This window comes from Rhodnius prolixus, unplaced genomic scaffold (assembly GCF_049639745.1).
Source record: "Rhodnius prolixus isolate KJV_2025 unplaced genomic scaffold, Rpr scaffold_45, whole genome shotgun sequence".
In the NCBI taxonomy this organism is placed as follows: Eukaryota; Metazoa; Arthropoda; class Insecta; order Hemiptera; family Reduviidae; genus Rhodnius; species Rhodnius prolixus.
In genome coordinates, this window is record NW_027411610.1 from 1 (window position 1) to 245,303 (window position 245,303).

At 34.3% G+C, this 245,303-nt stretch overlaps 6 protein-coding genes and 1 pseudogene across 12 annotated transcripts; 4 read left to right on the forward strand and 3 right to left on the reverse strand.

The window, feature by feature from the left end:
- Window positions 1-27,315: 27,315 nt before the first annotated feature.
- On the forward strand, window positions 27,316-75,729 carry LOC141455277 (uncharacterized). Of its 3 annotated transcripts, none has more exons than XM_074130193.1 (2): window positions 27,316-27,549; window positions 70,168-75,729. In XM_074130193.1, exons 1-2 carry the CDS (start codon window positions 27,535-27,537, stop codon window positions 72,274-72,276), a joined length of 2,124 nt encoding a protein of 707 aa, XP_073986294.1. In that variant the 5' UTR covers window positions 27,316-27,534; the 3' UTR covers window positions 72,277-75,729. The 3 variants fall into 3 exon arrangements, with proteins under 3 accessions (XP_073986294.1, XP_073986293.1, XP_073986296.1); XM_074130192.1 differs by lacking the exon at window positions 27,316-27,549 and adding an exon at window positions 44,354-44,639; XM_074130195.1 differs by lacking the exon at window positions 27,316-27,549 and adding an exon at window positions 68,696-68,851.
- Window positions 75,730-83,007: 7,278 nt separating this feature from the next.
- LOC141455278 (histone acetyltransferase KAT8 pseudogene) lies at window positions 83,008-84,724 on the reverse strand (annotated as a pseudogene).
- Window positions 84,725-84,984: 260 nt separating this feature from the next.
- Window positions 84,985-147,037, forward strand: LOC141455276 (bridge-like lipid transfer protein family member 3B). Of its 2 annotated transcripts, XM_074130190.1 has the most exons (22): window positions 84,985-85,292; window positions 87,716-87,917; window positions 89,878-90,069; window positions 90,157-90,382; window positions 94,085-94,251; window positions 94,327-94,480; window positions 94,564-94,684; window positions 95,343-95,472; window positions 96,989-97,160; window positions 101,464-101,496; window positions 117,094-117,183; window positions 118,392-118,582; window positions 124,796-125,036; window positions 125,765-125,873; window positions 126,470-126,761; window positions 126,838-127,077; window positions 128,902-129,122; window positions 133,683-133,881; window positions 133,974-134,108; window positions 136,687-136,947; window positions 138,020-138,303; window positions 141,254-147,037. In XM_074130190.1, the coding sequence occupies exons 1-22, from the start codon at window positions 85,249-85,251 to the stop codon at window positions 141,381-141,383; spliced, it is 3,834 nt and encodes a 1,277-aa protein (XP_073986291.1). In that variant the 5' UTR covers window positions 84,985-85,248; the 3' UTR covers window positions 141,384-147,037. The 2 variants fall into 2 exon arrangements, with proteins under 2 accessions (XP_073986291.1, XP_073986292.1); XM_074130191.1 differs by lacking the exon at window positions 101,464-101,496.
- Window positions 147,038-151,591: 4,554 nt separating this feature from the next.
- On the reverse strand, window positions 151,592-155,750 carry LOC141455279 (AN1-type zinc finger protein 2A-like). The gene is made up of 6 exons (XM_074130196.1): window positions 155,493-155,750; window positions 155,367-155,409; window positions 153,546-153,729; window positions 152,926-153,071; window positions 152,713-152,794; window positions 151,592-151,857 (listed from the first exon to the last, which is right to left on the reverse strand). The coding sequence occupies exons 1-6, from the start codon at window positions 155,545-155,547 to the stop codon at window positions 151,699-151,701; spliced, it is 669 nt and encodes a 222-aa protein (XP_073986297.1). The 5' UTR covers window positions 155,548-155,750; the 3' UTR covers window positions 151,592-151,698.
- A 2,626-nt stretch (window positions 155,751-158,376) lies between these two features.
- Window positions 158,377-183,614, forward strand: Cep97 (centrosomal protein 97kDa). The gene is made up of 13 exons (XM_074130199.1): window positions 158,377-158,594; window positions 159,666-159,817; window positions 161,211-161,369; window positions 163,738-163,839; window positions 163,912-164,108; window positions 165,342-165,425; window positions 165,947-166,155; window positions 169,908-170,021; window positions 170,852-171,187; window positions 171,761-171,878; window positions 176,196-176,295; window positions 179,354-179,440; window positions 181,705-183,614. The coding sequence occupies exons 1-13, from the start codon at window positions 158,582-158,584 to the stop codon at window positions 182,020-182,022; spliced, it is 1,989 nt and encodes a 662-aa protein (XP_073986300.1). The 5' UTR covers window positions 158,377-158,581; the 3' UTR covers window positions 182,023-183,614.
- Window positions 183,615-195,344: 11,730 nt separating this feature from the next.
- Window positions 195,345-225,833, reverse strand: loco (regulator of G protein signaling family member locomotion defects). Of its 2 annotated transcripts, none has more exons than XM_074130198.1 (18): window positions 225,107-225,833; window positions 223,018-223,296; window positions 219,600-219,764; window positions 219,379-219,516; window positions 217,253-217,552; window positions 216,895-217,071; window positions 211,103-211,243; window positions 208,849-208,932; window positions 208,551-208,772; window positions 206,105-206,269; window positions 205,490-205,816; window positions 205,207-205,404; window positions 204,338-204,449; window positions 201,748-201,878; window positions 201,585-201,668; window positions 201,314-201,437; window positions 200,600-200,691; window positions 195,345-199,208 (listed from the first exon to the last, which is right to left on the reverse strand). In XM_074130198.1, the coding sequence occupies exons 1-18, from the start codon at window positions 225,479-225,481 to the stop codon at window positions 198,918-198,920; spliced, it is 3,405 nt and encodes a 1,134-aa protein (XP_073986299.1). In that variant the 5' UTR covers window positions 225,482-225,833; the 3' UTR covers window positions 195,345-198,917. The 2 variants fall into 2 exon arrangements, with proteins under 2 accessions (XP_073986299.1, XP_073986298.1); XM_074130197.1 differs by having other exon boundaries at window positions 208,849-208,935.
- A 3,525-nt stretch (window positions 225,834-229,358) lies between these two features.
- On the forward strand, window positions 229,359-242,679 carry LOC141455274 (regulator of telomere elongation helicase 1 homolog; the record flags this gene model as incomplete). Of its 3 annotated transcripts, none has more annotated exon segments than XM_074130189.1 (9): window positions 229,359-229,484; window positions 229,876-230,044; window positions 230,327-230,486; window positions 236,927-237,105; window positions 237,424-237,672; window positions 240,853-240,966; window positions 241,996-242,193; window positions 242,297-242,476; window positions 242,558-242,679. In XM_074130189.1, coding segments are annotated over 8 exon segments (1,310 nt in total), but the record flags the coding sequence as incomplete, so codon positions are not given.
- Window positions 242,680-245,303: the final 2,624 nt, after the last annotated feature.

Below are 245,303 nucleotides of genomic sequence, written 5' to 3' on the forward strand. Positions count from 1 at the left end.
TAGCAAAATTATAAGAAAAGCGAGGAATTCTCGTATAGTAAGCCGGAAAGATAGAGATTTCTTGCTTCTGTGTATTATAACTAAGCCAGAGGTGGAATGTATACACAGGGTAGCCTTAATTTGAAGTAACGATAGCAAATTATAAGAAAAGCGAGGAATTCTCGTATAGTTAGCCGGAAAGATAGAGATTTCTGCTTTAGTGTATTAATAACTAAGCCAGAGGTGGAATGTATACACAGGGTAGCCTTAATTTGAAGTAAACGATAGCAAAAATTAGAAGAAAAGCGAGGAATTCTCGTATAGTTAGCCGGAAAGATAGTGATTTCTGCTTCTGTGTATTAATAACTAAGCCAGAAGGTGGAATGTATACACAGGGTAGCCTTAATTTGAAGTAACGATAGCAAAATTAGAAGAAAAGCGAGGAATTCTCGTATAGTTAGCCGGAAAGATAGTGATTCTGCTTCTGTGTATTAATAACTAAGCCAGAGGTGGAATGTATACACAGGGTAGCCTTAATTTGAAGTAACGATAGCAAAATTATAAGAAAAGCGAGAATTCTCGTATAGTTAGCCGGAAAGATAGAGATTTCTGCTTCTGTGTATTAATAACTAAGCCAGAGGTGGAATGTATACACAGGGTAGCCTTAATTTGAAGTAACGATAGCAAAATTAGAAGAAAAGCGAGGAATTCTCGTATAGTTAGCCGAAAGATAGTGATTTCTGCTTCTGTGTATTAATAACTAAGCCAGAGGTGGAATGTATACACAGGGTAGCCTTAATTTGAAGTAACGATAGCAAAATTAGAAGAAAAGCGAGGAATTCTCGTATAGTTAGCCGGAAAGATAGTGATTTCTGCTTCTGTGTATTAATAACTAAGCCAGAGGTGGAATGTATACACAGGGTAGCCTTAATTTGAAGTAACGATAGCAAAATTATAAGAAAAGCGAGGAATTCTCGTATAGTTAGCCGGAAAGATAGTGATTTCTGCTTCTGTGTATTAATAACTAAGCCAGAGGTGGAATGTATACACAGGGTAGCCTTAATTTGAAGTAACGATAGCAAAATTAGAAGAAAAGCGAGGAATTCTCGTATAGTTAGCCGGAAAGATAGTGATTTCTGCTTCTGTGTATTAATAACTAAGCCAGAGGTGGAATGTATACACAGGGTAGCCTTAATTTGAAGTAACGATAGCAAAATTATAAGAAAAGCGAGGAATTCTCGTATAGTTAGCCGGAAAGATAGTGATTTCTGCTTCTGTGTATTAATAACTAAGCCAGAGGTGGAATGTATACACAGGGTAGCCTTAATTTGAAGTAACGATAGCAAAATTAGAAGAAAAGCGAGGAATTCTCGTATAGTTAGCCGGAAAGATAGTGATTTCTGCTTCTGTGTATTAATAACTAAGCCAGAGGTGGAATGTATACACAGGGTAGCCTTAATTTGAAGTAACGATAGCAAAATTAGAAGAAAAGCGAGGAATTCTCGTATAGTTAGCCGGAAAGATAGTGATTTCTGCTTCTGTGTATTAATAACTAAGCCAGAGGTGGAATGTATACACAGGGTAGCCTTAATTTGAAGTAACGATAGCAAAATTATAAGAAAAGCGAGGAATTCTCGTATAGTTAGCCGGAAAGGATAGAGATTTCTGCTTCTGTGTATTAATAACTAAGCCAGAGGTGGAATGTATACACAGGGTAGCCTTAATTTGAAGTAACGATAGCAAAATTAGAAGAAAAGCGAGGAATTCTCGTATAGTTAGCCGGAAAGATAGTGATTTCTGCTTCTGTGTATTAATAACTAAGCCAGAGGTGGAATGTATACACAGGGTAGCCTTAATTTGAAGTAACGTTAGCAAAATTAGAAGAAAAGCGAGGAATTCTCGTATAGTTAGCCGGAAAGATAGTGATTTCTGCTTCTGTGTATTAATAACTAAGCCAGAGGTGGAATGTATACACAGGGTAGCCTTAATTTGAAGTAACGATAGCAAAATTATAAGAAAAGCGAGGAATTCTCGTATAGTTAGCCGGAAAGATAGAGATTTCTGCTTCTGTGTATTAATAACTAAGCCAGAGGTGGAATGTATACACAGGGTAGCCTTAATTTGAAGTAACGATAGCAAAATTATAAGAAAAGCGAGGAATTCTCGTATAGTTAGCCGGAAAGATAGAGATTTCTGCTTCTGTGTATTAATAACTAAGCCAGAGGTGGAATGTATACACAGGGTAGCCTTAATTTGAAGTAACGATAGCAAAATTAGAAGAAAAGCGAGGAATTCTCGTATAGTTAGCCGGAAAGATAGTGATTTCTGCTTCTGTGTATTAATAACTAAGCCAGAGGTGGAATGTATACACAGGGTAGCCTTAATTTGAAGTAACGATAGCAAAATTAGAAGAAAAGCGAGGAATTCTCGTATAGTTAGCCGGAAAGATAGTGATTTCTGCTTTAGTGTATTAATAACTAAGCCAGAGGTGGAATGTATACACAGGGTAGCCTTAATTTGAAGTAACGATAGCAAAATTACAAGAAAAGCGAGGAATTCTCGTATAGTTAACCGGAAAGATAGTGATTTCTGCTTCTGTGTATTAATAACTAAGCCAGAGGTGGAATGTATACACAGGGTAGCCTTAATTTGAAGTAACGATAGCAAAATTATAAGAAAAGCGAGGAATTCTCGTATAGTTAGCCGGAAAGATAGAGATTTCTGCTTCTGTGTATTAATAACTAAGCCAGAGGTGGAATGTATACACAGGGTAGCCTTAATTTGAAGTAACGATAGCAAAATTATAAGAAAAGCGAGGAATTCTCGTATAGTTAGCCGGAAAGATAGAGATTTCTGCTTCTGTGTATTAATAACTAAGCCAGAGGTGGAATGTATACACAGGGTAGCCTTAATTTGAAGTAACGATAGCAAAATTAGAAGAAAAGCGAGGAATTCTCGTATAGTTAGCCGGAAAGATAGTGATTTCTGCTTCTGTGTATTAATAACTAAGCCAGAGGTGGAATGTATACACAGGGTAGCCTTATTTTGAAGTAACGATAGCAAAATTATAAGAAAAGCGAGGAATTCTCGTATAGTTAGCCGGAAAGATAGAGATTTCTGCTTCTGTGTATTAATAACTAAGCCAGAGGTGGAATGTATACACAGGGTAGCCTTAATTTGAAGTAACGTTAGCAAAATTAGAAGAAAAGCGAGGAATTCTCGTATAGTTAGCCGGAAAGATAGAGATTTCTGCTTTGTGTATTAATAACTAAGCCAGAGGTGGAATGTATACACAGGGTAGCCTTAATTTGAAGTAACGATAGCAAAATTAGAAGAAAAGCGAGGAATTCTCGTATAGTTAGCCGGAAAGATAGAGATTTCTGCTTCTGTGTATTAATAACTAAGCCAGAGGTGGAATGTATACACAGGGTAGCCTTAATTTGAAGTAACGATAGCAAAATTAGAAGAAAAGCGAGGAATTCTCGTATAGTTAGCCGGAAAGATAGTGATTTCTGCTTCTGTGTATTAATAACTAAGCCAGAGGTGGAATGTATACACAGGGTAGCCTTAATTTGAAGTAACGATAGCAAAATTAGAAGAAAAGCGAGGAATTCTCGTATAGTTAGCCGGAAAGATAGTGATTTCTGCTTTAGTGTATTAATAACTAAGCCAGAGGTGGAATGTATACACAGGGTAGCCTTAATTTGAAGTAACGATAGCAAAATTAGAAGAAAAGCGAGGAATTCTCGTATAGTTAGCCGGAAAGATAGTGATTTCTGCTTTAGTGTATTAATAACTAAGCCAGAGGTGGAATGTATACACAGGGTAGCCTTAATTTGAAGTAACGATAGCAAAATTACAAGAAAAGCGAGGAATTCTCGTATAGTTAACCGGAAAGATAGTGATTTCTGCTTCTGTGTATTAATAACTAAGCCAGAGGTGGAATGTATACACAGGGTAGCCTTAATTTGAAGTAACGATAGCAAAATTATAAGAAAAGCGAGGAATTCTCGTATAGTTAGCCGGAAAGATAGAGATTTCTGCTTCTGTGTATTAATAACTAAGCCAGAGGTGGAATGTATACACAGGGTAGCCTTAATTTGAAGTAACGATAGCAAAATTATAAGAAAAGCGAGGAATTCTCGTATAGTTAGCCGGAAAGATAGAGATTTCTGCTTTAGTGTATTAATAACTAAGCCAGAGGTGGAATGTATACACAGGGTAGCCTTAATTTGAAGTAACGATAGCAAAATTAGAAGAAAAGCGAGGAATTCTCGTATAGTTAGCCGGAAAGATAGTGATTTCTGCTTCTGTGTATTAATAACTAAGCCAGAGGTGGAATGTATACACAGGGTAGCCTTAATTTGAAGTAACGATAGCAAAATTATAAGAAAAGCGAGGAATTCTCGTATAGTTAGCCGGAAAGATAGAGATTTCTGCTTCTGTGTATTAATAACTAAGCCAGAGGTGGAATGTATACACAGGGTAGCCTTAATTTGAAGTAACGTTAGCAAAATTAGAAGAAAAGCGAGGAATTCTCGTATAGTTAGCCGGAAAGATAGAGATTTCTGCTTCTGTGTATTAATAACTAAGCCAGAGGTGGAATGTATACACAGGGTAGCCTTAATTTGAAGTAACGATAGCAAAATTAGAAGAAAAGCGAGGAATTCTCGTATAGTTAGCCGGAAAGATAGAGATTTCTGCTTCTGTGTATTAATAACTAAGCCAGAGGTGGAATGTATACACAGGGTAGCCTTAATTTGAAGTAACGATAGCAAAATTAGAAGAAAAGCGAGGAATTCTCGTATAGTTAGCCGGAAAGATAGTGATTTCTGCTTCTGTGTATTAATAACTAAGCCAGAGGTGGAATGTATACACAGGGTAGCCTTAATTTGAAGTAACGATAGCAAAATTAGAAGAAAAGCGAGGAATTCTCGTATAGTTAGCCGGAAAGATAGTGATTTCTGCTTTAGTGTATTAATAACTAAGCCAGAGGTGGAATGTATACACAGGGTAGCCTTAATTTGAAGTAACGATAGCAAAATTAGAAGAAAAGCGAGGAATTCTCGTATAGTTAGCCGGAAAGATAGTGATTTCTGCTTTAGTGTATTAATAACTAAGCCAGAGGTGGAATGTATACACAGGGTAGCCTTAATTTGAAGTAACGATAGCAAAATTACAAGAAAAGCGAGGAATTCTCGTATAGTTAACCGGAAAGATAGTGATTTCTGCTTCTGTGTATTAATAACTAAGCCAGAGGTGGAATGTATACACAGGGTAGCCTTAATTTGAAGTAACGATAGCAAAATTATAAGAAAAGCGAGGAATTCTCGTATAGTTAGCCGGAAAGATAGAGATTTCTGCTTCTGTGTATTAATAACTAAGCCAGAGGTGGAATGTATACACAGGGTAGCCTTAATTTGAAGTAACGATAGCAAAATTATAAGAAAAGCGAGGAATTCTCGTATAGTTAGCCGGAAAGATAGAGATTTCTGCTTTAGTGTATTAATAACTAAGCCAGAGGTGGAATGTATACACAGGGTAGCCTTAATTTGAAGTAACGATAGCAAAATTAGAAGAAAAGCGAGGAATTCTCGTATAGTTAGCCGGAAAGATAGTGATTTCTGCTTCTGTGTATTAATAACTAAGCCAGAGGTGGAATGCCTCATAATTGGCTCCAATTGCTCCTGTGGTCTTGTTTTTGCTTCGTTCCCATACATGTTTGTTTTGTTAGAGCTAGAAGTTGTAGTTTTTGCGAGAGAATTCTGTATTAAATGAGCTGTTATTTTTGAAAGTGGTATAAGTTCAATTTTTAAAGAAAAGAGTTAATGGTAATTTCAGTAAGAAATAGACACATTATTTCCATATTTATAAGTTATAACTATACATTCAATGGAGTACGATTTTTTTTATAAAGTCAACAAAAGAATTTTGACTGTAAAATGTTATCACAGAAATATTTTTTTTGAAAGTGGAATAAGCCTATGTGTAATAATTATAATTAAAACAACTTTCTTATTGCAATTATTTTTGATTATTACTACTTCAGTGTACGCTGCTCGTTAGCAGATATTATGCTAACTTTAAAAGAAAAATAAGTTTATAATATCTTTTTTTGCTTTAAAGATCTTAACGAAGTAATTTTAATTTTTATATTTTTAATATAACTGAAATTTAAAAAAATAAACTTGATTATTCGTGTATTTAAATGTCTTCATTTTAATTATTACTTTTTACATAAAAACCCATTTCAGTAAAGCTATAATGTCTATAAAAATATGGACTTATATTTACTCCTGTTTTTATTTTTTGTAACAAGTTATTTTTAAAAGTGTTATAAGTCCAGTTGGAGCTAAAAAAAAATAGTTTATTTTGTTAAGAATTGTAATAATTATTATTTAATAATAAAATTTAAAAGGTGTATTGTGTTAATAACATCACTTGAATAGATTAAGGTTTACGAATATTTTTAAATTAATTCAAATGCAAAACCTTGAATATCTCCATACATAGAAAAATTGACTTATACCACTTTCAAAAATAACAGCTCAAATGTCTTCAATAACTACAGTTGTTATCAATTTGATGTTTAGGCTGTTCATCTTTATAAGATATCGCGGCTGGAAATTTTGTTTCAAGAATTATGTTCCAGGCAACGATCATCAATTGTCATGTCCACCTGTTCAGATGTAAATAAAACAAGATGTACTTTTTTGAATCTATGTAGCCTCAGAACTCTATTTAATACTTTCCTAATTAAAAATGCAAACCAAGTGTTAATTATTCACACATAATTTTAAATATTATTTAAATTTTGTTTTACTTTCTCTAACTCTATTTTACGTACTAAATAATTATGTAATCGTGCAAATCTTTTGAATTTCATGGGCAATATTCGTTTTTTTGTGCACTAAATACGAAAATATGGTATGTGCTCGCACTTGTCTATCGATAGATTTTATTTTTTTTAACGATTTCAAATATTATTATTATTATCATTGTTATTGTTTTATGTAAGAACTAGAAGAAATAATTTGTGTGAAGCACATAATGTTTTTGTTTTGGTTTAGGTGCGAGCGTTGAGTTCTTTAGGTGGGGGAGATTAAATCAGAAATGTGGGCGTAGTCTGCGGGTCTGCCATTGAAGAATTAGGCGGCTCACATTCACTTTCTAGCTGACCTGGATTTTGAACGAATACGACCTCTTGCTTGGTACGTTAGCACAGCTAGTCCAGTAAATGTCATTCTGACCGTGCCGCACTGGTAAACTAGCTGCTATAATCAATAGAGGAAATTCTTTTTCTTACGCAAAAATGTTTGCCAAAAATGGTTTAATTTCCTTTATCCTTTTTTCTTTCTTTAAATGGTAACTTCATAGGTGAAAAAATATGGAATCCTGTTATTGCGCTTTAATACACCTGAAGCAATACTAGTCTAGCTCCTCGTTATCGCTTGAAATTACAAATTCTCAACATGTTTATCAGAATCCTCATTTAGATTTGGAAGGAATAGAGGGAGAAATGAAGGTACTGATGAATATTGTAGGCCGCCATCTGGAACAGGTGAGTTTCTTCATATATTTGAGTGCTCATTTGGAGGTTGAAGACATGGAAATAAGAGAAAGGATTAATTATGCAGGGAAGTGTCCAAATTATTAAGGCACCACTGTAGCCGAGCGGTTAGAGGCGAGACCTGTAAAGCTGCTATGTATTGTGGTACTGGGTTCGATTCCCCGGTCCTAGGCCTTGGATTTTATTTAATAGTTAATAAAAGAAATTTACAGTAAAGTATGTTTGCTAGTCGCTTCCATCCACGACACCTACTCGTAATTGGTAGTTGGACGTTAAGCCCACCTGAAAAAATAGGCGATTACTTTACTTTTCTTGCTCTACTACTTTAGATGTAAATGTGTATAGATTTTCGATATTGAGTTAAAAACAGGATGTAACCGTTTTAAGGTTCTAAAAAGAGGTTTTTACAACATGTGCGTATGTATCTACCATAACTGAAAAATTGCACTAAATAAAAATTTGACTTTTCGCTTAGGTGCCAACATAGGATGTTAGATAAGATTCTAGCAGGGCGGCCCAAGGCCTACACCACTGCGACCCCTTTGGATCTATTGTGGCTCCCCAACTTTAGAGCTTGCCCTCCATACCTGTCCGTTTAATCAGACTCTTAATTCTGGAGAGCGACTCCTGGGTAAAGCTCACCAGGCCTTGGTTTTTCCTCCCCGAGAAGTAACTTCCTTAGCCAGACAAGCCCCTCACACTGACACAACACGTGCAGTGCCGTTTCCTCCTCTTCCTGACAGAACCTACAAAGGCTATCATCCGCCAGGCCCATGCGATGCATGTGTTTTCTGAGCCTGCAGTGGCCGGCTTAATAGGCCTACAATTATTCTAGTAACCACACGGCTTTGACGGATTAATTCTACAGTCAGCCAGGAATAGCCCATTGGTGGCAAGCCACCACTCCTGAGACCTAGTCTGCACCCATAGTTTAATGGCCGCAGTCTTAAGACACTTGGAGACCCCCAAAAAAGGGCTCCAGGCCAACGAAGTTTCCCGCAGAGCCTTCCCTAGCCAATAAATCTGCCTCTTCGTTCCCCCTTATGACCTGAATGACCAGGTACCCAAACCAGAAAGACCTTGTTTTGGTCACTAATTTCTTTCAGGGCATCCAGACAGTCCCATAACAACCTTGAGTTGACCTGATAAGATCCAATAGCTCTTGGATGTCTGAGAAAATTACGACCTTAGAATTTGAAATATGTTATTATTATTATTATTTTTTTTTTTTTTTGTTCTAAGGCGCGTCAACATCTGAGGTTATTAGCGCCCGAAGTTTTTTTCAATGCACTGCCGGCCTCCGGACAGTGTACTCTCGTTACAGACGACACTATGCATCTACCGGACAATGAGCTGTAAGAAGCTTTCTTAGGAAGAAAAAAAAATCTAAGGGCCAGTAGCTGGATTCGAACCCGGGATCTCTGCGTGGGAATACAATACGCTAACCGCACAGCTAAACCGGCATCTGTTTTTATTGTTTCATATTTTAGTTATTTTCTTGTCATTCAGGATCGGATTGTTGTAGTTTTTGGGTTTTTATTCTTTTTATTTAATCGTTGAAAGTATACGTGCAAGGCTGTCTCCTTGCTAAAAGATGTATTTTTTATGTAGACAAATAAATATACATATATTTTACATTATTACAATCAGACAATTTGATTATACAAGGCTAATAAATACATAAAAAATATATTAGAAAGTTAATTTACGACATAAATGTTAAGAAGAAATAACTGCTTGTAGCGGCGAGTTGGGGCAGCCTTAAGCAGGAAATCAGATTCACAGCAGAGATACTGGATGTTGCAATGCTCTGGTATGAAAACTTAGAAAACTTATACAAGGAAATAACGTTACCTACTTATTTATTTATTTTTTTCCTTTTCTTAATCATTTCGCAAGAAAATTTTTAACATTTTCTGAATTTAATTAATATTATTTAGGTCGGATGTTAGTTTTTCTGTTATAATACAAATGATACGTATACTGCATTAAATGGCAACTCAACCAGAACTACCTTTCTCTCTTTAAAATAATAACAAATGTATATATATTTACACCATTCTATGGCAATAAATGGAAATATTGAGATATCATCTTTTAAAAAAGTTTCAAAAACGAAAAAACTAATTATCAATAATCAATCGACTTTCTTGTAACTCCTTAGCTTCTGTAATTAAACGTATTTGTAATAATGTAAATATTTAAATAAATGCTTGTTATTATTAAATTGCACTATGAAAGTAACGTTGAAGAACACAACTTTGACATTTTTTTTCTCTTTTACTTCAAAAGATAAAATTCCTAAATTTTCTTTTAAAGAAAAACATATTCTCGCAACAACGAAGAGTAAATTATTTATGAGGTGTTCTTTGGAGGCAGAAACTCTAAACCATTCTTTTAAAAGATCTCTCTAGTGGTTGTTATGGTTTCGACTTAACACCAAATTAGGTTATAATGAAAGTATAGCTTATTCCAAATGCTAAGAAAAACACTGTAAATCAGATATGTAACTTTGCAGAGAATAGACTTTTAAAAGTTTGAAATTCTCTGACAGACGGCGTTATCGATTATTCGAAGAAATATTCATATTATAATTTCATAATGAAAGAAATATTCATCTATTATTTTCTTTGAAAGTATAGAAAAACAAATTAAATTGGTTTATGATTCTGGGTATGTCATTTGTTGTCAATTGTATGGGTGCGAGGTGTTTAGAACCACAAGGAATGTTTAGAATATTCAAGCCCTCTAGACTTGGCGTAGATCAGTCTAATTATTCCCGATATCCTAATATTTATATATCATTAGACTGAGGCGCCACGGTAGCCGAGCGGTTTGAGGCGTGACCTGTAAAGCTAATATTTATTGCGGTAATAGGTTCGATTCCCGGTCTAGTCCTTGCATTTTATTTAATGTATATAATGAGAACTTTGTTGTAAATAATGTTTGCTAGTTGCCTCTGTCCAACACAGCTGATTGGTAACTGGACGTACAGAAAAATAGGCATTACTTTACTTGTATATCTACAAATCTGTATAGTGATCAAGAGCGTGGCTTTGTAAGTGGGAGATACCCAGTTCGAATTCCGCGTATGACTGCTTCTTATTTGTTAGAAAAAATTGTTTTTAGTTAAGTATGAGCTTCCGCCCCGTCCACGACACCTAATTGGTAATTATGTTAAGTTCCGCCTGAAAAAAAATAGGTGATTACTATACAATTTTTGGCCAATTATGTTTATTTAAAACATTTATGTTTGAAATATAAAAGTTTTTATGCACCTAAAGTGTTACCATTATTATTAACCAGCAGAAAATCAAAATTTTTATTTATTTATTTATTAAGAGTTCATTAAAAATGTAAAATTTTGACTGAAACTATTGTCTCGTATTCTAAAATCATTTCTGTGTTTCCTGCAATTGGTCACACGATTGCAATACTTCCCTTTATACTAGCAATTCTATTTGCAACACTCTGATAGTAAATAGAATTATGTGATTAATAGCTAAATTGTGGCGGCTAGCTAAAGGCTATGTGCCGTGAGTCAGACGTGGGAATATGTTCCCTTGAGGTCTGTCTGTAAAAAATTCTTTGTTTCAACTTGTATAAAATGCCACGCATGAGTTAAGCACAATTATTTTTTTAATGTTTGATTTAGCTAATCTATGGCACGATCATAGTTCGGCAAAGTATTCCATTCAAATTGAATTTCAATAGCCTTCCAAAAAAATTGGTTTGAATACTTACGTGACATTCACACGAGATTTCTATGAATTCTTTACCGATTAGTAGAGAAAAGTTTTCTATAACCGGTATAAATTGCAATATTTTAGTTGTAACAGGTAAAAAGATATAGAAGGTTAAATTTTGTGAGGTTTTTAAAATTCCTTCAAATTTTAAACCTTTATATCACTCTTTGTGTTGCACAGATTTTAATGAATTCTTTACCGAATTGTAGAGAAACGTTAGATCTAAAAGCGGCATAAATTGCAATGTTTTAATGAAAATAGTTATTGAGTGTTAGAAGGTTAAATTTTGTAGGTTTTGTAAATCGATCAAATTTAAAACCTCTATAACTCTCTTCGTATTGTTCAGTTTTTAATTAACTCTTTACCGAATTGTAGAGAAACGTTAGATCTAAAAGCGGCATAAATTACAATGTTTTAATGAAAATAGTTATTGAGTGTTAGAAGGTTAAATTTTGTAGGTTTTGTAAATCGATCAAATTTAAAACCTCTATAACTCTCTTCGTATTGTTCAGTTTTTAATTAACTCTTTACCGAATTGTAGAGAAAAGTCTGCTCTATAACTGATATAAAAAGCAATGTTTTAGTGATAATAGTTATTGAGAGTTAGAAGGTTAAATTTTATGAGATTTTTTTAAAATTCCTTCAAATTTCAAACCTTTATATCTCTCTTTATATTGTTCAGATTTCAATGAATTCTTTACCGATTAGTAGAGAGAAGTTAAGTCTATTGCAGTGTTTTAGTTGTAATAGGTAAAAAGATATAAAAGCTTCAATTTAGGTGGTTTTCAAATTCATTCAAATTTCACACATTTATATCTCTCTTTGAATGCATAAGATTTCAATGAAATCTTTACCGAATTGTAGAGAAAAGTTAGGTCTATAACTGGTATAAATTGCAATGTTTAGTTTTAATAGTTAAGGAGATATAGAAGGCTAAATATTGGAACTTTTCAAATTCGTTCAAATTTTAAATGTTTATACTATATCTTTTCGTATTGTTCCGATTTTAATAATTTCTTTTCCAAATTGTAGAGATAAGTTAGCTGTATAACCGTTATTTTATAACTGGAGCTTAAACCAACGATTTTTAATTAATAAAAAATAATGTAAATAAACAAAATCATTGAAGTATGTTGGTGTAATGTAGCCTCATAATTACTTTAATTTTTTTATTACGTCTTCCTTTTTAATCTGTTATTAATAGGTCGATTATTATATATTAATTGATATTACAGTCAATCTAAGTTTAAATGGTGTGTTACTTGAACAAATCTTTTGTATATGAAAATAGACAGCATTAGGGTCTGTGACATCTAACAAATTCTGAAAAATATTAATGAAAAGTTAATGCACTAAAATTACTTAAATGATATCAATGAAGTATTAATGAAACGATGACTTCTTGCTGATTATTGTACCTTTTGCCATTTAATCAATGTTTAACTTTTTAAACTTTAAGTAATTGTGGAAGAGTTACAATAAAATAATATTTAAGTTGCGTATTATAATAATCCGTTCTTAAAATACATTTTGCGGAATAGAGTTTCTAATAATTTTCATCTTTATTTCAATTTTTCAGCAGGGAAAAATCAGTAGGCTTTCCAGGGAAGAAACCCCCCTGGCCATTAGTAGTCGAAAATAAGCACATACTCGCTTTCTGAGGCATTACTTCAGTAAGGCCTTTTCACTGGCCATTGTAGTTTGACTAAACTTAAGGCTGAGGACGGCCTGTGTAGGTTCTGTCAGGAAGAAACATGAAACAGCACTGCAAGTTCTGTGTGAAGAGATGTTATGGCTCAGGATTCGGCTCTTCGGGGAGCTCTTCGAACGTCTCTAAATGGCTGAAATTAAGAGCCAAAGTATGAATGAATGGTTGGGTACTTGCTGTTTTTGGTACCTTTTTAATCGTTTAATCAACCTGTTACCCTCCTCAGATGGGGGAGGTAAAGGAGTGCCACCAGCTCAGTGAAGATGGGTGTGGGGAAGGGTGGTTTATACTTACCTTGAGCGCCACGCTATTGTTCAGAGTCAAATAAGAATCGGATATAGGGGGAAAAAAAAGAAATAAAAAAAAACAATAAATAAGTAAATAAAGGAAAATAAATGAATAAACAAAGGAGTAGGAAGAGAGGACGCTTAGGGGTTAAGTAATGGTCCTTGGGGGAACAACAGCGAAAAACCCCCAATACCTGAAACAGTAAGTATCGCTGAAAAGGGAAAACTATGCCTCAATTATAGGCAGATAGTCACTAAGAAGAAAGGAAAAAGGAGAAGCAGTATAATTATTTTATTTTATCTAGTTTAAATTCCTCCATCAGGGTGACCGACCTGCTTATTATTTTCTTTTCAACCCATAACAAACCCTGTAAGTTTTTGGTAAGATGATCAATAATAGATTAAAAAGGGGGCCTTACAAACATGGGGCTAACGCCTCACTAATAAGATGTACAGCGTCAATACCTTTTAAAAGGCACATACGATATACCAAAAAATTCCAAATCGAATGACACCTGATTTATGCAAATCGGTTTATGCATTTAGGCGCTAAAAAAAAATAATACAAGTTAAAACAAGAGCAATTTCGGCAACAGCTTTTTTGATATCTATTTTGTCGTGAGTTATGCGCCACGATAGCTGAGCGGTTAGAAGGCGAGACCTGTAAAGCTAATATGTTTTGCGGTACTGGGTTCGATTCCCCGGTCTTAGGCCTTTAGATTTTAATTTAATGTTTATTATGAGAACTTCATAGTAAAGTGTGTTTGCTAATCGCCTCCCTCCACAGGACGTAAAGCCTGCCTGAAAAAAATAAGCATTACTTCAGTTTGTTTTTTTAAAATAAACTTCTAAACGAGGATATGCCCTATATTTTAAAGAAAATTTGGGAATTTTATCTCTTATTGAAAAAGAGAAAAAATTTGTCAAAGTTGGGTGTTTTTCAACATTTACGCTTTTTCGTGCACTTTTTGACGATCAACATTTTTACAACTGTCCTACCTAGGAGTATGAGAAATATTTATAGTTTTATACTTATAGCAATTAGGTTATAAATTAGTTTTTTTTTAATTATTATTCACTTCACATGAACTAGTAGTTGTAGCCCCACCCATCTGAAGAATCATGTGAAGCACATTTGATGCAACGTGACGTGCATTTAGACAGGAGGAGTGGCAAAGAAAGTGGCCTTGAATTTCAGATCGGTTACTCCGCACACGGCCGCACTGCGTACACTCATTTACAAAATTATTTATGTGCTTGAAAAATCTTAAAAAAAAAAAAAATTGAACAAGGTGAGAAAAAATTAACATTTAGTCATACTTTAAATCTTAGTCATTATCGCACTACTCTTGCACGTGACGGAAACATAAGTGAAGTCCAAATCTTTACACCAAACTGACTAATCCACTTTTGATGGTGGTTCGAAACCTGTCAGAGATTCAATCAACATGGGTGCTTCGACGGATAAAACCAAAGTAACAGCACTGCTATAACCACAATGGAAATTCATGATTCACTGCAATCGCTTCATATTTTTAACAACCTCATATCACTAGGTGAGAGGAATGTGTTAAGATCGTAAGTTTATACTAAGGTTTTGGCGGAAAACTGTTAAAATGGTTACTTTTCTTTTTGTTCCTTCTCCAAAAATTGATGTATGAGTAAATTAATAATTTGATATCAGTGAAAAGTCGGTTACGAAACTTCCCAGTTTTCTGCATTTACACCCCTCTGTTCGGGGTAGGGTTTTATTAAAAACCAAAACAATCCATAAGATCTTGAAGCTCAAGAAATGCGCAACTTTTTCTGTAATTGGGTGACTCCTTGATTCATTAATCATTGAAAAAATATAGTTGAAAATTTTAATCAAAAAATCGTCGAGAACGAATTTAAGCGTGTTTGGCGTACATACACGTCAAACCAAATCTCTATTACGGTGCGTTCGACGTGGTATACTCGTTGTGAAAAATATAAAATTGCCATTAACTACAAAAAACTCGAAATTTTAATAATACACAATAAGAATATTATTTGGTGGGATGTTTCCTTTATCTTACCAATAGAAATGCGGTGGGAGTCAGCCAAATGATAAGTGGTTGGTACATGTTTGGTCTCCGCTTTAGAGATTTGGAATTTACGCTCACAAATAGAAACTCTCAACCTTTGTGCAATGCCCGTTTTTACCTTAGATAGAGATTCAGACCTCAGTACGAGCATGATTTCATTTTGCACAGAATTCAAAGCACTTTTCTTTCTTGTACGAGTAAAAGCTCTTGCGTCCCTCTAGTTAACTAAAGCAATGAATACGTGAAAGCGGTGCAAGATTTTTGAATGAGCACAGAATGCTCTGATAATCTCAAGCCCCAGAGAGATTGCAGAAAAAGTCGCTTGCAGTGACTATTACGACTTTGTAAACGTTTGGTTGTTTTACCTCCTTTGTTCGACGTGTATACACGTCATTGTCTGATTTTAATTCCTCACACTTTGAGAGGGTTTTTTTAAAACTAAATTCCACGCTTAACTGGTTAAAGTAAAAATTTCATTGTTTATAAGAAACGTTTTGAGGCTTTGGGTTAAGTATATTTATAGGAAATTTAATGCTCTTTCGTTTGGAATAAGCAGATTTGTTGTAGGATAAAGGATAGAAAAGTTACGACTGTTTTTATGGTTAAAAACGCTAATATCGACGAAAAATGTTAAAAATGCAAATATCTTGGACACAATTGAGAATCGGGACAAAGTGAATAGAATATTTTTTGTTGCATTTGAGCTGCTGAATCACCTCCCGAAGTTTCGACCACTCCTCCGTGTACACCCTGTATAAAGTGATAAATAATAAATTATTTTCAAAGGTTATACTACTATTACTACGCCCTGGTCATCACAACCCATGAAGGGCCTGGACCTCACCCACAACAGCTTTCCACCGTTCACGGTCCCTCGCAGCCGTTCTCCAACCGTGCAGGGCCGACCGCCTCCACATCATCCTCCACGCTCCTCTGCCATCTCAGCCTTGGTCTGCCTCGGGGCTTTCTCCCGCCAGGATGCCCATAAAACTCTCTTTTTGGAGCCCTTATATCCTTCATTCGGTGTATTTGTCCCAGAACCATCGCAGTCTTCCTGCCTTTTATGCAAGACACAATATCAGACTCGTCAAACAGTTCAGCCACTTCTTAGTTCGTCCTGATTCTGAAGCCTTCCTCTGTCCTCGCAGGTACAAAAATATTCTCCTTAATATTTTCCTTTCCAAACCTTCGTATCCTTTGCTCATCTGCTCGGGTCAAAACCCACATTTCTGAGCCATAGGTGACAATCGGCCTCAGCACTATCTTAAGAAAGCCTTATTTTTGCTGCTCTTGACACATTTTTTTACTTCTAAATACCGTTTGAAGAGCCCATAAGCAACTATTTCTAGCAGCCATTCGCCCCAGCAATATCTACTGTTACATCGTTTTTTAGAAGTTAACACTGAACCCAAATATTTGAAATTCCTTACTCCTTCAAAAGGTATATTCCCCCACCCGTAGGTTCCGAAATATCCTTCTCTTTCTTGTCACAACCAAATATTTGGTTTTCTGACAGTTAACCTCCAATCCAAACTCAAAGGTTATGCACTGCTGTAAATGTTATTGAATCCAACTAAAATTTTAGAACAAAAAAATCGAAGTTTTAAACTGGATTTTACCCGTTAGAACCTTGAGAATTGCATTCAAGTGAAAGTAGTGTGAATTTTGCATAGCACATTTATCGGCTAACAAAAAATCTCTGATAGTTAATTTCGTTGAAATGTGAATAAAAATGTATTACTGCCTCTTTGCTTCCCTTTATTACATTTTTGAAAGAGTAAAATTTCTCTATTGCCATATTTAACAGAAATTAGAAATGAAAAGTAAGTCTACAACATTATGTAAGCTTGCTCATAAATATTGTACTATTAAAGTGGTCTAGATGTGCACCAGACTTGTTCGGCCGCAACATCCATTCTAATTACTCACTAGAATAAAAACACTCGTTTGAATCTCACACTATTTCTGAATTTAAATAGTTCAAGTGGGCTTGAATGGAGGTCCAGCACAATATAGAACGGTACAAAACAGAGCGGTTTGCAAAAGATAAAATATATATCCGGATTTAAACTTCAAGTTAAAGCAACTATATTAATCGAGAGAGAACAAAAATCTTCTCTGGTTATTATGTTATTAACATAACTGGTTTGTTCTCGACCTTTTATTCTGCAGAGCATTCTGTACTGCGATTTTTAAATTAGAACTATTTTACATCCATAAATGCTAGCTTCAATATAAGTACAAATTAATACCGAAGTTTCAGTTTTCGTCCATTAGGACAAATTTACAGGGTGAACCAGTAAGTATTGTCCACAGACCTACTGTGTGTAGTACATCTAATGAGGAGTTCAAAGACGTATTGGCCAACTTCATATTTTCCACTATTCTTGAGTTTTTTTTTTTTATTTTTTATTTTTTTATTTTTACAACTGTTATAACCATAAGGTACACAGTGGGAGTTGCACAGATTTACAATAGATAGTTACTCCTAAATTAATATACAGCTGACAAATTACATACAAAAAATGAGCCACAATTATGCGTACCTACAACATAAGTTAACTAAATCAATACATAATACTTCGAACTAAGAAATCAACAAAACTTACATACAAACAAAAATAGACTATGTACACAAAATAAACATAATAAATGTGTTTGCACAAACCTAGCGAACAGAACCGAACTTTTCACTATTTTTATATATTTCCTAATTTCATTTTATATATTTATTACTACATATTGCTAACTTTGATTATATTGTAATATGTACAAACTTATTTTATTATTTTTTTTTTTATTTCATATAATTCATTTGTGTTTTCTGTTTTATTTCTTTACCTTTCCTATTCGTTAATGACAAACGCTCTTAGTTTAAGCGCACCCGTACAGTAATAAAATATATCGTCAATTTGCTGTCTACATTTAATTGCAATTAGTTGTTCAAGTCTGGACTCTTTTACTACGTCACCTATGTATTTGTGAATGTACTTATTTCTCAGAGCTGTATAGAGTGGACAGTGGCACAGGAAGTGCTCTAAACTCTCCTCCTCCATGGTGTTACACATTGTGCATATGTCTTCAGTACTCCATATATATCTATTACTTTTATAATATATATTTATTCTTTTTTCGTTACACATTCTCAGTTGGCTAATTATTGTTAACTTTGTAAAAGGTACATCATTCAACAGTAAATAGTTGCTGGTAGCGTTTAAGTCACAGATAATGCTTTGAAATAGCGTGTTATAGGTCGAAGATTGTATTCTATCCCAATCATCCTGCCAACTTTTTTTATTAAATTTTTCTATTAGCACTTTCCGGGACTCTTTAAGTTTTTGAGGGCATTGTTCCAGCCACACCTGCTCGAATCCTAAATCGTACATGATTTTCTTAAATTGACTGACCCAATTATAATTAACGTCATTATTACAAGAAGAATCTACATCCAATAGTCCCTGATAACATCGTTTTTCTACTCTGTAACTGGGCATTAACAGTAAACTGTACCACCAATCAATGGCTCTTTTAAATACGCTACTACCAAGTTTTAGTACATTACATTCTCTACGCACCATATACCCTGGAGTAGTTAAAGGAACACCTAAAAGTTGTTTAAGAAATTTTACTTGTGTTTTCTCTATATGATCAAAATACCTAAGTGACCAAATTTCACTCCCATATAACAAAGTATTTTTTACAATATTGTTATATAGAAGCATTTTTGCATCCCAGGGGGTACATTTTATGCTTATCAAAATTTGTCTGACAGCTGCTATCGCAGCCAGACATTTGTTAGAAGCCATTTTGCTTGCTTGTAAAAAAAGCCCAGAGTTACTAAATTTAATGCCTAAATATGTAAAAGTCTTAACAATTTCTAAATTGGTATTATCATAACTAAATTTCTCGTTTTTCTTTCTTTTTCCTTTTTTTTGAAAAATTATCATTTTTGTTTTATTAATGTTAACTCTAAGCAAATTGAGTAGGCAATACTTTTTTAGTATGTTGAGTTTTTTTTGGGCTTCAATGGGAGTATCTGAAATAAGCACGAGATCGTCGGCATAAAACAGAACTGAGACACTATTTTTATTATCAATCTTCACACCGACACATCCGTTTTGTTCGAGAAAGTCCTCCATATCGGAAATATATATAGAGAATAGATATGGGGAAATTGTGTCGCCTTGTAAAACTCCTTTGCTTACAAAGAAAGGTTCGCTACATTCATTATCTATTCTAATTTTGGTTTGAGTATTATTATAAAGGCTGACAAGAAGCTGAATGAATTTCCTACTAATACCATAATTATATAATTTCCTCCATAATATATTTCTGTCTAGAGAATCGAAGGCCTTTTCAAAGTCGACAAATGTGCAATACAATTTTCTCCTTTTATGTCTCAAGTTTATGCATATTAATGATGTCAGAGAAAAGATATTGTCTCTACAACTTCTTCCCCTTCTAAAGCCATTCTGGGTCTGGGTAAGCGGATTACCGTACTCTAACCAGTCAACTAAGCGATTGCTCAAGACCCGAGTAAACACTTTCGTCAGGTTATTCATTAAAGTAATGCCCCTATAATTATTTGGGTCCTCGGGGTCACCTTTTTTAAATAATAGAACCCTATAACTATCTCCCCAACTTTCTGGGACCTTTTCGGTATCTAGAATTTTATTAAACATATTATTAATAAGGTGTATGGTCTGTATAGGTAAATTTTTGAGAAATTCGATCGGTACTTCGTCAGGGCCTGGTGTTTTTTTATCTTTAAATTGTTTTAAACTATTTATTATTTCATTTTTGCTGAAATAGGCATCAAAAAACGGATGAATTACATCTACAACCTTAAAATCACATCTATTTTTATCTGAATACATATTCCGAAAATACTCATTCCATTCCTTTATCCCCACTTCATTTATATTTGTTTTGTTTGAATATTTATGTTTACGTACTACATCCCAAAATTCTTTTGAATTATTTGTATTGACTAGTTTTAAATTCAGTTCGCTATAGTATCTCTTTTTAGTTTCCGAAATAATCATTTTAAATTTCTTTTTGTCTTCTAAGAATGTTTGTTTTAGGTTGTTATCGAATTTATTATTTTTTTTAAATGACTTTAGTGACTTTTTCATTTGTAATTTCGCATTTTGGCATTCCAGATTAAACCACACTTTATTATGACAACTTTTCTGGTACGAATTATAATTTTTTTTTGTTTTCACTAAGTCTAACTTATCCGCTATTGTTTTTATATTTTGTAATAACATATCCCACATCATTTCTACCGACATATTTTACAACTCTTCTAAACTAGGAAAGGAATTAACGTAAATTTTTAACTTCTCTTCATTCCATACTAGATATTGTTTTATACAATCTTTCTTATTTCTATTTAACCTATCTCCCCCAACTCTAGAAATTGTACTTACTATATTATCAATATATAAAATGCAAGCAAGATGGTCGGATATTACAATAGATTCTGATACGATCATGTCCTTAATTTTATTAATTCCCTGAAAATTGGCCCATATTAAATCGATTGTACTGCACCCATTGGAGCCTATAAAAGTAAAGTTTCCTTTCCGATCGCCCACACTTCTTCCGTTAACTAAATAAAATCCACCCATTTTCATTAGATTAAGGAGTTCGGCGCCTCTTTTGTTTTCAATTATATCGCATGAATGCCTATCCGCGTACAATTCGGAATTTTCAAAAACATACTTTTCATCATTATCTAGTTCCCCTAATCTACAATTAAAATCCCCGCCAATATATATTTCTATGTCCGGAAATTTATTGCTAACTTGTAATAAACTGTCATAAAACATTTCCAATAGATATTCAATGTTGTCTGCTGGTCTGAAATATACACTTCCTATTACTATTTTATTGTTACATGCCTCAATTTTTATAAATATCCAAAAAAGGGAAATCTCTAAGACTTCAAATTTAATTTCTTCCTTAATGTATATTATAAGGCCTCCACTTGGGCGGCCTTTAGATTTCTCCTTTTTTGCCCTTGCTACCACTTGATTATAGTTTTTCAAATAATTGGGAGTTCTAGGATCAGTGGTTAACCAGGTTTCAGACAAACAGACCACATCAAATGACTGAAATTCGATACATTCTTTCTTATCTAAATTGTACATATTATTAAAACCCTTTATATTTAGAAATGCTAGGGTTAGACACTTTTTTGAATAATACTTGGAATTATTAATAGATGTATTACCTTTTTTTGCATTTTTACAATAACAATTTGTAGTTGATTGTTATTCAGAACTGGCAGCAGGGTTGTAGGTTGCGGTTTTCTGTTTTTTCAACACTTTCTTCAATTTATCTCGATCCGGGGTGTTCAGCCATTGGTCCAGTTGGGTAGTTTTAGGCGTAGAGGGGCGACTAGAGTCTTCTGTCTGTGATGTTTCCTTCTCACTACTTCTTTTCCTTGTGAAACGTTTTTGCGGAGTTTTCTTTTTCTTCTGTATTACTTGAATATCGTCGGCCTCTATTATATCATCATAAAACAACTTTCTGGAGTTGACGATAACATAATTATAACGCAGTTTAATGTTCACACCCTTTTCTTGCGCCTGTTTGTAATATTTATAAAGAACTTTCCGTTCTTCTCTTATCTCTTGAGGAAAATCTTCAGTTAATACAATACTTGTACCTTTTAAGTGGAATCTTTTGTACAAAATCTCATTTCTTTTCCTTTCGGACTCGAACTTCACTAAAAATATGGGTTTATTAAGATTATTTCCGAGTTTTCGAATAAAACAAATATCAGATTCAGAACAGTTTACTCCTAATTTAGTATTAAATACTTTTAATATTTCTGATGACATATCGTTATCGGGATCGACCTGTAAACCATATAACACCAGATTTTTAACGCGTATTTCTCTGTCTAATACTTTTATTTTCCTACTCTGCGTTTTATTTAGCTTCATTAATTCTTTACAATCCCTTTTAGTTGTTTTAAGCTCCTTTTCCATACCTTCCAATTTTTTATTTGTTGCCACTAGCATGTCTTTAATTTCCTCTGTTTTTTTTATGTTACCCTCCACACTACCTTTTAATGCGTTAATTGCATTAAGAACTTTCTCGATCTCTGACATTATTTTATCTTAACAAGTTTGCTTTATACAATTTATTTTAAACAACGCACAAACAAGTTTAATCAACGAATGATTCAGTAGTGTGTAGTTCAAGAGATAATTATTACGTACTCATAAATAGAGACAGTTTTAAACTTTGACTTACTTTATTTCTGTATTGGTATTTCTGCACAATAAACAATAACTACACCTCTACCACAAATAACAAAGTATCAATCGCATCCCCACCTTGCCACGCCTATCCACAAACTCACTTTATTCTTGAGTGACATCACTTTAAATTTTTTTTCCAAAATCATACATTTTCTTGCAATAAAAATGTTATTACTCAGAAAGTTTTTAGTCCGAATTCGATTCTGATGACACGGTTAGAAAGACAGTTAAATTTTCTATAAATTGAGAACCATTTCGAAGCATAAATTATTCTCCAAACCGCCTCAATTTTCTTCCGAATACTGGAAAAATAAAAGTAATCGAAATTTTTGAAGAAAAATTAAGCCCTTATGTGATCATTATCAGAACTAGGTGCTGGCACTTTTTATAAAAGTTTCCTTTTTTTATGGGCTTTCAAACGGTATATCATTTTCCAGGATTCCTTTTATCTTCGTACGAGAAATTACGTTTGTTTTGCAAGAAAACGTGTTTACGAGCACTCAACAGTGTTAGTTTATCAAGTTTATCGAGTATTTCAAGTAAAAGTAATATTTTTAGTAAAAAGAAATTAAGTGACGTCACTCATAAACAGAATATGAAGTTGGTCAATACGTCATTGAATTCCACTTTAGATGTACTACACCACAGTAGGCCTATGGACAATACTTACTGATTCACCCTGTATATATACAGTGGAGTCTCGGTTATCCGTCATGACCGGGACCGGACACGTGACGGATAGTCGAATAGACGGATAATGGATAAAAAACAGGAAAATTTCCAGATTCTTTTGTTTAACGTGTATAAAACTTTGTATTAACTGGTATACATATTTTATACGTTTATATGCTTTAGACTTAAAGGTCAGGTGTCTTTCATTATTCAATTCATTCTATTGTGTATTAAAATTAATGAATACAATGTCTGCGACATCTAATCGGTTTTGTGGGCGGTTTTGTTTGTGGTTGATGTTTTTAGTAAAAAACCCACAAACTGTCGAATGATGGACACGAGTATGTACCTAAAAGACTAAGGAAAAAATCTTAAAAGAAAATATTCACACTCTGCGTTGAACGGGGTTGTGGCCGTCACTAATCTTAAATTAGAGCCCGTTTTTTTTTTAATTTTTAAATACTGAGGACAGTGACGGTTAATTGGAATAGACGGATAAAAGGGTGACGGATAACCGAGACTCCACTGTATGTATACTGTGGTTAGGCGCCCCGGTAGCCGAGCGGTTAGAGGCGAGGCCCGCAAAGCTAAGATGTATTGTGGGTTCGATTCCTGGTCTAGGCTTTGGATTTTATTTAATGGTTAATAAAAGAAATTTACTGTAAAGTATGTTTGCTAGTCGCCTCCGTCCACGACACCTAATTGGTAGTTGGACGTGAAGCCTGCCTGTAAAAATAGGCATTACTTTACTTTTTTTTTTGTTACTTACTTAAATGCCATCTGAAACTGTGTAGCTTACAGCACCTAGATACTCTAGCGAAGTCCATGCAAAAGAAGTGGGAGCCGGGAATAAATACTTCCTTAAAGATTTAACTTCTTCTCCTACCCAGTACCTAAATATTCTGTAGAATGCTCCTCTAGGAGGGTCCTAGATAGTATGTATTCCATCTAACATCTCTTTACTATCCAGGCTCTCGAGGGATCATCATCCATGCCATGCTTCTCAATCCTTCCCATGATGATCTGAGTTTGGCTTCATAAAGAAACAAATTAGCCCCAAATTAAAAGTTGAAGAATGTTCTGTAAAGGATAACCAACTCTCTAACCTTGAATTATCGCTTCCTAGATAATAGCCGCTGTAGCTCGCTGTACAGTGATGGATTAGTGCGAGATGTAACGAGAGAACACTGTCCGGTGGCTAGCTATACAGTGAAGTGAACTGCGGATGCTTTTGTCCTCAATTATCACACAGATCGTAAAACTGATTGTATTTCATGAAATCTGTTATTCCGAGAGATTTATTTTATGATTATTATCTTTATTTGTATAGAGATACAATGTATCTGTTACAAAGGAGTTCAAGTTCAAGTTCACTTTATAAACTTTGTAAAGTGTAAGATCTTAGTTTTAAAACTTTTTTTAAATAATTAAAAATTGCGTACATATTTTTCTCTTCAAAATTATTAATTATTTTACAAAGTTCTTCTTTAGGATTATTATATTTGTGCCCAAATCTTCTAAATTAATTTCTTTTAAGCATCCAACTACCTGTAAGTACTAATTAAATTTAATGTTGCTTGGATAGAGCTTACTCGTTACAATCAGTCTCATTAAGCAGATTTTTACACATAGTTATCATTTAAGTTTTGTCAAGTGATAATTCTATTAAATTTTCTTTATCTTTTATCGATAATGATGTAGCTTTTCCTAAATTTTCTTTATAGAAAGGGTTGGAAATTCAATTATCATTTGTGATTTCGTGTTTTGGAAAATACACCATGAAAGTCAATTTTAATCCTGTTAAATGAATTGTATTTTTTCTCGGATATCTTGAGACTGACCAACATTATTAATCTACCTATTAACAACTATACTGTATAATATTATTAATTAAAAAATTAATTAAAGTAATATTTTACTTGCAAAAGCTTTCAATTCCTTAAAATTTTGGCATTACAAAAACTAGAAAGTTGGAAGAAATGCAAGCAAGAATACTGCATTAAGAATGCAGCGATGTCACACTAATGATGCTAGTTTAATTATGTCATTAAATAAGAATACAACAAAGTGGTTCATCGTGTTGTTAAATCACTTATTTTAATTAAAAGCATCTTTATACAAAGAACCAATTAAAATTTATTGCAATTTAAGGCACATCAATATCTAAGGTCATTGGCGCTATTTCAGTGCATTGCCGGCTACCATACAGCGTTCTCTCGCTCTCCATCAGCGGATAGAGCCTCTTAGGAAGATAAAAAAATCGAAGAACAGCGAACTAGATCAACTGAGCTAACCTGTTTCCTAATCCATAGTTATTAAAGACGTCAGAGTGTCATAGTCTTTGGGAATTATTTACAGGGAAGATGGTATCTTCAAAGTTGCACGGAGTTTTTCACGTTGGTCAAGCAGGATAACGTGTGACAGAATTTTCCTGCTACTTAAAACAATGGAAATATTAATCCATTTAAGTATTTATTTGCGACACCCAGTTAGACATATAAGGTACTTAACACTGCATTGCCAATCCGAAGTCAATTTGACTCGAAAAAAAAATAGGAATGGTCTCTGTTTCCCCACATCTCATAGCTATCCCGAAATGCTCTTAGATATGCTATCCCCACTCTCTCACCATTTGATAGTCACGAGCTGAAGACCGTGGAATTCTTAGTTTCTTTTTTGCAGATTAGTTTACTTGAATCATAAGAGTCATTTTGACTCCAGACTGGCATTACTCGTAAATATATCGGAGTCATTTCGACTCCTGATTGGTAATATAAGTAGATTTTCTGTTATTAACTTGACTCCAGATTATTGTCTAAATGCTTATTCGATAAATTTACATAATTTTCATAGAAAGTATCAAGGCACCAAAAAAAAAGCCTCTTTCTAGAATTGATTTTCTGTCCGAATTGCAGCAAAAACTTGCAGCGAATTGGGTAATTAACGATCCATGTCAACAGCGGCACAGTAATTGAAAAAAATGAAAAAGTCCCTGATCAGAAGGCAGTCCAGTCAGGGTTCTAGAAAATACTGAAATTACTGCGATCCTAAGTTGAAGTTAATTCCTTCTGCGTGAAATGTTTTAAAGCCGATTTGTGGACAAAATTTGTTTTTTCGTTCTTAATTCCTATTCTTTCTCATCCTTTAATGCAAATTTTATTATTAAAATTGAAATCAATATAAAAAAAAGATGAAAATAAATTTAGGATGGAAGATTTGCGAGGAATCGGTCAAATAAAAAACCAACTCGTCTTTTTGCCAACGTTTCGACAAATATATTGTCCTCTTCAGGGCCTGGATATTACAAATACAAAACAATTTACAGAGTCAGTAACATAGAAAAAACAGTAAAAATCAGTAATACAAAAATAAACAGTAAAATACAATTAATTCTTTATAATTATTGAAACTTACGTGGCTATGCGGGTTGGTTGAGTTACAGAAAACTAAGAGCCAGAACTGGAGAAGTCCTGTTTTTTCTTTCTTACTGACTCTGCAAATTGTTTTGTATTTGTAATATCCAGGCCCTGAAGAGGACAATATATTTATCGAAACGTTGGTAAAGAGACGAGTTGTTTTATTTGACCGATTCCTCGCAAATCTTCCATCCTAAGTTTAACAATTTACGGTCACGAAACATATATATTCATATAAAAATAAATTATGGAGTTAATATGACTTCACATTGGAAATAACTGACTAAGTTCGAGCATTGGCAATGCAGTGTTAAGTACGAATTATAATTATCGCAGTAACAGAAAATGTATAATTCAGGCCAGACTTTTGTTTTTTTTTGTTTATAAGCTCAATAAATCTAGTGTAAATAAGTTTATTTCATTATGATTATTTTTCATGAAGGCTAAATGTATTATGTGTAACGGAACAATCAAGGAACAAAGGTATTTGAAGAAAAAAAAAAAGTAAGAAAGAGTACGTACTGAATGGGCGCAAGTGAAGGGCAATGTGGGCTAGGATTGCTGGCAATCAAATGGCCAGGAGCTCAGAGATCTGTAGCCCGTGGTGGGAGTAACAGAGCTCTTGGCTGGCCAAGTCAACTCGCACAAATTACTTCTTCCAAACAGTTTTGTGCTGGCACTCGTGATGTTTGTTAGTGGTACGAGTGTTAAATGCGCAAATGGTGACTTAAGTTAATTGTTTTTTTTTTTTTTCTATATGTGCAGCCGCGTATTATTATTAGAACTGCAAAAAACAATAATTTATACAAGAATATGCAATTATTTCAGGTAAAGTTTTACTTTATTATTTACTCGGGCGCCCGGCTTTCTGTATTGGCTTCTTAATTTTGTTTTGAAATATGTGCAAAAAAAAAAGAATTCTCTGGAATATGAACTGTTAACTAAATATTTAGTGCCTTCATAATCAATTGTTTTTTAAATCTTAAGCCGGATGTTATTATTTTCGTGCCTTAAATTAAGCAACTTTCTAGCAAATATCTTTTAGTAACTTCAAATTAGGAAGAAGTCTTCAACACCCTACTTCTTGCAATTCATGGGCGCCTTTAAAATTACCCTGTTCCCAGAGAGGACATATTTTTATCATTAATTACAACCAATCTCTGGAGATATGGCATGTCAGATAACTTAGGACCAAAATTAGCCATAAGCAAGCCCCGTCTTAATGATAGCAGGAAACTGAATAGCAGAGAACTGAACCTATACCTTGTACCTGACCTTGGCCAGCAAAAATTGCTCTTGATTTTTAAACTTTGGCGCTACTAAACGGCACAGGAAAAACTGGCTGTTCCATCGGGAGGGCTACCCACTATCTCCTAATCCTGAACGAATAGCATGTGATTGTACGAACCTCGCCTTCTTCTGATATGCTGTTTGGTCACGAAGACCATTATTCTCTAGTGCCATTATAGCAGCACTTGGAATCTTCGTGGAGCACTACCTTGGGGTTTTGAGGACATCTTATCTTATAACTAGTTTTATCTCTGCTTCTAAATTAGTAGCGTTGATGCCAACGGGGGTTGGACACCCATTTAAGAAATCCTCGTAGTGTATTTCCGTTCAAAAAGGTTTTACTCACCCATCTGCGAGGGTCGTTTGAAAAGTCCGTGCAAAAATAAAAGATACTTAATTTTTTGGGGTAAACCTTTTTTATTTTTCAACATAGTCTCCTTTTAGGCTTATACGCTTCGTCCAACGCTGCTCTAGTTTGTTGATCCCTTCCGAATAATAGGATTTGTCCAAGTCAGAAAAATAGCCATTCGTTTCTGCAATCACCTCCTCGTTTGAATAAAATCTTTTTCCCGCCAGCCATTTCTTCATATTGGGGAACAAATAGTAGTTCGAGGGAGCCAAGTCTGGAGAATAGGGTGGGTGTGAAACGAGTTGGAACCCTATTTCCATTAATTTTGCGACCACAACTGCTGAGGTGTGAGCTGGTGCGTTGTCGTGATGGAAAAGGACTTTTTTGTGGGCCAATCGTGGGCGTTTTTCTTGCAGCTCGGTTTTCAAATGGTTCAATAACGATGAATAATATGCACCTGTAATAGTTTTACCCTTTTCCAGATAGCCGATGAGGATTATTCCTTGCGAATCCCAAAAGACAGTCGCCATAATCTTTCCGGCCGAAGGAACGGTCTTCGCCTTTTTTGGCGCAGATTCCCCCTTGGTAACCCATTGTTTAGATTGTTCTTTGGTCTCAGGAGTGTAGTGATGTATCCATGTTTCATCCACAGTGACGAAACGACGCTTAAAGTCCTGCGGATTCTTCTGGAACAGCTGCAAACCGTCCTTGCAACACTTCACACGATTTTGTTTTTGGTCAAGCGTGAGCAATCGCGGCACCCATCTTGCGGATAGCTTTGTCATGTCCAAATGTTGATGCAAAATATTATGTACCCGTTCATTCGAGATGCCCACAGCACTAGCAATCTCACGCACCTTCACTCTTCTGTCATCCATCACCATATCATGGATTTTATCAATTTTACTGTTCTAATCGAAGGTGCAGAGTCACCATAATGTTTATCAAGCTTCTCTTTAGTCTCCTGAGGCGTTTTGCCTTTCATAAAGTATTGTTTAATGAACACACGAAATTCTTTTTCGTCCATTTTTTGAAAATCACTCGACTTCCTCGATTCAAACGAATGCCAAACACAAAGAAATAGACCTATCTGGCTGAAACTTGGTGTGTGTTTTTCCAAGAGATGCTACTAACTAAACATAACCTCGATACGTGCCAGTGGTGCTATCTCTCTGACTTTGCACGGACTTTTCAAACGACCCTCGTATGTATATAATTGCTCCAAACAAAGACAGTTCTTCTTTGAACTATCTAACCCGGTTTGTTGCCAAAGAAGAAAAGAAGTTTCAAGGGAGAAAAGACAGTGTCATACTGGTAAGGCTCCTGATGACTCAAGATAGGATTTACGCTTGAGTTCTTTTACGGTCCTAGAGACGAACACGATTTGTTGACATCTCTATTCCTTAATGTGTGAATTGTAACCTGCTAATTCTCTTCTACACAATTAAAGAACATGCTGCCTCCTAGCCACTATCTGTCTACACTTTCATTGTTACTATGGTCGTTGATTTGGGATATTGAAGACATTACACTATAATCAAGCCTAATGTTGAAGTAAAAGTGGCTCCCCCAGTTCTCGCCAGAAATCCTCTAAAAATGATTTAGCCCAGTGAAAAGTTACCAACAAAAGTGTTAGGCTTTTTATATGATTAAATAGTATCAAGTTCAAATGAACACTGCGGCAACTAAACTGAATACTCCTCTTCAGGAAATACACTATCACACGACTGAAATGGCAATTATTTTTTCATCCATTGTTTCATTTAGTTTCTTTATTTTATTTATTATTTATAGTATTACTTTTTTTATTATTTAAGGCGCATCAATTTCTGAGTTTATTAGCGCCCGGAGCTTTTTTCAGTGCATTGCCGGTCTCCGGACAGTGTTCTCTTGTTACAGACAACACTGTTCATTACCGGACAGTGAGCTGTAAGAAGCTCCTAGGAAGAGGAAATCTAAGGGTTAGCAGCTGGATTCGAACCCGGGACCTCCGTGTGGGATTCTAATATGCTAACCGCATAGCTAATTCGCCCCTATGTAGTTTTATTGTTGTTTATAGTTTTTATTTATTATTAATTTTATTTAGTTTCTTAATTTCGTGTTTTATAGTTATAGTTTATAGTGTTTTTAATTATGAGGTATAGGGTTTTATAGTGTTTATATGTTTGTAGTGTTTTCAGAAAGATTTGCATGAAAAGAGCGATAAAGTAACACTTGTGAATTGGATAATTTTGACCAAAATATTGTTAGGTTCAACGCCCCTCCTTACAAAAAATAAAAAACATCTATTAGTAAAGAAAATACAAAATACATCAGTAAAGTCGCCCATTTGATCAATCTATATTCTTCAAGTATGCAATATATTTAATACTCAATAAGAGCATACCAGGGGATAGAGTCGTACATTGTAACAAACAAGATATATTAGAGGAATGCCTCACAACACTGCTTCTTCTCAGTTGGCAAAATGCGGTTGATATTGTTTAATGGGTATACTGTTCAGGAAGTTCATAGAAAATTTTGTAAACAAACAAAATTAAACAATTAGGTAAAGTGTATTTTCCAGACACCATATTCTGCCTGGATGCAGCTATAGGCAGGGCCGGATTTTCCTATAGGCTAACTAGCCTAGGGTCTCAAGATCAAGAGGAGCCTACAGTCAAATTGTTTTTTTTAGGCATTGGCCTTCGCCATACAGCCAGCATCGCCTAGGTGCTTATCACTAGAATATCACTCACTCTCCATTCTTACTTATAAATACATTCGCTTCACCCATTCATCCCTCTACTATATACAACTATTAACATAAACTACAGCTAATGGATGGATCAGTACTCTATATTCCTGCTATCCTTATAGCTTAACCGAAAATTAAAATCACGTAATCCTTCTCTAATCATTTCTTCCATTCATTCTATTCGGCTATAACTTTTAAATACACATTCAAATTGTTAGCAAAATTAAAATTACACTATTCTAAAAAACATAACATATTATGTTATATTAACTTTTAACATATTGATATACATCTCACAGTAGTGATGTACATATTATATTATCTCTCATGTAATTTACAAACTTAAAAAAGGGAGGCGAAAGGGCCTCATAAGTGGGAATAGCCTAGGGTCACTTTTCATCTAAATCCGGCCCTGGCTATAGGAAATATGATTATGCATTTTTTGTTGACTATTTTTTCAGTTTTGTAAGTAAAACTGTTCACAGTCTTCAGAGACATAAAAGGGCCAACAGCGATACTATTATTTGAATAATTAAGTAAGAATAAGATTATATGGAACACCTGGACTAGAATGTAAAAGTAATATTGAATCACTTAGTTCAATTACAAAAAAGGTTACTCTTTAAGAACGTTTAATACTTGCCGAGTACTTCTTACATATTGATTTAACGGTCAGTTGTACTCGTTATATAAAGGTACAGTGAAAAGCTTAATGGCTTCGTTATTTAGTTCAAATAATATTCAAATTAGTTGCCATTTAAAGAAATATTACCTCATTCTATTTCCTGGCCGACTTATTTTCCCTTTCTTATCGCGCGCTGACCGATTAGCGACCGTTGCCCACCATAATTAACGGACTCGTGCATCACTAAATAATTTTCTCTATCCTATCTAGTAAAAGGAAATATTGTTAATATTATTAATAACACTGTTGTCTGGTCAACTTTTTGCTGTACCTAAAGTACAGTTTCAGTTCTTTCGAAATTTGATAGTTAATATAACAAATACATAATTACAATAAATACTACACGTTTTGGAAAAGATCAATCTGTTAGAAATATAAAAATACTAGTTAAAACTAAAAGAATGCTGAATGAATACTGACGCTGAGATCCTAGGTTCGAATCCAGCTGCATGCCCTTAAATTTTCTCTACCTAAAATCCTCTTTTATAGCTTACTGTTCGTATAAACAATTCAGCAGAAATCTGTCCGTGCACTGAAAACAAAGGCTTCGATTGCCAGTAACTACAGTTGAATTATTTTAGATCAGACTTTCTGAAAAAACCACACACGCTATGTTTATTTCTGTAAAAATTCAAAACCATATGCTTTTGTTTCTGAATCCAAACACGAGGTGTGGCTTTTAAATAACGAGACTATTGCTATAAAACATTTTATTTTAAATTTATACATATCTGGTTATTATCACCTTCAATATACACCCCTCCTCTATCGTTACAACGCTCCATGCGAATTTACCATTGTTCGAAACAGTGCTGGAAGTCTTTTTCTGTCAGCTCCTGCATGACGCGTACCGCTTTTTCTTTCACAGCTTCAACGGATTGAAATCGTGTTCCTTTTAATGCAGATTTGACTTTGGGGGAACAGATAAAAGTCACATGGGGGGGCCAGGTCAGGCGAATAAGGCGGATGGCCTAAAACTGGGATGTTGTACTTGGCTAGAAACGTTTTGACAGACAATGTAGTGTGAGCTGGCGCGTTGTCTTGATGGGAGAACCCATGATTTGTTCTTCCACAAATCGGGTCGTTTTTTTCCTTACTCTTTCACGGAGTTAAGCAAGCACCTCACGGTAGTAATGTTGATTAATTAGAATCGATATTTTCATCCGTTTTGGACGTGGAAGGGCGACCTGGGCGGTCATCATCTCCTACGTCTTCTCGGCCATCTTGGAAACGCTTGAACCACTCAAAAAACTTGCGCACGTGATAAACATTCATCGCCATAAACTTCTTTTAATAAAAGATAAGTTTCAATTTCAATGTGAAATTTCACGACAATTCGTTGCTCTACTACATGTTTACGGCAAAACAAAACTAACACCTCTTACACAAACGACGGTTCCGGGGCAGACAGATTTCTCTACAAACACGTGAGACGCTGCACTCGAAAGAGAAGGCTTTACGCTGCACAGCTGTCGGTCTTTAGGATTTGGCGCATGCATAGTTCTTCTGTAGTAGCATCAGTCTCGTTATTTAATAGCCACACCTCGTATCTATTTACAGACCCCGAGCAATAAATATTTTTCAACATCCTTCGACCTCCAAAAGCACAGTAATCTAGAATCTTACTATTCTGTATGCTAAAATATGGCTGCAACAGTGTTAACAAATTTGATCAAAGTTTTACATGAAGCAAAGCTTATTAAGGAAGCTGTGGCATTTGGTCTATGTCTGTTTTTATTGATCTTTTAATTAATTGAATAGATATACGATAATAATGGCGAACCGAATTAACAATTAAATAGAATGTTATTTAAAGTTCCTCAAAGACTCGGCGTATGAAAAGTACTTGATGTTTACTTTAAGCACATGATAAATGTATCTTAACAAAACAATTATGGAAGAAGAAATAACATTTTAGGAGACTAATCGATCTTAAATGGCTTAAAGCTAGACATTGCAAGACTTAGAATAATCACCGGTTTCGGATGTATTCTTGATTTCCTGTTTAGGTTGTTTAATTGACTTTCAGTGTTGTTCCTGTCGTTAATTTTTACTTTCATTTCGGTTTTAAGAGATTTACTTTGTCTAAAAGCAAAATTTAAAAAGGTTCTTTGAATTGAATTAACTTGACTCTAAATTTCTTCATCTTTTAGTCCAACTGAAAAAGTGAAAAACAAGTGAAACAATTGAAGTTGCACTCACTTAAAATGCATTTAACATTGGTAATGAATATGTTACAACAGTTCTCTCATTATTCTGAGAACAATTTATGAATTTACATTGCTCAGTAGTCCAGGTGTTAGTTGTAGGGCATAAATAACCAGAATATTTTCATATTTAATTAAATTATTTATTCTAAAACATTTTCGAAATATAGAGAAAAATTTGCGATATATTCTATCTTTTTGTTAAACTTCTCAAATTTTAGCCCAAACAAATATTTAAACTTTTATGTATGGTATATTTAAGCAATAGGCTTCCGGCCCTCAGCATCTTTTTTTTTTTGAGGAACCATTCAGTTCTAGTACCGACCCAAGGTATTTAAAATGATCCACCAAATGTACAGGGTGATCTATTTAAAACGCACCAATCGCTAATAACTTTTTAGGAAAGCGGAATTTCGAAAAAACCCACGAAGTAAACTATATTTTTTTTTTTTTGGTCTAGTTTTCAAATTTTCCACCCCCGATGCTGTATCTTCATTTTTGGCGGAGTTACGGCTAAAAACCCGATTGGGGTTTCATAAAGACCACTGGTTTTGACCATGATTATGAAAACTACATAAAAACATCTGTGAAAAATGATGTTAACCCTGTTTCGATATCCCTAATTGAGATATTTAAGATCAAAGTTACAATTTTATCTATTCGTGATCGGTTTTCAATATTAATTTTCCTCCACAAATACACGTTTTGCGAGGTCCTCTGACTGCGAAAAATGTTATTTGTGACGCAAAGAACAAAAATAATCCTCGCAAAACGTGTATTTGTGGAGGAAAATTAATATCGAAAATCGTTCACGAATAGATAAAATTGTAACTTTGATCTTAAATATCTCGACAAATATTAGGGATATCGAAACGGGGTTAACGTCATTTTTCACAGTTTTTTACACGGTTTTCATAATCATGGTCAAAACCAGTGGTCCTTATGAAACCCCAATCAGTTTTTTGCCCGTAACTCCGCCAAAAATGAAGATACAGCATCGGGGGAAGAAAATTTGAAAACTAGACCAAAAAAAAACATATAGCTTACTTCGTGGGTTTTTTCGAAATTCTTCTTTCCTAAAACGTTATTAGCGATTGGTGCGTTTTAAATGGACACCTTCTATATTATTCTGAATCCAGTATTATGGGCCAAAAATATTCTTAACAGCACCAAAAGAATGTTTTATGATGTCCTAGTACAGAGTATAATGCTGTACGAGGTGCGATACATGGTCAGTTGGGTCGCAAGATCCAAGAAAAAAAATGTGGTAGCTACCGAAATGGACTTCAGGAGCAGTTCTGCGAGAATATCCCGAAGAGAAAATGTAACGAATGATAAGATCCGGGAGATTATGAATGTCCAGAAGTCGGTACTATTTGGGAGAGACGACTCCAATGGTTTAGCCATCGATTTGTGCAGTAAATGGCAAAAAATGTTTAGTTTGTTTTAAGAAAATGCAATTAAGCGCACTTTTTGGAGAATCATTGTTAGAAATCTTCTTAAAATGCAATATTTGCCTATTGTTCAGTTTTGCCTGTACCAAATTCTCAAATTGGGAGAGAAAAAACAACTGGCCGTATGTGCCAGTCAATGAATTAGATGGCAAAATAAAAATATACAACTTATTATATCTGAAACAAATGTTCAAATGCTTTTTAAGGCGGTCTTTACATCCAACTACCACATTAGGTGTCTTAGGCGGAGGCGATTAGCAAACATAATTTACTGTAAATTTCTCTTATTAACCATTAAATAAAATCCAAGGACCTAGTCACCGCGGAATCGAACCTACTAACCCAGAATACATCTTATACTTTGCGGGCCTCGCCTCTGACCATCGCTTGGCTACCATAGTGCAACGGAAAATTCTATTAATATACTTCTGAGAAAGTAGATTCCCTTTGTAAAGAGTGGTTAAATACATTGCTTACATCAGATTTGGGAAAATTCCTAAATTATTTCTACTCAATGGATTGATTTTTCTCTTTCCGGAAAATGGCTTATGGACTTTTTTTAAAACTTCGTATACGAGTGGTTTACTCGGTTTAAAAATGGCGACATGTCGATTGATGACAAACCTCGTTCTGGACGTCCATCAACTGCCCGAATCGACGAAAATGTTGAAAAAATTCGAGAGCTGGTGTTCACAGACCGTCGACAGACAATTGATCAACTGTCAGAGAGTAGTGGGTTATCTTGGAGCTCGGTTCAGCGAATTTTAACGGAAGATTTGGGGATGAAAAGGGTTGCTGCCAAGTTTGTTCCTCGAGTTCTGACTGACAATCAAAAAGAACATCGAGTTGAAACATGTCGTGCTTTGAAACAACAGCTTGAAACTGATCCAGACTTTCTGTCAAAGGTCATTACTGGTGATGAGTCATGGTGCTATGGTTATGACCCAGAAACAAAGCAACAGTCGAGCCAATGGAAGACGTCATCTTCACCCCGACCAAAAAAATGTCGTCAAGTCAAGTCAAACATCAAAACAATGCTGATTTGCTTTTTTGATGCCAAAGGCGTAGTCCATTCAGAGTTTGTCCCCCCAGGTCAGACCGTCAATCAAACCTTGTATTTGGAAGTTTTGAAAAGATTGCGCAATAGTGTTCGCCAAAAAAGACCCGATTTGTGGCAAACAGGAGACTGGTTCTTCCACCACGACAATGCACCTGCACACACAGCCATCTCTGTTACACAGTTTTTGGCTAAAAATGGCATGGTTCCGCTGCCCCACGCACCTTACTCGCCTGACCTGGCTCCGTGCGACTTTTTCTTATTTCCACGCATGAAAAAGGGCATGAAAGGTCACCGATTTGACAACATTGAAGAGGTCAAGAAAAAAACGAAGAAGGAGCTGTCAGCCATTTCTAAAGATGACTACAAAAAATTTTTCGAACAGTGGAAGCACCGGTGGGACAAATGTATTAGTTGTAATGGAGAGTATTTTGAAGGGGATAAGGTTGTTCTGTAAAAAATTTGTAAATAAATAGCTTTTAAAAAATAATTTCGGTTTTTTTTGGGTACCCCCTCGTAAATATTTCAAAAACATCTCGGAAAGCGATTTTGGGGGTTTGGCTTCCTTAATGTTAATTATATTTATGAAAAAATGTTCTTCTTCTTCCAAGGTATTTTCCCTGACCAGGGTTCCTTGCGCCAAGCATCCATCCATCCTGAGCATCGCTTTCGCATAGACCTTGCGCTATCATTAGTTCCTTTATCTGCGCGAGCCAACTATTCATAGGCCTTCCTCTTCTTTGTCTACCAGCAGGTTGCCAGCAGAGAGACCTTTTTTTGGGGAGGCGCGTATCGCTCATGCGAAGGACATGTCCAAACCACAACAGCCTTCTTTCGTCCACCCTATCCAGTATGGTTTTATCTATACCGACGGCTTCCCTTACAACCATATTTGGGCTCTTATCAAACCGAAGATTGTTTTCCTTAAACATCTCCCATTTCTATCGAATTAAGGGTATTGCTGCGCTCTTTAGTTGTCAATGTCCACGCATCGGATCCATACAGTATTAGGCTTTTTCTACGAGGGAAGTGTAGATTTTGTGCTTTGTGGGAATGCTCAAAGCGCGGTTCCAGATTACGGAGAGAAAATTTAATATAATTTTACAAACTATAATGTTGATAAGTTGATAAGTAAGTTTGTTGGCTGAAATATGCCATGTTTGTGGAATATTTGTGAGTTAGAATGCTAGAAATAGCAGTAGGAGAATCGTGTAAGTGTTCGCTCCAAATTTTTCTATTTTAAAAAAAATAAAAAAATCATGATTTAACCTTGTAGTATATTATTTTCATATCTATTTAGTTTAAAATATAATTTTCAATGTCTCACATCTTCCAACTCATCACAGAACTATGTAATGACGCCAACGTGTTCTGTGAAAAAAGGATGTGATATAATCAAGGTGTGATATTTAAAAAAGAAAAAAAAAATGAAAAAGCATCTATTCAGGCGGGATTGTAGAGGTAGGCGAAGAGGGCGGTTTTCCCCTAAAATAGGGGGAAAAAATTAATTACTTTTTGGTTTATTTTGGAAATTAATCAGAGTAAGTTTCATTTTGCTTACGTTAGTTAACTTGAATGTGTGTTACTCATCTACCAAAACAGAGATGCTATTATTAAATCTCCTTAACAAAAACTTACAGTTTTAAAAAGTTAAGTGTACGGGTTGATTCAACGCCAAAAGGTACACAAATCAGCAAGTACCTAACATTTCATTAATACTTTATTGATATCATTTAAGTAATTTTACTGCATGAACATGTCATTAATATTTTATAGAATTAATAAGATATCACAGATCCTTATGCTGGTCATTTTCATGTACAAAATATTTGTTCAAGTAGCACACCATTTAACTTTACATTGACTGCAATATCTATTAATCTATATATGCAATAATCAAACTGTTAATCACAGCATAAAAACAAAAACGTTTTTTTAAATAAAAGGTAATTATAAGGCTACAGATTTCAAAAACTTGTTAAAAAAAAATACACCAACATACGAGGGTCGTTTGAAAAGTGCGTGCAAAAATAAAAACTACTTAATTTTTTGGGGTAAACCTTTTTTATTTTTCAACATAGTCTCCTTTTAGGCTTATACACTTCGTCCAACGCTGCTCTAGTTTGTTGATCCCTTCCGAATAATAGGATTTGTCCAAGTCTGAAAAATAGCCATTCGTTTCTGCAATCACCTCCTCGTTTGAATAAAATCTTTTTCCCGCCAGCCATTTCTTCATATTGGGGAACAAATAGTAGTCCGAGGGAGCCAAGTCTGGAGAATAGGGGGGATGTGAATCGAGTTGGAACCCTATTTCCATTAATTTTGCGACCACAACTGCTGAGGTGTGACCTGGTGCGTTGTCGTGATGGAAAAGGACTTTTTTGTGGGCCAATCCAGGGCGTTTTTCTTGCAGCTCGGTTTTCAAACGGTCCAATAACGATGAATAATATGCACCTGTAATAGTTTTACCCTTTTCCAGATAGTCGATGAGGATTATTCCTTGCGAATCCCAAAAGACAGTCGCCATAATCTTTCTGGCCGAAGGAACGGTCTTCGCCTTTTTTGGCGCAGATTCCCCCTTGGTAACCCATTGTTTAGATTGTTCTTTGGTCTCAGGAGTGTAGTGATGTATCCATGTTTCATCCACAGTGACGAAACGACGCATAAAGTCCTGCGGATTCTTCTGGAACAGCTGCAAACTGTCCTTGCAACACCTCACACGATTTCGTTTTTGGTCAAGCGTGAGCAATCGCGGCACCCATCTTGCGGATAGCTTTGTCATGTCCAAATGTTGATGCAAAATATTATGTACCCGTTCATTCGAGATGCCCACAGCACTAGCAATCTAACGCACCTTCACTCTTCTGTCATCCTTCACCATATCATGGATTTTATCAATGATTTCTGGAGTAGTAACCTCAATAGGGCGTCCAGAACGTTCAGCGTCACTTGTGCCCATGGCCACTCCGAAAATTTTGAAACCACTTATAAACTGTTCTAATCGAAGGTGCAAAGTCACCATAATGTTTATCAAGCTTCTCTTTAGTCTCCTGAGGCGTTTTGCCTTTCATAAAGTAGTGTTTAATCAACACACGAAATTCTTTTTCGTCCATTTTTTGTAAATCACTCGACTTCCTCGATTCAAACGAATGCCAAACACAAAGAAATAGACCGATCTGGCTGAAACTTGGTGTGTGTTCTTCCAAGAGATGCTACTAACTAAACATAACCTCGATACGCGCCAGTGGTGCTATCTCTCTGACTTTGCACGGACTTTTCAAACGACCCTCGTACTTCAATGATTTTGTTTATTTTTAGATTTTAAATAAAAATCGTCGGTTTAAGTTCACTCTTCGATTAAATTGATTACTTTATGTAGCAGTCAAGCATTAAAAATACGTAATAATTAATCTGGCTTTATATTAAATAATATTATAGTATTCTTCAATTACATTCTTAATCTAGGTGTTCTTCCCACAATGTTATATATTTGGGCCATAAAATGGATAAGATATGCATATTTTTAGGACAAATAAAGTATTTTACTACAAGTTCTCAATTAAAGGGACTACAGTAAATTACAGTAGAGAAATGAATAATTATTGTTGAATAATTTATTTGTTATTAACTGTACGTAATTTGTGCTCTCGTATCTTCTGTAATACGAATTGAAGATTCTAATTTTGTTTCAACTCCGTGATTCAAATTTCAACAGTAATCAACTCTTAATTTGTCTTTTTCTACTTTAACGTGCAGGTATATGTGACAGTTCAGAATAAAGGGCATATCAGAAGAATAATTTGGAATAGAGTTAATAAAGTACCTATTTAATAACGAAGATATATTATACATTTTATCAAAATTATAACAAAAAAAATATTATGAATGAACTGGCCAACACAAGGGTCTGTGACATCTAATAAATATAATTGAAAATTAATGTAGTAAAATCACTTAAATGATATCATTGAAGTATAAATGAAATGATGGGTACTTGCTGATTTGTGTACCTTTTATCGTTTAATCAACCCTTATACTTAACTTTTTAAACTGTAAGTTTTTGTTAAGTAATAATATCATTTAAGTAATTATATCCATTAAATTTTCATTATTATTTTTTAGAATTTATTAGATGTCACAGGCAGACCCTTATTCTGGCCATTTTTATGTAGGGTAGCGTATTTTATTTATTTTTTTTTTGTATTTACTTATTTATCTGTTTTTACGCGTGCGTATGTTCCAGAGAAGTTGGTTTATTATCAAATATAGAACAAAAAATTATACAAACTATACTTTGGGAGAAGTAATAATTGAAGAGCTTGGTGCAAAAAGGAATTATCTACAGTTTTTTAAAATTGTTAGTAGGGACATAAAACTAAATATACTTTAAGATGTATTCCTTATGTTGTGTCTGCCGTAAGGATTAGTTAATATATTGTGATGGGGTCATTTGGGGCTCAATATGAACTTTCTAGGGCATTTTTTTAAGCTTGCTATAAGCAAAAGTTATTTTGAAGTTAACTCTTTTTTGCACCAAAATCATAATTTTCAGTAAAACTTGAGTACATATTAAGTACTTTAGTCAACAGATTTCTTGTTTTTGAGCTTTTAAGTGGCATTTTGTGTCTTGTCGAAGCGAATGTTAGATATATTATTATGCCTGTCAAAAAGAAAAATAATAATATCTACCTAATATAAACATTAAATAAACCTAATGATTGATTGCGTCATCTTTTCTGTTTGGAGCAAAAGAAAGTTATCTGCAGTAGAAAACTCCAAATTTAACCTAGGTTAGAGAATGAGTAATGATAAACCGAGTCTGCATAAAGACTCGTTTGTGCACCAAAAGATGTAGAATTGAACATACTTTTAGGGGGCGCCACTAAACACATTTTCCGAAAAAAAATGTAGATAACTCCTTTTTGCACCAAGCTCTTCAATTCAAATAATAATAAGACAAATTATAACAGCTCACTTCGGTTCACATAAAAACATCTACCAGAAAATAGTACTGACCGACGGACACAAATTTTTGTATGAAAAAGAAATTGAAAAATTTTGTCTCATATTTAGTAAATATTAGCATACCATTTAACTTAGGTTGATTGTATTCGGGTGTAACTTACTGTGCAAGTTTAGTACAGCATTACTGTAGTTTTAAGTTTATTTATCCTGTAAAATGTACGGCCCTGTGTCTAAGTGTATTAATTATATAAGAGTGAAAAATGCGTCATTAAATTTTCGAGTCTATAATAAATTCCACAGACAGGGTTGCCAACTGCTCTTTTTTGGAAAGGGCAGTCCTTTTTTAACACCTGGTTGTCCTTGTCCTTTCTTAAATTAGGAAAGGACGCCTTTTGTCCTTTTTTCAGATATTGTTCACACAAATCTAATTTATTTTATTGTATTTTTGATTTAAGTTCTGACTTCTGAGACTTCTTCATTTGGCGTGTTGTTTTACCTATTCTAACTGAACTGAATAGGTCAGGGGTCGGCAACCTATTTTAAGTTGAGAGCCATTCTTCCTTAAATAATTTTAATAAATCTTACCAAGAGCCGCAAGGATGATAGTGTAAAGAAACTCTGTAGATCATTTGTGATCACAAATTATTATTTTACGATATTCAGTAACATTTAAATGTTTTATATATTTATTTTCACATATTACAAAGTAAATAAACGAATAAATAATAACTAAACCTGCATTTGAATGAAAATGGCGCCAGTCTTTTATAATTACGTACTTTATTTTAATATAACTCTATTCAGTTTCAAACCTATCACATTTAAAATTCTTTTTGAAAAAATATCTGTACTTTTATAAATGAAATTTTCATTTGATTTGAATAAAATTAAAATATACAATATATTTTGGACATGTAATATCTCTACTATTACAAGAAAGAACTCTAGAATTATTCCAGATATTCTTTATTAACGTTTTTATACAATTCTGTATTTTAAACTCAACATACGTTATTATTATCACATGACAATTAACACTAGTAACTAAACAACAATATAACACAGGACAGGCTGAAGAGCCACAAAATTTGGATAAAAGAGCCGCATGCGGCTCGCGAGCCGCAGGTTGCCGACCCCTGGAATAGGTCAACAGGTTATTGATTTAACGATGAACTTTTCATGAATAAGTGCGTAAGATATAAATGTACAGGGGAAAAGGGAGTTTTCCCCGGGGCCCGGAGGCGGAGTCTCTGCGTGTATACCTAAAAAAGAAGGAAAACGAATTATATATATTCCCGAGCCCCAAAATCCTGTCGACGGCCCTGAATGTGCCTAATTGTTTTAGATTGTCCTTTTTTAGAACTTTATAGAGTTGGCAACCCTATCCACAGACGAAATGTGCATTTTGTATTCATTGGTGATTAAAGCTTACTGCAGTTTCTTTACTACTTAACTTACATTACATTACGCGTTGATCAGTATTTTTTGTTTTTGTTTTTTTTAAAGTTACTTTCGAAATCCGTTTTAGAGTATTTTGAGCACAGAGGGGTTGGTTGCCTCTATTGCGTTATTCCAGTATGATGTGCAGTTTAGAGATCTAGTAAATAGTAGTTTTTTTTTTTTTTTATGATTTAAGGCGCGTCAACATCTAAGGTTATTGGCGCCCGCAGCTTTTTCCAGTGTACTGCCGGCCTCCGGACAGTGAGCTGTAAGAAGCTCCTAGGAAGAGAAAATCTAAGGGTCAGCAGCTGGATTCGAACCCGGGACCTCCGCGTGGGAGTCCAGTATGCCAACCTCATAGCTAATTCCCTCCCGTAAATAGTAGTTATAATTCATTACGTTATAAAATTTGCAGGTTGAAATTTTTGTGTGTGTTCACAAAATATTTGTTTTTGTTTACTAATTCAAAAAATCCACAACACTGGAAATTATTAAATATTTTGAGTAAATAAGTTTAGAACAAACATCATTTCAGCTCAAGTATAGTTGAAAGAAATTTATGAATTTGTATATTAGTTTTAAATATCTTATTTACATAATGTTAATCGAAAGTGGCAAGAATGAGATCAACTTTGCTTGTAGCTTTGTATCGGCTAATTTCTACATTCAGTTTAAACTGTATAATATGCTGCAACCTTTTCCACTGTTATATATGCGTGTATTTATAGTCCAAATTATGTAACATAAAGCGAGGAAACACTACTCCGGGTGTAAGTGGGACAATTAACAGTTTTTGTTTTTGGTACAGTTACTTTCTCTTACGCTTACTTTCAACACTGAGCGCACCCCACCCTCATTTTATAAGTATCTTAATCACAAGTGATGTCATTATGTGTTAGGAATGAAAATACGAGTAACTTTTAACTTACTGGGGAAAGGCTTACTCAAACCCTTCTGCCTAAAACTGGCCACAAAAATGAATTTTGCTAAATAAAGATAATATGCAAAAGCAATAAATCTGTACGTAATTTATGTGTATACTTGTACGAAGTTTACGGAGATCTTAGTAGTTGTTCTACAATCTCAAAAAGTTAATCAATCCATTGATTATTGATTGTTCCGTTTGAGGAAGTTTCTTCAAATTTGTTTTTAGCCCCACTCTTAAAGACTAACTTTAAAAAATACACAAGAGATAGCATCGCAAATTGTTACCGAAAAAAATTTGGTAACAAAAATTTTTAACAATTTTAATTTAAATAATTGTAATTTTAATAAGTGTTGTAATACGTAAACTCTACACCTAAGATATAAGGCAAATAAAGATACGTAGTTAGTAAGGTATAACAGAGAGAAAAAGCTGAACTTCGGACACATAACAAAGGTGTTCGCCTGTCTGTGAACAGTGGACATAAACAATGCATACGAGTAGAGGGAGTTAGTTGAATGTGAGCCACGAAAGATGATTTTCTCGACAAAAGAGAACCTAGCCTACGACTTCCGCTGTTTCTCGGCATAGCCGGATTTCTACTGACAATTTTCGTGTACCTGGAGGATCTTAGAGTTGGTGTTACTATAGAGGAATTTTGTGGTAATATTGTCCCAGTAAAGGGATTAAAGGCTACGGAAAAAGAGCTGGAGGAAACTGTCTACTGTGGGGGTCGCCGAAGAATGAAGATGGCGATTTTGGGCTGTAAAGTACAATTTTTACTCATATCTATCCAAGCCAGGTCTGGGGTAAGTTTTTTCTGCAAGAATTTTACAGAATAAGAAAAGGGTTTTATATAAATTGTAAACATTCATCTGGATTTGTTGGTACATAGGCGCCACGGTAGCCGAGCGGTTAGAGGCGAGACCTGTGAAGCTAATATGTATTGTGGTTACTGGGTTCGATTCCCCGGTCTGTAGGCCTTGGATTTATTTAATGGTTAATAAAAGAAATTTTACAGTAAAGTATATTTGCTAGTCGCCTCCGTCCACGACACCCTAATTGGTAGTTGGACGTTAAGCCCCGCCTGAAAAAATAGGCAATTACTTTACTACTACCACATAGATACTGCAACCATTTCCTAACATTTTCTCAAATATTTCAGAGAAATCAGAAGTAAATGTTTAAAGTGCAATTTGTAACCTTTGACTTCCTTATTTTAGGACAGTCTACTTTAAAATTGACTACTGGCTCCATCTAAAAGAGTTTTTGAATGCTCGTGAACACGTTTTCTTGCAAAACAAACGTAATTTCTCGTACGAAGTTAAAAGGAATCCTGGAAAATGATATACCGTTAGAAAGCCCATTAAACAAGGAAACTTTTATAAAAACTACCAGTACCTTGGTCTGATAATGATCACGTAAGTTTTCTTAAAAATTTCGATTTCTTTTATTTTTCCAGTATCCAGGAGGAAGATTGTGGCTGTTTGGAGAATAACTTATGCTTCGAAATGGTGTCAATTTTTAGGAAATTTATCTGTCTTTCTAACCGTGTTATCAGAATCGAATTTGGACTAAAACTTTCTGAGTAATAACATTTTTATTGCAAAAAAAGTAATGATTTTAGAAAAAAAAATTAGTGACGTCACTCAAGAATAGTGTAACATATGAAGTGGACCAATATGTCATTGAACTCCACTTTAGATGTATGTACTTCACACAGTAGGTGAACATTACTTATTGGTTCACCCTGTATTGTCACAAGACAACACTTTTCTAGATCAGGGTCTCTTGTCTATCCAAGGCCTATAATTTAAGTAGAGAAGTTCTCCTCTTAGCTTAAAAAACCAACGCAATTCCTGGAATGTTAAACCGTCAGAAAACTCTGCCGTGGTACCTACTATGTCTGTTGTTCAGCGATTAAGTAGCTGTACAGGACAAAAACGCTCCGACTGAACACAGATTCCTCCAGATGAGACTCCTTAATACTTTCTGGACAACAAATCAATCTGGGTGAGCCAACTATGCAAAGAATCCAAAGTGTCTTCAAAACTGAGGTGATTTGTTAGAAAGAGAGTGAACCAATGCTTGTACCTTCTTTTCAATTGAAGACTACACAGGAAGAACTTAAGTCCATTTTATAGATTTTTTCAGGAGAGCAACTTTAAAGTTTGAAACGTTACAGTTTTAGTGTTTATTGAAATATGCTTTTGTAATTTGTACAGTGCATTGAATGGACCATTCTTAAATATTCCTTAAAAGTATCGAACAAATATTTTATAAAAATTGGGGCCTCTGTGTCTGTTTGTCTGTATGTCTATATTTCAGTTTCTTAGTATAACCCTCGAATCAGATTGTGAAAATAAGAATATAATGTAATATAGAGATCATATTTCACTATATAAACTACCATTGCAACTCCCACGACAAAATTCTATTCGTCTGCGAGTCTAGTCATCCATCATACAGGGTGTTCATGACTAATTGAGTTTCAGAAAATAATAATATTGTTTACAAATTTTCTAATTTTATTTTTGAATGAACTTATGTAACTTATAATATATAAATTTCATAAAACCAGGCCAAAAAAATTTAATACAGCTTAGAAATCCACACCAGCAGGACTACAACTCTTTCTGTCCGTGTTTTGGATGGACTTCACCCGTTTTTCTCAGTGTATACCATACCTTCATCTGGCTATAACTCTTGAGACTAAAACCATTACATTCAATTAAGTTGACCTATCTGAAAGTTTGTGTGATGAACTAATACATAATGATGCCAAAAAAATTATTATTATTTTATTTTATTTAATTATTTTCGTCAAAATCCCCTTTTTTCCGTGTAGTCTTCAAATTATTTTAAGGGCGACTATCCTAGATAGTCTGTGTGCAAGAAGAGATAATACCTTAAGGCAATACCATACATCAGTGATGGGCAAAGTACGGCCCGCGGGCCAACTCCGGCCCGCGAAAGTATTTAATCCGGCCCGCCGAGGGTCCATCGACACGGATAGTATATGGCCCGCTATAATTACGTTTTGACAGTCGAGAAGTATAAAGTAGATTCTACTTAGTAGAATAATAGATGCATAACCTATAGGTGAAGCTAAACTAGCCGCGTAGTTACCCAAGTGTGTAATGCTGTAATATTTTTATAATATTATGATTAAAAGCTTTAACACAAAATGCATTTTTTCTATAATTCTGGCCCTCCTCTAGAATTTCTTAAACTTTGTGGCCCCCCCATTAAAAAAGTTTGCCCACCATTGCCATACATGGTGATTGAATGTAGATTAGGGTGTTTCAAAAAATGATGACTTTTAAATTTTAAAGAGCGCCGGGCGGAAAATCAAAGTTCATTTAAAAACAAAACGTTTCGTTCGAAATAGAGCAAAATCGATTAATATTTAGAGGCCGCTACCATTGATCAACAAATTTTTGTTTTGCTTTTTTTTTTATATATATAAAAAATGCTTATTAAATGTTTTGTATCTTTTCAAATTATTAGCAAAACATGTAATTGTACAAAGTTTATTTAAATATAATTTGCTACTCTTTAACAAAAACTTACAGTTTAAAATGTTAAGTATAAGGGTTGATTAAACGCCAAAAGGTACACAAATCAGCGAGTACCCAACATTTCATTAATTCTTCATTAATATTTAAGTAATTTTACTGCATTAATTTTCATTAATATTTTTTAGAATTTATTAGATGTCACAGACCCTTATGCTGGCCATTTTCGTCTACAAAATATATGTTCAATTAGCACTGTAGATTGACTGTAATATCTAGTTATATAGATCAAACTGTTAATTACAGGTTAAAAAAAAAACGTTATAAAAATATAAAAAAATTATGAGGCTAAAAAATTCAAAACTTTTTTTTATAAAAAACTTACATCAATGATTTTGTTTATTTTATTTATTTATTTTTATTTTTAAATAAAAATCGTCGGTTTAAGTTCATTCTTCGATTAAAGTAATTGTTATTTTATGTAGTAGTCAAACGTTTATAATAATAGGTAATAATTATCTGGCTTTATCGCAAATAATGTAGTTTTCTTCAATTATATTCTCAATCTAGGTGTTCTTCCCACAATGTTGTATATATGTAATATAAAATAAATAAGATATGCATATTTTTAGGGCAGCTAATTATTCCAGTATTTTACTATAAGTAAAATTAGGGGGACTAAATTAAATTACAATTGAGAAATCAATAATTGTTGAATAATCTACTTGTTATTAACTGTGTGTTATTTGTGCTAACGAATATTTCAGTAAGACGAATTCAAGACAGTAGCCGACTCTAACTTTGTCTTTTTCTACTTTAACATGCATGTACGTATATGTGATTGATCATAATTATAACAAAAAAATATTATAAATGAAGTGGCCAGCATAAGGGTCTGTGACATCTAATAAATTCTAAAAAATATTAATGAATATTAATGCAGTAAAATTACTTAAATATTAATGAAGAATTAATGAAATGTTGGGTACTTGCTGATTTGTGTACCTTTTGGCATTTAATCAACCCTTATACTTAACATTTTAAACTGTAAGTTTTTGTTAGAGAGATTTTTGTACCTTTTGGATGGATTTTCCTTTTTGTCTATTTTGCAAAATTACATGTCTGCTTTACAGATTTTTTTTTTAATTTGGAATAAGCAATTCTATCATTATAACCTGATAAGGTGTTAAGTCGGAACCGTAACTACCACTGGAGAGATCTATTTAAAGAATGATTATAGTTGCGGACCCCCAAACCATCCTCAATAACAATTTTTTTTAAAAAAGCGTTTTGAATAACATAGGAAGGTATTTGTACGTAAATAGCAAAATTAAACTGCGATTTCAGTACTTCCTTTTAAGAGGAGTAAGAAAAAAAAACTGCGATTGCAGTACTTCTAGGCAAAGAGACAAAGATTTTTTAATCGAACGACAATTCATTGATTTAAATCGGTTCACTCATTGATAATTTAAACGATTGCAGTACTTCCTCTTAGTAGGTGCAAGAGCATGATAGCACTTCACAGCCACGCAGAGGAGCTTTAACCACTTATTTGAGCTGAATTTTATCAAAATCGGACTAAGCGTTATAGAAATATTGGTAATAATAGTTTTAGAAAGGGTCTTATTTGGGTGGGGCGAACTCCTCTCCTTATGAGGCACAGCGTCCAGGCTTTTAAAGTGCAAATCTGTACAAAATTTCGATTCGAATGACACATCATTCATGAAAATCGGTTCACGTGTTGATAATTTGAAACGATTGCTATACTTTCCCTTAACAAGTGTAAGAGCTGATCGCCGCTTTAATGTTACTTAGGGGAGCCCTAACTCTATCATCCTACCAAATTTTATCAAAATCGGGCCAAGATTTACAGAGTAATTAGTAATAACAATTTTGAAGGGGGCCTTACATAAAGGGGGCTAACTCCTCTCCCATTCGATGTACAGCGTCGGGACCCCCAAAAGACACATCTACATAAAATATTGAATCGAATGACACCTCATTCATGAAAATCGGTTCACGCGTTTAGGCGCTACGTTGTTTACAAAAAAGGTAACAAGAACAACAAGAACAAGAACATTTTCTGAAAAGGCCGTTTTGGCCTATTTTCAGCAACATATTTCTCGAAATCTATTAGATCTGGGTAATTGCAAAAAAATTACAGGCATAAAGGAGGGTTTGCCCTTTATTTTAAAGAAAATTTGGGAATTTTATCTTTTATAGAAAAAGAGAAAAAAATTGTCAAAGTTGGGTGTTTTTCAACGTTACGCTTTTTCGTGCAGTTTTTGATGGTCAACCCTTATACAACTGTCCTACCGGACAGTTTTAATAAAGACAATGCAGTTGGAATCATTTTGATGGCCTTTTTATTTTCAAAGTTATGAATATTTAAAGAAGCTGTATTTAAAAGAAAACAATATTAAGAAAAATATACATTTTTGAAAAACTTCGATTAATTAACGTTAAAATCACTTCATTTTTTATGTGTTTCGTACAGAATTTAAAAAACAAATAATTTTGGTTACTGAAACGTCTAAATTAGGGAATATTTTGCATTTATTGTTAAAATTTGAAATTGATTGATTGGTAGTAAATTAATTTCAAATTATAACAATTACAGAATCCTGCATTTCCCAAAGATGGTTGTAACCAACATTTATAAAAAAAAATCCTTAATTTGGGTTACCCAGTTGATCTTAATATTATTTGACGGTAAAGAGTCGAGATGTAATAGTCTGTCATAACAAATACGAGGTAATCTGGATCGATCCATTTCTAATACTTTGCAAAACTATTTCAACGCAAGCTTAAAAACAGTGGTGGCCATATGAGATAATCCAGTTTCCAACAGTATTATGTAGTACGGAGTAGATTTTAATAAATGAAAAAGACGTTTATAAAAATTTTTTTGGGCATATTCTAAACTGTCTAAATACCTTAGTCCCCAGATTTGTACTGAATAGAGCAATGTAATCTGTCAAGTTGTTATCAAAATTAATAATAATAAGAAACAAATATATAGTATGCATGATTCAGTAAAGAGAAAAATAAATTAAATAATATGCTCCAATTTAACAACAAAAGAAAGGGAAAAAAAGATATAGTATACAGGGTGTATACGGAGGAGTGGTCGAAACTTGGGGAGGTGATTCACCAGCTCAAATGCAACAAAAAATATTCTATTCACTTTGACCCGATTTTCAATAGTGTCCAAGATATTTGCATTTTTAACTTTTCCGTCGATATTCGCGTTTTTCGCCATTAAAACGGCCGTAACTTTTCTATCCTTTATCCTACCACAAATCTGCTTATTCCAAACGAAAGAGAATTAAATTTCCTATAAATTTGCTTGGTACAGAGCCTCAAAACGATTCTTATAACAATGAAATTTTTACTTTAATGTCTAAAAAATTCGTTCTCGATGATTTCTGTTAAAGTTTTCAACTGCATTTTTTCAATTATTAATGAATCAAGAAATCACATAATTTCAGAAAAAGTTGCACATTTATTGAGCTTTAAGACCATATGGATTTTTTTGGTTATTAATAAAACCCTACCCCGAACAGAGGGGTGTAAATGCAGAAAACTGGGATTTTGCGTAACCGACTTTTCACTACTAATTTACTCAAATGTCAATTTTTGGAGAAGGAACAAAAAGAAAAGTAACCATTTTAGTTTTTAACAATTATTATTTAATAAAACGGAACTAAAAAGTAAAGTAGCAATAAAACGCTGTAGTTGACTACAATTGTTTGTGCAACTTATTTTAATGACATAATGGAGGCTGTTTTGATCAAAGTTCATTAATAAAAATTTAAAAATAAAATGGTTATATTCTTTTTGTTCCCTCTCCAAAAATTGATTAATTTTGAATTATTATTAATTAACTTTGATGAAAAAAAACCTCCATTATGTCGTTAAAATATGTTGCACAAACAATTGTAGTCAAGAAACTAAAAATTTGCCACAATTCTTTCCCACTTCCTTGTTTGAATAGTTCGAACAATTTTTGTAGCAGTTTTAGCTAGGCACCTGCCTATTGTACATTTTTACTTTTGTGTTTTATTGCTACTTTATTTTTTACTTCCGTTTTATAAAATACTAATTGTACTAAACTAAAATGGTTACTAAAATGGTAAAAATTGATATTTGAGTAAATTAGTAGTGAAAAGTCAGTTCGCAAAATCCCAGTTTTCTGCATTTACACCCCTCTGTTCGGGGTAGGGTTTTATTAATAACCAAAAAAATCCATATGGTCTTAAAGCTCAATAAATGCGCAACTTTTTCTGAAATTATGTGATTCCTTGATTCATTAACCATTGAAAAAATGCAGTTGAAAATTTTAACAAAAATCATCGAGAACGAATTTTTTAGACATTAAAGTAAATATTTCATTGTTATTAGAATCGTTTTGAGGCTTTGTGCCAAGCAGATTTATAGGAAATTTAATGCTCTTTCGTTTGGAATAAACAGATTTGTTGTAGGATGAAGAATAGAAAAGTTACGACCGTTTTTATGTCGAAAAACGCGAATATCGACGGAAAAGTTAAAAATGCAAATAACTTGGACACTATTGAGAATCGGGCCAAAGTGAATAGAATATTTTTTGTTGCAATTGAGCTGTTGAATCACCTCCCGAAGTTTCGACCACTCCTCCGTGTACACCCTGTATACAATGAACAAAATAGCATAATCTTGTAACTAATAATAATTCCTTTGTAACTAAAAATTAATTCTGTGATTAAAAAATTTCTGTAAGAAGATGCTGCTTTAATAAACTTAACTAAACTTATCCAGCCTCCGCCATTTAAATAAAATAAACATTGCTCATTATCCAATTGACTTCTGTTAAAACAGATTATTCTAAAATCTTTCAATGTTGGTCACACTGCTAAAAAAAATTATTTAATTTTTAAATTGCTGTTTAAATTTATGTTCAATTTGATTGAATTGATTCAATTTCAGTATCTTCATTTGCATAATTTGTGATGAAGAAAATTACCTTTTCCTTCTGCCATCTTCTACTCGAGACTCCTTCCTTCTACATCTTTATTATCTTTTTTCGTATTCCCATTTTTGCCTTGAACTTTATCTTGTCATTTATTTGTTTTATTTCCTTTTGACATTAATTTCATTGCTATCATTCGCCTTCACTTAGAACTTTACTTCTAACCTGGCTATCAATGTTAGCACAATATCTTCATACTTACCATTATAACCTTTTTTTTTTTTTTTTGTAAATCACATTCACTTAATGTAAACACTGTCTTTTCCTTTAGCTTAGACATGATTTCAATTCAAAATGAATGTAAAAATATATTGAATCTGTGGACATTCATTAGAGTAGAGGAAAGGTGATGTATATTCTAGAGCATTCTCTTTTCCTAAAAATGCAAGAAATTTAAACGATTTCTACTAAATTCTGATTTATTGAATGCTGTGCAGAAATAAGTTTTGAAATAGACTAATAAGATTTTTATATGCAATTGTAGTTACCATTTCAAGTATTTTATTAACAAATTACTGCAGATGTTTTCTTGCTAATTATGTAAATTATTGTGCGTTATCTCATGAATGTTCTTTTAGTCTGGTACCAAAAATTGGGCAAATAGATGTAACTCTTTTTCTTTTATTGTTTTCCGAAGCTGCTGTTTTCTTTAGACCTATGACCACCGAGCATCCAAAATTGAAAAAATCTTTCACCGGATTTATCTGTTATATTGGATTACAATCTATAATTTCTCATTGGTAGGAATATTTTGTCTTGAGACAGAGTGAAAGAAAGGATGCAGGCTTCCAATTTGTACACTATCTGCAAGCTGCTTAAATGCAGAACTAACATGCGTTGATGAAGCACTTTAAGTATCGGAAGCGATGAAGAAAATTACCACAAACTCTACAATGCCTAAGAACAGCAGGAATGCACACACGTTGCATTTACTAAGGAAGATATCTTCCACTTTGTTTCAGATTGTCCTATTCTCGCCCCATGCCGAGTTTTTGAGGTGTGGCTATTAAATAACGAGACAATTGCTATAAAACATTTTATTTTAAATTTATACATATTTAGTTATTATCACCTTCAATATACACCCCTCCCCTATCCCTACAACGCTCCATGCGAATTTACCATTGTTCTGTAACAGTGCTGGAAGTCTTTTTCTGTGAGCTCCTGCATGACGCGTGCCGCTTTTTCTTTCACAGCTTCAACGGACTGAAATCGTATTCCTTTTAATGCTGATTTGATTTTGGGGGAACAGATAAAAGTCACTTGGGGCCGGCAGGTCAGGCGAATAAGGCGGATGGCCTAAAACTGGGATGTTGTTGTACTTGGTTAGAAACGTCTTGACAGACAATGCAGTGTGAGCCGGCGCCGTTGTCTTGATGGAGAACCCCGTGACTTGTTCTTCCACAAATCGGGTCATTTTTTTCCTTACTCTTTCACGAAGTTGAGCAAGCTCCTCACGGTAGTAATGTTGGTTAATTATAATCGATAGTCTACTGCGGGGGTCTTAGACTAGCGGCCCTCGAGGTAATTTTTTGGTGGCTCACGATGTTTTTAAATAAATTGAAAATAGAAAAAAACTGTTATAAAGAAAATAGCGCTTCGGGGAGATCCATGCAATTTAATTAAGTTTATTTTTTAGCCTCAAAACATTAAATTCAAACAAAACCCTACGATTTTCCTTGCCGTATAAGGTTTATTTTCTCCTCTATTATAAAAGGATGTATTTGTTCTTTGAATAAACTTTTATTTAAAAAAACATTTTTATTTTTAAAACATTTTTCTAGAAAGATCTTTTTCAAACGGAGCGAAGAGTTGTCAAAAAAAATTCCTCTAGCAATGTTTGGCAAAGTGCGAGTGTTCCATCAATTCGCCTCTTTTATTCCGAAAAAATATGGTAACAATAATAAACAATAAATCATGTTTATGATCAGAGATATTATTTCAAAATGTCACTTTCTTGCAAGGACCACATATTGTGTCTATTGCGCTGGTTTCATGTTGATTAAAAAAGAAAAGAATAAAGGAGATCAAATTAATTTTTCTTAGCATTTCAAAACTATGTAATAATTGCGTGTTATTTGTATACAAATCCAAAGTCGAATTAATATCATATCCTTTAGAATGTGGATTACCATTATGCAGGCTGTTCATTTTATAAGACGGCTCAAATGCATTTCATGCTTAAACGGTTGATCTGAGCGAAAAATGGTAGAGGAAAAATATTGTTGCCCGTCATCTCTAGTTTCAGAATATGTGACTTGATTTTAGATTCCTGCCCGCATACACGGCTGACGCGCGACCAAAAAGTAAGGGTTTGCAGTTCACCCCTTTTTTCATATACACAGTATTTTTCTTAATATCGTGAAATAAGTCGTTTTCCGAGTGATTTTTCTTAGAAAAATCAAATGTTAAGAGCTTTAGATGTTCTCAAGCATACACAAAATGGCTAAAATATAATTTTACATCTGTTACCAACAAGAAGGTTTAATAATTATTTGGTAATTTTGGGAGAGTTGCGTTTAATTACTAAAAAAAATTGGAAACGTCCTGCCACATATTTAAGTGATCAATATCTTTCATGTAAAGGATCAAACTTATTCCTTAATTTACCTCAGATACAGAGAGCAGTTGATAACCTTCAGGCTAATCTGGCTTGCGAGCCAGAGGAGGCACCTTTGAAGACACAGTACATGCTTCACAAGTTGAGTAAAGTGCATTATTTGATAAATTAAGGAATAAGTTTGATCCTTTACATGAAAGATATTGATCACTTAAATATGTGGCAGGAGGTTTCCAATTTTTTTTGGTAATTAAACGCAACTCTCCTAAAATTAACAAAAAATTATTAAACCTTCTTGTTTGTAACAGATGTAAAATTAATTTTTAGCCATTTTGTGTATGCTTGAGAACATTTAAAGCTCTTAACATTTGATTTGTCTTAGAAAAATCACTCGGAAAACGACTTATTTCCCGATATTAAGAAAAATACTAGCTTTACTGCCTTGGCAATATTTTTAGTAGAAAGGGGATGAAAAAATACATAAAAATGACCTATCGCGTGCTCTTCTTTCTCTTTGATAACAAGTTAAAAAATTGAAATATGATTAATAAATACCAGATTTTGAAATGGCCTAGCACCTTTAATTTTGAAGATATCGAATTGCGGTTTCCGGTTTCTTTCATAACTTTTTATACTCTGTAAAACGGTGTATATGAAAATGGGGGTCAACTGCAAACCCTTACTTTTGGTCGCGCTTCAGACGCGTATGCGGGCAGGAATCTAAAATCATGTCACATATTCTGAAACTAGAGGTGACGGGCAACAAATTTTTCCTCTACCATTTTTGGCTCAGATCAACCGTTTAAGAATGAAATGCATTTGAGAATTTCTTAAAATGGAACACCCTGTATATTTTATTTCACACACAGATCAATTTGTAAAAACTACTGTATCGTGCTCAGGGAATCTAAAATAAAGACATGCAACGATCACAGTATTTCCTCTTATAAAAGGGGTAAGAGAAATAAAGGAAAAAAGGACTATTTTTTTAAAGGAAGCTTGTAATTTTGAATTTTAATAATTAATGTCAGCAGAGAAAGTGGTCCAAATTTATCGAAATCTTAATTTAAATATTAGTTCCCTGCGAATGAATTGTTTTGCTCAGAGATATGGTTAATCAAATTACGCGTCTCTAATCTTTTGACAGCTAAAAAGAGAAAGTAAAGGACAAAGCAAGTTGCCGGATTTGATTACACTAACAAGTGGTTAAATTTTCCACAATTCTTTTTAGCTAATTATTTTTGAGATTGACAAGTGTTCCATGGGAATTCAAACATAAAGAAAAGCCAATTCTCTCACTAGTGGATAAAATATATGTATTTTATTTGTAGAAATTGGTAGAACAATATGTTGATTACACACGCACATAAAACAGTTCTAATTCTATAATTGTGTATTATTATAATTATTTATTATTTTCAACACTTTCTCCCATTGCTTGTAAACTCCTTTGTTTAATTCTGGCGTACACTTGTAGTCCTTGATTATGTATTCTGGTGAGATATATTCGCTAACTTTCTTTTATAAAGAATAAACTTGAAATTCTAATGAATTTATCTCTAATTAAAGAAAGTATTAAGGATTCAATTAGCGAGAAATCCGATCTTGAAAGAAAAACAAAAATATTTCGTCGTTTTTTGCCAACGTTTCGACAAATATATTGCCTTCTACAGGGCGTGGCTATGCGGGTTGGTCGAGTTACAGAAAACTGAACGCTAATTGAATACACAATATAAATTTTTCAACGTTCATTAAAAGGTAATAAAAATTAAAGAAAGTTTTATTATTTTCTAGAACAAACGAAAAATAATCAATAATAGTGGACAAAAACATTTTAAACATAAAAATATTATAGAAACGTTTTTTCCTATAATACATATAAATTATTTTAATTAATAATATTGAACAGTAAAGTTGTTAATATGTACAGTAATAAGGTTAGTCTGTCTCAAGATATACGAGAAAATATAATAGCACAATTAACAGGATAAAAATTGTCTTTCATGGTGTACTTTCCAAAATCCGAAAACACAAATGATAATTGGATTTCAAACCCCCTTTTCTATAAAGAAAATTTAGGAAAAGCTACTTCATTATCGTTAAAAGATGAAGAAAATTTAATAGAATTATCATGTGACAGAACTTAAATGATAATTATGCGTAAAAATCTGCTTAAAGAGACTGGATTGTAATGAGTAAGTTCTATCCAAGCAACATTAAATTTAATTAGTACTTACAGGTAGTTGAATGCTTAAAAGAAATTAATTTAGAAGATTTGGGCACAAATATAATAATCCTAAAGAAGAACTTTGTAAATTAATTAATAATTTTGAAGAGAAAAATATGTACGCAATTTTTAATTATTTAAAAAATGTTTTAAAACTAAGATCTTACACTTTACAAAGTTTATAAAGTGAACTTGAACTCCTTTGTAACAGATACATTGTATCTCTGCACAAATAAAGATTATAATAGCAAAATAACACACTCGGAATAACAAATTTCACGAAATACAATCATTTTTACGAAGTGGTACAATTTAGCATGATGGACTACCAAGTGGTACGCGTGCCTAAAAAGGACGAAATATTTTGACGAAATCAAAGTCTTTAATTTTTTTTTTTTTTAACGTTTTCTTGCAAAACAAACGTAATTTTTCATACGTAGATAAAAGGAATCCTGGAAAATGATATACCGTTTGAAAGCCCATTTAGACAAGGAAACTTTTATAAAAAGTGCCAGCACCTAGGTCTGATAATGATCACATAAGGGCCTAATGAGTTTTCTTAAAAATTTCTGTTACTTTTTATTTTTCCAGTATCCAGGAGGAAGATTGAGGCTGTTTGGAGAATAACTTATGCTTCAAAATGGTGTCAATTTTTAGGAAATTTATGTGTCTTTCTAACCGTGTCATCAGAATCAAATTCGGACTAAAACTTTCTGAGTAATAACATTTTTATTGGAAAAAAGTAATGATTTTAGAAAAAAACTTTAAAGCGACGTCACTCAAGAACAGAGGAAAATATGAAGTTGGCCAATACGTCATTGAACTCCACTTTAGATGTACTACACGCAGTAGGCCTATGGACAATACTTACTGGTTCACCCTGTATATTCATAGTGTCTAGATATTGCAGAGCAGTTGAGTTGGTTTTGATTCGATAGCTGCCCGAAAAGACTCATCAGTCTTATTGTCTGTATTTTCTTATTGAAAGTGGCTAGATTGATTCGCTTTAAACAAAATACTAACTATAGCAAAATATCAGAAGTTTTCTGTAAATGAGGTGTTTCTTAAAATTGTTTTACTCTACATAATCTAAATTGTAACAAAACAAATCACTTTATTCCACTTTATATAGTTCTCAAAATAAAAAAAATGTACCAATCTCTTGAAAAACATTGAATTTAAATTAAATGATTGTTGGCTTCAATATTCCCGGCAATAAAAACAGTGTAAGCTATGCGGTTAGCGTATACTGGATTCGCACGCGGAGATCCCAAGTTCGAATCCAACTGCTGGGCCCCTTAGATTTTCTCTTTCTAGGAGCTTCTTACAGCTCTCTCACCGGTGATGGACAGTGTTGTCTGCACCGAGAGGACACTGTCTGGTGGCCAGCAGTGCACTGGAAAAAGCTCCGGGCGCCAATAACCTTAGATGTTAGTCGCGATAAGCTAACTCTCACAGAACCCATTTTAAATATGAAGTCATCTTATTAATATAATATAATCGAATTTTCATGGCAGTTACATAATACAGGGTGACCAGAGTTATAGGCTCCACCCACTTTGTTTTTAAAAACGGCAGGAAATTTCGAAAAAATAAAAAACACGTATTTAATCATTTTTAGTCTAGTTTATTTTTATTGATTGACCCATTTTTTGAAACCCCTGTATCTCGAGATACAGCATCCAACTTTGTTTTTTTAAATGGAACGTCATATTTTTATAGTATTTGAGCTCCTAAAAAAAACAAAAATAAATTTTTTGAAATCGGTCAAAAGTTATGGTAATTTAATATATGAAAAACAAATTTCCGTTTATTGTCAAAATTACGTTATTTTTTTTAAAGAATCTGTTCAAACTGGGCACAACCAACGGATAGGCAAGCCAAAGCTCTGGACTCCCACGCTTTGCTTGTAGCAGCACTTACGGTGGCGAAGTCAAGATCTAGGCAGGCTAGATTTATTCGACGTTCAGGTTGTTTTTTTCTACAAACGTTTGGTGTGGAGTTTTAGGAAATCGAACTAATCAGCCCATACTTCTACAGAGAGAACTTAACTGGTGCAAGGAATCTAACTTTTTTTAAGAGACATTTTGCCAGTTCTGCTTGAAGATGTTCCTCTACAACGTCGGCTAGATATGTATTTTCAACAAGATGGTTGCCCGGCACATAATGCGAGAGTTGTACAGAAATTTCCATGAAAAGTGCTTAGAGACTCATTGATCCATCCCAATGGCCACCTCGATCTCTGGACTTAACCCCAATGGACTATTTTTTGTGGGAATATCTAATAAATAAAGTGTACAGTAACCTTAATCCCGTGGCATCAGTCCATGTTCTGAAACAATAAACGGAAATTTGTTTTTCATATTTTAAATTACCACAACTTTTGAAAAAACTAACCGAATTCAAAAAAAAAAATTTGTTTTTTTTTGGAGCTCAAATACTATAAAAATATGCAAAAAAAAATGTAACGTTCCATTTGAAAAAAAAATGTTGGATGCTGTATCTCGAGATACAGGGGTTTAAAAAAATGGGGCAACCACTGAAAATAAACTAGACTAAAAATGATTAAATACGTGTTTTCTATTTTTTCGAAATTTCCCGCCTTTTTTAAAAAAAAGTGGGTGGAGCATATAACTCTGGTCACCTTGTATAAGTGCATAGATCGTCCAAAATTGTTTAGTATTCTCGCACTTCTGTTCAACCAATTATTTATTTAAATTTCTCCTCTCTACCGCTTACAAGTGGGTTTAAAATTTCCTTATATAAATTTTTGATATACTAAATAAGTTTTGTAAAAGCTGCCTGTACGCTGAAACTTCAGCAATATAAGATTTAAGAAAGTATTGTAAAGGCTTCACGATTGATCGTTTAGAAATGTAGGTGGGAACAGCTTCGACTTGGGGCTATAAAAGTATAACTAGATATCTGTACTTTATTAAAACTGTCCGGTAGGACAGTTGTATAAGGGTTGACCATCAAAAACTGCACGAAAAAGCGTAACGTTGAAAAACACCCAACTTTGACAATTTTTTTCTCTTTTTCTGTAAAAGATAAAATTCTCAAATTTCCTTTAAAATAAAGGGCAAATCCTCCTTTATGCCTGTAATTTTTTTGGCCAAACCTAGATTTAGTAGATTACGAGAAAAAAGTTGCTGAAAATGAGCAAAAAAGGCATTTTCAAAAATTAGTCTTGTTGTTGTTGTTGTTGTTGTTGTTGTTGTTGTTGTTGTTGTTGTTGTTGTTGTTGTTGTTGTTGTTGTTGTTGTTGTTGTTGTTGTTGTTGTTGTTGTTGTTGTTGTTGTTGTTGTTGTTGTTGTTGTTGTTGTTGTTGTTGTTGTTGTTGTTGTTGTTGTTGTTGTTGTTGTTGTTGTTGTTGTTGTTGTTGTTGTTGTTGTTGTTGTTGTTGTTGTTGTTGTTGTTGTTGTTGTTGTTGTTGTTGTTGTTGTTGTTGTTGTTGTTGTTGTTGTTGTTGTTGTTGTTGTTGTTGTTGTTGTTGTTGTTGTTGTTGTTGTTGTTGTTGTTGTTGTTGTTGTTGTTGTTGTTGTTGTTGTTGTTGTTGTTGTTGTTGTTGTTGTTGTTGTTGTTGTTGTTGTTGTTGTTGTTGTTGTTGTTGTTGTTGTTGTTGTTGTTGTTGTTGTTGTTGTTGTTGTTGTTGTTGTTGTTGTTGTTGTTGTTGTTGTTGTTGTTGTTGTTGTTGTTGTTGTTGTTGTTGTTGTTGTTGTTGTTGTTGTTGTTGTTGTTGTTGTTGTTACCTTTTTTGTAAACAACGTAGCGCCTAAACGCGTGAACCAATTTTCTTGAATGAGGTGTCATTCGATTCGGAATTTTATGTAGATGTGCCTTTTGGGGGTCTCGAAGCTGTACACCGAATGGGAGAGGAGTTAGCCCCCTTTATGTAAGGCCCCCTCCAAAGTTATTATTACTAATTACTCTGTAAGTCTTGGCCCGATTTTGATAAAATTTGGGAAGATGATAGGGTTAGGGCTCCCCTAGGAAACATTAAAGTGGCGATCTGCTCTTACACTTTTTAAGGGGAAGTATAGCAATCGTTTCAAATTATCGACACGTGAACCGATTTTCAAGAATGAAGTGTCATTCGAATCAAAATTTTTTACAGATTTGTCCTATGAAAGTCTGACGCTGTGCCTTATAAGGAGGGGAGTTCGCCCCACCCAAATAAGGCCCTTTCTAAAACTATTATTACCAATATTTCTATAACGCTTAGTCCGATTTTGATAAAATTTATCACGAAAAAGTGATTAAAGCTTCTCTACGTGGCTGTGAAGTGCCATCATGCTCTTACTCCTACTAAGAGGAAGTACTGCAATCGTTAAAATTATCAATGAGTGAACCGATTTACATCAATGAATTGATGTTCGATTCAAAATCTTCATCTCTTTGCATTTTAGGGAGAAGTAATGTATTCGCAGTTTATTTTTCTTACTCCTCTTAAAAGGAAGTACTAAAATCGCAATTTAATTTTTCTATTTACGTACAAATACCTTCCTTTTTATTCAAAACGCTTTTTCAAAAAAATTGTTATTGAGGATGGTTTGGGGACCGCAACTATAATCATTCTTTAAAAAGATCTCTCCAGTGGTGGTTACGGTTCCGATTTAGCAACTTATCAGGTTAAAATGATAGTATTGCTTATTTCAAATTTTAAATAAATCTGTAAAGCAGATAGGTAACTTTGCAAAATAGACCAAAAAGAAAATTTATCTAAAAAGTACTTTTTTTTGGTCGTTGAATAAAAAGGAGGCTAAAATAATACAGGTTGAACAATTAAAAACCCAAAATTAAGTTTAAAATTAAAACAAACCCACAACAATTTTATTATTAATGGTTTTCTAAAAATCTTTTTAATTATTCTAAACATTAACATTAAAGCGACGATCTGCTCTTACACTTGTTAAGGGGAAGTATAGCAATCGTTTCAAATTATCGACACGTGTACCGATTTTCATGAATGAAGTGTCATTCGAATCGAAATTTTGTACAGATTTGCACTTTTAAAGTCTCGACGCTGTGCCTCATAAGGAGGGGAGTTTGCCCCACCCAAGTTAGGCCCTTTCTAAAACTATGTTTACCAATATTTCTATAACGCTTAGTCTGATTTTGATAAAATTTAGCAAGAAGAAGTGGTTAAAGCTCCTCTACGTGGCTGTGAAGTACCATCATGCTCTTACACCGACTAAGAGGAAGTACTGCAATCGTTAAAATTATCAATGAGTGAACCGATTTAAATCAATGAATTGTCGTTCGATTCAAAATCTTTGCCTCTTCGCCTTTTAGGGAGAAGTACTGCAATCGTAGTTTATTTTTGCTATTTACGTACAAATTACCTTCCTATTTTATTCAAAACGCTTTCTCAAAAAAATTGTTATTGAGGATGGTTTGGGGGACCGCAACTATAATCATTCTTTAAAAAGATCTCACCAGTGGTAGTAACTCCGACTTAACACCTTATCAGGTTATAATGATAGAATTGTTTTTTCCAAATTTTAAAAAAATCTGTAAAGCAGATATGTAACTTTGCAAAACATACAAAAGGAAAATCTATCCAAAAGGTACAAAAATCTCTTTAACAAAAACTTACAGTTTAAAATGTTAAGTATAAGGGTTGATTAAACGCCAAAAGGTACACAAATCAGCAAGTACCCAACATTTCATTAATACTTCATTAATATTTAAGTAATTCTACTGCATTAATTTTCATTAATATTTTTTTGAATTTATTAGATGTTTCACAGACCCTTATGCTGGCCAGTTCATTCATTTTCTTTTTCTTTTTTTTATGATTTAAGTCGCTTCAACATCTAAGGTTATTGGCGCCCGGAGCTTTTTTCAGTGCACTGCCGGCCTCCGGACAGTGTTCTCTCGTTACAGACAACACTGTCCATCACCCGGACAGTGAGCTGTAAGAAGCTCTTAGAAAGAGAAAATCTAAGGGTCTGCAGCTGGATTCGAACCCGGAACCTCCACGTGGGAATCCAATACGCTAAACGCATAGCTAATCCCTTCCCTTTGTTCATTCATAATATTTTATTTTTTTGTTATAATTATGATAAAATGTATATTATATCTTCATAATTAAATAGGTACTTTATTTTAGCTTTATTCCAAATTATTCTTCTGATTTATCTTTATTATGCTATTTATTCTGAGTAGTCACATGTATGTACGAGTATGTACATGCACGTTAAAGTAGAAAAAGACTAAGGTAGAGTCGGCTACTATTTAAATTTGAATCACGGATTTAAAACAATATTTCAGTCTAGAATTCGTCTTTCCGAAGTATTTGTGAGCACAAATAACGCGTAGGTAATATCAAGTAAATTATTCAACAGTAATTATTCATTTCTCAATTGTAATTTAATGTAGTCCCTCTAATTTTACTTATAATAAAATACTGGAATAATTATGTTAGCTGTCATAAAAATATGCATATCTTATTTATCTTATATTCCAAATATATAATACTGTGGGAAGAATACCTAGATTGAGAATGTAATTGAAGAAAACTATATTATTTTCTATAAAGCCAGATTAATTATTACCTATTATTATAAACTTTTGACTACTACATAAAGTAACAATTACTTTAATCGAAGAATGAACTTAAACCGACGATTTTTATTTAAAAATAAAAATAAATAAATGAAATCATTGATGAATGTTGGTGTAAGCATTTTTTTAAAAAAGTTTTTGAATTTTCTAGCCTCATATTTTTTTTTTATTTTTTTTAATAAAGTTTTTCTTTTTAACCTGTGATTAATAGTTTGTTGATTAGATGTTACAGTCAATCTAAGTTAAATGGTGTTCTACTTGAACAAATATTTTGTAGATTAAAATGGCCAGCATAAGAGTCTGTGAAACATCTAATAAATTCAAAAAAATATTAATGAAAATTAATGCAGTAGAATTACTTAAATATTAATGAAGTATTAATGAAATGTTGGGTACTTGCTGATTTGTGTACCTTTTGGCGTTTAATCAACCCTTATACTTAACATTTTAAACTGTAAGTTTTTGTTAAAGAGTTTCTAATAAGCACTGGACGGTTACACAACGCTGCAATCTATTACAGACAAGAAAGTAGGTCCCGTACTCTTTATTATTAAATATATGAATATAAACAATCGGACAAGCCTAACCTTACCAGTTGGTAACCCTCTCGTAACTTTAACATTTACACTTCATTTATTAAATAACATTTTCGTGATTATGATTAATGTAATCAATTTATTTAGTATCATACTGTTAGCCTGCATTAGGATGTAGAGCGATCAAGATAAATTAGATTCGAGTGCTGTAACAGTTACATAGTCAAACTTCACCGCCAAGAATTCCATCAGTTTTTATTTTTGGTCCTGTCACAGATAAATCATGCCCAACTTAATCAGCTACTTATGGCTTAATTCCTGAGTACTTTAGCTTCGCCTTAGAATCATGTATTAATGACTCCTTACAGAAGATATTATTAAAAACACCTGTCCGGCGATGGACAGTGTTGTTTGTAACGAGAGAACATTGTCCGGAGGCTGGCAATGCACTGGAAAAAGCTCCGGGCGCCAATAACCTCAGAGGTTGACGCGCTTTAAATCATTATAAAAAAATAAATATTTTTTTTTGTTGACATAATCATAAATACAAGAATATGAGATTAAATCTAAATCTAGATTAACCCTTCAGCCGTCACTTTGGGTCATATTGACCCAGCTCATACGAGCAGTAATTTTGTTATCTAAAATGCATAGCAATAAATCCATTGACAGCGGAACAGGGAACAAAAATAAACCCGAGATTATAACTTTTTACAATGCTACCAAAGGAGGGGTAGACACTAATGACCAACTTTGTGCAAATTATTCTGTAGGAAGAAAAACAAATAGTATGGCCCATGGCCATTTTTTACCACTTACTTAATGTGTCAGCCATTAATGCGTATATCACATAAAAATAATGCTCAACGTAAAAATTTAAATTTCAAAATGGACCGCCGCACCTTCCTCAAAAGTTTGGGGCATCAATTTTTGCGAAACGTCATTATCAGAAGGTTGCTAAGCACCGTGATGCCACGGAATTTGAAGGTATCTGCAAGAAGAAGGCGCAACAATTCTTCCGATTGCAACAAATGGAGAAGACATTCCTAACCCTAAAAAAAGGAAGAAGATGCCACATATGCCCTAGTACAAGGGACAATGAATATCCTACTTTTTGCAGTTACTGTAAAAATTACATATGTAAGATACACTCACTAACTATTTGCACTAACTGTAGAAATAATTGTAATTAATTAACTGTTTTAATTTTAATTGTAAACTGTAAATATTTTCTCTGTTTTTCATTACATGCTAAGCAGCACCTCATTAAGAAATTACATCTTTATGTTATTGATTTTTTTTTTATATTTGTATTTCTGTTTTATTAAAGTATAAATAAATGTTTTGTCTTCGATTTCTATTCCCTATAACATGATATTAGTTAGTTTTTCCTTTTTACTTAATAGTTTTTAATGCTGGGTCAATATGACCCGAGGTGACGGATTATAGCACTTTACGAAAAGTGACGGCTCAAGGGGTAAAATTGGCGAACTGTAAGTTCCCAAATCACTTGATTTTTGAAAAATGGCTCCATTATTTCATTCTTTACTAATAGCCGAATCATTTGCAACAATAATTCCATTCCGGAAAATAAATTAAAAAGAATATGTTCCTTTAATCAAAGCCATGAAAATACTCATTACTAAATTATTTAGATAAATCACCTGACCTTGTAAAATATATATTTTGCCAGTTTGTAATATGAATAAGAGGGGAATTCCAGTATTAAACTAACGAAACCAGAACATCAAGTTCGTTTGATGCAGACAGCTAAAGTAGTTTTTGAAGGTCAATTGCGTGACTTGTGACTGACGCTGTTTTTAATCATTCACTACTTTCCCTTACTACTCTACCGGAAGTAATACGATTTTTCCCCCCTTAAATCAACCTTTCACCGGAAAAGCATTTTTTTTTTTAACGATTATAGTCTCGGAGATCAAATTTGTGAAACATTCACACACTAATTGGTTATCACTGCAATTCTCAGTGTCAATACAAAAGAAAAAAAAATGTATATGATTAGAATACTTACCCTCTTTAGTAAAAAAAGTAAATATTTGTTGTTAAATTTCCGCGTCTGTTTCTTGCCCAGTTTTCATAAACTAAGTTTTCTTGAAAATTAAAAATTGCTACTAAAATAATAATTGACAACAATTTTAGAAATATTCGTTTAAATAAAATTATATTAAAAGAAATTAAAACTTTGGTATTACAAATAATTTCTGATTAATTTAATTAAATATTAATTTTTTTTGTTTATAAGTTTGTCGTAATTCACTTTTTGTATTAAATACTTGATAAATACTTAATAAATTTAATACTTTAAATATTACTAATAATACTTTTAATACTAATAAATTAATTACTTAATAACTTTAGTTAAATGTTTTTTCTTCTAATACTTTGAATTTAATGCAATGCTATTGTTTGAATGTTCTTTTTACTTTAATATTAGTTCAGGATTGTAAATTATCATTGTCATTTTATCTTTTAAATTCCATCTGTATAATTATGTGTTAAGTTTAATTATGTATCAAGTGGATATACCAAGATTTTTAAGGAGAAAGTATAAAAAAACTGAAAAAAAAATAATTATAAGTTTTTAAGACAATTTAATTATGTAAAGTACAGTAAGAGAACATTTCTTCTGTTTTAACCTAATTTTTATTATTATATACTTTTTCTTATTTCTCGAAGAAATATATTTTAATCGTACAGTTTTTATTATAATTATTATTTGAAGTTTTCTCTGTGAAATACCTATTCACGAAAACGTATTTTGTTTATGTTGGTATTAACCATTACTTACAAATGAAACATTCCAGAAACATTTTGTTTTAGTAGAATATTGATCATTGCTTTTAGTGACTGAATCATTAATCCAAAAGGGAAAAACATAATTATTGCTAATTTCAGTTCTAATTTTTCTTTTTCCTTTGCCAAATTTTCGACCTAAGGGACTAGTTCAACTTCAAGGCTTTCTACTTGTAGACAGTTATAATAATTTTTATATTTTTAATATTAAAGGTTTCAGTCAAAAACGGTTTACCTTAAGTTCCCCTTTATTGAATTAATGTTTATTTTTTTGGTATTTCTGGGATAAAATGGCGAATAGATTTTTGTTCTCGAGTCTCATTTTGTAGTTTTTTTACTTTGTTTTACAACAATGTTTCAATGAATCCTACAGAATATGTTTAATACACTTAAAATGTTCTTTTGCAAATTTTATGGCAATGATATTATTTAAAGTAATTTTACTGCATTCAACTTACGTTATTGTTTAGAATTTATTTAGATGTCCCAGGCCCTTATGTTGGCCACTTTAATCTATAAAATATTTTTGTTCAGTGAAGAGTAACATTTCATTTAACTTAGATTGATTGTAACAGGAGGTATTAAAATATTAATGCACAGGTTTGTAATGAAGCCCTATTAAACCATTAAAAAAATTATGACGCTAGAAAATTCACTTTTCTAAATGCTTAAATCAATAAACATTAACAAATTAATTTTTGTTCTTTTTTAAATGACATCAAATTTAAGTGCATGGTAATTAATACTTAATATAGTTTATTAATATTAAATATTATTATAGTTTTCTTTAATTATATTCTTAATCTGAATACACACGCATATATGTATATAATTTATGTACTACATAAGTATAATTATATGTAATATATTATTAAATTAACTTCTAAAACTTCTCATAACACCTGTTCTATCTCTGTCCTATAATAAATATAAATCAGAAGAATAAATTGGAACAGAGTTAAAACAAGGCGCCTAATTATTATTATTTATGAAGCTGTAATAATCTTTATGATTATATTAACAAAAAATGTATTACGAATGTAAGGCCAGCATAAGGGTCTGTGACACCTTATTATTCTAAAAAATATTAATGAAAATTTAATTCAGTAAAATTACTGTAATAGTAACAATTATTATAAAATTTGCAAATGTACATTTTATGTGTTTCTTAAATACTTACGTATGGATTCCTGAAAACATTGTTCAAAGTTTAAGTTAAAGTGCTCTAAAAACCCAAAATGGTAGTAAGAGAAATCAGAAGAAAAATGGGAGAAAAATTAAAAAAAAATTTAAATAAAACACATAAGCTTTTTCTAACGTTTCTAAATAGCTGAAATTACGAGCAGAAGTTTGAATGAAATGATGGGTACTTGCTGATTTGTGTAACTTTTGTCGTTTAATAATAGTGTTAACCCCTTTATACTCAACTTTTTAAACTATTAAGTTTTTGTTGAGAAATAATTAAAAAAAAGGATATTTCGAAAATGGCTCCTAGGCTTTTCTGTTAACTTCTTATTGGGTGGGGTAGGTTCCTCTGTAAGGTTATATCGTATTTCAGTGTTAAATGCGGTTTTACAAACCGTGATGATGAGAATTAATATGGTTCAAAGGTCCAGACCATATTAATAAGAGTTAGAAGATTATTTGTAAATTAGAATTGTTGTTAGAGATTATTTGTCTTTACTGGTGTCCTGCTTGTGAAAACGCGTCTTTTAATTGAAAAAAAAAAATGATTGAAATGGTTTTCTGAATTGTCAAACTCGAACATCTGTCATTTAAATAAAACAGGTATATTTAAACTTGTTTCAGCCTATAACCCTGACATTTCCCAAAAATACTTTTTTTTCAGTTTTACAGATTTAAATACGAACTAGAAATGTTACAATTAAGCTTTTATTCTTACTTTCTATTAATCTTGCTATAGTAAGGGAAAGTATTGTAATCGCGCAGATTTTCTATTTTGAATTTTCATTGAAAATGTCCCGTTTTGAGATCGTTTAAGTGGTTTTTAAGAGACGGTGTGTTTGTCTGCAGCAATTCGTAAAAATTTGAAAACGATAGATTGCAATAAATTTAAATTTGATATTTAGTTATTTAGTTTAGGCGCCAACTGAAGGTGCTACTATAAGTTTGTTTGTTAAGGAAGATATTAGCTGAGTGTTTTGCGAATACTGAATTCCAACGCGGAGATCACGGGTTGAATCCAGCTGCTGGCCCTTAGATTTTACCTTCCTAGGAGCTTCTTATAGCTGTCTGCCCTGGTGTTGGACAGTGTTGTCAGCAATAACCTCAAATATTGACATGTCTTAAAAAAATTTTAAAAATACGTTCTTGTAAAAATCGGTCGACCTGAAGTGCTTACTGAATAAATTTTTCTGTTTTTTAGTATTTTAGTAGGATAGTCAGTCAATGTCTTTCTTACATGATATAACTTTTATATGTAATTGCGACTTGAAAAATAATAATTACACCAATAATTTTTGAAAAAATATTTCGATTGGGCCATGCCAAGCCACAGTTGTCCATTGTGGGGTGGGGGCCTTTTCAGGATTTAGCAACAAGGTTGAGAAAGAGATTAAGGCATAATTTAAAAAGATAATAGTTACTATTAAGAACCTAATTATTATAGTTTATGATGGAGCAAGCAGTGTAACTCAGAACATTTGTGTGCATTCGGCTGAATATTCGGACATAAGAACATTCTTACCTTCTGATTGGCTGAATATTCGGACATAAGAACATTCTTACCTTCTGATTGGCTGAATATTCGGACATAAGAACATTCTTACCTTCTGATTGGCTGAATATTCGGACATAAGAACATTCTTACCTTCTGATCGGCTGAATATTCGGACATAAGAACATTCTTATCTTCTGATTGGCTGAACGTTCGGAAATTACGTTCTACATGAAAACAAGTATTGAGTGCTTATTAAGCAGTATTCTAAACGCGCTTATTCCACGCTTCTCTTCATCGAAGAGATTCAATTTGTATAAAATGTAAGGATTGTTTAGTTACTGTAGCCACCGTTATTATAACCATATAACCTTTAAAACTTAAGACAGTAATATTTTGATGACACTGTTGTTTCGTTTGTCTACAGGTGATATGGGTGACGCTGATGCTGCTGGACGGATTGTGGGGCCTAACACGGCAAGAGGAGTTCAAAACTCGCCGAGTTAGCACTGTGACATTACGTCGCACTGAAACAAAAAAAGAAAAAAATCAAAGGCATATTGAAAATCAGTCTCAGAAAGAATCAGATGAAGATGAAGATAAGAAGACTTTGTCACAACAAGTAGCCGATGGCAAATATGGCCTCATACAGAGGGAACTGTTTTCGGAACCAATAAAGCGTCCTGGAATAATTAGTTACGAAGTAAATCCTGAAGTGCCAAAAGATAATGTGAATAATTTAGGCGGGCTTATGCCTGAAGAAATATGGCTGGCAGAAAATCATCTGCTAGTTCTGAAAGGTGGTGGAAGTTTTGGTGGAGAAGGAAACTGGCCAGCTATAGACAACTATGTAGCGCCGAGGCGACAGGTGAAGATACCACACAATCCAAAAGTGCCGCCGCCATTTCCAGTTCAATTAAAAGATAACGGCCCTACAGAGTTCATACGAAGTAAAAATGGCAGTGCTGCACTGCCTGTAGTACCATTTTTCAACGGTCTGTATCCAGTTAATGAGACTTTCCCGGGAAACTTACGCGCGGGGAACGGATTCGATCCGTTCCCCTTGCTCTTACCTCTACCTCCGCCCGTCGGCACTTTTTTACCTCGTCCAGAAAACCTCACAGAATTGGACGAAGACGACCCAAGTATATACTATCCACCGCCTTATGATTTCTATTTTCCAAAGGACAATTCATCGTTTGTACCGCCGGGACCTTTGGTGCCTGGTATTGTTGTGCCACCACCGCCAAATTTTTTCGGACTTTTGGAGAAAAAGAGTCGTACAAAAGGAAGTAATGTGAAACCAAAAACAACAACGACGCAAAGCCCGCCGAGACTCCACACTACAACTGGTTACCCTTCAACAACTTCCAAACCAAATACCCAAAGAACAATAGCCCATAGGCCGCACAAAACTACCCCAGCAACCACCACAGTTTCACCAAATGAGATTGTGCACACGTTACCACCTGATACTCCGGTCGGCAACTGGATACCAATACCCGCTCCGAGACCTTTCTACATATCTTTAAAGTCAATCAAATTACACGAACGGCAGCATCAACCAGGTTGGAGGTATTATAACACAACAGAAAAAAAAATGCCCCGTATCTACAACCCAGAACCTTACTATTATTCTGGTTTTAAACCAATAATCAATCCCAATCCAATACCAGTTTATGTAGAAAATTTTACACAGAAACCAAAGTATTACTTCTACGATCCACCTGAATATGAAACGAACACATTATCGCCTTCATTAGTTGTGAAAACATCACCACGTACTTCCAAATATGTACAGAGCCCACTGGAATATTTTCTCCGAGATAAATATGGGACTAACAAGAAATCACCAGCTACCACAACGAAACCACCAATCTATGAATATAGTTATTCAGCACCAGGTTATGGTACGTTGGAGGCACCTAAAATAGGTAACAATTTTGTTACCTCTAAACAGCCATATCTTTATGAGGTTAGCACTGTACGGCCTTATAGTTATAATGTCTATCAGACCGAATATCCAACATATACTCAATCGCCAAGACCTTTAGTTGATTTACCAAAAAAATATTTTACATCATTTGGCCAAAAATTGAATCATGAAGTAACATCACCAAAATATAATAATAAATTTGTAACAACAACGCCGAAAAACGTTTTCTTTGATTATAATTTACAAAATGATGGGCAAATATTGCAGGATCAATATTATGAAGAGAAATTATATTATCGTCCAACGAATAAACCAAAATCCTATCCACAATTTTACAGAGCACCAAATTCACCACACTATGTGCATAACTATAATAGACAGAATGTTGTGGCCGGACATCCATTAGATACGGATATAAGAGTGAATTACAAAAATCCATTACCACCAATTAATCCGGACGCTGAATTCATTGGTCCATTTGGAGGTCCGACTACGCCAGGTGCACCACACCAACTGCCAAGAGGTACATCGCTCATTTCTTACCAACTACCTGGTACTGGTGGACACTTCTACTTTCTGACACCGCAGGCTGTGAAATAAGTGTTTTCTTTATTCTATTACGGACGAAAGTGGATTTTTTTTTTTTTTGTTAAAAAAAAGAAACTTAAAAACGGAAACAAATCGGACTAGGGCATTTTGAGGCTGTGCTTATACGATGGCTCTTTGGATTTAAAAAAAGTGAAATGGTGATATAATAAACATAATATTGTGTACATTTTTTTGTAAATAATAAGTAAATGTGTCATTTGCAGATTTAATTATTCTCTCCTTAATTGTAAAATGATACAATTAATTATTTTTCTAAGGGGATTTTTTTAAGAGAAAAGTACTTTGTTCAGCTCTATGTTTTAATTAAGTAAACACAACTTCTCATCTAATTTATTCTACCAATTTTTTTTTTACGTTGTAGGGTATTTCAATTTATGATAAATCTTACTCGGATGAAACCAAGAAAAAGAAACCCTACTTATTTCATATATTGCCGTTGTTGACCCACTGCGCAAGAGATGCTGAAGAAGCTCGTTCGAAAGCTCCTTGAAGATTCTACAAGAACAAAGTGAAGCCGGCATATTAGGATGGCTATTTTCTTAAAAACTTGGCATGTGTGCTTCAGTAAATAGACGAATTGACCAGAGAAGTTCATACAGAGCATTCTATAAAACTTTCTGCGGCGTATCCAAGATAATCGCGAAACCAGATCTTTACTTGCTGGAACAATAACTATTAGCCATATTACGAAGGAGTCCAGTAAGAGACCCACAGTAAAGCTTCTCAGATCTGCCTAACCAGAGTCGTGTGGCTTTAAAAAGTAGTTGGTAGTTACAGTATCCGCTGGACATATATAAGAAGAGTATGTTCCTATTTTATGAAAAATAAACTCGCAGAATTCTGCAGAATATCTAATTAGTTTGATTGGGGAAGTTCTGTTTTCTTTTAATGAAATATCTCCATCAATTCTTGAAGCTCCTTGTGAGTTCCTTACCCATGTGTAATTTTGCAATTGGTTAAAACTCAGTTAACATTACTGTGATCGCCTCTCCGCATTATTTAGGCCAAGATACCTGCATAAAACTGCATCCTGCTACAATTAAAATAGAAATTGGGAAATCATAAGATGAGTTATGCCATTCATTACCTGCCAGGACTGTATAATTGAACATTTTTGTATGACTATAAAAACACAGGTAGTTTCATTCAGTCACTATTTAATCAAATTACTTAAAAAATTGTGCATTTGTGTCTAAATTTTATTCCATTTTATTATAATTTTATTTTATTATTATTATTATTTTGGAAGGCATTTTATATACTTAGAGTGTAACCCATACTTTGAGCCCGTTTAATTGAACATGACAGTTTATTAGCGATTTTAAATTTTTTTTTCAGCTAGTTGTAAAAGTTTTCTTGACGATCTGAATTATTTTCAAAAATGTTCCCATAATTCGCTTTATGAATTAGAACTTAAATCGTGTTGATTTATACAAATAGAAAAAAATCTAAAGTCATTTAAGAGCCTCCCAAGACCCAGTAAAATATAATTTTTACAAACTATTGAAAATAAAAATTTCAGGACTGCAACATATTGACTGTACACCAAATTAAAAAAAAATATTCCGAATTAACAACAACTGAAGCGAACATAAAGCATTCAGTAAAATTGCACTTTAATCTGGAAGTGTTTAGACTGAAACATTCCTATTGGATTGATTATGAGGTACTAACCGATGTTTCAAAATTTACACTTCCTGTGATTTTTAATTTTCGCATATAGATCTACATATGTGTGAGTTTTCCCAATGTGAAATTAATAAATAATATTTTGTTATCTATCCCATTTCATGCTCAAATTATTCATACAGTGTAAGATGTAAATGCACATTTCCAAATATATTTATCGAAATGAACTACCTGTGTTGATTTTAAATTAATTAATAATCTTAAAATAGGTGAATATAACTTTACACTAGAATATTGATTCTATGAAGAAGAATGTAAAAAAAAAATTAAGTTCGGAATAATTAATTGGTTTTAAATACCAATTGTTTTGTCATTATCGGATTTTTAGAAAATTATATTTAAGAAATTTACATATATATATATGTGTGTGTGTGTGTGTGTGTTTGATTTTCATTATTGAGAGTGTAATTATGTATGTGGAAAAATAGTGTCTACTTAATTCTTTAATGTAGAATTTTGTTTAATTGTTACAAACAAAAGATGTATTGTCATAAATATTTTTTCAAAGGTTTCCTATCCCAAAAATAATTTTCTAAGTTGCATTCTAAAAGAAATAAATCATTAAGTGGCATTATCTACATTAAAAACCGTACAAAACCAATGTTTTCTTTTTTTACTGTTTCTTTAACATTTACAGTTGGTCAAATCTTATTTTTGATAATGTGTGCAACAGGATTCCTTATTTCTTTTATTGAGAACTGATATAGCATTCTTTGATGGCATGTAATGTAGCTTGCTTTCTACGTTCCACATTTTTGTAAAGCCCCACTCAGCGGGGGCGAATCCTGCATCCCCAAGAAATTATATTTTTCAGTAGTTTACATTTCTTTTCGACAGTTTTTTGTTCCAAATTTCTAACTATTCTATACTTTTTAAATAAGTCTTATTTAATCATTAATTGTATTTACTCGCATAAGTCCTCGTCTTCTTAACTTACAAATTATATAGTACTGACCTTCACTTAATTTAATTTGCATAATGATACTGGAGCACTCAGCCACATAGTTTTAGAATTAATTGGATTAAATCCCCCCCACTGAAGTTTTGTGAACAAAATTCATTAGAATAAAAATGGAAACAGGTCGTTCATTTCTAATCAAATGTTTGTGTAGTGGCTATGAGGGTAAGCTGGTAAGTGAGAGGATCCTAAATCGAGTCTCAGACCTTCTGTTTGTGAGAAAAAGGAGAATAAATATTTTTCACATCCTCTCCATACTCACAGTCACATTTAAGACTAATTACTATATTTTGAAGAGGTGCAGTTTCGTGAGTTTCTATAGTTATAAGATAAAATCTTAGCAGCAATATAGTGGTATAAAATTGCCTTTCCTGTATGATCTCCTCAAACCGATGAACCTGGACTACGACGCTTTAAGTCTAATAACATTTTCCTTTCTGATCTTTTTCCTATTTAACCTGTCATGTATCTCTAGCAACGACTCTAATCCAGCCATCAGAAGTCCGCATCTTTTGCTAGGATAGCTTTAGGGAACTTATATTCCTTTTATCCAAACAAAACGTTTCCTGCGTGCCACATTCTTCAACCTAAGCATTATTTCTAAAATTATCGGAACTAATACTACAGAACACCTGAAAATTATCTTATTTGTAGTGCACACCTAGAATCACTGAAAATTAGCACAGTGCTCTCCTCATTCGCCTGACAACTTTCCAGATTTTCACCGAATATACTGAGGCAAGGCTTAGGAGCCTGTACTACTTTGAAAATTCAGCTTGAATCCAACACACCACAGCCCATTCTGTCATCGATGATCTTTTCCTAAACTGAATTGAAAGAACGAATTAACTGGGAGATTCATATTAACCGCAATATCCTCAGGGTATCCTTCCCGGTCATAATAATTTTGTCACTGTCTAAACATATAATTAGAATCTACCCAACGTATGCAAAAAAAAAAGATGACTTTTTTATTATTTGTTGTAATACATTATCAAAATAAAGTTACACTTTTTAATTTAAGTTTACTGTGATTTTATAGTCTTAGTGTAGTAAGTAAATAGTTTTAATTTCTTTAAAAATAATAATAATTTGTGCATTTTTTTTTTTAATTAGAGCTATGAAGACTTCTTTATTTAAAAATGAAATTATATAAAAAGCGTAAAAACCATTCAATTATTTAACTGTTGACAAATATTAGGATTACATTTATTTATTAAGAAATACTGCACAACCATTGTTAGAAGTATTTTATTAGATGTTCTGAAGCAATTTTAAAAATAAAGAAAATGGCAATTTTTTTCTTTTTGTTTGAACTTAGTAAATACCGATTCATCAGTTTTGTGTGAAACAGGTGCTTTTCAACGTGCTAATTATGTATTTTTAAAGCGCTTCATTATCTGAGATCATTGGTGCCTAGAGCTTAATACAGTGCACTGCCGGCCTCTGGACAGTGTTCTCTCGCCACAGACAACACTGTCAATCACCGGACAGTGAGCTGTAAGTAGCTACTAGAAAGAGAAAATGTAAGAGCGCTAATTAAGTAATTAAAGTTATTTTTAATTAGTATTATTTTGTTTAAAAATGAAATATTTTTTTTAATATTTAATTTTCATATTTTTCGAATGAGGCGCCACGGTAGCCGAGTGGTTAGAGGCGTGACCTGCAAAGCTAATATGTATTGTAGTACTGGGTTCGATTCCTGGTCTATGTCTTGGATTTTATTTCATGTTTAATACGAGAACTTTATAGGAAAGTATATTGCTAGTCGCCTCCGTCCACGACACCTAATTGTTGCTTGGACGTAAAGCCCGCCTGAAAAAGTAGGCATTACTTTACTTTCGGATGACGCTGACCTGAGATTTCGAGAAATTTTTTATTAAAAAAAAATAAAATAAAATAGTTTTCAACCTTTTAATCATTACTAAGTTATGAGTCCAAGTCACTAATTGACATTTCGCCTAATTACTGTAAGGGTTTTTCACACTTAACAGGACAATACAGAAATTGCGCAGTCTCTTTTATCAATGCAGATTCACTCTACTGTTTTACAAAATTTGCAAAAATAAGCCGTGATACATTTTTACAATTTTTGATTCATCTTAATAAGTAGTTTTCAGGTACAATGTTTTATGCAGTTCACTTTCATCATGCATAGTAGTTCAATACTCGTATAGTTAGTTATATGTTTTCTAAAAAACTTTTGCTGAAATAAATTTTCATTTCATTAATCCGTCAAACACATAAACTTTCTATTTAGGAGAATTGGAATCGTGCAGATTTTCTATTTTGACTTAAGAAATTCCTAATAGTAATAAGAGAAATCACAACAGAACAATTTGAAAAATTAAAAACAAATTTAAATAAAACAAACTATTTCTAACGTTCCTAACTGGCTGAAATTACGAGATGAAGTATGACAGAAAGGTTGGGTACTCGCTGATTCAATCCCTCCATAACGCCGAAACCCTTCTGTGGCCGATGAGCTCCCAGGTCACTGCCACATCCATGGCCGTTTTATAGGACTAAACCTACATGTTGCCGATAAACACTGGAAATGATTCTAAGAGTTTCTCATGAAGTTCTGTGCTTTGCAACCCGCATTCCATTGCTATAGGAGACAATGAAGATTTGCGATCCTGAGGATGGCTATCAGTAAGGTATAGTGGCACCTAAGAGATTTTAAACCAGACCTGATTGAAATCAGATATTGCAGTAAATATGGTCACCTAGTTATGACTATGATTATTATGAACACATAGAACTTCTACCCTATCTACCGTACTACGTACTATTTAATCTACAAAATAACAAACTTAAATAAAACACTTTGGATTGTTAGATTACTAACTTTATACTCATAAATACTGTTCCAACAAAAATTACAAGAAATACAAAATTTCTGTAAGACAACCATTAAGTAACAATTGTTGACCCGATCTTATCAATTTAAAGAAAGATTTGAGATTTCACTTTTGAGCATTTGCTTTATTAAGGGTAACTTAGCTACTGGCGTATACACCAAAAGGTATTTTTCCAAATATACAAAAAATTATAGTAGCTAAAATAGGAAAAGGTTTTTTTCTCGGCAAAGGCACAGTCTTTTTGACAAAAATCTTTATTTTCTCATAAATTCAGTTTCAAGTATCATGGGTGTCCTTCAAGCAGCTTCTGAATATTAAATTATCTTCAAACCACTGGTTATTTAAATTTTCAAGTTGTTGGTATGGTTATAACATATGCAGATCTTTAGCTCTAAAGGTATGAATATATTTTTAATTGCCTTTTTATATCAAATCATTGTAATTTTTATGTATTTCTCGTCCTTTTTTTTTATACAAAGCTGAACACTGTTTCGTACTAATTGCTGTTTTCAAGACATTTTCAGAAACTCTTGATAACTGGTAACTTAAACAGAAGCACAATGAAGATCATTGCCGAAAAAACAGCCTTCTCCTTAATAATTTTACGATTCACAAACTAGTTAAAAAAAGAAACATATTTATTTTGGTAGGCCAGAGGTTCCAAATAGTTCGACAATTAGCCTTTATTTTAAGGGATATCAAAGTACCAATATTTTAAAGGTACCACGATAAAAAGTTCAAATACGGAAATATGCTTATTTTTCTTCTTTCTGACTGGTTTGGGATTTTCAGCTATCTTCAAAAATTAGGTTAGAGTTTTTCAGAAAATTTGGAAGTCAGTTAACACTCTTAACTTGACAACTGAATGAATTCTTGAAAACCATATTGATACTCAAAAAATAAATATGCTTAGAAAAAAATTAAGTTACTGTTGATCGTCCGACACAAACCATTAGGATGTTATAAATACAGCTATTTATAGCTGACATAAAGTTCATAGAAAGCTTCGAGTGCCAATGGACGCAGTTCTCAAATTCGTGCCTCACTCTCACTCTTACAAGCTGTTGAAGAAATTCCAATTCCGAACCTATCATATGCTTAAGAGAGAGGGGAGAATGTGATTCTTTTCCAAATATAATTTAAAATCTGGTTGTATGTCGCCGTTCGATAGACTGAAAGTGCATGGTGTAAAACAATAAGTTCAAAATATGGAGGAAATGACAAGTTGACTACTGATTGGAGTTCGTTTAAAGATTGAACCGCAGTATTCGATGGGTAGAAAACAATGATGCTCAAAGCACATTCTGCTTCACTTGTAGCCTTTTGTGCTGCACATGCATTTATGAACATGAAAAGGTAAGAAAAGCATTTATGATAACATTGCAGACATCGAGAGAAATAAGATTATTAAAAGGAGGAGTTTCAAAGAAACGCACAAGCCATATATATATAAATGCTATTTCTACTATTTTTTGCCATTCGGATATATATATATATATATATATATACATACGAATGGCAAAAAATAGTGGAGGAGGCCCAGGTCCTTGTAGGGCCGTAGCGCCATGGGGTAGGTATATATTTTATATATTAAAACTGTCCGGTAGGACAGTTGCATAAGGGTTGATCGTCAAAAACTGCACGAAAAAGCATAACGTTGAAAAACGCCCAACTTTGACAATTTATATATATTTATAAATATATATATAAAATCTTTGAAAACTTACAAATTTATTAAATATTTAAAAAAATTCTAAAACCCATGGAAGCTTGTGAAATGCGGAAAGCTACTATCGAAAAAATGGAAATAAGAACGTTTACCACTCCATGAAACCCTGGAATTTTCAGGAAGAAATATAAAAATGAGTTTGAAGATTCATCAAACACTAGTAATAACAGAGATGGAAAGAACGTGACTCACGTACTTTAGGTGATCAAACAGAAGGAATGTATTTTCGTTAATTTCTGAAGCTTCAACACTGTTGCCAATACTTTCATCAGAACCATAAATAGGGAAATGAATAAAACAGTAAAAAATTCATTACACCCAAGTTAGACTCCAAGAAAGCTATGGTAAAATCAAAGGATTATACATAAGAGAAAAGAAATCAGACAGCGAAGTACAAGTTTCAGAAGGATGCGAAGAAGCAAGAAGTGACAGAGAACACCTGGCCCTGACAGAAGACCCCAATAGAGCTTTCTAAACCTCGCTAGTCACTAAACTTTTATTAAAGCCTTCTTTTATACAATCTATGGTCACTTTAAATACTCAGTTAATCATGCAATGTGTTCTTTTGTAATTAAAGGAATATATATCAATTTTAGGGTATATGTATCGGGGATATTTGGTTTGTTTGCTGCCAAAGTCAATCTTTCGCTTACAAAACAAAGATTTTTTATGTCTAGACAGATTTCTTGCAATAATAGTTAAAAATGGAATATCAATCACTACTATTCTTCGCAAAAAACGTTTTCCTTTATAGTTTGTGTTTAATTTTAGTTTGTTTCATAAATAACCAACAAACTAAAGATATATTACAAACTTTGTTGATTTTCAAAATGAAATACATGATTTGAAGTCTTAGTTAATATAATAAATAATTTAAAAAGGTACCCTCGACAACATTTTAAAATAATAAAACAACCAATTTTCACAAAATTAACACTAATAACAAAAAAACAAAGTTAAATAAAGTTATTTAAAAAAAAAAAATGTACAAAAGTATTTCCATAAGAATCTTAAAAATATATCTTTTAAAGAAAATTAAACTTAAATCATTTTCTATTGGGTAACAAATATTGCACAGCTTTTTTTTTTTTTTACTCATAATGAAATTTCATTTACAAAAATACGGATTGATATACAAAGTTCAATATTTTTAATATTGCTGTTTTCATTTAAGAAGACAGAGTCACAAATAGAAGACATTCATCATTTTAAAAATTTTATTCTCAAAGGGTACTTATCGGGAACCCCAAAAAAAACTAAGTTGGTTCCGATCACGTCATCTTTTTCGATACATCAACAAATTTAGAATAACAAAAAATGAGGCAAAATCTCGACTTTAAAAATTTAGAAGCTAAAGCAGACCTCTTGGGAAACAAACGTTTCTTGCAGGCTTGACCTTATTCCTTACTAAATAAAAATTCTACAAGGCAAATATACAGATTAATTAGAGTTACGCATATAGTCATCTGACGTTACAATTAATAAAATTGTCAATAAAACACTATATATGTGTATTTGCTCTAGAGAAGCACAGAAAATGGCTGATTGAGTTAAAGTGGAGGCATCATCCAAATTCCGTTTTAGTTTGTCAAAGATTGAGATATTGAGATATCAATAAAAATTAATTAACAAGGTGCAAAACTAGCTTGCATTATCAAGAGAACTTTTTTTAAAGTATTCGTTGTAAAACCTGTAATCGAAACTTTTATTTAAATTCTGATTGGATACTGAAGTTTTTTGAGCAGATTCAACAACTGTCTGTAAAGCAAGGCCCATCTATGAGTGAGTAAAATTGAAAGTTTAGTTTTTAGGGCAATAGATGTCCCTTTAGGAAGCCCAGATCTCAATCGTATGGACTGCAGTGTCTGGTCACCTGGAATTTTCGGTTAATATGATTAAATATGTAATATTTACAGGTACCACATCAAATCTATGTAACTTAAGACAGAAAGTTTGAATGGAAATCAATATTTGCACATACAAAAAAATGAACGTTGTTTTTCAATATTTGGATGTCAACGGTACCAAAAAGAAAACATACACAAAATAATGAACTAGAACTTTTGACTCTGAAAAAAATAAAGCAAACTTGAATTTTTTATATATGAAACATAGAAGTACAAACTATGAAAGACAATCTCAGGTATTAGGCGGTAAGAATTTTTAATTTTCATAAATGATATAAAATACATTTTATTTTCATCATAATTAAATTTTCTAAACTTTTAAAAAAAGTTTAGTGAATATTTTCAATGTTTCTGCTTCCGAAACCCTTTTTTTTCAAATAGTAGAATTTAGCACTTTCAAAATCGAAGCTGAAGTAACAGAAAAAATGCTTACTACAAATTGAAATTAAATTTCAGGTAGTAAAATCTTGATTCTTATTCTTTACTATTATTATTCTATTTATAATGATAAGGATAAAACCAACTCCTTTTGTTACAGGTTTTGAACCTATAAAAAATATAAATTAAAGGTGCGTCAACATTTGAGGTCATTGGCGCCCAAAGCTTTCTTCAGTACACAACCGGCCTCTGGAAGAGTTCTCTCGTTACAAACAACACTGTCCTCCACCAGACAGTGAGCTGTAAGAAGCCCCTGGGATGAGAAAATTTAGATGTGATCCACCTGCTGAAACTTTACTCGCTTCAGCGGTACATATACTAAAATTGGAGCGATTTTCTTTATTAGTTTTACTATTTCTTTTCTGGAAATTAGTTTACAAATAATTTGTTGGTGGTCTGCATTAGAGCAAATACGGTATATGTAAACTCTAATTACTAATATGAGCAACTTAAAACGATTTTTTTGGTAATCTGATCCAACTGAATATAAGAATATAAATTAGCGTACATTCAGATCGCTGAATTGAGAGGAGTTTTTATTTTCTTAACAATTTAAAATAGTAAATGCTCAACAAATGAGTATGTTCCACAAGTATGCTCTTTAACAAAACAGTTTAAAGTAAAATTTAAAAATTAATTTATTAAGCGGTTCATTTACATTGTCAAATTCTCAAACAAGATTAGATTTTCGAAAGCCACTTTTAAATAGTAATTCAAATGCTCACTTTTGGGGGAGTAGATAACAAGCGGAATTCGGTTTTATGAGTATGTACAAGTTTTATTCATTTCACCCACTGCTCTGAGACAAATCATCTATCTGAAAAATTGGAGAAGTTAAATTACAAACATTTATACTATTAGCTGTGATTTTGGAACGATATAGTATACACAGTAAATTCACCTCAGGTTTCTGCTATAAAATTTTATAACGGTTTACACAATTATTATTCAAATTATGGATAAATAGAAAAAATTAATAAACAAAACTTCGTTCTACTCAAATAAAGTTATGATCAACCAAAAAAAAAATCACATAAGCTTAGCATAAACAGCTTTTTTTCGTACATGATATTTTCAATTTGGAAGCTTTAAAAAATAAAACTCCTGAAAATAAAAACATGAATATCTTCTAAGACATTATAAAATTTAGAAGCACTTCATTTATTGAATAACTCAAACATATTCATAATTTTGGTTTCAAAAATCTTAATCTCTAAACAATAACATCCACACTAGAAACAGCTTAATTTGTTTGTACAATTAGATAATTTGTTCCATATAAACAATCTCTTCTATTCACATCTGAAATATTCACATAAAAAAAAAAAGATACCATATTATGTACATATGTAAATTCTTCAAACCCTCTCTTCTACATCAGTTCCCTCGGAAGATGCTCGCAGCTCTTCCTCCGCTCCTTGTTCTACTTCTTGTCTGAAATGTTTGCCATTGTGACCATGGCGAAGTGCATAACGACGTCTCCCTAACGCTCTTGGGCCTGGTTGCCATAATATTTCAGATTTGTCAACAGTCAGTCTCGGTCTTTTATACTTTGCTGATAAAATATGTTCGTATATAAATTTAGGAGTTAAACATATCATTTCCTGTCCGAGCCAATATTTAAGCATATTCATGGACTCAAGGGTGGATACGATATCTGCTTTAGCAATACTGGTCATTTCGCTAAGTTCTTTTATGGTGACTACTCCTCGTAATTCACGAAGAGTATCTAATAATACCCATGACCAATAAGATCTGTAACTTAATAATCCCAAATCAGACAACGGTTTCTCAGGACTCCCTATTACACCTTCTAATTTGCTCAGTTCATAACTGAATGCAATTAACAATTTACCATACCCTTTCATTTGGAAAGGTGGTAGGGTTAATATACAGGCCACATTATGGCCATCGGGAGATACTTTTTCTTTTGAAAAATATCCCACTATATGTGAACCATGCTTATCTACTTCACACAATATATAAAAAAGAAATGGTTCTACGTCATAGAAAACGGATTTGTGGTCTATAAATAATTTAGCGAGCAGACATAGGTTTTGGCAATATAAGCGATTTTGTGCAGGATCGGTTTCATAAATTGATAAAGATCCTTTCCTGTAAACTTCTCTTCCAGGTGGATGGCGTGTATTACAATCGCCTAAATGAAAACGATAACTTTTTTCCAGCATCATGTATTTTAAACAATATTCACATATAAATAACTTCCTTTGCTTGCCATATTCGTCTGGATATGGGCTATGGTACCAGGTATCTATTTCATAAATTCCAAACTGGATAAATTCTACATACTTAACTTTTGTTAATTCTTCTTGCTCTTTATTAACCTCGTCAACTGTCGAGTCAGTCTCCTGACCATCTTCAGTTTCAACATCTTCTCTAATCCTCCTTTGGTTTCTAGTAACCAACCTATCGTGATCAGAATTAGGCGAATCATCATTCGAAGATTCTGATTCGGCTCTTAATATTCTACTCGAGGGTACCCATTCGTCTAAACGTCTGTTGAGACTTACATAGTGAACATAATATTCGTGAATCTTTTTGCTCTCATTGTAACGTTTTTGTATAATTTCTGCGCTAGCCAACTGATTATTTCTTCGTCTGACTAAGTAATGACCACCAATAATAACCGAATGACAGTAAGATTCAGATTCTTCCTTATAATGAGTTCGCTTCCAATTTATGTCTTTATGAGCCATAGCATCCGTTATATTTTACATTCGCTACACACCACTTTAATAAAGAAAATGAGAACAACATAATACGTTAGTTATAATTACTATTCTTTAACTGTTCAAGGAATAACAACAAACACAAAAGTAACCAATGAGAAGGTAACAATAATTCATTGTTTAAAAAATTCAAATGGGTTTTACTTCATGAGGAATGTAAATAGCTTCTAAAGTATTTTAATACGTTAAATTAGTAATGCAATGTGTTCAGAAAACTCATATTGAAAATAGTTATTCTAATTTGCTCTTTAATTTTAGAAACAACTAAATATATTTGTTGTATAGCCGAAAATTCGCTACAATAGCGCTAATAAAATTTGTCGAATAAGTTCGTTAACTCTAAACATATGGTTTCACATCTTTTTATTTGTATTAGTGCTTACTGCTTAGTGAAACCTTCCCTTATCTAAAAACAAATAAACATCAATTATTCGAGTTTAAGTGTTTTATGAAGTGTTTTATATCTACAACAATGTGATTTGGGGTTAACTTAATATTAAGTATTCAACACATTCAAACTTTTACCAAAAAATTGTAGTGTTCCTAAAATTTTCTACGCATTCTAGAATTTTAAAAAAATGTTTAAATATTTCCTAACTTTTCATATTTAATTTACGTAATCTACAAGATGGTGTCATTAATTAAAAATCAAATATTGAAACATCTTTCGAGGTATTTATTCCAAGTTATATTTTTTCTTGAACACTGTATTTGTTAAGTCTTTTTTAAGTGAATTATCAGTGTTGAAAACAAGTCCGAAAAGTAGCTGTTGCATGTGATATAACATAGTATATAATAAAATTAGTTCATAACTGAATGCTGAATCGGGACACATTAGAAAATCTGGCACTTCTCCATTCTTAATGAACAAACTTTCTTATGCTGTTTGATGTTGTGTGAGAAACCCAGGATCACTAGTAGGTCTCTGTGAGTTCAAAGCAGCTCCGTTACCTTTTTAATGCGGCCCATTTGCTCATCTGAACGTCATGAGTCTCATGAAAAAATTAAAATGTAAAAAAAATTCAAATTGTTCTTTAAGTGTTCCGTTGCTCTACAAAATAATTTTAAACCTTAGTTTTTATTCTCCCTGTGCATGATCCATCACTTCTGCAATCGTCCCCTGTCAACATTGTAAATTAGTACCTTACTTGGCCTCCAATGTCTACACCAGCGCATATATGTGGCTGTTGCAAATTTAAGAAATAGCCGAACCAAATCTGTAGAAAAAATTGCGCAATGCTACTTGTGAAAAGAAAATATATGTATAAATCCTATCGTGAGTCAAGACAATTGATAGAGTCGTACATACATTTGATGACCTCGTTGAACTTTACATTAACTGTTCAACCATTTAAACATTACAATAACTACTATCATATTAATTACATAATTAATATTCTGACAATTATTCTATATTTATTGTATAATATAAAAAATTATTGTTATTTATACGCCACATAGTTAAAATTTTCAGAATTTTCTATGCAGAAGGCAAGGAACTTAGCTATTTTTTAACATTTTCTGATTTTTAATGTTTCCCCTAATGGATTTAGCGTTTTCTTTATCAGGTCCCTTTTTTTTGTCATTGATAGAGCCTACATAACAGACAAACTGTCTTTTATATTTTCTGTTTTTGTTGTTTGAATATAAATCAATTCTTAATTTTAAAAACAAACTCAAATCAGGCAAATAATAAGAGTACAAGGGAAGGGATTAGCTATGCGGTTAGCGAACTAGACTCCCACGCGGAGGTCCCGGGTTCGAATCCAGCTGCGGACTCTTAGATTTTCTCTTCCTAGGAGCTTCTTACAGCTCACTGTTCAGAGGCCGGCAGTGCACTGAAAAAAGCTCCGGGCGCCAATAACCTTAGATGTTGACGCACCTTAAATCAATTAAAAAAAAAAAAAAGATTACACTAAACCAGCTTACAGTAACCTGTCACCAAATTCGTCCCTGATTTCTTCAAGTTCAGTACAGTAACTCAGAAATAAAGTTGTGTGAGTGAACAAAGTACCTCAGAAATGAAGAAACAGAAATCAGAAAATCAAAACTACCGTCGTTAACCATGTTTTTGACCAAATCCAACTGCTAGGAGCATGACTTTATTGTTTTTCAGTTTTGTTGTTACTTTCTGCTGACGAAATGACAAGCTGAAAACAACGTGCCCTACGACTAATGCAAAGGCCTATTATCACTTTTATTTGAAACATTTCTAGCTCCAAATTAGTGCACCAATTCTTTTTCAAACAAAAATTCTTTTTACTAGTTTTATTCTTCATCTAACAATATAAACGTAGGTAAGAGGAGTTTGCTGAGTTAATAATCTTTCTCTATGTTGATCTTTATCCTGAAACCCAGTTCATACTAACTTTGTCAAAACTAAAACATTTCTTGTTGCTTCTAGAGTTGTTACCTAGTGACTGCTCCGTTACATTTTCGGTTCAACATTCTTCATTCTTTACCGAAAGTGTTTTTAGTGTGCACTCTGACGGAAGGTGCAACAGTTAGGCGACATCAATGAGAAAGACTTGCTGCATTCAATATGTATGTACCTCGTTTTGGCTTTCACGGTTGCCTTCTCATTTTATAGAGAGATCTCACTAGTGGCACTTGCGACCCTTGAAGGGTTTTCTACTTCTCTAGTTTGCTTTTTTTAGTCTTCTCCTGATCGTTAAAGTTAAAATGCTGCATTTCTTTTACTAACCAGCCTTTGAGCTGATTTCAGTATTCGTTACTTATCTTCATCTCAAAATTTGCCCTCTCCAATTTATCCTTGATTACGGATACTGTCTGAGGCCTCCAAGTCTGGGCCTTTTTGAGATATAGTCTCTGGGGTAAAACCTCTAAGAGTTCTTCTATTTGAGGCTGAACAGAAGTGCGCTTTGCTGTTTATTTTTTCCCAGTTTTTGCGATTTTCTCCAAAACTACTTCAATGACGTTGTTTAAAGTTTACATTCACACACTAGACTTCAATATTTTTCATTTTCTCTAGGAGGAAGTTTTGCATTCTTAGAGATTTTGTTTTTGAAATGTATACTAACTTCAATTCAATATATTATTTATAAAATGATTTTGTATTTTCTATTTGTTTATAGATTTACTAAAAATTTATCTCCAGATAAAATAAATTTAAGTACCTTTAAAGGAGAAGGAGAACTTAATTTTCTAGAACTAGATGAAATTGTCCTAACGGAGTTATTAGAATTACCATCATGGGCTCGGCTTACTTCAGCTTGGTGTAACAAAGTTTCGTTTCGAATACAATGGACGAAATTGAAAAGTGTTCCTATTTTCATAGTGAGTGCAATTTAGATATTTTTTATGCTTATAAAAGAATCTGAAGTATCCAAACTTTTTTTTTTCTTAAAGTTGCTGTAAAATTGCGGAATGATGAGTCTACCTCTTCAAAAAAAAAAAAAATTCTTTAAATCACATGTGATTCTTTCAAGCTCCAGAAGACTGAAATTTTTCATTAAAGCGCATAGACAGAAGTTTTGTCGTGCCTCTGTCATACACTCTAAATTTGTTTAAACAGATGTAGCAGCTCATTGGAATTTTTTTTTTTTTTTTTATTGTATATATTTATTTATTTACAACCTGTATACATATAACATACATCAAGTAAATGCGTTCATCAATTTGTTAGGCACAGGTTGTAGGCTAAACCCGAGGATCCAGCGCCACAATCGGGAAGGCATGGTGAGAGGGGCCAGCCAATGCTGGAACTCTCTAGGGGTTGGAAGGAAGTTTAGGAAATAGGTAAAAGGTCACGGGGCCAACGTCGTTTCAGGCGTCGTGGAGGACTGTCGGGATGGGTTGTTGTGGATAAGGCTTGTGCTGTGGGATTAGGATGTATGGTTAGGCTATTATGGAAATTAAGGAAGCGAGAATGGATTAGGTCATTGACAAAAGGGATATTGAGGTCTGTGTGGAGGGTTAAATTGGATACATAATAAGGAGCGTTGACGATATGCCGAAGGACTTTAGATTGAAAGGATTGGATTCTTTGAATGTTGGAAGGTTTCGCAGAGCCCCACAGTTCAGCTCCGTAGGTCCAGAGGGGTCTTAGTAGTGTCTTCTATAGAGTCAGTTTGTTATGTACGTTCATGGTTGATCTCCGCCCTAGCAGTCTTCGTAGTTGTCCGTATCGTCTATTGAGTTCTTGTCTTTTCAGTCTAGTGTGCGGGTTCCATGTAAGTCGACTGTCTAAATACAGTCCTAGGTAGCGTACTTGTGTGGAGGTCGGTATTTCTCTGTTGTGTATGAGTAGTGGGGGGCAAGTTTGTCTACGTAAGGTGAATGTTATCTGTTGGCATTTGTCTTCGTTCAGTCTCATTTTCCATTTTTTGCACCAAGAGGAAATGAGATCAAGGTGTTCTTGGATATATGTGGAGGCTTCAGATGGATTGGGATTTGAGGATAATATTGCGGTATCGTCTGCGTAGGTTGTAATTAAGGTATGTGGGTGCGTGGGGATATCAGCAGTGTACACTAGATATAGGACTGGGCCAAGGATGCTTCCTTGCGGGACGCCGGCTTGGATGTGCTTAGCATCAGAGAATTCAATGCCACATCTAACCTTGAAGTAGCGACTTGTCAAATAGGATTGAAGGATTTGGTAATAAGGAGTGGGAAGGAACTGCTTCAGCTTGTACAACAGTCCTGGGTGCCACACCCTGTCAAAAGCCTGTGCAACGTCCAGGAAGGCACCTAGACAGAAATCTTTTTTTTCTAAAGCAGAGGATATTTTGTCCACTACTCGGAAACATTGTTGTATAGTGGAGTGTTGGGATCGGAAACCAAATTGGTGATTAGGGATAATTCTATGGGATTCTAAAATTGGAATTATGCGTTTAAGTAGGAGCTTTTCAAGGATTTTGGATAACACTGGGAGGAGACTAATGGGTCTATGAGAGGACATTTCGCTAGGATTTTTATGAGGTATGAGGTATGAGATCATTGGAAATAGGGCTACATATTTCTAAATCATTAATTTCGGAGGCAGCTGTGGCGTGATAGCCTATTTTAAAGTAGAGACTCCAAATTACCTAAAATTTAAATTCAATTCTTCTTTCTCAAATAATATAAGCGTTAACTTACATTAAAAAGGGCAGGTTTAAATTTAATCTATCTCAGTATTACTTAATTTAGGACAAATCCAAATTTTTTCATATCTGTTTTCATGCACTTTCTTATTTTCTAACATCTGGATAAATAATGAAATTACACCTAGTTAATGAATTCTATATTTTTTAAGTTATTGGATGAAGTAAAAGTTGAAGTTGAGACATGCGAAGAACTGAGGTCCTTATCCGCACAACAAGGTCTATCTAGCTATGGGGCTACAAACAAATATAATTTCATAAATAAAGCAATTGATGGAATGACCATATCTGTAAATACAGTGTCTATTACCTTCAAAACCGTCGCTTTTACTGCTTCAATTCAGGTAAAGTTTAACATTAGCCTCATAAACATACATTTTTTTCACTTTCTTTCTCGAATGTATTGATTTTTGTATTTTTTATCCGAGCAGATAATGAGGATATTAGTAGAATCAAAGACACCTGATTGGAAAAGGGCTGACTTAACTAAAACACGATTAAAGGATGCTGTCAAGGGGCAGATACTTATTTTTAAGGGTCTTGAATGGCAGGCTCTTCGATTAGAAGCATGCTCTACGAAAGATAGTGATTTACCTCCTCTAAGACTATTAACTAATAAATCGAAATGTCGCCTTACTATAAAGAAAAGAACTTCAGGTTCGTTAATAAATATTTTTTCTTACAAATCATCAATTTGAAATATATCTTTCGGAAATTATGCAGCATAAAAAAAGGCCAAAATTTTAACATTTGTTAAGAATATGCACGGCCAAAGAGGTAATCGTAAGTGACTTTTTTTCCAGAATTGCAATTTTTGCGAAATATTTATTCCCATGAGTTCACGATGCATTATCGTGAATGTGTGAAATCATAATATTATAAAAATTATTAATATATTCTCTGCATTCTTATTTTAATAAAAGATTACGTGAAATGAGCCAAAAACTAAATAGATTTCCCACAACTGACGGTTTCTTTTTGTTTACATAGTCCTACAAAAGAATGGAAAAGTGTATTTGATGGGGTGCATAAATTCATTTTTCACTTTTATGAATTGTTTAATTATTTTCGAAAACTGCCTATTGTATTGATAAGTTACAAGCCATCTTTCCAACATGTACTCGATCTAAGCTGATACTATTCCGTATGTTTTGCTACAAGAAAAACACCAGAACTCCATTTACTACTTTAGTGAAATTATATCGCGAATAGGAAAGTGTAATCATAGACCGTAACTAGTGGTTCTCGGTTTAAGGTATTCGAGACTGTAAGGTAGTTTACAAGAAATTCACTGCAATTAGCTCTTAAAGTTTTGTTTTTGTTTGTCCAAGTGTTATTTTAATAGTGAGAGAGAGAAACATTGACAATTTTTAGTCGTTGATCTAGTTGTAAAAACGGAAATGCCTTTAAACCGAGATCCAGCAATCGACCTTTATTATTATTGTTTATTGTCTTTGGTGACTGATTCATTAATCCAGAAGAAAGAATAGAGCCAATTTCAGTCGTTATTGACTGAAAACACCTCAATACTCGTACAGTTAAATGATTTAAAAGGGTTATTAGCCGCCAACTTTACACTATGGAAAAGATAAATTAGCAAATGTAGGATTTTACCATATGTTCTAAAAAATCCTTCATATACGCGCTTTTTATAAATAACAGTATTAATATAATATTGAAAATTAAAAATAAATGTGTTGCGATGCGTAGTGGATTCAGTGGGAAATTCTAATACAGATCGTTATAGATACAAGTAATGCGTATCTGTAGGATAAGAAATTAGTATTAAAGTGCTTTACTAATTATTTGATTTTAAAACTTCTTAATAAGTACTCAATTAAAGGGTTTCATTAAATTATAATTTAGGAACTAATTCATTAGTTAGTCAGTCAATTAGTCAATTAGTTATATTAATTATAATGAAATTTGCGAAAGTAAATTTTATGTGTTTTTAATATCTTCTATAGGACTCATGAAAACACTTTTTAAAGGCGAAGTTTACATTTGTAGAAAGCCCAAACAGTACTAAAAGAAATCACTTCAGAAAAATGAGAAGAAACTAAACAAATTTCTAATTATCAACGTCGCAAGTTTGCCCTGAATCTATTCTATATTAACGAGTTGTATCACCACTATTAAGTTCTTGAACCTTCGGCGAGCATAAGAGAAATTATATAGTTCCAGAGCATCGAGTTAAGGAGCCATTATACGAAGGACAACCATGCAACGATTATCTCAAAGTTTCAACACAAACAAAAAATCCCGGATAATTTTGGTTTTTAATTACTCTTTTGGTTACTTCAAACTTTCTTGAATTGGTACTCGTACATCGTACAAATCTAAAACCTACAATCTAAATCAGACAGCCAAGCACCGTAGTACTGCGGGCCGTTTTGGAAATGCATCCTTGTTTTGCGGGCCGGTTTTGAAGAATTGGAAATTTAGTTCGATCAATATAATAATGATAGTGAAGAGGGTTTGGTACAGTGGTAGTGTAGTAGGAAGACTTAGTAGAAATTCAAGGCCACCTCTGCACTTATGCAATGTCGCAGGGTGGTTGGTAAGAGATGGGGAATTTCCCCTAAGCTCATGTATTGGATGTATACGGCCGTAGTGCGTCCCATTTTAGCCTATGGCTGTATTGTTTGGTTGAATGCTACTCGTCAGAAGACGCTTTGTAATGGTTTGCAGCGCGTCCAGCGGCTAGCATGTCTATTGATTACCGGAGCATTGCAGAGTACTCCTACTGCCGCTTTGGACTTTATGTTACGGCTTCCTCCCTTGGATATTTTTCTTAGAGGGGAGGCTTTGATGGCCGCTCGGAGTGTCGGCACGTGGGCATCTATGAACCTTCTCGGTCGGAAAGGCAGGCTTATTAGTCATGCTGATCTGATTCGAGAGGATAAAAAGCATATTGCAGTGCTCTCCATGCCGGGGGACTTCATCCCTGCGACTCTGGACTTCAGTAGGAATTATGGGGTTCAGATACTTGCGAGGGAGGAGGCTTGTGCTTCGGCTGTCGAGTTATCAACAAACGCCATTTCTGTTTTTACGGATGGTTCATTGATGGATAGGGCAGGTGCTGGTCTCTGCATCTGGGGACCCCAGTTTGGGTTCCAATGGGAACGCACCTGCCTTGATCTTGGTAATTATGCATCTGTTTTTCAGGCGGAGTTGGCTGCCATTGAGATGGCGGCTACTTTACTCCGCTGGAAGGGATTTGCCGACACTGATGTTAGGTTCTTCACGGATAGCCAGGCTGCAATTAAAGCTCTGGCCTCTCCTAGTAGGAACCAAATTTCGGTCAATTCTTGTCATGCTGCTCTCAATTTGTTAGGAGCTTTGAATACTGTTTCGGTTGCTTGGTCTCCTGGTCATTCTGGGATTCCGGGTAACGAACTTGCTGATGAAACAGCAAAGGAAGGAGCTGCGTTGATAACAATGACTCCTCAGCCCATTACCCCTGTATCCTATCGACGTTGTAGAACAGAGGTGGAACAGTGGATTTTGAAAGAACATCGGAAACGGTGGAGATCCCGAACTGACTGCCGCCAGGCTAAGGAAATCCTTGGCCTGTCAAGAACGGATATGGTTGGTTTTAGCAGGTCCCGGATCCGCCAGTTGGTTCAGGTGTTGAGTGGACATGCAAATTTAGCATATCATCTTTTTAAATGTGGCCTAATCCAGTCGCCAAATTGTGCTGGCTGTGGTGAGTCCGATGAAACTGTGAGGCACTTTGTTGAGGTGTGCCCAGTTTATTCTAAAACTAGATTCCTCGTCTTCGGAAGGTCAAATGTCTCCCTACCGGAGATTGTAGCATCTGGTAATCTTAATGAACTTTCTAGGTTTATTCAGTGCACTGGGCGATTGAGTCGTCAAGCTCCCTAGTGTCCTGTTGCTACTTTGTTAGGTTATTATATTAGCATCTGGTAATTTTTAGCCGGATTTGTTTTTAAACCCCGGTATCTCTCATGAGATGAGGGGTGGGCGGGGAACAATGGGCATCAGGATTGCCTGCGTTCCTTCCCCTTTTTTGGTGGAACCGCCCGTTTTGTACAATCTAATCTAGTAGAAATTCAGGGTCCGTCCAGCTGGCTGTCCTTAGGTAGTATCTGTTCTTAGTGCTTTAATTACTCTCTGTACAAACATGGTGTTGAACACTGTTTTTTATTAAGATTACACAATCTGATGTTTAGCAGTGTGCAAAGGCTGCAGGTACCAATGACGTCAGATGCTGACGTACATTAAATTATTAATAATAACGAAAATAATTCAATGAAATAAATACGTTTATTGCCACTAAAATAAAAAAAAAACAAAGCAAACAAAAACAAAAACTAATGATATGACATACTTCAGATTGCTTTGTAATGGGATGTAAGCTACAACTTATTCTTGAAGATCTTCTGTGGGTCCTTACGGATTCACAATTGAAAGCGGTGCTTCATTTTGTGGAATCATTGTCAGGATTGGTACAGAAAGCTAATGAAACTACTCGAATTAGAAAGGCTGCTAGAAAATTAGAGGTAATTAATTATATTTATCGAAAACAAAACAAAAAAATGAAAAAAAATGTTTATTAATTTGCTTCTAAAATCTAGATGTTACCTGAATATCAAGCACAACTGTCTCAACAAGCACGTGGAACAGAACCGGTAAATCGAGAACACATATTTTCTTATTTTGATGTTATTGAAACGTCTTATCATTTTTTGGCTCAAAAAATTGATCTACACCTAAGTGATGACCAAGGAGGTAAAAAACTTAAAAGTTGTATATTATGAAATAAATTTATTTTCTACAGTTCTCTCAAAATTTTAATTTATTTTTTTCTACAGCGGGTAGATCGTGCCATCCACAGCTTTTTAACGGAAGTAATGTACATATACTGCTCACGGCGCTTCAGGTGGACTATTATCCTTATCATTTGGCTGCAGCTGATAGGTCTCATTGGGGAAGGTGAGAGTACATGAAATCGAATAGGTCCGTTTATATTCTAGTGTGCGTAAACAATGGTTATGTCGGATATCTGGGGGAAGTTGTCCACCCCTATATTTTTGAAAGGGAGAGCTAGAAGAAATTTATTCAACGAATATTAATTATTAACTGTAATTCCTTAATTTATTATTCAATATTTTGGCCTAAGACCATCTTCTGATCTTCATTAACACATATAATTCATTTAATGACGAGTTTGAAAAAGTGGTTATGAACGTAAGCTTCTAGCTGGAAGCTCCCCAGCGACACCCAGTGGAGAAAAATGTTTCGGCTAAGGGAGATACGGTTTTATCTCGCTGCCATTCGGTTCCTCTCCAAACCACCTTTTTAATTCTGTTTCTTGGTCTGACGTTTGTCACCCAGCTCAAGTATAGGGATCTAACTGTACTACATCATTGGAAACATTCAAAGGTTTTTTTATATATATATTTATATATAAATATTATATTTTTTTTATAAATATTATTTGCTCTCCTCTTGGCTACATCCAATTATTCAGTTTATAATGAGAAATCTTTAGAACTTTGTGTTATTTACTCAGAAAATAGATACTAAATTTATATTTAAAGTTAATTTACACCAAATATCATACATTTTCATTGTATGAAATATGTTGTAGGTATAATCAAGCAAATTCTCCACATGTACAGTGGTTGAATGTGGCGCAAACTGTATTCAAAAATTCTCTGATGGAACTTATTGAAGTCAGTAATAACAGATCTCCTTCATTAAAGGGACATGAAGAAAAGGTATTTCTAATTTATAGTTTCTGTATATTGAGTATTTACCGGAAATATACCGTTTGAAAGTCTCAATCCAAAAAAGTTGTTTTTATGAATGGTCTGTACGTGTACGTATGTGAGTAAGAATTACATGTGTTCCTGAAATTTTGGAGTAAGGATAATATAGAATCCTGAAAATTGAAATAGAAATTCGCTTGAAACTCCGCACTGTCTGTTTGTATGAATTAACAAAATACTTCATAAAGCTTAAAATGGCAGGAAGCTCAAAGTTGATATTCCATTCGATTGATACTAAGGTACACCTTTCTTCCGATACTAAAGTTGCGGCCAAACCTCTCTTCTCTGAATGTATTTTTGTTTGTTGCCTCTTTCTTGAAAATGACTCTAAAGATTTTCTTTTGATTTCGTAAACTCCTCACCTGCCTTAAATGGCTATCGCTGTTAGTCGTAAACATTTTCCCAGGAAAATTGATTTTGGGAGGTTTCTCAGGGAACTTTTTTTTCTTAAGTACCCTCTTTTGTATCCTTTTCAGAACAAGTTAATGCTCTATTGCCTGTATAATATAAAGTAGCAATAATAATACTATTAGGATCTAAGTTATTAAAAAAAAAAATCTGTCAACAAAAAGTGCATTTTTATAGAGAAGATTGAGTTTTTAGAGGAAAATAGCTCCACCGCTCTTCCCTAAACTCATCACACTATCTATTCACACATAAACCCCTTCATTATCACTTTTAACATTTTCGGCCAAACTCACAAACATAAATCTTGGTCAGAAACTCACAGTGAAAGTAACGAGGATGCCCAGTAAGCTGGAAAAGCTTACTCTGGAGGGACTTGGCAGATTTTCTTTACCCCCAAACGTTTTTTTGGCTTTTTATATAAATACACTTATGGGGCCTTTAAAAAATGGCTCATCCCTATGAATGCTCTTTATTGGAGAAATATAGCCGGGTTGAGGTTCTTATTGATCTTTTTAGAGGTTGTCTCAAATGACTCGCTCAGCCCATCTTCTTGGTTGAACGAAAGTTGTCACAAAGAATTGCCTTTTAGAGAAAACACTACTTAGAATGAGACTAGCTTCAACACTGCTATGTAGGAAATGTAGCTGGAGGATGTAACTTAGTTCCGTTTCCTTGAAGAAAGTGTGTATAATGCTCGCAAAAGACACCTATTGTTTAGCACCTGTATCCTCGCTTGCTTCTGCTCTTGCGTTTTTGAACGATATGGTGCTGATGTAAACTGTTTACTGGAGGAAGTATATCTGGCCCACTCGTGGCCCAAGTTCAGTTTTCATCCCTAAGTAGACCCCGCCAGATTATCGCTATAATTACCCACCCATTATTATTTTGTGTGTACAAATTTTAATGACAAGATTAAAGAGAATTTACTTGTACGAATTGTACTAATTTTTGTAAAGTTTTTGAGCCTTTCTTAACTGATTTAGGTCTTCGGCTTTCTAATTGTTCAATATTTCATTGATTTTTTTTTTTTTTTAATACATTTCATTTGCTTGTCTAGAGCGAGGAAGAACAAAAGGGCGCCGATTGGAACGGTAACAACAGCGTCAAAAAATACATTCTGTCGAATTTGGCTAAAGTTATGACATCTTGTATTATACTCAGAATAGAAGATTTTATTATGTACAGGGTAACCACTAATAATAAACAAGTGCCCAAGGAGTTTATTAAAGGTATGATATTTCACATTTAATTTTAATTTAGTTTAAATTTTATTTTTCATTTTTCTTTCTGCATTTATCTGCGATCCTCTCAGATTTTCGGAATTAAGTTTTCACCGGGCCTGTATACAAACACAAAAGAAATGTTTTTAGCCAATGATGAGTATGTATTTGAACGTGTTGTGAGCGAATGAGAGAAAAAAAAATTATCTAAAACGAAAAATCATTGGAACTCCAATTTAGTAATTGCTTTTCTACAAAAACATTTGGAGTGTCTAATCCATCAAATCGAAGTGCAGCTTTCCCGAATAGATCATTTATTTTAACGCGTCCCTCGTGAGTTATTTCGATTGGAAAACATTTTTCTATGAAAATTGATTTTATGATCTTTGTAGATAAAACTGCAACGTAAAGCGACCCCTGTAAAGTACCATATCAGTTCAGCAAATATTTCTGTCTCTTATGATTAGGAATACGTTTGTTTAAATTATCTAAAATTATACCTAAAAGATCTATTGTGTCTACCTTAATTATAAGTGTTTAATCACAGCATTAAGCACCTGTTAAGTGTGCATTTTAATGTTAGTATATGGGTTGGATCCCAGTAGGTGGCTAAACCCAAGTACATATTTGCACATATTAAAACTGTCCGACAGGACACTTCTATAATGATTAATTCTCAAAAACTGCACGAAAAAGCGTAATATTGACAAACACCTAACTTTGAAAATTTGTGCATCTTTTTATATGTATAAAAAAATATAATACCTAAAGTTTCTTTAATGGAATATCCTGGTTACAAGTGTAAACTTTTGAAAGAACAGAAATTCAATAAATTTTCAGAAAACCGATGCCAAAAATGGGCATTTTTTTTTTTTAGGCGCGTTCACTTCTGAAGGTCATTGGCGCCAGGAGCTTTTGTAAGGTTGCGTGGGTTCTAGAATCACAAGGCATTAATAAACCCAATCTGATCCGGTGTAAATCAGCCTAATTATTTTCGATTCCGAATATTTATGTTGCGATTAGATAACCAAGGAACAATTAGAAGAATCTGTACAAACGGTACAAAAATCTCTTCATCAAAAACTTACAGTTTAAAAAGTTGAGGATAAGGGCTGATTAAACGACAAAAGGTACACAAATCAGCAAGTACCAACATTTCATTCATGCAGCTCGTAATTTCAGCCTGTTAGTTCATAAGAAAAAACTTATTTGTTTCATTGAAATTTGTTTCTAATTTTTTCCCCAACCTACTGAACCGATTTATTTTACTACTGTTTGGGCTTTTTAGTTCTTCAAAATTGGCCATTGAACAGTATTTTTAAGACTCCTTACAGATGAAATTAAAAACACATAAAAATCCAAAGCTCTTTTGGACATTTTAAAACAACTGGTGTCATTAAAATTATTTTAATGAATTAAATTTTCATTCGTCTGTTTATAATTTATAAGTTGTTACAACCCTTATACTGGCCACTTTCATGAATAACATATTTTGTGTTAAAATGGTAAACAAAATTATCTTTAAACTCCATATCATAAAAAGTGAAAAACTGGAATTTAATTTGAACTCTATACAAAAATAGTCTTATTATTTAGCAATTTTAACAGTTTACACTGCTGAGTTAATCATGTCACGCGCACATCTAAATAGACAAAGAGAAGTTACGAGTTAGAGTTTGTTTAGTACTGTCGTAACTGAATTTTTGACTTGTAACGAAATTTCAATCCTAAATCCTGAATTCTTCAGTAAAAGACAACAACACAAACTGTACCCAGTGAATAACTAATAAATAATAATTTTTTTTTTAAAGATTTTTACAAAATATATTATTGCACATGAAATATATTTAGCAGAAGCGTCAGCCGTCTGCCAGAGTTCATTGTGGAAACTCAAGGCTTCATTTAAAACTGTCTATAAAAATTTACAAAAAATAAATAAAATAATGATAACTTTAATATAAGAATAAAGATATCAAATAATTGATTCATGCTAAAATGTAAATAAATTACATTGCGTCTATAATCTGCCAAATAAGTTTAATAGACGCTTATTAAAGTATAAATTAATAAAGCATACTACTAGTTATAACGAATTGCAGGAGGAAAAAGTTATTAAAACAAATAAATTAATAAAAATAATCCTATTATACCTAACCTTCCAGCATGGCGGCATATTTGATCAAAGCGCGAGAATGTTCTTGACCTTACAAAAAGAAATTATTTCGTTCCTGGAGAGAACGCGTTTATTAAAATAAACTAATATATATTCTTCCAAAAGTGAGTAATTTTCCAGGAAATTATACAAATCTTCTAGGTTGTGAGAATTGCAAAGTTGACACTGTTCCTGCTGTGAATGTCTTTCAAACCACGGTCTGAAATTTAGGGATAAAAGTTTGCCTCTCAGCTTGCGTAAGCAGTGCACTTCAGTAAAATTAAGATCATGTGATAAGGAGGCCGTATCCTGTTCCTCGTATTCATTTATCCAAATATACATATAATAGGAATCGGTCTGAGGCTATCGCCCGACTCTAGATTGTTCGAGACAAGTTTTGGCAAAACATAGGCCTAAGAGAAGGGAGCTGGTCACGCTAAATTGAGAGATTCTCTAACCAATGTCGAACTGACAAGAGTAAGTGTGAAACAGTGTTTGAACCAGTAATCTCTTTCCTTCATCACGTGGGGGCCACAAATAAATAAAGAACTATTTATAATAATAATTATAATTATAATTAATTTCTAATTCATAATTAAATTTAGTCCTTTTAATTGAGTACTTTTAAAGAAGTTTTACAATCAAATAATTAGTAAAGAATTTTAATAATAGATGTGTATCCTAAAAATATGCATATAAAGAAATTTCTTAAGTTTCCAACTTTTATTTAAAATAATGGGCATATCTTCTTTTATACTTGTATTTTTTTTTGCAACAACGAAGATTAAATAGTTTTCGAGGAAAACGATGCCAAAAATTATTTTTTTGGGAGGCGCATCGACTTCGGGTCATTAGCATCAAATTGTTTTTCTTGTAGTTGAATTAGTTAAGTACTTACTAGTCATGTTATCCGCTCTAGCATCTTCTTTCCTTTCCTTTTTACTTTTTTTTACTGCTGGTAAGAGAAAGGACAGCGATTGTGATTACCCCGAAAATACACGTACAACTAAAATACTGTAAAACTAAAATTTAGTAAAAATTAGAATTTGAAAAAAAAAAATTGTGACTTAGAATTTGAAAAGTAACGGTAGAAAAGTAGATTAGGCCGTTGGGAAGGATCCTGTTACGCAGGCACCGCAGTGAAAAGAGGATTATGTGATGTCATAGAAGAATTCTTCTTTTCGTCAGTCAGTTCTAGTGATTACGGTAAATTAAGATCATGTGATAAGGAGGCCGTATCCTGTTCCTTGTATTCATTTATCCAAATATATAATAGGGATCGGTCTGAGGCTATCGCCCGACTCCAAATTGTCCGAGACGAGTTTTGGCAAAACAAATACCTTAGAGGTCGCGCCAAATTGAGAGATTCTCTTATGTTTTCTCTTTCCATCGCCCTAGGTTTTCTCCTCCAATCTTCGTGATTCAATTGGTCGTGATTTTCAGTATGGTCAGTATTGTCCCCTGTATGGCCCTCTACAACTTTTTGTTTTTCTCTGAGTTTTGCGCGCCTGGACTGAGAAACTATTGAGCGCATATAAACCATGTCACCAGACAGACCTAGAAGGGATTGAAATTACCAGAAAAAAACTGCTAACTGGACGTTCTCTCTGTGAAATCCTTTCTGTGGGTAATAAGTTGGAAATTTCATAGCTTAAGTGTATTTTAATTTCCTACTCTTTGAAATTATACATGCACAATAGTGCTTCTTTTCTCATATTATCTAATGGTGTTGTAGTGTTAGAGGGTAATTGTATATACTAGGACATTTTTATTAAAACTTAAATTTTGCCCGGTTTTGATTTTCATCCATCTTCAGTAATTAGATCACCAGGTTCGTTAAGTGTATTTGATTTGCTCTTAATTTCTGTCAAATTACGTTGTTTTGACTTTGGAACTGACCTAAAATTAATGAAAATCCGGAAATGCTTGGAATTAAAGAAAAACGAACCATTCTAAAATTAACTATGTTATTCAGTATTGCAGATCCAACTACCTATTCACCAAACTTGGCATATGTTATTTCAGCTTTTTTAGTGAGGAATATTAAATATTTTTATAATGATGCCACTATGTATTTTTTTTTATTGATAAATAAATTTGAATTTATTTTTATTTCATTATTGAAAATAATCGCTAATGGTTGTTGGTTGTTAAATTAAGGGCAACACAAGAGGCGGGATAGTTTCACACAAGGTGGGTTCTAGTTTTTAATTCTCACTTTAGGCAATAAAAATTTAGTGATATTAGTTGCATGAACATCTTCATTTAGTTAGCTTTTAGATAAGTAAAATACACGTTTATTTAAAGAAAAACAAAATTTCCCTCCTACATAAGTGTACAGTAACATTGTAATTAAGGTCAATGTTACCCTTCACCCAGGCTTGTTGAAATAGATATGTCTGCAAGCTGCTGAATCTACATACGTGTGCCCTATGTCAAAACGAAAAGATTCATTAATCAACGTACTGCCAGGCGTTGGTTACAACAATTTTATAGGTGAACTTGCAGTGTCGAATGGGCACAGTTAGCCGCCACTTCCCTATAATAGGTAAGGTTAACTATGAGCTACAGCTCGCTGGAAAGCGGCAAAATGGAACTTGCCAACTGCTCTAAAATGAGCTATATGCGCTTCTACTAGAGAATAGTGGCATGAGATAAAAAATGGATTTTTTGGTGAAATTCTGAGACAGGTGATAAATGGTTGGATTTTGGTCAAAATTTCTTGTTGTGCTCAACGGCAGTTCGTGAAAAAGTAGACATTTTGCATTTTCTTGAGTAATTTACCGCGAAAGTCAGGCAAAGAGGGCTAAGAGAAAACATGTGCGGTTTCAGAAAATGTGAACTAGTAAATCCGCAGAAATCAATTCCCATGGTCTTTTCATGAACACCGACCTTCACTTCCAACAACTAGATGTTTTATATATATATAAAATACAAAGACCTAATTGGTAGTTGGACGTTAAGCCCCGCCTGAAAAAATAGGCGATCACTTTACTATATAAAATACAAAGAATGGCACAGTTCTGCACAAGCGCAAACAAGTTTTAATACAGCAAGATAATGCTTGCCTCCTTCCAGGAAAAAAAAAAAAATAAAGAAATAAAAACTTAATGATGATCTTTTAAACCCGCACTACGAACACGCTTAAGTAGCGCTTCCGACTTATTTGTTTCACACTTGGCACTCTTTTTTACCGGTAGAGGTATGATTGTTAGTGGGGTGCCTAAACGGCGAGATATCTAACCGTAGTGATGCTCTTATCCTCTCACCCTACCTTTCTAAAAAAAACCCCTAAGGGCCCTCTCTTAGAATCAGCTTTCCGAAATGCCTTCATTTTAAAGACTTCCTGAGCTTCAAATCTCTAGCATTTCTTTGAGAGTACGCCTCTGCCGTATTGAACTAAACCTAATATTGGTGGGCACTCTGGCCTAAATAAAGGTATACCCAGTCTCCTCATCACAATTCTTAGATGCAGGATTGACCGTACTACCTTGTGGGTTAGCCCATCTTGCCCGGTCAACAAACTTACATGAAACGCTTAATTTCTTCCTATTCTTGAAGAAGGAATCTCGCACTGCCTCCCGTCTAATCCTTTCTATAAATCTTTTTGCTTGGCGTCACCCATTCGTGTCCTTCTAATACTTCTCTACCCCTTCATCTTCTAATCTTTGATCTCCATGTCAAAAAAATGTTTTGTCAGCTATCGTTAGTTCAGAACTCCATAACGGTGTCGTTCATCCTACTCTATTTCATAGAACCAGCTCGTCTGGCTTCCCATCGCTTCCTATCCTGGCTTGTCCAAGCCCAGAGATCAAAGCTCCTCTGGCTATTTATTTCGGAGCACATCACGATTTGCAGAAATCCTTCAGTGTAGACTGACAACTCAGTTTATTCTTATTAATATCACCCTTTTCTACCAGGCAACAGCATTCAATTACTACAATGATCCTGGAAGACCGGGGTCATGCCTTTGATCACTCAGTGGTCATGTCAAGAATCATCAGAATAACAGCAGACTATGCCATTACTCTGCTTTAATAGTCCTTGGTGGGTAGCCTCCCTGAAGCGACTAATGCTAACTTTATGGCGCTTCTTGAAACTCCTGTTCTTAAGAGAATTTGCTGCGCATGCCTCAACTTACATTTCGGTTACATTATAAAGAATTCATTAAAATTGCAACTAGAGTGTTGGAATTTTCGTTTTCAAACCCATGGAATATATGAGAGATCGAATGGCTTAGAACAAACAGTCAAGACACTATATTTTCTGAACATTAGCACATAATTCATAGGTAGGTAATCAAAAAGTTTTTTATTTTTATTTTTAATTAAAGGTCATATTTTGTGTACATCCCATTATTTGTTCCCTATTTCACCAAAGCATTATTTCTTTATTTTTCTTTGTACTTACAAGACCAGAACTTAGTACGAACTACACTGTACAATGGTACTTATACTTATTAGCTCATTTATGTAGCTTTGCTCACAAAAGGCACGAGCCCCGTATGTAACGTGGCTGACAACTAGCTAGTTTCTGAATGGTGTAGAGCAACTGCGCGTCTAGCTCCGAGTTTCTAATGGCACTCAATTTCAAATTGGCTATTCTTCGAATTTACTTTTGCATGCCTTATTTTAAAAAGTGTGCGTTTTAGACTTACTTTTTCTTTTGTGATTTCTGTTAGTGGGTGTTGTAGAATTGTGTCCATGTCCATGTCTATGTTTATTGTTGAATGTTTCCAAATACATATGGTATACAGGACGTAGCAGCACATTCATTTTAGCAGGATTGTGGATCAGGATTGTTTACTTCAGATTATATTCTTCGGATTCAGGCTGTCGCACTTTAATGGGGTTTTCTGTGCGAGGGCGCCCGGTTCGGAGGACGATCGCTAAAAGAGAGGGCACATGCTGATACTGCGCACTTGTTAATGATACGATAAACAACCCATACTAATACCCAATGACGATATTATACACTAAGCTAAGCTGATGATCTAGTTATTATTGATGACTGTTATATACACATTAAAAAGAAGCTGGACATGTTATAATATTATACTGAACAAATAATGACGTAACAGTAAAACAGAAATTTTTAAATTAGGCTTATGAAGAGAATCCAAGAAACAAAGGAAGTTAAATTTTAATAATCAAGAAACAGAAAAAATAAAACATTCCCCCCCCCCCAGCACTGCGGACCTAACCACATTTTCAATAGAACAATTTGATTTCTTAGGGATAATTTTTTCTCGTCCTGGACAGTTTAGCGATACCGTATCTTCGCTAAAGCCTCGGAAACAGCTTTAAAAATTCTTTTTGAGGGAAAATCTATTTCCTGGAAGTCTAAAACGTGCTTATTTCAATTTTTCGTGAAGAACTGCTCATTGCACTGTTGTCCTGTAGGGCGTTGAGGCATTGTGACCTCGCGCGTGCCATGCCAAATCACTTAATTAGATTGGAGGTTGGGCAGTTAAAGCTTTAAATTATACTTTTAAAACCAACCTCTATGTTGGATTAACTATAAACATAGTAATCAGGAGAAAATGGAGAGTGAGTGATATTCTAGTGATAAGCACCTAGACGATGCTGGCTGTATGGCGAAAGCAATGCCAAAAAAAAGGCAAAAAAAAATCAGGAGAAAATAGTTTTCTACATTTCTGCTTTGTGACCCTTGTAAAATATAGTACAGCGAGATCAAGTACTATTGGCTTTTACAGGTTAAGGAATCCTGAAGTGCATCTAATTGGAAAATTTAGTTCTCTAAAGGAGCTGGTCAAAATTAAGAGCAATATTAAATAATTTTAGAAAGATATAAAAAATATTTAGTTCAAGCTGATTTAGAAAGATTCTCAACATCATTTTTTTAGTACACTCTGGAATAGCACACTCTTGTTGAATGAAACTTATAAATATCTTCAGAGCTATATTCCTTTTAATCATAAAATTTAATGCCCAAAGTTGACTCTCTGGCCCTTATTTTATCACTTCAATAAAATAACCTTTATTAATTTTAAACCTCTGCCTTTTATGTAATTTGAATGAACCAGAAATTTTAATACGAGTACATATCTTTATAAAGTTTCCATTGTACCAGGTATTTAGAAAACAAATACAACAATAGTAAATGATGCTAATTCTGAATTTTCCATTTTGCTAAATAATACTCATGTAAGCATTATATCATAATTACAATTTTCTTGTAAAGTGCGTTTAATTAATTATTTATATACAATAAAATATTTGTAATCCTAAATTGAACTTTTATATAATTGTATTTATTTATTTTATTTTATTTATTTATTTGTTGCTATTAAGCTTACATATGCTTTTGAGCAAGTGAGTCAACCATAAGTACGTAAGTAATTATAAATAAAATAAAAATAAAATAGAAATACAAAAGTAAAAAAAAATAATAAAATAAGACAAGAGTAATAAAACTTCCTAAAAAATAAAAAATAAAAATAAAATAAAATAAAAAATAATCATAATTATTATATCTTCAAATAAAAGAACTAAAACAGACATGCTTGGAAATAAAATATAAAGTTCAAAATAACAAACAAACTTAAGAGCAGATAAGTCAACATAAACAAAAGAAACTATTCTCCCAAAACAAAACTTCTTATTCTTAGAGACTGTTTACAATAATTGTGTATGGCATTTACCTGATCTTTGGATTTTATAGTTAATAATTTTTCAAACAGAATTACTTTTGGAGCACGAAAATTGGTTGCTAAAAAATTTGAAAGGAAGTAAGATCTAATCTGTTGGAGAGTTTTACATTCGAAAAGAAAATGCATTATTGAATCTTCACAAGAACTGGAGCAAATTAAGCAAATATCATCACAGTCAAATGTGTATGTGGATCCGTTTAAATAAAGTTTTGCGCATTTCATTCTGCAAAGACGTATTTGAGAAATCAACCTAAGTTTTATAACATTGCAACCTAAATCCAAATACATTTCATTGATACCTAAATTAGAGACATGTCTGTAAAATACATTATATCTGCTATTCAAAACCTTATCAATGTCCTCTGATAGGAACTTATTTATTAGTTTGCTCATAATGTTTTTCTTTTCTTTTCTTAAAATGAAAGGATCCTGTGTAAGTAAAACATCCAATGCGCCAATAGACGACATTGTGCTCTCAATGAAAGATATCCAAGTTTTATTATTTCTTTTCTGAGGTTTTCATAATTGTATTTATCAGGAATAGGTAGTACATTTTGTTGAGTTAAGAAGCATGTATATCTTGAGTGTTTCCATGAAATTTATTAGTTAAAATAGATATTGCGAACGTAACTTAAAGTGTTATTGTTATTTTCTTAGTTTTTAGGTGAAAAGTTGCAAACATGTTCAAACTTCAAGCAATTTTTATTTTCACCGGATAAACATGCTTTGCCGTCTTCTGTGAACAATCTTTTTTTTTTTAGTATGTGCTGTATGTATAAACTTGTGTTATTTGTAGATTTAAAATCGCATCTGACTTGATTAAACTTTTTTTTCTGTCAAAATCTGTGAAATCTTCTGTTTTGAATCATTTTTCTAGTATAATTTAGTTATATGTCGGGGCGGGTGTTGGTCTAGTGGTCAAGAGCGTGGCTTCGTAATTGGGAGATCCCTAGTTCGTATCCCGCGTATGACTACTTTTTAATTGTTTGAGAAAATTGTTTATAGTAAAATATGAGCTGCTGCCTCCGTCCGCGACACCTAATTGGTAGTTGGACATAAAGCCCCACCTGAAAAAAAAATAGGCGATTAGTTTACTTTTACTTTTATTAGGAATCTGTGTTTAGATTCAAGGTTCGGTATGATACGAAACCTCTAATTGCTGTACAAGAATTTAATCATTCAGAAACTAGGTAATTACAAAAGTTTTTGTGCGAAAATGCTTTTTATTTTTCTCAGTATCTGAGGATGTTCTTGGCCGTATAACTTTTCAACGCGAATCGTTTACGTTTCTCTCTTGAAAGAAGATAGAACCTCTAGATCGCTAGGGAGCCACTAGGAAGAGCTAGCATAGGAGGAGGTCTTGAAGGAACTAGTAAGATCTGGCATGCCTAGAATATACTGCAAGTTGCTAGCAGATTCCAGAACATCCTTCAGGAATATAAAATTAGCGAAGAGCGACTCCTAGTCGGTCAGTCCAGTGCAGTGCAGTCCAGTAGTCAGTCTGATAGTAGTCTTTATTGTAAGTTTATGTAATAAGTGTTGAACAGTGAACTGTTGTGACTTTAGAATTAGTTCAGTGAATAGTCGTGTTGTTATATAGTCGTAATAGTAAATGTTATATTCTGTGATGTGTAATAAATTAGTTTTGTGAAAAGTTTAGCGTGTTTTATCATTAACAAACCTACTTATTAACTAGTGGCAGTCACTAGTTGTGGTTTTTAAAATAAAATAGAAGAGGAAAAATTCTACAAAGGCATTTTCATTCTTCTGTTGGCCATCATTGCTTGAATTCTTTAATACCCTCAGTGTCCTGGGTCTTTTTTATTTTTTTCCGGTATCAGGTATATACTCTAGAGCAGCTTTTTTCAGTGTTTTAGGAAGGGTAGCACTCGTGCTCGCTAAATTTGGCCGTAAAAGGTTTTCTCCTTCATCATCTCCGTAATGGTTTTTGGAGGTTGCATTAGCTGTTGAATGTCACTGTTCCTAACCATGTCCTTTCCTAGAACACACCGCCAAAAGTCCATTCCCGTGGTCAAGAATCGCCTCTGATATTTTTCATTTATTGTCTATGTTCCCATCCCGTTAAACAAAACGAATGGACGATGTTCTTATATATTTGAATCTTGGTTTTGGCAAAGGCATTATTCTTAATTGGCAGAATTCTGCATTGATAACGCTCACCCCAAGAAGGTAACCCTCTAAGTTTCATGCGACTATGATTTTTTATTTGTAGGAATAATCCTAGGTGTACGCTCAGTGTTTAAAAACTGTAAAGATGTAATAAAATAGAAATCAGTAAATATAAAAACGCTGAATTGAATTTGCTTTTGCAAAATATAAATCTTTTAAATAAAAAGAAAAGTAATTGTCTGTTTTTCAGGTGGGTTTTACGTCCATCTACCGATTAAAACCTTTTTAATATTAACATATTCGCAAGCACTCTAATTACTTTTCAAATTACATTTCCATTGTAATCTATGCTACTTCATAATTTTCAAAGTTCCCCTTCAAGAAAATGATCTTACTTACTTAATCCCCACCTTAACTATCTTTCGGTGTAGAGGTTCCTCGCCAAGTTGCTGCCATAAAAGAGAGTCCGGTTTTCCTTTTTCTGTATCTTGTAATCTGTTTCATTTCGGAGATGTGGGGGATTGGTCCACAGTCCCCTAGTGTAATGGAGGGATTGTCTCCTTTAGGCCTCTACACTTGTAAAAAGATCTTGAAAAAGAAAAGAAAAAAAAGATATTTGATTTTCAGACATGAAAAACCCAATCCTTCTGTTCCAGAGTAAAATTTTACCATCAACATTTCTGTCCGCCCGCGTGAAGCAAGCTCCTTATATGTACTTATAACATATTTAAAGTTGCACCACTTGCAAAGCATGACTTTTCTGGCTGCCGATCAAAAATATCCAATTTTCATCACGTTTCTTTGTACATCATTCTATTCTTTGTTCATCTTTTTGGAGCAAATTTGGTTCACCTATCGATTAGCTATTCGACTTCTTCCTTTTATGAGTTTGGAACATCCACCTTTTTGAGTCAGCGGCTCAACTTAGACCTGATGCTCTTTATTAAGGTAAGAAATGCTCAAGTATTCCGGCTTCACAGATTTGAGCGATCAAATCGTCATCAGAATATTCTTGGTTCTAACATATTTGAATCTTGATATGTCCATAAAATATGTTCGTTGACACACAAACGAAGATCTGTTAGACAATTAATACCTATGGTTCGATGCCATTAAAAAGTACATATTTAAGAGAAATAAATAACAACACAGGAATTACATCAACAAGCTGTAGGCGGGAATCACAACGTCTATTAAGAAGAAACCATTTTACCTGGAATACAATAGGTGGAATAGGACGCTTGTCATAAGAATTTGTAAGATATTGTAACGAAGTTGACCTGGGCGGAGAAGAAAGGCCTGGATTGTTCTAGAGGTTGAACGACCAAAGTCAGTAACAGGCCGCCACTGCATAAACAAAAGGGGCGGTATCTACTTGTGGCAGAAAAGAAAGGCCTAGATTGTTCTAGGGGTTAAGCGACTAAAGCCGGTAACAGGCCACCACTGTGTAGACAAAAGGGCCGGTCTTTACTTTAACTAGAAAGAAAAGGGCTAGATTGTTCAAGGAGTTAGTGACCTGTGTAAAAGCCAGCTAAGAGAAAGGCCGCAGTTGGGGTGGTGGCATATGTGTTTCCCAGCCTGTGATTGACAGGTGAGAGGGAGACAGACGGAGTTGGAGAGAGACGGAGAATGGGAGGAGGCGGCTCACAGCTGAGGTGGTGGCAGTATGTTTTCTCCAGCCAATGAACGTCAGGAGGGCGTGGAAACTTATGCTCAGAGAGTTGGAGGAGGGCAGTCCCAGTTGGAGGGAGGCACGCAGTTAAAAGGAGGCCGACACAGCTGGAGAAGTCAGTTTTCAATTAAGTGTTAATCGAGTTTCAAGCAAGTTTTAAGGAGTTATTAGAGTTTATAGTCAAGTTTATGAGTTAGTCTTGGAGAGTCAGTGTTGCGGAGTGCTTCAGTGGTAGCTAGTTGGGCAATTAGTCAGTTGATGAGTAGAGCTGTGTTAGTGTAGCTGAGACTAGTGCAATTCGGTGCAGTGCGGACCAGTGGTCAGTCGGGGAACAGTTTTGTGGCGTTACGAAGTGAGTAAGTAACAGTAAACTGTTGTGACTGTTGTAAATGGTGACTGTAATGAATAGCGTTAGTTGCTTGTAAATGTTAATGTGTTAATAAATCAGGTTATTACTTACAACTTTAGCGAGTTTTATTATTAATCAAACCCACATATTAATATAAAATAACTAGTGGCAGGCACTAGTTGTGTAAGTAAAGTTTTTTTTGGGAAAAACTTTACATTGGTGTCAGAAGTGGGATATGATAAAACCGCTAGACGAGTAAGTTTTGATTTTATTAGTGCGGGTAAATTGCCGAAAGTTGTGGAGAACTGACGAGTGTTATATGCCCGTGAGTGCCAGGAAGCAGAACATGGAAAAGTTAATAGCACTGATGAAGGAGATGAAACAGGGTCAAGATGAGATGAACAAGCGCCTAGATGAGGTGAATAAGGGCCAGGAAAAGATGAGAGAAGAAATAACAAGGAGAGTAACCAGGGAAATAAGTAAGATCCAAGACGAAATAAATGGAGAAAGGGAGAAGAAAGTAAACCAGATATCAGAAGGAATGAAGAACGAGGCAGACAAGGTCCAAGAAGCCGACAACATTCGAGAAGAAGACGAAGGCAGCAAGGATGATGCAGGTAGTAGAGATGACAGGTCAGACTTTAGAGGTGTACGTGACCAGGTTAAAGGAAGAAATAGCCTTGTAGAAGTTCAAGAATCTGCGTGGTCAAAAGAAAGCATAGGAGCGCTGGAAAACTGCAGCGGACAGGAAGAGCAAGACCGAGGTAAGAGTACCATTATTGTTCAACCAGGAGTGGAATGGAGCCCTGAAGCGACCAGGGAGGAACCACTTCTGGGCGAGGACACGGGGTCTGTGCTCAAGTGTCAGGAGGAAGCGGTCCGGAACGAGATTGCACCCAGCAGTCGGGACGTACCGAGCTACTGTGCCCAGCGGAATTCGCTCGCCATTGAAATGGGCATTTTGTCGCGAGACCGGAGAAGCGTGGACCGGAAAGAAGCGGGAGATGAAGTACTCCTGTCAGAATCGAAAACGGAAGAAGGGCTATCGGACATCCAAGGAGGTAACACCGGGATCCATCTTGCAGTAAAGAGGGCATTGGCCAAGCGGAGGCAGCGGTTCTCTTTGGTAGGCTACCACGAGGACGGTGTAGACTGGGCTAGTCGGTGCACCGAGTGGGTAGCAATGAAGAGAACCAGCCGTGGAACCAATGGCGCCCTGAGGCGGGACAAGGTAGGAACTCCGTGCAAGAGGATAGCCAACGATATGGCAGGACGCTCTCCAGATTCCGGAAGAGAGATGCGCTACATTCTGGTTGCGATGGACCACTTCAGTGAGTGGGCAGAGGCACACGACGTAGCAGATCAGGACGCGTCAACGGCAGCTGCAGCATCGACTGTCTACCAGTTCCCCGGCGTCAGGAGAACAAGGACAACGCCGCTACCCCCTCACTCAGACGGCATGGTGAAGCAAATTAACAGGACCCTAGAAGGGCATCAGAGGGCTTTGGAAAATGAAAATCAGGAGGACTGGGATGAACATACACCTCCCTTAAGGATGGATTACCGATCAGCAGCTCAAGAGACCACAGAGCGAATGCTTGGCAGAGAGCTTCGACTAACCAACGATCTTCCATTTGGCAGCCTGGAAGCTGAAGAGTCGGGCGTGAGTAGCTATGCTGTGGAACTTCGCCGGAAATGGAGAGCTGCACGAGGAAAGGTACGCGACAGGATGAAACAGGACAGAGACCGGACGAGGACATTCTATGACAGGCAGTTTATTGGAAGAACTTTCCAGAGAAGTGAGAAAGTGTGGTCGTATAAACGTGTCCGCAAAAAGAGAAAACCTCCTAAGTTGCTGGGAAGGATCTTACACCATTGTCTCACGACTCAACGACCTGGTGTACCGAATTCAACGCACGCCCAGATCCAAGATGAAGGTGGTACACTTAGACCGATTGCTGCCCTACATCACGAAGGAGACTTCTGTTCGGGACGAACAGTTCTAAGAGGGGAGCAGTGTAACGAAGTTGACCTGGGCGGAGAAGAAAGGCCTGGATTGTTCTAGAGGTTGAACGACCAAAGTCAGTAACAGGCCGCCACTGCATAAACAAAAGGGGCGGTATCTACTTGTGGCAGAAAAGAAAGGCCTAGATTGTTCTAGGGGTTAAGCGACTAAAGCCGGTAACAGGCCACCACTGTGTAGACAAAAGGGCCGGTCTTTACTTTAACTAGAAAGAAAAGGGCTAGATTGTTCAAGGAGTTAGTGACCTGTGTAAAAGCCAGCTAAGAGAAAGGCCGCAGTTGGGGTGGTGGCATATGTGTTTCCCAGCCTGTGATTGACAGGTGAGAGGGAGACAGACGGAGTTGGAGAGAGACGGAGAATGGGAGGAGGCGGCTCACAGCTGAGGTGGTGGCAGTATGTTTTCTCCAGCCAATGAACGTCAGGAGGGCGTGGAAACTTATGCTCAGAGAGTTGGAGGAGGGCAGTCCCAGTTGGAGGGAGGCACGCAGTTAAAAGGAGGCCGACACAGCTGGAGAAGTCAGTTTTCAATTAAGTGTTAATCGAGTTTCAAGCAAGTTTTAAGGAGTTATTAGAGTTTATAGTCAAGTTTATGAGTTAGTCTTGGAGAGTCAGTGTTGCGGAGTGCTTCAGTGGTAGCTAGTTGGGCAATTAGTCAGTTGATGAGTAGAGCTTGTTAGTGTAGCTGAGACTAGTGCAATTCGGTGCAGTGCGGACCAGTGGTCAGTCGGGGAACAGTTTTGTGGCGTTACGAAGTGAGTAAGTAACAGTAAACTGTTGTGACTGTTGTAAATGGTGACTGTAATGAATAGCGTTAGTTGCTTGTAAATGTTAATGTGTTAATAAATCAGGTTATTACTTACAACTTTAGCGAGTTTTATTATTAATCAAACCCACATATTAATATAAAATAACTAGTGGCAGGCACTAGTTGTGTAAGTAAAGTTTTTTTTGGGAAAAACTTTACAATATTTTAGCTTTATGCGCTTCAGGGAATGGTAGTCAATCATGAACACTTATTGCATTTATTACTCAATAAACAAAAATTTAAAGCCTAATTTCCTTTCTTAGATATTTTGCTTCATTGCTTTTTTTATGGCTACAGTTTTTTTTTTTTTTAGTTGACTTTTGTCAAAATAAATAAGCAATAATAATAATAATATTATTATGCAGATAAATTTTACTTTCTGAATATTAATTTAGGTTTTATTAAAAGTAAATTTTGATAATAATTGATAAGAACGGACAAAACTTGTGAAAGAGAGTTGTGCGTATGTTTCGACAATCTAGCGCAGTAGATTCAGTGTGGCTTTTAGTACTTTGCAGTAGTTAGTTATTGTTTGCGTGCTATGCACTAGACCTTAGTCTTAGATTTCATATATGTAGCAATATAAAAATATCATAATCACGAAAACTTGCACGTAGAGAGAAATTTGATTTTACTTTTGGAATTGAAAAGTACAGTACGTTAGTCCAGGAATGCGTTTTTGAATTTTTATATTTCTATTTATTTATTTATTTTTATTTATTGTCATGTTTAAAAAAATAATTTCAACTGGTTCTAAACTTCACTTCTTTTTTTTAGCGGAATAAATTCTACTGAAACTCTAAAGGAGTCCTTTAAAGGTGTCTAAACTCTAAAGGAGAGATAAAACCTCTCAGCCTTAAAACAAATTAAGGATCTGAGAGAGACGTCTCCATATCCAGTATTTATATGAACAATCACTCCTCAACCTCCATACCTTGCACTTTCTGGTTATGGCTGTCCAGAAATGTCTTGCTAAATCCTTGGAAGAGATTTTCAGAGCGATGCTGCCTTGACCTCCTCTTCGTTTCTGGGTACATTTTAAAGATACGGTTGTTTAAGAGGGATCTGACTCCATAATGAGATAGATGTCTGATTATTATTCGCCTTGCAATCAGTATTAAGCAACTGTAAAAATGTTAGAATGTAATAGTATTGCTTTTCTCTCATTCTACATTTCCAACTCCATATTTAAAAAAAGTTCTTCCTCTGGGCCCTTTTCCAAAAAGAAGTTTGAACTCTAAATCAGCAAGTGTAGTGCGAAACGGAAACATAAATGAAGCGAAATTTCTACACCAAACTTAATTATCTACTTCTGATCTGATGATAGGTAAAAATTCGAAAGCGGTCAGGGATACAATAAACATGCATTCTACGAAGGATAAAATTAAAGATATGAAGCACTGCGGACCCAACCAAATTGTAAGGGTTGTATTTATCTTTGGAAATAAATTTCTTTTCCTCTTTTAATATCCTCTTAGAAAAAAGAAGGATCATTTATATTATCAAAATATAATAATAGAATATAAACTTATAGAATTGTTTTGTTACTGTTCAAGATATAGATATTACCGTATAACTTTTTTTTTCTTTTTTTTTGTCAGCTGTTGGATACTGCTGACACCGATTTTTGGTTTGGAAACAAAAAACAAAGCTGCGCCCCAGTTTCCGGATTGACGAAATTATTAAATTTTCTATTGGGAAGAAAGTGTACTCTGAGGAAAAAAATTGCTTTCGTGGGAGCTAAGTCTCTTCGAGTGGATTGACAAGGTGTTCAAATTTCTCAATTTTGGCATTAATCTGTTGGTACGTGGCAAGCGTTATCTTGTTGCAATAAAATTTGTTTGTGATTGACCAAAGTCTCTGGGCCGTTTTTATATATATTCTGCTCATTTCAAACGGTGATGGTGAACAGAAAATTTTTGAAGAATCAGGCGCCTTGAATAATGGTTTTTCACGCTGAGATGATATATTCTGCTTATCTAGTTGTTCGGAAGTCATGGAAGGTCCCCAAGGATTTCATTGTTCTAAAAATAAATTGCACTTCTGTTTTCACAACCGAACGAACTTCTCAATTGCTTGTCCTCAGATATTGAGGTGGTTTGCCAAGTTAGGTTCCACTGAAAGTTTCATCAAATACACTATAAGCAAGATTCCTTTCTACGATCGTGACACCACCATTGAGGAAAGGAATTATCTGATATTGTTAGTACGCTGGACTTCCACGTTAAGATCGCGGATTCATGTCCAGCAGCTCTCCCTTAACTTTTTTCGTGCTTCTTACAGTTCACTGTAGTTCCAAAGCGCCTGAATATTTACATATTGTATGCTTGCAAACTTGCTTTTTTAGGGGTATACAAATTTTCAGAATTCATTTAATTAAAAAAAAAAAAAGTTTAATTTTTCTTGCCCTTCGTAAAAAGGAAGATTGTAACTGTGCAGATTTTTATTTTGAGTTATTACCGGAAGTACACATTTTGAGGTCTTCTCAGTACAAAAAACTGATTCCTACAAATGGGTTTGTATGTGTAACTGGTGCGGCTTCCACAGCTAATAACGTAGAATTACAAAATTTTCAAATTTGGTATATCTTTACCTGTCACCGAGGAAGGAGACAATAAGGTTTTGGTCGAAATCGGTCAACCGCAAGTAGGCAATAGATTTTTTTATATTTCTCGAAATTGGCAATACAATTTTTTTTAACTTTGTACACTGATTGTATCACAACTTTTATTTTAATATTTTCCCATCAAAATTCATTTTAGAATACTTTTAGAGAAGGATCGTTGCGCTTCTCTCTAAAGTGCAATTTTATTCTAATGCATAGGTCTATCGATACGATTATTAAATGAATTCCAAAAATTTTAAATTTGAAGGGAATAATAAATTTAAAAAAATTATATCGAAAGCGACAGTTCTTTAAGTTTTTTTTTATTTTTCGTCCAATTTTTTTAATTACTCTAGCTGATTACTTTAAATTTGGTTTACCAACTGCTCACGTTGAAGGTGCAACCATTGAATTTTTTTTTTAAAAAATTGATTTTAGGAGGGTTTCAGTTAAGGAGGTACTAAGCAATTCGAGAGACATTATATATCATTAGGGAGATCCTTGTTGCAAACATTTAAAAAATTCGGCGTTTGGAGAAAGTTGCTTTCCGAAACTGGGCATTTTTTTTGTTATTAGTTTTCATTTACCTCTTCTTGGGAATAGATCTATCGATTTCGTTTGAAATTTATTTTAAGAGTTCTTCTTTGAACTTATCGTTTTAATGTAGTAAACCTAATTTAAACTTACTAACATTTGTAAAAAATCGAAGTTGAAAGGAAATTTATAAATTAAAATCTTGAGAATTGTGTGAATGCATTTTTTTTATCATTTTATTTAAGGTACGTCAATATTTCAGGACATTAGTGCTCGAAGTCTTGTTCAGTCATTATCTGCCTCTGGATAGTGTTCTCACATTAAGGTCAACGCGGTCCGTCAGCGGACAGTTAGCTTTAAGAAACTTTTCAAGGGTAAAATAAAAAAATTGGGACCAGTAGCTTGATTCGAATCTGGGATCTCTGCATGGGAACAAATGCGCTAATCTCTGATTCAATATATGAGTGTTCACATCAATTTTTTTCAAATATTCCAAATAATATCAATGTAATGTACCAAATAAAAATTAATAAATATTTAGAAAACCAAGTACGCTGTATTCATACTGATGTATGATATTTAGAATTCGTGTCATTAGTATTTTTTATTTTTACTTTTATTGTTATTAATGAACCCACCATTAAGGCGGATTGCTGATGATGATGGGTGATACAAAATAAAAAAACTCGAATTTAAGAAATAAACAAATTGAGAATGTTAATATTGACTGAAGTTTACTACAGTTGAACACAATATTTGACTGATCTAAGTTAATATTGTACAACTTGAAATAATGCGTTAAAACCTAATGAAATCACTTTATATATTTGGTTATTTTTCTCTTTAATAAACTGAACTTGTTTGCTTTCCTACATGCTTTACTGAACTGATAATGCAAACTAGAATTGTACCAACTTTCAGGGATAGGAGAAGAAACTAGTAACTAGATCGCACAACATGTATAATTGACTTAACAATTATTATCATTTAATTTTTCAGGCGACAGAGATCGTCACATGTTCCCAACAGAAGTGACACTACATGCTGAATTCACCTACTATTATTATCCAGGCGATTTAGCGTTTCCGTGTAAGTTTGATACTTTTTTTTTTATAACAAATATTCTTTAAGTAAATATATATTTTTTTCGGTCATGGCTAGAGAAATCCCTTTTAACGTTATTTTCACTTTTAATAAACCAATGGAGTGGTGGAGAAAATTCCATAGGATTTGGCGATCAGATCATTAAAATTGAAATCAACGGTTACCGGCATATCTTTGCTGAGTGTTAAAAAAGTGGGTTATGAAATTCAGAGGATTCTGAAAAATTTGCTTTTCTTTTAATGCAAAGGTTTTTGATGATAAATTCGATTATCAAATGCAACCTATATTTTGTAATCCTAGTCTTATTAGCCATTAATTCGTGCCAGACATTTCGACCCACAGGGTCATAATCAGTGGATTCCTTTTTTTTGTGTATTGAAACTCTTTATTGTTAAACTTAACGTAAAATTTACTGCCTAATTTACAAATAGATCTATGTTTTGTTTTGTTTGTATCTAATACCTTATTTCTACCTTTTTCTTTAAAGGTTGGGAGGTAATCACCTAATTCACCTCATCATAGACGTTATAATTAGAAAAATAGAAAGTGGAAGTATTTTTATAAGTGATGAAAGTTTGAAATGAGATGGACATATGTGGATTCGGATAGAACAGTTATTAATTGTTAAAATAAGGGGTTAAGATGAAAGATGAAAGGATAAGATGAAAGGGTAACTTTCTAAAATCGATGGAATGGTTGAAAGTGAGCATGTTTCTAACCAGTATGATATACTTATAATATGGAACTTATTATTGCTACACGTAACTTTCTCTTGGCGAATCTGCTAGTATGTTTCAAGAAATCTGCGTTTAAGGACTGTTTTCGTAGGTTCTGACTGTAGGAAGGTTTCTGAAGATAATATACTGGTTTTTGATGTAAGCTTCTTGCAAAAAAAAAAAAAAATCAATAACTTTTCAGAGTAAGACGGTCTATTACTTCAATACTGTGTGAATATGTTGTTACTGATGCGTTTCGAAAATAGCTGATTTGTTATCTCTTTCAATTGAAAATTGTAAAAGTGGGTTTAAAAATTAAGTAAACTAAAACTATTTCTTGCTTTTGCCGAAATATTTCTTATCAGAATATAAGACCTAATGATTATGATTCCAATTTAGATTTATGATTATTTAATGTTTAAAAAACAAACAAATTAATCTAAGTAATTTACAATAAATTATTTTGCTTCCTTACAGTACCATCACCAAAATTCTATGTGCAAATGAATCCAGTTATTATAAATTTTGATGTAGCTACACTATTGTGGCTGAACTCTTTTGCGCTTAATTTACGACAGTCATTGGTCACAGCCCATGAAGAGAATTCTTCAACCCAAACTACACCTCTTAATTATATTGATGTTAAAATTGAAGCTATAATGCCTAGGGTAATCATTTTGTTCTTATTGTTCAATATTTTAGTATTAACTTCAATTGTTTTAATTAAAACTGTTGTTAATAGTGAATTAAGGAAGTCAAGACAATATAGTTTTTTATTAGTTATAAGAAGAAATAATGCAATCTTCAAATTTTCGAAATTGAGTTTTCACCAAAAGTACTAAAAAAGAAGTTCAAAAAGTAGACGCTCCTTCCCCGAAAAAGAGGAAAGAGTTGGTCCAGGATTCTAGAATGAAACAAAAGTCTATGCGTTAGGATTTTAAAATTTAAAAATCGTTTGTTTAATCAGCAGTTGTCTCTAAAAAAAAAGGCCATCATCATACCAGAAACGTACAGTGTCTATTCTTTAAAAAAAACAAAAAAAAACGCTAGTTTCTTTCCAGTTCACGCTTGCAACTCTCTTACGCCCACCCACTCCACCTTCTAGATAGGATAAAATCGTGGGGGGAAAAATGACGCTTTTCTCATACAAGTTTACGCACCCAACTAATCATATAATTACAGAAACGTAAATACTGCTCAAGCTAAGTGAAACAAAGTAGTTGTTTGTTAAACCAGAACATACTACCTAAACCTACTGCAAATCATACACACTACATTCACTCTTATAACTAAATACAATCTTACAATTAATACTTATCTCCAGCAACAATTTTCAACGCAACGCTGTAACCATCGGAGCTCCGCCTTGGCGCGTTGGAAATTAGGTAACAGGCATTGTTAGGTTCAGAACCCCCCTTGAAGTAGGTTTATTTATCTGCCACGCAGGTTGCCCGTCTGCCGACCTTGTTTCTCATTCCAAAACTCCAAGGCTCCTCACCCTTCGGCTTTGGAGAGCCCATGACGATTCTCTGACCCCCCACGGATTTGTATACCCTCACAAATAACTCAACTGTTAACACTATCACAATTACACTCGTGACCAAGAAATGGTTTGATTTGACATGAGCGGTCTAGATTTTGTTGAGGGAGAACTCTAGATTAACCTACGAGGGATATTTTTCAGTTGAAATCGAAGTGCGCATTCTAGCTGATCAAGTAGAATTTGGATGTAATCGCAAGATTGTCAGGAACCTTATAAAATGAACGATGCTATCGTAGCCGCACAAACTCTCCATCACTTCTAACTTTACCTATTTCTAGTATTTAAACGATAACTAGTATTTATTTATTTATTTATTTGATTTATAGGACTCACGTCCTGTCTCAAAAACAGTTGGGTACAGCATAAATTAATATAAATATATACAAACATAAGCACAATCAAAAATGAAAGAAACACTTTGAATATGTCATTGAAATAGGTCTAAGGAATAGCTCCTTTGTGGTATTCATGGTATTTTTTAAGACCTTGGAAATAAGTAAAAAGATAAATAAAACCAAAGTAATTAAAAAAGAAATAAAATAAAAAACATAAATCAATTTTTCAACTTATTAACTCCTCTCTTAAAGAGAAACATTCACACAGATAACAAAATACAGTTTTCATTGCAGCTCTACTGCACTGAGTTAACACAAAAGGTAAACTGAAAGAAGCTCTGTCCTGATACTTTTCACGGATACTAAAATATGCTGGACAAACCATGAATATGTGGTACAAATCCTCTTTTAGAACATTACCACATAAAAGGCAATTACTATTTGAATCTAACATGTAAGCGCTATTTTTTAATTTTAATGAAAATGTGTATTTATTAATTGTCCTAAGTTGAGCAAATAAACGTGTGTATGAAATGGGTAATTGAGTAAGGAGATATTGTTGCGGGATCGAGCTATGGTTCAATACTTGAGGGTAAAAAATACTACAAGTGGAGCTATGTAGTCTATCCAAATCCTGATTCACAAGAAAGTGTCTATATTTTTCCAAAGTTGGAGAAATCATTCGTGAGAAAACCAGGGTCAGATATTCCCAGCAGGCTAGACTCATCAAACTGATCTAATAAATCCTTCAATCGTACAACCCAATTGTACTTAGCAGATTTTCGGGAACAAATATTTTCACTTCCCTGCGTGCAGGACAACATTTTATCTAGGCATGCTCTGGTATCTATCGCTACTAGTATTAAGTAATTTGTGGTACCATAGTAAACTATACTTTAACACGTACCAACTAATATGGACTGAGCCGGTCTCGAGACGAACAATATAATTCGAGGTATTTGTGTGCAGACGCAGAAGGCTTTTATAATAGTTCAAGTGACATTTTTCTAAAGCTTCTATGTGAGCAAGTCCCCAAATCTGGGCTCCGTATAGAATAGATGGTATAACGACTGCTTGATATAATTTCTCTCTCGAGTTCCAGTCCATGAGCCTCGCTTTGGAGCAAGTACTTAAAACTGCACCCGTAGTTGCATTACCTCTTGATAAAGCTTGCTCAAGCGCTTTATGGAAACTCCCAGAGGAAGAAAATCTTACCCCCAAATAATTATATTCTGGTTTAACTTCTAGAGGACGTCCATTATATAAAAAGTGTCTTTCTTTTTAGGGTCTTCCTTTATAAAACTTAATAATATTGTTTTTTTCGAGATCTACCTCTAAACAATTTTCTAGGCAATACATTTCCAACAGTTTTAATTTCTTCCTTAAATCGCAGTGGCTATCTCCAAAAACGACAAGATCGTCAGCATAGAATAGCATGAGGATGTCAAGACTCGAGTTTATCCGCAAACCAAAAGCCCCATTCTTTCTAAAAAAGGTTTCCATATCCGAAATGAATAAATTAAAAAGTAACGGGCTCAAGATTTCACCCTGAAGTACCCCTTTACTGATGTTTATTGGCTTTGAGCGTTCAGAATTAATCTTTAGAATCATATTAGCTCGATCGTATATTAACTTTAGAATTCTAATAAATTTCGAACTGACACCAAAATTAAAAAGTTTCTTCCAAAGAAGGTGATGATTGACCGAGTCAAACGCCTTTCTGTAATCAACAATAACGGCGTACAAATAACCTTTTTTAATAGCGAGTTTCTGCTGTATCATTGTCATGAGGGTAAAAATATTATCTAAACAGCTACGGTTACTTCTAAAGCCAGATTGACATTCTGGTAGAAGATTCACGCACTCCACCCAGTTAAACAATCTATTAAACAAAATTTGAGTGAAGATTTTGAGTACAGTATTTGCCAGGGTAATACTACGATAATTATTGGGAGAGTTCGTGTCGCCCTTCTTGTGAATCAAGATATTCAAAAATTCTGACCATTCTACAGGGGGGTTTTCCTGATCCCATATTCTGTTAAAAAAACATTCCAAATACAAAAACCAAATATCAGGTAAATTCTTATAGAATTCATACTGTATACCATCTATACCAGATGACTTGCCAGATTTACGAGTAAAAATGGCACTCTTTATTTCATCTTGAGAGATTCTAACATCTAAAATGGGGTGTACAACGCCAAAAAAAGTGGTATTATCCACAAAATTGTCTGAGTAAAAGGAATTATAATAAACTTCCCAAACCTCCTTGGCAATAGGATTCTCAGTGAATGTTTTACAGCGGAAAGGTTTCAACATCTCCCAAAAAGATTTACTATTTTTTATCTGTGATAATGTTGCCGAAAAATTAATATAAGTTTTTTCCTTCTTTTTTTAAAAACACCTATATTTCTTTTTTAAGCCTACGTATTCTTTTATTAAGTATTCCGGAAAACACTCTTTTTTGCAAACTTTCAGAGCTTCTTTCAATTCACCTTTTAACGTTTTACATTGATTATCGTACCATGGTTTATGACTAATGGAATGTGACTTTATAATTGTTGAATGAGAATACATTTTACAATCTTTACCAGCTTCATGTATTGCTTCTATTAAATTTATATACATCTGTGAAACGGAACAAACAGTAAAATCAATGCACAATTGACTGCTTAGTAACATGTTATTGTAATATTTATTAAGCATCAACGGTTTCCATTTAAGAGACATAAATTGATCTTCTGGAGCAGTTATGTGGTTAGAGTTAAAATAGTTTTGAGCTGGTATTAATTCCAACAAAAGAATAAAATGATCAGATGGAGTGTACACTTGGATAACTTTAAAATCCTTAATAAGAGGAAAAAATGATAAATTACACCAGAGTATATCAACCACACTTTTACCAAGTGAATTCACCAGAGTATAATTTCCACAGTAATCACTCTTCGATCTGCCATTAATTACAAAAAAAATTGTATAATTCCATCATTTCTGTAAGCTGCCTGCCTTCTTTATTAACAACTTTGTCTAGAGATTTCCTCCTGCAATTCAAATTAGAAGCCTCAAAATATTCATAAATTGTTTGATTTAAATCTGAAATACGGCAGTTGGAATCCCCTCCCAACAAGAAAGGTACATCATTAAAGTTATTTTTTATATCAGCAATAGTATCGTTTAATGACAGTAATGTTTCAAATTTATCATAACTTGGGCCAATATAAATTAAACCAAATAGAAAAGAATTACAATTGACAAAAAAAGGTTTTGTAAATGTAAAGAGCAAAAATATCCAGTGCAGAGATTCTCTAATTACTCTAACATGACCTAAATCTTTTCTGTGCAAGACACACAGACCACCTTTTGCTCTTCCTTTTTTATGGACCTTAACTGCTGGAGAGGAAATGTAGTCAAATTTAGTAAAGGCAGAAGGAAATTTCAACTGATCACTAGTACAGTGAGTCTCTACTAGACCGATTATTAATAAGTCTTGTAAACACAAAGGAAAATCGCAAATATTTTTCAATCCATTAATGTTCCAAACGACAATTGAAGGATTATTGATAGAAACATTGTAATTTAAAAGTCTTACTTGGCTGTTGCCTAAGGAAACACCTTCAGCTGCAGACCTGAATCGTTTTTTGGAAGTGGTGTAGCTTGATTAGCCTTGGTAGTTGTAGTGAATGGCAAGCTAGGCGTGATGGTTGTTGGAGATGGCAAAGTAGACTTGTCACTCACCACATTAGACGGTGTAGGCTTTAAAAATCTCGAAATTTTATTTGACGGCATCTTTTTAATCTTGCGTTTCTTTGATGCTTTCCTAAATTCTTGTGACAATAACAACTCATCGGTTTCTGTTTTATCCTCTCCAGTTGCTAGCGAAGAACATTCACCAAGATCAACAATACTATCACATCGATATTTCGTCAGAACTTCTTCATTCCTCACAAGTGTAGGCTGAGACCCTTCTTCTTTCTTAATAAATATTCTTCCTTGTCTAGTCCAAATAGAATTTATTTTACCTTCTCACTGTAGCTCCTTTCCTCTATTTCTAGTATAAGAGGAATTATTGCAAATTTTCGAAATTGAGTTTTTATCAAAAGTATATTTTCTTAGCCTAATGAAGACGAAAAAAGGTATTTTAGAGCATGGTCTAATGGTGTGGGCTAATAAAATAACTAAAAAAAAGTCAAAGAAAATTCAAACTTTGGAGTTACTGTCGCTTCAAATGCTAAGTTTATGTATGAAACCCTCTAAGTAGAAGTGCGATATTACTGAAGTGATTTTTCAGTTTGTCAAAATTTTCTGGTTTGTGAAAAATCTGGTGCGGTTCCCACATTCTAGTTATTCCAATTAAAAAAAATTCTACTAATTTTGCAGAACTGTTATCTAAATAGATGGTAAGACCTGACATAAATTACGAGCAGTTAATTGTTTGTAATACATTTCATCACTTAACATCACCACTGTAAAAATTCAAAAGTATGCTTCCAAGTTACTATATATCGTACCCAAAATACTGTAAAATTATTTTTTTCGGAAAATTGTTTAGAGAAAAGTAGGTATATATTATGACCAATAGGATGCCAAATTTAATCAATATAGAGGAACCATTTTGACTAACAATTTTAAAAATTCAAAAACCTGTTCTGCATAGTCGTTTTACCGATTTAATATTCCATTTCTTCTCAATTTGGTCTTGTTTTGACGTGGCATTTTAGAGGCGTGACTTTGGTTCAATTTCTTAAGAATCTCAAAAGAATATATTTTCCTGGGAATAAGTTTAAAATAGAAATGATGAGCCTTTATATGTATCTTCAATGTGTGAAGTATAAATTAATTTTTTGAAACTATTTCGGAGAAAAATCTCAATAACAACATACCTATCTTTTGAGTCAATACACCAATACTTCCCAAGAAACAAGACAACTTACGGAGTATGAAATAATGATTTAAAATTTCAACTTTCAAACCTGAATTTTAATTGTTTTTTGTTTTGTTTTTAGCTTGTATTCGAAAGTTCTGGTGAAAATTGGGGTACAGAACGTGATCGTCCCAGATCGTTACATATTCAAGTCTCTCGAGGATTGGTGTCCAATGTGCGCAGTTCGGACACATGCTCCAGAGCTGATCTGGCAAAAGCTATACACGCAGCACAACTGGGTACATTATTTCTGGGTACTGAGTTTCCAGTTAAATCAACAGATTTTCAAGTTATTACAGATAAATTTATTGACCACGTGCAATGTAAGTAAATACTTTTAATATTTTTACTTAAAACCCGGCTCTTTCTCTGTAGGCAAGAAAGTGGTATTTATAGCTTTACCAGTTGTGATACGTGATACCCGTGGCGCGGGAGAAGGTACCTAACAGCAGCAATGTCACGCTTTTTAAATTCTCTTAAGCATTAAAGGGCCATTTTTACGCAGTAACTTAATTTTTTTTTTTTCTTTAATTTAAAAACATCTTGTTGGGTCTACTCATTTTTTTCTTCCTCTTTCTGCCTTAATTTTTATTCTAGTTAAGGTCAGCATTGCGTTGCGATCGTGTCAAATTTTTGAAATAGAGTTAACAAAGGAATCGTAAGATCCCGATGCCTAAAAAAAAAAGTTTTTACAGCTTGGTCTTGTAAAGTAATGCCTATTTTTTTTAGGTAGGCTTTACGTCGAAGGTGACGCGAACGGAGCAAATAGCAAACATACTTTACTTGAATTTCTCTTTAATACATTAAGTAAAATCAAAGACCAAGGCCGAGAATCGAACCTTGAATGGTGTGCTACCAAAAAAGTGACCATGGTCCATTGAGAAGTAGAAAAAACGTTCAAAGCAACTTTGTATTTCATTTTTACTAAAGTCAAAATTCGTCAGCTGACGCGAAAATTCATTGAATAAAAATTTCGCTATTTTCTTAAGATCACTCTTGAGTCCTATCTGCAAATTTCAAATTTTATTGTTTTTAACAAGTTTTTTTGCAGGTAAAGATCATGTACGTACTCCAGTAACTGCTCTTCCAACAAGTTCAGTCTCGGAACTGGTTAATGTACTGAGTAAAACACTACTTTGGACTGAATCAAGAGATGTTTGGTTAGTCTAAAAAATATTTATAATTTGTTCATTTTACAACCTTGTGTCCATTTTCTGAAATATAAAAGTTCTGCAGATTGTTTACTTTCTCTTACTCCTTGGTAGAAGTGTTCCTGTCGTGCAGAGTTTTTATTTTGGGTTTTCATCGGAAAATTTATTGGAGCTGACAGAAAAGATCGTTACGGTGGATCAGTCATTCTACAGAAAAAATAAAACCACGTTGAAATTTTTCAGGCCCAATTTAAATTCAATTACATAATTCAATCCTAAGAGTTCAGTTGTAAACTCTCAAATTCTGATATCACTATATTATATCGTATTATGCACCTGGACATTAATTACAGACTGATTTTCGGATTTCATTAATTAGATCCATGAAATTAGCAAGCATCACGTTTTCTTGCGGTCTAGTTAGTTCCATTTTTATAGGGGGGAATATGAGTGTCGATGAAAAGCAAAGTTTTTCTAATCGTTTGTTTAAAGACCTGGGGTACGAAAAAACTTTAATGATAGGATATCTCTTTTAATGAAGACCCATCTACTAAAATTTACCTTGTTCTAGCATGTACCTTATAAAATTACTTTATTGGTTACAGGTGCGTTAATTTGGAACCACTCTGGGGAGATTTCTATGGGGCTCGAGGTGTGGCCCACAATAGACCTGTTCCATTTTTGGATGCATTTCCATTGAAAGTTTGGTTGCATATAGGTTCTCCTGAGTCGATTCCAGCAAATGTTGAGCAAAATCAGATGACATTGACTGTGCAAGACTCAGAAAAAGAACAAACAGATGTTCATGGTTTGATCTATATTTCAAACCTTATATCTCTACAATTAAATCATTATCAATTATTGTTTTTACTGCGTTTAGTTGATCAGCTCACAGAGGTACAATGTTTTTACTGTTGCAGTAATGGCGATTAGATTTTTTGATTAGAAGTAAATGAAATCATTTTGTTTGTAGCTAATGACTATTTTGGAGATGGACTGTGAACGTTTAAAAAAAGGTGGAAGTGGTATAGCAGTGCTGGGAGCTGTTGTATCTCAAGTTGAAATGACACTTGTTATGCCGTCACAAGGCCAGGGTAAGGAGTCTTCCGGTGCTGATGCTGAATCTGTAATACCAGACACGTCAAGTATGGCGGACGAAATAGTAACTAACCCTAGCATCCAATGGAACGCTGTACTTTCAACCAATTTACAAGTAAATGTCTTCTTATTAAATTAAATTGCTTTAAATGATAATGAAGAGGACGAAAAATAAATTACCGTTTTTCTACTTAAAGAATTCTGTAGACTTTAAAATCCATCCACACGCATCCATTATCTCCAGAGTCTGTCAAGGTTTCTGTTTATATTACATCCCTTTCAAATAGTTGAACTGTGATTTTTTAAAGAAAATTTTAACTACTAATTTTACGTCATTGCTCACAAAAAAAAGCATGCAGCTGCTGAAGCCTCGCGTTTTCTTTGTGGAATCAAAAGGGAAGATGTCCTTGAACAGCGTTCAGCCTAGATTTGGTGTTGAAATATTTAATGTTCATGCTGTTGATACAGATTTGCAGAAAACTCAACTATAACCACGATTACTCGTTCACTTGCTGCAGAACAGGCAGTGCGCCGATTCCTCCATATTATAGTAAAGGAAAAACCCGGGCACTTCTAAAACGTTAACTATAACGGTCAAGGGGTTTTAATCTAATTTGGTGCCAATTTTATTATTTGAATTTTACCGTGGATGCAATTATAAAAATTATAGCCCAGAAAAAATAATACTACTACAAATGAGTATCGATTAGTTAGGACCCCAATATTTAAAGAAATGCTCTCGCAAGCGCCTCGAGTCTGTACCCACCATTGAACTATGTACATATATGAAATGAATCTGAACCTAGTTGTTGCTGTATACGAAACCGTCAAAAAATGAATCTTTACCAAAAAAGGTAATACCAGTGACTATTTAGGTTCTAAGTACCGACCTTGTTGCTTATTTTAAAGTTTACTTTCATTGAGTATAATCAGATGTTTTATCTTCTTTTTTTTTTCAATTGCTGAAACTTTCATTTATTTTATTTTTTATTTTAGACCACATTTATTATTTTTACTATTTAAACTGCATAGTGCCCAGTCAATTTGTATGGTGGAATCCCCGATGACAATTTCAATTGTTTGGTAGAAAAATTAAAAGGAGATGGCGCCGAAAGAACTCAACCTCAGTTCACTCTTAAATAATGAAAGCTTAAAAACTCTTAAAAATTCCATTTGACGTGGTCAAACATCATTTCATTATGATGAAATGAGAAAAATATTATCATAATAATATTACTTTATTTACAGTAAAATAAATACATTGGAGAACAAAAATTCAATTAACACAAGTAATATTCGGCACGGAATTCCATCTGTCGGAAGTTGTGAAAAATAAGAAAAATTTTATGTGCGTTTACTAAGTAAAATAAAGTAAAAAGCATCACGAATGTTTCCGATCGACTTTCCCTTAAATCTGATCTTTGTTGTCAACAATGGGATACAATGTTCTAAATAAACTGCCCAGAGTTAATGCACCCTGGGTCTTCGTGAACAAGCTTTGCTCTAGCAAGGTAACTCAATGCAATACACCAACAACTATAGAAAATTTAAAAAACATACTGACCTTGAACTTCTATTATAGCAACCTTTGGTCTCAGACTTCGCTTCATCTGACTACCACATGTTTTCATCCATGCCACACTTCCTTTGCGGTAGTGTTTCACCGAAGTTAAAACTAGAGTCGAGGCTTTTTTAACTTTTGACTTTTTTAAATTCTAAACCCAAGAAATGGTATCAACAAGGGTTCATCAATGATATCAATAGGAAGATAACTTACAACAATCGAATCGAATGGACTACATTTTTATGCATTAAAATATTTGATCACTAAATACTTTTTTTTTAGGTAAAAATGCAGAGATATTCCCTATCAAGCCATTTTGTGAATAAATACGTTTCAAGTTATAAATAAATTATAAATTTGGCTATATTTTTCCAGGATGGTGGTATTTATAAGAGAGAGAATACTGTAATATGTGCATCACCTCCAAGTGATCAAATTTCTATAGATCTCGTATCTCCTGCCAAAGCGGAATCACCAAAGTCACTAAATATAATGGGTCTATCATCGGTTAAAAAAGGGTTTTCAAATTTTACTTCCAATTTAATCGATTCTCTGAAGCAAAATACTGATGATATTTCTGAATCAGGATCTATAAGGTAAACGTTTTTCATTTAGATTTATTTAAATTTAGTTATAGGACATTAAATTATTCGTAGCCCATGAGTTGAATCTATATCTAGCCCACTGAGGAAAGTGTGCTAACCAGAGCTTTCTCCTTTCGGGGTATCCGAGTCTAAAAACATGACACCTTCTGCAGTCAATATAACTCTTTTAAAAAACTAGCAGTTTAAAATGTGTAATATAAGGGTTGATTAAACGACAAAAGGAACACAAATCAGCAAGTACCCTATATTTCATTCATAAATCACTTAGATCCCGGGTTAAAATCTCAATTTTTTTTATTTTTAGGAGCAAAAAAAATATGAAAATGCCTATTTTGCCTAATTTACTCGCAGTGTTGCAAAAAAAAAAAAAAATCAACTTAAAAACGAATATGAAAACCCAGCGAGTCGCTGCTTCCGCTATCTCTCGTTCGCAGCGTGGCTGCACTCCTCGAGATGCTCTCTATCACACACACTAGAGATGCGATGGCTAAATAATAGCAAGGAACAGTTAATTTGTTAACAGAACAAAACTTTTATTAAATAAATAAAAAGGCAAACTTAAACAACATAAAAGATCTCTTCTCTCAAACTATACGACTAATATCTACTATGTACAAGGTGCTTAATATCTATTTTTATAAGTCTCTAAAATTAAAACACACAGAGGAAACCCCGCTACACCAGGCCGTGTGAGTAAGGGATAACACACCGACATACAAGCTCACCTAAATTTTAAGTTTGATTCTCGGCTTGCGTCTGTCTGTCAGCAGTAGTATGTGGCTGCCCACTCTCTGACTAGTCCCTTACTTACCGGCCTTCACCGCTTTACCTATCGCTCTTATCGCGGAACCTCTGTTTATTCTCTTTTACCTTTAAACCCCACAATACTTCGCCTTTTGTTATTTTTACACTTCACAATTATATGCTCATAATTTCAGTCGTTCAAAAAAGCTTAGTGTTTTATTCAAATTTTTTAGCAAAAATATCATTATATTGGAAGGCTGTCGTATTCTTAGGTAAGATAAATTCAAGGCTTCTTTTTTTAACTCCGTGATAAAATTACGACAAAGTTAGGTCAACTCTAATTTTCTCTTTGTTTACTTTAATGTACATGTGTATGTGATGAATAAATAATTAATAATTCAGAATAAAGGGCTAATAAATATAAATCTGAAGAATAATTTTAAAAATATTTAAAATAAAGTGCCTATTTATTACTTTATTACGAATATTTAATACACATTTCATCAATATTTTTGCAAAAATATTGCTATGAATGAAATGACATAAGGGTCATAAACAATATTAATGAAAATTTAATGCAGTAAAATTACTTATATGATATTGAACAGCTGAAATTACGAGCTGAATGAAATACGGAATTACGAAGTGCGAATGAAATGTTTGGTACTTGCTGATTTGTCGAGCTTTTGTCGTTTAATCAACCATTATACATTCTTTTTAAGTATTAGTTTTCATTAAGGAGATTTATACCCTTCGGATAGGTTTTTAGTTTTTTTTTGTTTTTTTTTATTGGAAAAAATGTATATATCTAATGAATAAAATTCGGATATCGAAAATAATTATGCCGGTTAGGGTAGGGATAAGCTGAGTGCTTAACGAATACTGGATTCCAACACGGAGATCACGGGTTCGAATCCAGCTACTGGCCCTTAGACTTTCTCTTTCTAGGAGCTTCTTACAGCTCACTGTCCGGTGATGTACAGTGTTGTCTGTAACGAGGGAACACTGTTCGGAGACCGGCAGTGCACTGAATAAGGCACCGGGCGCCAATAATCTCAGATTCTCTCCTTAAATACAAAAAAAAATTTTGGAGGGGATAGAATGTTTTATTAATGCCGTTTGGTTCTAGACGCCTCGCACACATAGATTTGATATCATAGATGTCATAGATTTCCCAGAATTATAAATTTAATTAATTTTTTTATATACTTTTAAATGAAAGTAAAAATTTTTTTTTTATTTTAATTCCTAGTTAAAAAATAATCGAAAATGCCGTTTTCCAGAAAATTTCCAACCTTTAAAAGTCTATTCTGTAAAGTTGAATGTCTGGTTTAGAGGTTATTTAACATTTGCAATAAGCAATACCTTCTTTACGACTTGATATGGTGTAGCGGCGGAACTGTAACTACTTCGGGAGAAATATTTTAAAAGTGTGCTTAGAGTTGCTGCTTCCAACTCACAAAAACTATTTTCTTGGAAAAACGTTTGAATAAAAGTGGAAGGTATTTATAGGTGAACAGTCATTTCGTATGAGAAATTAAACTGCGATTACATTACTTTTCCCTAAAAGAGCAAATAGAAACTAAATTGCGAATACGGCGTGATTGAAATACTTCTACCACTTTTCTTCATACAGAATTTTATCAAAATCGGGGAACATTTACAGAATTATTATTAATAATTTTAGAGGGTGCCTTACTTTCCTGGGGCAAACTCCCCTCCCTAACTATGAGGATCTCCGAGCCCCCCAATAGCCATATCAACTTAAAATTTCGAATCAAATTTCATGTTAATTCATGAAAATCAGTTCACGCGTCTATAATATGAAACGACTACAATATTTCCATTTAGTAGTAGGTCAGCACTTTAATGTTACATAGGGGAACCGTACTCCTTCTTCCTACCAAATTTTATCGAAATCGGACCTAGTTTTCAGAGTAATTAGTAATAATAATTTTTGAGGGGCCTTACATAAATAGGGCTAATTCCTCTCCCTTGTAATATACTTCATAGAAACCTCTAAAAGGCACATCTGTATGAAATTCCGATTCGAATGACACCATGTGCATGAAAATCGGTTCACTAGTTTAACCGTTACTTTTTTACAAAAGAGGTACCTACAACCATTTTTTAATATGCCGTTTTTTACCATTTTTGGCATCGTTTTTCTCGAAAACTATTTGCGTTCTTACAAAACAATTACAGTCATTAAAGAGGTTATGCTCTATATTTAAAGAAAAATTGGGAATTTTAACTTTTGTAAGGCTAGAGCAGGGGTCGGCAACCAGCGGCTCGCGAGCCGCATGCGGCTCTTTTATCCAAATTGTGTGGCTCTTCAGCATGCCTAAAATATATTGTATATTTTAATTTTATTGAAACGAATGAAAATTCCATTTATTAAAGATATTTTTTCAAAAATAATTTTAAATGTTATAGGTTCGAAATTGAAAAGAATTAATAATAATAATACTTTATTATTTTTTTAAATGTACAAACAATAAATAAACAAAGAAATAAAACTTAAGTAAAGAAGAAACAAAACTGAAAAAAGCGAACAAGTATTAAAAGCATGGCAATTGAATAGAATTATACAATATTAAAATAAAGTACATGATTATTTATTGTAAGACTGCCGCCCTTTCATTCGTTTAGTTATTATTTATTTATTTATTTACTATGCAAATTGTAAAAATAATATATAAAACATTTAAATGTTATTGAATATCATAAAATAATAATTTGTGAATACAAATGATCTACAGAATTTTGTACATTATCATCCTTGCGGCTCTTGGTAAGATTTATTAAAATTATTTAAGGAGAAATGGCTCTCTACCTAAAATAGGTTGCCGACCCCTGGGCTAGAGTAACAAATTTTCAAAATTGTATGTTTCAACATTTTTTCCAGCTGTTTTTGACGATTAACCCTTATACAATTGTCCTACTTGACAGTTTCAATTGTACAGGTACTGAGATGCACATTTCATTTGTGTCCCTTTATTAAGAAGATTAACCCCAACTCTCTCATATACTGTGGTGGAAGGATTTTCCTTGGGAAATGTTTTAAATAAAAGTTCTATAACTGCTAATTTTCAATGATTGTACAGCTTAAAGGAAATAGTTGCAGCTGTTTTCGAGAAATCTCAAAAATCTATTTCATTAAGTGGCATATTTCAACTTCGAATTTTTCTGTAATTGGACGTACCTCCTATTTTTAGACTCCACTTCTCAAATTTCATGGTCATGTTAATTTGTTTAAAAATAAGATTGCAAATTCTCTAGGCGGCGGCCTGTGGACGTGTAACATCGTTTGCTTTTTTCTTATCCACTGTATGGAGTTAGCACTTTCTTATTTCGGTTAAAAAAAAAAAAGTATTTCATAGCTAGTGTTCAATATTTGGTTGAGTTAAGTCCTTCTTGTTACTACCTCTGCTACAGTAGACTCAATAAATTAGAAATTTTATGCTAGATCTAATTAGATATTAGTTAATTCTAGATAGTTTTAAGTTTAGTTTTATGTTAGTATAAGTTTATTTTAGGTGTCTGTAGTTTACATTAGTGGCAAAAGATATGGCTAATATATTGTTAGAGTAACGATTTAAAAAATAAATAAATAAACACTATTTGGTGTAATATCTGTAGAATATGTATACAAATACTCTACAGAGTCTAAAGATTAATATAATTAGTAAATATCAGAGGTATTTGGATGGATTTTAAAGCCCACGGAACTGTTAGAACTAGAAATGCGCCTTTTTATGCACCCTGTTATTTTCTCTGGATATTGATACAAATTTCTTGTTTAAGGTCTGAAGGTAGCTCTGATAGTGAAAATTATATACCCGTCACAAGGGACGCTGGCGACCCTTTTAGTGAAGGTATAGACTATGGTAGTGAGGCTCTTGAAGAAGAGCGAGTTGATGACCATTCAGGAGCTACCCTGTCGCTTACAACTCCAACTACGGATAACCATTCGTTTGCCTCTTCTTATAAGAGAAGAGATCTTGTAAGCCGTGTATTCCTTGTACACTATTGCAATATTGTTGTACATTTGTTAATATTAAATATTTTTTACAAGTCTATTTCTGAAAATTGCAGATATCCGTGGCAACTTTCAAACTGGGGCAAGTAGAATTTATCCAACAATCTGAAGGTTTGAAATCTGTAATTAAAGCTCAAATAGCAAATATTGCTGTGGAGGAATGTCCATCGATACCATGGGATGAATTTCAGGTGTTTCTTTAATTGCAAAAAAAGATACTTCCTTTCCTAATCTTAGGAGCAAACAATTACAATTCTAAACCTTGGATTTTCATTTAAAATATTGTATACAGATTTGGCCATTAAAGGCCATATTTTGTTACCTTTTTTTCAGCTCCTTTTCAGCTTTTTATTTAAATATTGTCATGTCCTGGAATACATTTTGAAAGATTTTAAATATTAATATACTTTCTTGCTACTAGAATAATTTGAACGATGAAAAATACTGAAGAATTTTTTTTTTACAATTTGAGCTTACTCGCAATGAAAAATATAAATAATTATTCACATTCTATAACCTTTTTAATGAAATTTTGAAAACAAAACAAAAAACATCGAAAATTGATTAGCGATAAGGGAGAACAGTAAAGAAAAGGCATAATTTTACGGAATAGCTTTCCAAGTTTTGTTTTTCTAGTAATAACCATAGATTTAAAAAATGCGCCCAAGCAAATGTAATAATGTCGCTTAAGAAGGTACCAGATTTGGAGGTGGCAAATGGCCCTCTTTTCCGATTAAAGACATCGCAAGGAGTAGTTACCTGTAGGGACTTTCTAAACTGCAGCTGGAAAGATATAAAGGATGGCTTAGCGCATTTCGGAAGTCAGAAGAATGAGGAGGAGGCAGGGAGAAAACCAAATAGATACTGTCTCCTTTGACTTTTGATATACCAAAATTCCGTTTCTCAATCAACGCTGCTTTGAAAGGAAGGCCATACATTCCTTCTCTTATGCGTTTCTTTAAAGAAAGGATTATTGACCAAAATAACAACTAGTAGGGAGGGGATTAGCTATGCGGTTAGCGTATTGGATTTCCACGCGGAAATCTCAGGTTTGAACCCAGATGCTGGCCCTTAAATTTTCTCTTTCTAGGAGCTTCTTACAGCTCACTGATCAGTGATGGAAAGTGTTGTCTGTAACTAGAGAACACTGTCCGGAGGCCTGGAGTGCCAGAAGTTAAGATACACAGCTCAACGCTGCAGCGGACCTATTTGTCTTTGCGAGAAATCTCAAAAGTCTATATGATTAAGTGGCATTTCAATTGACAGATTTCAACTTCGAATTTTTCTTTAATTGGTTTTGACGTACCTCCTTTTTAGACTCCATCCACTTCTCATCAAATTTCACGTCATGTTATTTTTTTTTTAAATAGTTTGCCAATTTTCTTGGTGGCGGCTTGTGAACGTGTGAGTAATAAATAATGTAATGTAATAAATTAAGTGGGAGAATTTGTACTTTTCACGAAGGGATGTGTACTGCGCCAATTAAATATGACAATTGCAGAGGAGTCGGCCGGGTACCCTATTTTGGATAAGGAGAAGGAAATGCAAAAGTTAAAGAGTTTCTAACAATTGCCCAATCACGAAGCTTAGGCAATAGTTTAAAGTAAATCTTTCGTCGTGCCAGATGTAAGTTTCTCAGAGAGACTCAGAGCATCCAGGTTTAACACTAAGACATCTAGTGGCCCGACTCCAGGCCTCCGGACAGTGTTCTCTAGTTACAGACAATACTTTCCATCACTGATCAGTGAGCTGTAAGAAGCTCCTAGAAAGAGAAAATTTAAGGGCCAGCATCTGGGTTCAAACCTGAGATTTCCGCGTGGAAATCCAATACGCTAACCGCATAGCTAATCCCCTCCCTACTAGTTGTTATTTTGGTCAATAATCCTAAAAAGATCAATCATACTGTAATTTATTATATAAATTGTACCTGTCGATTGAATCAAAAGCCGAAGCGAAATCTATAAATAAGGCAAACACTTTTTTTCTTCTTCTTCTTTTTTTTCTTTTTTTTTGTACAGATGTGTAAATTTAATTAGACTGCTCAAGTTGAAAATTCCACCTATAGTTGAGTAGTTAGACCTAAACCCAGTTTAAAATGCTTGTAAGATATTATTACAGTTTGACCATTATTATTAATTAATAATTAATTGTGTGTATTCAAAATTAAACCGGGGTATATTTTACTATATTTATTGATTAGCGCAATTTTACTGTAACTGGAAGGCTGATCTTTATTGCCGTTCGTGTACAAGGGAAAAATAATAGATTTACTTTGGGGAGGGGGGGACAGGTATCTCACCACTATCGAATATTCTGTTAAAAAGCATGAGCTTTTCCAAAAAATCTAATAATGAATATTTGTAAAGCTCATAACAAATTCGATCAGCTACAAGGGCTTTAATATCCTGGCAGTTATTTAAAATAATTTGCAGTCCCTTCAAGTTGAATGGTTTGTCTAAGGAGTCATTAATATTGGAAGGTCCGGCATACAATATCTTAAAAGAATTGTGGCTTAAGTAAAGTAAACTGAACTTTTACCAAGCTCCAAAATTCTTTACTATTTTTTGTATGCTATAGTTTTTCGCACATTTAAATAATTTTTTTTTCTCTCTCTCTTTCTCGCACATAAACTCATATATTTTATGTTTTAAGTACAATATTTTATCACCAGCACTGTTTGATTTTCTAAATAATCTAAGCTGCTTTGAAACATCCAATTCTAAAATTAAAGTAATGTATTGAAAACTTGAAATAATAATATTGTTTTAGAATAAATTTAGTACTCGATCCAGAGGGTGGAGCGAAGTGTGTGATTCACCAGTATCTCGTCCCCGAGTTAGATTGCGCAAAGAACATTCAGTGAACGCTGGTGATTCTAAAGACTGGACAGGCCCCAGAAATAATACATGGTTTGAAGACATGCTTACACTTAGTTTGGCTAGTATCTCACTGTCTCTCAGCTCAGCTACCCTTGCAGCGTTAACAGAGTTTGCACAAGACGACCTACCATCAGCTCCCCTACCAATGCAGGTCAGTAAATATTCGTTAAATTTACTATTCATTCTCAAAAATTATTTTTGGTCTGAGTAAAAAGTGAAATTAAAAAAAAGAAAAAGACAAAAAAGAAGCGTGTTAACACTCTTACTATTTTTCTCAAGGTTCTAACTCTAATAATATTTCAATTTCAAATGTCTTAGTCGTATTTAACTCTTATCAACATGGTACAGATTAAGTGAAATACACCCCTATACCTCCCCATAAATGCCCTGAACGCTGAATAAATAAATAAATAATGGATCGTACGTTGCACCAAATTGAGACTAGAGAGAATTTATCTATCCTCAGGAGTATCTTAATCAAATTTTTGGGGAAAATATGTCAAATAAAATGTGAAGACATATGTTTGTTATTACTATGCGAAGTTAAAATAAAATTGTAGAAGCCGTTTTTTATAAAATCTCTTGATACAGAAAAATTTATTCAGTAAAGTAGCACTCTCTTAATGTAAAGTGTTCTGCAAATTTCTACAAATTTAGAAATTTGTACCACATTTCTTTCTTAAACCGGTGAAAAAACATTTCAATACAAAGAAGTGGCACTTTTAGAGAAAAACCTAATCACCCCTCTTCAAAAAGCGCCCTTAATCGTATTTTCTGGAAAATGTCTTAGATAAAAGTTAATTAAGTACAAAAATAAAATTGGTGCCCAATTTTAAAGAAAATTATATGGGCAATTTTCTCAAATGTTTTTGAGAAAAAATCTCAAAAAAAAAATTAGAATAACGTTACTTTCAGTTAATTAATTTTGACTAAAACCTTATTGAGGCATCCTTTGTTGTCACATTTGAAAATTGGATTTTTTATGTGAGGTTCTGGGAAATTTGTAAATTGAGCTAAATATTTTCTAGTCATAACAATTTCTGATGAGGTAAATATAAGAGAGCGCAGCAAGACTATATAGCCCTTTTTGAGTCAATTTTAAGCCATAAATAATTAATATGCTACTATTTATCTTTATACATAACATTCTTTCAAACATTTTGAAAGAATTCATCTACATAAATTACATATATTATATTTTGTCCTTTTGTTCATTATTACAGATAAGCATAGAAAATATATCGCTTAATATACTCGATGAAAGTGGACCAGCACCGTTGAAGATTTTAGTACGACGTTTAGGAATTGAAAGGACGAAAGAAGGTCAAGTAATTGTTGAACCATGCATACCACCAGATCATAGTGAGTTATTTGAAACTGTATCCAGTGAGTTAGACCAATTAAGAGCAGAAAATGAACAATTGCGAAGAAGACTAGCTGCTCTCGATATATTAAACAATGAAAATCATAGACTTAGGAAGTTTCAAGAAGAAGCTCAGGAACTTAGGTATTTCCAAATGTTCATAGTATTGTCTGTACAAATAATAGTAGTAAGTACTTTTGAAGACAGAATTAGCTTAGTGAAACGCGGTGAATTGCTTCGCAAAGTTGTCGGTTTCGAGCCATGAATTGCTCCCCTTAGATTTAATCGCCTTAGAACTACAGTAGACAAGCATCGTGGCCGAGAGGATCACTTTTTGCTCTTATTCAGGCTGTGGCCTATCCAGGCACCTAATAAGGTAATTAAATGGACATGTAAATTAGATTTTCAAAAAAATAATATAGAATACTTGTTTGAATTAATCCTTTTAATGCCCTTGTTTTGTGAACTTTTAAAATAGTTATGTTAAGTAATATTTTTTGTACCTGATTGCCAGGAGACTGGTCGTCTCAGGGTAGTTTATACTTTAAATTAAAATTGGTGAATGCATTGAAATCCAAGATGTTCAGCCATTTAATGTTTATTATTAATAATGAAACGTGTATCATTAAATAACACTGAAAACCGCGTGTGATCAAGCGAAGAAGTAATAATAAAACAAAAGCAAATTGAAAAGCAGTGATTTGACAAAGAATATGAAAAATTTCTCAACAGATCTTTTAGTATTTTAAAAAACATTAATATGGGGGTATTAATATGTCGCCTATATGGTGTGTTATATTTACATCTTTATTAGTAAAATTAATCGCTTGAAAAATGATTTCTTTCTGTGGAAAATGAACATTGTAGAGTAGAAAATTATAGTTTTCCGTAGCTTTGGAGTTCCTTTCTAGGTATGAGATAGAGGTGTAGAAGTGATCAGTGACCATAAATTTACTATCTAGTAAATCTAATCTTAGTTGTTCTTTTTCATTTTTTCCCGTATGGAGGGAGTTGATTAGCGACTTCTTCTGGAATCATAGCCCTCCCTGACGGTAACCCAGTCTTACAACACGAACAATTATTATCCTGGCATCCCAAAAATTCATGCAATACACAAGACCCTGCGATGTAATGTGTTCAACGATTTGAGTTTAGCGAACTTACAGGCAAACTCGAGCTCATATCACACACACTTACATTTACATTTAACATTTTTCGGACGCCCATATTTTTACTCAAACACATACATTAAGGAGCCACACTACTTTTAGGTTTCAGTGGATTTGTCTTAAACCTAATCTCTTTATGATCTATACAATACTCCTGGGTTATCGATGGGTCATCTCTCTTCAGGAACATGAAGATAGGTTCGAATTCCACGAATTGGTTTCCTTATGAAGAATGATCACATTAAGCTACTGCTCTAATATCAAGGATGAGGATTCTTAAGAAAGTAATGAGTTTAAGTGTTGGAATGAATGTTTGCGTATTAGGTAAACTAATAAAGATCAATTTTTGTAAATATCTTCAAAACAATATGTCCAAAGGGTCAATGAGTGCTGAATTAATTAATCCCTGATCCCATCATACGAGACTCGTAGAAGAAAAATTAAATCCTAAGTACATTCGTAAATGAAACTTATCAAAAGAGACGACAACAAAGCCTACTAGTATCTTGTCTGGCTTCTAATTTGATTGTTGGGGCCGCATTTTTTCGACCCCTGAAGCGGCACATAATTTAGATGTAAGGCTGTCTGAACCTGTTGCTGTAACAGTGTTAAAGAACACCTTATAAGAAGAAAGTGGGAATTATAAAAGAAAATGATACTCGGAATTTGTCAAAAGAAGCGAAGATTAATGAACCATTGACATTTTCGTTATGTTTGATTTCAACTATCCTTTCGGTTTTTTGTTTCCTTTGATTTTTGTTTCAATTACTCATCACAGTTTAGATTGTTTAATACAGGTCCACAATTTTATAGAAAAAGCAGCACCTTGTCTCAACGTGGGAAGATGTAAATAAGACAAAATTAAAGAAAATTAAATATGTATATCGATCCATTACAATATAGCCTATGATGGAGAGGTTAATTTTGAAATAGTATGCGAAAGGGATTGGACTTTATATGTTTATTTAAAAAGAACCAGTTCTCGCATGTAGTGCAACATTTTTGTTAAGGGTTTTTTTTTCATTCTGTAAGATGATTTCAATGTATTTGTTTATTTTATTATCTGAAGATTACGTTTACTTTTTGGTAATTTTATTTTTAATTACTATTTTATTAATTCAAATACAAACCTGGATTGACGGAAATTCTATTCTTCCTGTAAGTTTTGTTTATATATATATTTGTTTATTTATGCATTAAAGAATGGATGTACATATGATTTGATCAAAACTTGAATTCCGCAAAAAGTGAATTTGATTCTTGGCAATGTATGAATGAGATATGGGTTTAAGTTTGTTTTCGTTACATTTCTGCGCTAAAGAAGACAGTGAGCGCTGCTAGCAATGTACTTCAAATTAAAACAATTTCAAATTGTGAGATAACGTCAAAATTCATGAAAAATGTTTATTTGAAATTATTTCAAGATAAATAAACAGAACCTACCTACATTGATTGCCGGCTACAAAAGGATTTATAGTGTAATAGTGAGAAAGAGAGAGTCAGTCTGGTATGAAGAGCGCTCTGACCGACAAGTCCGCAGTTTGGCAAACAAAAAAAACCCTTCCACTTCCATCAAAGTACAAGAAAAACCGAAAGGCTTTGTTACTATCGCTCTCTTTGACGCACATGTTATTAATCCAGACTATGTGCAGCGGCTATTAAAGAGAGAAAAATAGATTTGGCACCACAAAACGAGTCGATAGGTCTGTTTGTTCATACGACTTGCCGCTTCGTCACAGGTCTCATCAGTTACATAGGTACTCTGTGTTAGGTGTTGTTGTGTAGTTCCTCTCTTTCTTCGCGCGCCCAGTTAACTATCCAGGACTAGTCGCTGACATAAATAAAGGAAAACATGCTGAACTTCAGTGTTGGGTTAAGTTCACTTAACTTAACGTCACTAAATTTTGTTTTGTTTTCATTTTCAGGTCAACTCTGGCGGAAGCACAAGATTCGCTAACCAACCTACTAACAGAAAAACAAAGATTATTGGAAGTTATAAGAAATTTACAAATGTCTAAATCAGATGGAAGAGCCACAAATTCTTCTCGCAGATAGCACCAGTGCTGCTGCTTCCAATGTTCCTGCAGCCATAAAAATGGCTCATAGTCTATATTTAAATTAAAATCTTTTTTTAAAACGGACATTAGTGAAGCAGAAGTAGTAGCCGGTGAAACAGAAAAAGAATACTTAGCGATTTTATTCAATATTTAAAATTATACAGTGAAATACTCATCACATGTATATTAAGTTTTTTTTTTTTTAATTTAAAGTTTCATAATTTATTATTTTATTTTTTTTTACACGCATTCATTGGAGTGTCTCAAAAAATTACCATTTTGAAATTGGTCTAATTAATATTTTCAATCATTTTAAAATTAATCATGTTTTAAGGTTCTCTAAGCAAAAAAAATCGTTAGCTTAATGAACTATTTGTCGCGTTTTTGTGATTGAGGTCTCAAAAACAAAAGACAAATTCGAAAGTAATTTGATATTTCTTTTTTTAATTTGAAATGTGTGCAATATCGTAATGTGATCTTTTCTTAATGTATTGTCCCCCCCTTACTGGTACTGGATGGGGCCTTACAATAACCTCTCCAATTTTAGATACCTAAGAAATCTGAGGAACTGTCAGAGTTCTGGGCAGTGTATGTCCTCCAAAACCTGGGTACTTAGCAGATATCTACATTTTTCTTTAAGATCGGATTCCTGCGATTCCAGCATTACAGCAAGTCAGGATGTGTATTGGAATTACCCCCATCTCCCCACATGATCCTAATTTTATTTTAATCTGGCCTCACGTTGTATCGTCAAAACCTTTATTATCTCCCTTTGTGAAGAGGAATACAAACCTTTCCAGTTGAGCTTGTTTTTACAAAAATTACATAAATTTTCTTTAAACATTTTCTGAATCAGGAATTTATTTATTCAGATTAAATTTCACTCTATTTTGACAACCCTGCTCTTCTTCACTGAGACTTAGCCACAAAAGGTCTTTATAATGTCTACAAAGGGAGGTAGTTTGGCTGAAGGCTGAGAAAAATCTCAGCGACTGTTGTTACACCGTAGTGGTTTAAGGCATAGGGAATTTTAAAGAAAAATAATAAGAAATATAACAATATTGATTTATTGTAATAAATAAAATTTACATCACTAGTAAATATTTGCATTAAAAAGAGAGGTCAGATGGTGTTTGTTTTTCTTGAGACCTCTGACTATAACCATACTTAATGTTGATTTTTTTTATATAAATTTTAATTAGGTAATTTTATTTTTTTAATTGAAAGTGAATGGTTGTACTTGATATAAAAGTTTTGAATAGAGAAAAATTTGTGTTAAAGAATTTATTTTGTTTTTATTTTAAAATTAAAAAAAACTGTTCAACTCTATACGCTAGTTACCTTTTAGACAACGTGAAAGTACAGACCAGTACTTTTGGATTAAAGAATGGTTGGACCACATATATTAGTAATCATTCGTTATTCGATAAAATTTAACGATTTAAATTATTTCGAGATAAAAACCTAATTAGATATATATAAATATATCAAATATATCCTTATTTTAAACCTTTATTTATCCTTATTGCACCCCCTTAAAGGTGCAGTGTTCAGTTCCAACTAAGAAGTAAGCAATATCACACCTCTGTTTATGTCTAATATTGCATTTACAAACATGGATAATTACATACGAGTAAAACGAATCCGTACTTGAAATTAAATATTAATTTTTTGTGTAAGTTGTCCCAGACTTCGTTAAAATGTGTGCTTGCCGCTGAGGAGTTTTGGGGCTGAAAGAGTACAGATCCCCATCATTGGTAATGAACTAGCTAATTTGGTACGAAATCCATTACGCTGAAGTTAGTGTGAGTCTTTACTTTATTTACTTTTCTATTTATTTATTTTTGCTTTCTTTTATCTGTTGTAAGAAGATATATTGTAATAAAGCAGTTTTTTTATTTTATCCTAAGCCTATTTTTTGTGTGCTGGTAGTTGACAAATTTCTGGGGACGTCTTGTCTAAGAGTGGTTCCGAGCTGTTGTTATTCTTTTTTTCTTGTACTTGTATTTCCATTGGTACTGCCGTCAGATTATCTCTCTACAACTTTTCATTCTTAGCCTCTTCATGATTTCCTGTAAGAAGTCTACCATCTTCCCATTGGATATCATTTCTATAACTTTTTGGAGCAGATCTTTCCACCATTATTCTTCCTTTTGTTCTTCTTCCTTATGTTGACCTTGTACATTCAAATTTGTTTATTATTATTATTTTGAAATTTTCTGAGTGGTCTGCTTCCTCAGTCATAAAATTCTTCCCGTTTACATTGATTACTTTTAATGATTTTAATACTATATGTTGCAGAATTTTTATTGGATTTAGCATCTTCGAAGGAGTTGAACCCATCAGTAATTCACTTGGAAATCCAATATTATTATTTGGGGTATTCCAAAAGTGCCATACATGCATTCTTTTTTTGTCATGAATTGCTTTTGAAATTATTTTTTAACTGTTTCTATGGATCTTTCCGCTAATCCATTGCTCTTTGCGTATGTTGGACTGTGCATGATGTGTCGAAAATTCCATTTTCAAACAAAATCTTTCAGTCTGAAAATTAAGTATAAAAGTTCATTTAGGACAAAAGGTACACAAATCAGCAAGTACACAACAATCCATTCATATTTCTGCTCGTAATTTCAGCCAGTTAGAAACGTACGAAAAAGCTTATGTGTTTTATTTAAATTGGTTTCTAATGTATTCCCCATGCTTCTAAAAACTGATTTACTGCTATTTGGGCTTTCTAGTTAAGTACTTTAACATTTAAGCATTTTTTTTTTCATGAATCCTTTCAGGTGTTTAAAACACGTATAAATTCACAGTATTTTAGGAAATAACATTCGTATTGGAGTTTATGACTGGCTTGAGTAGTTTGTCTCCCAAATTTAGGTATTCATTGTGGGTTGTAGTACTCGAATGTCAATAATATTGTACTTAAATTGGCGTGAAAATCTATCGAACAGTTTTCATGATAATATGAAAAGAATATTTAAACAAACATTAAATAAAGCGTTGGATATCAGTTACAGTGGAAGGAGTGGGGATACTTTTCCTGGGTGTGTGTGTGTATGTGTGACTAATCGGTGGTGTAGGTTTTCTGCTACTTACACACTGGAGGGAGAAGTAAACAACTGATAACAACAGAAAGAGTAAAGGTGGGAGCAAAAATAAGATGAAGCTAATGATAACTGAAGGTTACTATCCGGAATACAAAAAAATATGATCAAGTTTATTTATTATTAAGTAAAAATAACTTATCTTTATTTGTGAAAAATAGTTATAAATTCTTTTGTTGTATTAGTTATAGGATGAATCTATTGGGGTCCTGAATGGAGCCTAGGTGAGTGCATTGAGCCTCTGGATGAGTCAATTTTAAATATAAAATCTAATTATGTTTCGGAAAATTTGATTTTGCTAGGTGACTTCAATCCACCATTTCGGACTTGAATCAATTATCGAATGAGAATTTTTGTTTGAAGGAACTACGTTACAGGGCATTAGGCGTTCACTCGACTTCGTTTGTAATGCAAGGGGCTGAAAACTGGCAAGTTACTTGGTTGCTGGGACACATTCCGTGGGGTTATTATTGAATGAACAATGTACGGTTGATTTTATAAAGTTATTGAGTTATTCAATTAGAATTTATTATAACTCTAAAAATTTTGATCTACTTTATGAAAATCTCTGTAGTTGTTTTAAAACTTGCGCTATCTCTTCAGGCATATTAAAATGAAAAAACAATTTATATTTAAAATTTCGTTACAAAGATAATATTTGGATCAATGTGTAGGGGCCCCACCCTGCACAAGAGTCATTTAATAATAATAAATGTTATAAATTTACATCTGATTAAATAAGTAGATTGTTGAAACATATTTTATTTTATAGGATCATTTGAGTATTAAGTTCGTAACTAGACAGATGTACAATAAATGAAAATTAAACACAGTAATTTGTGGTGAAAAAAAGAGACGACCACGTGAATTTACTGTTATTTTTTTGTATTATTATAACTAAAATAAACTAAAAGACTTTTCCCTATAAACTGGTGACCCCTTCTTTTTTAAGTGAACAATTTTGTTAAAGTGTTTTTCTTTTTTCATATTTATTATAAACTTTCTGTTGAATTGTATATATAGTGTAAATAAAATATCCTAATTCTATGGCAATATGGCAAACGAAAATAAAGCAACTGGTTCAAAAACGGAAGATCCTCCAAAGGAGGAAAACAAAGCAATAACAATAGATTCCGAAGGCGAGATTAACAAAATTAACATTAAAATTCCTTCTTTTTGGGCAGATAAACCAGAGATGTGGTTCTACCAAGAGGCACAATTTACCATAGCATTGACAGAGAAAATACTAAATTCAATTATTTAGTGTCTCAACTCGAACCAAAATTTATGGAGAATATTTGGGATATTATAACCACTGGGGATACTAAATATACATAAATATACTTTGGCTAAACAAACGTTGTTAAGTATCGTATCAGGAAAGCGATAATAAACAAATCAAAAGAGATCTGTATCGAATTGGACGATCTAAAACCTAGCTAATTGTTAGGTAAAATGCAAAGAAAGCTCCGCACTCTGTGGTTGGACAAATTACTAGATTCTATCAAAAACGTTTTACTAATTACCGAGGAAGACCTTAGTAAAGTGGCTATGATGGCGGATAAAATAGTCGAGACTGTAACAGGTAACGTTTACGCCATAAATACAAATAACGATAACAATTTAATGAATGAAATTCTGTCTAAGATGAGCACTCTGGAACCGAAAATTGCGACACTTCAAAGCGCTGGCTCAAGAGGTCGTAGCCTTAGTAGGTCATCAAACGAACGAATCAGAAACCGCTCTCGGAGTACATTCAATCCCAAACGTAAATTTTGCTATTACCATTTTAAATTCAAATCAAAATGAAGGCCAGAAAAATGTCAGCCACCTTGCGAGTGGAAGGAGACGGAAAGCTGCAATCAGCAGTGGAAGTAGTGCCCAGCTCCGCTGCTGACCATTTAATCAAGGGTCACAAATTACGTTTATTTGTAGTAGACAAAAACAAGGGATTACAATTCCTTGGCGACAGTGGTGCTGACGTATCAATTATACGAGGTCTGTAAATTAAGTAATAAGACTGGCAACGTTGCGTTTGATCTAGCAACACTGGAGGCGCTGGGCTTGGGGGGCGGCAGAGGAACATGTGACCCGCCTTCAGTACGAGTTTGACCTCGCTCGAGTCATTTGGTTGTGCGTAGCGATTGACTTTGTGAAAGTTTTTTCTATTGTGTTCTAAAAATGAGTGAGATCAATTTCAACCAACGGTGTGCTATCAGGTTTTGCTTCAGACTTGGGCACAGTGCAACGGAAACTCTTGCTAACTTCAGCAGGCCTACGGAGATGAGTGTTTTGGCAAGAGCCCAGGTTTTTCGGTGATTTAAGGCATTTTCAGAAGGAAGAGAGTCGATTGAAGATGAACCACGAAGCGGAAGGCATTCATCTTCAAGAACCAACGAAAATGTCAACAGAATCCGGGATCTTGTGCGTTCAGCTCGTCGTTTGACAGTCAGAATGAACGGTGAAGAGTTAAATTTGACTCACACCACCGTTCATCAAATTTTGACCAATGAATTGGGGATGAGAAAAATCTGCGCAAAAATGGTTCCAAAAAGACCTTTCGCAAGACCAGAAGAACATCAGGAAGGAAAGGTGCCTTGATTTTTTTGATTCAATTGAAAATGACCCCCATTTTCTGGAACGTGTCATTACTGGTGACGAGTCTTGGGTGTTTGAGTACGACCCAGAAACCAAGCGCCAGAGCATGGAGTGGCACACTTCAACCTCTCCAAGGCCCAAAAAAGCAAGGTTGGCGAAGTCGAAGATCAAATGCATGCTGATTTGTTTTTTCGATATCCACGGAATCGTCCACAAAGAGTTTCTACTTCAAGATCAAACGGTCAATCAACACTTTTACGAGAGGTTCTTGAAAAACTTCGAAAAAGGTCATTCGTGTGAGACCAAACATCAAGAACAAGTGGGTGTTGCATCACGATAATGCTCCTTGTCACTCAGCAATTTCAATAAACGAGTTTTTGGTCAGTAAAAACATTCCTGTGGCTCCTCAGCCTTCTTATTCGCCTGACTTGAGTCCTTGTGACTTTTTTCTCTTCCCGAAGTTGAAAAATCACCTCAAGGGAACTCATTTTGGGACAGTCGAAAACATTCAAACGGCTGTAACCGACCAGCTGTAGGCTATTCCAGTATCGAGCACTGCTAAGAGGAGTGGAAGAAACGTCTCCAGCGCAGTGTGGCTTCAGAAGGAAGTTATTTTGAAGGTGACAATATAAAATTGTAATTCTTTTTGAATAAAAAAATTTTAAAAAATCAGTCTCATTACTTAATTTACAGACCTCGTATGTTTCTAAAATAAATAAACAAATTCCAGAAACTGAATTTTCGCTATATACAGCTAATGAAACAGCGATTTCCACATTTGGAATACGCACATTAAACATCGATCTTGGGTTGTGACGAGAGTTTACATGGCCATTCATAACAGCTAAAGTTGATAGAGGTCTACATGGAGCCGACTTTTTAAGTAAGTTTAATTTATTGGTCGATTTAAAACAAACAACTTATTGATGGTGTAACACAACACGACTGCCAAGTAATGTTTTGGCAATAACCAATAAAGATGTCGTAAGTACGAATTTAAACAAGCAAAAATTTGCCGAATTACTTTTAAAATACCCTCAATCGACAAAGCCCAATTTAATTCTGAAGGATATTAAACATAAAACTCAACATCATATACATATAGTTGGTGAACCTTTCTTTGCTAAACCAAGACGATTGAACTCAATAAAATTAAAATTAGCCAAAGATGAGTTCCAATTTATGTTCAACCATGGAATAATCAGGCAATCAAAGACAAAGTGGGAAAGCCCTCTTCACCTAGCACCAAAAAAAGATGGTACATTACGACCCTGCAGCGACTTCCTAGGCTTAATGACCAAACAATACCTGATAGGTACCCACTACCACGAATTGAAGATTTTCAAGGTATGCTATACAAAAAAAAAACATATTTACAAAACTTGACTTTTTTAAAGCATATTTTCAAATTCCAGTGGCGGAAGAAGATAAAGCCAAAACTGCTGTTATAGCCCCTATGATGATTGTTTAGTGGCATCCCAAATTGAGAAAGAACATAAAAAACATCTTCAACTCTGGTAGTTGGACGTTAAGCCCCGCCTAAAAAAATAGGCATTACGTTACTTTTACATCTTCAACTCGTTTTAGAACATCTCAATAATTATGGCCTCACACTCAACGTATCCAAATCAGTTTTTGGAGTATCTGAATTAGAATTTTTGGGTTACACTATAACTCCAGAAGGTACCAAACCATTGACAGCCAAAGTGAAAGCTATGCTGGACTATAAACTTCCAGAGTCAGTGCAGGAACTGACATTCTTAGGTATGCTCAACTTTTATAGAAGGCACCTAAAGAATGCATCAGAAAATCGGGCCATATTACATGAACACCTGAAGGGAGTAAAAAAAAAAAGACAAACGCAAAATCGATTGGAACCAAGAACCAATAAAAAAATGCGAACATAAACAAAGATCATGATAAACATCGTGAGATAGTTGGATAGCGCGGAAGGCCTCGTTTAGTCTGTTTTCCAACCTGAGAACGAATCCCGGCAACTCTGTTGAATCTCCTCCACTTCAATGTTATACTCGAATGGTAGTCTTAGCTCCCTAGTATGGAGCAATTAGTAGAGTGTAACCCAGCGAATTGCTGTTTCCGCTTTCTCGCTTTCGCAGCGCGTCTGCATTCTCCGTGATTTCTCCCTAAAGCTAGGCTATTGTTCTCTCGCTCTCGCACACTCACACATGAACAATTTCTCTCTTTCACCCACACCAGGAAGGGCATGGTTAAATAATAAATGGGGACAATTAATAGATTAAATGAACAAAACTTTATTCCGTAACTAGAAGATTCTCAATTATAACAAACGCTTTATCTTCCCTTTTGTCAACCTACCAGTACTATTTACACATTATTTACAATAACATCAACTTATAAGACAGTAGCACTGACACACAGATAGGCAAGCTGACCTTTACTTTGCAATTTAGCTCACTAGACTATGGTTGCCCTACGTCTGTCCAGTCCCTCACTCAAAGGCCTGCACTCTTATGCACCTCTGTTTATGTTTATTGTGACTCCTCAATTCACCTTTAAACCCCCTCATACTTCGCTATATTTTTCTTCCATTTTTAACCCTTTACAATAGAGGGTATATCCTGTGGAAGAGTGAGGCGTGCTCCTGTACGCAATTAGAACATAGAGCACCCACCGGTCCCAGTCCGTCCCATCGTAGTGCATCAATCAGGCCAGCGAGTCCACGAGCGTTCGATGCACCCGTTCGACCAATTAATTCTCTTCCAGATGGTTGGCCGTTGTCAGCATCTTCTTGACTCCTAGGCATTTGCATACCATTTTAAAGACCTCCGAGGTGAAGTTGCGACACTTATCGGTCAGGACTCGGTCGGGCACTCCATGCTGCAGTATCAGCGCCTCCAAAAACGCTCGAGCGTTCTCCTCCGCAGTCTGTTCCCTTAGAGGCACCGCCTCGGTGTGTCTAGAGAACCAATCTATGATGGTAATTAAATGAGCCGTGACGGGCCCATAATATCCAAGGAGACCTGCTCGAAGGGGCGTGATTCTTCGACTACGGCTGCCAAGGGGCTTGTCCTGGAGCCAAGGGGACCCTCAACCCGGAAGGGGTTTTCCTTTCCTGGCAAACTCGGCAACTCTTCACATACCCTTTTATGTCCCTCTCCATTCTGGGCCAATAGAACTTCCCCCGAGCTCTTCGAATGGTCCGCTTGGCTCCAGCGTGAACTGCGCAGACTGCGTCGTGGATGTAGTGCATCACCGTTTCCCTCTTGTTCTTAGGAACTAGCGCCCTCCACATGAACTGGTCTCGCCCCTCTGTAGTCCAGTACTAAAGACCGTTTTCGGTGGTCCTCACTCGCTCCATCTCGATCATCGCTGATACCAAGGATCTTCTTCCTGTGCTAATCGCCAATTGTTGTCGACGCTAGAAGATTCTACCGCCTCCACTGCTCGACTAAGAGCATCCGCATTCTCATGCTTTAGTTCGGGACGATGCACACAATCGTAAACGAACTGAAAACCCGTACTCTACCGCTTTTCCCGATTCCGCTCGATTCACCTTTATGGCCTTTGGATCGACCGACTCTGCGATTCCTAGACATAGCCCTTTCGCCACCACCGCCTCTTTCTTGGTAAGGTTCACCATTTTCACCCAAAGCCTCCAACAATCCGGCTGATTTAGACTAAAGCCATTTGCAGCCCAAGGTGTGGCTCTGCAACGGGCTCTACAACCACAACTCCAGTTGGTGGTACTTTCAGTCTACCTTCTACCATGGCTTCGCTGAGGGGAGGGATGAATTATTATTACAAGTAGTTATTTATTTGTTATTACCTGTATGTAATTTGGGCTCTCTTATTCTGCTTTAACTCGAATTCAAGGCTGAAATTTCGTTTTAACTCCCTGATTCAAATTACAACATTAATAAAATCAATTCTGTCTCTTTTTATATTTGAATGTGTTTGTGAGATGATTATGCAGAATAAAAAGCATAATAAATATAAATAAGAACATTAATTTGGAATGCCTTTAAAATCAAGTACCTATTTATGAAGATTTAATCATTATTTTTACAGAAAATGTATTATGAATGAAAAGTCCAGCATAAAGGTCTGTGTCTTCTAATAAATTCTATACAATATAATTAAAAATATAATGCAGTAAAATTACTTAAATTAAATCAACTGTTACATAATTTGAATAAAACACATACGCTTTTTCGAACGTTTTTAAATAGCAGAAATTACGAGTTGATGAATTGAATGTTAGGTGCTTGCTGATTTGCATACCTTTTGCCGTTTAATCAACCATATTGCTCAACTTTTTAAACTGTTAGTTTTTCTTAAGGAAATACAACTGTAATGTATTTTTGATTCGAAGATTGCTGGTTGCTATTAAAGACCACACACCACAAAATTACCCAAGCCTCAATTTTATTACTTAACTTAATTCGTTAATTCGTTGTTCTAAAAATAGACCGAACAGCTCATAAAAATTAATTTTTACGAAAGCAATACGCTCAAGCAATCTGGCGAATATATTTATTAGAATATTTATAATTTTTACAAAAATAAAGAATGAATAAGAATGTGTTGTTTCAGTTGGATATTTGTTATACTAAGTTAAAGACACTAGGAAAGATTGCAGGACGCGTTGGTGCTGCGCGTGGGCGACTGCGTAGCATTCGCTTGCTGCGAGTGTGAGCTCAGCTGCGGTCTTGCTGCTCCGAGTTGGTCATCAGCGTCCGCTAGCGACAGTGCGATTGCATGCGCCAATGCTTCGTCTTCATCCTATGAAAGTAGAATGATTTTGATACAATTAACTTCCAGCATTAATACGATGTTGCGTCATTATTGAAACGAGGCTAAGTGGTCGCATAACTTATAAACTAACTTATAAAACAACAAACCTTTAATTTATAAAACAGGGCTCCTAAGAGTAGTGCTGTCCAAATTACATAATTAATAGTGGCAAATGATTTCAAAAAAAGAGTACTGCAATTAGAAGTAAAAGAAGTACAAAACAAATTAATTATAAATTTTCTTTCCTTAGAACCATCTATCGCCTGAAAAGTTTAGTACTATTTCCTAAATTAAACAAAAACTCTCTAGATTCAATAATAAAATGTGTTCGTTGAGTAAACAGAGAAAAAAAAAGAACATACGCATGGGTCCTTAGCGAGAGATACACTGCTAGTACCTGGCATATAAGCTATTCAGATTGAGTTATTTGAGCACAGCTTGCTGCAGCAGGACAAGCTGAACGGCGTCCAGTACAATTAAGGAGTTGCAACATTAACAGCCAAGACATTGCATGTTGCCTAAAGCTTAACAAAATATACTTCAAAAGCAATGGGAGTATAGAGTTACTCTTTACAAGAATACTTCTTGGTCCAAAAAAGAGATAGGCTACTTTTAGGAAAGAGAAAGGACGGTAAAACTAACAAAGCTGGTTTGGCGGTAGCGGAAGGCCGATGTTATGGATTAGTTCCTGGTAGAGAAACCGAGCTAAGTGTTCCACTAATTTTGACATATAAGTAGCAGAAAATACATTACTAAAAAAGTCTACAAATTGGATTTTATTCCCTGATTTATTTCTAACTTGAAATTTAGGAAATTAAAACATGCTGTTTGAACTGCACTCACCATAGAGCCTTGAATATCGCTGACCTGGCAAGGTCTCAGAGTAGACACTGTGGTCACAGGAAGTCGTTTGGTTGCAGTTTGACTGAAACCAACATACATGTTAACTTCATAGAAGTAGAACATGGCTAAAATAAATTCATGTATGAAAAATATACACAATATGTCACGAGTACTATCTGAATACTATCATGAATGGTAAATCGGTAAGTTTACCTCTGACTGGACTTGTTTATTCCGGCACAGTTATGATCTGTAGAGTGACGATGAGTAACGCAGTAGTTAAAATTGCAATCATTACATTTAATTGGAACTACTTCTTTTCTTTTGCATCCTTTTAGTGCACATCTGTGCTTAAATACCTAAAATTTGAACAGAAATAAAAATTAAATTGTAGACTGCTGGGCGAACTGTGGTTTCTTTCATAAGACTTGCATACAACTTTGGGTAACACTTTTTAGATTAAAAAAAAATATTTCGGTTTTTATTGTGAGGTTCAAATTATTAATTTTTCTTTTAGTGGTTTCTTTACACCTCGTATGCTTTTGCACACATTATCTATAACTTTTATTTGAATCAATTTCCCCAGTTCTGTCAAAAGAAGTGGGCTTACGCTTCCCTCTTGTGTCACTTGTATGAACTCATTACTTTTACAACACTATTAGGAACTTTCCATAATAATTATCAAACAAAAGAAAGCCAGTAGATAAAACAAGGTTAAGAACCACAGCTCTACTTATTTAGTAGAAACCACTGATTACTGGCAAGCATATTATTGCGTGGAATAGCAATGAACTCGTTCACAAAGTACACGAATATTTATATAATGAATTTACCTGTCGACAGCCGACCGCTGGGTCGGACTGGCAGTCGTTGTCAATGTGGTGGCCAACGGCAATGTCCGGACGCTGTCCGCGTGAACTTGATACAGGCTTGTTACACAGCGGACACACGGGCACCTGCACGTCTTTCAAGCAGCCTGCGGCGCACTTATGCGTCTCGTACCGGATGTGTTCGTAACTGCAACAAACAGACATTGACACAAACTATTAACCATTGATACCAACGCTCTATTCACTTTATACCGTGACTCGAAAATAATGTTACAAACTGGTCAAATTAAAAAGATAAAAATGATACTTTTAATCATTTCATAGATACAAAATTCATACAAAACAATACAAAATTTAGAATAGGAAAGTAGGAGAATAGGTTTGCCTACTAATGAAGTGTGATCATGATCAATATGTTTGCTGAGGATCAGAAATGCTACTCCAAAGCATTAGAGCTTATTATAAGATAGCAAGGACAGGAATATATGAACTAAGATTTTAACATTAATTGTGGGCAAACTGTATAATAGCTGAAGAGAAGAATGTCCTGGAAGCTGAATCGGTAAGAATGAAAGGCGTAAGCTATTAAAAATACGAGTCGTATTTGGAAGCTTTGTGGAGAGTGAGGGGGTTCAAATTAGGAAAAGAAGTAGAAAAGCGAATAATTCAACATTGCATGCTGCATCCAGTATTGTAGAGGCTCTCCGGAGTAAAACACATAATATAATTTCTTAATAGGGGTGAAATACAGCACATTGTGCCGGACTCCATCGCGGCCTACCAGCTAAAACTTCGCAGCCTTGCCCGCGGTTAGCTGGTTGTGCAATCCAAAGCTTAACTTCCTATCCACCGTCAATCCCAGTTACTTCATGGAATTCCCAGAGATCACCTCCTCCTCACCAACAAACCATGAAATTTTCGTCGGGAAACTTTTATTGGTTAAAACCACAATCTCCGTTTTGACGAACGCCAGAGATAGGTCATGTTCAGCTACCCACCTGTTTACTACCCGCATCACTTAATTCAGCTTCAACTGAGCTTTATCAGTGTTGTGAGCAGCAATTAACGCCGCGACATCATCTGCGTAGCCCACTAACACAGTCTCCTCAGGCATATCTTATCTAAGTAGACTGTCGTAGGCGACTTTCCATAAATCTGGACCCAATATTGATCCCTGTGCAGCGGCCGCTGTTACCGCGCAAGGATCTCGGTCCGATAGAAGTCTGATAAACAATTATACGGATTGCACAGATAATCACTTTTCAACAAATAGCTAGTCTAAATCTTTTTATACCTTTATTTGAAAAATATAAACGAAAAGTTGGAGGACTTCGAAATGGTAAAAAAACAATTCAGAGGAAATTGATATATTATAAATTTCTCTTAATCGATTTTTTTCAACTTACTCCATTCCATATTGCACAACTATGTAAATAAACATAAAATAAACAATGCAAGCGAAAAAGATATACCATTAACGTAAAATGTAGGATGAAGTTAAGGCCAGAAACAGACTGGTTTGCAACCGTAAGACAGAAGCCAAAACCGTCCCCCTTCAAGTAATGCATATTGTACCTCTTTGATGTAACCTCCAAATTTCAATCAGGACCGTCCTTTCCTTCGCATCATATTTAGATAAGGGACGACGATTAGTTATGAAGTTTGATTGAATGAACTCAAAATCAAAAATGAACTTTTTGATCTCTTTCAAGTGAGGAAAGGTTGAAGGTACCTCACTCTAATCCACCGTTATTTAGACTCTTCTTTCAACTACACATACAAACTTATTACAATTACAAGTACTTTGTAAACAAACAAACTCACCAAAAAATATTCTGACACGCATCACACTTCAGTGGAAGGAAGTCTGTAACAAACATATACCAAACCTTGCTAAAATTACTTACTGTATTTGATTTGCTTAGCTATTGAGTAACAAACATGACTTACCAAGCCTGTTGCAGATATTAAAAGAACAATGTTTGCCTAACTCTGGAAATTCCATTGCAATGTTTCTGTTTTTTAACTAAGTACTGAGAATTAGCAAATTAAAAGTATTATAAATATTAAAGAAAACTTTAGTTTTATTGTTCGTTAGTCCTTGAAAATATAATAATTTTGTTAGTAACTATCACGTATCATCTTAACACGAATTTTAAAGAGGAAGGTAACTACGTACGTACATGTTGAAAAGGTTATCTCCTGGTTGAATGAATCAACAAAAAATGTTTCACGATCGCTGCCATCAGTATTGTTTGTATAACAGCAAAATATATATAATTAAAAAAATTTTTAAAAATTATATTCACTAAATTCAATATTCCCTAAAAAAAAAAAAAAAAAAAAAAAAATAGAACCAAGGTAACTACATTAAGTTCAAGTTCAGATTAAACCCAGGCAAAGTACGGCCAGTCCTGCGATCAGATTGAAAACAAAAATTATTTAGTTAAATTATTGCACAATTTCATGGAACAATTTATTAACATAAATAAATTTGTATTAACAATTAGTGACCGTAAAAATTTTATATTAAGGTTTCAATTAGCGAGGAATCGGTCCAGAACAAAAAACGGAGTGATTTTGTTTTTTGTTCTGGGCCGATCCTTCGCTAATTGAATCCTTAATATAATATAAAAAAAAATTGTTAATCAATTTTAATATGGATATTTTCTTTATTATTACTTTTACTTACTCCAGTAACAGATAATATTAGATATTGGCAAATTTTCGAAAAAGAGTTTTCTCAGAATATTACGCTCAACAGCAGTCTGTTGAGATTCATAAAGTTACGGAGTAAAGGTTGATCGATCTCCTTATGCTGAAAAATACTTGTTTTTTTTTTTCGATTATGTAAATATTCGGAAGTTTTAACTTTTTTTTTTTTTTTGCATTCACATTTAATATCTACTTTTATTGTGGGTAATTAGAGTTGTGTTATTGTGAATATATTCTTTATAATAGACTTACCATAATATTCTTTTCTCAAACCAGGACAATTTTTAAAGTTTTTCAGAACGGAAAATAATGCCTGCTACACTACATACCTGTAAATTGAAAAGGCCAAATAACGGAATAGTTACCAAAAAGCAACAATTTTGATTACATTGAACAAATGAATTGCGATATGTAAGTTCCGAGGAAATCAGAAAAAAATACAATTTCAGATTTTGGTTGAGGTGAAACTAATGACAGTGCATTACGTGCCAAACGTTAATGCAGCATGCACTATTACAAATTATCCATATAATGGGACCATTCCCATTTTATGTTTAAATTGAAAGCAGAGATAAAGGCCTCAGGGGTATTGAAAGTATGCGCCTACGTCTCTTGGGAAATTGTTGCATATTAATCACCAAGAAATAGCAATTAGTCTAGACCTAGGATTTTATTTAATTTATGGTGTACTGACACGTGATCGGTTGATGAACGTGAAGCCCGTATGAAAAAATAAGCATTACTTTACCGCTACTACTACTAAGAATAATAAGAATAATCAGTTGCTGCTGGCCCTTAGATTTTCTCTTCTTCCCAGGAGCTTCTTACAGCTCACTGTCCGGTGATGGACTCCGTTACGAGCGAACACTTTCCGGTTGCCAGCAGTGCACTGAAAAAAGCTCCGCTGGCCAATGTCAGAAATTGACCACCTTAAATTTAAAAAAAAAAGTTATTTGGATTGACTGCGCAAAAGCGTTTGATCAAGTATCCCATAGATAGTTTATTTGGATTTTTTTTTCAAATATCAACTATTCTAAATTTGATAAATTGTACAATGCCATCAAATTGTACATTCCATAAATTAGACAGCTTTGTTACTTTATCATCTGCATACTGTAATATTTTTGGTATTTACTCGAATAACATTTGTTTAAAATCACCTGGTTAACAGGGAGTATAATTATGTCCACCTTACGGAAGACTTAAATTAGAATTTACTGCCTTCGATAGAATCATTTATTCTTATATAGAAATTTCTATTAGATTCAACTAATTTTTTTCCAGAAGCATCAATTGCTAAAATCATTAGCGCCTTTAAAATTGCTTTAGGCATCAAGCTGTGTTGTTCCCTAATTTCGAACTCAGATAATTTTAAACTAGCAATAACACACATTCATTCCTATAAATGCAAAATTACCATACATTCTAACAAATACACATATACAAAGATTATGATTAATTAAAATTTATACTTCTATGCCAATAAAAGTAGCTTACGCTCTAATAAAAATGGAATATAATATAATAATTACATATCAACATACGTACAACTAATGGAGAGGAATACTCAATTTTCTTCGCTCCACCAAGTATGCTTAATCTTAAACTAAATAAAAACTAAATCTAGTACACTTCAAGCCTAAATCTAAATTTTAAAATATATATTTAACTTTTAAAGAATATAAATCATTTGGCTCTGAATTTTAAGCTTTGTCTTCTACATTTCAGAATTAAGAAAAGAAACTTAAACATTGACTAATTGGGAATTGTTCCAGCGTATCTTCCTGGCTTATAAAAGTAGGAGGGGTGCTCCGTCGCTATTTTTTTCAAAATCTACAAATTGTAAAAAATAAAAACTTTCAGGACACTGGTTCAGTCCAAAAATACGTGCTTGCAATGAGGCTACCCCTTTCCAATAATAATAATTCCAATAACATTTTAAACCTCAAATTTAGATTATTCCGATAATCAGAGTAAAATTAATATTTATAAAAATATTATATATATGTCTTAAAATAGTTTATTATTGTAGTGGGATGCTTTAAATGTGCTAATTTTTTAATAATATTTAATAAATTTATCATGAACATAATATTAAGATAGCATGTTAAGGTTAGTGTAACGTAACCATGGTTATTACCTATTCATTACGGCGTTTAATTCAGTGTTAAATTTGAAGAGATATTAAAATTTAAAAAATAGAATAACTTTATGAGAAATTCTTTATTTGGAAATTGGAAATCTTTATTTGAAATTTATTTTGTATAGATCCCTTTATTGAATTCATGAAAATTTGAAGTTGAAAATTTTCTTTCTTAATTAGCATGGAGCTTGTAGGTATGTAATATCTTTTTTTTTTAATTTAAATTATTAAAACTTCATGTAAATGAAACTTAGTTGTAGTTAGAATTGTAATCTATTGCGTGAAATAGGCAAGTTGTGGATCTCCGACACAAACTTCAATAGCAGAATTCTCTTGACACTGGTCAAAAAATGGTGATTCAGCTCACCATTGTGCCCTCACATTTATCAGATAACTACATTCTTTTGATCGCTAAGGTTTCTTTGATGTTCTAGCTGTTTAGAGACAATCATACGAAATATGTTCGTATATCTGGTGCCAATCCTGACTGTGGTACCACTATTTTAAAATATTCTTAAAACGAGAGAAGTTGACTGCACATCGATGACTTTCTCGCCTTTATTGGTTTAATGGACATTGTCTACCTTTTTAGGGATCAAAATCTTTAGAGATACAACTTATGATGAGCTCCGTGACTTGTTTCTTGTCTAAAATTGTCTTCAACTGATTCGAAGTTTAAAATTTTGCTGTGTAGCTCGAACGTTTCTCAGACGGCGGTTTGGGTCCGCTGCTGGATAAAATGTTATAAGGAGGCGTTTGTATTTAACTGGATTCATGCTAGATTCATTAGTGTAGATTGAAATCATAGAGGAATATCTTTGTCTCACTTACATCAATAATCTTTAAGTTTTGTTGCAAAAACTTAAATACAAACTGCTGACAATTTATATATATTTGGTATAAGTTTTTCTTGTACGGTTCGTATCTAACACTGATAGGATTTTTGACTAACTCTAATATTTCTAACCTTTTTCATTTGTGAAGATCAAGTTAAAGAGGGAAGAATTGTGACTGTTTCCCTCATAATGTAGTGTGGACTGATAATAGATTCAGTGCATGTATAGAGAAAAGTGCTAAACTCGGTTGGTAATGGGGCAGCTTAACCCCTAGGGGCTACGACCCAGTACAGCATTATTAATAGCTTTTTTTTTTTTTTTTTAACAAATCCCTGCTTATTGTTATCCTCATTTAGTTATTATTGTTTTCGTTTTGAAGAAAGTAATTTTCATGATTATATTTTAATTTTTTCCTGTTTTCTTTTACAGATGAAAGTAAGTTGGACTTATCGGGACAGTGTCTAAAGAAGATTCCAAAGATCCCGAACGCCGAAAGCGCTTCTAAAGTTACAGAGTTGCACTTAGATAATAATGACATAAATAGATTAGAAAACATTTCACAATTCCCGTCTGTAGTTGAAGTAAGTACTGTATTCCGGTAAGTATTGTATTTCTTGCCTGATGATCTGCCTCTCACTGTTTCCGTGCACCATGATGGCTGGTTGTGCTGAAACATATGTGTTTACAGTGACACTCTCCCATCATTTTTTATTTTTAATAACATCATAGACTTGAATGTGCATAATCAGAACACAATGGAGTGTTTCTAACATCAAACTGTGGAATTTCTATACCTAGTCTGGCTTTCTGATTTTGCCACTTTTAAAATGCATTGAGTTGAGGAGCAACTATGGAACAGAATATTCAGCTGCAGTTAAATTACACTTTGATTAGAATAAGATACATCCAGCGGTGGGCCCTGTTTCTCAGGCACCGCAGCTAAAAGAGGCTTATTGTGTTGAACCTTCTACGTCTAGTTGAGAAAACTTTCCCTTTTTTTAAATTAAGGGTTTATCATAGAAATCGTTTTGCCAATATATTGTATCTCTCACAAGTGAACTCATATCGCAAACTAGAACCTACATTACCTGTAAGAAGCCCATTTTCCTGACTAATCTGGTTCCATTCTAGTTTGAGAGGCTCCTCAATTCCAGTTTTACGCATTATCTAACCATCAGTGACCCTTAATATCAGCATCTCTCAGCACCTTTCAGATGTTACTTTATTACGCCGAAAGACTGTGTGTCTCTGACAAGAGATTTTCTACACTACCAAACAAGCTGTGAGTTAATTCTGAAGGCTAGTGTCTTTAGTGGCCAGTCCAGTCCACATATGTGACACTTTTTCTCAGAATTTCTTCAGCACTGGACATGAGGAAACGGGCCTACATTTATGAAGGAATGTTTTCCGAAAGACCTTTCAATAAATTACTCAATAAATTTTGCTCTGTACTGCAGCTTATCTTGGATCGATCGGCGTTGCTAGTTGTATAATATCTGGCACAGGCAATAACAGTCTCAATGTCCAGTGGTGCTCAGCCTGGCCCGTACCTTCGCTTGTAACAGAAGTTGCAAACAGAGGCAAACCCGTAACTTTTCTGCCGCTTTTTGGAGCTTTTGGACCTAAAATCGTCTTACCCATAAGTAAAGTATTATTGCCTCACAATAATATGTATTTGTAAAATTAAACATCCCTAAAATTTTAAACGCGCGTACGAATGGGAGGCAGAATGCATGTTCTTGCATTACAATCACTTGTAATAACAACCACAACTTTAAATTCAACGTCATCTGATTCCGAGATGCAGACATTTCTTTGAGCGTGCTTCATTTTCTTCACACATGAAGACTTACCGATTGCCCTAGATAGTCATTTATCTCACGCTACTAGATCTCAGATGTTTGCCAGACTGTGCACCTAACACATTGATGCCGTTTTATTTAGTAAAAATTTAATGTTTTGTTTGTGTTACAGTTATCCGCCACACATAATGCACTAATTAGGATGTATCCGATTGTTCACCTGCGCCATGTAGTTCGTCTCGACTTGTCACACAATCAGCTTGTTAATATAGAAGGATTGAAGGAACTAGTACATTTAACACATCTAAATTTATCCTGTAACAAAATTAAGGTTAGCAAGATTTATTTCTGTTATGTCTCACTAATTTACTACTTGAAAATTCAAAAACTAACTGACTTGCTCTCACCTCTTCTTATACTCTGCCGGGTCTCCAGACAGGGGCAAGGAAGATAGATAGGCTATCCAGACGAGTATGATTAAGAAATTAGATTTTGTAAACCTTTGTAATTACTTAGAAGATTTTTTTTTTCATACGATAGACTTTTGGGGTCCCGTCTCCCAGCCAACTTCATTGAAAATCTCTCAATGAATTGAAGAAGCTGTCAGATAGTCGCCTGCCACGCGCTCACCTAATTCAAACAGAAAACGAATCATGTTGCGTTGTTTACCATTGTTGTTATATTCTTCCGCAAGATTGTTCGGTATCTTTTCCCTTAAAGGGTTTCTCAAACCTTTCCTGCTACTTTCGCCTTTTCTTTCTCCTCCACCTACTATTCTTCCCCTTATACTGATTTTAGATTGATGGTAGATAAACTTAGAGCGCGGGCCAATTCATTTTCTTTCACATTACATTGACTGAAATCCTGGTACTGTCCACCCTGTTGCAATCATCAAACATGCATCTTTCCTAACCCTATAGTTTTTCTATCGCACAATCAACAAACAAACCAATGAATAAGATTAACTGCAGTGTTTTCACAGCCATGTATACTGGTCATACTACACAAGTTAAAAAAAAATAAATAAATAAAAATAACAACCATGCAGGGATATAAGTAACCGAAGACGAATCACTTCACGCCACAATGCTTAAATATACATACAACAGCCTTAATATGAAGATAATGGAAAAATTATATACAGGGTGTTCAGCATAAGACTACCGTTACTTCGGGAGGCGATTCTAGGCATCATTTGCGACAAAAAAATAAAATAGAAAATGAAACTATTAGTTGGAAGTTAGATAATTATTTTTGATTATATGTATAATTCACGTATATCTAAGTGTGTAGATGAAGAGATGTGTCGTGTTAGTTTCCAGATACAGCAGATATGCAGGGGTGAACCGCGAAAGATTAAAACATTTTTTTTAAAATAATCTTTGCAGCTTCTCCGCCTCTTCAAATATATTTCCTCCCCCCCACTGTGCTTCATAGGACATTACTGTCTTTGAAACTGTTTTAAATACATTTCTCTTGGCGGAATATAGGATATCACGATTGTTTATAAAATAATTCCACTCTGAATTTAGTGCTATTTTCGATTTGTGAAGTTTATCATGAAGGTGAGATTTAAAGGAGAGTATAGATGTTAATATTATTCCCAAGTATTTGTACCTATTATTAACTTGCATTAGTTCGTCTACTAATTTCCATTCCCATTTTTCGAGGGCTTTCCCCCGTTTCGGAAAACTAATATTTGAAAATTTGTTAGGTTAATTTTCAAATTTCACATATTGCAAAACTCAAAGAACACGTTAATCATAATTTGTACCTCCGCAATCAATAGTCTGCTCTTAATCATTGAATAGTAACAATAATAATAATAAATAATAATAAAAAAGTTTATTGGTTCAAAAAATATTACAGTAATATAAAAATAAAAACAAAACATAAATAATGCATGGAATTTACTTCGTCTGCATTAGTTGTACTTGATGATTATTGATGAATAAAGTAAACAACAATTGGCTTAAGAGGTATCCCTACTTAACACTTACGTTTGTTCTGAATGATTGTGTGATACCTTCTTTAAACCGTACAGAGCAATCAGTATCAGTGTGTAAATCTTTAATAGCTCGAAAGAACTTAGTCGAAAGCTCTTGTTGATGCTATTCACATATAAAAGAGCATATAGATCTTTACAGTCGAAAGCAGCGGGCAAATCCACGAAAAAGGCGCTTAGTAATAGGTAAATATTTATGTGGATATCACTCTAAATTTAGAAATAATTGATAAAGTCATTTTCAAAAAAATTCTAAAACCTTCAAAAGTCTTCTCTGTAATGTTACAATTCTGGTTCACATATTTTCTTTATATTTGGAATAAACAGTGCTTTTAATATAAGATGATGTGTAGGCGGCAGAACTTCATGAGAGATGTTTTAAAGGGTGGTTAGAGTTGCAATCCCGAAAGAACTGCTCAAAACATTTTTTAATAAAAGTGAAATGTATTTGTGGCAGTTTGGTATGAGAAAATCACTAAAAGTTATGGAAGGGTGATGACAGGATTGTGGGTAGAAGTTGCAGAGGTTCAAAAAAGGTAAAATAGGATATAAAAGTGTAAAATGTATGAAGAAGTTCTCGCTGCTCGTTTACTTAAGTGTTCAAGTGCTACCCAACCATCACCTTTAATTGGCTGCCATGTTTGTGGGCTAAGTTTTGGAATGTGTTTGCTTGATAGATATATTTTGATTGCAGGCGATCGAGCAGCTGCGCACGAACACACTACTGGAACAGCTGGACCTGTCCGAGAACGCTATAACGGCCATTTCCAATATTAGTCAGCTGGCCAAACTCCGAGTATGATGCTTACTTGTTTTACTGAAGTCCTTATCACACTCTTGTTGCTATAGTTTTTTTTTTTTTTTTCAGAAGTTATTTCTGCACAGAAATCTCATCAACCAGCTAAGACATTGTGAAGTGTATCTTCCTATAACTTTGGAGACCTTGACTCTGGCAGGAAATAAAATAAGTGATCTCACGGAAATATCGCACCTAGTGAGTTTGGTGAATCTACGAGAAATCTCCATCGTTTCCAACCCGTGTGTAGAGATGACAGGCAGCGCTGTGTATCCTTTACACTTAAGGCCCGTAGTCCACTGAAATGCCTAATCCACCAGGCTCATACCAGCTTTTTAGACGATTCTAGTGCAGCAAAATAACCAGTTGATGTTTCCAGTGAAGTAATAAATCCGATCTACGGGTTGAACAGTGTTCACTCGGAACTCGTGATGTATTTTCCTATAAATAAGAACTACTCATCTACTAATTATGTATTATCTCTAGTTAAAATTTCCAAAGATAAAATCGCGAGCCTTCTGATATGTTATTGCAGATAGTAAATGATAAATGATGCAGTCAGATAACTTAATTGAGAGTAAGAATTGCTGGTGCCATTCGGCAACTTTATGAAGACGTATCAAAAGTGGTAATATAGTTTTTAAGATAAGCTATAACCTTCCGCTGTCGAGGAATGGTTGGAGTAAATGCAGAAGGATCCAGACGCGACCACTGGAGCATTATCTTCCGTAGAAAGGGTTCCAAAGGGTACGCTGAGCCGCTATCTGGTAAAGCTAAATGTCCAGATTTTAAACCAAGATCTGATTTCAAGACCAGAGAGCTTTCTAGTAAAACGAAAAGTGTGTCCATTTGTGCAAAAATGTTCTTAAAAATTCAGAAGATAACCAGTTTTTATAAGCCTGGTTTTGAGTAATGAAAATTGTATATTTTTGGTAAGTCAAAACAAGCTGCGAAAAACAAGAAGTCATGTGTTCGCAGATGTAAACTAAGATCTGTTGGAAAACAAACTTATATGAGAATTATACCCTCTGACCTACTCAGTGAACAGCTGGACTGTGTTTTGTGTCGTTTTTTAACGCAAGCTAATCGCAAAAATGTAACACTGCTGACCATCGTTTGCGTCTATTTCATATAAAGCAAGGAGAGTGGCAGGGAATTCTTATGCGTTCGGTCTTAGCTTGCTTACAACCCCGAAGCGCATCTTCTGGTTTCGTTCTTCTAATCTTCTAACTATGGCTGATTATCTGCAAAGATGCAAAGTCTGATTAGGATGCTAGCAGTGAGCCTCCGCAAAATCACCCAGAGTTCGTGCGATCAATTTCAAACGCTGCACAATGTGAAATGCTGAAAGTGGTAGAAAATGAATGCTTAAATTCTGAAAGAGTAAAATTTAATCATTTTTTTGTTATCTCTAATATCTATTCTATCAAGTTGGTATTTGAATGAGTGCGGTAAGGAAACTATCATTTAGTAAGTACATTTGTTCCTTAATGCATATCTAGAGGGTTCGACTACAGACCGTTCTTAGTGAACTGGTGCACGGGTCTAAAAGTGATCGATGGCTTTGGCGTGGATGACATAGAAAGGTGAGCTGCTTGTTTTATTTATGTAAGTACTCGCAACTACAGTATTGAACTTCATCTTGATATTTTGAATGGAGGCGTTTTCTTACAGTGCATTTCGCATTCATTCCTTTCTTTGAGTTAACAAAAAAACTATTATTGAGTTATTTTAGCTTGATTCTCATGTTTAGACTAGTGTCAAGTTTAGGGGAGGGAAGAAAGTTATGTAAAATCATTATTTTATCTTATTTTGCACGCTTTCCGTTGGAAGTGTTGTGTTTCAGAGATACCGTGCAGATATAAATTTAAGTATTGATGTAATAAAATTAATGATACATGGCAAAAAACAGTAGTTTTTTTTTTTTAAATTCTATGCAGTTGAACGATTCTGTGAAGATGTTATAATATGATGTGTAGATCTACACATTAAAAGGTAATAATAGAGCTTTTCTCTTTCTACAAGTTCATACTTAACTCTTACTCTTTTATTCTTTTTACTCTTTTTTATTTAGTAAAAGTTTCTAATTTAAAGATGTGTGTTTCAGTTTAAAAGGAGAGTGGCTGTACTCGCAAGGTCGCGGCAGACAGTTTCGCCCTGGCCAACACACCCAGCTGGTGAAGTACCTGATCGAGACATGTCCGCTCAACAACCAAAGTCTCCAGTCAGAACATGAGCGCAAGCTGCGCGTCATTCTCAGCAAGGCCTATCACCACCAATCGCAGCTACGAATGACCGATCAACTCACAACACCAGGTTTATATTTAAGGTCTCTATAGTGAATATAAGGTTATTGGGTTTGTTATTCTTGTAACTCGCTTACGTGGCTTTCTTCTTGTAATTTGAACCTAAAACCAAATCATTGCAATATTAGTAATTTGACTAATTGAACTTACCTAACAAACAGAAGGGTCTTCTCATTGCGCGACTTGATCCATTGCCTCACAAACAGCTGCAACTTAATCGCAATTCGCCTCATCCACTATTATTCTCTGTTGCTCTCCCGTAACATAACTACTCTATTTATCTTTTCCAACATGGACTATCTTTAAATAAGTTTTTTTGTATTATGTGTCACGAGATACTTGGATACGATTCATGTATACAACTTGAGTGAGTACATCTTTTTCGTACTAACCTCGCACTTCCATTGCTTCAGACAACTGCATGATTCAGCTTGCTATGAAAAAAAAAAAATTCTTTGACCATCCCATCATTTGCCCATTCACTTAACCGCAAAACCAGGTTAGGTTTAAGGATTAGGTAAATTAGAACTAATTATTAAATTTAGGAATTAAGGGAATTATAATTAAAGGGGTAGATTTAAGTCGCGACAGGTCGTAAAATAATTGTAAGTAAGGGTCCAAGAATTAGATAAGTTAAAGTAGGTAGGATACGCATGATGAAAAAGTCTGTGGCTGGTAAAGAAGAAGCGGTGAGGAGAAGCAACATGAAGAGGTGAAGAAGGAGAAGAGTAGGTTATGTAAGGATAGATAACTCGCTGTGGTGCGCGATCGATTAAGGTGATTGGCCAACCCTCACGAGTAATAGGGGGGCTGCAATGTTTTAACTTCTGCTTCCTGTACGAGAAACGTTGGGATTTAAGGAACTGAAGAAACGGAGAAACGCAAACGAGATTCCAGCCTGAAGAGAGGGAGAAAGGGATGCCCAACATAAGTGCTCTAATGTAGTTATGTGAGTTAAACCGGTGCCATTAAGAACTTTCAACTAACAAGTCTTTTTTTTTCTGTGATTTTTTTTATGGGACTCGATACTAGTTTTATAATAATAATATTATTATTATTATTTTGGCGCATCGACTACCGAGGTCATTAGCGCCTATTATTATTATTATTAATTATTATATCATTATTTTCGAATTACTAGCTAGGCCCTTAATTTTTGTTTTGTTTATTCAACATTATTTTGTAATTAAGTTGATTTTCTTTTATTTCATGCGATTTACCATTATTTTTGATCTATTTGGTCATACCTGCTTTAGGGCATTTTCATTTTTGTTACAAGGATTTTTTTTTTTTTTAATAAAACGTAAATGTAAGAAAGCATATACTTTAAAGTTTCTTTTTTTCATTTGAGAATTGACTTATCACTGTGTATGCGGTTAGTGGAGTGACCGAAGAAGGTAAGCGCGCGCAACGGAGAACAGTGTAGTCTAGTGGATTAGACACCCGGCATAGGTTCGCAGCCTGAGTGCAGAATACTTCTCTTTCATTTTATTTATTTTTCACTCTGTTTTTCCATCTTTCTTCTTTTTTATTCCCCTTCTCTTTCCGATCTGCTCCTTAATTTTTCCTGGCTGACATAACCCTAATATTTCAACTTTTCCGAATCCCTCTCAACTAAGCTAGCAGGCACAAAGTTACTCTAAAACCACCTTTCGCCTGTAGAAAGGAAGTGGAAAATTTTAGCGTGTAACAAGCTGTCACAAGGTCTTCCTCTTTTCCCTCTGCTAGGCGGTAGCCAATTAAAAAAAAAATTTTGTAAGTCTCTGCATAAACCATAGCAACTTACGTTCACTCATTTGAACTCGGATGGTGCCTTGCATTGGCTAAAGCACTTAACATACTATTAGAAATTATTATAATCACGTAAACAAAAAGGGAGCAACCTTTAGTTACTTGATTGTAGCCACAACGTAAACTTATCTCCGAACGTAGTATCCACGCTTCTAAATATATCGAATTCATTAGAAGACACCATCCGTTTCGAAACGTTTGGCCCATATGTTGATAACGCTTCCTTTAGATCTAGGCCCGACTCAGAGTTCGTAATGAAAAAAACTATTTTTAAAATCCTTATGAATTCTAGGTGTACATTATTAACGTTTTCATGCTTATTTTCAACTGGCCCCGTGTTGATAGTCCCAGCTTAAGCCAGCCCACCTACTTCAAACGATTCTCGGTTATCAAAAGGTAGTCGAAACAACCAGACGTTGTAACTACTCGCCGGATTATTGGCCCCATTAATGAAACGGCCGAACTATACATCATACATCTCTCATCGAAAATAGGTGCACCTTGTTATTTTGGTTTAAAATTCTGTTTGATTTGTAGAATGCATGGCTCTCCTGAAACTTTTATTAGTAGATCGTGTTTCACACAGTCCACACTTCAATGTTTTCAGCCTTAAGTTATTTTTTGTATTCTGGTTATATGTGGGAGTATAAAAGTAATATGTGGGTCGGGCTTCCCTCCTGGAAGAAGTCCTTGATATTTGCTTCTTTTTGGATACCAACCAATTTCGTGATATTGAAATCGGATGAGCGAATATTTAGAGGAGAGGTATGTAGTGTGCAAAAGCGCATAAATTTACGTGTTGGTGTTTCTAAGTTGCTTGGGTCAGTAGGCCCACTTAGTAACTTTTGCTACTTTCTGAATTATGTTTTCTTAGTAAACTAGTACCTAAGGGGTGCGTTCCACTAAGCGACCACAACGACCAAAACATACCTTCAGGCGTTCCACTTGGCGACCGCGGTCGTTGTGGTCGTGGCGAAAACGTCACTAATGACGTCACTATTTTCGCTCATGCGAAGCCCACAACGCCCCATCTATAGAGCTGGGTCGAAGTGGGCGTTCAGAAATATGGCGCAATTTTTAAAACAATATATGGCGACCGAAAAAATTATCTCATGTAAATGAAAGTATTATTTCATGTAAATAATAGAATGTGTTTCTCGAAAGTCTACAAAAAATAAATAAATAAATAATTACTTATCCCTTACATACTAAATCACTGAATAACACAAAATCATTTACCTGAAATAACTTTTAAATTCTTCATCTGAATAAAGATCAATTACACTGATAGTTAATAATACGTGGCCTAAGTTTTCGCTTTTTATCATTGCGATTTTGTAAAATTGCATTCCACTCTTCATCGGAACTAGTTAAACAACTTTCTAAAGCAATATTAATAAATATCCAACTGTTGCCACAAAAGACATTTTAATTTTATTTAAACATAAATTTTATAAATACTCCACTAAAATGTAATATAAAAAATTGAATTATATATATTCTTTTAATATAAGTCAACTTTACCAATAATTAATAGTTTATTATAACTGCTTATAAACGGGGTTAAAATTAAAAAATAACCTCTTCAAGCTTCTAACTTATTTTCGAGGCCGCCATATGTAATGTTTACATGAACGGTTAAAAAGCCCACAGACCATTCCACTTGGGTTTTCGATCGCAATGCTCGCAAGCAAGTAGAACGGCCAAAACCGCGGTCGTGAGCGTGGTCGTTGTGGTCGCTTAGTAGAACGCACCCAAGATCGCTTACAATGCTCAATTTATTGAGGAACGCTTATTTGTTTGTTTTTTGTTTTTTCGTTGTTTTTTTTTTTTTTTTTTTTAGTGCACACTACCTTAAATTCCAATATACACATGTTTTTATTTTCATGAAATTAAGAGAGGTAATATGAAATCAACACAATTGATGAGTTCAGAAATTCGGAATGTTGATTTATTTTACCATTTTTTCAGGGAGCAGCAGTGCGCGTAATCCACTGTCGGAACTGATGACCCGTAGCTTAGATCCTGCACTTTTGGACAGTTGTAAAACCAGCATGATGGAAAAGAAAGCTCAGTCGGCACAAGGTTACTATCAATCACTCTGTTATTGATATTTTACTTGTTGGTTTGTTGATCCACTGTCGTATCTTGGCTGCCACCTCATATACAATTCTAGTGGTTTAGCGCCAAGAAATGAATTTTTTAAAGAGTCGAAATCTTTGCTGCTGCCTCAGACCACATGTGTCCTGAGCATCTGTGTAAGTTTCTTTTCTCATGTAACTTAAATAAACTAACATTTGCGCTTATTAATTTCATAAGCGATGACCATGAATGATAAGAATCCAGCCATAAGAAGGACCAGCTTTTGAGTCATGCTTTATCGAACTTAAAAAAATATTTTTCACGTTGCTTTCAACCTTTGTATTCCATTCCTCTGCGTCAATGGTGAAATTCAGGGCATACGTCAATTTATTTGCGCAGTTCTGTAACACCAAATAGTCTTTCCTTTGTGATTTATCTTAGGTTCCGGAAAGATTTGATTTTCTAAACCTTTGTCACGTATTGATAAATTTCAAGATACACTCCCATTTAGAAGAAATTATTTATAACTTATCAGGTTAAGAAGGGCGATGTAATTGTAGTTGACATCTAGTTAAAAAGTTTTACTTGTTTTTTTACAGTAAGCTGTATAAAAACATTGGAAAATAGTGCACAACGTGTTCCAATTTTACAATGTTCTTAGTTTTATATCTTTGACTATTATTTCATCGTTTTATGGTCCCTAAGTGTGGAAAAATATCTTAAACTTGTCCGACCCTGTGTGTGAGTTTGTGTGTATATGTATGTCTGGGTTGGTGGCTAATTATAAGGATAAATTTTTGCAGAAATTTATTATTTGTAATTATGTGTTACAGATGAGAGTTTAAGCCGAAGCCTACACGGCGAAATGAGCAGCACGCCATTGCGAGAGTACCCAGCCGCGAGAGTGTGCGAAGTGAAGAATGCAGCAAGCGGAATAATTGCGCCAACTACTTCTGCGTCGGTCCCTCTGGATACGGCCACAAAATTAGTTCCGGTGCCCGAGTCTTTGATCAGTCCGATGGTTACGTGCACGCCACCGCTAGTCGCGTCTCATAGCGCAACTCCACAAGCTGACACTGAAGTCTCACCGTCCAAATTAGAGACCATAAGATGCCGGGCAGAGCAAAGAACACGGGCGGCCCGCAGCCGCAAGCCTCATAACAAGAAAGGTGAGTAGTCCAGTTAGTCATTGCTAGTTTGTTGGTAAAAGGCAAGTCTTAGCCCGCATCAACTCTGTTTATGTAAGCGACATATTCGGCCGGAAACACATTAGCATTTATTTTTGTGGCGGTCATTAGCTCTCCAATATTTTTGTTACTTTTATTTAAAATGTATTTTGGTTTAACTTTACATAAGAATCCTTAGATAAAGTAGCCAGATGTTCCAGGTTAGCCGGGACAGCCTATACTTTTATCTGTTTCTCCCTTCTTGAAAAAAATGTTCCGTAATTTTTCCAGTTTTTAATAAAATGTCTTTGTTCACAATCGTAGCAAATTAATTGGCTCCTTTAATGTCAGATGAGTTTTTAGTATCAGTTCCAGCCCAGTACATTAGCGCAAGTTCAACTTATATAATTTTTGTAGTTTTATGTGAGAGGACATCTGAACATATCAGTGCACTGCTCACATCTGGAAAGTGACCTCTCGTTACAGACAAAACTGCTTTAATGTATCAGGCCTTCTTCAGCTGGTTTTCTTAAATAGGAGATATTTGCTTATAAGTGTATTGATGTTGGATTGCAGAACAAGCAGCTATATGTATTCAGAAGATGTGGAGAGGCTATTGCACCCGCAACTTGAACCCGCGCGTGTTGAGTCTGCACCAGCACCTGCAAACCCAAAGGACGTATCAATACATACAGTATGTATAACTTTTCTTATTAGTTTTAGTTTTATTCACAAGTGTTGAAGAATAAGAGACTTGCCCTATTGTTATTCTGAATGAACATCAGTTTTCAATCGAGCGGTTGCATTGTGAAACCTTTGGAACTTTGAGACCAAAAGAGATAATAGCACAAAACGAACTATTATGATAAGTCTTTAACCTTTTTAGTAGGGGAGATTCCGTCTACTAGATCCAAAAAGGGGAAGGTACAATAAGTCTCTTGTGGCTGCGGTGCCGTGGGGCATAGGTCCTGTCCCTTTTCTAATCTAATCTAATCTACCTTGTGTTATTCTGAATGAACATCAGTTTTCAATCGAGCGGTTGCATTGTGAAACCTTTGGAACTTTGAGACCAAAAGAGATAATTGCACAAAACGAACTATTCGGTCCGTTGTGGATGCCACAGGCACCAGCGAGGTGGTGAAGGATCTCTGCATATGCTAAGTAAGCGGAGGAAATGAATAGGATAGGTTGAGGAGCGTGTGCATATGATTGTGTACGTGCGTGTGTATATCAAGAACAGAGAAGTAAAGAATATTTAGGCGAAGTTTAAGGTTTCTTGAGAAAGACAATAATTTAAGAAAGAGCGGAGGTAGAAATGAGTGGAGACGAATCGTTTAGGAGGCCCACGTCCTTTTAGGATCGTAGCGCGAATGGATGAAGAAGAAGATGGGTATCAGTTTATCATGTAACTGACGCAAACAGTAACAAAGAATTCGTGAAAAAAGTTGTAGTTATTGTATGCTGAGTTAAAGGAAAATCTTGTAATTTTATCATTTATTTCATTTAAATTAAAACTATTTAATACACTTCAGTTTCTATAGCATTTTACTAATTTCCTCTCTTGAATTAAAAAACAATATAGCGCTCCTGTAAGTAATGTTTTTTATAAAAAAAAAAAAAAAAAAAAATTCAGTGAATGATAGTGTCTAGCTAAAGTTTACAGTTAAACTTGTTACACATTCATTTCATTAATCTCCTTAACAAAAACATTTTTAAAAGTTAAGTACAAGGGTTGATTATACACCAAAATGTACACAAATAAGCAAGTACCCATTTCATTAATACGTACTTCTAGTATCATATTTTTTATAATTTATTGTCTCAGACCCCTTGGCTGACCTTTTATCACCCATAAATATATTCTTCGGCTGCATGTAGCCATGCCTTATACACTTTTTTTTAAAAAATAAAGTATTATTATTATTAAATATTTTTCTGTTAGAATATTAAAAGGTGTATCTCATCATCATAGTTAGTATTAAAAAGACACTTCATTTTAACTCGATTCCAAATTATTCTTGTGATTACCTTTATTCTGAATAATCATCAGAATATAATCATCACTTGCACATTAAAAAGAAATAGGGAAAGTTAGAGTTGGTCTATTATTTTCAGTTAAACTTGTTACACATTTATTTCATTAATAACATTTTATATTAAACAGGATGAACCAGTAAGTAACGTTCATAGACCAGTGTGTGTAGTACATCTGAAGTGGAGTTCTATGAAGTATTGGCCAACTTCATATTTTCCACTGTTCTTGATATACCGTTTGAAAGCCCATTAGACAAGGAAACTTTTATAAAATGTGCCAGCACCTAGGTCTGATAATGATCACATAAAAGCCTAATGAGTTTTCTTAAAAATTTCGATTACTTTTATTTTCCCAGTTTCCGGAGGAAGATTAAGGCTTTTTGGAGAATGATTTATGCTTCGAAATGGTGTTAATTTTTAGGAAATTTATCTATCCTTCTAACCGTGTCACCAGAATCGAATTCGGACTAAAACTTTCTGAGTAATAACATCTTTATTGGAAAAAAGTAATGCTTTTAAAAAAAAAAGTTAAGTGACGTCACTCAAGAACAGTGGAAAATATGAAGTTGGCCAATACGTCATTGACCTCCACTTTAGATGTACTACACACACTGGGACATTATTACTTACTGGTTCACCCTGAGTTTACATACAGGGTGTCCCAAGCCATATGGATAACGACTTTTTCTTGGAAACTAAGATAGCTAGAAAAAAACAAAAAATACGTGTTCCCTTAGTTTTTTGTAAGGAATCCAAATTTACTTTGTAAATTTTTTTTGGTGCTGCCAGAAGCGAGATACAGGCACCAACTTCATTTTTTCAAATGGGAAGGTGCGGTTTTTATTTCAGCAATAGATTCCTCTATTTTTTTTAAAGAAAAATTTACTCGAACGATTTTTTTCTGTGAGCGATATTTTAGAAGTTATGAATGAAAACATGATTCTTATAATAAACGTCAAAATGATAATATTTTAACGGTTTTTTGATTAAATAAGAAGAAAAGTACTATTTTATTATAAATTTTACTCCTCATTAATATTACAGATCATGCTCGAAATGGCCTTCACCATTGGAGTTGCATAGACATGCTCTTTCCTGCCAATTGTCCCTTACTGCCAAAGAAATAGATTCGGCTTTAACCGAGTTTCAGGCATCTATTATTCTCTGCTTTAGTTCATCTACAGATGCAATCCCGGCTTGATTCTGATACACCTAGATTTAGAAATGCTTTTTGATAGCCCATCAAATTTCCTATCGAGATATCTCTTTACATGCCTGATGGTGTTATATCCATCACGGGGGCTATTCAGTGGCCACCTCGTTCACCGGATTTGACACCTATGGACTATTTCTTTTGGGGATACTGGAAAAACAAGGTGATTATTCATAACTTTTTTCTTTCTTTTCTTATTTCTGCTTATCTAAAAGCATTTCTAAATCTAGGTGTATCAGAATCAAGTCGGAATTGCATCTGTAGATGAAGTAAAGCAGAGAATGCTTATAACTCGGTTAAAGAGTTATGACACGGTTAGAAAGACAGATAAATTTTCTAAAAATTGATTCCATTTTGAAGCATATGTTATTCTCCAAACAGCCTCACTCTTCCTCCGAATGCTGGAAAAATAATAGTAATCGTAATTTTTAAGAAAACTCATTCAGTCCTTACGTGATCATTATCAGACCTAGGTGCTGACACTTTTTGTAAAAGATTGCTTGTTTAATGGGCTTTCAAACGATGTATTATTTTCCATGATTCCTTTTATCTTCGTATGATAAATTACGTTTGTATTACCAGAAAACGTGTTCACGAGCACTCATCAGTGTTATGGTACGACAGAAAATTTTGAAACTAAGGTAACAGATAAGTGAAGTTTATTTGTAAGGCACCTAGTTGTACTGGTTAATACCTAATTCAGATACAACGATTATCTGTTGGAGGGTTCAAAGGGTGGTGGCGAAGACATGATCTGGGCAGGCTAGATATTCGACGTTTCAGACCATCGAGTGAAAGCCACGGGTTTAAGTTTACTGTACGCTTTATTTTTTAGATATCCCCACAAAAAATAGTCCATTGGGGTTAAGTCCAGCGATCGAGGTGGCCATTGGATGGGACAATGAGTCCCTAAGCACTTTTCATGGAAATTTCTGTCCAGGCAACTTCGAACAACTAACTCTCGCATTATGTGCCGGGCAACCATCGTGTTGAAAATACATATCTAGCCGACGTTGTAGAGGAACATCTTCAAGCAGAACTGGCAAAATGTCTCGTAAAAGTTAGATACCTTGCACCAGTTAAGTTCTCTCTGTAGAAGTATGGGCCGATTAGTTAATTTCCTAAAACTCCACACCAAACGTTTGTAGAAAAAACAACCTGAACGTCGAATAACTCTAGCCTGCCTAGATCTTAACTTCGCCACCATAAGTGCTGTTACAAGCAAAGCGTGGGAGTCCAGAATTTAGGCTTGCCTATCAGTTGATTGTGCCCAGTTTGAACAAATTCTTTAAAAAAAATAACGTAATTTTGACAATAAACTGAAATTTGTTTTTAATATTTTAAATTACTCTAAATTTTGAAAAACCTAGCCGATTTCAATTCATTCCATTTGAAAAAACAAAGTTGGATGCTGTATCTCGAGATACAGGGGTTTAAAAAAATGGGTCAATCACTAAAAATAAACTAGACTAAAAATGATTAAATAAGGGTTTTTTATTTTTTCGAAATTTCCCACCGTTAAAAAAAAAAAGTGGGTGGAGCATATAACTCTGGTCACCCTGTAAATATATATGTGGCTTGGTGCCAATGTCAGATTTTGGTAAAAATGAGTAAAAATCTGTTTTGATATATTAACCAACCATTAGAATTTTTCTTGCAAGGAGTGCCAAAGTCAAGTTCAAAGTAGAATAAATAATTAATTGTATTAGTCTGTATGGACCTGTATTAGTCAATGGCAATTTTCTAGTTGGTTTGTGTTTGCAGAAAACTGTCGCAGGACATGGAGGCGACGAAAGCTGTGTTGGACAACGAACACAAGTTGCAGCTGCTGCAGATGCAGGCCATTAATGCCCTTTGGAAAAAGGTAAAGTATATCTTAGAGCATTGTGTATAAACTTCATTTTCTTGGCTTGTTCATTTTATTTAGCTAGGCGTGAAAAATTCTCAGGAACACATTTGAATAGTGGGCAAATCAGTGTAAAATTTTTCAATTTCCTGTGACAAATATAAGGGAACCTGTCTTTCGAAAAGGGGCATGTAGACTACCCATTAAGCTTCCTTCAAAAAATTGGTTATAGATTTTTAGATTCTAATTTGTACTTTTCTTCGCACCTTACGTGAGTGTAGGCGGACGGAAATTTTCCATTAAAAAGGCTGCTAAAATTTTCGTTTTCAATTAAAACCATAATCCATAAAACATACTGTAATAATTAAATAATAATTTTCATATCCTTCCTGATAATAACTTACAATTTAACCACACAGGTAATAAAGTTACGCACTAAAGCGGCATGAAAATGTCCATACGGATGTCTCGATTTGACAAACGATTTTTCTGAAAATAGTGAAGTTTTTCCTTCAAAATTACGCGCAATATTTTTTAGGAGCCACTTCTTTTCGCAAGAGAATAGTCTTTGAAGCGCATATTATTATTATGTTATTCTCACAGGACCGGAGAACTGCGCATGTACAGGACGCTAAGAGGGTTTTTGATGAATTCGTGAACATATTCTGACTCGTTTATGCGTTTACGCAATTAATTTATGTATGGTACAGAACCTTAAAGTGAATTAAGATTAACCTCTAATTTAATACTTGTAATAACCAAGAAGTAAATAATATTTACTATTACAAACAAGTAAACTGTAAGTAACAAATAAAACTATCTAAATAGTTTTGTTTATTAATGAATTAATATTAGTTTATTAATGTATCTGCTCTTGATCAAACTAACTCTGAACAAAACAGTTTTGAGGCTAATCAAACACTTCACGCCAAAATATTTCACAAATTGACTATCTCCTTTCCGGCATTTTATATGACAGATTAGACATAAAATTATAAAGTTTAAATAATAGCCTGCTTTATGTTCAACTTTAAAAGTCTAATAGACGCAGAAACTAACATTTTAGGCAATATAAATAACTAGACAAAATTGAAGATTTCATGCTCTGCTGGTAACTTATGAAAATATGTATAAATATATCATTTCTTTAAACATTTTACTAGAAAAAAATTAAGTAATAGATTTTGGGGAAACTGTAGCGTTTTCAAGTTCAAAAATTTCTCTTTTGAACTACAGGCCTATAAATCATTCTAATCCTCTCGTTGGTGAATCAACAATACCCTTTCCATTGACTTACGTATTTGAGGAGAAAATTTGGGAATTGTAATAATAAAAGACTTTTAACGTGACTTCTACTTGAATTCCTTAAATTCAATGTTCACGAAAAGAATTTCAAACAAAAGCTAGAGATCAATTCCGAGTGGGTGGTATTTCAATGCTAAAAAGTTATCGTTCATAAAGTTTACTCTTCCGGTCAAACGGTTTTCTTCAAATTAATGAATTTGAAGGCAGGTTTTCTTACAAATACTACATAGGTTGAAATGTAAAATAATTAAGTCAAATGTCACTTTAGATTTCAGCAATCCTTCCAATGTCCTGGCCTGGTGAGCTGATTACAGGCTTATTCACGGGGCATGGCAGGTTCAGGAAGCACCTGCACAAGGTAGGGCTTGTCAGCTCGGAACCGTTGTGCAGATTGTCAGGAAGAGGAGGAACGGCCTCTCACCTGCTATTCGATTGCGTTGCAATCGAGCGGCTGCGCTAAGATATCTTTGGAACTCTGAGGCCAGGAGAGATTGTAGCGCAGAAGGAACTGGTAGGGAAAGTTCTCAACCTTTTTAGAAGGGGAGGTTTCACCTATTAGACTTAAAGGGGCCTCTTGTGGCTGCGGTACCGTGGGGCATGGGTCCCGTCCCGCTTCTAATCTTAATCTTAGATTTCAGCAACTCATTTAGTCCTCCTTTATTTATTGATAGAAAACAGTACAATAGCAATTTAGTCATTAATTTAGTAATGAAGTCTACCTCCCACATCCAAAAAAACTGTCCTTTAATGAATTTTTGTGGACAAGTTTTTTTCAAATAGTGTACGATGAGACACGTGCAATTAGTGTGCCATGTCTACATAAAATCAAGACATTTTAAATATATCCTGAGTGGGAGTCCAGAGCTTTGGCTTGCCTATCCGTTGATGGTGCCCCAGTTTGAACACCTCCTTTAAAAAAAAATAAGGTAATTTTGACATTAAACTGAAATTTGTTTTTCATATTTTAAAGTACCATAACTTTTGAAAAACCTAACCGATTAAAAAAAATTTTTTTTTTGTTTTTTTAGGAGCTCAAATACTAAAAAAAAAAAAATGCAAAAAAAATATAACATTCCATTTGAACGTTCCATATTGGGGTTTAAAAAAATGGGTCAGTCACTGAAAATAAACTAGACTAAAAATGATTGAATACGTTTTTTTAATTTTTTCGAAATTTCCCGCCGTTTAAAAATAAAGTGGGTGGAGCATATAACTCTGGTCACCCTGTAATCGTTCAGGTGATTTCTGGTTGAGGAATTTCGTTTTCTAACTTTATGGCTAACCGAAACGAAAAATGAAATTTGATGCGATTTTTCCTTTTTGAGCTCATGATCGTACTTAACATTGTAACACACACATAGGCCACTTTCGCAATGAACCGTGAAATTCTCATTTAAAGTAATTATAATACATTCAGCTGCAGTTAGAAAACTTAAAAAAGTTTGCGTAAAGATTCTGATCCGCATAGCAATGTAAATTTAGCTTATTGGTTCGATTGAACTTCAACAAAAAAGAAAAGTTTACACATTTCTAATTTTTCATCAAAGATGCAAATTCGGGAAGGTTTCTCAATAAATATTCGATCTCTCTACTTGCTCCATAAATAAAGGCCAATACTTCAAATAAAGCAGCGGTTTCATCTTACACATCGATTAACGCATTAAGAAAGATAAAAATCATATCATTAAGTAGATATGTAACACAATACTTAGACTGGAGGCTACAAAACTGTTATTCGATTAACTGATTAATTAGGCTGTATTTGTTGTAGGTAGTGAGCCTGCAGCCGTCTAAGTGGGACGAAAGTATTGGTGAGGTGAAGGACTTGGCTCAGACGTGTGATCGACTGAACTCTCAGGTTAGTCACCGAACAGACAATAAATTATTTTAGCCGGCCAGCATGCCAGCTCGCCTAGCTCAGTTAATTCTTTTCTTCCTGGAGCAGTCATTTGTCCCAGCGATTACCAACCTTGGCTCATACCATATTAAATTAAGAACTCTCACAGGATCCAGTTCCCTTCCTTATGAGATTGTGTACCCAATCACTTCCTTTTCCTTCCTCAGTTCATTAGTTACCTCGCAGAAGAAGCCACTTCAGTAGACTAAAGATCAATAGACCCTAAAAGGGCTCTGAGTCTTACGTGGCCCTTAATCATTATCTCAAACCCTCTTAGGACAAAACCCTAAGTTCCTCCCCCAGAAACAGCTTTCAGTTTTGCTTACGATTCGTAAGATATATCTCTCAAGCATCCCCTTTTACTGTAATTCCCTTTACTTAAAAGAAACTGAATCGATTCGACTAAAATGTAAAGGTGGCAACAGTGAAAGATGGGCTTGTAAAAGCAACAACATGTCTGACTGCAGACCATATGACCAAAGCTAATCTCTTTCAGGTTTAGAAGTTAAGATGTGGTTCTGTCTGTAGAGGTAGCGTTTATTTATTCGTCGTAACTGGTTAACTAACACTAGAATCATCAAGTGTAGTGTTGATCCCTATTCAGCCCTCCTTTGCGACGCCTCTGCCAACGACCTACTGAACACCTTAGAACCAGTTCATTCCTTGGAGGTGTTTTTTTTTATTTCCTGGAGTATGGTTTTAAGCCTAAATATTTCTTAGGATTTTTTTTTTTACTTGGCCGTACCACATAAGGATTTTTTTTTTTTTGTTGGATCCTTTCGACTGTGTCTTCTTTCTACAGGATATTCCTGGGTATTGCTAGCCTTTTTCAATTTCGATACTCTCATATAACATGTGGCTTCCGACTGTAGTCTCATATGAAATTTTTTTAACAAACACTTACGAGTTTATAAAGTAAAGTTCGGTGTAAGGGTAGATTAAACGACAAAGGTATACAAATCAGCAAACACCCTAGATTTGGTTCATACTTCAGCTCGGAATTTCAGCCATTTAGAAACGTTCGAAAAAACTTGTGTTTAATTTAAATTTTATAACAATTCATATCATTAAGAAATTTTTCTGCTTTAAATTTTCATTATATTGTTATTATTTATTAGATGTCACATACCTTTCTGCTAGCCATTTTCATCTTTGTTCACTAAATGGCGTCTTGAATTTGAGTTAAAGCAGAATAAGAGAGCCCAAATTACATGCAGTTGATGATAACAAATAAATCACTACTCTTAATAATAATTTATTCCTAAATTATAATTTCCCTTTAATTGAGTACTTTAAAGAATTTCGGTAGTCAATAATGAGTAAAGTACTTCAATAATAATAGCCTAACTTAAAAATATGCATATCTTTATCTATTTTATATATGACAGTTTAAGAGGTGGCTTACATAGCATGGGACTAACTCCTCTCCTATCGGATATACAGCATTGAGTTCCCTAAAATGCACATCTACATGTAATCTCGAATAGAATGTTACCTCATTTATGAAAATCGGTTCAAGCGTTTATGTGCTACATTCTATACTAAAAAAAGTAAGGGATAAGCTCAGTGGTTAACGTATACTGGAATCCAACGCGGAGATCCTGAATTCGAATCAAGCTGTTGGCCCTTAGATTTTCCCTTCCTACAGCTCACTGTCCGGTGATGAGAAGTGTTGACAGTGAAGAGAGAACACTGTCTGGAGACCGGAAGTGCACCGAAGAAAGTTTCGAGCGCTAATGTCCTCGGATGTTTAAGAAAAAACGCGTTTAAAAAAATTAATAAAATAAAAACAAGAACATCAACAATTACTGAAAATGCCATTTTTAGCTACATTTTTCTCGAAACCTATTTAACCTATGTTGTTGCCAAAAAATGTCACTTATAAACGAGGTTATGCTTTATATTTTAAAGAAAATTTGGAAATTTTATCTTTAACATAAAAAGATAAAAATATTAACTAAGTGGAGTCAACATTACGCTTTATCTTGTAGTTTTTGTAGATCAACCCTTATACAACTGTCCTAACGGACAGTTTTAACAATCTTTCGGCTGAATATTTCATTGGGATTCCACAGCACTGGATTTAACATTATGATGTCTCCTCGCTCGCTTTCAGCCCGAATCTGATTTCTTTTTTACAATATTAATCACCATGGAGCATTGATCCAAGATACTTAAATTTTTTCCACATTTTTTATGACTTATTCTTTGGTTTGTATTTCTAGGTGAAGAGACTCCAATCATGCATGCAAGAGGTACTGCGCTGCGTGAGCCCAACCTGCCAGACTCTGGTAACGTCAACTCAAACAGACATAGTGGCCGTGCACACGCCACAGACAGAAGTGGCCAACACAATTGAAGACGGCGAGGTGGTGTGTAGATTGGTGCACACTCAGTCGCGCCCGTCTAGTTTAGCGTTGGGGCCTGCCCAACAGGCCGCGCCGCAACAGCAACAGGTCCCACAGCTGTCTAGTTATGCCGACAGTCTGGTGGATGGTGTAATTAAAGACACTGTTCCAATGTCAGTTCCAGAAGAGTCATAGCCAATTTCAAATGAAAAAAAATTTTATTTCAATGTTCATTTAGTTTCAAAATTCTTTAAATTTCAAAACCTGTTCTGTATCCAAATTTATTTTGTGTAATTGAATAATCTGAAAATTAAATAAATTTTAAAAAGTAACCTAATTGAAGTCATCTTGTAAAAAAAATATTGAAACAGTTAGTGAGAAATAATTTGAAGTTATAGTTTCAAACAATTTGAAATAATAAGTGAATCAAATTTTGGACTTTAACCAAGTTTCCAAAAATAATAAATCTAAGGAAGTTTGGATTGGAGGGCGATGGACTGTTACCAAGTGTATATCTTTTAAGTTGCTACTCATATGTTTTATTTCTTTATTTTTTGTTATTATTAGTTTATTATAATTTTTATATTTGTATCATTTATTTAGGGCAGGGAGCAGAGGTGATTCTTAGGTTGGAAGAGTTGCTTCGAATGTACGAGTCTACACCGCCATGTTGGAATTTCGGTTGGAAGCTTCTTGTTTGGGTGAAGATTCAAATGAGTGAAGCTGCGGTACCTCATCTTGCTCTCCATATGTCTGTTCAAACAGAAACAAAAGCTGGTTTGCTTTTGGCCCATATTAAAGCATCAGCAGATAGGCGATCCTATTATCGTGCCCACTGGAAACCCTTTTAAAGTGAATTTTTTAACAGCTTTTTTAAAGCTTAGATACATAGCGCTGATGATATTAGGCCTTTTCTCAAGCTTTTCCTTAAAAACTTCCAAAATCAATTTATGGATTTCAATTCTATCTGTAGCCGCTTAGAAACATTTTCAGCCTTTCAAAGTAATGCAAAACTTCCTTGACAACTCTTGAGCTTCCACTTAAAAAGTGAGGCGTAATACCAAAAATGGAAAAATCAGACACTGATTAGAGTTAGGCGTGCAATTTGAATAAAATCCATGCGATTCAATCCCTGTTCAATTGCATAAATAACTATGGTTTGAAATAGCCTCGTAGTTCGAAGCAGATAACTTCCAGCACCTTTCAAACTAATTATGCTAATCTACCAAAGAACGAACCATCCATTATATTTAAGGCTTTTCAAGATGATGCTCTCTCTCTTTATATATATATATATATATATATATATATATATATATATATAAAATATACATTACATATAATATATCAGTACCCCGGAGATACACAACACTATGTCCAATTTTAAATTGTTTACAAGAGAGCAAATGAACGAGTTTTTTCGTGGTTTATTCTTACTTATAAGCCCACGGGAGTTATTTTGCTTAAATCTTTGGTCGATAATAAATAACATAGATGCACCTAAGTGATGGTTGAGTAATAAAAAAAGAAATATTGTATTAGAAACATTAAAAAAATAAATTTTGAACAAATGGACTTAGTGTTGTGTACCTCCGGGGTACTGATATATTCATTTGAGCTTGTCTGTGCACTGAGCATGCAGCAGAGCGTGTCTCCACTGCTCCTAATTTAAGCTGCTGAAACTATTTATAACCAAACAAAAAATGTGATAATTCTTTTAAAAATGTCTACTCGTACAAAAGTTTTACTTACAAGTTTTTCTAATAAATCATTTTAAAATTTAAAAATTTAGTTTTTAAAAAAGAAATCTCCTTTGATGATTAACCTTCTTGCAACCTTTTTCTTGCAGTTCTCTTGGTGTAGAAAAATGTTTTTAGGAAATTCAGTTTGGTTTTAATTGGCAAAATATCTGGGGATCGAAAATCGCAACAATTCAAAGTAATAGGACTTACAAAAAAAAAATTATAAATTTTTAAACCACCTTTTGTGATTGACTGTGGCAAGACATTTTCTGACAGCTATTCGTTCAGGCCGTTTTTTCCTCAAATTTAGTAAATTGGCCAGAAAGCCTACGTCACTACAACCTCGAGAGTCAATGGCACTCACAAGTTAGAGCACCTCTTCTGATCCTGTACGCAATTAAACTTAGCAAGCAGTCTACTGATGAGCTCTAGGGTAAGTACGAAGGCATCATTTTTGTTCTCCGGAGAGCCATAAAAGCCCTTTGCACTTAAACAATACGTACAGTACCAGTACCATTTCCACTTCTTCCAGACCTCACCTACAAATGCTATCCTTTGCATTTGCACATGTAATGCACCTGTTTTTTTTTTGTTTGTTTTTTTTCAATGGGCCGTCAAAAAGCTTACGATTGTCCAGATGGCGTCCGACATTTTGGGAGTAATCCTGAAGTAAATGCAGGATAATAATAAATTCTGTCCCCTGACTCTGGCTTGAGGTTTCGATCCGCTATTCCTGCGACTTGCAGCACACTTTACTTTTATGTCTGCACTTTTATCATCTGAAAAAATAGTGTCGTGTCCCAATTGTAAGTTTTCAGATTCCTAAGGGGTGCTCATTTTGCAACTCGTAATTGCGGTGACTCAATGTTATACGCGGGTTGGACTACTGAAGGCTGGTTCACTTCTAGAGGAATCGCTCGTGGCAATTAATTATCTACTGGTGTAGTACCCTCAGAAAAAGATAGTTTTCGACTTTTTTTCAAAATCAAAAATAAAAACTACTAGTAAATAAAAACTTGTCTTCCTAATGACATTCTTAATTTGGAAGCACAAACGAGCGGAGCACAAATGTTTGTTGAAAGGAAAAATGTTAAAAAGTTTAACATAAATTTTTTGGCCATTCTAACTTGACGTCATGTTAGGCTGGCCACTTTCTTTTCTTAATAACTTTTATAATTTTGCGGCACAAAAGACAAAATTTAGCAGTTCGACGGCGCAAATGTTGTCCAAAAAAACTTGAAAAAATTATGAGGAAGCCAGTCCAACTCGGCGGACGTAACAGTGTGTTAAAAATCATGTATCAGCAGATAGCTCTGAAAAAAATACAGTCAAACTGTCAAATGTGCTAACTGTAGAGGCGCACACAGATCCTCGGACTCTCAGTGCGTAATGATTGCTGCTACTCGCCAGAAATAATAATATTTTATAATAATAGAAATAATAATACCACGCTCTCAATTATTCAACGCAGCTATCCTCACTTCAAACTGGGGACCTCGTACTCGAAATGAGCAACCGAAAGCATCAGCTGAACAAGATACATTACTGCTTTCTTTACACGTATCTTTTCAAGAAATGTTTAATTGACAAAATCTGTCAAATAAGACTAAATTATCTGTTAAATTCTCATGTATCAAATTAAATTCGTACCTGACTTGAATTCCAAGTTGGCGCTTATTGCAGAAGCCTTATTTTCGTTTGTGGAATGACAACTTGTTGTTGAGATACATTAAAGCTTCTTAAATGTAATGCTAACTCTCTTAAAGACAAATTATCTGAATTAGCTCAGGCTTTATCGAACATGGACATAGAATGTTATGCCTTGTCCGACACTAAATTTGCCTTATCTCATAGATTAAAATTTTAATCTAATATTAAATTCCATAATTTTATTGTGTAAAAAATCTGTGTTTTATTCACATTATTTAGCAATTTTTTTTTAATTAACTAAAGAATAACACACAGATCTAAACTCGTTAAACGAAAATCCTTTCTTTCGAAATTGGTACCTAACACTCATTTAAACTCATATATGTACCATTTACTTGTTTTTATTTTATTTTATTATGTATAACGTAAATTTTATATTTTTGAATATTAGTTCTTAAATAAATTAATTATTAATTACACGTTTGTAAAAACTCGTACTGGATTTGATGATTCTGATCAATTATATTCTTATGGTAGGTGAATTCCTTTCATAATGCCGACGCTGTTTTGAGGCCTACTTTTTTGCAATTAATCACAGATTTCTGCATCAATTTTTAAAATAACCCAAATGCATTGTATACCTTTCGAAAGGTGATTGTATGTAGATGTTTTTCATGAATAGTGCACGTTTTTTACATATACAATATAATATTTTTGAGAAAAGTGGAGTCAAAGTTTTTGGAAAAAATTAGTAACTTGCTATTCCTTATGTTTGGGCCACAATTTAAAGTACTTAATATTATTATTTTGGAATACAAATTAGCTTATTTAAAAGGAAATTTAACCTTCTTTCTAATGAGCTTATTAAAATTGCTGTAGCAAAATAGGCAATTGTTTGCTAAAAAGTAGTGACACCTTGAAAAAACATAAAATTAAAAATATCTATAAAACGGAGCCGAATCGAGCCATAGTTTATATGGAATTTTTTGTTGTAAATGATGCCCAGAATCGCCTCCCGAAGTTACGGTAGTCTTATGCTGAACACCCTGTATAATATATTAGCGAGTAAAATGAATCTGAATCTGAAACTATTTTTTTAGAAGCGCATGCCACGTAGGTTTTCTTGAGAGTAGTATGCATTCTGCTGACTGCCTCCTGAGTAAATTTACAAGTAAAGGTAGTGGTTACCGTAGTTAAGCACTGCAGTTTATGCTTGAAATTTTGTGAGTGGAGTAGAGTCCACAGCTTCCCGTAAAGCCTCATAAAAGTTACGTGATGACCGCCCAGAGCTTGCCTATTACTAAGGGCGTATCAACGACTATTAAATTTTTTAAACTACTAATTTACACTTCCAAAATGCTCTCCGTATTTGAAGGGAACAAAATTTATGTAGATATTTACGCACAATATAATTGTGCTTGTAACCTCACTAAACGTTTGTATATGGGTTTTGAAGCCATGAAAAACTTAGAAAAACGGTATATTTATTTTTTAAGTAGTTTTTATTTTCTCTAAAAGTTTAGACTAGAATTTTGGAGATTAAAAGGTTCAATGAGTACTCAGATGATGTAAAAGTAATGCAAACATTGTAGTTGAACAGTAATTGCAAAATTGTAGTTGTACTTCAATAAATTAATAATGACATTTGTAGAGAAAATAAATATTTTTCAATCTCGGGTCAGAGGAATTGAATTTAAGATAGAAACAAATCAATTTGTATGTAAGTTGGAGCTTGGCTCTATACTGCAGTAATTTGCAGTTCTTCTAGATGCGGTTGAGTAGGTGTGTCCTTATTTTCCTCAGTGGTAGACTCTTTGGATCGAGTATTGTCCTCATCCAATGGCGAATCTGCAGAACCAACTGCAAAAGTGAATAAAAGCAATAATTAAATACAAGACAATGAGGTAAGTAAGCTGCTGCAATTAAGCCGCATTCACTCGGTGCCTTCTTATTTTGCAATTTGCTTCATACATCAGATGAGAGGCTACAGATTGCAAACAACGTGTCTACGTACGCATCTCACATTACTTTTGTGAAAATTATCCTATTTTTTTGTTTTTGTTCGTCTTACTGTTTATCCATCTCCAGGTAATTTGCAATATACATGGTTATATTAAAACTTTTATGAATAATATTTGATGGATATTAGTATTTTTTATTTCGCTTCAAAAATCATTCACAATATATTCTGAAGCCTACTTAATGGAAGGTATGGGCAACAAAAAAAATTGTAGAAACCTATATCATGATAAGTTCATTGCCCGGATTTCTCATCCAAATTATAAAAACTGATACTCTGCGAGATGTAATGAGAATGCTAGCTAATAAAATCGAAATTGATTAAAAAAGTATCCTGATAAAATATTATTCAGGGACAATAATTTACTTACGATTAACTTGTGATTCTTAATACACGCAGCAACGAACCGTAAGGTCAAGGTAAGCTTGACGTTTCTCCATTTTGGATCCTTAGCCCAGTCATTTGAATCAGTAACTCGAAATCTGGTTTCATCGACTAGGTTTTGAACAAAATATCACGTCTCTGTCCACTCTAATTAAAACTGTCCGGTAGGACAGTTGTATAAGGGTTGACCATCAAAAACTGCACGAAAAAGCGAACGTTGAAAAACACCCAACTTTGACAATTTTTTTCTCTTTTTCTATAAAAGATAAAATTCCCAAATTTTCTTTAAATCTTACTCCAAACCCTCCTTTATAACTGTAATTTTTTTGCAACCACCCAGATCTAATAGGTTTCGAGAAAAAAGTTGCCGAAAATGAGCAAAAACGGCTTTTTCAAAAAATGTTCTTGTTCTTCTTGTTGTTGTTGTTCTTGTTGTTACCTTTTTGTAAACAACGTAGCGCCTAAACGCGTGAACCGATTTTCATGAATGAGGTGTCATTCGATTCAATATTTTATGTAGATGTGCCTTTTGGGGGTCCCGACGCTGTACATCGAATGGGAGAGGAGTTAGCCCCCTTATGTAAGGCCTCCTCCAAAATTATTATTACTAATTACTCTGTAAATCTTGGCCCGATTTTGATAAAATTTGTTAGGATGATAGGGTTAGGGCTCCCCTACGTAACATTAAAGCGGCGATCAGCTCTTACACTTGTTAAGGGGAAGTATAGCAATCGTTTCAAATTATCGACACGTGAACCGATTTTTATGAATGAAGTGTCATTCGAATCGAAATTTTATACAGATTTGCACTTTAAAAGTCTCGGCACCGTGCCTCATAAGGAGGGGAGTTTGCCCCACCCAAATAAGGCCCTTTCTAAAACTATTATTACCAATATTTCTATAACGCTTAGTCCGATTTTGATAAAATTCAGCTCGAATAAGTGGTTAAAGCTCCTCTACGTTGCTGATTCTCTTGCTCCTACTAAGAGGAAGTACTGCAATCGTTTAAATTATCAATGAGTGAACCGATTTAAATCAATGAATTGTTCGATTAAAAAATCTTTGCCTCTTTGCCTTTTAGGGAGAAGTACTGCAATCCTAGTTTATTTTTCTTACTCCTCTTAAAAGGAAGTACTGAAATCGCAGTTTAATTTTGCTATTTACGTACAAATACCTTCCTATGTTATTCAAAACGCTTTCTCAAAAAAATTGTTATTGAGGATGGTTTGGGAGCCGCAACTACAATCATTTTTTAAAAAGATCTCTCCAGTGGTAGTTAACACCTTATCAGGTTATAATGATAGAATTGCTTATTCCAAATTTTAAAAAAATCTGTAAAGCAGATATGTAACTTTGTAAAATAGACAAAAAGGAAAATCTATCCAAAAGGTACAAAAATCTCCTTAACAAAAACTTACAGTTTAAAATGTTAAGTATAAGGGTTGATTAAACGCCAAAAGGTACACAAATCAGCGAGTACCCAACATTTCATTAATACTTTATTAATATTTAAGTAATTCTACTGCATTAATTTTCATTAATAAGTTATTTTTTAGAATTTATTAGATATCACAGACCCTTATGCTGGCCACTTCATTTATATTATTTTTTTGTTATAATTATGATAAATCACATATACGTACATGCATGTTAAAGTAGAAAAAGACAAAGTTAGAGTAGGCTACTGTCTTGAATTCGTCTTACCGAAATATTCGTGAGCACAATTAACACACAGTTAATAACAAGTAGATTATTAAACAATAATTATTCATTTCTCTATTGTAAGTTAATTTAGTCCCCCTAATTTTACTTATAGTAAAATACTGGAATAATTAGCTGTCCTAAATATATGCATATCTTATTTACTTTATATTACATATATACAACATTGTGGGAAGAACACCTAGATGGAGAATGTAATTGAAGAAAACTATATTATTTGCGATAAAGCCAGATAATTATTACATTATTATAAACGTTTGACTACTACATAAAATAACAATTACTTTAATCGAAGAATGAACTTAAACCGACGATTTTTATTTAAGAAATAAAAATAAATAAATAAAATAAAATCATTGATGTATGTTGGTGTAAGCATTTTTTTAAAAAAGGTTTTGAATTTTTTAGCCTCATATTTTTATTTTATTTTTTATAACGTTTTTCTTTTTAACCTGTAATTAATAGTTTGATTATTATAAATAACTAGATATTACAGTCAATCTACAGTGCTACTTGAACATATATTTTGTAGACGAAAATGGCCAGCATAAGGGTATGTGATATCTAATAAATTCTAAAAAATAACTTATTAATGAAAATTAATGCAGTAGAATTACTTAAATATTAATGAAGTATTAATGAAATGTTGGGTACTCGCTGATTTGTGTGCCTTTTGGCGTTTAATCAACCCTTATACTTAACATTTTAAACTGTAAGTTTTTGTTAAGGAGATTTAATAAAGAATTACTTGTATAAACAATTAGATAAGATTTTAAGATGATGACTTTTAAGAAAGTTTTCAATACAATATTGTTTGTATATAATTATTTATTGGGGGATATGGTCGAAACGCTGTATAGTTGCCCTGTATTTCTTTTGAGGTATTCATGTGATTAGAACTGCTGAGTTGCAAAGAAGTGCGTCCGAATTAACTGTGTTAGGTTTCTCTCTTGCACAAAAAAAGGCAAGAAGAAGGCACCATGTAAGCGAGGATTTATACTGACCTGCCTCTTGGCGCCGCTGCACCTTCATCTGAAAGTGTTTGTAGGAGAACTTGTAGATGTCTACCGGCTGTTCTTCTAGAATGGCTTTGGTCAAACTTTCCATGGCAGAGCCTATTCCCTCAGGTACAGCCACTTTAATTAGTGAACCCATGTCTGCAAAACAGTACCAGCCTTCTTGCCTGCTTTGTCCAACCAATTGCTAAAATCTAATACACTCTCCGAATGTCTGCAAGAGTTGAGTCGTGCCACCTTTCAGAATTGAATTTTCACCGGAAGTACAAGTTTTCAAGACCTCTGAGCACAAGCAGAAACAAAACCTTTTTGCACACTCGCACGACTTACTGTAATTATTTTTATTTTTTAATGATTTAAGGCGCGTCAACATCTAAGGTTATTGGCGCCCGGAGCTTTTTTTCAGTGCACTGCCGGCCTCCGGACAGTGTTCTCTCGTTACAGAGACAACTGGTCAGTGAGCTGTAAGAAGCTCCTAGGAAGAGAAAATCTAAGGGTCAGCAGCTGGATTCGAACCCGGGACCTCCGCGTGGGAGTCCAGTATGCTAACCTCATAGCTGATCCCTTCCCTTGTAATTATTATTATTCTAATTCCGAATACTGAATGTTACCGTCTTCTAGTATTGAAAGTTCCAAAATGATTATTTTTAAAATGAATAAAATTGGAAAAATATTTGTTATAAACAAAAATTAAATTTTGAGTAAGAAAACCCAATGTGCCAAGATGTATTAATATTAAAAATTCAATTTTAAATCGCTTTCTCAATTATCGTGTCCCACTTTCTTTGTATGATGATTTTTCAATCTAACTTTCGTTAGCTACCTCCATTTTATACTTTTTGTGGATTATTGGTTTCGGTTGTAACGGTTAATGCAAAAACTTTTCTTACTCTTACGTTGAAGTTTATTAGTGATTGATTAAATGTCTGCAGAATAGGTTTGATCTTCAGTAAATAGTGGGATTATTGTACCTATAATTGCCTAAAAAGAAAACTCAGTTTACAATTTTACTTGTTCTAATGCGTTGTGCAGATTTTCCAATGTGAGTTTTCATTTTATTGACGTTACAACACTTTTTTTTGGCACAAATACTAAGATGTAACAAAATTATTGCCATAAATTGCGGTAAGAGAAATTCAAGCGAGTTTTTACCCAGGTTTTTCGTAAACAGAACCTCAAAACGTTAGTTCTGATTAAAAATCAAAATAGAAAATACTTATTTTCTGAAAAATAATTAGCTTCAACTATTTTCTACAAACTTCTGTATTTCATTGTGTTCAGATCAATTTACATTTTTTATTTTAAATATTTTTCCAGGAAAACACTATTTCAGGCATTGTTGGAAAAGGTAGTTGGATACGCTTCCTTTTGAAGTACATATTAATGTATGTTATGAGTATGAGTTAAATGGATTGTTTTGGGAGGCACAATAGGTCGCAAGTTTAGCCAAAGTGCACTTTTTATTCCTTATGGAAGCTTCTACATGGGTTGCTAAAATATCGCGTTCGAAAAATCTCCTTAACCGTTAAGGCAGTTTGGAGATGGGTTTGGGGCATATCACAGGACTAAGCAATAAGAATCTTCTAGGAACAGAAAATATATTTCAAGAAATAAATACTTATATAAACACTTATTCCTATGATTTTTGTTTCTTTTATAGTACGTTATTCCTAGTTGAAAGGAATCATCCCACAATAACATGAAGATGAGGGAGCATTGAAATAAATAATTCCCACTACGCTTCCGAGAAATTCGAGAGGTGGGGGAAAAATTTGAATAAACCTACAAAAATGTGAAATCCAGGAATTGTGTAGAAAATATATAAAAAGTTAGAAATTTTTAGAACACTCATACCTAGGAGGAGTATCTCTTTTCCCTCGTTGCAATCATTACTTACTACTGGTGCAATTTTTTGATTCACAGTTTATATCCTTTGCTCATGTTATTGATGATCTGAATAAAAATTTCTTAAATTTAAGCGTGGTCAACAACTGTTTTCCCTTGCTTCAAATTTAGTACTTATTCGTTAGTTCTTAGTTCCTATTAGGTCAGGAGTGCAAACCTTTTTGGTTATCTACTATCTAACCTATATTGGAAATAATTGTATTAGAACCCACACTCATGCCTACAATACATGAACTGTTTTGGGCGCACATAATCGAGAGAAAGGAGGAAACAGAACCTCCTGCTAATTTTCATGATAACGCTAAAGGTGCGTAATGTGATTATAATATATATTATGTAAGTTCAGGAATCGGGAATAATGGTATAATTAATCACAACATTAAAAGAGAGTTACGGAAAACTATCTGGACATTTATTTGATTTTGCCATGCTGTTCATTGTAGTGTGTCCGGATTGTTGTGACAACTGTACATCCATTTTTCCAGTCATGTTTTAGATTCACTAAAAATTCAAATTCTTCATTCATATTGAACAAACGCAAGATAAAACAATACTGTACAGTTTGGATTATTTTAAAGAACACTTAATCAAAGATAAAAATTGTATATATTTTTATGCGCTGCATATTCACACATTTAAATGCGTAGCAACATCGAAAAAGCATAATCGGCAATTTCTCATCGACAAATTGTATCATACATTTGGTTTTCTATGTTATAAATAACTTTTTGTGAAGGATTGTGTTCTAATCGGTCCAGGAACTATGTATATTCCTTTGTGGCTGTTACCTTGCATTGTTAGAAAACCGCAAGGGCTCTCACCAATGCAGGGGACTACCATATAGTTCAGCTGATATTTGTTCATTACAAAACCAAAACCACTACACTTATTTGGAGTTCACATTTAAGTTTTAGAATATTTATTGAATACGAGTGAATGTAAGCATCTGATTTGTGATGTCGCTTTAACAGCTGAATTATTGTTAAATTTTATTCGATGGCGGTAGTAGAGTAAACAAAACACAAAGATCGGTGTAGTTTAACATGCAGTGTGCTAATTATGATTTGTTTTATGCAAATCATCTGGCCAAGGAAGGCTCATTATTGTTGTTACTTACTGTGAAAAAAATTACCATATAGTAAGTTCTGTTTAGTAGCGTGCAACTGCTACAAGTTATAGCTTACTAATTGCGGCCGCAATTATTGATCACCTGCAGGCTGTTCACTACACATGCTCCTCATACAGTGTTGCCAAAGAGCCGGGATTTTAATTTTGTCTTTTTCCGTTGTTGTAACATAAACCATGGTCAAACGCCTGTTCTCTGACGAAGCGAGAAGGAAATTGAGGGAAACGTTTAGATAAAAACAATTTTGAATGCCAAAATTTTTCGCGGCAGGCAGAATAAATCGAGCGCCTTACTACTTACTAGCTGGGGCGCTTCAAAACTTAGCGCGGTGGAGTGATTTTTTTTCACTCTCTGGAAACTGAATTAGCCAGTGTGATAGATAAATGAATGTGATTCTGACGAGAATTACCCTTATTCAGCAACTTTATCTTAGTATTTGAAATACAGAGTATTTTTTTCATTAGAGCTGCCAATCTTCTCGATAATTGCTTGATATATATAAAACATAAAAAGTAGAGTAATGACTAATTTTTCAGGCGAGCTTTTCGCCAAACAACTAAATTAGGTACCGTGGACGGAGACGTATAGCCAGCATATTTAAATATAAAGTTCTCATATTAAACATTTATTAAAATACAAGGCCTAAACTGGGAATCGTACCGAGAACTACTATACATCTTAGCTTTGTAGACCTCGCCTCTAACCGTTCGGCTATCGTGGCCTGTATAATATATATAATAAATTACTTAGATACATGGACTTTTGGAGAACATTGAAAGTATTTGAAAAACGGTGCCGAGATAGGGAACAGTACATTCTTGAGAGTAACAATGAATATAAAGAGGATTTTGTGGAACATTCATAAAGGTAATTTCTGTGCCGAAGTAAATCAAAATTCTAATCCTCACCAACATCAGAACATACTAATTTTCTATTAAATTGTGGGCAGGCTTCTAATGTCTCAGAGAGAACGTTGATGTTTAAACAATTTTTCATATCCGATTGCCTTGTTTGAAGTGCTCTAAATTATATACGAATGGTCAACTCTTTAAAATCTCTGAGAGGCTCCTAATGGAAGAAAATCTAATGGCTGGCAACTGGTTCAAAAACAAATAATTTTTGTTTTTATTTAATAAAATAAAATATATTGTATAAAAAAGTTGGGTTTCTAAATAGCAGTAGTTATAAAGCTCTACTAATATTTTTAATTTATTGAGAAGTGAAAATATTTATTTTGCTGACAGTAAAGAAATGAATACGGAAAACTGCAATTTTCAATTGAAAAATCATTGAATGAATCTTTGAACGATCCGTTTAATTGTCACATAAAAATAATTAATCAAAATTAATTGTAAAGCGTATCCAACGTAGGTTACCAGCCATATTGAATGGGGGTAACACGTATAATGCACAATTATACGTGCATTTTACTGGTTACTGGTTTTTGTTTTAAGTTTGTAAGCACTCTATTTTTCTTCCGTGGATATATTTAGTGAACTCTAGTAGACGCGGCATTTGCCATTGTCAACAATATTGTGTTTTTCTCAAAACTATATTAAATTATTGTGGAACAAAAATATATTAGTAAATTTATGAAACATTACATTCCCTTTAAGTTGAGCCTAGGCAGAAACATACCATATTTTACTTTTTCGTATATTATTTATTATGTACAGAATATAAAAAATATATATTTATAAAAATAAATCTGGTAAATATGATTTACAGTTTTGTACATACTCCAAGAGTATATAAAAGAATATTAAAAATACTGCAGTACTTCTGTATTTACACAGTATTGCATACATTGTACATTTCAATCGAAACACTTTCAAATAAATCTTCATATATTTTTTATCTTTAAAATTTACCTTTATAAATTAAATCTTCAATTTGTATCTACCTACAAATAGATACAAAATTATATATTTTTTACTTTAGGCGAATTGTCAAAAAAAAAAAAAAAAAAAAAAGAAAAAGAAAAAGTATTTTGGCCAATACTTGGTGCATGTCTCTTAAACCAAACTGACAGAAAATATTTTCTTACTTGTACAAATCCAGCATTTTTACAATACTTCTAGTTGCAGCAAACTACTAGGAGAAAATCTCGTTACAACATTGCTACATACCATTAATCCTCTAACTAGATTCCTAACAACTTATTCAGCGTAACACATGTACTTGTCTCATGTGTTGTAGAAAATGATAAAGGATTGAAATGGTACCACAGAAATAAGGCAGGAGGAACAGTTGACTAACAAAAAACAAAATTTTCTCGTGGGGGGGGAACTCTTTACACGCTCTAGTTAATTGACACGAATTCTACTGAACTAATGGAATACTTTGTTTCTAGTTTACAGACAGCTGTAGTTGACACTTACCCTGCAGCAAGCGTATAGGGCAAAAACCACAGTGCCTTCATAATGCCTATAAAATTTCAGTGTATCTGCTAGGGATTTTAGAAGAAGCTGTCATTCAAGGTCTGTTTAATAAGCGATTAATGCATGTGAATGCCCTCAGTACTGGGAATCTATCTCCAAGCGAATAGCTTACATGTAAACACTCGTTTCACTTCAATACGTACTTAAACAATCTACAGTCATTTCAGCATTCGACGCGTTGTCGGGAGATGAGTTTACCGAGTATGCCACGTACATTAATAAAAAGTAGTTATAGTGAACGAGTGTTGACCGAAATATTCCCCAGAACTATTGTCTTCAACCTGCTCTACTTGTTTGAGATAATTATACATCAATTGAATTAAGAAAAACTCTCATGGGAGAGCCGCGTCCGACAAGAATTCGGCTTACATTCCCAACATCTGCCTCTCATCTTGTTTCAAGTATATGTTTGCAGGTTACAAACTGTCAGCTGAAATGCATGCAAGGCTGGCCAAACATATCTTAGTGACACGCTCAAAATGTATCAAATTAATACATTACTACTGAATTAATTAAATATTGAAACTTAAACTACTAAAAATAAATATTAATACGGTTAGTCTGCAGAGTGCAGTTTATTTAGTTTATAAAAAATACATAATTTTCATTAAAATAATAATCCATCAAATTTTGGAAACGCTACAGTATTAGCAAAGATATTTCCAAATATTGAAACAGTGCATTTTGGAAAATTTGAATACATAATCTCCAAGGGTTCAGTGAATTATTAAGTCTGCGTTTTTCCGGGAGAAGGCTCTAGTACGAGAGCCCCTTACCGATTCTTGTACAAGTAGATACTTGTGGTGTAATCTCGAAGAGCATGGTAAGTTACTGAGTCACGACTTTTTTATAATTAATAAGGTACTTGAGGTGTAGTGTCGATTATGTAATACTATTACAGCGTTTACTCGAATATCTCTAAAATGGTGAGTATCTAACATCAGTACGGTAAATGCAACTTAACATTAATTTTTTGAATTACAAGGCAACTTTGATGCAGTCTCGAAGAATACGGTAAGAATACTGAAATACAGGTGTTTCGAACAATTGGTCATTTCTAGTGTAATTTCAAACAGTGTGGGGGCGAAAATCTTTAACAGTATTCTTGGGCATAACTAGGCAACTTTGATGTCTGAAGAGTATGTAAGAAAAGTAAAACAGCGGATAGCGTCCAACGACACTTGGTCTATTATCGAACGATATTGTAAAAACATATAATAGTAGTGCGATGGGGTAGGAAACTTGAGACTAGTCACGAAGAGAACAGAAAAAAGAAGTGTAATAATAGCGAGGGAACATGTAGTCAGAAAAAGTACAGTAAATACTATTATACCAGTATTTTTACAGTAACATAGCAGTTGTGGAGTTCACCCAAAAACGAATTTTTAAGGAACAGGCGGCTTGGGGTGCAGTTTTTCAAAACAATAGTTTTTTGAATATTACGGCATTAGTGGCGATAATCTCGAAGACAGTACAGTTAGTAGTTTAAAAGCGTTTCTTGGAGGAAAGGATTAACTATGTGGTTAGCATATTAGATTCCCACGTGGAGATAACGGGTTCGAATCCAGCTGATGGCTCTTAAATGTTTTCTTCATAGACGCTTCTTACAGCTCACTGTCCGGTGATGGACAGTGTTGTCTGTAACGAGAGAACATAGTCCGGAGGCCGGCAGTGCACTAAAAAAAGCTCAGAGCCAATAACCTCAGATGATGACGCGTCTTAAATCATTAAAAAAAAAAAAAATAGCCTTTCGTGGAATTAACTATCACATAGCAAAGTCTCGAAGAGTACAACAAACGCTGTAGCGTATTTTGAAATAATACGGCATCTTAAAAGTTTTGTCAAAAACATCCGTTAAAAATATGGCAAGTTGTTACTTAAATAACTCACAACTTTGGTGAAGTCTCGAAGAAAAATATTGTAAAAGTGATTCTTGAAATAACATGAAACTTGTAGTTTGGTCTTGCACAGTAATAGTAACAGTTAGTTAAAATACTGCTAGTGTTTTTTAAGGAACTCTGATTTATATATATATAAAACAGAGGGCACTTGTGTTTGAGTCTGCGGAACGCCATAAAAATACCAAGGGTGAATTAAGGTTACATATTGGATTTGGATCTAATATCATTTCATTGTTGAAGAATTACAGGACTTCTGCTGGTTTTAAAGAATACTGAAAAATACATCAACAGTATAATTAGAATTAAAGACTCTTTATAGTCTTGAAGAACACGATGAGTGTCATTACAACCATTGAGACTTAAGGTTTTGTCTCGAATGAATACGGTAAAAAAAAATCCGTAGCAGTGTTAGTACTGGATTATAGCATGCGAGTTGGGTTTGGATTTCGAAGAATACGATAAAAGCATTTAATAAAAGTACAACAGAGGAAGTGTGCTTATTTGGAACTGTAGCTTAAAAATTCTGTTACAGCGTTTCTTGGACTGAACAGGTACTTGTAGTGTAGTCTCGAAAATAGCTTTTACAATATATCAGTACCAAACTGGGATTGCACAAAGATCACATTTGCTAAAATTCTGCGACAAGAAAAATCTGAGTTACTTTGCGGCCACTTTAACATTATCACTGGGGGTTCTAATCTCTTAGAATGTGTTGTAAACGCTTGCTTTAATATTTAAGGACTAAGATGTTAGGCAGAAGTTCGCGAAGAATTGTGAGGGAGAAGAGAGAAGATTAGAACTACCAAAACGGCTTATCTTACACTTAGTAATTATTCGCTACATTATCAGGAGTTTCATCGGCAAGCATTACTAATTGGTACAAGAGTTTATAAAAGCTCTATGAAAGCTAACCGTTAAGAAGGAGTTGCTGAGCAACAGCTTGGCTTGTGAGCAAGTAAGGTGTAATTTCTGCATCATCCATTGATTCGTTGCATTTTGGAAGGTTGAAGCGTTGCCTTTGCTTCATTTCCTACATTGATCAACTGCAATTCCTCTAGAAAAGTCACGAATAGGATTTCATATATGATCTAAAATTACGGTTCAGATAATAGGATTCTAATCTTTGTGACGAGTTGTAGAGTATCATTCAATCCCCATTTTCCTCTCCACAGCGTTTTTTTTATTACACAAAACTTGAAGACGGCTGATCCAAGTAGACTGCCCTACGAGTCCTAGCTCTTGGTCTCAGATCTTCCGGCCAAGGTACTAAGTTCTTTGGTTTGGGAGGTAATGGAGGCGGTTCAGACTGGCAATGTGGGCGTGGCTGTGATTCGTCCTTAAGGCTTAGTTGCTCTTGTCGGTCCTCGCTGCCAGTCGAACTAGGCTCGCAGATGTACACTTTGGAGTTCTTCTCTTCCGTATCTAATCTCAACTTGCGAACTTTCTTCCCTCCTTGTGGTGTATTCTCTTTATCCTGTGTCACAGAAAATAAATATTACTGAACCTAGTAACTCTGTCATAACAGTACAATGTAAAGAAGTATTTGTTATGCGTTACTAGAGATGCTCCGTTAAATATTTTGAAAAAAAGGAGGCCTAGGGGCCAGGGCATTCAGGCAGACCGCTACTAGACATTATATGACCCGGACATTACACTAGACTTCATATGAACAATGATAAGTTCCCATAGGAATTATGTTTATTACCATAATAAACATCAACTTAAATAGCAAAAGCAACCCAAGAAAGTAATGTATATGTGGACTACATATAGACCAATACGAACTATACAGTATACTGATGGTACAAGATCCTGCAATCAAGTTTTTTGAGCGTAAAATATTCTTTGAATTTGGGAATTCGCCACACTATTATAATCCAGGCATAAATTAGCACTTGAGCATAGCTTTTCAGAGAAAAAAAGTACATTCTACTTTTACTTCCTCTTGGTAAATCAATAAGAGGAAGTATTTCGATAGAATTAAAACTTGCTAAATTAAGTTTTCCCCTAGCTAAATTAAGTATCCATTTTTAGGTCCCCTAACTAAAACACTGTGTGTGAGTCTGAGGGGTTTTTGTTCAGCACAAGTCAAAAACACAAAAATCGTAACAAGTTCATATTTAATTAGTTGCACCGGACCCAAAAATAAGTTTTTGGGCCGTAATAGCCTACTGGTAGTGCCAATTTCCTAAATCAATTTTTTAGTTTTCGAGGGTATTCTTGAAAACGGTTTCTACGATATATATTTTTTAATGGCATACTTCATGCTTATTTGTAGATCCACAAATTTAATTTAAAATTTATCCAATAAAGTCGAGGTTAGAGAAAGTTCTGCTCCACGTTATTTCACGGTAATGTACGGCCACACTACCCATAAATTATTATAAGTCTTAAATGTGCAATAAAATTCCAATCTTGAAGAAAATCAGTTGAGTGGAAGTGCAACTTTGTCGAATATATTCTTTCTTTTGGACCAGATTAGTCTTGCTTACAGAGCATTCCTTGTCGGATCAGCAAATATCCACAAAAAGAGGTTAATCTGCAAATTGTGCGCAATATAATAGGAGGAGGATTTTTCTATTAGTGACTTGATCTCTTTGGGCTTTCACATATAAAAAAAAAAAAATGCAAAAGGGCAAAATACTGGACTATAGAAACAGAGGAAGGAGGTTTCTTCTTCTAGACTCGGAATTAGTACAACGAACCATCATTGTCTGGAGTGCTTACAGCAAATACACTTTCCTAATTCTAATTTTAGTCATGTGACAATATGGGGCGATTAAAACAGAAGGTATTCCAATGGTAATAATAAAATTCAGCGAATGTAATCAATATAAGCGAGCAAAAAATGTGTTGTGAATCTACCTTTAGAAAATCTGGTAATTCAAAATTTATTTCAGTGCCTCTTTGATCTTCCAACCTGGACCTCTGCGCCCTCTTCAGGCCTTCGTAGAGCACTGTTAAAAAAAAAAAAAAAAAACAGTAATGAGAACTTAGAAATAAAGAAACAATACTATCATCAAACTGGTATGTATCAACAATATAAATTTTACGACCGAAAAAAAGAAATTGCCGTACATTCACATCTGATGCAACCATTGGTTATGGTCAAAATCAGTCAAGCAAGAAGTAACACTTGACAGAATGGACTTATTTTTTATTTTATTTTTTAAACTACTTAATCTCAAAATGACTCCAAAAATTTTCTCTCAACTTTTTTATGATTGAATAGATGTTAATTTTTACTTAAAACACTTTATCAGAAAAATTCCCCTTAAGGCTGTTCTGGGAGAGGGGCTGAGATTACGATTCATGGCGCTATTCCAGCATACATATGTACGGCCCTATTTTCTGTATAATATTAATGAGGATGAAATTTACTGCTAGACTAATTTTGTTAACGAATAACCACTCACCGAATTCTTCTAAAAGCAGCTTACGTAATTCTAGAAACTTTGAACTTGTGTTAAAAAATCACAAAAAGATTACTTTTCAAATGTGAAAAGCATACTACCTCTTAAAATGATAGAGGAGCACCAAACAGAATGAATTTGAATGAATGAATTTGACGGTACTAACCGTCACTTTCACTGCGACTCTCGTACTTGCTGCTCGGTTTCAACTTGGCGATCAGGGGAGGTAACTTGCTCAAAGTGCTCTTGCGTTCGCCTTCCTCGCTCTTGATTTGGTTTTTCTTGCTTTTCTGCACACATAGTTTAGTATTTAAAAGGAATGAATTAAAGGTTATGGCAGTCAGGCTTGAAGAGTGAGGACACGATAAAATTTGTCACCCTAGTTTGGACAGTTATGCTAAATCGTATCAGACAAATGTGTTAGACTTAATACTCACTCTTTGTTTATCAATAAAAGCTGAGTCACATCTTAGAAATCTGTCCAAAATACCAGAAGAACTCTCAGATCCCCAATCTTCGGACTGTTTCAACAAAAAAAGTAACTATTGCCAAGCGCTTTAAATGCTTAAAGGTTTAGAATATAGATTAAAAAATGTATACCCTGACTGAGCCCTGATCGGATAGCACTGGGTTGCTGGATCCAACTTTTCCTTGCAGAAGTTCTTCGAATACCCTATTGGTGATCTCGTCCAGTGACTTGGCTTTGTTGTTGGAATCATCAATTCGCCAACCTAGAAGACAAGATTTTCGTTAGCGCTGCATCTCCTTGTATCATATGCAAAGCGCACATCCGTAGACTGGTATTTAATAAATTTACTTTAATGTTACGTTGAGGCTGTGAGCTCAACTCGTCATATGCATGATCACACAATAAAAAATGAATTAATTTCAAATGTACAAAATTCAAAATTTGTAAGAGAAAGGAGTTATGAAGCAACATGTACAGTATTACGTTCATTGCCAGGCAGTAAACCCTGTAAGCCCCAACAAACTTGAGATCAAACTTTCAGTAAGAGAACCACAGATAAATCCAAGAACTTGCTAGATAAAAATCCCGAAAAAATATGTGATATATACACTCTTACATAATTCGATCAATTTGTTAAATACCTTTATTGCACTAAAAGGACTTCCAAATGACGAAAATCTGTATAAAACGTCAATGTTTCTTCTTATGAAGAGCAAGGAAAAGTAAAATCAAGTAAGAAAAATAGCATAACTGAGAAATCCAGCCACACAGATAGCTGTACTTCCTTCTGTTCTGGAGTTTTGGCAACACTCAGGAGTGTCTTACCCCGAAATAAAGAAAATTTCTGTTGCAGCTCCACCAGAAATCTTCAAAAAATACAATAACCATTTTGAAATCAGTCATTTTCTGGTGGTAGGACACGAAGCCTTGTTCACAGTAAAGTTTTCAGTCTTAACAAAATTAAAGCTTACAATGGAAAAACTATCAAACCAATTTCATTTTACACTATTTTTATTTGTTAATATTTTATTTATTAAATTAAAATGAATAAATTGCTTTACTAGGAAGTTGCTCTTACAATTAAAAGGAAGCGAACTAACTAATTAAATTGAAACAATAAATATATACAGTAAAACACAAAGAGGCATGTAGCAGAAGTAGAGCGGTTAGAGGGGAAGGACCGCATAGCTACGAGGGTCGTTTGAAAAGTCCGTGCAAAAATAAAAACTACTTAATTTTTTGGGGTAAACCTTTTTTATTTTTCAACATAGTCTCCTTTTAGGCTTATACACTTCGTCCAACGCTGCTCTAGTTTGTTGATCCCTTCCGAATAATAGGATTTGTCCAAGTCTGAAAAATAGCCATTCGTTTCTGCAATCACCTCCTCGTTTGAATAAAATCTTTTTCCCGCCAGCCATGTCTTCATATTGGGGAACAAATAGTAGTCCGAGGGAGCCAACTCTGGAGAATAGGGGGGATGTGAAACGAGTTGGAACCCTATTTCCATTAATTTTGCGACCACAACTGCTGAGGTGTGAGCTGGTGCGTTGTCGTGATGGAAAAGGACTTTTTTGTGGGCCAATCGTGGGGGTTTTTCTTGCAGCTCGGTTTTCAAACGGTCCAATAACGATGAATAATATGCACCTGTAATAGTTTTACCCTTTTCCAGATAGTCGATGAGGATTATTCCTTGCGAATCCCAAAAGACAGTCGCCATAATCTTTCCGGCCGAAGGAACGATCTTCGCCTTTTTTTGGCGCAGATTCCCCCTTGGTAACCCATTGTTTAGATTGTTCTTTGGTCTCAGGAGTGTAGTGATGTATCCATGTTTCATCCACAGTGACGAAACGACGCTTAAAGTCCTGCGGATTCTTCTGGAACAGCTGCAAACCGTCCTTGCAACACTTCACACGATTTCGTTTTTGGTCAAGCGTGAGCAATCGCGGCACCCATCTTGCGGATAGCTTTGTCATGTCCAAATGTTGATGCAAAATATTATGTACCCGTTCATTCGAGATGCCCACAGCACTAGCAATCTTACGCACCTTCACTCTTCTGTCATCCATCACCATATCATGGATTTTATCAATGATTTCTGGAGTAGTAACCTCAACAGGGCGTCCAGAACGTTCAGCGTCACTTGTGCCCATATGGCCACTCAGAAAATTTTGAAACCACTTATAAACTGTTCTAATCGAAGGTGCAGAGTCACCATAATGTTTATCAAGCTTCTCTTTAGTCTCCTGAGGCGATTTGCCTTTCATAAAGTAGTGTTTAATCAACACACGAAATTCTTTTTCGTCCATTTTTTGAAAATCACTCGACTTCCTCGATTCAAACGAATGCCAAACACAAAGAAATAGACCGATCTGGCTGAAACTTGGTGTGTGTTCTTCCAAGAGATGCTACTAACTAAACATAACCTCGATACGCGCCAGTAGTGCTATCTCTCTGACTTTGCACGGACTTTTCAAACGACCCTCGTAAGCTATAACATAGGATTCGATTCCTATTCTACGTTTGAATTTTATTTATTGATAAGAGATGGTCAAGTATGTTAGTTAGCTGACTGCATCTACTACACTTTATAAATAGATAAATAGATTGTTCACGTGGCAAATCTCTAATGGGTGGAAATTTGAGATTTTTCGCTTCAGATATTTCTGGGGAATGGATTATTATAGGAACACATTACTTGTTACAGAAAGTGTGAAGACTTACCAGCAATCTGGGACAAACAGTTAGTTGGCGTGCTGCGGGTCAACACTTGAATCCTTTGATTGTGCACTTGGGTCACGGAGACGCTCGGCTCCACTACTTCGTTCTCACTCATCTGCAACATCAAACTTCTCTCACTACTTGCACTTCCAACTCACCAACTTCTTTTCCAACAGATACAGTAGAGTAAATCTTAAAAATTTCAAATAGTTATACTTCATTCATTAGTAAATTTAGTTAGGCGAGGCGCAGCATGTTAGAATTCTAAACAAAAACATAATATTGACTGTGGCTATAAACAGAATTGGCAATGGAATGATACGTGTGGGGTGTGGGTGGACCCCAAACGACGTTGTGGTTTCAGGAGGTAGGATAATTTGTAATTGCTTGGATTGACAAGAATAATAGTACTGGAGGAATTAAATTCTTAGCCTTAAAATTTTGATGCAGGAGTGCAAAGACTGAAAAAGTATCTTCTAGGATGTTTTTCTAATCTAATCTAGGTGTCTGGTTGGATGAGAGTTTTGGAACTGAAGAAGTTGATATACTTTGCCCTATTTCGATGCCTCTCTCTTTGCTGGTCTCGAACTTCAGTTAGCGTGCCTATGGGTCCGAAAAGGTCTAAGTCTTTCACGGACATCTTTTAAGACTCCTGGTTGGGCCCTTACTTGGATATTGTAATTTAATGATTTAAGCATATTGGATTTTATAGATATTTTTCATAGAATTTGTTAGGTAGAGGTGGAAACAACCATTCACCTCTCGACTGAGATGTGGGGCGTTTAAGTTCAGAGACTGCAGTCGGAACTGATTGACGGTGGAAGATCGTTGTTACTCCTCTTAAAGATGTATACAATTCGCTTCATACTTACCAGACAGAGTGTAACCATGTCTATGCTGTATCCATACTTAATTAGAATAGGTCGCAAAACATGGCTGAGCGAATTACAGCCACGGGACTTCACTAAAATTGTTTTCCTGTTTGGTAAATCTAATCGGAACACCACTTTTCTTTCAACCGTCACTTCTTGGCCACTCAAACTGCTTGCATCATCGTCAAGGCATATCACCTGTAAACAAAAGAAAATAGTGGAAGAGAAAATGAAAGATGAAAATATACAAAGCCCAGAACTGAACACTTGCCTACAAACTGACCTTATTTCTATAATTAAAGCGAACATTAAAATCTGGCATGTCAATAGCGCGCTTGCTGAGTAGATTAGAGATAAGATCTCGAACGGTGAGGCCTGGCCTGGCTGGTACCACGGCCGTCGACCCGTCAGGTAGTCCCACTCTCGTCAAACCAGACGACAATGCCACATCCCACGTTGACAGCGAACTGATCGACGAACTCACTGAATTGCCGCCTTCGTCTGAATAGTTATCAGCTCGGTCACGTGACTTGGCCCAACCACGACGAACTGCCCAACCAAGTAGTGATTTGCGGCATCTCTCTTCAGCATCGCTCCAGGATTTTATCAACTTAAACAGAGTAAGTAATATATCAGTTATCAATTGTTAAATGAGGCTCTCTCACCATCTCTCTCTCCTTCTCAATTAGATGTTTAACACTAAAAGTGTTGTAACAAATTTAATCGGCACAGAGATTGCGTTTACCCTTAAGTATGTTATGTTGTGTGTCTCACATAAGTGCTAAGCAAACAGCCTTACTGCCTTGACAAAATCTAGTCGGAACAGAACTTTCCACTACCTCGTCAGAAAATGTCTTTTCACTTTTAGTTGAATGAATAAACTACAGGGATATCCTACCTTAGTATGAGGAACAGAAGAATTGAGCTGCAGTTGTGAGGACGAGGACTTGACCGGTATTTCTTCACCAGCCAATACTCGCACTACGCATTCTTTATATAGTTCCGATTTAATAAATCTTGGATAACTATCAAATTTCATTAAGTTGAAGATCTGCTTCTGTGCCTAAACGCAAAACAAAAATGGTCAGCTGACATTACCAGCGAACATTAAAAATAATAATAATAAATAAATAAATAAAGTCACACACAGACTGTTCAGCCATACACAGCGTTCTCTTGACGGTTCTTTTCATCTTTTTCTCTTCTTTTCTCTTAACTCCCTCTCTCCCGTTTTCGTATTTACGCACTTTTCCGCGCTTTAACCTTTTCATTTCTTGTTCTTGCCAAATATTTTATTACTTCAGTTGCCAGGCTATCAAAGCTTCCCCCACTACCCTTTCTTAGACCATGTCGTTATACCCTTTTGTAAATACAGGGTGTTCAGCACAAGACTACCATAACTTCGGAAGGCGATTCTAGCCATCATTTGCAACTAAAAATTCCATATAAACAATGGCTCGATTCGGCTCCGTTTTATAGATATATTTTTTTTTTTTTCAATTTTTTAGCAAAAAGTTGTCTATATTTCTTAAACTATTAAAGCTGCAGCAATTTTTATAAACTCATTAGAAGGAAGCTTAAATTTCCTTTTAAATAAGCTAATTTATATTTCAAAATAATAACATTAAGTATTTCAATTTGTGGCCCAAACATAAGAAATAGCAAGTTACTAATTTTTTCCAAAAACTTTGACTTCATTTTTCTCAAAAATATTATATATGTAAAAAACGTGCACTATTCATGAAAAACATCTACATACAATCACCTTTCGAAAGGTACACAATGCATAGCGATTACTTTAAAAATTGATGCAGAAATCTGTGATTAATTGCAAAAAAAGTAGGCCTCAAAACAGCGTCGGCATTATGAAAGGAATTCACCTATCATAAGAATATAACTGATCAGAATTATGAAATCCAGTACGATTTTTTGCAAGCGTGTAATTAATAATTAATTTATTTAAGAACTATATTCATAAATATAAAATTTACATTATAAATAATAAAATTAAATTAAAAGAAGAAAATTGTATATGAGTTTAAATGAGTTTTAGTCAATTTGAATGAAAGGATTTTCGTTTAACGAGTTTAGATCTGTGTGTTATTCTTTAGTTAATTAGAAAAATATGCTAAATATGTGAGTAAAACACAGATTTTCTTGAACTAAACTTTTGGAACTAGGAGGTTGTGAAGAGCTAATGATGAATAAGTTGAGAACTTACTTATCGCTCTAAACCCTAATATTTTTTATCTATAAAACGTAGCCGAATCGAGCCATAGTTAATATGGAATTTTTTGTTGCAAATGATGCCTAGAATCGCCTCCCGAAGTCTTATGCTGAACACCCTGTATAGTGAATTGACTTTGGGCCACTATGCTTCACATCTAGTGCGCGTCCATTTCACCGCTGTTACTTAACGCATCTATTAGCATCTTTTAGTGCCCTCATCTAGTACCCGCATATAGTACTTCTATTTTACCGCATCCGTTTCTATACGCCTCTAGATTTATTCTTGTATTCAGACAGTGGCAATTTTCTCTATCATAGACGGCTTTATACGTGAGCCTGCTCATAAACCCGTCTTCAATATGTCTTCATAAAGTTGTAACCGAAAAATAGTCGTAGGAGGCAGGAGCTGCTACATAATGTAAATTTGCACTTTGGACTGCAAGACCAGGTGCTGTTTACAGCTAATATTCCAAAATAAAAATAAAAAAATTCATTCTCTACCGTACGTTCGGCCTGGCCAGTGCCTACTTATGTTATCTATCGTCTGTGAGTTCTATATTTTTATTATTATTTTGTATCTAGTATAAGTTTTCCTTTTGTATGATTATTTTCCTTAATTAAAGGTATTTTGTCGTTTGGTTCATTAAGCACAAGAGAATTTTATTTTACTCCCTATCGCCCCGGGAATTGTCTCTAGGACCCTCCCTCCTCTCACCAGTGAGCTATCCCGCCAGAGGCACCCTTAAGGGTATTTTTCTTTTGAGGCTGGTTAGGGATATCGTCTCTGATAGCTTCGGCTATCTGGCGCCCGCAAGGATACCGTCCCTTTCCCCTGACCGGTCACAAAGTGAATTTCGCCGACTTGAAATGCCAGTCGGAATACTCACAAACTTTGCAATCAGTGCAATACAAAAGACGGTGACTTGCCGAACAAAACGCCAGAAAACATAAAGAGCAGGAAGTCAGAACCCAGTGAGGCACCAGAAAACCGGATGAACGACATTTTAGATCCCAATATCAAAAGCTTACAAACGGTTAGAACACTGACAAACTAAAATTACCCATATGGTTTCGAATGAACACGCTAAGAGTGCAGAGAAACATGGGGTACCTACCTGCAAAAAGAGGTCAGGTGGTGCGGAGTCCAACTGTTCCTCCGTGATCTGCCTGGCGTAGGAGTCCACATTGACCGGCTCGAGTGCGCCCAAGTCCAGGTGGCACTCAAATATCTCCTTGGCTTTCTTTTTGCGTTCCTCAACATCTTCCATTCTGCGATAATTTTCACACGAAACCCAAAAAAATATGTTCTCATGGCTAAATTCCTTTTTTAGGAATTCCTACAACAGAATCAAATGATGATGATTGCAGGAACTAGAACACTTAGTGGCATTAATATAATTTAGAAAAACTTACTGCAAAAGTTTGGAGTCCTATGGTGTCGTCTAGCAGTTTTTCAAATGATGTCGCCCACGATGAGACAGCCCCTTCTGCTCCTTCCTGCTAAGTTAAACACTAATCATCAAACTAAACTGCTCTGTCAAAACTCATTAATAAGGGGAAAAAATTTGGCGTGAACAGTCATACAAATTTCTTTTTTTGCAACTCTAATTATGATAATTCTAATTGTATTTCAAGTCTATTACAATTTTCTACAAATAGGTATGGAATATTACGAGTTTAGCTACTTTTGAATCGAATGGGTGTCACAAACTAACAGCTACCCTTTCTACACTTAAACTGCGGCACCTCAAAGATGAAATAAGTTTTTTAAAAGGGTTGGGTTCCCCTGCGTAACATTTAAGCTACGTTCTGCTCTTACACCAACTAAGGGGAAGTTTTGCAATCACTTAAAATTACCGTCCTGTGAACCTATTTTCGTGAATGAAGTGTCATTTGGTTCAAAATTTAATGTATACTTGAATTTTAAAAGTCTTGATTCTGTGCATCTTTAAGAGAGGAGTATGCCCCACGCTAGTAAGGCTCCCCACAAAACAATTAATAATATAACTCTACAAATCTTAACCCGATCTTGATAAAATTTAGCACGTAGGGGTGGTTAAAGCTTTCCTATGTACCATTAATGCTCTTACATCTACTAAAGGAAGTACTGCAATCGTTCAAATTAACGACGTATGAACTGATTTTAATGAATGAATTATCTTTAAATAAAGCTATGACATTTTGGTGTCTCGATGGTATACACTTAAGAGGGGAGTTTGCCCCACGTAAATAAAGCCCCCTTTTAAACGGTTATTATTAATAACTCTGTAAATCTTCGTCCGTCCTTTGGCCAAATTAGGCAAGAAGAAGAATTTAGAATGCGTGACATTTAAGTGCTATCCCGCTCTTACACCTACTAAAGGGAAGTATTGCAATTATGCCGTATTCGCAGTTTAAATTCTCTTTGCCCTTTTAAGGAGCAGAACTGTAATTGCAAATAATTTTTCTTTCCTCTCTTTAGAAGAAGTTTTTTGATCACAGATTATTTTCTCTTACATTTTTTAAAGCAAGTAATGTTATCAAAATTTATCGTACTGCTCTTATCCCTCTTAATGAGTTGAAATTATACATCACTTAATCCCACAACATTTCTCCAGTCTCTATCTTCTTCCCACCAACTTGTCACCATTCCCCAACTTGTGCAGTTTTTTCATTCTACATCTTTCAACTAACATTTCACCACTCTCCCGTAACTTTTCTCTCAATTCTATAATGTTACTCATAGTCTGAATCTTCTTTACACCACTTCGTACCACTCCCTCTTAACTTTTTTTCAGTCATCATTTTCTTCGCACTAACTTGATATTCTCACATTCTGCATCTATCTACCTTCTACAAACTTTGTACCGAGTATAAAGCTTTACCAAGTATAAAAGCATTGCATATCCAAAATGATAAGAAAATCTTTAAGCCAGATAAGAAGCTTTTAAAGGTTTAAAATATTTTGGAAAATGGTATTATCGAGTATTTAAAGTTATAACAATAATTAAAGAAATATTTATGTATTACTTAGATGGATCTATTAAATTGATGTCAAAGTATGTAGGCCTGCAAAAATAAACTTTCGACCAGATCTTAAAGTAATCTACATAATTTTTACTTTCTCTATACCTACTATAATAAGAGAGGATATTACAATCGTGCAGATTTTGAGTTTTTTATTAAATCTGAATCTTCAAAAAGCTAAATATTTTTTTATTACAGTTTAAATAGGATCAATTGGTACAGGATATCAAACAGCATCAAATGTGTACTTTGGGTTAAAGCACTCTGAGCAAGATTTCACAATACTGTTAGCCCATTAAGAAGCTCCACTGTCAGTATTGGCCATTTCTGGAAATTATACTGCTAACTGTTCAGTGGTCATATCTCTGGAAAAGGACAATTCTTCCGAGTGGTAACATTATTTTGAAGGTTGAACAACCAAATGTAACGGTTATGACTGAGGCTTAGAAAGCGTACTAACTAGTTTAAAACTAATAGTAGTGAAGTAATCGCCAATTTTAGCGAGATTTATCTTCCAACGGGGTGGAAACACATAATTATTAAATTTTGTCTAACAAATAAAAAGTAGCTATACCCAGAATTCGAACTGAGGACCACCACAAATCCACGCTTAGTAACCACTAAACCAACACTTGCCCCAATTTAAAATTAAAGTACTCACTAATGTGTGCACAGGAGACTCGCAGTCGGTGGAGAGGACTCGCAAGTCCTGTAAGCTGCCCCAGTGGGTGCCAGGCATAGGCCGCCTCAATTCTTCTTGGTTCTTCAGATCTTCCAGAGATTGTGAAACTGTTGGAAATACCTGAAACATTTAATTTACTCGATTAAAGAAAAAAGTGTTTTCATTGCGACAACTGTTTTTGACTAAAATTCAAAGTATCCACATAACAAGTATTCTTCATTGTTTTTGTGCGAAAGCAGTGTGCATAAGCAGACAGGACAGAAGATACACCAACCTTATAGTAATGTTAAAATATTATATTGTCAATAAGCCCTGAAAGTGACTTAAAAGCTCGGCAAAAAAAAAAAAAAAAAAATCACAACTGAAATTGGCACTATTTTTTTCTTATCAAATTTTCAATAATAAGTTTTCACCTAAAAGATGTTTTAGTGTCCCTAAGGACCAAAATATATAAAAAAAAAGGTTTATAAAATGGTCTCTCACATTCTCTCTCTATGAATACAAAAGCTCTAAGTCGCAGGAAGTTTAAACTTTATAGACAAGATAGTTTATTTATTTAAGTTACACAACTCATACAAAGAGTTGAGTTGTACATACATCTGTATATTAAAACTGTCCGGTAGGACAGTTGTATAAGGGTTGATCGTCAAAAACTGCACGAAAAAGCGTAACGTTGAAAAACACCCAACTTTGACAATTTTTATCTCTTTTTCTATAAAAGATAAAATTCCCAAACTTTCTTTATAATATAGGGCAAATCCTCCTTCATAACTGTAATTTTTTTGCAACAACCCAGATCTAATAGGTTTCGAGAAAAAAGTTGCCGAAAATGAGCAAAAACGGCATTTTCAGAAATTGTTGTTGTTCTTGTTGTTGTTGTTACCTTTTTTGTAAACTGCGTAGCACCTAAACGCGTGAACCGATTTTCATGAATGAGATGTCATTCGATTCGGAATTTTATGTAGATGTGCCTTTTGGGGGTCTCGACGCTGTACATCGAATGGGAGAGGAGTTAGCCCCCTTTATGTAGAGCCCCCTCCAAAATTATTATTACTAATTACTCTGTAAATGTTGGCCCGATTTTTATAAAATTTTGTAGGATGATAGGGTTAGGGCTCCCCTACGTAACATTAAAGCGACGATCTGCTCTTACACTAGTTAAGGGGAAGTATAGCAATCGTTTCAAATTATCGACACGTCACTCGATTTTCATGAATTAAGTGTCATTCGAATCGAAATTTTGTACAGATTTGCACTTTCTGCAAAACTCTCCTCATAAGGAGGGGAGTTTGCCCCACCCGAGAAAGACCCTTTCTAAAAATATGATTACCAATATTTCTACTATAACGCTTAGTCCGATTTTGATAAAATTTAGCACGAAGAAGTGATTAAAGCTCCATCATCATGCTCTTACACCTGCTAAGAGAAAGTACTGCAATCGTTAAAATTATCAAAGTACCTATTAATGAATTGTCGTTTGATTCAAAACCTTTGCTTCTTTGCCTTTTAGGAAGAAGTACTGTAATCGCAGTTAATGTTTCTTACTTCTCTTAAAAGGTAGTACTGAAATTGCAGTTTAATTTTGCTATTTACGTACAAATAACTTCTTATATTATTCAAAACGCTTTCTCAAAAAAATTGTTATTGAGGATGGCAACTATAATCATTCTTTAAAAGATCTCTCCAGTGGTTCCGACTTAACACCTTATCAGGTTATAAAGATAGAATTGCTTATTCCAAATTTTAAAAAAATCTGCAAAGCAGATATGTAACTTTGCAAAATAGACAAAAAGGAAAATCTATCCAAAAGGTACAAAAATCTCCTTAACAAAAACTTACAGTTTAAAATGTTAAGTATAAGGGTTGATTAAACGCCAAAAGGTACACAAATCAGCAAGTACCCAACATTTCATTCATGCTTAGTTGATATAATTTAAGTAATTTTGCTGCATTAACTTTTCCTTCACATTTTTTAGAATTTATTAGATGTCACAGACCCTTATGCTGGCCAGTTCGTCCATAATATTTTTTTTTATAATTATGATGAAGTGTTTGTAAATCTTCGTTTGTAAATAGGTGCTTTATTTTAAATCTATTCAAAATTATTCTTCGGATTTATCTTTAATATGCCCTTTATTCTGAGTAGCCACATATACATGCAAGTTAAAGTAGAAAAAGACAAAGTTAGAGTCGGCTACTGTTTAAATTTGAATCACGGAGGATCTAAAACAATATTTCAGTTTTGAATTCATCTTACCGAAATATTCGTGAGCACAAATAACACACAGTTAATGACAAGTAGATTATTCAACAACAATTATTCATTTCTCAATAGTAATTTAATTTAGCCCCCTAATTTTACTTATAGTAAAATACTGGAATAATTAGCTTTCCTAAAAGTATGCATATCTTATTTATTTTATATTACATATAGACAACATTGTGGGAAGAACAGCTACATTGAGAGTGTAAATGAAGAAAACTAAATTATTTGCGATAAAGCCGGCCGGATTATTACCTATTATTATAAACGTTTGACTACAACATAAAATAACAATTACTTTAATCGAAGAATGAACATAACCCGACGATTTTTATTAAAAATAAAATAAATAAATAAAATAAACAAAATTATTGATGTATGCATTTTCTAAAAAAAAGTTTTCGAATTTTTTAGCCTCATAATTGTTTTTATTTTTTATAACGATTTCTTTTCAACCTGTAATTAATAGTTTCATTATTATAGATTAATAGATATTAAAGTTAATCTACAGTGCTACTTATACAAATATTTTGTAGATGAAAATGGCCAGCATAAGGGTCTGTGACATCTAATAAATTCTAAAAAATGTGAAGAAAAAGTTAATGCAGCAAAATTACTTAAATTATATCAACTAAGCATGAATGAAATGTTGGGTATGTAGGCCAGCCGCTACCTCGTACGAACTACACTTCTATAGAGAGCCACTTACACACACTCAAGCACACACTCACACACACGTACATACACTCACAGATAGATAGGACAATTAAACTACTTGAACAAAGCTATGATAACAATAAGTCTGATGAATTTACTTAACGGATTTACTTAACAAAATATTGGATACAGGAATAAACATACATACGCCGCATGGGCCGCAGACAAGAAAAGTCGCAGGTCAGCAAGAGGGAAACTTGGCTTTTCTACAATCTCTCAATCCTCGTCTGTATTCCAGCAAGTCCCAACTCAGAATGACCCAAAGTCAATAAAATACTTTTTTTTATCCAATAAAAATCCCAGCTGTGAACATAAACCTAGCAACTAATTCTAGTGCTCAGTTACAGGTACTTGATGATTTGTGTACCTTTTGGCGTTTAATCAACCCTTATACTTAACATTTTAAACTGTAAGTTTTTGTTAAGGATACAGAATAATAAAATGTAATTAAATAGCATCCCATTTGCTTATTAATAATAATAATAAAAAGATAAAAGTTGGAATTTTTTTAACAAAACTAAGAACAAAAGATGTCTCTTAAGATCATAAAATAAAATACTAAATACATAATAGTCAATAAATCTTCAAATTTATAAATAAAGACGAGAAAAATAAATTAAGAAAAAAATTACTTTTCAAGATATTTGAAAAAAGAAAGAATTCAAACAAATTATTGCCATAAGGACTGCCTTAGCCGCAATACTTTTTTACCATAATTAAATATCTTTATTAGGTAAGACACAGAATATCAGCGGCATTTAGAACAAGAGAATTATTAAGAATTCGTCATATTCCACACTCCAAAATTATAAATTCGAAGTGTTTACAAATACCTTAAAAGAATCATCATCATTTAATTTTTTTTCTTCTCTTGAATTCACCAATTGGAGTTGCAAATAAAAGATTCCTTTTCATGATAAAGCAGTGATTGCTATTCGGAAGCGCAAGGCCTATCGCTGGTCTCTAGTTTCTGGAGGATTTTATCCAATTTCTTTCGACCACCTATATTAAAGCCATTGATCGTGCTGGCCAGATTTGGGAGTGGAAGGTCGATTGGAGTCTTCAGTTGGCGAAAGTAGTTTTGTCACTACTTCTTTTTCTTATTGTTCTTCTTCTTGGAGTTTTCTTTTTCTTAGACGTAGAACTTGAAGCGCCTCTAATTTCCAAAACATGTTCATAAAACAGTTTTCTAAAGTTTAAAATAACAGTTGAATCGCAATTTAATGTATTTGCTTTCTTCTTTTAATTCTTTGTAAAATTTTTAAAGCTCTCTTCTTTCCTCTCTAACTTCCTTTGAATAATATTCAGTCAAAACCAACTTAATTCCTTTTAGTTTAAATCGATAGAGATATATTTCATCCCTTTTCTTTTCAGATTCAAACTTATTAAAAAAATTAATTAATTTAGATCTGTTAATGAGTTTACGAATTTAAGTAAAATCACATTCAGAACACTTAAGCCCAACTTAGTATTAATTATAACTAGAATCTCTATGGAAATGCTGTCTCTATCATCAGCGTCAGTTTCCAAACCATAAAGTATTGAATTTCTTCTTCTAACTTCTCTCTTCAGCAAATTTATTTAATATTTTGTATCATATTTACATTCATTAGTTCGCTGTTAGTCCTTTTCTAATGTTTTATTTCAAATTCAACGATTCAATTTTACTGTTTGATTCAGTCACTACGATCCTATAATTTCATCGGATTTTTTAAATTGATATCAATAATTATTTTCAATGAGTTAATTGCCTCTAAAATTTTCTCCATATCCTTCATATTCATTCGACAGTTAATAAAAAATTAAACTTTCAATTAGAGAACGAATGGAAATATTGTTTGTAAAAGAAAGTTGGTCTGCACAATACGAAAAGTACGACAAACATAAACTAGAAATTATTTTTAGTTAAAAAGCTGAACCTAAAGTAAGTATTACTTACAGGGAGATCTTTACTGTTTGAGATTTTCACGAAAACGGCTGGAACGATTTTTTCTTACCATAGTACAGTAAGAAACAGGACTGAGAGCACGTCTCGCTAAATTCAATGAATTGCTTAATTTTGTAAAAACACTGTTTGGATTTTTTAGTTTTTTATTTTACTAATAAAAGTTGTGTTGATAAAACGACAAATTTTCCAAGTTTTTTAGTAAATGGTCTGTGTTTGTTATAAACAAGAAAACGCAGAAAGCACAAACTTTCTTTTTTTCTGCATACCACAATGGGACCCAACTAACCTAGCGGTTAAAAAACTTCATTGAAAACATCTTTGCAGAAATCCTATAAACGATACTTTCTGAGAAGAAATAGTTATGCTTATTCTAAACTACCTCTTTTGATTAATGTGTAGTCCTAAGATTGTTATCTGTATATTATCGGTACTAAATAATTAATTCATTTTAAATGAATTGTTTAAAATTCAAGTCCGAAGAAAATGGCACTTCCGGAGATTCGAACTTTCTATATGATGATTTCTGCAGTTCTCCGCGATTTTTACGAGAGTTGATTTTTTTGCGTATGTATATTAACTTAACTACTCGGTAAGTACTCTTTTTTCGTGAGAACTGATTTGGATAGGTTTCCGGAGAAGAAGAGTACTTCGGCTCCCTCTAGATGCCAATTCTATTCTATGGCTTTACTAACTATATATTGCACTTGTCTAATTAAATAACTAAAACTCTTGATTTTAGGAAACTTACTCACAATATCTTGCCAGTTAAACGTAAAGAGAGGAGTAAACCATAGACGATGATTGCATACTTACTCTATGACGGACCTTAATCAGAAACCATACCTTTGGAGAGAGTTTATAAGGACTGGCTAAATCTTCTGTGGGACTTTTGGTAGCTGCAGAGCTGACACTCATCTCTTCAAGAAACGCTGGGCCTTCTGAGCCCGTACTTAGTGGCGATCTCGAACGACAGCTTGCATTCATTTCTCTGAAATTCACCTTGTCTTCCAAGCTGCCAACCTAAGGAGTTTTCAATTTCAAGCATTAATTAAGGAGTATACAGGACACCTGAATAACTTGAACATGTATTCTGTTTTAAACAAATCGGTAGACACTGCCAGAAGAAACGTCATGAAAAGAGAGTACTCTTTACAATAAGATGTAGCTAAGCAAACGCTACACAAGCAGTAAGGGCACTAACTTTCTCCAACTGATGAAGATGGAGTTGTGGTCGGTTATTTGGCTCCACCATCAGTATTCTGTCGGACTGGTTTCCTGAGTCATCTCTGAATCCAATGCCAGAATCACTGTTGCTTGTTGTGGTGGTACTGTCATGCGAGGGTTGAGGCGAGTTGGCCACGCCGGCACGATTCACAGCCATCGACACGGCGCCACTCGAGCCACTCCCGCCATCTCCTTCATATAAACTTTTAATCAATGTCACGATTGGTTCAGAAGTCAGTGGGACCTCTTTAGTCGCTGCTGAACTGTGCTCTCCCTGCTAAACAAAACAAACAACAAAACAAAAGAATCAAGAACTGAAAGAAAAAATTCGGTAAATCTGCCAATGTATTGAGAACTAAACAAAAAACTTGGTGTACAACTTAAGTCCAAGTGTATCTAGGCCAAGTACACATATTGTTTCTGATAAATCACTGCAATTGACGAAACCTACTTAAAACATCATTTTCAGATTTAGAAACCTACCTACCAAAAAATCGAATTTTCTGTTAGGAACCGTAAATAGAACAAGCAGATCAGTTAGGAAGACCTACGAGAAGTAATCAACAATCAGAATCAGTGAATTGGATATGATATTTGAAGAGATTTAGCCTACAGAATGCCCACAATTATAGACAAAAAAAAACTGACTTATGAAGAGTTATTGGGAGCTGATACAAAACACTATTTACGTAAAAAAGGAAGGCAAATAGGTAATGTAAAGTGTTCTGTCGTATTCGACCTCCCCTTGGCGATTTCTTTTATCTTCCCTTCTCTTTCTCAACTCTCCCGCTCCAGTTTTACGCGTTTTCTCGCGCTATAACCTTTTCTTTTCGCCGCCAACGATTTTATTTCTTAACTTTGTTGATTTTATTTCTTTAAGTTCCTACGGTATCAAACTTTCCCCTACTCTATACTTTCTTGACCTTGTCGTATCCTTTTGTAGAGTCAATCGACTTCTGGATCATCTATGTTTAAAGTTTAGTGCGAGTCTGCTCTGAGTTCTCGCTCCGCTACGCACAGATTGCTGTCTACCTTTCTCCGCATCAACTGCATCTTCCTCTGGGGGCACGCTTTCCATCGCTTTTGGACGGATGCCTATACTTCTGCAGAGCCCACTGCTATTTACCGCAGCTACTTCTGGATGCTTCTAGAGTACGCTCCTAGTGGCCTATTGCACCCGTTCCCGCCACTGATTCACTTTCGCTATCCCTCCCCGATGCGCCTCTTTGAGCTCAAGTGGTTGAGGTTCCCTAAGGCTCCCACCTATTCTATATCCTCGAAACTCTTCGCTTTTCTTCTCATGCATCCACACTCACAATTACACACTTCTATATACACACTCTTCTCCCCCTTTACCATCCTTTGCCATCACTTCGATAGCGTTCCCGGAAAGACTTCGCCGTCTTGGAGCTTGGCGCATTCACTTCCGGTACTTTAAAGGTAAGTGTTCTCTTAATCTCTTTTCTACTCTCAACTCAACTGTGGCTCTATGGTCGGTGTAGGAGCTTGGCCTCCGCCATCTCTTTTCTACCTTTTTTCTATGTATCCACTTACCTTATTTGTGTTAACTTCTTGCGGTGCCCCCCTCAGGCACATATCGTTTGCTTCACCTTTCCCCCCGCTTCTGGGTGTAAGCCTTAAGCGGTTACATAGGGGAAGAAACAGGATTCAACAAATATGAAAAAATATATTGGAAAAATTAAAGTTGAAGATTCTACGTATGAAATAAATATTTATTTATTCTATACACCTATAGAGATGATATAGGTTAAAGGGGATTAAACAGGCGCCTTTGGTTGACCATTGTAGACAGGGAGGGAGAGAACTATGCAATTGAAATCCAGCTTGAGAATAAAGGTTTAAGAACGCCTGGATGCTGAGTAGCAACTATACCTAACTCATGTGCTGGTAGCACCAAAGCTCCAAGGAAGAATGTAAAAACTGTAATGACAGTAGTGTACATTCACAAATGTAAGCTTTATATTGCTTTGTTCACAGATATATTTTGTATTTTACCAACGAATAACGAAGTTCTATTAGGATTTTAAATTAATCATGTTCTTGTTGCTAAGAAAGTAGGCTTCTAACTACATGTTTGTTTACCTGGCAATCAATACTGAAAAGTCTTGCACGATTTGTTAGATTGGTATGATGTTTTGGATCCAATGCAAACACGTGGCAAGAACTAGATGGATCTGCGTGACCCGAGCCTGTCGTCACAACGCCAAAATGTCTATCATCCTAAAACATGCATTCAAACAAACTCTAAACATTTTAAGCGCCTAATTATGTATTTCCATCTTTTATCACATAAAGTGCATGACCTTATCCTGTGCACGGGCGCAGAAAGTGACCCTCTCCTTAGGATAGACAGCCAGAGTAGCACCGTTGCCACTCGCTAGACGGAGACTCCTGCTGAGCACGGTCATCAAGACGGGCGTGTGTGTCCGCTTTTCAGCACGCAGACGTTTAATACATCCTCTCACCACCTATTTAAAATATGTATAATTTTATTTATAACATTGAATGATTGACCTATTTTCTATTAATAAATTTTACTACGCAAGAGGAGGTGAATGTTGCATTGAATTTCCCATGAACCTTTGTGGTACCTAAGTGAATTACTGGCACAACGGGAGTTGAAATGATTAATAAATATCTGGATAATACATTAAAGAATAAACTAATAAGTTATTTCATATGGATAAAAGCTAATGAGATTCAGAAAATCAGTCATAGTCTCAAATATATTTTTGGAAAAAAATACCGACCGTTTTAACCTGTTCCCCTTTTACCTCCTTTTTTAATTACATTTTTTGCAATAAATTTTGTCAAATTTAAAAAAAAAATCCACTATTATTAGAAAATGTTTCTTTCAAAAGCTGGTAAAAATCGTTAATATACTTTTACATACAATTTTACTTCTTAAATTATTGGCTTTGAAAAATCATAGGGTAGAAGTCATTTGTAGTTGTAAATAATATGATTTTTAATCAGGTTAAAACGTTATCAAGAATAATGAATTTGGAGTCTAAAAAGGGAGATACATCATGTTTAAAGCTATTGGGTTACAGTATATAAATATATATAAGCTATAGTTTTTTGTTGGGAATTACGCTTTACAAAAAACAACTTTTATTTGAAGTACAAGAATTTGGTCTACTACACTTGATCTAAGCAATACAGCTAACTAGCTATGATAAGTACAGAGTGTATCCTGGAGTAACCGGGAGTTACAGAAGCACCAGGTTTTTAGCGGAGGTAAGTGATACAGAATCTTATTTTTTAAGTGATGCAACCAAAAATGGGACTGTTGTTACCTAGCAACTTCTTGTTAAACAATACACCTAAAACTAATTACTACTTAAAATTGGTATTTTTTAATATTTCATGGAATTGACATTTTTATAGAATAATAGCTATGTAGGAATTTTTGTATTAATTTCTAAGTAATTTGTTAAATTATTTATAAAGAAAACGTGTTTCCTAAAAATAAAAAAATATTTTTAGTGGTGTATTAATAATATGCAACTAGTTTCTTTTTTTTTAATTCTTCCCATTCTAAAGACAACTTTTTCTCTTGTTTTCCGCAGCCGTGTTCCCAATCTGAAGTACACTTTTGATCTTTTTTTCACTATTATATTTAAATATGGCTCAGTAAGAGTAACTTCCTCTGCCTTTAATATTTCAAGGTCATTTGAATATAATACATAGCTGCTAACACAATTTTTCTCTCGACATTCCAGTTACTTTTCAAAACTATCAAATGTAGCACATGGTAACCTGCACTTCATACTTATCCATCCTAATCTAAGTTGTTCTATTTTCTTTTCTAGTAGCCTTACGCAACTATAATAATTGTCAGGCCCGCTATACTATAAAGTCTAGAAGAACATTATGATACTAGTTCTCCATGTTTATAATGCTTCAACTGACAATAGTATGTATAAAACCTTGCAAGACTATGCTAAAATATTTATCGGGTGCTGGGGTAGTAGTTATGAACGTGGATTCGTAAGTGGAAGCTCCCCAGTTTGATCCCGCGTGTTGCTACTTTTGTTACCAAAAAAAAAGAAAGTTAATCGTGAAGTACGTGCATTCGCCCGTGCCCACACGAATCAAATAGAAAGTCCTATTTCGCGTTAATTAACTAAAACTTTAATAAACCATTAACCTACATACTCTTCACCACAGTTGTTACCATTCACCTTTAAGGATCAGGAACTATCGCGATAATCACCTGTGATTAGTTCTTTTTCTTACAGTCAAATTAAGAATAAGTGGAAAGCCAGAATGGGTTTGTCTGACAGTTCACTTCAGTAGTAGTTGAGAACGCCAGCCAGGGACACATTACACACATCCTACATCAATAGCTCTCCACAATTTGATTGCCTCTCCCTCTCCTCTTCACATAGTCGGTGTTCACTCCACAGGTGTGTGTATTCAGAAGATTTGTTACGGGAGCAACGTTACTTACTTCAATATTTAACGTTCTTACTTACAAATTCACTCTTACACGGTTTAAGGCTAGTTTAAATCACATTACTTACATTACACTTAAAATCACAGTTCTTTGATTAAAACCTTCTTTTTTTTTTTTTAGGTAGTTACATTCTTCAAATCTTTAGCGTACAATTTTCTAGACAACCAATTTATGCTTGTTGCAGTCCCGTACTGATTCAGATATTGCTAGTAACTTCTAACATAATGAAAGATGCATCTATTTTATCTATGTTGGGATATTAAAACTGTCTGGTAGGACAGTTGTATAAGGGTTGATCGTCAAAAACTGCACGAAAAAGCGTAACGTTGAAAAACACGCAACTTTGACAATTTTTTTCTCTTATTAAGTTCTACATTTATTTCAATTAAATAAACAATAATGCAAAGCCAAGTGGTTGAAGTCAAAACAAATAATAAATTAAGTGATACAAAAATTGTACAATCGAATATCTTCGCTTAAGAATCGGAGTTTGCTCAGAAATCTACATTACAAAGAATATAATCGTTCTATTAACACATATTCTTGAAAAGACGAGGCTTTTTATATGAATGCGTGTGCGTCTTAAAGTGAGAGCGACTGGCAATGCTTCACAATGGTATAAATCTGCAAGCTGGTACAAGAAGATTAGGAACATCAACCAGGAACTGATGGCAGTTGATTTCATTAATTTGCTTAGAAAATCTAAGTCCACCTCGTTTCTAGAATATTAACATTTATTTTATTTACTGGAAAAATTCTTGCCAACATTTAATAAAGCTTGATCGCCTTAAGTTGGATGTTTTTGCAATAAGATTTTCATGATGCTTCACATGTACTAATAAGAACCCGCGGAGGCGCCTTCTGCGATCAGAAAGATCTCGAGTATGCAAAAAATACATTCAAATCCTGAGCACGTGTAGTCTATCTGCAATCGCCTCTGTATGTGTGTGGAAAAAAGTCCTTCAAGATTACTGCTAAGACTCTCAACAGTAGTTCTACCCAGAGATTGGACGGCCATTGAGTCATCAAATTATGTTTTTCTTGCAACGGATAAAAATAGGTGGCCATATCTACAAAGATGTACTTCAAAATACGCATATAATTAATTTTTTTTATTTTTATGGAACTTCCTAAAACAGTCTGCTGACTTTATCATTCGATTTGGTTTGAAATGCAATAACTATTGCTCTATGCAAAAAATTGAAATGGTCAAGACGGTTTAAGGCTAGTTTAAATCACATTACTGAAACAGAACTCACCTGGAGACTAGATTGAGGAGGCAATTTAGTAGGCATCTCTATAGTGCCCACGTAGCCAACCACAGCGGTCAGGATTTCATGGTTATCCGGCTCTCGAGTCAGAGAGGAATGGTAATTGTGAGAGTAGTCGGCTGGAAGCCCACTTTCAGGCAAGCAAGAGATGAGTAGCGGCCGCACCAGAGGGCTAACATCCTTCCAGTCGGGTTTGCTGCTCCGTGGAGGGGTCAGCACACACTCATCCTCTTCGAACATTGCCCCCGTACGCAGATCTCGTACTACCTAAACACACACCAAAAACCGATAATGTACCTTTAATGACCTAGATGCTTGCTAAAACTATTACTTGGCTGAAGATCACAAGAGGTAATTTTCTTATAGTATACTTCACTGGGTACAGATCAGAAATCCAAAAATAAGTTCTTTGGGATTATTCTGAAACAAAATTTCCTGGGATTCCTGCCAGGCTCTCTAGGAAAATCCCGGGCAGCCTGCTTTTAGGGATAACCCACTCTCAGGAGACAGATACCCGCTTCAACACCTGTTAACAAAGCACAGGTATTCGATGGAAGCTACAAATACAAGAGGGAGGCAGTAATTTGGGATATTCCTCGCCACTGCAATTCCTACAGCAGCTTAATGTGCACCTCCTTCGTTTTATCTGTTCCTTAAGTGAATATTTGTAGGCATATTATTGACGGTCCTCGAGAATATGGACGGATGAACCCTTTTCAATGTTTGTGCAATAACGTTCGAAACTCAAATTCTATGAGCCCAAAACAGTATGAATTGTGTTTTTTAAATATATTTAAGGTTAATAGTTAATGAAATATGTAACTGAACGTAAAGAAGTTCGTTGGATTTAGGCATGAAACAAATTGCGTTAGGCTGCATAAAAGTATAGAATGTATCAAGTACCTGTAATAACTCAAATATGAGTAATATATCTGGACAGCGCCGGGTCAGTATAACGAATGCAGTGTACAATATACTTCAAATACCTAGAAATTGCATTTGTTTGCAAAAGTTAGTTTATGTGGTCTTTACAACACAGAACCAGTTTTGGAATACTTACTTTTCATTTAGGGATAAATAACTTCCCATTTCAGACAAATCTATTTAGTGAAAGTTTGCCTACAGCTTTAACAAATCTGGGAACAATCTTAGCACCCAATACATGAAGTCAATGATGAATAAGACTTCCTTACAAGTAAAAGTTTTCGCTTCTAAAGTAACTTTGATGAGGTGCTACGCTGAGGTGTTTAATTATGACAGCTCGAAAAACTGGAGCAAAAGGAAATCCTCTCCCACTGGCCGAACTTACGAAATGCATCCAATTTTTTTTTTTCTTCTTTTTTTACATTTAGGTCGAAAACCTTTGCCAAAGAAAAGTCAAAATAACGATCACTCTCAGCAAAAGGGGAGGGTCTCTTGGTGATTTCAGTATGAAGCCAAAAGTATACACATATTGAAGTGCAATAGTTCGTCTTAAATTATGCATGCCCCTTGTAGGGGATTAATACGAAAATTGAAATTGCTAACACAAATTAATATAAATACTAAGGGAGATTCGCACTATCATGTATGAATCTGTCAATAAAATATGAGGACATCATATCTTTGCAAAAGAACTGAAAGCACTAGACATAGTACTACACTGTCTGTATAGTGACGCTAAGACTAACGAATAATTCAACCATTAAATTAACTTATCGAGACGAAACTGGACCAACATCGAAATGCACTAGCAAAAAAAGTTTCATTTTCAGTGATTTAAATAGTTAACGAACTGTTTGCTTACGTTAAAGAAGGTTCGGTAAGCTCTAAATTTCCATTCTCCTTAATGAGAGACTTTTTATCTTGGTGATGAAAGTATTGAAAGATCTCTAAATCGAATCAGGTTTAGAAAACTAAGTAAACAAAATTTTACAGAATGGAGCATCGAATGTGCAGCTAGATTACGAAAGTGGGTGTAATCAGAAAAAAAAAGTTACTTTTATCAGAGACCGATTTGACTGGTACGAGTGAATTCTTGTAAAGGTTGCTTTAAATCAACGATGGACTATGTCAACAACCCATAACGATAGTTTACCTTAGCTGCTCGTCCATGGAGGCGACTCTTGTGTGTGTATTTAGGTTTTTGTCTAGAAGCAATAATCACATCATCATCTGAACTGTCTGAGTAGTAACTCTCAGCGATCTGTAACTTGAGCACGCCGTTAGAACAGCCGATCAGCCTGACGACGTCGTCGTGGGGCACTTTGCTGACGCTCTGGCCTTCGACGGCAACCAGATAGTCGCCAGCTCGTAGTCCAGAAGTCTCCGCCGGCGAACCTGGCACGATGCAGCTGAGGATACATGGATGTTGGCCGGATATAGTGAATCCAAAACCATTTTGTCCACGTTTCACTTCAACCGTTCTAACACCATAATTTGGTCGCTTTTTACGCCTCCTAACTGGATGCATTTTTTACGCCAAATATAAAAAAACTTAACAGAATTAGTATTATTTGGAATACCATTAATTTTTATAAAGAGAAATTAATTTTTTTTTCACTTAAAACTTTTCACTTCTTTTTTAAAGCAAAACAAAATTGCACACCAACGGCTAATATGTAACACTAGTTCAACTTTCTCTTGGATATTATTCTATTGAATTTACTCGCGTTTATGTAAATCAGGTACAGTATCCCAAGCTGCAAGAATACGGCTAAATGTGCAGAAAACATGAAAACAAACATAAGTAGAGCTTTCTAAAATAGGCACCAATTATATCATATTATTAAGCAGTTGGCCATAATAAAACAAAAATTCAATTAAGTGGTTGATATCGATAGTAAGTCGCACTCGATACGAGCACACCCAAAACTACTCGCGACTATTACTTAGGTACAAATCAACTTAAAAGTAATCAATTAGTAGGTGTGCTCCTAATTACTTCTAATATACATATTAGATTAATTAATTAATACTTATTAATAGATTTAATATTGATACTTCATAATGGGAATTCAGAGACAGAGTACCCATAACAGTGCTTTCAACACAATTTTAGGGAGGGGGATTTCTAAATTTTTCTTCCGCATTCCTTACATAATTACACCAACGTTGGCTAAAAGACGAAAAGCCTGAAACTATAATAAAGTGAAAAAAAAAATCAGACTGAATTTTCATATTAGTCCAGTCTGTCCAGTACGACAGTTGATAAGAGTTAGTCATCTAAAACTGCCCCAAAAAAAGCGTAAAGTTGAAAAACGCTAAACTTAGGCAATTTTTTCCTCTTTTTCTATAAAAGATAAAATTCCCACTTTTTCTTTAAATTTAGGGCAAATCTTCCTTTATAACTGTAATCGTTTGCAACAACCCAGACCTAATAGATTTCGAGAAAAAAGTTGCCGAACATTGGTGAAAACGGTATTTACAGAAAATTAGAAGTAATAAACACTACAGTAACACACATCAAAAATTACAACATTAGATAGAAAAATTAAATAAAAAATTGACAGCTTGAAAAAATGAAAAAGAAATAGAAACAGAATAATAAATACCTGCTAATCTAAAGAATATAAAAGAAAATTATACTTACTCAAAAAAGAAAATAAGTACCGTATTAAATGGTAAAAATTAAAGAATTTCATATATCTAATTAATAAAGTAATGCTATTTTTTCAGGCAGGCTTTACGTCCAACTACCAAATTTAGTGTCGTGGACGGAATTAATATATTCAATAGTAACTAATTAATATATTTTAAAGAAATAAACGCAAGCCTTGAAAGCAATAAGACTGTGATAGTCAAATCATATGACTGTGATAATGCTAAGCATGTTGCGCGAAGTCGATTAAACGTATGCAATCTTTCTAAGAAGAAGCATTAAGAAAGTGCTGACGCAGGAAAAGGACTAAAGCCAAGGTACCGCTCCCGCAGTTCGCTAAGCGCAGTACACTCTTACAAAAAGTGATACAAATCCTCCCTTACAAACGGATTACAAAGAGGGCAATTCGCATCAGGACGGTCAAGCCATGGCATGAAATGTAAGAGCTCAACATCTGAGCTTAAACAACCATTTCAAATCATTCAGACTAATATAACTGTAAATCTTTGCCCGATTTTGATAAAAAATTTGTTTCAATCAAGGAAAAAAAAAGAAAAATCTATCAAGAAGGTACAAAAATCTAGATGTTCTCCTCAAAATGTTATACGAGTATAAATGTATATGTAATATAAAATAAAGATATGCATATTTTTAGTTGGTTATAAAACTTCTTTACAAGTACTCAATTAACCAGTTAACTGTTTCGACCTTATTAGAAAATGTATATCCTACGTGCGTCGTACAAATTAAGCGATGACGAATATATTCGTCAAACCCAGAGTATGTTTGATATGAAATTGGGTCGCAATAAAATGACTTTTATATTTTTTTTCGTTATTTATTTCATGTACATCTATTCATTTATTTATATTAACATAAATAGGAACCTAAAACATCAAAAATAAATTTTGTTGCACTCGAATATACTACTGTTGATCTGGTAACAGCTAGCACACACTGATTTATGTACATTCTTCGATCGGACAAAAATATTTTCTAAATTTCCTTATTATCTCAAATACGCATTCAAATGATAAAGTGTTATGAGGAAATCCGACAAAGAATCATAAAACTTGGGAAAACCTCGTGCTACTATGTAAACAGCTTACTCAATACTGTCCTTGCATAAATACCAAATTACAAAAAAATGGACACTACTGCAATTAGTAGGTCGCATCATTACAGACTGGTATTTATGCAAATAAATCCCTGACCAGATGATAAAATACAAACAATTTTGCAGGGAAATATCTTGGCAGGTTAGTAGCCCACGATTCAGCAATTTGGATGATGGCTAAATCTTGAACCCTGCACATGAGCCAAAAAAAAAGCTCCGCCTCTTGAATATAGGTAAATAGGGAACAAAAGGATCCTCATCCCGTTTTTTATTACCAAGCGCGCCACTTACTGCATAGTCTAGCCTAACAAAATATATGAAATTGTTATTAATTCAGTGATGACTAATAAAAGACAAGGATACATTTACGAAGACTAATTCATACTATATCTTCCATTAGTCCTTTTTATTTTGAGATGGCCTCAAAGCATTCCAAACTTCTTGCAGTTTACGAATATATTTTAGTTTTAACTAAAATTGCAAAATTAACTGCCGATGGTCACTACTGAAAACGCAGAACGAATATACTCGTCATAACACAAAATTTTACACTTTTTTCATGACGAATATTTTCGTCATAAACAGATAACTGGTTAAAGGGACTGCATTGAATTACATTTTAGAAATGAATTATTATTACAAGTATCATTGGTTTGTTATTAACTGAATTGCCACTTTACTGAATAGAATTTATTTTACAATTTTCTCGCAAACTGCTCTCACGAATTTATTTACTTTGTGTAAAGTGTTTACAAACACGTGAATCTAAACTTTTACTGGAAACAGTTTACCCGGAAATTCATTCTGAAGTGATTAGAATTAAACATGACTTAAAGATCGAGAGTAGAAATTTTTTTAGAATTTTTTAAATAGCAGTTAGAAAAAGTCGAGATGTGAACAAACAATTTTGTTTTTTTCTGCGAAATAACATTTGGCCACATACTTCCCATCAGACTAAAGTACACAAATTTAAAAGAACTTGATGATATTGAATTTTATTTACACCACCCTAGTCCACTCTGCTGACACTTATCTTACACGAGAAAACAATTTTTACTTTTTTTAAAATGTTTTGTTAAAAAATAAATCCAATGTACTGTATTTTAAACTTAAATAAAATACTGAGTTCTCATAAAAAAAAAAAATTAGATGGACATTCGTGGAAAAACAGTAATTAATTGGCTATACCAGAAAATTTCGCCTATTTTCTGCGAGATTTCAGGGCAAAAAAATGTTTTGAAACCTGTTTTCCACAAATTTCAAGTGTTTTTAGAATACCAACATTAAGTGCTTCAGTTTCTGAGAGTAATGGCCAACGTTAGTTTGTTACGACCAGAAATTTTCATGTCACAAATTTATTTTCTGTTCAAAACTACCTACATTGAAGAATTTGAATTTTATTTGAAACACTAGTTTTTTTTTTTCCTAACAGTACTTACAACATTTAAAATAAACAAGGGTCAACTTCAAATTTAATGTTTTATATAAATTTCATTTATAAAAAAAAAATCATTTATTATTTCGGTAAAAAAAATTAACCTAAAATAAAACTAATGAAATAACATAAATTTAAACCAAATTCAAATTCTTTGATTGCAAAAAAGTATGTGAATATCCGACATCCTTTTAACCAGTTCCGGATTTAAGTTTAGGGGGGAAAGCAAAATTGGCTTCATTAATCTCTGGCTTTGATGACATTGAACCAAGATTTCTGCTGTCCTGAAGTTTCGTAAAGGATTTTCTAGGCACTGATTAAAAGTAAATAGTACATTGCTAAGTTCAGTTCATGTAGTCCTGCAAGTTGCAACACTGACGTATTATTTAAAGCGGGAGTTAACTTTGTAATGATGTTCTAAAGCGCCAGGTTATCACAAGTTGGCTGATCTCACTTGAACGGGTGTACTCCTGTCGCCTCAATTTTCCCGAGTTTCTTCTAAATGTTTGTTTTTTTTCTTAAACGATTCAATGCGAACTAAATAAATGTTTCAATGTTTGTTTTGTAATTTATATGCAGCTGTCATATGGACAACTGAAATAATGATGTAAATTAGAAAACTGTGGTACCAAAGCAAAGTATGATAATGAAGAAGTAGGGTGTGTCACTATTTTGTTTTATGAAAGTTCGTAAATTATGAATTATGTATTTCAGAATTCAGACCGGTTGATGGAGATTTTTTTTTCATGATTGAATTGATATGAATCGTAATTAAATGAGCATGACGAAAGAGATAATTAATGGTGTAGTTGTGGACTTTCCCTTTGAACCATATGATGTGCAGAGAAAGTTCATGCATTCAGTGATAGAAGCGTTGAAAACTGTAAGTACTTAGAGCAAATATAATGAATACCTACGTTCAACTTACAAATCTGAAGGGGTTTTGACGAGTACCTCAGAAGGCCTTGTTATTACATGGTTTCTATGCTCCTGTTGTGCTCAGTTCTGGTTTAATAACAACCGTAGCGGTAGTTTTCTTAATACCAAGGAACACTGTCATTAAAAAACCCAAACTGCGGCAGCACCTCTGTTGTACCTGGTTGTTATAGCAAATTTTAAATTTTACCATTGTCGTTTAGTTTAAATGTATAATTTTTTATTTCAGAAGCGCCATGCAGTGTTGGAAAGTCCAACGGGCACTGGCAAGACACTCAGTTTGCTGTGTTCAGCGCTCAGTTGGATCAGAAGTAATGAAAACTTAGTAAACCTTGACAATACACACAACAATTTTGATGACACATTCAGTGATAAACAAATTTCATGTGGTAAGATATGGCATTTCTGTACTACTTACATATAAAGGTGACAAAAGTAGCACATCCAAATCTCATCCACTAGGTTGGCTAAAACGACAACTTTGATTTTTTAGTGATCCAACTGAAAGGTTATTATTTATTTATTTAAACGTTTATTGTACAACAGAACAAAAATACTTCAAAAAATCTAAAAAACGTAAATACCTTGGTCAAAGACCGTCAGGCGAGCTCCGTACAATAACAGTACAATAGACAAAATATTTTAACCAAAGTTCTTTTTACAAATTGAACAATAATATTTTTTACACTAAATTTAAAATATATGATTAATGGATTTTAAGTTATTGTATTGTAAATATATTATATTGTGATTGGAGAGAGAGTTGCAATTAAATTATTCATTTCTCAAAATATAGTTTTATTTATTTATTTATTTTTCTTATTTTATTTTTATTTTTTATTTTTTTATTTTATTTTATTTTTTAAATTTCTATAGCCATAAGCGTGATGCACAAATTTACTAAGTGCAACCCAGTTGCAACCGTTTAACAGTTCTAAACATTTAACGGAAGTTAAATATGCGGAACCAAAAAAACGCATTCTGAACTCCGCCAAAGTAGGGCACTCCGCCATGAAATGATGAAGGTCCTCAGCTATAAGCAGATTACAAAGCGGACAGAAGAGCGTGCTATCGTTTAACCACGGTTTATGTGTCAAGTTGAGCATATCTGATCTTACTTTTATAATTAATTTGCAATCTTGAAATGTTTGTGTACACAGATAATGGTTAGCCAGTGAAAAGTTTAAAAAGGGGTAAACTGAATGAGTGGAACTATTTTTTGCTGCTTCTAGCAATTTACACTTTTCATGATCAACAATAGCTTTCAGTAATGTACTAGATAGCTCGCTCCGCTGTTCTGCCAAAGGCCTATTAGCTTCCATACATAGATTATGCTTATTTAACAATGAGTGCCACTGCTCAACCCAACACACCCGCCTATTAATTGCCATCATAGCCAGCTTTTTCGGTAACCTATCATCACTCATTACGCGCAACACTTTATTCACATAGCTCAGATGGAGTCGATAAGTATAGGAGAACATACTGTTCAAATTGCATTCTAACAGCAAAAAATAATTAGCAGTGTTTTGAGGGAGACCAAAGATTTTTTTAAGGAAAAATCTCTGGAGCTTTTCCACATCACCGTATTCCCTCCATCCCCACACTTGTGCTCCATAACACATCACCATTCGCGATGTAGTGTGAAACAACCTTAACTTTGTAGCAAAAGCGATATCCCTTTTAGAGAACAACATATTCCCAAAACTGTTAATTGCCAATTTAGATTTGCTAAGTTTTTCTTTTATATGAGTTTTAAAATTCAAGGTGGAGGAAAACTTAATTCCCAGATAAACATATTCACTGACATTCTGAATTAGCTGTCCGCGAAAATACCATTTTTCTTTGTTTGACGGCTTGCCAGAATTGGGTTTGAAAATTACAATCTTAGATTTTTCTAGATTGACAAACAGATTCCACATCTCGCAGAATTTGTCCAGATTCCGTATCATACGCCTCAAAGTAATAATATTGTCTGCCAAGATGACCACGTCATCGGCGTACGCCAACAGTTTGATTCTCAGGCCGCCTAAATTTACTCCACCATCCAGTTCATCAAAAAGGTCATTTAAAAACAAACTAAACAGTAACGGACTTATTAAACATCCCTGTTTAACACCCATTTCTATTTGAAAAGTTTCAGTTAACCGCTGATTAATCCATACTGCTGCAGCCGAACCCCTAAACAGGCCTTTTATACAATTCAACATTTTCGTTGAAACTCCCATATTAGACAGCTTATAAAAAAGAGCACGTCTATCAATGCAATCAAATGCCGATTTAAAATCAACAAAGAAGGCATATAACTTTTTATTAGACCCAGACTGAGTCCACCGTAAATGGATTATATTATACAAAGAAAAAATCTGATCCGTTGTGGAATATCCCGGACGAAAACCTGCCTGAAATTCGTGAAGAATACCTTCAGTGTCTATCCAGTGCTCCAGTCTGTTTTTCAAAATACCAGAAAATAATTTTGCAACTGTATCGATAAACGATAACCCTCTATAATTTGAGATTAAACTTGGGTCGCCTTTTTTGTAAAGAGGGAAAATAATAGCTCTAGTAAAGCTATTTGGAATGGATCCATCGTTAAAAATCGAATTGAAAACATTTAACAATGACTGCAAAAACTCGATTGGTGCATTCATATAAAATTCGTAGGGCACTCTGTCACTACCGGGAGCTTTGTTTTCTTTAACTTTCGACAACACGTTATTTAGCTCATCCATCGTAATAATATTATCTAAATGGGTATTTTGTATAAGGGGTTCTGCGTAGCTAACCAATAAACTTTTTAAGGGCGGGTTTAGTAACGATTTAAAATAGTCCACTAATTCATTTGGCGTACAAGTAGGTGACAAAATTCTATTTCTTTTTTTAAATAAGTTAGTAATTGACCAGAAATCTTTAGAGTTACTTGTATGCTTTAACTTGCAAAATAAATTCTCATAGTATTCTCTGTATTTATTATGGCATAACTCTTTATAACTTTTATTTGTCTGTATGTACAATTGTTTTACTAGGGCAGAGTCCGTCTTTCTAAATAATTTTAATAATTTAAAAACTTTTTTCCTAACTTGAAACAATCATAATCATACCAAACCTCTTTAAAAACTATCATCTTCTTGTTTTCGTGAAGTTTATTACCTAATTCTGCCGTTTTTTTAATTCTCTCAACTAAACAGTTAACCGCATTCTGACTCTCCAATGGCAAATCAGAATGTTTTTCCATTTCTAGTTTTAATTTATTTTTATAGCAGTTACGATCTTTTTCAGTGAAAATTAACTTTGGTAATATATTACTAACAGTATTACTTCCGGTAAAAACCTTACCTATTTTTAGACCCAGTTCGATAGGCATATGGTCAGAATACAACTCGGACAACACTTTGAAACTATTAACATACATAAGACAATGAGAGGGAACACAACATAAATCTATTACCGAATTCCCCATCGGACCGACAAACGTATACTCACCCTCCTTACCGTTTTCAGTGCTACCGTTCATTATAAACAGACCATAATCCTCACAAAACTCTATAAACTGTTTACCTTCAACATTTAGTATTTTGTCTTTAGATTTTCTTTCATTAAGTGTACTTTCTAGATTTACCTCATCAGACAGAATTTGAAAATTTGAAACCCTGGCATTACAATCCCCTATTAGAACGCAGTTATTTAAATTAAATTCAACATAATTTTTACATAAATTATTAAAGTCCCTCCCCCAAGAAGTACAATTCAAATATATTGGCAAGATAGAAACTGTTTGATTATCCTTACGTATTTTAATTACAATTAAATTGTTGATCTGTTCGTACATTATATAATCAGATAGCTCATTACTAAATCCTAACAACATACCTCCTTTTGCTCTACCATGTTTAGTTTCATCTTTTTCAGCTCCTAACCATTTTAAATTAAAACCGGTAAACAAATATTCAAACTTACAAAAATCTCTCTCCAATACGAACGTTTCACTAAGACAAAATATTTTATAGCTTCTAACTAAGTTCAAAAAATTTCGGTCATACTTTTTATTTAGTAAGCCTCTGATATTATAGTACAAAAAAGTAAACAAGGTTGAATTATCAATTGAATAAGTAACATTATTTTTTACTCTATTATCCATTTTCCTGGCCGTAGTCGTCTCCGTGTTGTAGTGTGGAGCTTCACCTGAAAGATGCCATCAAGAATGGCGATGATGATGTTGCGAAGAAACTCGATGTGCCTTAGCGTTAATTTCCATCCCTTCTTTGAAAAAGTTGGAGAAATCAGAACCAGTGAGTTCCGCCAGCGCTTTCATTCCATCTTTGCCATCAGTCGTCCTCAAACCATGTTCATCACCCCACTTGAGTTTAATTACATGCCCATTATTACCAGTGACCAACAGCATGTCTGTACGTAGTCTAATCCGCAAATTGGGTGAAGTGCGCTTTACTTCTCTTCTGAGTGCCAATAATTTAGCTCTTCTTAACCTAGTTTCGGGTTCGAAATCCTGATGAATATTTAAGCCAGTGTCCTTAATATTCCTAAGTTTAGCATTAATCTTTAGAACATCCTTGTAGGCTAAGAACTCTGCTAAAACCACTTTATTCTCAGATGTAGCGCTAGATTTACTAATTGGAAAGGCCTGGACTATGCTTACTTCCTCTTGCAAACCCAATACATTGCGGCATATATCCTTTACTGCCTGTTCATAGTCCGCACTATCCGGAACACCCCTAAAAATCAGGTTGTTTCTTCTCACTCTATTCTCCAGCGCCCCCACTCTATCTCTTAGCTGCTTATTTTCTTCTTTTAAGCCAGCCAATTCAACTGTCATCTTCTCATTATCAGTCAGAACTCTCTCAATTTTCTCCTCCAACTTTCCTATGTCCTCTTTTGTTGCTAGTTTTGAAATCTGCTCATTCATAGATTTCATCATAACTTTAATTTCATTTAAAAAGGATGGTTGAAAGCTTCCACCTTCTATTTCCGCACTATCTTTATCCATTCGTAATAGCTTCTTGTCAGATAGATCAGGAGAACTTGACGAACGTCTTCTTTTCGAATCCTTTGCAGTTATAGGACTAAAGAATTTATCTAAAGTCTCCTGACTCATTAAGGTGTCCAAAACGTAGGTATATATCAAATAAATTAAATGAATGATTTTTTTTTTTTTAAACTTTTATTGTAATATTGTGTTAAATTAACTATAAAATTTCAAAATTATAACCAAATTCCTATTAGACTTTAACACAAAAGTTTGCTTACAGTTGCGAGATAAGTTGTGCAGCTATCCCCACCACTCTAGGCACTACTAGTTCAGTTGGCTAGTACATTTAATTTTAATAAAATTCGTATAATCTTTCTCTAAAATTTAACTGTTCTACCGTAAGAAATTCCACCAAATTTCGCACAATGAACCAGAAACTAATACACTTACTAAATGTACAAAAACAAATTAGAAAAACTTTAACAAAACACCGATAAAAAACACTTTTTTATAGAGACAGCAACAACACGTCTTTACTCGTCAATGACCAGCACGGAACTCAACTGAAAGGTTTCTTTTACTTACACGAACAAGTAATGGCATGCTGTTTGTTTCGTTTTTAAGTGTAAGAATTCGCCCAACTCATTAAGGAAGAGATAGGTTGAGTGGTTAGGACATTAGAGAAAAATGATCTGAAATTACAGTTCTTTTTCCTAAAAGGGCAAAGAGAATTTAAACTGCGAATAGTGCATGTTTTAAAAAATAATTTTTTAAAAAATTAGTATTTTAATACGAAAATATAATTTTTTATTTCATATATCTACAAATTATGTGCAAGAAGTATTATTAAACAGATCAACGATAGAAGGATTCCATTATGTTAGTCTATTTAAAAAAACCCTACGGTTAGATCACTAAAAATTACATAAAATAGGTTCAAGTTTGCCGTGGCCATCCATATTTTGTGCCAAGGCTAGTCCTGTTACTAATAAACCACTAAACAGTCAACTGAACCTTCCCTTATCAACTTGTTAAGGTTTTTTCTATTTATTTTTAATATCTACATAATTAATTTGTAAAATATAATCCTCTGGGTCTGACTGTTGCAAGGAATTTTTGTCAGCCTGTGCTCATACTATTTCTTGCTTACTAATAAAAAGAAATTCAGCATTCCACTTACTACTTTGAGTAAGCCATTATGCTGCAAAGAACATGAGCTGTGAATATAAACAAATGTTATCGTATTAAGCAAATTTTAAACGAAACTTGTTTGCGAGACATTGCTAGACCTAATGACTATTAGTACATACTATCAAGTTGTTGGATGCAAAGTAAAAAACCGGAATTTTTATAAACTCTATCAACAACGAATTCGTGAAGAATTCTCTTTGATAGTTCCTGACAATGCGCATCAACTTTTTCTAAAGTTAATGTATGACTTGCACTAGTCATAAATTCTTATAATTTCGTTAGTAAATTTTCTTGCGTTATTCTTTTGTCACATAGAGTTTTAAAAGAGAGAATTCGGTTAAAAAAAAATTTAAAGCACAGCCTGTTGAGAAGAATTGATGTACCACTATCTTACATCTCCTTTTTACCTTTCCAGTACTGCAAAGGTGTGTGCAAATGGTGGGTTCTAATGCTTAAGTAGTCACGCTCGATGGTGTAGACTCAATGGTTTTCGAATTCATGAAGTTGTTTAGATTTCATTTCCTGGCCAGTATACATAATTTTGTTCCTCTGGTTTAAAAAAATAAAAGGGGGCTAATGAACGCAGAGTTGATTAACTTAGGGGAAAAATCAATGAGGGATTATTCTGAGTTCAAGTGTGTATTATGATTGAAGGTGGTGTTAACCGCAAAGTGAGAGTTTTCTACGCATCCAGAACTCACTCCCAGCTGCGAAAAGTGATGCTGGAGTTGAAGAGTACTAATTTTAAGAACATTAAGGTAACAGTTTTAGGCTCTAGGGATCAGCTGTGTATTCATCCCACTGTTTCCAAAGAAACAAATTTAAGTGTAAAGGTGAGTCATATATTATAAGTTAGTTTGTTTGACAAAGGTTGAGTGTATTCGCGCGTCACAGCTGCATATCTTGAAGAATTCCTGCGCGCAGAACTTTTCTGAGACGAAGCTGGTCTTGCGCCAGTAAAAACATGACGTGATTAATCTGATTATTAATTCAATTAAACTAAGCCTAATTATGAAAGGAATTTGTTCCTTTATTTGCTAATCCCCATAATCAAAACTCAAATAGAGAAAGCTGTCACCTACGCGAGTTTACACGCAACGAAACTTAAAAATTTATAAAATTTAAAATTGTATGCATTTTTCATTTAACAGAACTTGCAGTGTAAGTTGCATTCAAGGGCTAAAACTTGCCATTTTGGTAATCGTGTAGAAACATGTAAACGTGATGCTTCTCTAGTCGAAATGGTGGACATTGAGGATTTAGTGAGCAAAGCAAAGAAACTTTCATGCTGCCCCTACTACGTTGCCCGAGATTTACAAGAGAATGCTGATGTCATCTTTCTACCGTATAACTATCTCTTTGATCCACATGCTCGTAAAAATTTAAATATCAATCTTCATGTAAGTAAATAATTATTTTGTTTTAACATTAACAAACATTCTATTCTTTATTTTTGTTTTAAAAAATAATAAGTTAATAGGGAAGGTTAGCTTACTGGATTCCATTGCAGAGATCCCGGGTTCGAATCCATCTGCAGGCTCTTAGATTTTCTTTTCCATGCAGCTACTGACAGCTCACTTTCCAGAGGCCTGCAGTGTATTGACAAAAGCTCCAGGCGCCAAGGACCTCAAATATTGACGAGCCTAAAAAGTTAAAATAGCCCAACATGTTTTAGATTAGAGTCATCTTTCGGCAATCTGTTAGCCATTCCATGCCGATAAGAAGCAAAACATTCTTGAACTACTGCTGGGAAATCCTTTAAATCGTTGAATCGTCCGCCCATAGTAAATAATAAGAAATAATAATGTATACAGGATATCATAACAACTCAATTCCATCAAGTTCTTTAATTTTATTCTGAGTTGTACATTCTAAAGAAACAACATGAGTATTCGGTTCACTATAAACTGGTTTTTCTGGTATAAAATTGCAAACTAACGGTAAACTTGTTCAAAATAGGTGTGAAAATCATCGGTTATCTTGGATAAATTCAATATATAATTTCCACGTAGTTCCAACAAACATACTTTATAACGGGTTGAGCTGAATAGATCACAACGTAACCACAGACAGTACGATATGAACCAATTTTTCATCACATGTAACAATTCGATTGATGAAACGATCCTAATTATACCCAGTGGGTTTTCAAGACACATTTCGCAAGTTTTTAAATGCCGCTGAGCTACTCGTAAAGAATTTGTGAACGTGCGTTTTTTTGTTTTGTTTTTTTGCCGATCCTGTTGAGGTGCCAGATACGTAATTGTAGGATACGTTTGCGTGTTGCATACTCCTCAGAACATCTACATCTGCCTCTAAAGGACTACTTATACCTGTCATTCTTTTGGTATCCTCCGTTTTATACTTTAAAAACAGACGTAGAGCGGGCGATCGTTAATTTAGCACCTCTTCCTCTTCAACTTTGCAGATTCTCCAATTGTCTTACAGACTAAAATTTCATACTAGGAAGTACTATTAAAACAAATGATTAACTAAGACATCAGACTACAATTAAATAAGAATAAGCAATTAGAATTGATTTAAGTTTAGGAAATAAATATTTTATCTAAAGAATACGGTCAAGATAATATTCAAAGTTTAGTTTTAGAGAACAAACAGATTCCTGAAGTCTGTAAAAAATAGCAAAATTTGAAGAAATAACTTTTTTTACTCACCCTATTATTTGGGGATGTCCCTTGCATTCAACTTTTTTTTACGACTTGACCTTCAAAATCAGCAGCAGGATAAAAAAAGTTTTGCAGTTAATTGATGTGGAGGGAAGTTGGTTAATCAGGATCAAGCATGCAATCCAACATGCACTCCATTGCACAGCTAGCTGAATGTAGCTGTACAGAACTTACTAACAGAAACAGTCTGCTTCATTCAATATCTTCTGCTTTATTTAGTACAAACACTATTGGAAAATTTTCTTCAATATTTTTTTTTTCAAATTAAAGTGGTAGGTTTATTAATTTGCAGTAAGCATTCCAAGTTTGTAGAAAATCGTTCTAACGAGATGGATTTTCCCACAAAATTCCAACAAATTCTCAAATATATTCACAATCCTACTCTGCCGATTTTTAATGAAATTAGTGGATATATGGTGAAGAGCCAGCGCAAAAATGATCAACAGATGTATAAGTATCGGGTTGGCAAATAAGTTCGTTCGGTTTTTATTTTGGTACAGACTCATTCCGATTTTCTTTTTTTGTTTTCGGCACAAGCGCACAACTCGATTGTTCATTTGAAAGATTATGTTAAGCTTAACCTTTCTATGGATTTCGGTTTAACAAACATTACTATTGTGCTTGCTGCGTAGCTGTAAAGATAGAAGAAAATAAAGTGCATTTTCGTCATGTTTTGCTCTATTATTTTAAAAAGGGCAAACAAGCTGCAGAGGCTCATAAAAAGATATATTGTGTTTATGGTGATGATGCCTTAACAGAACGCGTATGCCAAAAGTGGTTGGCCAAATTCCGTTCTGGAGTTTTTGACATTAATGATGCGCCTTGCTCCGGTTACCCGACCGAGATTAATTCAGATGCTGACAAGGGCGTAATCGATAAAGATCCATGCGAATCAGTGAGAGAGATGGCAACAGCACTTAACATATCCTATACGAGCTCCAAAAATCATTTGCGCCGGCTGGGATACGTTTCTCGGCTCAATTTTTGGGTACTGCATGAATTAACCGAGGCCAGCTTAGCCACTCGCATATCCATTTGCGAATCGTTGCGGAAACGTCAAAAAAATACCCATTTTTAAAGCGGATGGTAACGGGAGATGAAAAATGGATCGTCTCCGATAATGTAGTGCGTAAAAGATCATGGAAGCACTGCAGTGAGCCGCCGCAAACAAGCTCGAAGGCGGAATTGCATCCGAAGAAGATTATGCTCTCCGTATGGTGGGATTATAGAGGTATCACCTATTACGAGCTGTTACCGTCAGGCAAACAATTGATTCAACTGCATACTGCAGCAGTTAACCAAACTGGACCATGCAATCCGCACAAAACGTCCAGAATTGGCAAATCGCAAAGGTGTCGTCTCCCACCACGACAACGCCAGACCGCATACGTCATTGACCACTCGGAATAAACTGCTGGGATGTTTTGCCTCATCCTCCGTATTCACTGAGCCTGGCACCTTCTAATTATCATTTATTCTGATAGTTGCAGAACTCCATGAACGGAAAAACTTTCGTTAATGAGAAGACTGTCAAAAAACATTTTGATTGGTTTTTCGACGATAAGCCACAGACGTTCTACGAACGTGGTATAATGAAGTTGGTGGAAAGATGATGGATATAAAGAAGTCATCAGTAAGAATGGTCAATATATAATTGATTAAAATTTATTCTGTGTATCAAAAAAATTGTTATTTATTCCACCCTCAAAAACCGAACGAACTTATTTGCCAACCATATATATTGTACTGTAATGGCTCTGTGGTGTTGCCGTTAGGTACACGTTCATTTACTTGCTTTACACCAAGATGAAACTAGTCGCTATTTACGTAAACCCCGCATTAAGCAAAATTTAAATCTTATACATGTTGGTAATTGGAAATGTTATTTTGCAGAATTCCATAATGATCTTGGACGAAGCACACAATATCAATAAGGTGTGTGAGGAGGCGGCGTCAGTTTCCTTACTTAGCAGCGACATAGCACTTGCTATTAACGAAGTGACTCAGGTTTTTCTTCTTATATATTTGTATATTTATCTTATTAGTTTATTGGCAACTGGAATATGACAGTTACCAAATCTGCTCAAGAGTGTCTATCCTTTTCTTTGCCTGTCATTTTAAGTTGTGGAGAACGGTTTTAAATGATATGTGGTAGTGAGTGACATTCTGTTTACGTTTTGCTTTCTAACCTGCAAATTCTGGAAGCTTGTTATTAAACAAGAGTTTTGAATAACTCTGTCTGGCAGTGTATGGTTGTTGGTATAGTAATGATGGTGGCTTTCACTGCCCAATAATTTTATCTTGTAATTGCGCCTTACGATGTACGTAAGGAACATCCGTCTAAAATTTTAATGACCTCGTATTTTGGGGTAGAGTAAAATAAATTGCCACTAGTTTTTATATTTTAATCTTTCACTTGTTATGGTCATATTTATGATGTTGGAAGTACAAGAAGAAATCCAACAATACTTTTATACAGTTAAACAAACTTTATTACAAGCCGTTCCGTCGGCCACCAAGACTATTTGATGTTGAAGTGGTGATGGAAATTCAATTATGTTTTCAATACTACCCAAATCGTCCTTGGAATCAGATATTGCATCTTTCTGTACATTTCCTCTTGCAGCTGAGAAAAGCGCTAGATGCGTATCGTAAAACAGAAACTTGTACTCTTAACATTCAAAGAAAAAGAAGGTTATTATTTTTAAATACACATTTCTTATTATATTCAATACTAGCTGTACCCGGCCACGCGTTGCTGTGGCTCAGTCCGCAGCGAAGCAGCAGCAGATCGATTCGGAGATGGCATTCCGAATTGGTGGAGAACTTTATTCGCGGTTTCTAAATACAAATATTCATATAAATATAAATACATATTTGAATTTTACTTGCGTATTCGAAGGAAAATATCTTCAGCCACAGTGAAGCAAAGCTATAGGTCGCCAGCAGCCAGTGCTCCCACCAACTTTTCACTCTTCACTAGTTTCTTCATATTTTTTCTCTGTTCTATCTGTTTCATATTGATTATTGTTCCAGGAAATGCAGTCAATGTATAATCAACAAGAAGATTACGAATTTTTTGTTGATAGAGATTATGGTCAAGATGAACTTTGCTCAATTAAAGAAATTTTATTAAAATTGGAGAAAGCTGTTGATAATTTAGAATTTCAGGGAAGTTGTGGAAGTGCCACACATATTGGATCTTATATTTTTAAAATTTTTAAAAGTGCAGATGTAAGTACAATTGGTTATGGTTGTATATGTGGCCGGTTGTGTTGGATCGTCTTATTTTACCTTTCTGAACATCATCTTGGAAACTTTTTTTTTTCTTTTGCAGGTAGATGAAAATTCTTACCAAATGGTAATTTCCATTTTGAGTAAAATATCAGACACTCTTTCTGCAAAGGAAGGCGGAACTAGCAAGAAAGGCGTGTCCTTGAAGAAATTAGCCGACATTATATCGGTGATATTTTCGCTAAGCACATCGGACAGATCTCTAGCCGATAAATACTTCAAGGTAAATTTAGACGTCATGTAGCCATATCTGGGGATAGATATCTGCGCTTGCAGCTCATAGTGCTTTATTCTGTGCCGGCAGGTGTATGTAGAGTCTTCAGCGCTTACTAAAGTGCCGCCTCTCAACTCCTGGGATTCTCTCGACACTCACGCTAACAAAAACGCCAAAAAAGTAAACTTTTGGTGTTTCAATCCAGGTTATGGGTAAGGGATTTTATATTGTAATGAAAGTTGTTAATCTTATTTGAAGTAAACATTGCAACTAAAAGTGTACGTTAACAAAAAAAAAAAAAATGTTCACTAAAACTAAGTTTCAAATAAAAATTGTAGGCTTCTTTCAGAGGAAGTAGTCTCCAAATTTTAAAAAATCAGTTGTAGTACTTCTCTAAAAAATAAGCAGGAAACTGAAACATCCGGCTTTCACGCTTACATGATTTTCCCTACCTTCACTTTCAAAAGTCTCTAATATCTTACAAATTCGAATTTTCGGAAACTTTTTATTCCAATTTTTATTTTATTCAATTTTCTTTTTTTAATTTTTAATTTTATTATTATAATAATTATTATTTTTTACAGCCCATTTAGGGCCTCGACCCTGACAGTCATGATTCTGCAAGCATTTGTGCCCTAAGCTTTTTTCTCCGTTGCCTGATATGTAGCTTTTTGAGGCCCTCCTCCACTTTCTAAGTCCATCTCCTTCTAGACCATTTACTTTCCGTTTACCCTGGGGTCTGTCTTGGAGTGAACGTATTCACCAAGATGTACACGACACAAATATCACGGAATTATTACTTTTAATCTAGTCAATCCGTCACCAAACCTTAAGTATCGACAACGAATTATTATAACATGGGTACTCACCAAGTTCAAAGAGTTGAATTTTCAGTTTAACGACGATTAAACTAGATATAAATAGAAATACTCACAAGCACGGTATTCACAGTTGTTTACTACACAATTTAACGTAGGTATTGCTGTCATCCAGTTGTAGATATGCAAAATCTGACGAAACTTGCATCTTCCCCCAACTGGCATCTTCCCCCCCACTTACCTTACAATAGTATTTGAGGAATTTTCTCCCAACTTGGGATTTTAGCAACACCATTTACTCTCTTTAAGTGTATATATGTATGTGTTACGAGCGTACTTACATAACATTGAATAAAATTGAATTTTAAAGGGAAGCCTACATACAATTCTCTCCCAGAGGTGCCTTTAATCGAACATACCTGGAAAAATTATACTAGGTTTAAAGAAAATAGTTGAATCCAATTTCGAACAAAAGTAAAAGACCCCTTCGTTAATAGCACCTTCCGGTTGGAATATTTTGACTGCTAAGTTATGTTTTGATACCATCGGTGTATGCAAACGAAATATTAAGTCAGAGCTTTTTTCGTTTTTGAGTGGGTGTTCAGATGCGTGCACTTGCAAAAGCCATATTCTAAAAACTTATTTTGTTGACCCTCACAGCGGCTATTTCCGGTGAAATCTCGGTTTCAAAAATTTGACTGTTTGTTGAACTACCACAAATTAATAAGAGCACGTGAACAAAACTCATGAACTTGGTATTTTCATCAAGCTGTTTTCGACAAACTCAGAATTTGCCATCATTTAATCTCTTTTTTAACATGTTCGCGGACGTAAATGCTGTAGCATTAATTTTTATGGTAAACCAATATGGAATGGGATACTATAACATTCGAATCTGTATGCTGCATTATCGACATTCGATTCTACATAGCGTCAGTGTTTTTATAATTATCTTACTAAATGTAACGGCTATTCGTTTGTTTAGCATTTTCATCCTGTTTTGATTGTTATTTAAACTTCCGGTAGGACAGTTGTATAAGGGTTGATAAAGTGCCAGAAAAAGCGTAACGTTGAAATTTATGATTTTTTTTTTGTGCTCATTGGTAAAATGGCAATGCAGCATTTGATGTGAATTCTAAAGCATCCGACTACGATATTAAAACTGTCCGCTACGACAGTTATTTAAAGGTTAATCGTTAAAAACTGCACGAAAAAGCGTTATGTTGAAAAAAAAATAGATAATATTAAAAGATAAAATTCCGAAAATTTTTCCCCTCTGAAACATTTATTACTTATAATGAAACTCTAAATTTTATCACGATTTTAGTAATATTTGGCAGGATGTTGGGGTTAGGGCTCCCCTAAGAAATCCTGCTCTTACACCTACTAAAGGGAAGTATTGCAATCGTTTCAAATTATCGACGTGTCAATTGATTTTCATGTATGAAATGTCATTTGTTACAAAATTTTATGTAGATTTGCATTTAAGAGGTTTCGGCGCTGCGCATCATTCGCCCCACGCGAGTAAAGCTAAAACTACTAATAACTCTGTAAATTTTAGGCCAATTTATCAAATTTGGCAGAAAGAAGTGGTTAGAGTAGGCGTGGCCAACAGTTGATGCCTCCGGGCTGAATTAAAAAGAAAAATTTTTTCACGGGCCAAACGAAATATTAAAATTATAAAATTTGAATAAGTTGAGTATTAAAAAACTATAAAAGATTATTAAAATTACAAAAGACGGGTAAATCTCTATCATGGAAATTCGTAAAAACTGAAGAAGTATGGCGAATCCATACGCCCTATTAATTGGAAGTTGAATAGCTAATATTGAAAGAGTTATTGCGGGCCGGATCTGGTCCGCGGGCCATATGATGGCTATGGTTAGAATTCCTTTAAATGTCATTAAAGTGCCATCCTGCTCTTATGCCTACCAAGCGGAAGTACTGCATTCGTCCAAATTATAGACGCGTCGACTCATTTTTATGAGAGAAGGGATTGGCTATGCGGTTAGCGTATT

Bases quoted from the DNA above. Each gene is read 5' to 3' on its own strand.
- LOC141455277 (XM_074130192.1), top strand. From the start codon at position 44,574: ATGAAGATGGCGATTTTGGGCTGTAAAGTACAATTTTTACTCATATCT. The intron at 44,640-70,167 runs GTAAGTTTTTTC...GTTTGTCTACAG, and splicing joins CTATCCAAGCCAGGTCTGGG to GTGATATGGGTGACGCTGAT.
- loco (XM_074130197.1), bottom strand. From the start codon at position 225,481: ATGCATCCAGTTAGGAGGCGTAAAAAGCGACCAAATTATGGTGTTAGA. The intron at 217,553-219,378 runs GTAAACAAACAT...TGTTTTGTTTAG, and splicing joins TTTTCAGTATTGATTGCCAG to CAGGGAGAGCACAGTTCAGC. The intron at 208,773-208,848 runs GTAAGTTTTTCT...ATTCTGTTGTAG, and splicing joins TAGGACTCCAAACTTTTGCA to GAATTCCTAAAAAAGGAATT.
- Cep97 (XM_074130199.1), top strand. The intron at 165,426-165,946 runs GTGAGCTGCTTG...TGTGTGTTTCAG, and splicing joins GGCGTGGATGACATAGAAAG to TTTAAAAGGAGAGTGGCTGT. The intron at 179,441-181,704 runs GTTAGTCACCGA...TTGTATTTCTAG, and splicing joins GTGATCGACTGAACTCTCAG to GTGAAGAGACTCCAATCATG.
- LOC141455279 (XM_074130196.1), bottom strand. From the start codon at position 155,547: ATGGAATTTCCAGAGTTAGGCAAACATTGTTCTTTTAATATCTGCAAC. The intron at 153,730-155,366 runs GTGAGTTTGTTT...TGTTTGTTGCAG, and splicing joins GCGTGTCAGAATATTTTTTG to TTACGAACACATCCGGTACG. The intron at 153,072-153,545 runs GTAAATTCATTA...TTCAAATTTTAG, and splicing joins CAGCGGTCGGCTGTCGACAG to GTATTTAAGCACAGATGTGC.
- LOC141455276 (XM_074130190.1), top strand. From the start codon at position 85,249: ATGGTGTCATTAATTAAAAATCAAATATTGAAACATCTTTCGAG. The intron at 133,882-133,973 runs GTAAGCCGTGTA...TGAAAATTGCAG, and splicing joins CTTATAAGAGAAGAGATCTT to ATATCCGTGGCAACTTTCAA. The intron at 136,948-138,019 runs GTCAGTAAATAT...TCATTATTACAG, and splicing joins CAGCTCCCCTACCAATGCAG to ATAAGCATAGAAAATATATC.